This window comes from Nematostella vectensis, chromosome 12 (genome assembly GCF_932526225.1).
Source record: "Nematostella vectensis chromosome 12, jaNemVect1.1, whole genome shotgun sequence".
Classification (NCBI taxonomy): domain Eukaryota; kingdom Metazoa; phylum Cnidaria; class Anthozoa; order Actiniaria; family Edwardsiidae; genus Nematostella; species Nematostella vectensis.
This window is the reverse complement of record NC_064045.1, coordinates 11,947,894-12,163,406: the sequence shown is the minus strand read 5'-3', so window position 1 is coordinate 12,163,406 and position 215,513 is coordinate 11,947,894. Positions and strand designations below refer to the sequence as shown.

Genomic DNA, 215,513 nt, shown 5'->3' with positions numbered 1-215,513 from the left:
ATTTTATTCAAGTAATTTAAGGTGTCACAAAGGACACAGAATAAAGCCTGGTTCAAGTTTGACGAAAGAAAATTTCAATTAAAAACAGCGCGCATACCACAGTTGCGCAACACAATACTCAGAGCATAATCGAGCGTCTAATTTATTATAGTATCTTGACATGTAGAACAACCAGGTTTTGTAAATCAACAGTCGTTAGCGATTGAAAGCTAACATGTCGCAAAAGAATTACAAACTATAAAGAGAACGAAAGGGTAGAGTTTACTTACGCTTGACCGTTTATTAATAAAAAAAACACCTTGCAGACATAAGACTGAATTACGTGATGGTATTTACAATTATCTTATAATATATAACGAAAAGTATAAATATCTAAAATGTATAAAATATATTATGAACAGAGACTAATAAAAATGTATCTAAGTTTTGGTCTTGCAGACAGGGGCCAGGCGGATTGGCTGAGGAAGGGGGTTGTACAGTCAGGTATCATATGGAAAAAGCATGGTATTTGAAGATGACCCACTGTTTGGCCGCCAAGTTGGGGAGGGGGGGGCGGTGTACGGTAAAAGAGCGTGTCGGTCTTGGCGTTGATCATGGCGGCAGGTGTCCGTGTTTATGGTTGCTATGCGCAACAATGTCACTGAAGAGTTCTATACATAATTATATCATATAGTAAGGCCAGCTTTAACAAAGCTTAATTATAGTTACAATTGGGGATAATCACGCGTAATAATCGACGCTGAACACGTTCTATTTCCTCTGTTATATAAAGAGGGGAGTGGAAGACTTATTCTAGGATTGATTTTATAACGCTACAGTAGAACCTTATAAGGTCAGTATAAGAAATTCCCACACGCTTTAGTTTTCTTACGAGATAGACTCTCTTGGCAGCCTTAGTGGTGATAGAGTCAATAAGATCGCTGCTTATGACAACTCCAGGAACTTTGGACGAAGATACCAATTCAAACTCAACCTCATCTACTAGATGTCACCTGAAGAAAGCAAGGGGGTGGGGTGCGCTTAAAGCAAGTGCGCACCTCTTTTCACTTGTTGGGTTTAGCTGCAAATGGTTTTCCCGAGACTAGATGGCTCCTAGAAGTCAGCCGCTTCTAGGAGGCAGGAACAGAACGATTGGTGTCATCAGCAAATTTCCACAACTGGAAGATGAAGGTAGTTTATCATCACAAGAAACGACGACGGTACCCTTCAAGGAACGTGTCTATTGGAAGTTTCTTTTAGAATTTACTAATAATTTAGAGCAGATGGCCTGTCAAATAGCGCGGATTCTAATACTCTTGAGGCTTAAGCCGACCTTCCGGAAGTAAACTGATAACATGACCATTAAAAAAAAAGCCGGAAGTGACTTTTTGAGCGTCAATTTTAGCGTTGATCTATCTGACAGGCATATGGGTTAAAATGTCTTAAACACGAGGTTCCGCTGTAAAAAGGGTAAGCTCCTCCCACCCCAGGGCTCGACTTTGCAATTATAAACAGAAAACTTCCAGTCACAAATTATAAGTCTCATGTAAAATTGCTTATAACTGAGCCTCAGTCGGCTTGAATAAAACTATTTTTGCAAGGTTACAAAATAGTTGTTGAGAGATTGATAAATTAGTAATTTGCTGTCCACTCACGTTTTCGGTGTAACATTTTGAATTTTGCGCAATTCAAAATCTAACGCACATTCATAAATTATCATCGCGCCGTGATAAAAATGCTAGTCTTTTAAAGCGTACACAAGCTTGGTATTGTATTTTACGATAAATAGAACATTTTAGGTGGACAACTCTAGGAATGATATTTGATTTGGTTTAGAATATGAAATTTGAATTTGGCGCTCAGAGCAATTGTCCTGAAATGTTGACCAATTGATGACTGATTGATAACTGATAGTTCTTGAGCCCGTTGGTGGGAGGAGCTTTCCCTTTTATAGCAGAACCTCGTGTTTAATGTATTTTTTAATTTTGATTGAAACCAAAATAATAATAATAAAGGTGGTGGCAATGGGTCATCTTTTGCCAGAGTGGGGTTTTGTGATTAGAGGAGGGGGTGGAGGGGAGGGGGAGGTATTTTAAGTGGGCTGTTGGAATATCTGGCAAGGATGCAATGGACAACAACTTCAAATATAAAATTTTAAATTTTATTACATCATATAGAACTGCATTGTGATGGCCTTAACCTGAAATCAACAAAAAAGGCTTTTGTGAGATTTGCATGTGTCAACGGAGCAATAACCATACCATTTAATCAGTGAAAGTCAGACAAATTGGCTTGAGTACAGCACAGTATCACCATGGTCGATAAGCTGGGGAAAAAAGATTTGATCATCATTCTTTCACTGTGGTCAGATATCATTTTGTTCTGCAAATAACAAGTATTCAAAGCAGAAGTTGTGGAAGGTTTACACTATGGTGACGAAATTAACATCTCGAGCATTGATTCCTTATCAAGACAAAACAAATATATATACCTTTTCCATAAATGCCTGAAGACTCCACATACAACACCCAAAGTACTGAAATAAGAAGAGAAATGATAAACATTGTGATTCATTAATTAATATGATAGCTGATTGGGTATTTAGAATGTTGCATATTATTATGCACACTTGACAATTCAGTAAAAAACACTGAAGTAATCAAGGCAAATACAAAACTAAAAATAAGGGACACTATAAACACATATCAAAATGGTGGACAATAGGAAAAGCTGAAATAAGATGCCAGTCAGACATCCAAGGAAGTTATACCATCAGCGAGATATGTGTTAGCATATCCCATCTAGTGGAAACTGCGAACTGGGGATTCATCATCACTCTGGCATCTCTAAATTTTAAAAGACGACTTTGGGGCATTATTTGGCGAAGAGACCCCTTTTTTTAGCCCATCCGTTAAGACGGATGCTTGTGACCCATAAGCACTTATACTAGATGTAGAACATAATTTACCTTGAAAATAAGAAGATTGGCTCCAAAGTGGTCCATCTGAATAACAAATACAGCAATGCATTAAAAAAAATCACACTTGGATGCCCAAGTGTGAGGGCGTTGAAAAGGTGTGGTCAGACAAATTGGCTTGATAAGTACAGCACAGTATCACCATGGTCGATAAGCTGGGGAAAAAAGATTTGATCATCACACCACACCACAAGCTTTTACCATAGACAAGGTTTAATTTGAGCCCTTGCCCACTGTTGGGTAAGTTAGCATTAGGGAAGAAAACAGACTTACCAAGTTTTAAAAAATAGCTGTTTTTTTAAATATATTTTCATTGTTGTGTAAGCTAGGGAACAAAAAAAAAAGAATTTTGCTATGGGACAAAACAGGTAACTTACCAACATGTAAACTATGGCAGGAGTACAGGCTGTTTTGCATGACCATGTCAGGTTATCAATCCTCAAGTCAGCTACACAAGGAAAGAATTTGATTCAAGCTTTGAATAATAGTCATTGCTATGTTATACCACTAAACATAATACTGATAACATTTATCATATAAATGAATGAGGTTCTTGGCACTTCAGAGAACTTACACAAAGAATTTCTCATTCATTTATATTCATGAAATGGCCAGTCAGACATCCAAGGAAGTTATACCATCAGCGAGATATGTGTTAGCATATCCCATCTAGTGGAAACTGCGAACTGGGGATTCATCATCACTCTGGCATAAATAATTTGTTTCATTGTATAAAAACATTGTTTTATTTTGTCATATATAATGCTTACCTGAACAATGCAACCACCACAATGATGTGAACTGCAAGTACAAGACATATGTATAAGAAATGGTACAATTCGAGTGTTGCATCATACAGGATAGCTTGATATAGAGAAATCAGTCTGACGTGCGTTATCAGCACAATTGTCTAAGACAGGGGTAACTAATACTCATCACATTTCTCTATATGAAAGACAAATGTAGAGGCAGCCCTTGCAGGCTTTTTTTTATGGTGACTACTGCATACAAATGGAAAGTAAATACTTACACATGGGTTTCAGTAACATTGTTTTATTTTTTTCATATATAATGCTTACCTGAACAATGCAACCATCACAATAATGTGAACTGCAAGTACAAGACAAATGTATAAGAAATGGTACAATTCGAGTGTTGCATCATACAGGATAGCTTGATATAGAGAAATCAGTCTGATGTGCGTTCTCAGCACAATTTTCTAAGACAGGGATAACTAATACTCGTCACATTTCTCTATATGAAAGACAAATGTAGAGGCAGCCCTTGCAGGCTTTTTTTTATGGCGACTACTGCATACAAATGGAAAGTAAATACTTACACATGGGTTTCAGTAACATTGTTTTATTTTTGTCATATATAATACTTACCTGAACAATGCAACCATCACAATAATGTGAACTGCAAGTACAAGACAAATGTATAAGAAATGGTACAATTCGAGTGTTGCATCATACAGGATAGCTTGATATAGAGAAATCAGTCTGATGTGCGTTCTCAGCACAATTGTCTAAGACAGGGATAACTAATACTCGTCACATTTCTCTATATGAAAGACAAATGTAGAGGCAGCCCTTGCAGGCTTTTTTTTATGGCGACTACTGCATACAAATGGGAAGTAAATACTTACACATGGGTTTCAGTAGTAAGATGGTGTGGGACCTCACATTATTTGACTCCTGAAAGGTAAACATGACAGCGTAGCATGAAATATGAGTAGACCCCTGTTAAGTGATAAGGTATTTATTGAGGGTAATCTCAGGCAAGAAAGCAATGTTTACGTTCAATGTGACTAGCACTCAAACAAGAGGTGTCAGATATTGCAATATCATCATAGATTACCCATCATCTAGTAAACAAGGACAAAAACAACCTGGACTTATACCTGGCAGAAAGCTCAATCCTGGCAAACCACAGATAGACTGCGAAGGCTTAGTATTCTTTTCATGTGGCATTCCAACTGTAAATACATACAAATGAGGATAAGACATTAAATTTTGTTTCTTTAAATTTGGAACAGTACATGAAAAGAATGTTGTCTAAACTACACTTAACAACTATCCATTTCTCATTTCAGAGACCTAACAAAACAACATATACTAACTTTTTATTACTTTACTGCCTAAAGGTGCCACATCTCAGCCTTCTTCAAGGTTGGAACCAGGAATCCAAATGCTATTGACGGGTGTCCTGAAACCATCAAATTCCAAAATCAAGCAAATGTATAACAAGGAAAATCTGAAAGAAGCACAAGCAAGGAAGATCAGTGAAGAGCAAGCTTTCTTCAAGATACGTAGTATCTTCAGAGACTCTAGTCTTCAATCTCATCATCTCTTAAGCTGGGGAACTTGTTAGGACCATAAAAAATACCCAAAAAAAGCTTTTTATGTAACAAAAATCTAAGTCAAAAGAGGTACCTGGGCAGGAAAACACTAATGTACATGACACAAAATATATGCTTCCCCAAAAAAATTCAGTTTTAATGGTCCTTCTTTGAAGCAGAATACTGCCTTTATCACCATACCTGACATCCATCTTGGGCAGTCTGATTATCAAGTTACTCCTGTAAAACAAGAACAAATGGAACCCTGTTCATTGAGAGATATGAGTAAGGGAGTCAGCAGGGTTCACTATGTTGAACCTTAGGGCCAAGATCACTGTTTCTCAAAATGCTATATTTATTGGGTTTCATACAGATACCAAGAGTTGAAGAATAAGAACCCAGAATAAAACTTATACTGCATTCACACCAAACCATGTTTAGTTGAACTAGGTTTTTCCTTGCCTGATAACTTGCCAAGCTAAAGGATCACTTAGTAACATGTACAGCACAGTCTATTCAGTTTTGTTCTTGGTTCTGACCACTCTTGGGAGATTAAGATTTAAACCAGTTTAATTAAACCACCTTTAAACTGGTTTAAGTGCTGGTGTAAATGCTGTATTGATCTCAGACAAATGCCTCGATTGTCATCACTTGATGTTATATGTACAAAACGCACAAATAACAGTGACTTCAGTCTCGTCATCTTTTGTCATCACTGACTAAGGGGGGAGGTAGGTAATGAAAAATGTGCTTTTAAGCCATTCTTATAACTACGACATTTCTCAATTAGTACATTTATTGTATTCTTGCAATGGTTTAGAAATATGTTATAACTAGATAACTTGGTCATCACGCAATAAATAAAGACGGAAATTATTGTCTAAACCGGGGATATATAAATTTGAAACTGTCTAGTCAAAGAGAAAAAAGGCAAACTTCTGCTCACAAAAAACATAACAAAGACGACTGTTAAGCTATGGGAAATGATTGAGTCTTGATTTTGAAGTTGGAAATAGTTATAGAGGAGTAACAAGTAAACTACAGTACGGGGGGCTGTAAACTTCGTGCTTGCCTCGTGCTCATTTTGACCGCAATTTTGAGGAATCCAGATTGCAAATAAATAAAACCAAACTTTGCACTTTTGCCAACCTAAAATCGTTTATAAAGGTGCTAGCGTCGATAAGAAAAGCTTTTTCACCGATCCAAGCGGACAAATTCCTTTTCGCGAATTTAGTTTAACCGGACACGTGAGATTTGTTCGAGCGAGTCGTTCTTTACACGAGAAAAGAAGGCAGAAATAGTGGGATATATTCACCTCATACGAGGAATAGAGTGAAATGACAGCGTACAAATGGGTTGAGATGGATATTTCGATAGATAGGGGAAGATAGGGAGAGCAATGAGCGATATTCTTACCCTAGAAACACGGAGGATGTTAGTTGGCCTGTGAAGAAAGAGAGACCACGAGGGGACGCTGCAATTTATACATGCAATCACGTGACAAGAAGCCCAGGACTCTCACAGTTATACTACCACAGGCTGCCCACAGTCACTGTTTAGGTTAAACACGAAGGCGCGGTATAAAACGGCCTAAGCCCCGCCCCCATTTTTCAAATGGAGAGAAAGTCCAACATGGCGGCCATTACCGTTACGAGCCCAGTCAAAAAAGAATGCCCCCAAATCTAATGATTTGATATCCAACGAATAAAAAAATTCCCAAATGAAAGAAAAGATATGTTTGATTTGTACTTCAAGCCTTTCTTGGCAGCGAGAAATACATATTTATCTTAGAATTCGTACATTTACGGCGTGATTTCAAATCTCCTTTCCCTTCGACGCCATTTTTGGTATGTATACCTTCCCGACTATCCTAGGGAAGGATTTGGTGAGCTGGGGCCCGCAATGACCACAGTCATTGCTTAGCAGTCTATCCTAAGGGATTATGCGTGCAATGGTGTACAAACAGAGCTAAATTTTGCCATTCTTAGCGTGTTTAGAAAATGTTTCGTGGAGCGATTTTGCCTCATTTCTTCGCGCTTTTCTTGGTCGGTAGCATTATTCGTATTTCAATCAGACATTCGGGGAAATATGAAGAGCATTGTACTCTGGAAAGAAGCCCCTAAAATGGGGAGAAGAGGAAAGGAAGACAGGAAGAAAAAAAGACATTGCAAAAAATAATGTGTTTTTGTAAGTTCTGTATTGAAAAATAGCACACAACAAAGCAGGACATTAGAATTAAACATAAGCAGCAAACATCAGGTATAAAGTCAAGATACATCATATATATATTTTATTATTCATAAGTCACTTTATAGCTGTAGTGTAAGAGGACACTTCAGTAAAACTTATTCTAGAGAAACAATTATTTCTACTTTCTTGTTGCTGCAACAGGTGTAAAACAAAAATGCAAAGTGTGCCTATCTGCTGTTATACATCTGTTCAAGAATTAACCAAAAATCCATGAAGTGTTTTCACATTTACCTGAGCAGGAAGAAAATTTGGTGTGGTGGGCAGGTCAGGGGAACCCCCAGTTGACTTCTACTTTGACAAAAAGCCAATTTGTCTTTGTTATCTTTTTACCAAATTTAATAGTTGATCAATACATGTTACCATGATCAGGCATCGGCAAATGACCCCAGTTTCATAAGTTTCAGCGGTATCCAGGGAGTGTGCAAGTGAAACTCTGATATTACATTATCTAGGGTGGTCATTACCTTGGGTCCTTTCTCTGGTGCCATCCTGCTGTTAGTACCAGAATTCTTGATCCAGAAGATAACAAAAGGCTAAGGGGATTTTTCAACTAACCCTCACCCTGTCTGTCATTTATAAGTATACTCAACAGAGTACTAGGTACACCTTTTGAATAGGGAGTATAGTGCAGTCAACTTGATTTCTTGTAGAGCACTTGGTCATTAGACCATTGTGCCCTCTTGCTAATTTATCAGATGCAGGGTTAAAAGTAGGGCTTAGTTACGTCCCAATAAAATGCAAAACTTACTATTTGTCTGTACAAAACAAGGGATTGGTATACAATAAAAAAACATTTGTTTCAATATTTGTTTATATAGTGCATAACTGGCTCAGGGGAAACAGCAAAAAACCCTTTGTACAATGTCTCATTGTATACTTACACATATACGTACACCAAACAAATGAAGGGCTACCAAAGAAATGCCTGATATCCATCTAAGTGAGTTGGAGCCATAATTGAGTCTATCTTTCTACTTTTTGGATCAGAATGCACCTGTATAGTATTTTGTTTTTATCTTGCAATCTATGATGACTACAAATGACTACAAATAATAACAATTGAATTAGCTATGTGTTTCTATTTGTCAAAAAAGGGTCTGGATCCTTAGTTTTATAAAGGGGTTGCCCAAACATATGTTTTATACTTTATAAGTTAAATTATACAAAATAGAGAGATGACTTTTACTGTTTTGATTTAATGGATATCCCCCCTGTATCCAGTCAACGTCCGAAAATCTCAAGTCTTGAAAATGTTTTGGGGGGAGGGGTGGGGTATATTCATTTTGTTTGGGGGAGGGGTGGGTTTAACCTCGCACGAGGGTGTTAGATAAATTGAGCTACGCAAGGATATTATGGTTTCAAATATTTTAATAGAAAAGAGGCAAAATGACGATTTTCTATGGAATAATTTTTCGGAAGCGATAAAAATCGCTAAAAAGCGGGAGATTTGGTGCTCAACGAGGCAGAGCGGGAGAAGGGGTCCAAAATCTTGAGACTCCCGCCTAATGCGGGAGAGTTGACAGGTATGTGTATCTATACTTGCTTTTACTGTAAGAATGAGAAGTCTTGAAGTGAATGGATAAAAGACAAGGCATTTTGGTTTATTCAAAAGTATAATCTATTATGCAGTTTATAAAATATGACTGGTTGCTAAACACTTCAGTAACACATAAATCAATTTGATAGCCTACGGAACATGTTTTCTTTATAAAGAAATGTTTATTATTTAAAATCACAGGGAAAATGTAATACTGTATATGTCTATGTATCTGCTTTTTCTTGAGGGATATATCTTGTTGATTATTTAGATGTCACTATGACTTGCTTCTTGGGTATAGCTAGGATGAAATCATTTAATTAATTAGAAGTTATATATAATAGATTCAACATTCAAGTTTGGCCCAAATCAATTCAGAAAGATTTACTAAACTGTTTAGTTAACATTTCTAGAATACAGATAATGGACCGCTTTCTCTGATGATTTATGACTTAAGTATGTATTAGAAAGATCAAAACCATAAAAAAAACACCATTTACTACATATTTATACTTAAATTCCAACTTATAGTAGCTTGTAAATAGAATTAAAACTTCACACACCACAAAACAATCTTGTCCGAGCTCGAGGCGATGTAAAAATAAAACAAACAACAGTAAAGCAAGATTTGATCTACAAGCAACATCTTTTCTATAGAAAGGCCTGCATTACTTCTATCGACAGTAATGTGGACAAAGTCAAGATGCATTTTCTAGCAAAACAGTTTCCCCGCTACTTTAATTACCTATAAGCTATTGATGACTAATTTAAATCCTGTTTTCTGAGTTTTAAAGATATGAAAAGTACATTTTAGGCATAAAAAACTCACCTTTTTCGAGGTTTGCAATCGTTGTTTTCTGGTCATGCGTTTTTTTGCGTAAATCACGATGGTTTCGTAGCTTTATTTCTACTGCGTTTCGTTATTTACACATTCTATTGGACTAGAAGGTAGAATTGGCATTTTTATACACCAGGAAGCGCTTTAGTGGGTTTAACCCCCCCCCCCCCCCTTTAGGCTGCCAGCAGGCCATAGGTAACAAATAAACTACCCCCTCCCCCTTTGTCACTGAGCCAACTCCCCCCCTTAGAGAAAAGCTAGATCCAATCCTGAAATCTTCCATGTGATGATAATATTTTATCCAAATAAGGAAAATCAGGTTATTAAAGAATGCTCCCATATTTTATTCAACTAATTAAAGGATTCACAAAGGAAAAACTTTGGAACATAAGCTAAAACAGTTGAAATTTTGAAAGTTGCCTTAAAGTGAGTTAACATTGCCTTAAATGCATCATTTTCGGTCAAAACATCAAGCTCGGCAATGTTAGCTGTTCACGATCCAGCCGATCACGTGACTTTTGCAAACAATATTTCAAAAAATTCTCCGCTGGTGGATACGCTATGAAAAAAAAAACATCGCATGTTTTATGTTCCTTTGAAACACGTCTGTACACTGACGTCTTAACCGGCAAGAAAAGTTTAGCCCTTCGGTCACAAATCAACATTTTTATTCGCAGCAGGTAACGTGACTTAACTAAATATTTAATATCTACGGCGAGAAAATCTCGGATGCTAATATATAGATTTAGGCACTGCCTAAAAACGGAGCCAGCGTTTGATACCTAGTGGGGGATCTAGGTGCCTTTAAAATGTTTTTTAAGTAGATTAAAAAAGTCATTTTTTACTGCCATGTCATTATAAATTGTACAGGCCCGTACCTAGGAGGGGTCCCCCCCCCCACACACACACACACACAACGGCCAAAGGAACACTTTCGGTTCTCAATAGACGTGCTATTATTTGTAGACAAAACTCACTCTGGTATGTAGCCAGAACCGACATTAAACCTCCCCTGGAGATACTGCAAAGGCACGGTCAGATTTTTATCAGAGAACTCCCCCCCCGGGGGAGTTTGATTTTGATATGGCGGTATAAAGAAAAAAAATCGAACACAATCGCAATGACAACAAAGCAAAGGTAGTCTCTATTACATTTCTAAAAACCATTTGCTTTTATAAATGTTGTTTAAAGAATTTACCCTTAAATGCATAATGTACGCTTTATGTTAAAAGTTTGTGTGATTGAAAACGAGTTCTGTGGCATAATTTTATTGATGCGTTTGATCACGACCTTCATTGCATGTGGTGGCTCCTAAAAGAGCCGTTGGTTTGTGTTGACTAGATAATCTAGCCGCCGAATCCGTACAGGGTTCGGCCTTGTCGCTTCAGAGCGTAGACTACGTCCATGGCGGTGACAGTCTTACGCTTGGCGTGCTCGGTGTAGGTGACCGCGTCACGGATAACGTTCTCAAGGAAGACTTTGAGAACGCCACGGGTCTCCTCGTAGATGAGGCCAGAGATTCGTTTGACTCCACCACGGCGGGCGAGACGGCGAATGGCGGGCTTGGTGATGCCCTGGATGTTATCCCGAAGGATCTTGCGATGACGCTTCGCGCCTCCCTTTCCTAGACCTTTTCCTCCTTTGCCGCGACCAGACATGTTGAGCCCTATGTAATATTCGTAGAATGCTTTGTTGATGGGTGCAATGCTTTATATAGACATTATGCGGCCCTACAAGGAAACATGGTTTTCCCTCTCATATTGCGTAAGTGTAATCCGAAAGGTCAACTATGCGCCTCTAATTTACAAGTCAAATCAACAACAATTTCGATCCTATCGTTGTTCGACACGCGCTTTCAACTCACAGTAAACAACCAATATCTCTTCTAATTTATACTTTATCTATGATTTTACTTCGGCCCAAGGTACAAACACAGTGTGTCTGTTGGACAGATGTAGCTATTTTGAGTTATTATGCATATCTACCAAGAGATTTCGGGAAAACACTGCAATGAGCAGCACAGAAAATCTTGGCGCCGTTTGTGTAGACAAAAGGAACCAATCAGATGAAGAGAGATCTAACCAATCAGATTCTAGAGCGGCAAGTATAAAATTCGAATCCAACGATCATTTGTATTTTATTGCACTTCGAGAAAACTCGTTGCAAAGATATAATGGCTCGTACCAAGCAAACTGCCCGTAAATCTACCGGAGGAAAGGCTCCCCGTAAACAACTCGCCACCAAGGCAGCGCGTAAGAGTGCTCCTGCCACCGGTGGAGTGAAGAAGCCTCATCGTTACAGGCCCGGTACCGTCGCACTTCGAGAGATCCGTCGCTACCAGAAGTCGACCGAGCTTCTGATCCGCAAGCTGCCGTTCCAGCGCCTGGTCCGTGAGATCGCTCAGGACTTCAAGACTGACCTTCGTTTCCAGAGCTCCGCCGTGATGGCTCTTCAGGAGGCTAGCGAGGCTTACCTCGTTGGTCTGTTTGAGGACACCAACTTGTGCGCCATCCACGCCAAGCGAGTCACCATCATGCCCAAGGACATCCAGCTTGCCCGCCGCATCCGTGGCGAGAGAGCGTAAACAGTTCCTCGCAAGAACACAATAAAACGGCTCTTTTAGGAGCCACCACATGCAATAAAGTCACTAATCCATGCTTCTTTAGTTAACGAAATAACAAAGTATGCAAATCCTTGTATAAATGATAATCGTTGTTTCCCGGTTTTTTAACAGATAATGCATCCACAATCTATCGGGGAAAGTAAATGATTTCGTGCAGTTTTGCGAATAGTGAGTACGAATCACCGATGGAAAAATGGTGGGTTTAAATGTTCATAGGCCAGGATCTCAAAAGATAAGCTTCTTTATTTCCGTATAAACAATTGTAATTTTCGTTTGATAGGGCCTGAATTCAGGTCCTGATCTATGGAAACTTTTGGCAGTGTTCAATTGTTCTTTTCTCTATTGGAAACTTTTGGCGGTTATTACGCTTCGTTATTAAGGGATGAATTCTTCAAAGCTGGTATAAACAGATAGAGTTGACCAGACGAGGGGCTCCTCTCAAAATAGGTCGTAATAATTATAGTATTTTGGTGAGAGCGCTGGAATCGATACTTTGATTTATTGAGGACACGAGATACAGATAAGAGTGCATGTGGCCTTGCTTTTATAAATGTGGATGGCTCCTAAAAGAGCCGTTTGGTTTGTGTGTGTAATAAAGCGACTTTAGACCGCTCTACTTCTTGGCTGGCTTTTTGGCGGCCTTTTTTGCGGCGGGTTTCTTCGTTGCTTTCTTGGCGGCCGGTTTCTTGGCAGGCTTTGCCGCAGCCTTCTTAGCGGCGGGTTTCTTTGCTGCTTTCTTGGCGGCCGGTTTCTTAGCAGCAGGCTTTTTCGCTGCCTTCTTGGGGGACTTCTTTGCTGCAGCTTTCTTCGGGGACTTCTTGGCGGCGGGTTTCTTGGCAGCCTTGGGTTTCTTTGCTACTGGCTTCTTCGCTTTCTTTGGTTTTTCAACAGCAGCCTTGTTCAGTTTGAAGGAACCAGAAGCTCCTACACCTTTGGTGTGCACTAGTTTTCCCTTGTCGCTCATGCGCTTGAGCGCCAGCTTAAGATGGACACCAACACCGTCTCCGACCTTGTAGTTGCCCTTGATGTATTTCTCGATGGCCTGGCGGGACGATCCGTTGCGTTCCTTTAGGGCGCCGATGGCTGCTACGACCATATCAGTGTACTTAGGGTGCTCTGCAGGCTTGGCTGGCTTCTTAGCCTTGGCAGGTTTTGCTTCGTCTGACATTTTGAATTGTGCGTTGGATTGTTCTCGGTGCGATTGCTTGCGAGTATTGAAGTTTGCGCGCCAAACGGCAAAATATATTCAGTATGGCCGGACCTCCGAGGAGCCAGTATAAACACCAGCTTAAACAAGATGGCGACCGAAGAGTGTGTTTCTTTGCTTCGTTTATCGTCTCAAAACTTTTTCCTTTTTTTAAATATTAAGATGTTACTGTTACAGATTGCACAAGCAATACCTTATACTCACACCAGATGAATTTTATACTTTTCTCTTATTATTTTAAAAAGTTATTAAGCAAAGTTCAAGATAGTTTGACGATCATGTTTGCATAATGTCTAAGGAAAATCTAAATATCTTTGCCAATAAAGTTATTATCATTCAAATTCTAGCCTCATCACATTATTTTCTTATCATTTCATGCATGAGAGATAGGATTGCGTTTTAGGGAATATAGTTTCTCGTCATTTCTACCAATTTTCGATAACACATAGAAACGTCTGGGTGATGGCTCCAGTCCGCGTTTCCCGCTAAAAATCGTTTGTGAAACTATCTCTATGGTCTCCCTTACACTCACACGAAACTTTATGATTTGATTCACAACATTTTAAGGGAATTTCTTGGTATTATTTGCCTTGCATGTGTATGCTTTCTTGAGAATTTTTCTCTAGTTTCTCCGCATGCTTTTCTGTTCGCATTCAACAGTTGAACATTTCTGGTCTCGGCCACAAGTCTTCGAATGGAGGATTCATGACTCAATCTAAACTGAGTGTTTTGAGAAATTTAAACTTGAATAAACCAGTGCGATCTACTAATTTAATGCAGGGCTCGAGAATCGACTCGAACTAAACTTCTTCGATTGTTACTTGAAACATGAACGGGTGTAATACTGTATTCAACATATTATGACCGAAACGGTTAATCGACAAACACATGCGCTACCTTATACTGCTTCATTACATTTTTACTTATCTTACATGTTCGACAGCAAATCTAAATCTATTTTCTTGCGCATATTAGAGTTTATGCAAGAATTAGAAATCAATAAATTAAGTGAACCGGATATTTGCGCCAAAACACTTTGATTTATGGATGTCAGTGGGACGAATACTTCATTCACGCTTCAAAGAAACTTAATTTCTAATAATTTGCTATTACACGATAAAAGAAAGACTGACCCCGTTTTTTTACGTTTGTGTGGGTTGGGGCCTGTAAATGTTCGTTTTTTACTTGATAGCAAACCGCCTCATGTCTAGTTTTCTCTCTAATGAGTTTGGATGAGTTTACTGTCCTGCACCGCGCAAGTTTTTATTAGTGCAGCGCACGACAGGGCTACATTAATCCCAAGGACAAAGATGTTAGGCAGATCGTGATATTTTTGCACACTCGACTTTCATTTCTAACAGGCATAGATTGCATGAGGCGCAGTGACTTTTGTGTCATTTGGGTGGCTCCTAAAAGAGCCGTTGTTTGGTTTGTGCAGCACGGATTGCGCCGTTTACTTGCTGCTGGTGTACTTGGTGACGGCCTTGGTTCCCTCGCTCACGGCGTGCTTGGCCAGCTCACCGGGAAGGAGCAGACGAACGGCCGTCTGGATTTCCCTGCTCGTGATGGTGGACTTCTTGTTGTAGTGCGCCAGGCGGGAAGCTTCACCAGCGATGCGCTCGAAGATGTCGTTCACGAAAGAGTTCATGATGACCATGGCTTTGCTCGAGATACCGGTGTCGGGGTGGACTTGCTTCAGCACCTTGTAGATGTAGATAGAATAGCTTTCCTTACGTCTTCCCTTTCTCTTCTTCTTGCCCTCTCCGACCTGCTTTTTGACGGCCTTCTTGCCTGCGGATTTTCCTACGGGAGCTTTTGGCGGCATTTTGGTGTAAACTGAAGTTGCGTATGATGAAGCTGTTATCGCAAATTCGTATTTATATCAAACCTAGGAGTGGATTACTTAGTATGCAGATCGAAAATCCTGATATTTGATTGGTTATTTTCAGGTTAATATGATAATCCAGAGTGCTTTTGACACAAGGTCAACTGCTTTGAAAAATCAAGAATTTTGATTGGTGCATTTCGATCCGGCGATTATCAAGCTCTCGGTATAAAAGACTTGACACGGACGTTAACCTCATTTATCTACATTTTCAGGTAGCAAACACACAAACACTGACAATGTCTGGTCGTGGTAAAGGCAAAGCCAAGGGCACCAAGTCCAAGACCCGCTCATCCCGTGCAGGGCTTCAGTTCCCCGTCGGTCGTATCCACCGTCTTCTGCGCAAGGGCAACTACGCCGAGCGTGTTGGTGCTGGCGCTCCGGTTTACATGGCCGCCGTGCTCGAGTACCTGAGCGCTGAGATCCTCGAGTTGGCCGGCAACGCTGCCCGCGACAACAAGAAGACCAGGATCATCCCCCGTCACTTGCAGTTGGCTGTCAGGAACGACGAGGAGTTGAACAGGCTGCTCAGCGGCGTCACAATCGCCCAGGGTGGTGTGCTACCCAACATCCAGTCCGTGCTTCTGCCCAAGAAGACCGAGAAGAAGGCCAAGGCATAAGCAGTTTCTGCTGCAAAAATAACAACGGCTCTTTTAGGAGCCACCACATGACACGAGAGTCATGACTGCATCATGCAATCTACCCCTTTCTGTATAAAACCCCCCTTGTAATCATATGAGAATTGTTCTTCTTTAGCGCATAGACCTTTTCCCGCCATTTCTCTCCAGGTAAAAGGCAATGTCCTTTGTTAGAATTCCATAAATATCTTACCAAGAAAAAAGCGCGCAAATCATTCAAACCAATGTCCTCTAAAAAGCTATCTAGAGTATATTTTCTCATCGTGTATAATGTAGTGTTATTTACTAGATATGTAATGAATATCTTACCAAGTCTTAGAAAGAAGCGCGCGAATGGAGCAAAAATAGGTCTTACAAAAAAGTTACGTTATTACCATCCTCGGAAGCGAGTCTTTCGGGATGGAAACAGGAAATATCTTAAAGGTCCACTTTTTTTTATTTCTCACCCCCCCCCCCCCCCCAAGGAAAATCCTAGGTATGGGTCTGTTGCATTGGCCGCTCCAAATGTATCAAGCAAGCACTCATTTAATAATATTAAATATGCAGTATGAAAGTTAACAAATACCTAACCTTGGTGTGAAAAAGGCTGTCAAAGTTTAGGTGTCTTAGTTGACGAGAATGATTTTCAGGAGTCTAATGGTCAATTCTTAACTCTGCCAAGGACGGTCCCAAGCCCGGCTGAAAAAGGAGGAGGGTTGGGCGTGGGGCTAGCTACCCCACCCTGTCAAAAAAATCCTAGCTACAGAAACGCCAACAGCAAAATCACCAGACATCACGGTCCTGGGAGAAGATGGACCTCCAGCTGGAAGGTGTATGACGTCGGGCGGTGAAAGCCAAAACCTGGAAGCCGTCAGACCGAAGACCATCGCCTCCACCAGGACCACCACCACCATCGCTACATGGAACGTCCGGACCATGTACGAGACCGGGAGGACAGCGCAAGTGGCCGCAGAGATGAGGAAGTTCAACCTCACCGTGCTAGGAATCAGCGAGTCAAGATGGACTGGTTCCGGGCAGAAGCGACTGACTTCCGGCAAGTTACTGCTATACTCGGGGCACGAGCAGGAAGATGCTGCACACACCCAGGGAGTGGCCCTGATGCTTTCAAAGTCAGCACAGAGAGCTCTTATCGGATGGGAGGCGCACGGACCAAGGATCATGACAGCCTCTTTCTACACCAAGAAGAAGAGGATCAACATGGACATCATCCAGTGCTATGCCCCGACGAACGACAGTGAAGAGGAGGAGAAGGACATTTTTTACAACAGACGAGAAAGATCAAACAAAGAGAAACATCATCATAGTAATGGGCGACTTCAACGCCAAGATCGGCAGTGACAACCGAGGATACGAGGAGATCATGGGGCAGCAGGGGCTAGGCGAGATGAACGACAACGGGGAGAGGTTCGCCGACCTGTGCGCCGCAAGCAACCTGGTCATCGGAGGAAGTGTTTTCCACCACAGAAGGATACACAAGGCAACTTGGGTGTCACCAGACCTGTCCACGGAAAACCAGATCGACCACGTGTGAATCGGGAAGAAGTTTCGCCGCTCTCTTCAAGATGTGCGCGTCAAGCGAGGAGCAGACGTTGCTTCAGACCATCATCTTCTCGTCGCCCGGCTGAAGCTGAAGCTGAAGAAGAATTGGACAGGGGGGTCCAGCCAACGCCAGCGCTACAACACCATCACGCTGAAAGAAAGCAAGAAGAAAGAAGAGTTCAAGGTCACTCTTTCCAACAAGTTCCAGGCCCTCGAAGAGCTGCTTGAAGAGGAGACGATAGAAGAGAAGTGGCAGAAAGTGAAAGAAGCAGTGACCTCAACATGCCAAGAAGTACTGGGCCCCAAGTCGTACAAACACAAGGAATGGATATCAGCAGAGACACTACAGAAGATAGAAGAAAGAAGACAGAAGAAGGAAGTGGTGAACAACAGCAGAACAAGAGCAACGAAAGCGAAAGCACAAGAGGAATACACAGAAGCAAACAGAGTCGTCAAGCGAAGCATCAGAGCAGACAAGCGAAGCTAGATAGAGACACTGGCAACAGAAGCAGAAGAAGCAGCTCACCAGAACAGCACCAAGGACCTGTATTCCATCGTCAAGAAAATATCGGGCAAGTTTGCCAAGTCAGAGAGGCCAGTAAAGGACAAGAATGGAGGAGTGATAGCAGACGAAGAAGGACAGAAGAAGAGGTGGATCGAGCACTTCCAGGAGCTACTCAACAGGCCAGCTCCTGCAAACCCACCGGAGATATCGCCAGCTGACAATGACCTGCCAATCGAGTCCTGCGCACCCACGAAGGAAGAAATCTGCAGCGCCATCAAGCAATTGAAGAACGGCAAGTCTGCAGGACCCGACAGCATCCCGACAGAAGAGCTAAAGGCTGACGTCGAGACGTCGAGTTTTTCTGCAAGATATGGGAAGAAGAAGAAGTACCAGCAGAGTGGAAGGAAGGCTACCTCATCAAACTCCCCAAGAAAGGTGACCTCAGTTCCTGCTCCAACTACCGAGGGATAACGCTGTCGTCCATCCCAGGGAAGGTGTTTAACCGCATCCTGCTGAACAGAATGAAAGACGCCGTGGACCCGCATCTCCGTGACCAACAAGCCGGCTCCCGAAAGGAGAGATCGTGCACGGACCAGATCGCAACCCTGCGCATCATTCTGGAGCAGTCCCTGGAGTGGAACTCAACCCTCTACGTCAACTTCATCGGCTATGAGAAGGCGTTTGACAGCGTTGACAGGCAGACCCTCTGGAGACTACTGAGACACTATGGAGTGCCAGAGATGATAACCAACATCATCAGGAAGTCATATGAAGGAATGACCTGCAGAGTAGTGCATGGCAGACAGCTCACCGATGCCTTCGAAATACGAACCGGAGTGAGGCAAGGCTGCTTACTCTCGCCCTTCGTGTTCCTGCTGGCCATAGACTGGATCATGAAGACGTCAACAGACCAGAAACGAAACGGTATTCAGTGGACACTTTGGAAGCAGCTGGACGACCTCGACTTTGCCGATGACCTGGTCTTCTCTCTCACACCCAGCAACAGATGCAGGAAAAGGCCAACATCGTTGCGGACAACTCAGCCAGGCTGGGCCTCAACATCAACAGAGGGAAGACCAAGGTGTTCAAGACAAACGCATCCAACGAGACACCCATCACAGTCCAAGGCGAGGCGCTGGAAGAGTTGGACACCTTCACCTACCTCGGCAGCATCCTGGACAAGCAGGGAGGAACGGATGCCGACATCAGAACCCGCATTGGTAAAGCCCGAGCAGCCTTCCATCAACTAAAGAACATCTGGGGATCCAGCGAGATCAGCATCACCACCAAGATCAGGCTCTTCAACACCATCGTAAAGCCAATACTACTCTACGGAGCCGAGACCTGGAGAACCACCGTCATCACCATGAAGAAAATCCAGGTCTTCATCAACACCTGCCTGAGGAAGATCCTGAAGATCCGCTGGCCCGACAAGATCGGCAAAGACGAATTATGGCAGCGTACAAAGCAGCAGCCTGTTGATCAAGACGTCCTTCAAAGACGCTGGCGATGGATTGGCCACACCCTTCGGAAGCCTGCAACCAACATCACAAGACAATCCCTCACTTGTAATCCCCAAGGAAAGAGGAAGAGAGGGCGGCCTCGTAACACCTGGCGCCGAGATTTGGATGCAGACGCCAAGCAGATGGGCAAGACGTGGGGACAGCTGGAGAGACTCGCCCAGAACCGAGACGCCTGGAGAGAGCTGGTCGGCGGCCTATGTCTCAGACGGGACCACAGGGAGATGATGAATGGTCAATTCTTATTTTCCCTCTTATTTAACTCCACTATCTATATTTTTTTTTTCAAAATAGCATTCTAACAAGCTTTGACCTTGTGAAGAATATATCAAGGATGTAACAGTATTCCAGAGAATTAGATGCCATACTGTAGTTTTCACGTACTGCAACTGATTATTCAGAAGAATGTGTTGAAATTAAACTCCACAAATATACCTCCTGACATGCATTACATATTGGTGCACCCACCCTTTGGCCTTTTTTTTAGAAACTTTTGATCCATCCATACAGGCTACTAAAAAATAAATGCAATGGAGGCAAATCCTAAATTATTGAAAGTTTTTAATTTCAAACCAAACCATGTTCATTGCGATCTATGTTGGGGGCAGAGAGGAATAAATATACAAATAAGCGGAGCGGAGAAATGTGACTCTATTTAAACAAAATGTTACTCTATTCTAAAACATTTATAACAATAATGCAATAATAACTTCACTGAGCACTTTCCTAGTATTTTTCCCTTCCCTATTACCTTTAGGATTGATATAAAACTGTTTTCTTTACAAATTTATTATTGAAAAAGCACAATGTTGTGTTGTTCGCTTTTGTTGTAAGCTGTGAAGTTGTCGAATTTCTGCTAGCAAGGAACTCGTCGACACAAGCGAATGATTTTTATAGCTGAAAACAAACATCAAGGCCCTTTCTTCTCAGGATCTCCTTACATAAATTTAGACGTGAATGAATATATAATGGTAGTGTAGATCCTCCATAGTCCTCCTCTATAGTCCTCTTTTTAGCTGTTGCGACGGGCGGGATTCACGAATACTAGGGTAGATTTTACTATCGACTTGTACTTCAGACAAAACGGTTCCTAAATGACTTCAGTCCATTTGAATCCGCATATTTTCTCATTAAATACTTTTCTGTGAAGATACGAACTTTGAACTAAAAACACATAAAAGCGTAAGACCAAGAGGGGCCTGAGAGTTGCGCGGCTGTATTACTGGCTGGCTGATTTGTGACACCACAGGGTAACCGCGCGATGACCACAAAACCAAGTCGCATAGCTTACCATATTTCTATACCTATGGAGCTCCGCGCGCGGCCGCGCTGGCTCCGCTAAAACGCTATCATATGACACATATAAAGTCAACACTTATTTAGTAAACACGTGATCTACGATGTGACGTCATCACCAAAAGAAAACATTACGAAAATGTTTAGGTAATTTCCTTGAATTGCACTGCGCACCCCTTCTGCGCATAGTGGCGTGCGCTGTTTGTTCGAATTTTCCGGTATTAAGTGCGCGCGAGCCACAGTTGTACAAGAAAACACGGCAAAAGGCGCGCGTTTTTTACTTTAAATCGCTTTGACAGAAAAACGAAGTCGGTTACCCCCATTTTTTATTTGCTCAAATAGTTAAATATATACGGAAAAATGATAAACTGAAAGAAGAAAAAAAGTTGGGTTGTAGAAGTTTTGTTATTTCTCTTAAAAGCCGTAAAAATACTTCAAAATGGCGCTTTTTACAGTATGAATAGTGGCGAAAACAATGTCTTTTAGTGTGATCTCTTAAAATGTGATTTGTTTTAAACATTAGGTACTACGGGTTATTGTTTAGGAGATTGGATTTTGGCAGCTCGACAAACACAACTTAGTTTTCTAAAGACTCTAGGCACTCTTTTTGAAAACTAAGAGTTGGGATTTTTCCTTGCGCGATCAATGAAAACGCGTCAACTCTACGCCCCTCTGTTGTGAAAACGAGGTCGGTACCCCCATTTTTTATTACATTTTTTGAAAGCCCTTAACTTCAATATTGTTTATGCCAAGTTTTGAAAAATAATGGGTTGTAGAACTATTTCAAGGGAATTACATTAACCCATTGACTCCTGGCTTTTTTGGAGCTGAATTTACAAAAAACAGACTGAAAACAGATACCTCCCCCCCTATTCTGAGTTTTATACAGCCCGTCAAAGTCAATCACAGCTGCACCTAGTCAGCGGTATCCAAGCTTTCCAACAGTGCTTTGCGGTCCCCACTTTTAATCCCTCGTCGTTGTGCTGAAGCCAGCACAAGTTGATGGTTGCTTGTATTTTTCATCAAAAATACAGCTAAGCATATTAGGAGAGTGTCTCAGGACACCATGAAGTCTTTTGGGGCATAATTGAGTGCTTTGCTTATGGATATTTGCAAGCAAAGGTGGATTCGTTATGATTTTTTCTTGTTTGGCTTTGCCTGGATGAGAAAATAATTTTCTAAAGAATCACCACAGCTCTCCTAAATGGTGTCTTTTCTAAAACCAAATTGATTGAAAAATTGTTTACACTGCTATTCTGGGTCTGTATGACCTGGAATTGATTTGTTTGGCTTCGGGGTGAAAAGACTTCTAAAAAACCATCTGACTTTTGGGAGAGAAGTGTTGACTGGCAATCTTCTCGTGAATTTTCCCCTGGATCTCCCAGAATGCTTTGCAATACGTAAAGACATTTTCGTGGTTGTACAATCCTTCAAGGAATGGACATTGTGTTTTGAGGCCAAGGAAATGTACCTGGAGGATCAGAATAAAGGTATCTATTTGTGTCTTGAGCTGTGTTTGCTGATCTCTCTCCCTTGTGTGGTATTTTGAGCGTTTTATTGAGAGGGGTGATTCTGCTTTTCTCTCCTTGTTCCATTTGAGATTTGTCAAAGAACCTGTGCTATTATTTGGCTTAAGAGTAGTTGCTATCACCTTGGTTGGATGCATATCTTCAAGACCATTTATCTCTTAGACTGATGCCTGAGTATCTTCATCTTGTTGTGTTTATTTTGCATTTATGAATTTTTTGGGTTGTGGGTACTTCCCAAAGCCGGTACAGACAACTCGTTCACGTGCAATCCAGCTCGGCATCTTTCGCCGCTTTTATTCTTCGTGATACGCGTGTTCTCATGTAATATTAAAACTAAACATAAACAAAATACATAATTACAATCAATAGCTCAATATAAAAATCTAACGGGAAATAAACTTACGACTCTTGAGCCTTCATTCTTGGCGACACACATTCCTAGGTGCCCTGGTCCCAGAGCCTCGAGCGTCTCTCTATTCAGTGGTTAACAGGTTAACCTCGCTGGCCACTAAATAGAGAGACGCGCGAGGCTCTGGAACCAGGGTAATTCCTAGGTGACTCTTCGCCATTCTCATCACAACACTCGACAACACGTGACCGTTTTGGCGGCATTTGGGCAGCCTGTGGTGTATCGACGCTACATAATATATAGCGAAAAGTATAAGCATCTAAAATGCATAAAATAAATTATGAACAGAGACTAATAAAAATATCTCTAAGTTTTGGTCTTGCAGACAGGTGCCAGGCGGATTGGCTGAGGAGAGCACAGCCATAGGTATCACATGGAAAAAGGCCGCCAAGGTGAGGGGAAGATAGTTTATCATCACAAGAAATGACCACGGACCCCGACAGGTACTCTTCAAGGAACGTGTCAATTGGAAGTTTTTAAAAAAAATTTTACTAATAATTTAGAGCAGATGGCCTGTAAAATAGCGCGGATTCTAATACTCTTGAGGTTTAAGTCGACCTTCCGGAAGTAAACTGATAACATGACCGTTAAAAAAACACCCAGAAGTGACTTTTTGAACTTCAATTTTAGCGTTGTGTCGTTGATCTATCTGATCAGCATATGGGTTAAAATGTCTTAGACACGAGGTTCCGCTATAAAAGGATAAGCACCTCCCACCCAAGGGCTCGACTTTGCAATTATATTCAGAAAACTTCCACACTAGTCACAAATTATAATTCTTCTGTAAAATTGCTTATCTCCGAGCTCAGTCGGCTTGGAATAAAACTATTTTTGCAAGGTTTTACAAGATAGTTGTGTTGAGAGATCGATAAATTAGTACTCCACTCACGTTTTCGGTGTAACATTTTAAATTTTGGGCAATTAAAAATCTAACGCACATTCATAAATTATCGCGCTGTGATAAAAATGCTAGTATTTTAAAGCGTACACAGCTTGGTATTGTATTATTTTACGTGGAAACATTTTAGGTGGACAACTCTAGGAATGATATTTGATTTAGAATATGAAATTTGAATTTAGCGCTCAGAGCAATTGTCCTGAAATGTTGACCAATTGATGACTGATTGATAACTGATAGTTCTTGAGCCCAGGGGTGGGAGGAGCTTTCCCTTTTATAGCAGAACCTCTTGTTTAATGTATTTTTTAATAATAATAATAATAAAGGTAGTGGCAATGGGTCATCTTTTGCCAGAGTGGGGTTTTGTGATTTGAGGAGCGGGTGGAGGGGAGGGGGAGGTATTTTAAGTGGGCTGTTGGAATATCTGGCAAGGACGCAATGGAAAACAACTTCAAATATAAAATTTTAGATTTTATTACATCATATAGAGCTGCATTGTGATGGCCTTAACCTGAAATCAACAAAAAAGGCTTGAGATCCTCATGTGTCAACAGAGCAATAACCATGCCATTTTATCAGTGAAAGTCAGACAAATTGGCTTGATAAGTTCAGCATAGTATCACCATGGTCGATAAGCTGGGGAAAAAAGATTTGATCATCATTCTTTCACTGTGGTCAGATATTATTTTGATCTCCCTATGGTGACGAAACTTACATCTCGAGCATTGATTCCTTATCAAGACAAAACAAATATATATACCTTTTCCATAAATGCCTGAAGACTACACATACAACACCCAAAGTACTGAAATAAGAAGAGAAATGATAAACATTGCGATTCATTAATTTAATATGATTGGGCATTTAGAATGTTGCATATTATTATGCAAACTTGACAATTCAGTAAAAAAAAAAACACTGAAGTAATCAAGGCAAATACAAAACTAAAAATAAGGAAGGGACACTATAAACACATATCAAAATGGTGGACAATAGGAATAGCTGAAATAAGATGCCAGTCAGACATCCAAGGAAGTTATACCATCAGCGAGATATGTGTTAGCATATCCCATCTAGTGGAAACTGCGAACTGGGGATTCATCATCACTCTGGCATCTCTAAATTTTAAAAGACGACTTTGGGGCATTATTTGGCGAAGAGACCTCTTTTTTTAGCCCATCCGTTAAGACGGATGCTTGCGACCCATAAGCACTTATACTAGATGTAGAACATAATTTACCTTGAAAATAAGAAGATTGGCTCCCAAGTGGTCCATCTAAATAACAAATTCAGCAATACATTAATAAAAATCACACTTGGATGCCCAAGTGTAAAGGCGTTGAAAAGGTGTGGTCAGACAAATTGGCTTGATAAGTACAGCACAGTATCACCATGGTCGATAAGCTGGGGAAAAAAGATTTGATCATCACACCACACCACAAGCTTTTACCATAGACAAGGTTTAATTTGAGCACTTGCCCACTGTTGGGTAAGTTAGCATTAGGAAACAACCAAGTTTTAAAACATAGCTGTTTTTTTTATATTTTCATTGTTGTGTAAGCTAGGGAACAAAAAAAAGAATTTTGCTATGGGACAAAACAGGTAACTTACCAACATGTAAACTATGGCAGGAGTACAGGCTGTTTTGCATGACCATGTCAGGTTATCACTCCTCAAGTCAGCTACACAAGGGAAGAATTTTATTCAAGCTTTGAATAATGGTCATGGCTATGTGATACCACTAAACATAATACTGATAACATTTATCATATAAATGAGCGAGGTTCTTGGCAATTCAGAGAACTTATACAAAGAATTTCTCATTCATTTATATTCATGAAATGGCCAGTCAGACATCCAAGGAAGTTATACCATCAGCGAGATATGTGTTAGCATATCCCATCTAGTGGAAACTGCGAACTGGGGATTCATCATCACTCTGGCATAAATAATTTGTTTTATTGTATAAAAACATTGTTTTATTTTGTCATATATAATGCTTACCTGAACAATGCAACCACCACAATTATGTGAACTGCAAGTACAAGACAAATGTATAAGAAATGGTACAATTCGAGTGTTGCATCATACAGGGTAGCTTGATATAGAGAAATCAGTCTGACGTGCGTTATCAGCACAATTGTCTAAGACAGGGGTAACTAATACTCATCACATTTCTCTGTATAAAAGACAAATGTAGCGGCAACGCTTGCAGGCTTTTTTTTTATGGTGACTACTGCATACAAATGGAAAGTAAATACTTACACATGGGTTTCAGTAACATTGTTTTATTTTTGTCATATATAATGTTTACCTGAACAATGCAACCATCACAATAATGTGAACTGCAAGTACAAGACAAATGTATAAGAAATGGTACAATTCGAGTGCTGCATCATGCAGGATAGCTTGATATAGAGAAATCAGTCTGATGTGCGTTCTCAGCACAATTGTCTAAGACAGGGATAACTAATACTCATCACATTTCTTTTTTTATGGCGACTACTGCATACAAATGGGAAGTAAATACTTACACATGGGTTTCAGCAGTAAGATGGTGTGGGACCTCACATTATTGGACTCCTGAAAGGTAAACAGGACAGCTTAGCATGAAATATGAGTAGACCCCTGTTAAGTGATAAGGTATTTATTGAGGGTAATCTCAGGCAAGAAAGCAATGTTTACGTTCAATGTGACTAGCACTCAAACAAGAGGTGTCAGATATTGCAATATCATCATAGATTACCCATCATCTAGTAAACAAGGACAAAAACAACCTGGACTTATACCTGGCATAAAGCTCAATCCTGGCAAACCACAGATAGACTGCGAAGGCTTAGTATTCTTTTCATGTGGTATCCCAACTGTAAATACATACAAATGAGGATAAGACATTAAATTTTGCTTATTTAAATTTGGGACAGTACATGAAAAGAATGTTGTCTAAACTACACTTAACATCTATCCATTTGTCATTTCAGAGACCTAACAAAACAACATATACTAACTTTTTATTACTTTACTGCCTAAAGGTGCCACATCTTAGCCTTTTTCAAGGTTGGAACCAGGAATCCAAATGCTATTACGGGTGTCCTGAAACCATCAATTTACAAAATCAAGCAAATGTATAACAAGGAAAATCTGAAAGAAGCACAAGCAAGGAAGATCAGTGAAGATCAAGCTTTCTTCAAGATACGTAGTATCTTCAGAGACTCTAGTCTTCAATCTCATCATCTCTTAAGCTGGGGAACTTGTTAGGACCATAAAAAAATACCCAAAAAAGCTTTTTATGTAACAAAAATCTAAGTCAAAAGAGGTACCTGGGCAGGAAAACACTAATGTACATGACACAAATATATGCTTCCCCAATAAAATTCAGTTTTAATGGTCCTTCTTTGAAGCAGAATACTGCCTTTATCACCATACCTGACATCCATCTTGGGCAGTCTGATTATCAGGGTTACTCCTGTAAAACAAGAACAAATGGAACCCTGTTCATTGAGATATGAGTAAGGGAGTCAGCAGGGTTCACTATGTTAAACCTTAGGGCCAAGATCACTGTTTCTCAGAATGCTATATTTATTGGGTTTCATACAGATCCCAAGAGTTGAAGAATAAGAACCCAGAATAAAACTTATAATGCATACACACCAAACCATGTTTAGTTAAACTAGGTTTTTCCTTGCCTGATAACTTGCCAAGCTAAAGGATCACTTAGTAACATGTACAGCACAATCTATTCAGTTTTGTTCTTGGTTCTGACCACTCTTGGGAGATTAAGATTTAAACCAGTTTAATTAAACCACCTTTAAATTGGTTTAAGTGCTGGTGTAAATGCTGTATTAATCTCAGACAAATGCCTCGATTGTCATCACTTGATGTTATATGTACAAAACGCACAAATAACAGTGACTTCAGTCTCGTCATCTTTTGTCATCACTGACTAAGGGGGTGGAGGTAGGTAATGAAAAATGTGCCATTCTTATAACTACGACATTTCTCCATTAGTACATTTATTGTATTTTTGCAATGGTTTAGAAATATGTTATAACTAGATAACTTGGTCATCACGCAATAAATAAAGACGGAAATTATTGTCTAAACCGGGGATATATAAATTTGAAACTGTCTATTCAAAGAGAAAAAAGGCAAACTTCTGCTCACAAAAAACATAACAAAGACGACTGTTAAGCTATGGGAAATGATTGAGTCTTGATTTTGAAGTTGGGAATAGTTATAGAGGAGTAACAAGTAAACTACAGTACGGGGGGCTGTAAACTTCGTGCTTGCCTCGTGCTCATTTTGACCGCAATTTTGAGGAATCCAGATTGCAAATAAATAAAACCAAACTTTGCACTTTTGCCAACCTAAAATCGTTTATAAAGGTGCTAGCGTCGACAAGAAAAGCTTTTTCACCGATCCAAGCGGACAAATACCTTTCACGTGAAATTTGTTCGAGCGAGTCCGGTGAGCAGTCGTTCTTTACACGAGAAAAGAAGGCAGAAATAGTGGGATATATTCACCTCATACGAGAAATAGAGTGAAATGACAGCGTACAAATGGGTTGAGATGGATATTTCTATAGATAGGGGACGATTAGGGAGAGCAATGAGCGATATTCTTACCCTAGAAACACGGAGGATGTTGGTTGGCCTATGAAGAGAGAGACCACGAGGGGACGCTGCAATTTATACATGCAATCACGTGACATGAAGCCCAGTCCTCTCACAGTTATACTACCACAGGCTGCCCACAGTCACTGTTAGGTTCAACACGAAGGCGCGGTATAAAACGGCCTAAGCCCCGCCCCCATTTTTCAAATGCAGAGAAAGTCCAACATGGCGGCCATTACCGTTACGAGCCCAGTCAATAAAGAATGCCCACAAATCTAATGATTTGATATCCAACGAATAAAAAAATTCCCAAATGAAAGAAAAGATATGTTTGATTTGTACTCCAAGCCTTTCTTAGCAGTGAGAAATGTATATTTCTACTTTGACAGAAAGTCAATTTGTCTTTATTATCTTTTTACCAAATTTAATAGTTGATCAATACATGTTACCATGATCAGGCTTCGGCAAATGACTCCAGTTTCATAAGATATTTCAGCGGTATCCAGGGAGTGTGCAAGTGAAACTCTGATATTACATTATCTAGGGTGGTCATTACCTTGGGTCCTTTCTCTGGTGCCATCCTGCTGTTAGTACCAGACTTCTTGATCCAGAACATAAAGAAAGGCTAAGGAAATTTGTCAACTTACCCTCACCCTGTCTGTCATTTATAAGTATACTAAACAGAGTACTGGGTACTGTACAGGACCCGAAATGATCCCAGGACCCGAAACGATCCCCAAAGTTCCCCAACTGATCCCGGGACCCGAAACGATCCCCAAGATTCCCCGAAATGATGAAATGAACCCCAAGGAATTACAGTAATGGACAACTAAAGGAATGTGTAAGGATTGGCTTTCAGTTTTAAAAACATATGAAACATTTAGCTTTGTTTGTGTTATTAAAAGGAAATTTACATTAACTAAAACTATAGTATTAAGATTTTAATATACGACTGCGGGGGAAATACAGTGGTTGAGTCAGAAATTAACAATTCCTGTGATAGTAATTTGAAGAACCCGGCGTGGATAAATCATTTTTACATAACAAGCCATAAAAGAAAGTCTTTACAGATAGGACATCCCGCTTATCATAGGAAGTAAAATGTTTTAAAGTTATTTTTTGGCATGTTTGTTTTCGGTGAATGAAAGACCTATCATATCATGATATCATGCCGGGGTGTACGCACGACTACATGAGGGAATTCAAAACTCACATAGTATTGCTTTCAACAAAAGCCACATCCTCTTAATATTTTGCATCGTTAGTAGAAGGGTTGTTCGAGTGTATTACTCAGTGTGCTTTTGTCATTCCATCTTCTCGGCCAAACCGGCTGCCTAAAATGTGTCGGTAAATATTCGCTCGTGTGGACAAGGATTTCGTGGTGAAATACATGTTTGGTTGTCAAATGATGGAAGGTCAAAATTTTGGTTGATCTGAGCAAAGCTGTGCTATGTTTATGCTGTATTCCTTTCAGTAGCAATTTAAAGTTGTGTATTTGTTTTGGACTCTGTTTATGGGTTTAACGCCGGGCAATGTAATAAATAGAAGTATTGTGTTGGAATTTAATATTTTTAAGTCACGTTGTTTAGAAATCGAGTCGCTGTTAACCCTTTATTATGCTTCAAAATTGCAAGTATTTCTTCTGCTTTCCCTTTTTCCATTACCGCAATTCCTTGGCGTTGATTTCGGGGACTCCTCGGTATCGGTTCGGGTCCGAGGATCAGTTGGGGTACTTTTGGGGATCATTTCGGGTCCTGGAATCGCTTCGGGTCCTGGGATCATTTCGTACACCTGTTTGAATAGGGAGTATAGTGCAGTCAATTTGATTTCTTGTAGAGCACTTGGTCATTAGACCATTGTGCCCTCTTGCAAATTTATCAGATGTAGGGTTAAAAATAGGGCTAAGTACCATCCCAATAAAATGCAAAACTTACTATTTGTCTGTACAAAACAGGGGATTGGTATACAATAAAAAAAACATTTGTTTCATTTGTTTATATAGTGCATAACTGGCTCACAGAAACAGCAAAAAACCCTTTGTACAATGTCTCAGCTTGTATACTTACACATATACATACACCAAACAACTGAAGGGCTACTAAAGAAATGCCTGATATCCATCTAAGTGAGATTGATATCTTTCTACTTTTTGGATCAGAATGCACCTGTATAGTATTTTGTTTTTATCTTGCAATCTATGATGACTTCAAATAATGTAGAAATAATAACAATTGAATTAGCTTTTGTTTCTATTTGCCCAAAACCGGTCTGGATCCTTAGTTTTATAAAGGGTTTACCCAAACATATGTTTTATACTTTAAGTTAATTATAAGTTGATTATACAAAATAGAGACATGACTTTTACTGTTTTCATTCAATGGATATCCTCCCTGTATTTACACTTGCTTTTACTGTAAGAATGAGAAGTCTTGAACTGAATGGATAAAAAAGAAAGCTTTTTGGTTTATTCAAAAGTATAATCTATAATGCAGTTTATAAAATATGACTGGTTGCTTTACACACTTCACTAACACATCAATCAATCTTATAGCAACAAAACATGTTTCCTTTACAAAGGAATGTTTATGATTTAAAATCACATGGAAAATGTAATACATGTCTATGTATCTGCTTTTTCTTGAGGAATATATCTTGTTGATTATTCAGATGTCACCATGACTTGCTTCTTGGGTATAGCTAGGATAGAATCATATAATTGATTAGAAATTATATAATAGATTCAACATGCAAGTTTGGCCCCCAATTCATTCAGACAAACTGTTTAGTTAACATTACTAGAATACAAATAATGGACTGATCCCAACGATAAAAAAAAAACACTACCATTTATTACATATTTATACTTGAATTCCAACTTATAATAGCTTGTAAACTGGTAAATAGAATTAAAACTTCACACACCACAAAACAATCTTGTCCTAGCTCGAGAAAGTCAAGATGCATTTTCTAGCAAAACAGAGTTTCCCCGCCACTTTAAGTACCTATAAGCTTATGATGACTAATTTAAATCCTGTTTTCTGAGTTTTAAAGCTATGAAAAGTAAATTTTAGGCATAAAAAGCTCATCTAATCTTCGAGGTTTGAAATCGTTGTTTTCCGATCATGCGTTTGCTCCTTTTTTGCATAAATCACGTTGGTTTCGTAGCTTTACTTCTACTGAGTTTCCTTTTTTACACATTCTATCGGGCTAGAAGGTAGAGTTGGCATTTTTATACATCAGGACGTGCTTTGAAACCTCTCCCCTCTGTGTTTTGTATTTGACTCGGGCCGCCATCTTGAATTTGATCCTCACTCCACGGCGATTGATTGACAAATGAGCCGATGCTTCCAATGGAAGCACACTTTTATACCGCGCCTTCGTGTTTAAATTCTGATAAAAGACCACGTACGATTTTCCCTATAATTTTGCTTCAATGTATCTTGTTTGCGACGCGCCCCTTCCTTGTTTAATTAGAAAACCCGGTCAAGTTACGGTATAAATCAACACAAGTTTAAAAAGGTATGTTAAACGCCTCTGTGATACAAAGTTAGCACTTCGTCGGAGCAACGGAGCAATACAAACTGAATCGGATGGGTGAGTGGTACAATAGGCATGATCTAAAACGTTGGTGTCCAGATTTTTTTTCACAATGGCGTCAAATAAAAACTTTGTCTAGGGCTCTTTTTCAAGATGGCGTATGAGAAATGTCCTAATAAGAAATTTGCCGAGCGAGCTGAAATAAAAAACACACACAGAATGATATATTCAATAAAATTAGGCAAGGCAGTAAAATATCCCGCCCAAAAATCTCAAGCAGCATAACGTTTCAAATTGATGCGAACTGGTGAAAAAGATACCGCACAAAGAGGCAAATACCTACCTATCTCTTCTGTGCCCAGAAACACCCTGATTGGTGTTTATTTTATCGATAAAATTTCCTTCTTAGGTATGTATCTCTGTTGGAGTCTGAAAGCAAAATGTCACAAAAAATAATTACCCCCCCCCCCTTTGTCCCTGGGCCACCCCCCGAAGCTACATCCGCCCCTGACAAGCGTCTGAAAAGTACAATCTAGAGACCCTCTTGTTATAATCTAAATAACAGGACACCATACCTTGGTACGATATCTAGACAATCCTCTCAGTACTTAGGGCAAATTGTACGAAAAACAGACAGAAAACAGAACGGGCCGCCCGTTTCAAGTTCCACACTACCCAGTCAAATTGATATTTTGACAACGAAGTCATTTCTTTAACGTGGCTTGGATGCGATTTTTGGTTTGCGTTTTGGAGTAGGCCTATATTTTACGGGCGTCTAGGGGACTTATAGGAATGATTGCATAAATGTTATCATAAAATTGCGTTTTTTATCACAATATAAAACATGGTATTATAAAGTGCGTCAATTTCATGATAAAATTCCCGTAAATACCAGGTATTTGAAATGGGAGGTGGTAGCCGGCCGTTCAATACTTATTTTGCTCATTTTGCAGTTTGAAGGTGGGAAAAATTCAACAAACAGGAGATTGTGAAATTATTTTCGTGGGGCAATACGAAATTCCGTTATGCCCTCAGAGACGGGCAATACGGGAATGTCACGACTACCAATAAGCCAATCACAGCGCGCGTTCTATCGTAGCCATATAATAAAATACAATAATCTTTATTTATCGAGGGTAGCATATTAACTGAATTTACAGTTTTCTAACATATGGCCCTCATGGCCTCGTTCTAAGTCGTTTATCGGCTACCGCCGTGACACCAGCATAAATGGTAATCTAGTGCGTATCTTAAGGTACGGTAATACGCAACATTGCTGCAAAAAAGGTTTAAAATCGATGTTGCGCGTCTTATCTACCGGCGAACAAACTTTTGTCGCAGCATTTTTTTTGTTGCAAGTTGGAAAGCCCAACATCGTTTTCTACCTTTTTTTTGCAGCAATGCTGCCACAAAAGTTGTACCAACAACAACCCCGGTACCTTTCCCTGTCTGCGCCCTGAATGCAAGACGTGCTCTATTTGTTCCATTTCTAAAAGATCTGCGTTCAAACGAAGCGTTTTCATTTTGAGATGACCTTCCCGCTGAAAACGCTGAAACGATACGAAAACGACAAATAGCTCTACAAAAATTTTACTGCTTTTAGTGACAGGGCCGTAGCAGGCCTCGAAATATGGGGGTTGGGGGTGGGCACAATACAATAACATCAAGAAAATATTGGGGGGGGGGGCACAGCCACGCCCCTACTGGTCATTTTCCTTAGAAGTTTTGAAAATATTAGGGGGGCACAGCCACGCCCCTTCTGGTCATTTTCCTTAGAAGTTTTTAAAATATTAGGGGGGCACAGCCACGCCCCTACTGGTCATTTTCCTTAGAATGTTTTAAAATATTAATTAGGGGGGGCACAGCCACGCCCCTACTGGTTATTTTCTTTAGAATTTTTTAAAATATTAGGGGGGGCACAGCCACGCTCCTACTGATCATTTTCCTTAGAATTTTTTAAAATATTAGGGGGGCACAGCCACGCCCCTACTGGTCATTTTCCTTAGAATTTTTTAAAATATTAGGGGGGGAGGCACAGCTACGCCCCTACTGGTTATTTTCCTTAGAATTTTTTAAAATGTTAGGGGGGCCACAGCCACGCCCCTACTGGGGGGTGCACTCCTGCTACAGCCCTGAGTGACCAGGGTATACCAGGATGTCAGGTAAGTTGCTTATTTCGCGAGATATGTAAAAAAGCTGGTTTGTCATGCGTATAAGTCAATAGTCAAACCTAGCAACACTCTTCATCCCAGTCAAATACAAATGCTACGACAAATGCTAAATATATGCAATTTAATTGTTAGGCAAGGTCACGCTTTAGTCATGGTTTACATGATACTTTGTACCGCTGAGATTGCGGGCTCACCAGAGAGCGAAAGCGTGATTGTACGAAGCAATAGCGTTGGCAGCCAGGGGGGGGACTCCCATATTATAAACACGGGGATGCTCGTAGGGAATTTCATTTTTACCCCTAAATATATAAAAGGTACCAAAAAGGGAGTGGCTCGAGCCAATTTTTACCCCTAAAAGGTTCCATTGAACAACGTACCTACGTACATTTGTTATTGAAAAGCATTTAAATCCATTTTTTAAAACTTTTTTTTAAATATTGAAGTAGCAGCTTGTTCGGACCCCTTAAAGGTACCGTGCCACAAAAAAATGCTAGCGCTTGAACTTGAACCCCCTTAAAGGTACCAAACCCGTGATTTTTACCCCTAAAAGGTACTACGAGCATCCCTGTCATCTCATTATAGGGAGTCCCTCCCCTGGGTTGGCAGTTGCCATGTTGAACAGTAAAGTATCTTTTTTTTAGTTACCTTGTACTTACTATTGGCACATACCAAATCAAAGCTAAAAAATGTTTATCATGTTGAGATACAAAGTGTCACTTTATGAGTTTAATAGTCCAATTTACATACTATCATCAACACCAAAAATTTGCCTTGTTGTATCCAAGAGCAGAGGTGTGACATCGCCATGGTAACCACAGGCTGGCTTGATGCGCTGAAGGAGTTTCTGTGCTAGACATCTCTGGCCATCTTTGCTCTGAAACAAATAGAAAAGATGATGAATTGATACAGTCTATAGACTGAATGGTTACAGTAGTTCAGAGTTTTTCCAGGGAAGCAAGGGCCATAAAATAGTTCCCGTTTGAAGGAAGGGGACCCTCCCCCACCCTCCTCCCAGCCTATCCCCCGCCCCCTCCCCCACCCTCCTCCCAGCCCATCCCCCGCCCCCTCCCCCACCCTCCTCCCAGCCCATCCCCCACACCCTCCCCCAACCTCCTCCCAGCCCATCCCCCTCCCCCACCCCCTCCCCCACCCCCTCCCCCACCCTCCTCCCAGCCCATCCCTGGTTCAACCACTGAGTTGTAGCAATAGCAAGATCCACTCTGTTTTAAGGGAAGGCATCAATGGTAAAGATTTCAGAGAAAATGAGATTCCAAAACATCCAGAGGAAAGCCTCGAAGCTTCAATATATTTTCATATTGTTAGATTTAATGAGTAGCAATTGCCCCCTTCCAACCAATTTTTATTCACCTTAAGATCTGCACATATGATAGGAGAATCATACACATTGGCAAATTCTATGACATCCTGTATGTCAACATTGTTGCATTCCTCTTTTTTAGCTGAAATAAAAAAGAAACAAAATTGTAAATAAACCATAAGAAAACAAAAGATAATATTAACCCATTGACTCCTGGCTATTTTTGAGCTGAATTTACAAAAAACAGACTGAAAACAGATACCTCCCCCCCTATTCTGAGTTTTATAAAGCCCGTCAAAGTCAAACACAGCTGCACCTAGTCAGCGGTATCCAAGCTTTCCAACAGTGCTTTGCGGTCCCCATTTTTAATCCCTCGTCGTTGTGCTGAAGCCAGCACAAGTTGATGGTTGCTTGTATTTTTCATCAAAAATACAGCTATGAGCATATAAGGAGAGTCTCAGGACATCATGAAGTCTTTTGGGGCATAATTGAGTGCTTTGCTTATGGATATTTGCAAGCAACAGTGGATTTATGATGATTTTTTCTTGTTTGGCTTTGCCTGGATGAGAAAATAATTTTCTAATGAATCGGCACAGCTCTTCTAAATGCTGTCTGAAACCAAATTGATTCCAAAATTGTTTACACTGCTATTCTGGGTCTGTATGACCTGGAATTGATTTGTTTGGCTTCGGGGTGAAAAGACTTATAAAAAACCATCTGACTTTGGGGAGAGGAGTGTTGACTGGCCCTCCCCTCGTGAATTTTTCCCTGGATCTCCCAGAATGCTTTTCAATCCGTAAGGGCATCTTCGTGGTTTTACAAGCCTTCAAGGAGTGGACATTGTGTTTTGAGGCCATGGTAATGAACCTGGAAGATCAGAATAAAGGTATCTATTTGTGTCTTGAGCTGTGTTTTCTGATCTCTTTCCCTTGTGTTGTATTTTGAGCGTTTTATTGAGAGGGGTGATTCTGCTTTTCTTTCCTTGTTTGATTTTAAATTTGTCAAAGAACCTGTGCTATCATTTGGCTTAAGAGTAGTTGCCAACACCTTGGTTGGATGCATATCTTCAAGACCATTTATCCCTTAGACTGATGCCTAAGTATCTTCATCTTGTTGTGTTTAGTTTGCATTTATGAATTTTTTGGGTTGTGGGTACTTCCCAAAGCCGGTACAGGACGGTTTAGGGGTCAATGTGTTAAGATATAAATAAAATTGCCAAAGGGGGGCACCAATATATATAAAACATATTGCAATAGGGAACAACAATATATAAAACAGTGGGGCGCCCCTGTATTTGAAACACTCATCAATATTGGCATGTTCGTCAATCAGATGTCCTTCTTTAGACACAGGATAATGGCTTTATGCCTAGCAATACACCAAACACATCTAAAGCGTGGGGAGGGAATTGAAATCCTCTCCAGGGAAATATTGGGGTAGAACAGAAGAACAATAGCAGACAAACAAACATGAAGCATGAAGCTTTCATTTGTTGTCCAAAATTCAAATGGTCCATGGTGTTTTTCTGATAATCCAAAAGCAATTTTTTTTCCAATCTCGATTGATCTTATATCTTCAAATACACTACTTCTCATGTTTTAAATAGTACATAGCATATTGCAATATGGGGGGTGACACCAATATATTAAATATATTGTGGAATGGGGGGGGGCAACAGTATATAAAACACATTGTGTGAGAGGTTAGTCTCCTTCGCAGGGGGCTGCGAAGGAGAATAGTGAGAGGTACACCAATATAAAAAATAGGCAGTCAAAGACTGCATGTGACTCAAGGTATAATGCATAAGAAACGTAAAGAGTAGAGACTTTAGTGTAGGTCTTAGCATAGTGAATTGTTTTTGAAGAAGTTAGAATTTACAGTGTAAGCATAAGAAACAGAAAGATGTGAAAAATTAGGTTGTGTGGCTAAACACCATAAAAATGTTCAATTTTGCAAAATATAAACATTTTATTTCCACTTCAATATAAATATATAACGTGAATACAATTTTTGTGGCTTTTCAAAAATATTGATATAGTTATAATATGAACAGTAACATCTTATATAAAAATATATTCAATAAAATCCCTTTAAAATAATATTTGTCTGTATTTTCACTCTATTTTGTAATATAATTGTGAAATGTTTGTTGATTAGAAACAATATATCATGGATGGTCTTGGTTGACCAATAACTAGATTTTGGCTTATACAATATGATCAATATGAGTTGAATATCAGCAAGACCATTGTACACAGTCATCTAGATACAATATGAACAAGAACAATAATGCTGGTTCCAGTTTTACAACTAAACGAACTCTAAATTTAACTTTTTTGAATGAATTTCTCTGTATTATACAAGAAAAGCAGAGAATATCAGACATTATGCCTGTAGTTCAACAAAAACTCAAAATATGCAAATAAATGTTTTTCTGTAGTGTTTATACCTTCGATGTGTTTTGAGGTCTAAAAGAGAACCTGATGAATGACAGAGGTTGAATTATCCACAATAAGTTGCTTAGTTCCAGCAGTTAAGAAAAGCTTGTTCAGTTCTTTAGGTGATAAGTCATCTATTCTAGTGTCGCCTTTGTTGATGGAGATGAGAAAACTTTGCAGGCCATCATTAAAGCATGTGTACATCTGCATTTTGCCATCAGTTTTCTTGACAGTTAAGTTGCAAACCAGTTTTGTTTGGCATTCTGAAAAGAGCATAGTTGTTTGGCAAGTTGGCAGGGGACATGTTATCATGTCATCTTCACTATCATCTTGATTTAGCGTGGTGTTGCATACAACACAAGAGTTTGCTGCTTTCACATTGGCACCGATAAACCGTCCCTCGATAATATTTTCAGCAAATTGCTCAGATGTTAAGTTTATGTCATGGATTTGTCGATCAGCTGGTTCAATTGATGTTGAAGTATTTGTAGATAGATATTTAACGTCATCAAATACTCTGATTCTAACATTCTTAAATGTGTACGTTTTTCCACATTCTACTCTGTCAATGAGGTCTTCCCAGAGAGTGAGTTTTATTGTGCTATGCTCATCACCAATGATACAGTCTGATTTCTTTAGCTGTTGACCTTGTTTAATGATCAATTGATTTTCGTGATTCTTTGTTACCACCTTAGCAACAATGTCAACTGCCTTGTATTCTGGCGCTGATAACGCTTCTTGCACCATCACAATAGATAAGACAACTTGAGAGTTATATGAGAATTCTGGCGCTGCTGATGTTATCTTTGATTTTTTCGTCATTCTGAACTCTTCAGAGGTACTGGTGCTAGCCATTCTTTTGGTGGCTGTGATTTTTATTGGTGATTTATTTTGGTATGGTTCAAGGAGATTTTTTCTTAGCTGTGGGTCATAGCACACGGCACGGACCTTTTCAGCTTCTCCAGTTTGGACAAGACAGTCAAAGTATGGTTTTCTGTTTTTTTTTCGCATGCTTAACAGGACTTAGGCTATGAACAAAACCCTCTAGTTGAACATCTGAAAGAATAGAACTTATTTTAGTCATTGCAAACACATTGTTTATTATGCTTTACACAACAAAGAAATATATATCTTACCTGGTGAGTCGTCAGCTTTGTTGAGTTGTTGTTGTCTGCAATTAAAAGGAGATGTTATGTAATATATACAGAGGGCCTTGGTTTACTATTTCATGGAACTGCTTTATTGCAAATTCAATGGATGAGTTAGCTCTATATTTTCTTTGGTATTCATTACGCTTTGATTTCTTTTCCGGTGATGCATTCATTTCTCTATTTTTTCTTTGGTATTCATTTCTCTTTGATTTTTTTTCTGGTGATGCATTCATTTCTCTATATTTTCTTAGGTATTCATTACACTTTAATTTCTTTTCTGGTGATGAATTAATTTCTCTATGTAATGTATTTGAGAAAAACCTTAGGGTCAAAACGAATAAACAGTAATGGCGGACTCTCGTTGTTTATTGCTGCTACCCAGAAAACCTTGCGGTCATACAAACAGGAATCCCAAACATTACATACTGCCCCACCCAAGTTTACAACTAAAAGATACTTGCTTGCTGAGGCCAGTAAAACTATCAAATTTATACACACAACATGTCAATAAGTAAAAAACAACAACAATGTCCATGACAAGTTCTTGACAAGTTGTCAATCCATCAGATCCGGAAAAATGTACACAGTGTGATATGCTGCTTAAAATTAACATACATAGTCTTTGAGGTGAGTAGGTGTGGTTTTGAGTCGAGTACTTCTTCGCAGAGTACTTGCAGGTTCAGAAGCTGGAAGCTCTGTCTTCTTCGGTTCCAATGAAGGTTCTGGAACTGTGATCTCAGGTTCCTTAAATTCCTCTGGAATCTGCTTGGGTACAGTTGTTTGCATTGGAACTTGGGCCAATTCTGTTGAACTCTGAAGATCATTGGCGACTGTGGGTGTGCTTGTCCTCAGGCGAAGATGGTCAACATGTCGTCGAAACACTCCACCTGAACTGAGTTGAACGACATACGAAACCGGTCCTGACTGTTGAATAATTGTTCCACATAACCACTTTGGACCATATGAAAAATTCTTGACAAATACTGGGTCATTCACTTGAAATTCTCTGAGTGGCACTAGATTGTCGTGTTGTTTCTTCTGTGCGAGCTGTTTATCTTCTACACGAGTGCGAATTGTGTCCTGACTAAGGGGGTTTACCAGGTCCAAGCGCGTCTTCAGCTTCCGGTTCATTAATAGCTCACCAGGTGTTTTACCAGTGGTTGCATGAGGTGTGGTACGATAGCTTAGTAGAAATCTGCTTAACTTCGTGTCTAAGTTTTCCTTTTCCCCTCCCATCTTCTTCATTGTTTCCTTGAAAGTGCGAACATATCTTTCAGCAAATCCATTGGATGCTGGGTGTTTAGGTGCTGAAGTGATGTGTTTTATGCCATTCTCAGACATAAAAAGGGCAAATTCTTCACCTATGAAGGCAGTTGCATTATCAGATACAATGATATCAGGCAGTCCATGTACTGAGAAGCATTCTCTTAACTTCTGGATGGTTACTGCAGCAGTACTGGAGTTTGTCTTGAATACCTCGATCCACTTACTATAGGCATCACCGATCACCAGGAACATGTGTCCTTCGAAAGGTCCTGCATAGTCAATATGTATGCGAGACCAAGGTCTAGACGGCCACTCCCACGGATGTAGGGGTGCAGTAGAAGGTGCCTTAGCATTACTTTGGCAGCTTGTGCAATCTTTCACCTTTTGCTCAATATCCGCGTCCAGGCCAGGCCACCAGAAATAGCTTCGGGCTAACATTTTCATGCGAACCATTCCAGGATGTCCATCATGTAGTTCCTGGAGAAGCTTGACTCTTCCTTGAGGAGGAATGACTACGCGAGAGCCCCAGAGTAGACAGCCATCCTGACAGCTAAGTTGGTGCTTTCTATCAGAGTAGGGCTTGAACTCAATGCGATCATTTGAATTGGGCCAACCGGACATTACTTGGTGTCGTACTGCACTAAGAATAGGATCTTTTGAGGTCCAACGCTCAATGTCCTTGACTTTAACGGGTGTGTTGACTTCAAGATGATTCATTACAAACATAATGTCGCCAGGCACTGGAACATTTCTGGTTTCATTTGGCAATGGCAGCCGGCTCAGGCCATCGGCATTACCATTTTTCTGGCCTTCTCGATATACTAATGTGTATGAGTAGCCTGACAGGAATACCGCCCACCTCAATATGCGTGGTGAGGCTGAGGTCGGTATTTGTTTAGTTGACTGTAGCAGACCCAGCAGGGGTTTGTGATCAGTGTAGATGGTAAAACTCCGTCCATATAAGTATGAGTGGAACTTCCTCACCCCGAACATGATGGCTGCTGCCTCTTTGTCGAGCTGTGAATAGTTCTTTTCGGCTGGGGACAGAGTACGTGAGGCATATGAAATAGGACGTTCAGTCCCATCATCCATCACATGTGAAATAACACAACCAAGACCATATGGTGATGCGTCACAAGCAAGGGTTAACTCTCTTTCCAAGCTGTAATGCACTAGAAGTTGTGAAGAGTGAAGTGTGGACTTGGCTTGGTTCCAAGATTTTTCATGTGCTTCACTCCAGTTCCAAGGTGTGTCTTTGACTAACAGCTGATGTAAAGGAGATAGTATTGTAGTGATGTTAAGAATGTAACAAGCGTAATAGTTAAGCATACCTAAAAAGGCTTGCAGTTCTTTCAGATTAGAAGGTCTCGGTGACTCTTGAATTGCTTTGATTTTCTCGTCAAGGGGGTGGATACCATCTTTGTCTATGCGGTGTCCCAGGTAAGTGACTTCAGGTGCTTGAAAAATGCACTTCGAACGTTTAAGACGGACGCCAGCTTTGTCCAGACGTGACAGGACTTCTGTTAGACTTTTGAGATGATCTGCTGATGTCTTCCCGGCAATGAGAATATCATCTATTCGTACTACAACATTCGGAATACCCTGCAGTAAATTTTCCATTGTGCGTTGGAAAATCCCAGGGGCTGAGGCAATGCCGTAGCACAGTCTATTGTACTCAAATAGGCCTTTATGAGTGGTGATAGTGGTGTACTTCTTTGATTCTTCATCTAACTCAAGTTGTTGATAAGCTTGACTCAGATCTAGTTTTGTAAACTGCACTCCACCTCCAAGTTGAGCTAGCAGATCCTCTGTTTTAGGAATTGGGTAATTGTCAAGTTTGCTAACTTGGTTCAAAGTAACTTTGAAGTCTCCACAAATGCGTATAGACTCATCAGATTTGACAATGGGCACAATGGGTGTTGCCCATTCCGAAAATTGAACTGGACGAATTGTTCCTTCTTCTAACAAACGGTCCAATTCTCTCTCTACCTTCTGACGTCGTGCATATTCTAACGTGCGAGGTTTGAAGTACTTGGGTTTGGCTTGAGGATCAATGTATATCTTTGCTTTCACTCCTTGAATTGTCCCTAGTCCTTCCTTGAATAAATTTTCATGTTTCTTTAGCAGGTCAGACACATCAGGGGATACAACTTGAACTAGGAAAATCTCTGGCCATGACAACTTAACATGTTGTAACCAATCTCGTCCAAAGAGACTGGGCACCTTGCCTTGTACAACTATAACTGGCAAGTGTTCAAAGAAGTCCTTGTACTTGACTTCCACTACAAGCTTTCCTAAAACTGGAATTGTCTCCCGGTGTATGTTTTCAAGGTTAGCTTGGTATCTTGCAGATTGAGAGATGAACCCTCAATGTTCTTCAATTGATCAAAAATGTCCTCTCCGATTACTGAAAGTGATGCACCAGTGTCCAGTTCCATTTGAACTTTAAGACCATTTAATTCTACATCTACTAAATACGGATTTTGGCGGTTGCCTTGACTGACAGCAAACAATGGATATATATCTTCATCTTCTATTTCTTTATCAGTATCCAGGACATGAATTGCTGGTTTCCCTTGTTTTGGATGGTGGTTTGAATTTGGCTTGGTTGTCTCGGACGACTTTTTTGCTTTTTTGAGACATTTGGCAACAATATGTCCTTTCTTTTTACAATAATGGCACGTGGCCTCCTTGAAACGACATTTTGACGGGTGGTGATTTTTTCCACAACGATAACACTCTTTATTTTCGCTTTTAGAACGCGGTAAGGGCGAAGAACTGACCTTTTTTACAGATGCAGACGTTGAACTTAACGTAGAAGGAGCAGATTGAAGTTCGGCCATGTGCTGTGCGGTCGTTTCCATAGACGAAGCAATGTCGTAAGCTTTTTTGAAAGTTAAGTTCTCTTCTGATAGCAAACGCCTTTGGATTCTTTCATTGTTAATTCCAGACACCAGACGATCACGCAGCATATTTTCCAGACTGCCACCAAAATTGCAGTATTCTGCCATGTTTCGTAGAGCCGCTACAAAGTCAGACACGTTCTCCCCGCTCAATCTGAAACGGTTATTGAACTTGTGCCGTTGCACGCTTTCACTCGGTTTTGGGTTGAAATGGCTCTTTACCAAGGTGCACAAGTCAGCATAAGATTTCTCTCCAGGTTTCGCTGGGGCCAGCAGATCAGACATTAATTTGTAGGTTTTTTTCCCTACCGAACTGAGGAGGATTGCACGGCGTATTTTCAAGTCATCGTCAGACGTAGTTACTCCATTTGCTTCAAAATAGAAGTTTAGACGCTCGATATACTGTTCCCATGAATCAGAATCTCTGTCGAATTCATCTATTTTGCCGTAGGTTGCCATTTCCGAAATCCTCGTCGCCAAAAAATGTAATGTATTTGAGAAAAACCTTAGGGTCAAAACGAATAAACAGTAATGGCGGACTCTCGTTGTTTATTGCTGCTACCCAGAAAACCTTGCGGTCATACAAACAGGAATCCCAAACATTACACTCTATATTTTCTTAGGTATTCATTACACTTTAATTTCTTTTCTGGTGATGCATTCATTTCTCTATAATTTCTTTGGTATTCATTTCTCTTTGATTTTTTTTCTGGTGAAGTATTATTTTGTTTGGATTGCCTGTATTCCTTCATGTATTGCCTAATGTAGGTAGCCCTGTCTTGCTTTTTTGTTTCATTTGAATTAGAACTTTTGCTTGTACTTGCTTGCTTTCTTTTTTCTGGACGACTCGAAATTGTATTTTCCCTGTCAATATTGTTCGAACTTTGTTGATGTGAAACAGAACATGTTGATACGTAGTGCACTTGACCAATATGTCCTATGTATATTGTTCTAATATTATTTATTATTGTATTTGCTGGCTCAACTAATGTGACTTCCCTAATATTTGAATCTGATTCTATAATATGAATCTTTAAACTCATTGCATCAGCAACAGCCTGTATTATAATATGATTGGCCCATGTTCCTTCTAGAGACATATTAGTTAAATACTGTGACCAAGATGAATCTATGATACTTTCAATAAATCGTTCAGGATTGTCCTTTAAATATCTCACCCCTAAAGCTCTAATTTCTGCATGTTTATTTGAATTACCATATAGCTGATGTGATACTGATTTGAAAAAGCAATCACCTCCTCCACCAACATCTAGTGGTGTTAAACCATGTCAAGCATTCGGTAATAATAATAATAATAATAATAATGTGTTTATTAACCCTATTGCAGCGAAAGCTGAATTACAGGGCAGCCAGTATATATATAATACATCCTTACATTTACATAACTTGTTGATAACGATAAGTACAGAAATTGTTGAGCCTATTCGTACGGCCGCAGATGGGGACAACAGACGCCGTACCGGACCGTAAACCATACCCATGGTGCGTTGCTACAGGAATAGGAATTTAGCGTTTAAGGGGGCCTCCGCGTTTGGCCTTTGCCACGAGAGCGATGCATGCCATTTCTCTACGCTGGCATAGTGTTTTCAATTTAGCGTGTGATAAAGCCTCATGGTAAGAGAGGTTTGGAAACACTATGCGCAGCACTTTTTTTTGGACCGATTCCACTAACTCTACCAAGTACTCTGGCAATGCCGACCAGACAGGCGAGGCATATTCAAGCACAGGTCTCATTGTGCTACAGTATACTTGAATAAGGTCGTTTGATGATAGACCGCTTTTCTTGAGCGCACGGATTGCATACAAACGCTTGGTGGCCTTCTTCACGATAGCATCACAGTGAGTATTCCACGAGAAGTCACTTGTGATGTGGACACCAAGCAACTTATAGCAATCCACGCGCTCAATAACACAACCATTTATGAGCATAGGAGCAAGCTCAGTAGAATTATAAGTAAGGAAGCACATGGCCATTTCTTTGCATTTCTTGGCATTAAGGCGCATATTGCGTGCAAGGGCATAGCTATTTATGTCATTCGCAACAAACGGAAGGTAGCTAGGAGAATTTCTTGGAACAATTTCAAAAACTGTAGCGTCATCTACATACTTGATGTGATACTGCCAGTCGCGCGCTAACCTATTCACCAATATTGCAAATAGTAACGGAGCTAGCCTGGTGCCCTGTGGGATTCCTCCCTTAGGTGATATTACATGGGAGCGTGAATCCCTTATCTTAACATACTGACTCCTGTTGGATACAAATGACGACACCCATCGAATGATACATTCATGGACACCTAGGTGACTCATTTCTGCTATTAGAACGTTATGGTCCACTAAATCAAAGCCTTTACTGAAGTCAGAAAAAAACAGTCTGACCCAGCAGTCCCCTTTGTCGAGAGCCTCGAAAATTATGTGCATCACATAGACCAGCGCTTCAGTAGTAGACTTCCCAGCAACTGCAAACTGTAACCAGTCCAGTTGATGTAGCACTTGATGGAATAGTGGCTGAAGCGTAAACCCTTCCAGTACCTTGGCGAGTTGTGATGTCAAGGCGATCGGCCGTAGGTCATCTTCGACTACTTTAGGGCGGGGGCACTTGGGGATGGGCGAGATCTCAGACTGCTTTAGTGGAGCAGGGACGTATCCTTGAATGAGCGACGCATTGTATAGATCGCAAACCACAGGAGCGAGTTCGATTGCAAAGGTGTTCCAGATCCTAGCTGGAATTGGATCAGGACCAGATGACTTGTTGGTTTTCACCTGGCGGAGGGCCTGGTACGCACGCCTATTATCGATCAACAGATCATCAGGGACCTGGTAGAATGACCCAGGTGCTTGAGGCGGGAGTGGTTCAAAGTGCGCAGTTAAACTACCGAGAAAATTGTTAAATCTAGTAGCTAGGTCAGAGGTTGTTGGAATGTCGTCACACAACATCTGTTGAGACCAGTCACGTGAAGACCCGCTGTCCCCAGATAGACCCTTGACTTCTTTCCACCACCTTTTCACATTGGTATTCTTGAGTTTGGCGACTTTGGTCTTATAGTAAGAGGCTTTGCTTTTTTTGCACTCTTCCTGAACAGAGTTTCTGTACATTTTGAATTGCGGTGAGTCATTTCCAAATTGATGTAATGCCTTTTGGCGTTTGGAAACAAGGTACTTGAGCTTATTGGATACCCACGGTTTATCACTACTGCAAATCGATATCTTCCTGAGAGGGAGATACTTATCGACAGCCATATACAAAACATCCGAAAATGCCTGGAATTTTTCAGAGACCAGCTGTTTGTCAAATACTTCGGTCCAGCGCTGCTGCGTTATCCAACAGCCAAAGTCCCGGATCTTACTGGGCCGGAGGTCACGTTTCCAAATAGTTGTCTTAGCCCTAGGTTTGAGAGACCTCAGAATAGGCGCTATAAGCAACGTGTAGTGGTCGGATCTTCCAATCTTTGGCAGCTGGCACACAGGAGCGAAGGAGTTGGGCATGTTGGTAAGGCACCAGTCGAGGATGCCGGTATCACGGGTCAGTACTTTGACGATCTGAGAGAGACCCGTAGCACGCTTTGTAGCGACTACACTGAACCGAGTACTTGTGGGATTGAAATCACCGCAGATAAGAACAAGTCCCTCTGGATGATTACGTAGGAAGCTCTCAGTATTAGACTGCAGATGTTCTAGGAGCCTACAGTTCTCAACCTCGCCACAACTAGTGGAGTGGTATACAGATCCAAGTAATATCCTGGAGATTTTGCGAGGGAGCCTGCGTGGTCTAGCATCAATCCATATCGATTCGATGTCCTGTGATTCGTAGTCAGACAGTCTTGTGCACGAGATGTTAGAGTCGACGTAAACGCATACACCACCACCAGACGTGTGTGTTCTATCGCGCCTGAAGCACGAAAACCCGGGGAGGTTAACTGCAGCATCCGGGATGTCAGAGTGCAGCCAAGACTCAGTGATGCAGACGATTTGGGGTCTATTGAGATTAACAACAGTTCGAAGCTCATCGATCTTGTGTTGAATTGATCTGATATTACTGTAAACCAAACTAGGAATTGAAGCTTTAAGAGTTCCAGCAGCGACATCATCGACTGATGGGGTACCTGTGGTCTCAGGCACAGGGAGACCATCCGAACGGTTGACTCGGGACTTACGAGAGGATCTAAAAGGTTTTCTAATGCCTAGATCCTTCAAACGAAGCCACAGTTCTTTATCAATACGTTGCTTGGGTTGTGTTTTCCTAATTGACTTCAGCGTAGCGCTGTCATAAACCCTTCTCGAGCTCAGAGAACGTATCGGATTTCCAAGATGGCGGACATGAGCACTCGGATTCGGGAACCCATGATCTTGACTGAAACAAGGCCAGATGATGATAAAACAGGGCCACCAACACACCAGGAATAAGGACTGCCATTTAGCTGATGTAATAGGCCACATGCCGGCCGCAAGATAGGCTTGAAATTGAACGTTGGACAAAAACAGACAGACAAATTCTAACGTGGGGCAACCCGTGGAGGTGCCGTGGAGGTATCTTAACGTAAAGTCACCATTACTATATAAACATATATCTTCAATATTATTATTATCAGTTACAGGACCAGGATTCAATTCAATGTCCCCAGACAATAAAAGAGTTTGTTTACATCCATTATACCTCACTGATGTTTTACAAGTTGCCCTAAAAAAGGAGCTATAGAAACTATTAAGTCTGTTAATGTATTTCAATTTCCAATAATTATAGTTTGTAGCAATTCTGTAAAAAACAGATGAAACAGGTGTGCCTTTAATAATCATCTTTTTGTGTCTTTTTCTTAACTTTCTATATCTGAGCAATCTCATAACTTTTTTTAGGGATATTCTAGATGGTTCTCTATCTCTACATTTGTGATTTAGTTGCTTTGAACATATTCGAGAATGTCTATGATTTTCTTTACACTTGGAGATCTTGATAGATGGACAAGATGCATGTTTATTATTATCATGTTTGTTTTCAATACTAGGCATAGTTTTCTCAAATGCATTTGTTATACTGTTATTACTAGTTTTTGAGGTGAATTCGTCAACAAGATTACTTCGATCATTATATACAGTGCTAAAAATGTGATTTGTTTGCCCTGTTTTATCCGACAAATACAGCAACATGTACACAGGTATCCCGAAAATACTTTTGTTCACAAATTGGTTTCCACAATATTTGCCATTATAGTGCCTTTCAGTCACATTGCTGTGATTATTAGTTTCCCGAAGGAAATTTTCAGTGTGCCGAAGCACAGTTAAGATCACATTGCTGTGATTACTAGTTCCCCGAAGGGAATATTCAGTGTGCCGAAGCACATTTTGAGCCCCATTTCTGGGTTTGTTTGCTTCCCGAAGGAATTCTATGCTCTCCCGAAGGAGATTTTGAGCCCCATTTCTGGGTTTATTGGTTCCCCGAAGGGAATTGAAGGACACCATACGGCCATAAGGACTGGTCTTGTGTAATAAGGCAAGCGATGCAATCGAGCTTTTGTTGGCAAACAAACCACATAAAGCACCCCAAAATCTGAAATATTCTTTAGAAATACCAACATGACAAATGCATAAAAGGTTGTGCCTAGTACTAAACACAAAAGGGATAGAATACATTGTAAAAGAAGTATTAAATCAACTCACCTTCACAAGAGCTCGTGAAATCAAACGAGAAGTGCGAAGAGAAAGCACATGTTTGACTCCAATCATTTTTTGCTCGTGGACTATAATTCAAAACAACGTCGTAATCCGAAATCAATCCGATCCCTCTTCGCCAGCGACATCTACGACGACGATCACGTGTTCGATGAATGACCGCTAGGAACGCCTGCTTCAAGTGAAATTCTATTGTTTACAACTCTCTCTTTCACTCACTCAAACCGATGGCATAGTGACGAGAGGCCCCATAAGGCCTTTCGTCACAAAAACACATTGTGGGAGGGTGGCGGGCACCAGTATACAAAACATAATATTCTGCAGGAGGTAAATGAGAAATTTAGCTAGCATAGATGTAAAACTTACCATTCGTAAGGATAAAACAACATCGACCCAGGAAATAATCAACAGCAAGACTCTTGACTGACAACTTTACGACATCAAAGCTGAAATGATATTAGTAAACATAAAAGTGATACTATGATATTCTAAATATATAATTAATGAGAAATTATTAATGGCATGGTCTCACAGGAACTGCTGAAGAATTGAATAAAAAAATAATGAAAACAAGTCACTTAATAAAATAAAAATTACAATCAAACCAAAACTGGGAACAATAAACAAGACAAAAAATCAAATTATTTAATGATAAATGTCTAAAAGTTCTGAGCAACACTTGCTTTGAACAAATGCAAAATAACACACAATCGATTACCCTGGTTCCAGAGCCTCAAACATCTCTCTATTTAGTGGCCAGCGAGGATGAGACGTCTCAAGTACCAAGTTTTCAATTTTAAGAGTATTTAGCCTCTTAGAATAATATTCACCTCAGTTTGTTTTCCAAGTCTATAAAAAATGTCACATAATCTATTCTTGGTCGAAGATTTTGGTGGTCATTTGGAAGAGGTAGGGCTGTTGCTGTTCTTCTGCAAATTCAAACACATCTTCATATACTGCCATAATTTCTTATAAAAATAATCAATAATGGATTTTAAACAAAAATAGATTCTGTGTACCATTTCTAGTTGTTTAAACAGCACAGCATTACCCAATCGTCCATCATCATAAGTAGCATTTATTTGATGGTGGTGTATTTGCTAGGGGATGAATGGCTTGTCCCCTTCCCCCCAGAGAAAAGAAAATATTTCTTGTAACAGCATTGATAATGACATTAATGTGGTGATTTTTTAGGAGAGCACAATGAGTCTGAGCCTAAGATATTTCTTTTATTTGCTCCGAATGCAAACGCTATTTTTTCACATTTTCATTGCAGAATTCCTGCTCTTTTGCTAGGGGGCAATTGATTCTTCGTCTGGTAAACAGAAAGATCTAAAATAGAGCATTTGTATTCAAACGCCAATTAGCCCATCATGCACGATAAACCTGACAGCATTGCTGGCTCGGTGATGTTGTCGCTGTTTGTTCACATGTTGGCATGTTCTATAAAGCAAGTCTCCTTAAATTCTATTCGTTTTCAGCTGTTGTCGGTTATGATTGCACGGGGGTTTAGGCCACATTTTGCTTACATTTGTAAAGGGAATTCTGTGTTGCATTCGTTGATAGTTTGTGCTAGTCGGTGCTTGCCGATACCTTTGATTCCTACAAACTAAACGATAATAGGACATAGCACTTCAAACACACAACAAAAACTGGCAAGTTTTGTTAAGGTATTCAAGTAGAGATTTTATAACTATTTGTTTATACCGGTGGTGGTCAACACTTTATGAACGAACAAGAAAACTCTCTCCCTTACCAACGCTGTTCCGTGGTCTTTCGTTGGAAGTTTCCCGAATCGTGATAGAACAACTTCGTCCGCCATTTTGTATTTGGTTTTCCCGCGCCTTTTGGGCAACACCGCTGATGACCTCAGTCCCAGATTTATAAATACTAGTTACCAGTCGGACGCCCGATCATCTTCACACCTTTCGTTATTCTCAAGGGAGCACGGCAGAATGTGTTTCTTTTACCGCGTTCGAGATTTTAACGAAAATTAACCACTTTGATGTGCAACGCGTCATGTGTAATTGTTTAGTAAGGGCTTGCGCTCGCGGGCGCGCGGCTCGGATTATGAAGTGGATTGTGTCTCAACAAGGCCTCTCCGAGGCTCGCGATTAACTTCATGCATCTCTCGTCGTGCCGACACTACGCGTATTCAACATCTTCGGGCCAATGAAACGAACAAAGACCCTGTTGACAGTCACAATCCACTGTGGAAGCACGGGTGGCCTAGTGTGTTAGAGCGTCGGCCTCTCACCGCTGTGGCCCAGGCTCGAACCCTGGCTCAAACTGGGGATTTTTCCGGGTTCCTGCCTTGATTCGAATTTGTCACAAGTGAGTTGAATTTATTTTCCCGTGTTTCCAGTCTTCTCGGATAAGGACACTAAACTGGGGGTCCCGTCTCTTCAAGCTGCACTACATTAACCTGAACCGAAGGGACGTAAAAGAACCACTGGGGACGCAATAAACCCTCGGGCAGTGACCACCCCCAGTGACAGTGCTTACTAACCGAGGGCCATATGTTAGAAAACTGTATATTCGGTTAAATATGCTACCCTCGATAAACAAAGATTAAACTAAACTGAAACTTAATCCACTCCTTACTCTCTTACTGAACAAAAAAACATGACGCGTTGCACATCAAAGTGGTTTATTTTCTTAAAAATCTCAATCGCGCGGTAAATTATGCTGTGCTCCCTTGTTCTTCTTTTTCATGGCTGTTGTTGCTTTTCGCTTCTTAATGGGAGTTTTTTTATATTTCGGTAAATGTTGGCGAAGATTTCTGATTGGTTTCTGATTGGCTTTTGTTGTGTTTAGAGTTTGTTACCAAGACAACGCGTGACACACAAGTTATTTCTGGTGCGATGATGACGTATCAGAGTTGTGGTGGCGGGTCTGCAATCGAACAAAGCATTTGTGATGGACGGTGACTTCACCTCCATGTGTTGCGTACATAAACTGTGTGCAGCCCGTGCTAGTGCCGTGCTATTGTATGGCTCATCGCACTAGAATCCACTGTACGCTAAATTGTATAGCGCAACGCAAAGCAAACCATCACTTCCCTACAGACCACCAAACAACATTCCTTTTGCACCGTGGGACGATGTGGGATCGAGGAGATAAATGTCTTTAAGCGTTATCCAGCCCCCAACGGTTTTGAACCGAACGTTGTGTCCAGAGAGCACCTTCTCAGTGATTTACTCTTGAGAGTTACCTTCTCCCGTTCACAGGCTGTTTCTCTATTATGCTGAAGGACATTATCAATGTGATGCCAACACCTCTAAGTGATAAGCCCTCGCGCACCTATTGGGCAAGCAATACTGAAAACTGTCCACGTTGTTAAGCCACAATGCGACTGGTCAGTTTCAAGAAATTCTTTAAGATTTCAAAAATGTATTATTCCTTTAGGTGTGAACAAATACATGCCAGACGCAGATCAAAAGTAAAAAGACTAATAGAAATAAACCATTTCTTTCGGCAGATTGTAAAACTGGATCAGCCTCGTTCCCGGGCGTCCTGTGACAGCCCTCTGCAAATCAAAAGTGACGTCATAAACCGACAAGCTCGCTGAGCCAATAGAAGCCAGAGGACGGAGCTAAAGTTGGAATTTCTTTTTTGTTCAAAATGCTCGATTACCAAACGGTTGTTTGATATATATATATATATATTTCTGAAAGGAGATCTGAAATCCCCTGATGAGTGGGCAACCACGAAACAGACCTGTAGGGAAACCTATGTAGTTTGTATTTTTCTCAAACCAACACTATACACCGCTCTACTTTCGAGTATTGAGCACTTTCTATGAAAGCCTTCAACCATCATTTCATTTATATATATATATATATATATATATATATATATATATATATATATATATATATATATATATTGTCGAACCAATCGCGCAACAAACGAGTGAGATTTGATTGAGTTCAATTACCGAGTGTTCGGCCTGGGAAAAGGCATATGTCGTACCGAACTTAAACGTTATTTTGTCGAGCCTTTTGTTTTGGAAATAGGTACATGGAAGGTACCAACGTTTGTCGCAAAGTTGGTTCGAGTGTGACTAATAGAAATGTATGAAATTAATAACTTAAAAAGTACGCTAAAAGTATTGTCTCCTAAAAAACAGGCTCGACGTATGCCACCACTGGAAATATGCTCGACTCGGACACGCACATTTACAAGTTACTAAATTCGGTTTATGTTCGGTTTGACGTATGCTTAACTATCCTAATCCGGTGAAGAGGAAACATTTTAAAACCTTATTCCCCTGCCCAGACTCGAATCCAGATATTTTGCCAAATATGAGTATCTGGCACTAAACTTATATCACAACAATAATGAACTTTTCACTTTAATTTTGAGAGGATATTATTTCTTAAACTCATTGAGAAATTCCACGCTTGTTTTTACATCTTTAAACATATCTTTACACACCAGCATTGAGCCATGTCCCACCTTCCAACATTAGAATAAATGGGAATTACAGAATTTAAAAAAGTTTAGAGTTCATAGGTAGGAGACATGAGGCTCAAATCCTTCCTGGAAATGTCCCATTCTCAACTTGCTCGGTCCAGGTTTCGATCTGAAAAAGGTGATAATACTTTGAATTAACAACAGATGGTATAACAAAAAAAATCTACAGACAAGCTGTAGAAAAACTAGGTGATCTGTGTAGGCGTGGCGAAGACTAGCTTAAAATCAACACAAGTTAAAAAAATGTTTTTTTTTATACGCCTACAGAGTAGTTGCTAAGGGAGAGGAATTGAAACGAACGATCACGTGCCGTCTGATAAATCAGGCTATAGTTGCGCTGTTTCGACCGTTGGCCCTTCGTCGGAGCAAACGGAACTACTTTGTTTTACAGAAGCAAAAAACTATTTTTTAAACCTTCTGTTGATTAATAGTTACTTAATTCAGGGTTTGAGAGTGGGAAAAATCAGTTACTTTTTGGCTTTAGACATCAAAATTAAATATGAGTAGTTTGGTCCTTCAAGCCGGCGAACAACAAATATTTACAACCCACCCAAGCTCGTGGACACAGGGATATATAGGTTTTCTTGAACCATTGGCAGTGCTCGTTATCCTCGCCAAGCTTTTTGGAGCACTTGTGAAAGTCAACAAAGTTTTGCCAGCAATTCTTTGTCTGGGCAGAGTACGGGAACCTGGGATCGAAGGGAACAGTCTTCAATTCTACCTGGGTGATTCGGCCTTCTGACATCTTGTCACTGCAACAAATAAACAAAGCTATAGGATAGAATAGAATAAACGAAAACAAAAATAATATAAACAAAGCAAACACTAAACTATACGGTTATTATCGAAGTTATAATGGTTTCCTGAGGAAGGTTTTCTGAGGAAGGCTTAGGGCTAAATTTATCAACGTGCCAGTTTCGCATTGTTCTGGTTCTGTTTGGAAAATAAAGCGGTTCCACAGTTAACGATGGGGTCGAGCTTTTTATTAATTCGCAATAAACAGCGTGCCAACACATCGCTATCTGTCGAACACGTCGCATTATCTGTCGGATACGTCGCATTATCTGTGAAACACGTCGCATTATCTGTGAAACACGTCGCATTATCTGTCGAGCACGTCGCATTATCTGTTAAACACGTCGCATTATCTGTTAAACACGTCGCATTATCTGTCGAACACGTCGCTTCCTGTCAAACACGTCGCTTTATCTGTCGAACACAGCGCGTTACCTGTCGAACACGTCGCATTATCTGTCGAGCGGCACGCGACCCTGGCACGTTATTATCTAAGGTAATACCATATAACCTCGGATTCTTTTGTTTTCTGAGGGACGATTACTTAGCGAAATTACCTCGAAAACAATACATGGTTCTAAATTTCCCCATTGCATTGATAGGGGAGATTTAGTTTCTAAATTTCCCTTATGTATTAATAATGAGGTGAATTTAGTTTCTACATTTGGGATGAGGGAGATTTAGTTTTATGCATTAATAATGATTGGAGTTTAGAAAAAAAAAACAAATTGAGAGAAATTTAGAACCAAGATGCTTGTCTTCTAGTTTCCACCAGGGAAACAAATAGAAGGCAGCTTCCTGATTAGCACAGGAATAGACCCTGCGTAAGAGGGCAGAATACTTGATCTAGTGATACCTAAACAACGTTAGGCTAGATCCATGTGGGATGATTTTGATTGCTGTAGGCATGCGTGCTAATGACGTCAAAGAACTAAACTGTAGATATGTAGAGTAAGGTCTAGGTCTCTAGAGGGATAAAAAGAACAATGCGTGTGCAATGCCCTCATACATTGAACCGTGTTTGCTCGTCCAAGCTAACATTACTCGTAGTTATTTTCTCGGTGACCACATGGTATTGCTTCAACTAATCATCCCTCGGTTGCGGGGACACTAAAAAACACTAAATTCCCCTCGTGCCATGCTATAACTTATAAAAAATTCCCTCGAACACAATATATATAGTTCTGTTGATAAATTTCTAAATTTCCGGCTAGAGATGTTCGAAATAATTCGTATACATATGATGGTGCTTTATTAATCAGATGCGGTAACCAGTATTTATAGAATAAAACGGATGAAACTTTAATTTTCTGAAAGTAGTGGGGTTGTGGTTTGTACCCATAAAGGGACTACAAACTATAAAACAAACACTATCCATTCTTGCAATTTTCCTGGAAAACCCCAGGGTGGATTCAAAAGGGGGGAGGGGGGGTTCCCTTAGAAAATCGTGGCGGAGTTAGTGCAGAGTTCCTATGACTTGATTGAATTTGAATTTTCTATACAAAGTTTTATAGCATAGGCAGTGATCTTGTATAGAAATGTGTACGCGCACGGTTTTATGCAAGTGACCTCTACTGTCACTTGAGGAAGTTTTTACCAATTCTGCTATCCTCACGCTAGTGGATCACCACATACTACATTCAAATAAATGTCAAATAAATGAGCTCTAACCCAAAGTGCTATGCCTTAGGGGCACAATTTGCCGGCGATCACCTCAGTCTGTTTAATGGGAGTTCCCCCGTAACATTACATGGGAGCCATGACCTTTTCCTTGTTTAGTGGCCATTCCCCAATATTCGTTTGCCCTTACACAGGTTACTACCCCTCCTATCAATTCAACTAAAATCCGTGGCAATATTGTTGAACTTTGTAAGCAAACATATTTCGACCTCCCACTCCCCCCTCACAAAAAAGCTGAGCCTCTGGATAGAGCACGTTCATACTACTACAGACAGAGCCCGCAAAAACCGCGTGGTTCTGGAACATGCCATTTTACATGTTGTGGCACGGGATTTTGAAAACCACTCTAACAAACACATGCGTTTTTTTGGTTAATTGCCAAAAATACATCAAATTGCAAACGTGCTTTAAAATAACTTTGCCCCATCCCTTGAACCCGTTTTGCAATATAATAGTTTAGTTAACTTCGATTGGGTTCCCAATCTCGAAGAGTTCATAATACATACGCTCGACAACACTCTGTCACACCACTTACACGTTGCATAATGATACGCACAAGTAAAATGGTCAGAGAACTCTCCACACAGGAAAACACTCCGAAAGTTACTACCCTGTAATTTATGCTATTTAATTAAAGGAACACAGGTCTCAACAAACATTGATTATGCTTTTTATATTTTAGTTTAGCCCTGATAAGGCAAGTTACAAATGCTACGGGTTTTAGAGTGAAGAAAACACACAAACTGCGAAAATGTTTGAGAATTTCCAAGTAACTTCAGTAGCTGAATACAGAAAATATTAGATATGACGTCGACATGATATGGATACAGTATAGCGTGTGCACACGAATCGTTAAAGTAACCAAAATTCGGACCCTACAAGAGGAAGACAAATGCTCTTTTTCTGTAAAAAATGTTTATAGACAGCACATCCTACACCACCATATAACATGGTGTACAAACACTTCCAACACCCTACAAAGCCCAACGCAACATCATCCGACGCGTTCAACACCACAAAGCAACATGAAACATGGGCGTATAAACAGGACAGCATCTTTCAACAGCACCACACAGCAATTCCAACATCTTTCAACAGCCTCACACAGCAATTCGTAACATGGTTTATAAACAGGACAGCAACATCTTTTAACAGAATCACACAGCAATTCGTAACATGGTGTATAATCAGGACAACATCTTTCAACAGCATCACACAGCAATTCGTAACATGGTATATAAACAGGACAACATCTTTCAACAGAATCACACAGCAATTCGTAACATGGTATATAAACAGGACAACATCTTTTAACAGAATCACACAGCAATTCGTAACATGGTGTATAAACAGGACAACATCTTTCAACAGCCACACAGCAATTCGTAACACGGTGTATAATCAGGACAACATCTTTCAACAGCCACACAGCAATTCGTAACACGGTGTATAAACGGTACAACATCTTTCAACAGCATCACACAGCAATTCGTAACATGGTGTATAAACAGGACAGCAACATCTTTTAACAGCATCACACAGCAATTCGTAACATGGTGTATAATCAGGACAACATCTTTCAACAGCATCACACAGCAATTGGTAACATGGTGTATAAACAGGACAACATCTTTCAACAGCATCACACAGCGATTCGTAACATGGCGTATAAACAGGACAGCAACCTCTTTTAAGAGCATCACACAGCAATTCGAAACATGGTGTATAAACAGGACATCTTTCAGCAGCCTCACACAGCAATTCGTAACATGGTGTATAAACAGGACAACATCTTTCAACAGCATCACACAGCAATTCGTAACATGGTGTATAAACAGGAAAACATCTTCCAACAGCATCACACAGCGATTCGTAACATGGTGTATAAACAGGACATCTTTCAACAGCATCTTTTTCGAGCGTTGGATTTTAAGAAAGACAAACTTGGGACCTCGCATCCGTTTTAGCGTGCATGTGTTCTTGGCGTTTTCGGGCGACAGTTTGTTACATACCAATACTCTCAGAAGTTTATTACCTTTTCATCAAAGCTTAAACTTGTTTTAGTTACGTATCCCATACTCTAAATTGTTGATTAGCTTTTTCATCAAAGTTCTGCTTTAGTTTATACATTTTTTTAAATTGTAGATTGTATTCTTATTTTGCTTTCAATAGGAATAGCAAAGAAATACAAAAAGAAAACCTTTGAATGATAGCCTGGGATTGGACAGAAGCATATTCGGTGTTTTGTATTCATTTTTTCATCATAGGCAATACTATAATGAAAGTTAGGTGGAAGCGCGAAGAAGGGAAATAAGCAAATGAACTTCTAATAAGCCTTTTTGGGGAAATCTCCCAGCCTCAGCGAAAACCTATCACCATAAAGTACGATAATAACATGGTCGCTACATTCATAAGCACAGTACTATAATTTGAACTGATATCAGTTACCACTGACAAATTCCAAGCATCTTCAAACATATTTTACACGTCTCATTAGCACTGAGCCATGCATCACCGTTCAGCATAAAATAGAGCAAATTACAGAATTTATAAAAGATAGAAGAGAGCAAGGGTGATGGCAGAGCTGGGGCTCAAATTCTTCCTGCAAATGATCCATTCTCTACTTCGTCATTCCACTTTTCAACCTGAGGAGAAAACCATTTAAATAAAATAAATGATTTTACTAATTTGGTTAAGGGTTTCTGGTTTGTTTAAGGGGTGCAGGGATAGGGCGTTTGTGAAAGTGTTTGATAAAAAAGGTTCCTGTTGAAATCTAGTGTGGAATCGAGGCCCTAGCGGGCAACAGTTTGTTTGCAGCCGTCTGACTATTTTTTTAAAACTGTCCGCTCATAAAAGCTTGGAGCTGAACACCTGGTTATCAAAAGAGCTTTAAATGCAGTTATTTCGTAAGGAAAAAGGTGCAAATATTTGCGAGGAAGAGAAACACAGACCAGCAAAAGGCCAGTTTTTGGGTTTAAAGTCTATTATATGGAATCGTTTTCAGCTACATACAATAGCTTTTTTAGTTTATTGCTCATACAGAAAATCAGCACAAACTAGTGTTTGTATTGTCAGCAGCATGACCACGGGCAAACCAGGTGAAATGTTAATGTATTGAATATTTATTTTCATGTATGTACTGAATATATCTGTTATAAAGCCAATTTTTTTGTAGTTGTTGTCTTAGATTGATCTGGTTCCATTTTAGCCGTGATCCATAACAGTTTACGCGATTTTCCTCTCTCATCTCTAGTAATAAAATACAACAGATATATTTGGTGCACAAATTAAAGATAATATTCTATACACAAACATTTCAACTGGTTTGCCCATGGCATGACAGAAGTTTTTAACAGGAAAGTGGCATCAGAACTTGTACTTCCTCCAGTGAATTGGTGGCTTTAAATTTTCACTATCATGTCAGAAACCATCTGAGTGCACACAGCAAGGGAATTGATTGGTCACAGTGGTATGATTGAGCATGCACTACATGTACTCTTACACAAAAAACGAATATGACATCCCGGCCATTTCTCAACAATGAATTCAGCTATAAAAGACCATCTCACTACTTACCCAAGCCCTGGGGCAAAGGGAGGTGAAAGTTCTCTTGAACCACTGACAGTTCTCATTGTCCTCACCAAGCTTCTTGGAGCACTTTTGAAAGTCAACATAGTTTTGCCAGCAATTCTTTGTCTGTATTGTGTATGGGAACCTGGGATCAAAAGGTGCTGTTTTTACCTCTACCTCTGTGATCTTGCCCTCTGACATTTTGACACTAAAAATTAAATTGAAACAATAAGCAAAGGCATATTGGTGGTTGGGGGAGGGGCACTGGTTTAGCAGGTTATCTTTTTCCCAGGAGAACACCATATTTATGTGCATAAAAAAATTATACTCTGTAATGACCTTCAAAATTGAGTTGTGAAGGGAAAAGACTTTCCATGACGTTCATCACACACACAAAAAAGATTTCTTGGAAGACAAATTATGGACAAAATCTAAATGATCTCAAAGCTACTTCATTTAAAAAATTCAACTGGAAACATCATAAATACTTTAAAAAATCAGCTGATGGAAATGCTTAACTTTTCATACAATACTTGGTATTTGCTAGGACAGCAAAATGGCAGTTGACAAAGATTTTTTTCTATAAATAATAGCTGGGGATTGAAAAACACAAAATATGAAACTGGTTGACAATAAATCCGATACTTTTTTTTTCTTCCTTTCCTCTTAATGCTAATGAAATTTTTTATTCAAAGTGCTTAGACTATAAGCTAAAAAATGCCTTTTGAAATGTACTCTTTTTTCGGAAAGAGCTGTCTTAAATTCAAGGTGGACTTGGACCTAACATTCGACTTATACTGCAAGCACATAAATATGGTATTTTGAATTTCAGGGGCATATTACCAGGGTTGTTTTAAGCACCAACTGTAAAATTGCAGACCCAGAAAGAGGTGCTTGACACTTGGATTTGGGCACCAAACTCTTAAAAGGGCACTTTGATGGCATTTACATAAGCCATTACAAGAAGCACAATTCATATATTCAAATCATTTTCTTACATAACTACAACCCTGATATTCAGAATCATGGTAAAAAATGGGGTACTGTTTAAGCAAAGATTGGGCTCACCTTTACTGCATGCTTTAGGAACTAGCTCTGTTAACACTTCACTTAATAAATACAAACTGAAACATTTGTATTTATTAATTATGTGTTAATCTAGTATATGCATTTTACCATGTATGATAATAAATTAATTTAAGTGGGTGTTAATTTAGCTAACATCACTTAATTAACCTTACATTACAATATCAGTTATAGAGACAATCCAATTACTATCAAGACAATATTTTTCATTACCTAATTACCTTTTTTTCTGTATATTTATTTATATCAATTATTTGATATTCTTATTTGTGTTAGTTAAATTTATATGAATTTAATGCGTGCTCTTAGATAATTTTACAAAACCAGTATAATGGTGAGCAATTCTTGTATCTTGTGGGACAAAATGGGTGCAAGTAGGTTTGCTTACAATTTTTCGGCCTCACGGCTAACATTTTGTCTCCTCTCTTCCTCAAGGCATCTCCAGCTTTCAGATAACCTCTGCAGGCTTCTTTAAATAGTAGTTTTGCCATCCATGTCTTCAAGCAAAATTCTTTTTTTCTTATTATCTCAAGAAGATAATAAAAATTCTTTTTTTTTATTATCTCGAGAAGATAATAAAAATGCAAACATTTTTCTTTGCTAGAATAAAGGTAATGTAGTAGAGAATTTAAAGATGCAAAAATGTTTTTTCGATAGAATTTTCACTTCAAGGCATTCCACAACCTTTTAAAGTAAACATACCTTTAATGAGTCATGAAGCAGCATATTTCCTTGCTTTTGACATGTGAAGCCAAGGCGTAACACACATTTGTTTTTTGTTTGCATATGAGTTTATTTATAACTAACAAGCATTGCAATTTCAGAATCTTGAGAGATTCTCAGGAGTAACAGTAAGTTATTGCCGGGGAGTTAAGTGTAAGTGATAATAACCTACAACCCTTGCAAGCGCAAGGGTTATAAAAGAACACCCTCCATGTATAACCATATTATATAAACAACATAAGTTTCATAGCTCTAGACACCCTTTTTCAAACAAAGAACATCTAGAATGCAGAAAACTCTGTCAACCAAACCCATTGACTCTGGTGACATTGTCCACAGTGAAATTTGCAAGGACAAAGTTTAGTCGCTTTATGGCGTGACGAGCAGCCGACACTTAACAAATCATGTGACTTCTTGGTGTAAGTCACCTATTAGTTCAGTGTTTTTCATTTTTAATACTAAAATCATTTATTTTAAATACTAGAATAATTTTACTTGGGACTATAGGGTGAATAGGTATTGTGCAGTTGCTTCTAGTTTGCTTTTTTTGGTACAGTTTTCAAGGCCTATTTTTGTGTAAAAAAAAAAGACTAGAAATATTCAACTGAGTTGGTCTGTTAAAAATACACTTGTCCTGTTACAATAATCTGTTGATTCGTTATCTCTCTATTGTAGCATTTCCATAAAAAAGTACAACTACACACGTTAGTTTATAAATTCGAAAACCATGATTGTAAACGCGTTCTAGGAATACTCGTCATTCTGCCATAACACACAAGAATACCAGCGTAGCGTGCTTTTGCAAAGCAGACATGATATTTGGCACGATCGCCACATTGAAATAGCCGGCGAAGTAAATGCACCCAAAAAACTGGGTTATAACTAAGCTAAGACAACAAAATGGTTAAAATATTTTCTTTACCGTATAAAAATTAATGTTGTTAATATAACTTCTTTAAATATGGTAAAGGACAAATAAAATTTACCTGAAAACTTCCCGTTTAGCCTTGGTGAGAACACAACGATCCAAAATGGCGGAAAGAACGTTGACATGCGCGATAGGGGTTTATTTATTGAGCAATGCATTGAGGGACCCTCTTGCTAACCATCATGCATTGCGAACTCGAGCTTCGTGTCGTAATAAACGAAAGATGTGGACGAACTAAACAACAGGCGGTAGAAAAAGAGCGGACATTTAAGATATTTTACTTGTTAGAAAGCCACTTCGATAGAATCCAAGTTACTGGAATGATAACTGGGTGGCAGCCCAATGAGATTGCTGCTGCGGCGGCATGGTAAGTGGAACTTTTCGACCAGAATTCTCCGATGATTTCTGATAAAAATGACTTCATATCACATTCTCTATCGAAGTGAATCCATCTTGTTGTTTTATTTGTTCATATATTTTCCTTGCCGATTATGCTTCTTATTTTGACAAGATGAAATCAAAATTACCTAACGAAAACATGTTTTCCCCAGCCTATGGCTTGTTTTAGACAAATGTAAGGGTTGAAAGTTTAGTTTGTATAAAAACCGAAACTTGGATCCAAATTTCTTTTTCATTGAGGTATTGGTGCGAGATAAACAGATAAGTCTGAGGTGGCTATGTGCCCGTGGATGAAACACAAAATGCTCCATCTGCATCTTATACGCACAGTTATCAATGAATTTGTAATATAGGTCTATAGACTATATCGGAAGGCCTAGTGTTAAAGAATGTGTGATTGCTTTGAAGAAATATGAAATGTTATGAACTCAAAACTCTCTACCATAATCAACCTATGTGATTATTTGCTCCTTTGTTGGATAAACAGGTCCCAGCAGTACAGTGGACCAGCAGCAAAATCTGAGACCACAGAAAACACTGACTCTACAACAGAATCCAAACCTTCTGAAAACCCAGAATGGGAACGTGCAAGACAAGAACTTGCCAAAGTTGCAGGACAAAGTCCTGTCAAAGCTTCAAAACCAGCTCAGAATGAGAACACATCTAGTAATAACAATGTGAATGCAGTCACTCAAATGCCATATACACAATATTATCAACAATATTACCAGAATTATTACCAGGGGTACCCAACGCAGGGGGCTCCACCCATGCCATTTGCTCCATATACTGGTTATGGGAATAACTATATGCCGCCATACCCCCCACCACCACAAGGTGTACCACCAGTAAGTAGAAACCTACTTTATAGCGTGACATGTAAAAAAATATGGTTCTTCTGACCAATCATAGGCAAGGTTGCTGTCTATCTGTAAGAGCGTACAATAGACCCTTTCTGCATTGGATACCCTTAGGAACTAGGCTGTTGAACTATCTGAAAGAGTGTATAGTAGACTCTCTGTAAATTGGATACCCTTAGGAACTAGGCTGGCAATCTATCTGTAAAAGTGTAAAGTAGACTCCCTGTACATAGAGCCATAAGCTTTTCCATAAAAGAAAGGTTGCAAAAGATGCCTGATGTCAAAGCCTTGCTTTTGTGTTCAAATTACAAAAGGTGTCTATTTCTTGAAAATACTTAAATATATTGATAAGCATTTCCTTATTTTGCAGCCATCACTTCCTTATCCTGGATACACCCCTAGTAACCAATTAGCAGGCACAACTCGGCCGTCTGCACCAGCTACGATACCTCATAGCACCACCAACACAGATAATTCATCAACAACATCATTATCGCCCAATAGCAACATCAGACACCAGTTCCGGCCACCACAGCCACACCCTCAAGTCCGAGCAAACACCTTTCCACCAAGGTTTGGTGGTCCAAAACAGCAACAAAGTGGACAAAATCTGGTAAGTCATAAGGACAGGTGTGACTTACTCGTAGATCCGGGTTCATGTCTAAACTCTTGATGAAAATAATGATGCTGATTGGTTTTAAGAATTCCTTATGCTATGATAAACACCTGTCAAACACAGAAAACAGAAGGCAAAACATGAATAACATATTTACACGGTCGGTCAGTGCAAAGACTAGGAATGAGTATCTTGCCATTTCCTGACCTGAGCAAATGTCGATAGTTGTGAGTGTGAAAACCTCGCTCTCTAAAGCAATCCAGTTTAAGGCTGCAACTCTTGATAAAGTCAGCCTGCATTGCCTTCCCATTTCACTCTCTCTTTTTTTTTCCTTCTCTTTCTTATTGTACCTAGATTGTCTTGTAAAATTAAGATGGTGCTTTGTATATTGTCATGTACATTTTTTGGGGTGTTATAGGAGCAGAATGGAAACCAAGCGAACAGTGAGGCTAATTTGCATGAAGACGGAAATGACCATACAGATTATGCTGGTCCAGAGGCTGGCCCACATACTAGGCAGAATTCATATGCCAATGCAGTGAAGAGCGGTCAGAACAAGGGCTTCTGGAAACAGCAGAGTAATGCTAGGCTATGGAATCAAGGTTCGTATGTAAGAGGTTTTTTCAGCATTAAATAAAAAATGTCTAACCAAAATACTTAATACTGTATAAGACACCAAAAAAACTGGTAGTCAACTACATCGCTATAGTCTCATTTTATTAAGTCTTATTTGGGGCAGACTGAGAAAGGGAAGGACTACAAACATTAAAATAGGTTGCACAATGATATCATAGAAATAGTTCAAGTATTATAGCGGCTCAGGGAGAGGGGAGAAGAAGAGGGTACTGGGACCAAGAGACAGAAAAGGGGAGTCTGTCAAAAGTCTTTTGTTCTGGCTCTATTCTACGTTTACTAAGAGAACATAGAATGCTATTGGCTGAGAAGTTCTCAATCAACGTGTCACATTGTTCACACATTAGACAAGATGATGGACAGCGATTTGTTTTTAAAGTGTTTAGCGGTAGTTTCCTCTCAATTAAAAGAAGTCAAGGGAGCTAATTTTTCTTTTAAAGAGGAGGAGAGTCAGATGCCTCTCTCAGTTGTTCAACAAGAACAATGTTTTGGCAATAATGCAAAGGAGCTTTGGCAAAAGCTTGATATTACAATTTCTTGTGTTGCTTCAAGACGCAAAAACGAAACACAAGTCATTTTTTCTTGTTGTTGTTCCTCTAAAGAGCATCATTGGTGATCAGTTAGTGGAGTTGTACTTGATTGTAATATCAGCCAGTGCCATCGAGTCAAGTAATATCCCTAGCATATTCAAGGGCATATACTCTGTCTTCTTAGGATCGGTTGAGAGTTTGACACAAGACTGTATCTTGATTAAATGGCTTTGGATTTTCAATATCTTTTTGCACAATCTACAGCACTCCTTAGGCAAATGTTCAGACTTTTGCCCTCCTTTTCTAGAGTTGGAAATAATATTCTCCTTTGCAAAAATGGACATTTCCCGCTAGCGTGCGGAAAAGTGTCACTCGTAACATTTTATTTTGAAAGTCGTGTTTTGAATGTATCATAACAATAGCTATGATTGGTTTATTTTTTGACAGCTGATGCGCATACGCTTATGCTAAGGACTTGAAACTGGTGTTTCACTCAGCATGCCATTTATCCCTTATAGGAAACAAGGAGAATCCAGCTCAAGCCAAAAGATTTAAACCTTTATCTGAACGCCCCTGGTCTCCTAATAGAGACAACAACTCAGACCAGTCACAAGATGAACATCAACCCCCTGTACCTAACCACTACCACCACAAGGTCCCCACCCCTCCCCCGGCAAAACAGCCAGAGAGGCCAAAGCCCCAGCCAAGGCAAGAGGAAAGGTACTGTTATATGATGATGATGATGATGACGACGACGACGATGAGGAATGGAACTTTTTTGATGGTGATGACTGATGAAAGGTTCTGTTATATGATGACGATGACGACTGCGAGGAGGGGAACTTTTTTGATGATGATGATAAGGGTGATGATGATGATGGTGGTGTTGATTGTGATGGTTATGGTGATGACAATGAGGAAAGGTTCTTTTATATAATGATGATAACAATGAGGAAAGATACTTTTTTGATGATGATGATCATGATGATGATGGTGGTAATTGTTTTGTTTTGTTAATCCCACTTGCTTTCTCTACTGAAAACATTTTTCTCTGTCTCAAACGATTTCCTTATTCTCACAGGAATGATGTCTCTGTGCAGGAATGGCCTCAGAGTCTCAGGTTGGTCGCTGACAAATTCGAACAGAATATCAAGTAATTTCTGTCAATAAAACATTAAAAATCTTGGACCTGGATAGTCTGCAGCATAAGTGTCAGTAATGGTGTGTGGTGTTTCCAGAGTGGAAGCTAAAATATTGATTTTTAATTCTCCAAAAGGCACTGTTTTTCTTAATCACTTTCCATGTCATTTTCAACTCATTTCTGTAAAATTTTTCGAAATTTGAAAAATATTTTTCATGATGGTGCAAACAATAATGGCTAGATTTCAACATGTATCGAAAGCAATACCCCAAAACTATATGCAATTATGGAAATATTTCTGCCTGATGATTTCTGGCCATGTACTGCTCAAATTTCTGAAGACTGCTATCTTTCTAATCCAACAACCGGATCTGCCAGAAACTGGATTATAAGTTGACAAACAAGTTTTCATTTGTTATATATTTGTAGTAGTTTTATTTTGGTCTCTGTGTATGAGCAACATTTGACTGATTGTTATTAACTTTCGCGATCAGGGATTATGTGCAGAAAGCATTTGAGCAGTGTGTGACTGAATCTGACAAGGATGAAACAGAGCGCTACTTGAAGGAGCGACTTGCCAACGCATTCAAAGACGGCACTGCATGGATCATAGACTGGGATAAGGAAGACCTTCCAAGGTGCAAAATATATATTTTACCCAAGATAAATTGCCTGAGTTTTGCATTAACCCATGCTACCGTGGCTACTAATGCCTGGTGCACACTAGTGACGTAACAACATACCAACATGGGTGTGCATACTCTGTTTAGCCTGACATAACAACATGGGCATAGTGTCGTTATGTCAGGCTTATTTCAAAATGTTAAACCGTTCACACTTGAACATGCAAAGATAAGAGTGCTCAAGTCCATGTCTTTTTGTTGTTATGTCACTAGTGTGCAACAGACATTAGACAAGCAAGCATGAATCACTACAGTTTTGACACAAACTTCTTAACTAGAAGGATTCTGACATGCTCTGACCAGTAGTGTTATACTGATGCTCTTATTTTTCTGTTTAACAGAGCATGAATCACTACAGTTTTGACTCAAACCTCTTAACTAAAAGGATTCTGTTGTGCTCTGACCAGTAGTGTTAGACTGATGCTCTTATTAGTGTTATACTGATGCTCTTATTAGTGTTAAACTGATGCTCTTATTAGTGTCATACTGATGCTCTTATTAGTGTCATACTGATGCTCTTATTAGTGTTAGACTGATGCTCTTATTAGTGTCATACTGATGCTCTTATTGGTGTCATACTGATGCTCTTTTTAGTGTTAGACTGATGCTCTTATTAGTGTCATACTGATGCTCATATTAGTGTCATACTGATGCTCTTATTAGTGTCATACTGATGCTCTTATTAGTGTTATACTGATGCTCTTATTAGTGTTAGACTGATGCTCTTATTAGTGTCATACTGATGCTCTTATTAGTGTCATACTGATGCTCTTATTAGTGTTAGACTGATGCTCTTATTGGTGTCATACTGATGCTCTTATTAGTGTCATACTGATGCTCTTATTAGTGTCATACTGATGCTCTTATTAGTGTCATACTGATGCTCTTATTAGTGTCATACTGATGCTCTTATTAGTGTCATACTGATGCTCTTATTAGTGTCATACTGATGCTCTTATTAGTGTCATACTGATGCTCTTATTAGTGTTAGACTGATGCTCTTATTAGTGTCATACTGATGCTCTTATTAGTGTCATACTGATGCTCTTATTAGTGTCATACTGATGCTCTTATTAGTGTCATACTGATGCTCTTATTAGTGTCATACTGATGCTCTTATTAGTGTTAGACTGATGCTCTTATTAGTGTCATACTGATGCTCTTATTAGTGTCATGCTGATGCTCTTATTAGTGTCATACTGATGCTCTTATTAGTGTCATACTGATGCTCTTATTAGTGTCATACTGATGCTCTTATTAGTGTCATACTGATGCTCTTATTAGTGTCATACTGATGCTCTTATTAGTGTCATACTGATGCTCTTGTTAGTGTCATACTGATGCTCTTATTAGTGTCATACTGATGCTCTTATTAGTGTCATACTGATGCTCTTATTAGTGTCATACTGATGCTCTTATAAGTGTTAGACTGATGCTCTTATTAGTGTCATACTGATGCTCTTATTAGTGTCATACTGATGCTCTTATTAGTGTTAGACTGATGCTCTTATTAGTGTCATACTGATGCTCTTATTAGTGTCATACTGATGCTCTTATTAGTGTCATACTGATGCTCTTATTAGTGTCATACTGATGCTCTTATTAGTGTCATACTGATGCTCTTATTAGTGTCATACTGATGCTCTTATTAGTGTTAGACTGATGCTCTTATTAGTGTTAGACTGATGCTCTTATTAGTGTCATACTGATGCTCTTATTAGTGTCATACTGATGCTCTTATTAGTGTCATACTGATGCTCTTATTAGTGTCATACTGATGCTCTTGTTAGTGTTAGACTTATGCTCTTATTAGTGTTAGACTGATGCTCTTATTAGTGTCATACTGATGCTCTTATTAGTGTTATACTGATGCTCTTATTAGTGTTAGACTGATGCTCTTATTAGTGTCATACTGATGCTCTTATTAGTGTCATACTGATGCTCTTATTAGTGTCATACTGATGCTCTTATTAGTGTCATACTGATGCTCTTATTAGTGTCATACTGATGCTCTTATTAGTGTTAGACTGATGCTCTTATTAGTGTCATACTGATGCTCATATTAGTGTCATACTGATGCTCTTATTAGTGTCATACTGATGCTCTTATTAGTGTCATACTGATGCTCTTATTAGTGTTAGACTGATGCTCTTATTAGTGTCATACTGATGCTCTTATTAGTGTCATACTGATGCTCTTATTAGTGTCATACTGATGCTCTTATTAGTGTCATACTGATGCTCTTATTAGTGTCATACTGATGCTCTTATTAGTGCCATACTGATGCTCTTATTAGTGTCATACTGATGCTCTTATTAGTGTTAGACTGATGCTCTTATTAGTGTTAGACTGATGCTCTTATTAGTGCCATACTGATGCTCTTATTAGTGTCATACTGATGCTCTTATTAGTGTCATACTGACGCTCTTATTAGTGTCATACTGATGCTCTTATTAGTGTCATACTGATGCTCTTATTAGTGTTATACTGATGCTCTTATTAGTGTTAGACTGATGCTCTTATTAGTGTCATACTGATGCTCTTATTAGTGTCATACTGATGCTCTTATTAGTGTTAGACTGATGCTCTTATTAGTGTCATACTGATGCTCTTATTAATGTTAGACTGATGCTCTTATTAGTGTCATACTGATGCTCTTATTAGTGTCATACTGATGCTCTTATTAGTGTCATACTGATGTTCATATTAGTGTCATACTGATGCTCTTATTAGTGCCATACTGATGCTTTTATTAGTGTCATACTGATTCTCTTATTAGTGTCATACTGATGCTCTTATTAGTGTTAGACTGATGCTCTTATTAGTGTCATACTGATGCTCTTATTAGTGTCATACTGATGCTCTTATTAGTGTCATACTGATGCTCTTATTAGTGTCATACTGATGCTCTTATTAGTGTCATACTGATGCTCTTATTAGTGTTAGACTGATGCTCTTATTAGTGTCATACTGATGCTCTTATTAGTGTCATACTGATGCTCTTATTAGTGTCATACTGATGCTCTTATTAGTGTCATACTGATGCTCTTATTAGTGTCATACTGATGCTCTTATTAGTGTCATACTGATGCTCTTATTAGTGTCATACTGATGCTCTTATTAGTGTCATACTGATGCTCTTGTTAGTGTCATACTGATGCTCTTATTAGTGTCATACTGATGCTCTTATTAGTGTCATACTGATGCTCTTATTAGTGTCATACTGATGCTCTTATAAGTGTTAGACTGATGCTCTTATTAGTGTCATACTGATGCTCTTATTAGTGTCATACTGATGCTCTTATTAGTGTTAGACTGATGCTCTTATTAGTGTCATACTGATGCTCTTATTAGTGTTAGACTGATGCTCTTATTAGTGTCATACTGATGCTCTTATTGGTGTCATACTGATGCTCTTATTAGTGTCATACTGATGCTCATATTAGTGTCATACTGATGCTCTTATTAGTGTCATACTGATGCTCTTATTAGTGTTATACTGATGCTCTTATTAGTGTTAGACTGATGCTCTTATTAGTGTCATACTGATGCTCTTATTAATGTTAGACTGATGCTCTTATTAGTGTCATACTGATGCTCTTATTAGTGTCATACTGATGCTCTTATTAGTGTCATACTGATGCTCTTATTAGTGTCATACTGATGCTCTTATTAGTGTCATACTGATGCTCTTATTAGTGTCATACTGATGCTCTTATTAGTGTCATACTGATGCTCTTATTAGTGTCATACTGATGCTCTTATTAGTGTCATACTGATGCTCTTGTTAGTGTCATACTGATGCTCTTATTAGTGTCATACTGATGCTCTTATTAGTGTCATACTGATGCTCTTATTAGTGTCATACTGATGCTCTTATAAGTGTTAGACTGATGCTCTTATTAGTGTCATACTGATGCTCTTATTAGTGTCATACTGATGCTCTTATTAGTGTTAGACTGATGCTCTTATTAGTGTCATACTGATGCTCTTATTAGTGTCATACTGATGCTCTTATTAGTGTCATACTGATGCTCTTATTAGTGTCATACTGATGCTCTTATTAGTGTCATACTGATGCTCTTATTAGTGTCATACTGATGCTCTTATTAGTGTTAGACTGATGCTCTTATTAGTGTTAGACTGATGCTCTTATTAGTGTCATACTGATGCTCTTATTAGTGTCATACTGATGCTCTTATTAGTGTCATACTGATGCTCTTATTAGTGTCATACTGATGCTCTTGTTAGTGTTAGACTTATGCTCTTATTAGTGTTAGACTGATGCTCTTATTAGTGTTAGACTGATGCTCTTATTAGTGCCATACTGATGCTCTTATTAGTGTCATACTGATGCTCTTATTAGTGTCATACTGATGCTCTTATTAGTGTCATACTGATGCTCTTATTAGTGTCAGACTGATGCTCTTATTAGTGTTAGACTGATGCTCTTATTAGTGTCATACTGATGCTCATATTAGTGTCATACTGATGCTCTTATTAGTGTCATACTGATGCTCTTATTAGTGTTATACTGATGCTCTTATTAGTGTTAGACTGATGCTCTTATTAGTGTCATACTGATGCTCTTATTAGTGTCATACTGATGCTCTTATTAGTGTCATACTGATGCTCTTATTAGTGTCATACTGATGCTCTTATTAGTGTCATACTGATGCTCTTATTAGTGTTAGACTGATGCTCTTATTAGTGTCATACTGATGCTCATATTAGTGTCATACTGATGCTCTTATTAGTGTCATACTGATGCTCTTATTAGTGTCATACTGATGCTCTTATTAGTGTTAGACTGATGCTCTTATTAGTGTCATACTGATGCTCTTATTAGTGTCATACTGATGCTCTTATTAGTGTCATACTGATGCTCTTATTAGTGTCATACTGATGCTCTTATTAGTGCCATACTGATGCTCTTATTAGTGTCATACTGATGCTCTTATTAGTGTTAGACTGATGCTCTTATTAGTGTTAGACTGATGCTCTTATTAGTGCCATACTGATGCTCTTATTAGTGTCATACTGATGCTCTTATTAGTGTTATACTGACGCTCTTATTAGTGTCATACTGATGCTCTTATTAGTGTCATACTGATGCTCTTATTAGTGTTATACTGATGCTCTTATTAGTGTTAGACTGATGCTCTTATTAGTGTCATACTGATGCTCTTATTAGTGTCATACTGATGCTCTTATTAGTGTTAGACTGATGCTCTTATTAGTGTCATACTGATGCTCTTATTAATGTTAGACTGATGCTCTTATTAGTGTCATACTGATGCTCTTATTAGTGTCATACTGATGCTCTTATTAGTGTCATACTGATGCTCATATTAGTGTCATACTGATGCTCTTATTAGTGCCATACTGATGCTTTTATTAGTGTCATACTGATTCTCTTATTAGTGTCATACTGATGCTCTTATTAGTGTTAGACTGATGCTCTTATTAGTGTCATACTGATGCTCTTATTAGTGTCATACTGATGCTCTTATTAGTGTCATACTGATGCTCTTATTAGTGTCATACTGATGCTCTTATTAGTGTCATACTGATGCTCTTATTAGTGTCATACTGATGCTCTTATTAGTGTTAGACTGATGCTCTTATTAGTGTCATACTGATGCTCTTATTAGTGTCATACTGATGCTCTTATTAGTGTCATACTGATGCTCTTATTAGTGTCATACTGATGCTCTTTTTAGTGTCATACTGATGCTCTTATTAGTGTCATACTGATGCTCTTATTAGTGTCATACTGATGCTCTTATTAGTGTCATACTGATGCTCTTGTTAGTGTCATACTGATGCTCTTATTAGTGTCATACTGATGCTCTTATTAGTGTCATACTGATGCTCTTATTAGTGTCATACTGATGCTCTTATAAGTGTTAGACTGATGCTCTTATTAGTGTCATACTGATGCTCTTATTAGTGTCATACTGATGCTCTTATTAGTGTTAGACTGATGCTCTTATTAGTGTCATACTGATGCTCTTATTAGTGTTAGACTGATGCTCTTATTAGTGTCATACTGATGCTCTTATTGGTGTCATACTGATGCTCTTATTAGTGTTAGACTGATGCTCTTATTAGTGTCATACTGATGCTCTTATTAGTGTCATACTGATGCTCTTATTAGTGTCATACTGATGCTCTTATTAGTGTTATACTGATGCTCTTATTAGTGTTAGACTGATGCTCTTATTAGTGTCATACTGATGCTCTTATTAATGTTAGACTGATGCTCTTATTAGTGTCATACTGATGCTCTTATTAGTGTTATACTGACGCTCTTATTAGTGTCATACTGATGCTCTTATTAGTGTCATACTGATGCTCTTATTAGTGTTATACTGATGCTCTTATTAGTGTTAGACTGATGCTCTTATTAGTGTCATACTGATGCTCTTATTAGTGTCATACTGATGCTCTTATTAGTGTTAGACTGATGCTCTTATTAGTGTCATACTGATGCTCTTATTAATGTTAGACTGATGCTCTTATTAGTGTCATACTGATGCTCTTATTAGTGTCATACTGATGCTCTTATTAGTGTCATACTGATGCTCTTATTAGTGTTAGACTGATGCTCTTATTAGTGTCATACTGATGCTCTTATTAGTGTCATACTGATGCTCTTATTAGTGTCATACTGATGCTCTTATTAGTGTCATACTGATGCTCTTATTAGTGTCATACTGATGCTCTTATTAGTGTCATACTGATGCTCTTATTAGTGTCATACTGATGCTCTTATTAGTGTCATACTGATGCTCTTGTTAGTGTCATACTGATGCTCTTATTAGTGTCATACTGATGCTCTTATTAGTGTCATACTGATGCTCTTATTAGTGTCATACTGATGCTCTTATTAGTGTCATACTGATGCTCTTATTAGTGTTAGACTGATGCTCTTATTAGTGTCATACTGATGCTCTTATTAGTGTTAGACTGATGCTCTTATTAGTGTCATACTGATGCTCTTATTGGTGTCATACTGATGCTCTTATTAGTGTTAGACTGATGCTCTTATTAGTGTCATACTGATGCTCATATTAGTGTCATACTGATGCTCTTATTAGTGTCATACTGATGCTCTTATTAGTGTTATACTGATGCTCTTATTAGTGTTAGACTGATGCTCTTATTAGTGTCATACTGATGCTCTTATTAATGTTAGACTGATGCTCTTATTAGTGTCATACTGATGCTCTTATTAGTGTCATACTGATGCTCTTATTAGTGTCATACTGATGCTCATATTAGTGTCATACTGATGCTCTTATTAGTGCCATACTGATGCTTTTATTAGTGTCATACTGATTCTCTTATTAGTGTCATACTGATGCTCTTATTAGTGTCATACTGATACTCTTATTAGTGTCATACTGATGCTCTTATTAGTGTCATACTGATGCTCTTATTAGTGTCATACTGATGCTCTTATTAGTGTCATACTGATGCTCTTATTAGTGTCATACTGATGCTCTTATTAGTGTCATACTGATGCTCTTATTAATGTCATACTGATGCTCTTATTAGTGTCATACTGATGCTCTTATTAGTGTTAGACTGATGCTCTTATTAGTGTTAGACTGATGCTCTTATTAGTGTTAGACTGATGCTCTTATTAGTGCCATACTGATGCTCTTATTAGTGTCATACTGATGCTCTTATTAGTGTCATACTGATGCTCTTATTAGTGTCATACTGATGCTCTTATTAATGTCATACTGATGCTCTTATTAGTGTTAGACTGATGCTCTTATTAGTGTCATACTGATGCTCTTATTAGTGTCATACTGATGCTCTTATTGGTGTCATACTGATGCTCTTATTAGTGTTAGACTGATGCTCTTATTAGTGTCATACTGATGCTCTTATTAGTGTCATACTGATGCTCTTATTAGTGTTAGACTGATGCTCTTATTAGTGTTAGACTGATGCTCTTATTAGTGTCATACTGATGCTCTTATTAATGTCATACTGATGCTCTTATTAGTGTCATACTGATGCTCTTATTAGTGTTAGACTGATGCTCTTATTAGTGTTAGACTGATGCTCTTATTAGTGTTAGACTGATGCTCTTATTAGTGTCATACTGATGCTCTTATTAGTGTCATACTGATGCTCTTATTAGTGTCATACTGATGCTCTTATTAGTGTCATACTGATGCTCTTATTAATGTCATACTGATGCTCTTATTAGTGTCATACTGATGCTCTTATTAGTGTTAGACTGATGCTCTTATTAGTGTTAGACTGATGCTCTTATTAGTGTTAGACTGATGCTCTTATTAGTGCCATACTGATGCTCTTATTAGTGTCATACTGATGCTCTTATTAGTGTTATACTGACGCTCTTATTAGTGTCATACTGATGCTCTTATTAGTGTCATACTGATGCTCTTATTAGTGTTATACTGATGCTCTTATTAGTGTTAGACTGATTCTCTTATTAGTCTCATACTGATGCTCTTATTAGTGTCATACTGATGCTCTTATTAATGTTAGACTGATGCTCTTATTAGTGTTATACTGATGCTCTTATTAGTGTCATACTGATGCTCTTATTAGTGTTATACTGATGCTCTTATTAGTGTCATATTGATGCTCTTATTAGTGTCATACTGATGCTCTTATTAGTGTCATATTGATGCTCTTATTAGTGTCATACTGATGCTCTTATTAGTGTCATACTGATGCTCTTATTAGTGTCATACTGATGCTCTTATTAGTGTCATACTGATGCTCTTATTAGTGTCATACTGATGCTCTTATTAGTGTCATACTGATGCTCTTATTAGTGTCATACTGATGCTCTTATTAGTGTCATACTGATGCTCTTATTAGTGCCATACTGATGCTTTTATTAGTGTCATACTGATTCTCTTATTAGTGTCATACTGATGCTCTTATTAGTGTTATACTGATGCTCTTATTAGTGTCATACTGATGCTCTTATTAGTGTCATACTGATGCTCTTATTAGTGTCATACTGATGCTCTTATTAGTGCCATACTGATGCTTTTATTAGTGTCATACTGATGCTCTTATTAGTGTCATACTGATGCTCGTATTAGTGTCATACTGATACTCTTATTAGTGTCATACTTATGCTATTATTAGTGTTAGACTGATGCTCTTATTAGTGTCATACTGATGCTCTTATTAGTGTTAAACTGATGCTCTTATTAGTGTCATACTGATGCTCTTATTAGTGTCATACTGATGCTCTTATTAGTGTTAGACTGATGCTCTTATTAGTGTCATACTGATGCTCTTATTAGTGTTAGACTGATGCTCTTATTAGTGTTAGACTGATGCTCTTATTAGTGTTAGACTGATGCTCTCATTAGTGTCATACTGATGCTCTTATTTTTAACAGCCTCAGAGGAAGCCCCCCTCAAAAGCCCAAAGATGACAGATCCTTACCCAGATGGCACCCATCTCGCAGACGGTCCTCGCCTACAAGCCGTAGATCACCACCCTCAAGGCGTGGTTCCTCCTACTCACAGAAAAAGAGGGGGCGTAGCAGGAGCCACTCCCGCTCCAGGAGTCCCAGCAGAAGTTCTTCTCCTGGTAGCCCCAGGGAGGGCCTGGAATTACGTGAGCGACTGGACGCAAGGAAGATATCCAGAAAGGCTGAGCTGAAAGCCAAGACTCCGAAGAAAGGCAATAAAAACAAGAATAAGAAGAACAGCATGAAGGGGTAGGTAGTTTTGTGCTAGGGATTGAAGGGGAAATAAAAAAAGAAGTGTAAAGGTTTAGTACTCTTGTGCACATTAGCATGAGCTGTACTTACTGTGGGTTTGACTTATAGACAAATGTCTCTTTTCTCTGTTTAGACTCATAGGCTTTACAGCTTTGTTGCGATTTTGAGTATACTGCAAACTCACTCTCATGAATACAAGCAGAAAGCTGCACAAGGGGTTTTATTACTCAAAAGCTGCCTCGTTGTTCTTCCATCGGCTAAGAGTTCTGAGATTGTTTCCAGTGATACCCTCTCACGGCCAAACTCTGACCAAGCAGAGCAACAGATTTTTTTTTTATTTGCATTGATTGACAAAGGCAATAGAGTGTTTAGGAAATTTAAGCGTCCCAGAAAAACTCAAAATTGGGATCTTTGTGAGTACATGCTTGACTCCACCATAACTTGTACATTGCTGATGGATTTCCTAGTTGTGACTGCCTTTGTTCTGTAGTCTTGTTACAGTATGTGTGACTACCTTTGTTCTGTAGTCTTGTTACAGTATGTGTGACTACCTTTGTTCTGTAGTCTTGTTACAGTATGTGTGACTACCTTAGTTCTGTAGTCTTGTTACAGTATGTGTGACTACCTTTGTTCTGTAGTCTTGTTACAGTGTGTGTGACTACATTTGTTCTGTAGTCTTGTTACAGTATGTGTGACTACCTTTGTTCTGTAGTCTTGTTACAGTATGTGTGACTACCTTTGTTCTGTAGTCTTGTTACAGTATGTGTGACTACCTTTGTTCTGTAGTCTTGTTACAGTATGTGTGACTACCTTTGTTCTGTAGTCTTGTTACAGTATGTGTGACTACCTTTGTTCTGTAGTCTTGTTACAGTATGTGTGACTACATTTGTTCTGTAGTCTTGTTACAGTATGTGTGACTACCTTTGTTCTGTAGTCTTGTTACAGTATGTGTGACTACCTTTGTTCTGTAGTCTTGTTACAGTATGTGTGACTACCTTAGTTCTGTAGTCTTGTTACAGTATGTGTGACTACCTTTGTTCTGTAGTCTTGTTACAGTGTGTGTGACTACATTTGTTCTGTAGTCTTGTTACAGTATGTGTGACTACCTTTGTTCTGTAGTCTTGTTACAGTATGTGTGACTACCTTTGTTCTGTAGTCTTGTTACAGTATGTGTGACTACCTTTGTTCTGTAGTCTTGTTACAGTATGTGTGACTACATTTGTTCTGTAGTCTTGTTACAGTATGTGTGACTACCTTTGTTCTGTAGTCTTGTTACAGTATGTGTGACTACCTTTGTTCTGTAGTCTTGTTACAGTATGTGTGACTACCTTTGTTCTGTAGTCTTGTTACAGTATGTGTGACTACCTTTGTTCTGTAGTCTTGTTACAGTATGTGTGACTACCTTTGTTCTGTAGTCTTGTTACAGTATGTGAAATTGCAGCCAAGGACTCGGTCACTATATGTGTCGCACCTTGGTGATTGCTTAATTGCTCTCCTTCCTTAGATGTCTTGTACCTATTTGTTGTAATATTTGTTTCTGTAGTTCCACCTAGGTGATTGCTTATGGCTTTCCTTCCTTTGAAGTCTTGTTGTTATTATTGCAGCCAAGTACTGGGTTGTGTGACACACTTCTTGTCATTGCTTGATGGCTCTCCTTCCTTAGATGTCTTGTTCCTATTTGTTGTAGTATTTGCTTATGACTCATGACTTTGCTTTTCTTTGATGTCTTGTTGTTAATATTGTAGCCAAGTACTGGGCTATTTGGTCACACCTAGGTGGTTGCTTCTATCTTTCCTTCCTTTAATGTTTTGTTGTTGTTGATATTGCAGCCAAGTACTGGGTTACGTGGAAGAAGACCCAGAAGCTCAGCACAAGATTCAACAGAGAGCTCAGAGGTTCAAAGGCACATTGTCAACACCCACCCGCTCATCACCGAGTATCCTTAGCACGATCAATGCCACTGTGAGTCACTTTTGGTCTACTTACTACTTATCATGTTGTTGGAAGAAATAACAACAGACTTGTTTTGTTAGAAAATTGTTACTATTATATACACTTTATAACAGTTTTTTTTTAAGAACTGGACAAACTCATAAGACATTTTAATGTTTTGGGTGTACCTTCAAGACTCTTGACTAGTGTAAAGTTTATAATCAAACAGTTCAAATTGCAAGTACTGTAGAAAGTGCAAGGCATTCATTTGCTTGTTAACAGACTTGTTTTTCAGCTCTGCCAGTACAATTGCGAGTCCACTTGAATATTGAATACCATGTTTGGTGTATCAATTTGAATGTTCAATACTCTGCCTAGCATATCAATTTTAATGTTGAATATCTTTTTGTCTTGTTATGTGCTAAACATATACTTTCAAGGCAAACTGAGATAATGCTGGATGCTTCCACAGATGTTCATTGACCGTGATAATGAAGAATCTGACTGGAGTAAATTCCATGTCATTGGTATCTGTCAAAGTCTTGAGAAGAAGTACTATCGCCTTAATACTGTAAGTGATAAAAGAAAAACTTTTTGGTTTGTGTGTGTAAAACAGTAACAGCACGGCAAAGTACTTAAAAAATGCATTTGTTGTAAAAATAATACACATTTATAATGATATTCAATTATAGCTAATACATCTATAAAAATCAAAACTGTGACTTTTTTGTGCTAAATGGCTAACCCTGTTAAGACCTTGTTTTGGTGTTCATGTTAAAGCTTGTTGCACTAACTTTATTTTAATTGAAAGGCACCTGATGCAACAACAGTTCGCCCAAAAGAAGTCCTCAAAAAGTCGCTTGAGATGGTGAAAGACCATTGGAAAACTAAGCAGGATTACGTATATGCATGCGAACAGTTCAAGTCCATTCGACAGGATCTTACGGTTAGTTTGTATGGCTTCCTTCCTGTATAAATGCAGAGTGTTTGAGGCCATTTGACAAGATGCTACGGTTAGTTTTTTTGGGTTTATTGTTAGCTTTCCTTTTAGGTTAGGGTTTCCTGTTCTTTGTGTATTCTTCACAGTTGTATCTTCTTCACATATGTCTTCACACAAGCGTAAGATGTTCCTTTTCCTTCATGGAATATATGCGTTGGATTTAGCCATTTCAAAGTTTTCAGTTAACATACAACTGTACCGAAACCTAGTAGAATTTGCAATCAATTTCCATCCTCTCAATGCGAGGTGCTCAAACCACACTATTGATATAAATCATCTCAAAGATGAGAGGTCACTTAGCAAGCCAGGATAGTTATTTCGGGTATACGACCTAATTTCGACTGTTTTGGGGCCTCCTGAAATAACACTAAACTCACTCCTCTTCTATAAAAATATCCCTTCATTGGCTTTACAGTATTTCTTCACCAATAATAAAACAAAATATTGCACCTATGTTGTGGTTTACTAATGAGAGCTCTCCATCTTACAACATTGATTTCTCTCATAATCATAGGTGAAAAAAGTTCTTAGCCTCCTCAAATATTCTGAGATTTAGATTTTAAGCTTAGCACGTACAATAAAATAACATCGCTTTTGAGAAATCAAAGGCCCCTGCTAAGTTTATTGCCCCATTGGCTTGTTATTATAGGCAGGTTTATGACTCTGTTATGTGATTTACAGGTTCAGGGAATCAGGGACGAGTTCACCGTGGAAGTCTACGAGACCCATGCCAGGGTAGCATTGGAGAAGGTGGGAATTCTCTCAGACTGATACGACCTGCTTCTCTGATATGTTTGTAGAGTTTCTCCCTCAGGTCCATTAATTTATTTGCCTTTCATTCTGCAGTTCTGCCCTAGTCGTTCGCCCGTGCAATTGTTTGCGTGCGAACCTCTATAGCAATCTCTCTCATCCGTCTGTGTGTGTGTAGCTGTTCTCCTTCACAATGGCTTCTGTGTTGCTTGTTTAACTTTCTCCCCTGTGCGACTAAGTGTAGCTTGGGTTTGTAGGGAGATTCCTCATTGATATTTTTGTGTGTGTTTGTAGGGGGATTCTTCATTGATATGTTTGCGTGTGTTTGTAGGGGGATTCCTCATCGATATGTTTGCGTGTGTTTGTAGGGAGATTCCTCATTGATATGTTTGTGTGTCTTTTAGGGAGATTCCTCATTGATATGTTTGCGTGTGTTTGTAGGGAGATTCCTCATTGATATTTTTGTGTGTGTTTGTAGGGGGATTCTTGATTGATATGTTTGTGTGTGTTTGTTAGGGGAATTCCTCATTGATATGTTCGTGTGTGTTTGTAGGGGGATTCCTCATTGATATGTTTGTGTGTGTTTGTAGAGAGATTCCTCATTGATGTATTTGTGTGTGTTTGTAGGGAGATTCCTCATTGATATTTCAACATGTGTTTGTAGAGAGATTCCTCATTGATGTATTTGTGTGTTTGTAGGGGGATTCCTCATCGATATGTTTGCGTGTGTTTGTAGGGAGATTCCTCATTGATATGTTTGTGTGTGTTTGTAGGGGGATTCCTCATTGATGTATTTGTGTGTGTTTGTAGGGAGATTCTCCATTGATGTGTTTGTGTGTGTTTGTAGGGAGATTCCTCATTGATGTATTTGTGTGTGTTTGTAGAGAGATTCCTCATTGATATGTCCGTGTGTGTTTCTAGGGAGATTCCTCATTGATGTATTTGTGTGTGTTTGTAGAGAGATTCCTCATTGATGTATTTGTGTGTGTTGGTAGGGAGATTCTTCATTGATGTGTTTGTGTGTGTTTGTAGGGAGATTCCTCATTGATGTATTTGTGTGTGTTTGTAGGGAGATTCCTCATTGATGTCTTTGTGTGTGTTTGTAGGGGGATTCCTCATTGATGTATTTGTGTGTTTGTAGGAAGATTCCTCATTGATGTATTTGTGTGTGTTTGTAGGGAGATTCCTCATTGATGTATTTGTGTGTGTTTGTAGGGAGATTCCTCATTGATGTATTTGTGTGTTTGTAGGGAGATTCCTCATTGATGTATTTGTGTGTGTTTGTAGGGAGATTCCTCATTGATATGTTTGTGTGTGTTTGTAGGGGGATTCCTCATTGATGTATTTGTGTGTGTTTGTAGGGAGATTCCTCATTGATGTATTTGTGTGTTTGTAGGGGGATTCCTCATTGATGTATTTGTGTGTGTTTATAGGGAGATTCCTCATTGATATGTTTGTGTGTGTTTGTAGGGGGATTCCTCATTGATGTATTTGTGTGTGTTTGTAGAGAGATTCCTCATTGATATGTTTGTGTGTGTTTGTTAGGGAGATTCCTCATTGATATTTCAACATGTGTTTGTAGGGAGATTCCTCATTGATGTATTTGTGTGTTTGTAGGGGGATTCCTCATTGATGTATTTGTGTGTGTTTGTAGGGAGATTCCTCATTGATATGTTTGCGTGTCTTTGTAGGGGGATTCCTCATTGATATGTCCGTGTGTGTTTGTAGGGAGATTCCTCATTGATGTATTTGTGTGTGTTTGTAGGGAGATTCCTCATTGATGTATTTGTGTGTGTTTGTAGAGAGATTCCTCATTGATGTATTTGTGTGTGTTTGCAGGGAGATTCCTCATTGATATTTCAACATGTGTTTGTAGAGAGATTCCCCATTGATGTATTTGCGTGTGTTTGTAGGGAGATTCCTCATTGATGTATTTGTGTGTGTTTGCAGGGGGATTCCTCATTGATATTTTTGTGTGTGTTGGTAGGGGGATTCTTGATTGATATGTTTGTGTGTGTTTGTTAGGGGAATTCCTCATTGATATGTCCGTGTGTGTTTGTAGGGAGATTCCTCATTGATGTATTTGTGTGTTTGTAGGGGGATTCCTCATTGATATGTTTGCGTGTGTTTGTAGGGAGATTCCTCATTGATGTATTTGTGTGTGTTTGTAGAGAGATTCCTCATTGATGTATTTGTGTGTGTTTGCAGGGAGATTCCTCATTGATATTTCAACATGTGTTTGTAGAGAGATTCCCCATTGATGTATTTGCGTGTGTTTGTAGGGGAATTCCTCATTGATGTATTTGTGTGTGTTTGCAGGGGGATTCCTCATTGATGTATTTGTGTGTGTTTGTAGGGGGATTCCTCATTGATGTATTTGTGTGTGTTTGCAGGGGGATTCCTCATTGATGTATTTGTGTGTGTTTGTAGGGAGATTCCTCATTGATGTATTTGTGTGTGTTTGCAGGGGGATTCCTCATTGATATTTGTGTGTGTGTTGGTAGGGGGATTTTTGATTGATATGTTTGTGTGTGTTTGTTAGGGGAATTCCTCATTGATATGTCCGTGTGTGTTTGTAGGGAGATTCCTCATTGATGTATTTGTGTGTTTGTAGGGGGATTCCTCATTGATATATTTGCGTGTGTTTGTAGGGAGATTCCTCATTGATGTATTTGTGTGTTTGTAGAGAGATTCCCCATTGATGTATTTGCGTGTGTTTGTAGGGAGATTCCTCATTGATGTATTTGTGTGTGTTTGCAGGGGGATTCCTCATTGATATTTTTGTGTGTGTTGGTAGGGGGATTCTTGATTGATATGTTTGTGTGTGTTTGTTAGGGGAATTCCTCATTGATATGTCCGTGTGTGTTTGTAGGGAGATTCCTCATTGATGTATTTGTGTGTTTGTAGGGGGATTCCTCATCGATATGTTTGCGTGTGTTTGTAGGGAGATTCCTCATTGATGTATTTGTGTGTGTTTGTAGAGAGATTCCTCATTGATGTATTTGTGTGTGTTTGCAGGGAGATTCCTCATTGATATTTCAACATGTGTTTGTAGAGAGATTCCCCATTGATGTATTTGCGTGTGTTTGTAGGGGAATTCCTCATTGATGTATTTGTGTGTGTTTGCAGGGGGATTCCTCATTGATATTTTTGTGTGTGTTGGTAGGGGGATTCTTGATTGATATGTTTGTGTGTGTTTGTTAGGGGAATTCCTCATTGATGTATTTGTGTGTGTTTGTAGGGAGATTCCTCATTGATGTATTTGTGTGTTTGTAGGGGGATTCCTCATTGATGTATTTGTGTGTGTTTGTAGGGAGATTCCTCATTGACATGTTTGTGTGTGTTTGTAGGGGGATTCCTCATTGATGTATTTGTGTGTGTTTGTAGAGAGATTCCTCATTGATATGTTTGTGTGTGTTTGTTAGGGAGATTCCTCATTGATATTTCAACATGTGTTTGTAGGGAGATTCCTCATTGATGTATTTGTGTGTTTGTAGGGGGATTCCTCATTGATGTATTTGTGTGTGTTTGTAGGGAAATTCCTCATTGATATGTTTGTGTGTGTTTGTTAGGGGGATTCCTCATCGATATGTTTGCGTGTCTTTGTAGGGGATTCCTCATTGATGTATTTGTGTGTTTGTAGGGGGATTCCTCATTGATGTATTTGTGTGTTTGTAGGGGGATTCCTCATTGATGTATTTGTGTGTGTTTGTAGGGAGATCGCGAGGAGTTCAACCAGTGTCAGACACAGCTTAAAGCTTTATACGCCAGCAACGCGCCGGGCCACGTACGGGAATTCACTGCATACAGACTACTCTACCATATCATGATTGGTAACACGCTCGGTATCCTTACAAAACAAACTCAGTCCCTTTCCCATCTTAAGCCTACCCTAAAAGAACTTTTGTCAGCCATGCCTCTGTTTTTGTTTTCATCCATGATTGGAATTCAAAATCATCTATTGGAATCTTCATATGACCATACTAAAGGCCTAGTATTAAACTTCATTCACAAAATTCATTATAAAATATCGTAATAGATTTCCAGAATCAGCTGATGAAAGTGGATGTTCTATAACGTAAAATATTCCTGTTAATTGTGTAAAAGTGTAATAAGTTAAAAAAATCCAATTTTTTTTTTTTTTTTTTTGTGGTTGGATTACTGGATGGCAATTTTACGGTTCAAATACACATACAGCCTTTATCAAAACCTAAAAGTACTATCTTTAATCCATTTCCATTCACTCGATGTGAGACGTTCAAACCACAAACTCGTATTCATGTGAAAGATCAAAGGCCATTAAAAAAACCTGGATGATTAAAACGCTTAAACGACTCTTTGACCGTGCAAGTGTTCCTTTAAAATGATTCACAAATATTTGGTATTCTTAACTGTTGTGTAGAAGTGACGACGGAGGTGCTGAAGCTAACTCCTGGAGAGAAGGCTGACCCGGCTATCAAACATGCGTTGCAGTTTTACTCGGCGCGAGCTTTGTCTAACTACCACAATTTTTTCCAGCTCTATCTCTCGTCTCCTAACATGTCTGCTTACCTCGTCGATCTATTTATCCAGAGGGAACGCACCACAGCCATCAAAGTCCTCATCAAATCGTGGGTTACCTTTGTTCTTGTTTGAAGTGGGGAGTCTGGGGCAAGGCAATGCAAAAATGTCTACTTGATTAGAGTAAAATAAACGTAACTTGAGTTCCCAGTGCCTAATGGGTATACATGATTACGCTGCATTTTATTAGGCCAATTTTCACATCATTGAAAAAGTGATTGGCAACAAGATCCTGTAGTTTTCTATGCAGTTCCATTACAGTAAAACAGTTTTTGATCTGAGATCTATTTGGCCACATCGTTGCCTAGGCCCAGACCTCCCACGCATTACCTTGACTGTGCAATGTGGGGTCTGGCAAAGCCACTCCTCGCCCTTCACCGTCCAGGCAGTGCCACACCCATACACCACTCATTCACTCTGTGCTATCCTAGTGCCTTAGTGTCGTTTGTAATTATTTTGAGAAAACACACGCAAACACTGCTCATTCAGTTTTGTCTTTGTGATGGGTGTCTTTTTGACCCGCGTCTTTCTGATGGGTGTCTTTCTGACGAGTGAATTTCTGATGTGTCTTTCTGATGGGTGTCTCTGTGATTAGTGTCTTTCTTATGAGTGTTTTTCTGATGGGTGTCTCTGTGATGGGTGTCTTTCTTATGGATGTCTTTCTGATGGGTGTCTTATGAGTGTTTTTATGATGGACGTCTTTCTTATGAATGTCTAACAAGTGTCTTTCTGACGAGTGTCTTTTTGACGAGTGTCTTTCTGACATTGTCCCCACGCCGAAACCTCCCACTCAGTTTTGTGCCATGTTGATAATTAGCTTGGTGTGTCTTTGTGTTTGCCAGTTTTTCCTGATGTTAGGGTTCGGTTTTTGCTTTGGTATCTTCCTTTGAGATAGTTTACCATGCCCCAACCTCGCATTGCACCTGTTGTCACTTGTATGTGTTTCATTACCCACGTGACCACAAATACACGCGGTCAAGGCCGCCCCCTTTTACTAACTGTCCTCTCTGTCTCTCTCATCGCTCCCTGTGACGTTTCCATGGTAACCAGGTACCGCCCCACTTTGCCCGTGTCCTTCGTCCAATCCGAACTAGGTTTCCCGGATGAGGGAGAGTGCCGGAAGTTCCTCGATGAGCTTGGAGCCAAGCTGACCGCTGACGGTAACAAACTCGATTGTCGGCTGTCCCAGGATGTCCTCGCCAGCTGATGACCGACTAAGTATTGATTCAAAACCCGCAAATAGATGACGCCTCGTGCGAGTATGAAATCGTAGACGAAAAAAAATTATCCCACAAGCCGATTGCATATTTGCACAAGTCCCCGACCAATCCCGCTATTCAATGATGTCTCGTGCAAGTATGAAATCGGAAACAAAAAATAGCACGCAAGCCGGTTGCATATTTGTACAAGTCCCCGACTGACCTACCAGATGCCGACAGTATATCGATTTGTGAGGCGTTGATCGATGAAGTCTCGTGCAAGTGTGAAATCGAGGATTTGATTGCATATTTGCACCAGCCCAAGTCTTGTTAGTCTAATTCCAATTTACCTCAAATATACTCTACAAAAAGACGATTGCTTAAACAAATAGACTATCGGTGCCGCTGCCGTCACCACCCCTTCCCTCGTAAGTATAACACGATGGACAGCCATACAGGGGATGACAGGACGCCCTATCCTCCCCCTCACAGAATGAAGTTGTTCTCTTTCAGGGAGAAGGCAAGGTTTCCATGTATAGTGTCTATATAAATGCCAAATTATTTGATGGAGATGGTATTTTATACAATAAATTGTCTCGGATTTGTTTCTGTTTCTTTCTCTCTTTATCGTGTTGTAAATATTTTCTTATGATACCAATAAATATCAATACTTTTCGGGGCCAATGCAGCCCCGCCTCCCCAATATCTTGACCAGAAGGGCGTGGCCTTTCCCACAATATATTCTTAATGTTTTTACAACAATTCGTCAGAGCGCGCGCCGTTTTTGATGCCGTTCGTGTTGACTTGCTTAAGCTCTCTAATACGTCAAGGCCTGCTACGGCACTGTTTTTTTTGTTGCAAATTATCAGTTTAAAAAAATTACTTTTTCATCTTTCAAAGAGTTTGATGCAAACTAAATTCCCCTTTCTAAATTTGAACCACTGGATGCCAAAAAGTCTCAAACAAACACCCTTCTGGTCTATTCGCACGATGGCGTGAAATATGTTTGTTTGAACACGTTCCACAATCAAACGTGACAATATACATAAGGATTCGTAAAGATTAAAAGCTTAGGCATAATTAAGTCGCCGTTCTTGTGCACTGTAAACGCATGCAAATAACGAAGTCGATCGTCTCACATTTGTTGGCATTTTACTAGCCCTAACAACGACAAAGATACTCCCAAGTACACAAAAAAGCCCAGCCTATTCTTTGGCATTGTTACCGGTTATTCTGTGCGCGTTGATATAGCGTGGAATCTGAAACGAGCTGAGCAACTCACATGAAAGGTTTATATAGGATACCGTAATTGTCGTGGTGCTTATTAAATTTTTCTTATCCCAAGCGAGGCGCTTATGTCGAAGTCCGTTTTATCAAAAAAAAAAAATACCTAAAGGAGTAAAAATCCTTCAAAACCCACAACAAACCAAGCAATAAAAATGTAAATTATTTTCCACACACAGTCATTGAAGTCATCATCGAAGTCTATTAAAAAGGCCAATCACGCCGCCATTTTCTGCTCCCGGCTTAATACCGAGTCACACAAAGCATCCATTTTTCAAGCGAGTAACCAAGAGATTTTCAATCAAATATCGTCAATAACATATCAGACTTCATTGGTAGATTACTTTAAAGTTTGCCTGTTAATAAAACGCTGTATTTTCAATGATAAACTACAACAAAGGAGTGGCGCTCATAATTTTCCTCTTAGGCGAGGCGCTTATGCAAGCAGTTGCGGTAACCGAAGCTGTCGGTAAAGTGCGGATGTCATACGTCATGTAACATCCTATGAACTTACACTCTCTAGCTCCAAACCCACATCAACAGGCCCGTACCCAGGATTTTTTCCTGGGGGAGGGGGGGGGGAAGTGGACCTTATTTTTTTCCGGGGGGGAGGGATTTAATGAGTTTTCTGATAAAAATCTGACCCGAAAAAACAAAAAGGAATTTTTTTTAATGCCTTTTCAGTAGTATATCCACGGGACGTTTATTGTCGGAATTGGCTACGTACCAGAGTGATCTAACTTATGCTTTATAGTTTTGTCTACAAATAGTACGTCCATTGGGAACCGGAAGTGGACCTCCGGCCGTTGTGGGGAGGTGCGTTCGCACCCCATGCACCCTCAGGGGTACGGGCCTGATCAAGTTCCGACCTTGTGGTCTTACATGAACTACCGACAGAGTCTGGAGCGAAGCAGCATGTGAATGGAGATTCAGCTAAACTTCATCTCAAGGTCGTATCAGTAATAATGGTTCCTAATAGAAGAGAAAAGCAAAAATCCGTTGCTCGGGAAATCTTGCTGCGTTTACGAAACGCAGCCTGAAGAAACTTATTATTATTGCTATCCTGGAGTGAATATCAGCTCTCCATATAACTCCGCTCCCCCACACTACGTAGTCTGCTTAGCAGCCGCTCTTAATGTCACGCACGCCTCCCCCTTAGCTAGTGGGCAAGCGTGACAATGGGAGCACCTTCTACACTCCGGATACTCCGCATTTAACCGACAGCCGAAGAACTATGAAAAGTAAAAATTCAAAGCTCTGTTTACGTCAAAGTCTGCTGCTAGCGTGACTCGGATGAGTTCCCTTCTTGGCACTTCACCAAGGATGTCTGTTAGAGCCCGAATACAGGCCTCCATTCGAGTCTCTTGGGCTTCCTGTCCTGGCGGCGGGAACGCCCGATCGAACTCTTCGGACCGCGACACCTGGTGCAACAAAGGACTGTTAGCAATGCATGGACCATAGATAGAATACAGAGTACGTAACAATCATCAACATTGAAACAAAGAACAGAGCGCGTAACAATCATCAACATGGAAACAAAGAACAGAGCGCGTAACAATCATCAACACGCAAATAAAGGACAGCGCGTAACAATTATCAGCATGGAAACAAAGAAAAGAGCGCGTAACAATCATCAACACGCAAACAAAGGACAGAGCGCGTAACAATCATCAACACGCAACCAAAGAACAGAGCGCGTTACAATCGTCAGCATGGAAACAAAGAACAGGGCGCGTAACAATCATCAACACGCTAACAAAGAACAGAGCGCGTAACAATCATCAACACGCAAATAAAGGAGAGCGCGTAACAATCATCAGCATGGAAACAAAGAACAGGGCGCGTAACAATCATCAACACGCTAACAAAGAACAGAGCGCGTAACAATCATCAACACGCTAACAAAGAACGGCGCGTAACAATCATCAACACGCTAACAAAGAACAGGGCGCGTAACAATCATCAACACGCTAACAAAGAACAGAGCGCGTAACAATCATCAACATGGAAACAAAAAACAGAGCGCGTGACAATCATCAACATGAAAACAAAGAACAGAGCGCGTAACAATCATCAACACGCAAACAAAGAACAGAGCGCGTAACAATCATCAACACGCAAACAAAGAACAGAGCGCGTAACAATCATCAGCATGGAAACAACAACAGAGCGCGTGACAATCATCAACACGCAAACAAAGAACAGAGCGCGTACAATTATCAGCACGCAAGCAAAGAACAGAGTGCGGAACAATCATCAACATGGAATCAAAGAACAGCGCGTAACAATAATCAGCATGGAAACAAAGAACAGGGCGCGTAACAATCATCAACATGGAAACAAAGAACAGAGCGCGTAACAATCATCAACATGGAAATAAAGAACAGAGCGCGTAACAATCATCAACATGGAAACAAAGAATAGAGCGCGTAACAATCATCAACACGCTAACAAAGAACAGAGCGCGTAACAATCATCAACATGGAAACAAAGAACAGGGCGCGTAACAATCATCAACATGGAAACAAAGAACAGGGCGCGTAACAATCATCAACATGGAAACAAAGAACAGAGCGCGTAACAATCATCAACATGGAAATAAAGAACAGAGCGTGTAACAATCATCAACATGGAAACAAAGAACAGAGCGCGTAACAAACACCAATATAGAAACAAAGAAAAGAGCGCGCAACAATCATCAACATGGAAACAAAGAACAGAGTGCGTAACAATCATCAACATGGAAACAAAGAACAGAGAACAGAGTGCGTAACAATCATCAACATGGAAACAAAGAACAGAGCGCGTAACAATCATCAGCATGGAAACAAAGAACAGAGCGCAGTAAAAATCATCAACATGGAAACAAAGAATAGAGCGCGTAACAATCATCAGCAATCGTAGCAATCATCAACACGAAAGAAAAGAACAGAGCGCGTAACAATCATCGACATGGAAACAAAGAACAGAGTGCGTAACAAACATCAACATGAAATCAAAGAACAGAGCGCGTAACAATTATCAACACGGAAACAAAGAACAGAGTGCATAACAATCATCAGCATGGAAACAAAGACAGAGCGCGTAACAATCATCAACACGCAAACAAAGAACAGAGCGCGTAACAATCATCAACATGGAAACAAAGAACAGAGTGTGTAACAATCATCAACATGGAAACAAAGAACAGAGTGCGTAACAATCATCAACACTAAAACAAAGACAGAGCGTGTAACAATCACCGACGTGGAAAGAGAACAGAGTGCGTAACAATCATCTACACGAAAACAAATAACAGAGTACGTAACAATCATCAACACTAAAACAAAGAGCAGAGCGCGTAACAATCATCAACATAGAAACAAAGAACAGAGTGCGTAACAAACATCAACATGGAATCAAAGAACAGAGCGTGTAACAATCATCAACATGGAATCAAAGAACAGAGCGCGTAACAATCATCAACACAAAACGGAACGGAGTGCGTAATATTTTTCAACATGAAACGAAGAACTCACGGCTTGCAAAATAACGACTCGTGTTGATGATTGTTACGCGCTCTGTTATTTGTTTCCATGTCGATGATTGTTACGGGGGGGTGGTTCATTTGCGAGCCGCGAGCCTGTTTTGCGAGCCTCAAAAAATTGCCGCAAAAATTTCTAAATATGGCATGAGTTAAGCGCTTTGGTCTTTGTTTCCATGTTAACGATTAATACGCGCTCTGTCCTATTTTCTACATTTTGATTGTTTCTTTGCACTGTAGACATCAGATATAATACTATCATGCATTGTCTAGAAGGGCCCTAGAATCTATCGATTGACATCAATCTTTAGCAAAAAGCTGCAATCATGGGTATCAGTAGTGGCATCGTTTACCTCAAAGGCTTGCCGTACATCTTCTGTCACGGAATGACTGCTACACCTTATATTACAAAAAAATATAAACATAAAACATAAATTATAAATAAACCAAGCTGAATAAACGGACTGAACGGAGTAGTAAGTGCGGGGGACTGGTGAAGCAAAACATTTGATCGCCACTAAACCAGTCATCATCACCAAAACCCTCAACACCATAATTATCGTCGTCGTCATCACCAGCATCATTATTACATTATTTGTAGCATTGTCGTCATTTAAGTTTAACACAAGTATATAGGGATTTTCATGATAATCATTACTATCATCATTACCACCACCACCATCGTCATCGTTATCAACATCACTACAATTATCATCATTATCATCATATAACCATCCTTGCGACAATCCTATCGCTTGAAGCATTGTCACCACTCACATGTTCTCCTCAAGCATATCTGTGACCTCTCGCTGCAGATGTGGGGCTAAATCTTCATACTCATCACTCGATACCAAGTGACAATTATCTCTGATAAACTTCAGCGCATCTTCCTGCAACGTGATCAACAGGTTGGCAAATTTACGTCCCCGGACTGTGGATTGTGGGGTGGGAGCCTAACCCTTGAGTCTACTCAACAAGCCGCTATTAGTGGAGACGAGGAAGCTAGCCCGAAGAATCTACAAGAGCCCTTATAAGCCCGTGTCAGGCGCCATTTTCACATCCAAAATACCAAAAGTGATTCGGAAATGCCACTGCGATTGTTTTTACAACGTTTGGTAAATGAAGTACCGTAAATGATCTAATAAACTATAATAATATATAACAAACCCAAGTGCAGTGGTGTTCTAAATTTAGTCCGGATCAAGTTTTTAGCCTGCATAGCAAGCGTTTCTTGGCTTTGAGCAAGCCTCGCCCAGTAAGCCAAGCTCAGATTTTTAAGATGGTGTGTGTGTGTGTGTGTGTGTGTGTGGGGGGGGGGGGGGGGGGGGGTGGGTGGGTGGGTGGGAGGGGGACGTTAAATAGAGGGGAGTGTTTGTTAGAGAGGGGCGTTTAATACAGCATTGTAAGCTGGGGGGGGGAGGCGTTCATTAGATAGGAAGCGTTCTTTAGATAGGGGGCGTTTTTAGATCATGGACGGTATAACACTTTGCTTTTGGATTGCTGAAAACAGTAACGAAGGGATGGCCGGCTAGGTCTTTTTGAGGTGTTTTCTTGGACATCCACTTGACATTTTAAAACAAATGCGTGGTTTCTGGTCTACAGGTGTCTGACGTCCAGGAACTTATTTAGTGATATCAACCAATCAGAGTGGCAGTTTTATCTAAGGCACCGTATTTGGAGGCCAGGCCGAGGAGGACTAGTGCTGTCTCCTCTGTCATCAGTGAACGCATTGTTTAATATCAACCAATCAGAGAAGCTCTTTCTTTTACCTTAAGACAGAAGGCATTGTATTGGTCCGCAAGGCCGAAAAGGAATAGAGCTGTCTCCTCTGTCATCCGGGAACTCAAGGCTGCCTCACAAGCTTGCTTTAGAGAATCCACCTGGAAAACGAAGATATAGCAGCCTCGTCTCTACGGCCTTCTGGGTAATTTTCAATATGGCGTCTGAAAATTACCCAGAGGACCTAGTGGCGAGGTTGAGGATAAAGCAAATAGAGAAACGAGCAATATATCATATTCTCAACGTTAACAAATTGGCCCTGACGTTGAATTTAAAGGGACATTCCTTTTTTATTCAACTTTATTTACAGGGGTACTCGAACAGTTACCTCAAAAGGTGTAACATAACAATGTAAAACTCTTCTTGCTTTTCAAGCATAATTTTCTTAACATTCAAATTTTAACATAATTTCAACAATAACATTTCTTGAGTAACAAGAAGAGTTTATTTTTTTTTCACTTTTTATCTTTTTCAACTTAGTGAGTACATGCTAAAACGTTTCCTGCTAAATAACTGTTCCAACCTCCCGAGTAAACGCTAGAATAAACTTTTTTCCGCTAAAACGTGTCAATTGGCATAGCGAACCTGGTCCATTACCATACCACAGGAGGCCCATTACCTCATATCTGTCTGTTATGGTCAGCATATCCACAAGCTGCTCTGTGGTCATAGTACTAGTTTCCATGTTCCCACGGTATAAAGAACACAGGAAACACTTAAACAGCGCTGGGTTTGTAAATGGGATGGATATTTTTCTGGAAAGAAATGGGAATATTATCATTATATGGGCGTCATTGCCTTATATGGGTGCCATTGCCTTATAAGAGTGTCATTACCTTATAAGGATGTCATTGCCTTATAAGGGTGTTATTGCCTTAAAAAGAGATCCAAGACTCACTTGTCTATTGATTCCTTCATACCACTTGTCAGTGCCCGTCTAAACCAATCGCAACGCGCCGCAAGAATGACACGATGCGCTCTAAGCTCCACATAGCCATTTCCAGTTCCCTCGCTCAAGACACAACAGGCCTGGCTACTCGTCTCTCTTTCGTCTTCCACTTTTAAACTTTTCATTTGTTCGACACATGACACAGCTGCTTTCTGATTGGTCCGAGAGTCTAGGGTGCTGTCTGTGTCTTGTAACGATGAATCGCTGACCAAGAAAGTCATGTCCGCATGCTCACCAGACTCAAGGAGACGGGCCACAGCCTGGGCGAGAGGGACAGGAAACCCTGGGGGAGGGGTAGTAGGGGAGCAAGTTTTGTTCTGAAAGTGGAAAAGATAAAATACGCGATTGTGTGTGATCATATGAAAACTACTATCGTACAGTCAAATAAGCTGGGATCATGTGGGATCGAGTTTGATCATACGGAAACAACCATTTAGAGCCTTATATTCCCCACAGAACGACAAAAACATACATGAACAAGCGAATAGTGATTGAAATATGCACTGTCCAACGAAATGACAAAGAAAGCTATGTCTGTCTAATAAATATATAAAAAAATGATACTTTATATCATTCTTTAGGCCTTTCCACGCTTAAAATGAAGATATTTTTTTAATCATAGTAGGCTTTTAGCAACCTTTCATGTTATTCTCAAATAATGTCAACATTTTAGAAAAACGCTCTTACCGTGGAAAGAGACGATGTTTCCTGTGTAGTACCCCCAGGAATATACTGCTCTCCCCCGTCTCTGACAAGCCCGAGTTGTGACAGGAGTTCGTTGAACATGTCTTGGTTGACAAGGTCACGTGACGTCTGTACCAGCGGTTGTAGCGCGGGCGTGTTTTGCTTTGCTCGACCTAACATCCAAGACTGTATTGACAAAACAAAACGTTAAGCGCGAAGAAAACATTCCTAAAGTAGTCACCTAAAAAGCACGAGTGCTCGCAGTATCAGGCAAAAGTCGCGCACATTTTTGACAGTACTCGCACTATGTATAGGGGACATGACATAAAAGTATTTTTTATGTGTACCGTAAATGATATAAATCAAATTTAATAAATCTGAGTTTGGCTTTTACTGGGTGAGACGAGCTTAATGTCAAGAAACGCTTGCTACGCAGGCTTTAATTTAACCTGATCTTGACTGAGACTAGAACCCCACTGCACTTGGGTTTGTTTCATTTTCATAGTTTGTAAACAACGCCCTTCTCTAATAAACGCCTCCAATCTATAGAACGCCCCCCCCCCCGGACCATCGAAATCATTTACGGTAGCGCCAAGTTCTATATATAGGGACCAAGGAGACCAGACAGAGTACATCACACGTCTGGCTATTTGAGTTTTCTATTTTTTTTTTTCCGCCGTTCAATTTGTGTAAAGGTATGGTAATACGAGCAACAGAAACATTCAACCTGTCTCGCAACAAGAGTAAATAATGCAGGTTGAAAATAATTGTTGCAAAAAATAGGTAGTTCTCCTTTTACAACAAAACTGTGAATGCTGCGCGTCTTACTACAACGAAGCAACTTGTCTCGCAGCAAAATGACGTCGATACATCTGAAGGCACATCTTTGACACTTGTGATTGGTTGAAAGCAAGACAAGTTGACACTTGTGATTGGTTGAAAGCAAGACAAGTTGACACTTGTGATTGGTTGAAAGCAAGACAAGTTGAATGTTTCTGTTGCTCATGTAACCATTCCTTTAGACCTTTGTGATTTTTTTTTTATCAGAAGGTTTCTCCTGTTATTGACGTCAGAGCTTTAAAGAAACATGTAAACTCACTCGTAAACAAGCATCAACGCTAATGAAATCACTTACAGCTTTTGAAGTTCCAACTTTAAAAAAGTACTTCCATTCTTTAAAGCTCAGCTTCTTGGAGTTTGGAAAACGCTCCAGTAGACGAATGTAGTAGGGGATCTGAAAAAAATATACAGATCTATATAATTCCCACCCTAAAAGCTCGTACTTGTCCAACAGGAGTATGTACTAGACCCTCTCTAAAGTGGACATACCAGAACCAACTCTATATGCCTGTCTTATAGGGTATGCAGTAGACCCTTTATAAAGTGGACAAACCAGGACCAACTCTATATGTCTGTCTTATAGGGAAACTATGCAGTAGACCCTTTATTAAGTGGACATACTAGAACCAACTCTATATGTCTGTCTTAAAGGGTATGCAGTAGACCCTTTATAAAGTGGACAAACCAGAACCAACTCTATATGTCTGTCTTAAAGGGTATGCAGTAGACCCTTTATAAAGTGGACAAACCAGAAGCAACTCTATATGTCTGTCTTATAGGGTAATTATGCAGTAGACCCTTTATAAAGTGGACATACCAGGACCAACTCTATATGTCTGTCTTATAGGGTATGCAGTAGACCCTGTATAAAGTGGACATACCAGAACCAACTCTATATGTCTGTCTTATAGGGTAACTATGCAGTAGACCCCTTTTAAAGGGGACATACCAGGACTAACTCTATTTGTCTGTCTTATAGGATAGACAAAGGGGGGGGGGGGGGAGAAAAATGGAATGAGTTCTCTAAAAAAATCTGACCATCCCCGAAAGAACAAAAAGGGATTTTTTTGCCATTGCAGTATCTCCACGGGACGTTTATGGTCGGATTTGGCAACATGCCAGAGTGATCTAGCTTATGCCTTATAGTTTTTTCTACAAAAAGCATGTCCATTGGGAACCGAAAGTAGGCCTTTGGCCCTTGTGGGGGTGGGTCCCACCCCTACACCCCCCCCCCCCCCTAAATACGAGCTTGCTAATCCTATCTCACCTCAGCTGATATTTTGTTAATCGACTTCACAATCAAGCGGATTTTGTGGTCTTGGTCGAATGTTATAAAGTCCTCTCTGGAGAACAAAGAGAGAAGGGTGAGCTAAAGAAGACCCACATACACTTTTTCAAAGGTTGCATTTGGTAATCCATATGTCATAACCTGCAGAGGTTCATGGGTTAGACAATAACAGATAAATCCTTAGTATCTGAATGAGAGCAATGATATTTCACAAGCATATACACAAGAATGCTAAACTTTCAGATCTGAGTGTGTTTTCATTTATGCTTATTTACTCATGTATCTCACACACATGGATTCTCCAAGTGCAACCTTATTTCAAATAGTGAATAAAAATCATAAACAGCAGGACATGGATTTTACCCCGGGGGGCATTCTCCAGAAAAGTAGACGGGGGTGATCATCACATCTTTTAGGGTTTTTTTTCCGATGCTGCTATCTCTCAGGGTTAAAAATTCCTTTGACCACACCAATTTTCTATCTCTTAAGGGTAAGAATTTCTGTTGACCATGCCCAAAGTGCCATCCCTCAGGGTTATTCCAAAGACCTCGTTATATACAGGTTCCTTAAATCAAGGTGTAGTGATGTGTGCATGATGTAGCAAAACAGATTAAGAGATCAAGTTGATGATTGTATGACAGTTAGGTCGCTAGTAATACGATGCTGGGTGTATCAGATTTAGACTTGAACCCGATGTCGAAAGCGAGTGAATTATATTGTTAAACGTCCCAACTCCATTGTAATTCTTTGTCTCTGGGCCACCAAACCCTATCCCGACCGAGCTATTACAAAGGCTCCACTGTATTATGGGATGGTTCAAATAAGTGAAACAGATGCTGCGATGATGCTTACTTCTCTCTCTCCCCACCAAAAAATTCCCCCTCAAAAACTTGCATTAAAATCGAGTATCTCCTTCAAATACCTTATATCTATGATAAACGTGAAAGTTTCTGTAGCCTTTTTCTGTAACTTTTTTAAAATGGTCAGCTCTTTTATATGAATTGCCTGCAAAAGATACAACGACATTTTGAATCCCTCTCAAGATGAAACCTCACTCACTGCTACACATTTTAGTGTTTTCCATAGTGCACTGCCTGCAGGGCCATTAGCAGGGACATTGGGGTACCATCCCCATGTTCATAGCAGGCCCTGAAATATTGGGGGTGGGGAGGGGCACAACAGTGACATTAAGATTTTTTTTGGGGGGAGGGGGGCACAGCCATGCCCCTACTGGTGATTTCCTTATAATTTTTCAAAACATTTGCCCCCAGTGCCCCACCCCCTGCTACGGCCCAGTGCCCCACCCCCTGCTACGGCCATGTGCCCCACCCCCTGCTACGGCCCTGATCCTTCCACCCTTGCTGCCCATAAAAGAACCCTCCTCCCCGCTCCTAAAAATTTTACAGATAATGTTATTCAACAGTTATTCTTATAAGACAACATGTGTACCCCCCCCCCCCCCTTCATCCTTACAATATTCATAAACTACTGATGTCCTTGACTACAGTGTAGTTCTTGTAATGCTTAAATGTATCCACCTATGTTTGAAGCAAGGAGCACAAATCTGTGTTCTGAAGGGGAAATATTGGTGTTTTGGGTGTCAGAACAGCAATGTCCTATATTTGAAAAATTAGCAGGGATTTTGGCAGAAAGCATAATGGGAATTTATCAAGGGTTCAAAATTTACCACTGTGACATTCATACCAGTATCTTTTTGGTTGAAAACTGACTGGTATTTCTGAGGGTGTAAAAACTTCTGGGTATTTTTTTGGGTTTAGCATTTCATTCCAGCCAAAACAAACCCTTCCCCACCCACCCCCTTCTGTTCGAGAGAAGACTTTTCTGTAGAATGTTTGAGTAATACGTTTCTGTCCTCTGTATTTTTAGGGGTATGAGCTATCCCCTTCCACCCTCACCCAACCCACTCCGCCCCTTGACCCTTGCTCTTCCATAGAACATCACAGTCATGACCCCTTACATTTCTAAGGGCTCTACCCAGTTTGTTTCCCTTCCCTGTGCTGCTGTGGTTCGCTTTGCGTTCTTCCCTCTCCTTGTCAGTACTCTGCAAAATCTGGTCCAAACTACTGCGAGTCTTGTTGCCTAGCAACGTTATGGTCTCCCATACACTTTCAATCTGGAAACAAAAACAAATACATTTAATAAATCATTAATAATCATCATCAAAACTTGTCATCTCATGATCAAAATGTGGTTCAGAACACAACAATTTGTTCATGTTCTTTTTTTCGCCCATTCAGATATACTCCTATGTGCAACCAATTGGAACAAAATATATTCCACCCTCCCCTGCATCCTACCTCAGAGCCCAAGCCGTGGCAACCAGCCCTAAGCCCAAAGCCTGTGTGCCATGTGCTAGGGTTAGGGCTAGGGTTAGAGTTAGGCTTACGCATTGGGTTAGGATTATAATTTTGTTCCAAAAATGTTGTGAGCATTTGGTTATCTGTGTTGACGTTTTTTTTTTTAAAAGCCAACACTTTGAAAAACCTGGCATAAAGAAATTTAGTGTGAAGACTGAGGCCCAGCCCTCTAATTTCCCCCCCTACCCCTGGTCAAGCCTAAGTGCACACACATTTCTATGTTCTTATACCTCTGGAAGCAGGTATTTAGCAATCTCACATTTCTGCCCCTCTGCCAGTCGACTCAACCAATCACGCAGGCAAACAAGAGCAGAGAGAAGCTGTTGAGACCATGCAGCCATCCTAAAAATACAATAAATCATAATAGGCATGCAAAATATTGAACAATAGTAAGAAAGATGATGATAAATGATAACAATAATTTTATGTGTGTATTTGGATTGAAAAAGTTTCCAAGATAGATCTAGTGATGTATAACAGGATGTAAGGATGCTGATTTGAATTGATCTCCGGTCAGTGATTTACTACTCTGGACCGCAACCTGTGTGTTTCTCTAGACAAGCCCCTGGATAGAATTCCCGTACCCCTAAGGGGGCCCCCAACTAGAAGCATTAGAAACACCTATTGTTCACATGAACTATTTTGCTGTCCCTAGAAGAGAGGGCTAACTCTTAAGGGTTGGTTGCAAAGCCAGATTAATAAACAACCCTAGATCCACAAAACTTGGCCCCACCTAGGTAGGGTAATCTCTACTGGATTGTTCAAATGGGTAAAATTGAACTTTTTTGCGGGTGCTACAAAATTGCCTCTAGCACACTTCATGTAGAGTTGTCCAACCTCGCATGTGAACCAAACTGTAATTTAAAAAAAAAAACAGACAAGAAGGGAAACCCACTAGGTAGTGTAACCAAACTATTATTTCTACGTGCCTTGCTTTCACATCCTTGAAAAGGGCATGACGCTCTTCGTGGTTGAGTTCAGACTTTCTCTGTGTGAAGACATCACATAGCAGCACAAACCGTAAGCTTGCTGAAAATAACACATAAAAAAGCTAAGGCTGAGTGTCAGTCTTACGATTTGATTTAGAAAGCAGAAATGCATTTTGGTGGGCCATTTTTCAATTGCAGGGGCTAAATGCCTGACAGCTGGGAAAGGTCCTCAATGGACTAAATGCCCAACATTTTTCAATTTATTCAAATGTCCCAGTAAATTGTCAGCCTTGTGAGTTCAAAGTATCTATAGATTCAAATCCGACAACAAAATGAAATTGAGAATACTTTGAACACTCACTAGGCTGACAATTTCCTGGATTATTTGAACAAATTGAAAACTGTCAGGGATTTAGTCCACTGAGGACCTTTCCCGACTATCAGGCATATAGACACTGCTTTTTTCAATTGAGTGAATTTACCTATTGCCATCTCCATGGTAACCGCCTTGACTGTACTGTAAATCCTACTAAGGCCAAACGCGTCATGGCCTGCCAAGGGTGAGTGGCTAGAGGAAGGACACAACTCATGAACCTCCTTGACGATGGTTGCTAAGGACTTGTCAAGTTCTTTCAAAAGGCCATTGATCTCTTTGTAAAAAAATGAAATTAAGATTACAGTGTTATTATACCCAGAATCGTGAGACATGAAGCGTCCCATATCATGTGAAGTGGGTTCCTAGGTTGGATTTTACGGATAAATTTAACACATGTTGTGTCTCTATGTTGTTCAAGGGTCTCGATGCCTGCCATAGTAAGAGCCTGTCGATATGGGGGGAATGTAAGTACACTATGGCAAGAGCTCGCTTCTGAATACTCCCTGGGGCATCAGGGTAGAGATGGGTACCTCTCTGTTTTTTTCGCAAAGTCTTGGAATCTTAGGGTTTTCACATTTTTCACAAGTCTCGAAGTATTGTTTTTTCTTCTTCTAAATTTTAGGAGTTTAAGGGTCACAAGCCTTGTTTTTTTCTACGACGGTCTTGGTGCTTAAATGCGATCTCGGAATCTCTGACTTTGCTCTTATTCTTAACGATATAGTTGAACTGAAGATGCAGTGGTTCTGTCGAGTTTGTGCCTTTGCGCGTGACCGGGCTTATAAAACAAAACATGTGTCATTTGTATTGTGATTTTCTTGGGTGGCCGTGCCAATATTTATCTTTATTTCCTAAGAAATGATTCTCTATCAAGAACAATTTCATCATCAAGATTTGAAACTGCTCCTTGGCATCCATAATTTAAACCAATGAAGTGATGAGAGTCTGAAAATCAATGTAATGAAATATTTCCCATCTTTTCATTGACTTACTATTTTTTACTGCACTTGCTTCCAGAAAGTAACTACACAGCTCTGATAAATGTTCAAGCTCAGGAACACTTGATGCAACACTTAGGGTTTTGCTCAATGTTTTCTCTGTGATATCCTTAGGGAGATTTCCACTGTACATAAAGTGTAGTAGGGCGCCAAGGACATCGCTTGGCAGGCCTAACAGACAATCCGGTACGGTATCCCAGTCATGCTTAAAAAATGTGCACGACAACACAGTCTTGTGGACGTGGAACTAACAAAGAAACATCCCTTCTATCATTTATCAAGACAACTATCAAGACAATGCAAAAATTGTAATTTTTAAATCTATTATAATAACATAACACAACACAACACAAAACAACGCAACCGACAAAACACAACACAACACAACATAACATCCAAGTTGTAGTAATCTCAAACTAGAATACTGAATATGATACCCCAAGGAAAGGCTTTAAATCTTTCAAATTTTCTATTAGACAAAACTATAAAGCATAAGCAAACCAGGCAAAAAAGGCACTCTAGATCACTCTGGTGTGCCATAACTTTTGTAGTCAAATCTGATAATAAATGTCCAGTGGAATTACTGCAATGGAATTAGAAAAATCCTTTTTTGTTCTTTCAGGGGTGGTCGCATTTTTATAAGAAAATTCACTCACCCCTCTCTCAGAGCCTTATGTTTTAAAGTTGCTAGCACTCTTTTTTATAGGTAACAACACTTCAACTGGTGATTAACTGATCAAAAATAAAAACAATAAATACTTACTTCTTCACCATTTGCTGAAGTGAGGCTTAAGTCAGAGAAGAATTCCTCCCTCAATGCACCTAATAAATTAAAATGTTCCATCGCTGAATCCAGAAAGGTTGTGACCACCTTTAAAAGAAAGCCTTTTGTCATTTACATAAGTTTCTATGTGGCATATTAATGGTCTCTAAATTACTGGGATTTACTGCAGGGGCTGATCCAGCTTTTCGCCAGGGGGAGAGGGTGGGGGAAAGTTTGACCAAAAAATATTTATCACTATTTTACCTTCGCAATGATTCTGGAATGAACAGACACAATGAAATTAATAAAAAAGGCAGCCTAAGGGGATTTTAAAGTGTATCCTTAAATCACATTATTGTTGCAAAGAGAGTTTTAATTTCTGATATGGAACCAAATTGATAGTATTAAAAATATTGTTGTAGCAAGCTGGTTAATAATAACCTTATCCAGAATGCACAACATAAAAATATATGTACATAATTTAAATACATTTTTCCCCAAGGAGTACCTGCATATTAGGTGTTGTGGGTGGTGGATTTGTTGATTCCAAGACATTATATTTTTGGGTTTAAAACTCCACCTGTGTTGAGATGCCCTACTGCCTTATCACACTGAGCCTAACTAAAATTACCTTAGTGCAAAGAAGCTCAAAACGGCCATGAGTTAATAGCAACTTTGTTGGTATTCCAGATACCTAAAAAATTATAAATGTCACATTTATATTTCTAAAAATTGAGACATACTAAGTACTGCACTCTTGAAGCTGGAAAACAAATATTGAAAATCCCCATAACACAAGATAATCTACCTTGAATTCTATCCAGCACTCTGGGGTCTTGCCGAAGAACTGGAGCTCATTCACAGTGTTATGATCAGAGAAGATAAACTGGAGAATAATACAAATAGATAAGTCCTGAGTTACAATACATGCCATGATTTATTCAACATTGATAACAGAGAAGAGAAGCTCTGAGAGCTCATGATTCATAACTTTGCATAAACATCAGAGTAAAATGAGATCTCCAATTGAGTGGTAGTAGTAGAACTTACATGGAGTTGCCAAACTGACAACAACAAATAATGTTGTTAGGCAGGTTCGTACAGAACTCATGAAGGTGTATTTGAAGTCTTTACAGAGATGGCTGAGTGATTCCCAAAATGTGAGGTATTGTTACATTAGTTCTGCGTATTGATAAAAAATCTGCAGCCTATATTTTGATATTCAAAACTTTCTTGGGTGCATAAGAAGGATCTGCTGAGGGAAGGGGTTTTTCCCTCAAAGGTGCATGATGTACCCCCCTCAGTAAGTGCCTACCTCCTTATTTTCTTCCATAACATTCATCCACCATTCATTCATTAATTAAAATCCATTGATCCCATCCATTAAGGTATTTCAATTATAAGAACGATTTTACTCAGTTTGCGATGTACATTTAACAAAAATCACAAAGGGAGGAAAAGGTTCTGTTAATGTCTCGGGATAGGTTTTCTTCTAAAGTAAGCTTACAAACCTCGAAAGTCTCGCATGCGAAAAATGGAAGCGGATCTTTTTTCGCAGACGATGTCAATTCCCATACAAGTTCGTCTTCTTCTTGCAGAGTAAACTGAATCCTGTCAAACAAGAAAAACCTCTTTCACACCCTTATAAACATCATATCAAGAAGGGTTCCCCGCTTACCCTTCTAAATTGTCAATGCATTCTTCAGTATCATTCTTTGACACATGGGCTTCAGTAACCTGAAAACCGAAAATTCTTATAGTTAAACAACCCTGCTTTCGAAAGTAACAGTTCAAATGTTGGGCATATACCTTCCAAGTTCCATACAGTTCTTTATCTGTAAAAAAGCCTTCCACCTTTTTTTCCATCGTGAGATTTTAGACACTTTTCTGCTGACTTTGTATTTGTGTTGATGTTTTTACTTCTAGACTCTTACTGAGTCTGCGCAGAGCTCACGGTATAGACTGGTCCAGCATAGAAAAATGCTATTTTTAGACCTGAAACCTCTCGTAAAATAAAAATAACACACATTATAACATCAAGTCTGTATCAATGAAAATAGCTAATATTTCTCTTGTATTATGCTAAAAATTGTTTTGTTGAATTTTAAAAACAAAAGGTGACGTCAAAAGGTGACGTCATACACAGGAAGACCGCGTCGAATGGGACGTGATTAGAAAATTTCAGGCAAAATGGCGTGCTTGAGATTGAAGGTTTGTCATTCCATTCTAATTTTTAGTAATATTAGATATTTTTAATTGCTTAAAATACAATAATGGTGGAGTTTTGAATTCTGAATATCTCTAAGGAATATCTTATCGAGAAACACAATCAGCTACAAGATCGAATGGAGTGATTTTTCAAAATGTTAAACGTTCCAAAGTCAAAATTGATTTTCATATTTCCTCTTTTTTGTTTGGCTACATTATTGATCGTGATTTACCTCCGTCCTCTCGTGATTACCTATTCAATAGCCTACACAAGACAAATCATTTCTGAGATCTTAGTCGACGAGCAGAGACTACAACAAAATGACTTTGAACTCGCTCAACAGGAATGGAAGTTGTATAAGCTTGAGAGCGCCTTTGGCCAACGTTACTGTCAAGAAAAAGGTATCAAATCGCAAAAAGAATTTGCGTGGTTAACAGCCTTGGTGAACGACGACTTTGCATTACCAGCTTTAGTGCTTGGGTATTCATTGCAAAAGTTCTCATGCCAGAAAAACATGATTGCTTTCGTATCTGAAGATGTCACTTCTCAAACCAGGGAAGCACTTAGAAAAGTTGGATGGGAAGTGCAGCAGCATGAACGGTTGGACTGTGATTGGCTACAGAGGAAGCTAGGAAAGAAAGAAACCCATGAAGGCTATATTGGGACACATACCAGGTTCCATGCGTGGGGATTTACACAATTTTCAAAAATTGTTTACCTGGATCCAGACTACATGCCAATGACAAACATTGATGAGTTATTTGATGTGGATTCTGAATTCGCAGCTTCTGTCTGCTCTCGGCCAGGAGTTCTGGACCCATGTTTCAATGCAGGGATGTTGGTATTTCGTCCAGAAAATAGATCAAAAAAGGAAATCATGGATTTATGGTTTGGCACTGGGAAATACCATTGCGCTAATGATCAAGTTTTGCTCTGGCATTATTACGCTGATAAAGGTCTTTATACTGCCCTGCCATATGCCTATAATGTCAGGCGAATCATCTATCGTCCAATGAAAGCATTTCACTTTGCATGTTGCGTTCCACCTAAACCTTGGTCCGCGACTTGTCGTCCAAGCAGGAATGAAGCTAAAGCGTTTGATAAACCAATCACAGAAGTTGACCATATGGCTATTTTGTTTTGGAAAAACTTGTATGAAGTTTTAGAGAAATATGACTTGGAAAAATGGTGGAAAGAATCATGGTTTTCAAGACAGAAACAAGAATATGGAAACAGAACATATAAAAGATGCTGGGAAGATTCATTGTATTATTACCGTGATGAGAACTTGTAGGTCATTTAACCATAGCACCTTGGCTATTTTTTAGCAGAATTTACAACAACAAAAGAAAAGCAGACCAAAACAGATGTCTTCCCCCGATTTTGAATGGGGAGAAATTCGCCACGAAGGGTATTAGATTTCGCATTTTCCCATGGATTTCCCACGGACTCGTAAATATTTTACCTATAAACCTGAATAACTTCTTAAACTTGTAGGCCCGTAGCCAGGGGGTTCGGACGGACCCCCCCACACCCGGCTTGAAGGTTCGCTCAGAGCAAACAAAAAAATATTGCGTTGGCTGGATATACCGTGCACATCAATATGTCTTAAAGATAACTATAAAAATCTTTTTAAATTAACTATCTTTTTTTAATTATCGCTATATGTTAAAAAGCGCCCTATTAAAATAACATTTTAGATACAAGATTGAATTTATATGAAGTATTGATTGCCTTATCTAATAAGGCGAGGAGAGGGTATACTGGAAATTTGGTCTGCTCAAATGGAAAAACGAACCACCCCCCTCAAAATCCTGGCTACGGCCCTGACTTGTCCTGAAGTTTCAAAGGACAGCTCAGTACCACAGCTCAAACTTGGTGAACAATTTCTGGGAAATAGCCTCTGGTAGTACCTTAACTTGGACTTGGATAACAATAGTTTAACTTCCTTAGAAGATGGACCTACTTTTAATAAATTTTGCTGGGTGGGCGGATCCAGGGTTTCTTTAATGGGTGGTACTCGAAAAAACGAGGTAACTCTATATTGATATGAACTTTTTTTTTCTCATAAGGGGGGAGGGGGTACAACCCTAGACCTATCAGAACTTAAACCATGATATTTCAAGTTACTCTAGCTCAGTTTAAAACTACTGACAATTCCTTCTGATTTTGTAAGAGTGAGTAAAAATTTGAAATTTAGGGTTACTAGACCAATCTGGGTGCCCAAACATCGCCTACTATGTCAAAATTTATTCACTAAAAACCGGCTACATAAATAGTCATGCTCAAAATATCATAATATCAGATACCACATATGTAACAAAGAAGTCTACACTTAACATGGAGAAAAAATGGCGGGAAAAGGTCTATGCGCTGAAGAAAAAGAACTATCATGATTGTAAGGAAGTTTTATACAGAAAGGGGTTGATTGCATGATGCGGCCATGACTGTTGTGTCATGTGGTGGCTCCTAAAAGAGCCGTTGTTATTTTTGCAGCAGAAACTGCTTATGCCTTGGCCTTCTTCTCGGTCTTCTTGGGCAGAAGCACGGCCTGGATGTTGGGTAGCACACCACCCTGGGCGATTGTGACACCGTGGAGCAGCCTGTTCAACTCCTCGTCGTTCCTGACAGCCAACTGCAAGTGACGGGGGATGATCCTGGTCTTCTTGTTGTCGCGGGCAGCGTTGCCGGCCAACTCGAGGATCTCAGCGCTCAGGTACTCGAGCACGGCGGCCATGTAGACCGGAGCGCCAGCACCAACACGCTCGGCGTAGTTGCCTTTGCGCAGATGACGGTGGATACGACCGACGGGGAACTGAAGCCCTGCACGGGATGAGCGGGTCTTGGACTTGGTGCCCTTGGCTTTGCCTTTACCACGACCAGACATTGTCATAACAACAAGAAGTCCACCATCACGAGCAGGGAAATCCAGACGGCCGTTCGTCTGCTCCTTCCCGGTGAGCTGGCCAAGCACGCCGTGAGCGAGGGAACCAAGGCCGTCACCAAGTACACCAGCAGCAAGTAAACGGCGCAATCCGTGCTGCACAAACCTAACAACGGCTCTTTTAGGAGCCACCCAAATGACACAAAAGTCACTGCGCCTCATGCAATCTATGCCTGTTAGAAATAAAAGTCGAGTGTGCAAAAATATCACGATCTCCCTAACATCTTTGTCCTTGGGATTAATGTAGCCCTGTCGTGCGCTGCACTAATAAAAACTTGCGCGGTGCAGGACAGTAAACTCATCCAAACTCATTAGAGAGAAAACTAGACATGAGGCGGTTTGCTATCAAGTAAAAAACGAACATTTACAGGCCCCAACCCTCACAAAAGTAAAAAACGGGGTCAGTCTTTCTTTTATCGTGTAATAGCAAATTATTAGAAATTAAGTTTCTTTGAAGCGTGAATGAAGTATTCGTCCCACTGACATCCATAAATCAAAGTGTTCTGGCGCCAATATCCGGTTCACTTAATTTATTGATTTCTAATTCTTGCATAAACTCTAATATGCGCAAGAAAATAGATTTAGATTTTCTGCTGTCGAACATGCAAGATAAGTAAAAATGTAATGAAGCAGTATAAGGTAGCGCATGTGTTTGTCGATTAACCGTTTCGGTCATAATATGTTGAATACAGTATTACACTCGTTCACGTTTCAAGTAACAATCGAAGAAGTTTAGTTCAAGTCGATTCTCGAGCTCTGCATTAAATTAGTAGATCGCACTGGTTCATTTAAGTTTAAATTTCTCAAAACACTCAGTTTAGATTGAGTCATGAATTCTCCATTAGAAGACTTGTGGCCGAGACCAGAAATGTTCAACTGTTGAATGCGAACAGAAAAGCATGCGGAGAAACTAGAAAAAAATTATCCAGAAAAGCATACACATGCAAGGCAAATAATACCAAGGAATTCCCTTTAAATGTTGTGAATCATATCATAAAGTTTCGTGTGAGTGTAATGGAGACCATAGAGATAGTTTCACAAACGATTTTTAGCGGGAAACGCGGACTAGAGCCATCACTCAGACGTTTCTATGTGTTATCGAAAATTGGTAGAAATGACGAGAAACTATATTCCCTAAAACGCAATCCTATCTCTGATGCATGAAATGATAAGAAAATAATGTGATGAGGCTAGAATTTGAATGATAATAACCTTTTTGGCAAAGATATTTAGATTTTCCTTAGACATTATGCAAACATGATCGTCAAACTATCTTGAACTTTGCTTAATAACTTTTTAAAATAATAAGAGAAAAGTATAAAATTCATCTGGTGTGAGTATAAGGTATTGCTTGTGCAATCTGTAACAGTAACATCTTAATATTTAAAAAAAGGAAGAAGTTTTGAGACGATAAACAAAGCAAAGAAACACACTCTTTGGTCGCCATCTTATTCGAGCTGGTGTCTATACTGGCTCCTCGGGGGTCCGGTGATACTGAATGTATTTTGCCGTTTGGCGCGCAAACATCAATATTATATTCGCAAGCAATCGCACCGAGAACAATCCAACGCACAATTCAAAATGTCAGACGAAGCAAAACCTGCCAAGGCTAAGAAGCCAGCCAAGCCTGCAGAGCACCCAAAGTACTCTGATATGGTCGTAGCAGCCATCGGCGCCCTAAAGGAACGCAACGGATCGTCCCGCCAGGCCATCGAGAAATACATCAAGGGCAACTACAAGGTCGGAGACGGCGTTGGTGTCCATCTTAAGCTGGCGCTCAAGCGCATGAGCGACAAGGGAAAACTAGTGCACACCAAAGGTGTAGGAGCTTCTGGTTCCTTCAAACTGAACAAGGCTGCTGTTGAGAAACCAAAGAAAGCGAAGAAGCCAGTAGCAAAGAAACCCAAGGCTGCCAAGAAACCCGCCGCCAAGAAGTCCCCGAAGAAAGCTGCAGCAAAGAAGTCCCCCAAGAAGGCAGCGAAAAAGCCTGCTGCTAAGAAACCGGCCGCCAAGAAAGCAGCGAAGAAACCCGCCGCTAAGAAGGCTGCGGCAAAGCCTGCCAAGAAACCGGCCGCCAAGAAAGCAACGAAGAAACCCGCCGTAAAAAAGGCCGCCAAAAAGCCAGCCAAGAAGTAGAGCGGTCCAAAGTCGCTTTATTACACACACAAACCAAACGGCTCTCTTAGGAGCCATCCACATTTATAAAAGCAAGGCCACATGCACTCTTATCTGCATCTCATGCTCTCATTAAATCACACCTTTCAAGAAATAGGCCGCCAAAAAGCGAGCCAAGAAGTAGAGGGGTCTAAAGTCATTTATTATACACACACAAATCAAACGGCACTTAGGAACCATCCACATTTATAAAAGCAAGGCCACATGCACTCTATCTGCATCTCATGCTCTCAATAAATCACATCTCACAAGAAACCCGCCGCCAAAAAGCCAGCCAAGAAGTAGAGCGGCCTAAAGTCGCTTTATTACACACACAAACCAAACGGCTCTTTTAGGAACCATCCACATTTATAAAAGCAAGGCCACATGCACTTTATCTGTATCTCGTGTCCTCAATAAATCATAGTATCAATTCCAGCGCTCTCACCAAAATACTATAAATATTATGACCTATTTTGAGAGGAGCCCCTCGTCTGGTCAACTCTATCTGTTTATACCAGCTTTGAAGAATTCATCCCTTAATAACGAAGCGTAATAGAGAAAAGAACCATTGAACACTGCCAAAAGTTTCCATAAATCAGGACCTGAATTCAGGCCCTATCAAACGAAAATTACAATTGTTTATACGGAAATAAAGAAGCTTATCTTTTGAGATCCTGGCCTATGAACATTTAAACCCACCATTTTTCCATCGGTGATTCGTGCTCACTATTCGCAAAACTGCACAAAATCATTTACTTTCCCCGATAGATTGTGGATGCATTATCTGTTAAAAAACCGGGAAACAACGATTATCATTTATACAAGGATTTGCATACTTTGTTATTTCGTTAAACTAAAGAAGCATGGATTAGAGACTTTATTACATGTGGTGGCTCCTAAAAGAGCCGTTTTATTGTGTTCTTGCGAGGAACTGTTTACGCTCTCTCGCCACGAATGCGGCGGGCAAGCTGGATGTCCTTGGGCATGATGGTGACTCGCTTGGCGTGGATGGCGCACAAGTTGGTGTCCTCAAACAGACCAACGAGGTAAGCCTCGCTAGCCTCCTGAAGAGCCATCACGGCGGAGCTCTGGAAACGAAGGTCAGTCTTGAAGTCTTGAGCGATCTCACGGACCAGGCGCTGGAATGGCAGCTTGCGGATCAGAAGCTCGGTCGACTTCTGGTAGCGACGGATCTCTCGAAGAGCGACGGTACCGGGCCTGTAACGATGAGGCTTCTTCACTCCACCGGTGGCAGGAGCACTCTTACGCGCTGCCTTGGTGGCGAGTTGTTTACGGGGAGCCTTTCCTCCGGTAGATTTACGGGCAGTTTGCTTGGTACGAGCCATTATATCTTTGCAACGAGTTTTCTCGGAGTGCAATAAAATCCAAATGATCGTTGGATTCGAATTTTATGCTTGCCGCTCTAGAATCTGATTGGTTAGATCTCTCTTCATCTGATTGGTTCCTTTTGTCTACACAAATGGCGCCAAGATTTTCTGTGCTTCTCACTGCAGTGTTTTCCCGAAATCTCTTGGTAGATATGCATAACAACTCAAAATAGGTACATCTGTCCAACAGACACACTGTGTTTGTACCTTCCGCCGAAGTAAAATCATAGATCAAGTATAAATTAGAAGAGATATTGGTTGTTTACTGCGAGTTGAAAGCGCGTGTCGAACAACGATAGGATCGAAATCGTTGTTGATTTGACTTGTAAATTAGAGGCGCATAGTTGACCTTTCGGATAACACTGACGCAATATGAGAGCGAAAACCATGTTTCCTTGTAGGGCCGCAAAATGTCTATATAAAGGATTGCACCCATCAACAAAGCATTTTACGAATATTACATAGGGCTCAACATGTCTGGTCGCGGCAAAGGGGGAAAAGGTCTAGGAAAGGGAGGCGCGAAGCGTCATCGCAAGATCCTTCGGGATAACATCCAGGGCATCACCAAGCCCGCCATTCGCCGTCTCGCCCGCCGTGGTGGAGTCAAACGAATCTCTGGCCTCATCTACGAGGAGACCCGTGGCGTTCTCAAAGTCTTCCTTGAGAACGTTATCCGTGACGCGGTGACCTACACCGAGCACGCCAAGCGCAAGACTGTCACCGCCATGGACGTAGTCTACGCTCTGAAGCGACAAGGCCGAACCCTGTACGGATTCGGCGGCTAAATTATCTAGTCAACACAAACCAACGGCTCTTTTAGGAGCCACCACATGCAATGAAAGTGGTGATCAAACGCATCAATAAAATTATGCCACAAAACTCGTTTTCACCCACACAAACGTTTAATATAAAGCGTACTTTATGCATCTAAGGGTAGATTAAGGGCGTAATTTTAACCTTGGTTTTTTAACAACATTTATATTTTCCCATCCAAGAAACTTTCTTTCTGCCGCGCTCCCTGTGTGCCCGATCTCCGCGATGCCCTGGGTCCCCGAGGATGATATTTCCCTATATTATATCATAAAAGCAAATAGATTTGAGAAAAGTAGTACTACTTTGCTTTGTACTTATTGCGGTTGTGTTCGATTTTTTCTTTACAACGCCAAGTCAAAATCAAGGGTCTTTTTTTACCCTGGTTCCGGTTCCTCGTGGCCAGCGAGCTTTTTTAAAAGCTTTTAAAAAGACGAGGGTAAAAAAACTCGTCTCAAGCTCGCTGGCCACTAAATAGAAAGACGTTCGAGGCTCTGGAACCAGGGTAGAATTTTTCCTGTTTCCATCCCGAAATACTCGCTTCCGAGGGTCTTTCTTCGTATTACTGGCCCGGAGATATCAGATACGCTTCTCGGAAAGCATTCGGGTGTTATACGAACAAAGACCCTGTTGACAAACATAATCCACTTCATAATCCGAGCCCCACACCCCTAACAGGTGCTTACCTATACTTACAGGTGCTTGCATACTTGCATGGATTTTTTTATACTTGCATGGATTTTGTATACTTGCATGGATTTTGTATACTTGCATGGATTTTGTATACCGCCATGGATTTCGTATACCTCCATGGATTTTGTATACTTGCATGTTTGTACTTGCATGGATTTTGTATACTTGCATGGATTTTGTACTTGCATGGATTTTGTATACTTGCATGGATTTTGTACTTGCATGGTTTTGTATACTTGCATGGATTTTGTATACTTGCATGTTTTTTTTTATACTTGCATGTTTTTTTTATACTTGCATGGAATTTGTAAAATCACGGAATCTTTACTTACTAGCAAAGTTTTTTGCATACTCTTGTGAATTTGTATACTTGCAATGATTATTTAATAGTTGCACAGATAGTTTGGCATAACTTGATTTGCAAATTGATACTATAGTGCGAAAATGAATTATGAAACGTTTGGCGCCTGATAATTACGCGATCTAAGGGATCACGGCAGAATATATTCCTATTTAACGCGCGATCGATTTATTACGAAAATGAACGCGTTATGTGTGTTTGTTTTGTAAGGGGAGTTATCAGTTGCGCTGTTGGGGGTGTGGGGCTCGGATTACGAAGTGGATTATGTTTGTCAACAGGGTCTTTGTTCATTTTTAAAGGGCGAATGCTTTCCGAGTAAAGAGAGTTACATTAGAAGTTCAAAAAATCATTTCTCCCTGTTTATTTTTAGCGGATTGCTTAAAAAATTCGGGCAAAGTCCCATCCCTCTCCCATTCTGTACCGGTGTCAGTGTTTTCGTGCTGCTTAAAATCTGTTAGATAATGGGCGTTTTAACTTTTAAAAAAGAAGTCAGAAGTTTCCAGCTTTGTCTAGCTTTGTCTCATTAACATACTTAATATAAACACAAAACAAGAGACAAACTTATATCGCTCTTCGTAAAATTGAGCTTCGAGGAAGAAAAAAACCACAGACGGATATATTTATATCCCAACTAAGTTTATTTCATGAATTAGAGGATGAATATATAATTCATAGATATGCAATTGAGTTGGCAATTTGCATATCTATTTTCTATTTCAGTATTTCATTTTTTATTTCTTAGAGTGGTTTTCAAAAACCCGTGAAATACTATTTAGTTTATTTTGTACTAATACACTGTAATGTCTTTGTTCTCTTGTTCTGGCTTGACTATTACACTTTTACAATTACATTTTGCTGCACGGGAACTTTGAACTGTATTACATTTTGCTGCACGGGAACTTTGAACTGTATTTCAAGTCTACTTTACTTAATGTGTATAACGTTATTTTACAGCTTATTATTGTTATATTATACCTCGATATTGTCTCCAATTTTTATTCAAATATAAAATTTAACAAGATTATGGGCCGTTTTACAGCGCAACCAGGAACACCTAAAATAGAGAATTCAGCGGGAATTCAGACACTGAGACAAGTTGAGACGTGTTTCTAGTTGACTGTCTGAATATCTCGCGAGTTATTGGTCAGAACAAACATTCCATACATATTTCCGTTGTTCACGGTTTTCTTGGTCGCACTGCAAGGTGGTCCAAGGTAAATAAAGGTAAAAGGTAAAATTTAATAAGATTATGGGCCGTTTTAAGGTGGTCCAATTAAACTAAAGGTGAATAATTGATTACTTTCATGAGAAAGGTGACTTCGTTTGACAGTGCCCAAGCCAATAGCATTAAACACATTTAAGAGAAGGATTTGGAGACTGTAAAGTATTGGTAAGTTTTCATAACTTTATAATATCAAGTCCATGAATGAATTTAAGAGAATAGTAAGGTGTTGAGAAAACATACGGTAAACAAGAAATGCAAAAAGCGTCCACTGACATCCATACGGTGAATATGTCATTCACTTTGTTTCATTTTGAATTTGTCTTGAATTTTGAAAATAGCACAATTTGTATTTTAATCGTAAGCCGAAATAAGTTCCCTTTAATTGAACACCAATTTTGGTATCGGACATTGGCAGATTCAATAAGTTGTTTAGTATTTTCTGGGAGAGCTAAATCTCAAAATAGTAAAAAAAATCCCATTATCGTTTTCATTTCTTTTTGAGAATCTTAGCTTCCTCCACAACCAGAAAATTATTTCAGGCTGCACGCGCAGGCTAGAAAAACTTTGCCCTCACAAAAGAAGCTTTTATCTGTAGAATGAGTAAAAACTTTCTATAATTGCTTCCCTTTATAAAAAAAAACTTTGAAAACTATCAAGCCATGAACGCGTCATTAACGTTGCTTTCAAATGTGCCAAATTTTTTCAATGAATTGAAAATATATTCTGTAAATAAAGTTTGTCAAAGAACATAAAGCTAATAAAAGATTAGTTAGCCAAAAACATAACAATTTGAACCAGTTAGAATTTCGATTAAACCGGCGGACTGATCGGTAGCGCACAACCCCTCACAACCGCTTTTGTTGTGTTTAGCCTTTAGGATTAGGGATGACAAAAACAGAAGACGCACAGGAGTCGTCGCCTTTTCTTTATCCAATCTATTGCGGCATGTAATCAATTCATTCTCCTCTTCCTAATATTGCTCTGACCAAGAAGGTTTTTCTAGTCATTTCTAGTCTTCGTATTCTGTCCTCCATTTTTAGCGTCATAAGACAAAGCAACATGTATTTTGTGCACAATGACTATAATGTTACTCCATACCCATGGGGGTTAACAAACAAAAAGTTCGGCGTTTATTGTGGAGCCGCATATGAACGAAACCTCTACCGAACCAGAACGGTGCGACTCTGGCACGCCGTTTAATCTAGGCCTTATTGTTATATTATATCTCGATAGCTCGATTTTGTTTCTTGACGGAGTATAATAGGAATTTTGGTTAAAATATAAAATTTAACAAGATTATGGGCCGTTTTAAGGTGGTCCAATTAAACTAAAGGTGAATAATTGATGACTTTCATGAGAAAGGTGACTTCGTTTGACAGTGCCCAAGCCAATAGCATTAAACACATTTAAGAGAAGGATTTGGAGACTGTAAAGTATTGGTAAGTTTTCATAACTTTATAATATCAAGTCCATGAATGAAATTGAGAGAATACTTAGGTGTTGAGAAAACATACGGTAAACAAGAAATGCAAAAAGCGTCCACTGACATCCATACGGTGAATATGTCATTCACTATGTTTCATTTTGAATTTGTCTTGAATTTTGAAAATAGCACAATTTGTATTTTATTTTGGTATCGAACATTGGCAAATCCAATAAGTCGTTTAGTATTCACTGTGAGAGCTAAATCTTACGTTTTCATTTCTTTTTAAGAATCTTAGCTTCTTCCACAAGAAGCTAAGGCTTCACGCGCAGGCTAAAAAAACTTTGCCATCACAAAAGAAGCTTTGACCTCTAGAATGAGTAAAAACTTAATGTAATAGCTTGCCTTAATCAAAAAAACTTTGAAAACTATCAAGCCATGAACGTGTCATTAACGTTGTTTTCAAATGTGCCAAATATTTGAATGAATTGAAAATATATTCTGTAACTAAGGTTTGTCAAAGAACATAAAGCTAATAAAAGATTAATTAGCCAAAAACATAACAGATCATGTTGCTCTAAGTCTACACAGGAAGGAACTAAAACAAAATAAAGTAAAATATTTCCCCATTTTTCGGGTTTCGTAGTCACGCAACTTTGCCCGAAACGTGTTTGCTATGGGACTTGTTTTCAGGGAAAAGGTGGGGGGTCTTATCTAATTAAATCTGTTTAGTTTCAGGCGAAGCAATGTCAATCCTTCCCATCGTGCTCGTGGTTGCCTCCATCCGAGGTCACGTGATCGCGCAAAACTGCCAACAGGGGGTTTGCTACGGAGGCAAGTTTTCACTTGATGAAGGCATAAAGGGTCAGCATTTGGTGGGGTTCTCGTACAGGAACCTCAGCACGGTCCGTCATGCCCAGGGGTGCTTCTCGGCGTGTGCGAATGAGTGCCTCTGCAGGTCGTATCAGTTGTCAAGTACGGGATGCGAGTTACTGGAGGAAGACAAGGATTCGAAAACTCTTGAGCCAAATTCTGACTACATATACTTCGACCTACAACAAAAGGTCGTTCCTTCGGTAAGAGTTTGAAAAATGATCAACTTACCCTTTAGATTCTTTTCATTATTTTAACAATTAAAATTGTTTCCTTCAGGCATCTTACTTGGCGAACCCATCCGTCTGTAGAAATGGCTGCTGTCTATCCAAACCCTGTCTGAATGGCGGCACGTGCACAGAGAAGTGCGACCACCCAAAAACCAAGTTCGTCTGCAATTGTCCGGCTAATGCCCCTGGAAAACAGTGTGAGAAGTTTTGGCCAAAGTCCTGTCATGACTTGTACAAGATCTACGCCCCACCAAAACCAGGTGTCCATACCATCTTCAAAAACGACAATAAGACGAAGTTCAGCGTGTATTGCGATTTTGAGCCGCCCACCAAAGCGTGGAGTTTGATCGAATCGTACGCATTAAAGCACAACTTAGACTTCCAAAGAAAGTCCTTTTTGGATAATTACCCAGTAGATGAGACCTCGCCCGACAACCACGAGAAATACCGTCTTTCTCTCGACAAAATGCAGCACTTGAGATCCACCGCCGTGTCTTACCGAGTTACTTGCCAGTTCCTGAAGAGAAAAGACGCCGTTAAAAGCCGAGACTACTTGGAAGGAAAGCTTTCCTCGTTTGACATCATTGAGGAAGAAAGTCTCACGGACGCTGATTTCTGCAAAACTGTGGAGTACGTGAACATCGAGGGAGATGAATGCCAAAACTGTACCCTGGCGCTCTTTCAGAAACGTGGATGGTGGCATCTACACTCCGAGCCCAGAGTGGGTAATTGCGACATGAAGCCACCAGGGTACATTTCGGATTCTAACGAAGCATTCGGCTATTACAAGCCAGGCCTGCCCACTTTCACGTGCGCAAGCGAGCCAGACGCCACCACAGAGTACTGGCTCGGTCATGTTGGTGACTGAAAAGGCAAAGAACGAGACACTGAACCGTCGTCATGGTAGCTAATAAAACACCAAAAAGACAAGGGAGTAAAAAATGCAAGTACGAGTTTGCAATGCCCAAACAAGCCGCCGAACAAGCCCTATACAAACTTCGCAATGTTAAGCGCTATAACCTGCTTGCGGTACTCGCTGCCCTGCGTTCATTTTTGCGCTCGCCCCCAGGGAACACGCGGCCTAAATTACAAGATGGCGCCCGATCATCGAACGGAGAGGGTTTTCCGCGATAATAACACCGAGTACCGCCTGCAAGCAGGCTATAAGCGCTATTTCTAGTGGGATGTTGGGCCAGATTTTGGACGTTGTGCAATCAGACAGCTGTTAGAACCATCACTTGGTGTTCGAACCTTCGTATTGGTCGCCAGCTTCCGCTGTTTGGCATCACGGGACTTAATCACGAGGTTCCGCTATAAAAGGGAAAGTTCCTCCCTAAGCTAAGTCTGTCTTGGATGACTTTCCAGCAAGAGACAATCGCAAAAGCTTAATTGCGGTTTTAGTCAATTGTGCGGTTTCACGTCTTTTGAAAAACATTATTGTTTTTAAGTCTTTTTAATAACATTATTGTGTAGTTCAAGAAAATATCCATACCCCCCTATTGAGAGGGTCAGAGGTATGACCCCACCAGCCCTCTGGAATTTCTAACCCCCTGGACAAAAATTAATACAGTAACTGTTAAGGAAAAAGGCTTTACCCCCCCCCCCCCCCCCTCCGCTCTGAGCGTTTGAACCCCCCACCCCCACGGAATTTCCAATCCCCTCAATGGGGGGGGGGGGGGGGGAGAAAATTTTCTGGAACTACACATTGGTAAATGATGTGGTATCGGGAAAATACCACCGTTTTGCCATCTCTCTCTACGACGCAGTATCCGGGGAAAAAATAATTGAGTTATAGAAAAAAAAAACGAAAAAATGTTTGTAAAATAATATGGTCGACAGGTTGACTTCCCAGAACCAAACCGACTGTGAAAATCGATTATTTCCTAACTCTAGTATCTTACCCCTAATAGACCTAAAACAAAAAAACAAAAAAGACAGTTCACGCGATTAGTCTTATAGAAATAACCGGACTTGGGCATCGACGCTTATGTTTTGGATCGGATAAAAAGGTAGAAAAGAGATTCATTGCGCGTGATGCTAAAGATAGAATTGGCCTTATAATTAAAAGAATAAAATCTTGTAACCATATTTAACCCATAAACAGATAAAAGTAATTTCAATTAGAGTTAATCACAAAACTATAAAGCTGCGGCACGGAAGTGGTTTGTTTGCCCTAATGGTCCAGTTCAAAATACTGTGGAACCTGGATTTTACGATAACCTCGATTTTGCTATAGCGTTCTTTCTCCCGGCGGAAATACAGTGCAATGTATAAGAAATTACCTCGATCTTACGATATTGGATACAACGATATTCTCGATTTTACGATACAAATCTGTTTTCCCGAGCGTAATTTTGACACCACACACGTACAGTACAGTTCATCGATTTTTTGACTTGACAGATCTTGTTAAATTCAGATTTATGTCTTGCAGAGAGAAACTGAACAGTCTTTCACAGAGTACAATTACAATATTATTTTGTTATTGTTTATAATTAACCCGACCTCGCTACAACGATATTTTTTCAATGCATCTTCCTTTATATCGTAAAATCGAGGGCCTCTTTGTAACGATGCCTCGATTTTACGATGCATTTTCTTTCTCCCGAGGCATATCGTAAAATCCAAGTTCCAATGTTAGTTTAAAAATAATTCAATAAAGAAAAACAATTTTTACTGTTGGACCGCAAACAGGACAAGCTCCAGAGCATATAAAAGGGGAGTGTTTTAGCCCAAGACCACGGGCGATAGGGCAACTTTAGTCCAAAAAGATGTCTAATGCTTGTTGGTATTAAATAAAACACGCATTCCTACCTCAACTGGCTGTATTTGCAATGGTTTCGCTCCTCTAGCGCTTACGACCGTTCACCGCCGCCGCCGTCTGTCAAATGAGTAACTTGAACCTCAGCGGCTTATTTTTTCTTACCCCCGACATGACAAGTTTTCTAGGGACAGTGATGGTGTATACGACCTTTTAAAAACAAAATCCCAACAATAACGTGGTTGAAATTGAAACCTGTTTAGTAACCCATTGTAAGCCTGCGAAAATCACCAATGCTTCTAGTTTGCAAATACTATAATAGATATTAAATATTACTAATCGGCGAGGCGCGATGCACGTGCAAATGAAATCGCAGTTTAAGGGGTTTGACACGAAATCTAAAAAAACTGTAGTTACACACTCCATTTTGCGTTTATGAGGATCAGAAGCTCTGTCAAGGGCTAGGACAGGTACACGGCTATGTGCACGGAGTTGCTACCCAATTGCGTTACATCCTAAATTGAGCGTTCCCTTGGAGCGTTCCCTTTGAGCGTTCCATTCGAGCGTTCCATTTTGAGCGTTCCCTTTGAGCGTTCCCTTGGAGCGTTCCCTTTTGAGCGTTCCATTTGAGGGTTCCCTTGGAGCGTTCCCTTTTGAGCGTTCCCTTTTGAGCGTTCCCTTTTGAGCGTTCCCTTTTGAACGTTCCCTTTTGAGCGTTCCCTTTTGAGCGTTCCCTTTTGAGCGTTCCCTTTTGAACGTTCCCTTGGAGCGTTTCCTTTTGAGCGTTCCCTTTTGAGCGTTCCCTTTTGAGCGTTCCATTTTGAGCGTTCCCTTTTGAGCGTTCCCTTTTGAGCGTTCCCTTTGAGGGTTCCCTTTTGAGCGTTCCCTTTTGAGCGTTCCCTTTTGAGCGTTCCCTTTGAGTGTTCCCTTTTGAGCGTTCCCTTTGAGCGTTCCCTTTTGGGCGTTCCCTTTGAGGGTTCCCTTGGAGCGTTCCCTTTTGAGCGTTCCCTTTGAGCGTTCCCTTTTGAGCGTTCCCTTTGAGCGTTCCATTTTGAGCGTTCCCTTTTGAGCGTTCCCTTGGAGCGTTCCCTTTTGAGCGTTCTCTTTGAGCGTTCCCTTTTGAGCGTTCCATTCGAGCGTTCCATTTTGAGCGTTCCCTTTTGAGGGTTCCCTTGGAGCGTTCCCTTTTGAGGGTTCCCTTGGAGCGTTCCCTTTGAGCGTTCCCTTTGAGCGTTCCATTCGAGCGTTCCATTTTGAGCGTTCCCTTTTGAGCGTTCCCTTGGAGCGTTCCCTTTTGAGCGTTCCCTTTTGAGCGTTCCCTTTTGAGCGTTCCCTTTTGAACGTTCCCTTGGAGCGTTTCCTTTTGAGCGTTCCCTTTTGAGCGTTCCCTTTTGAGCGTTCCATTTTGAGCGTTCCCTTTTGAGCGTTCCCTTTTGAGCGTTCCCTTTGAGGGTTCCCTTTTGAGCGTTCCCTTTTGAGCGTTCCCTTTTGAGCGTTCCCTTTGAGTGTTCCCTTTTGAGCGTTCCCTTTGAGCGTTCCCTTTTGGGCGTTCCCTTTGAGGGTTCCCTTGGAGCGTTCCCTTTTGAGCGTTCCCTTTGAGCGTTCCCTTTTGAGCGTTCCCTTTGAGCGTTCCATTTTGAGAGTTCCCTTTTGAGCGTTCCCTTGGAGCCTTCCCTTTTGAGCGTTCCCTTTGAGCGTTCCCTTTTGAGCGTTCCCTTTGAGCGTTCCCTTTTGAGCGTTCCCTTTGAGCGTTCCATTTTGAGAGTTCCCTTTTGAGCGTTCCCTTGGAGCGTTCCCTTTTGAGCGTTCCTTTTGAGCGTTCCCTTTTGAGCGTTCCCTTTGAGCGTTCCATTTTGAGAGTTCCCTTTTGAGCGTTCCCTTGGAGCGTTCCCTTTTGAGCGTTCCCTTTGAGCGTTCCCTTTTGAGCGTTCCATTCGAGCGTTCCATTTTGAGCGTTCCCTTTTGAGGGTTCCCTTGGAGCGTTCCCTTTTGAGGGTTCCCTTGGAGCGTTCCCTTTGAGCGTTCCCTTTGAGCGTTCCATTCGAGCGTTCCATTTTGAGCGTTCCCTTTTGAGCGTTCCCTTGGAGCGTTCCCTTTTGAGCGTTCCCTTTTGAGCGTTCCCTTTTGAGCGTTCCCTTTTGAGCGTTCTCTTTTGAGCGTTCCCTTTGAGCGTTCCATTTTTAGCCTTCCCCTTCTGGCGTTCCATTTTAACAAATCCCAATAAACTTGCGGGAACTCAAGAGCTAGCGTTAAAAGTTAACTAATCGGAAAAAAAATGAAACCCCCAAAGATGTTTTTCCCTAATATTTAAACTGTAAGGTTGTGTTAGCTTACATTTTGTTCCTTGCAAAATATTAAACAAAATAAGCTATAGTATTTTTTGTTAGATGATCTGTTCTTGAGATATGATTGAGCAAAGTTGCCATAGATCATGAAAAAAGTAGAAATTTCGCCCAAATTGGCCAATTTTCAACAAATCAAGAGTCTTACAATTTGCAATATCGCAAGAACGGATTATCTACCAAAAATACTAAAGCTTATTTTGTTTTAAATTACACAAGGAACATCTATGCAAAAAATCAAGCAAATATAAGCTAACACGACCTTACAATTTGAGCTTTGCAATTTTTTGCTCCTGTCTGTGTGGTAGAAACATGCCAATAGCCTCGGTAAATACAATTGTACTATATTTTTAATAAACATTACTGCAACGACGTGTATTATGTTTACAGGAAACAAATAGGAAACATTTTCACAATTGGAAGCAGATTTCAAAAAGCGCCTAGTATAGGAAACGCGTTTGATACGCGCCTAGTATAGGAAACGCGTTTGATACGCGCCTAGTATAGGAAACGCGTTTGATACGCGCCTAGTACAGGAAACGCGTTTGATACGCACCTAGTATAGGAAACGCGTTTGAATTAAGCGCCTAGTATAGGAAACGCGTTTGATACGCGCCTAGTATAGGAAACGCGTTTGATACGCGCCTAGTACAGGAAACGCGTTTGATACGCGCCTAGTATAGGAAACGCGTTTGATACGCGCCTAGTATAGGAAACGCGTTTGATACGCGCCTAGTACAGGAAACGCGTTTGAATTAAGCGCCTAGTATAGGAAACGCGTTTGAATTAAGCGCCTAGTATAGGAAACGCGTTTGATACGCGCCTAGTATAGGAAACGCGTTTGAATTAAGCGCCTAGTATAGGAAACGCGTTTGATACGCGCCTAGTATAGGAAACGCGTTTGATACGCGCCTAGTACAGGAAACGCGTTTGATACGCGCCTAGTATAGGAAACGCGTTTGAATTAAGCGCCTAGTATAGGAAACGCGTTTGATACGCGCCTTGTATAGGAAACGCGTTTGATACGCGCCTAGTACAGGAAACGCGTTTGATACGCGCCTAGTATAGGAAACGCGTTTGATACGCGCCTAGTATAGGAAACGCGTTTGAATTAAGCGCCTAGTATAGGAAACGCGTTTGAATTAAGCGCCTAGTATAGGAAACGCGTTTGAATTAAGCGCCTAGTATAGGAAACGCGTTTGATACGCGCCTAGTACAGGAAACGCGTTTGATACGCGCCTAGTACAGGAAACGCGTTTGATACGCGCCTAGTATAGGAAACGCGTTTGAATTAAGCGCCTAGTATAGGAAACGCGTTTGAATTAAGCACCTAGTATAGGAAACGCGTTTGATACGCGCCTAGTATAGGAAACGCGTTTGATACGCGCCTAGTACAGGAAACGCGTTTGATACGCGCCTAGTATAGGAAACGCGTTTGATACGCGCCTAGTATAGGAAACGCGTTTGAATTAAGCGCCTAGTATAGGAAACGCGTTTGAATTAAGCGCCTAGTATAGGAAACGCGTTTGAATTAAGCGCCTAGTATAGGAAACGCGTTTGATACGCGCCTTGTACAGGAAACGCGTTTGATACGCGCCTAGTACAGGATACGCGTTTGATACGCGCCTAGTATAGGAAACGCGTTTGAATTAAGCGCCTAGTATAGGAAACGCGTTTGAATTAAGCGCCTAGTATAGGAAACGCGTTTGAATTAAGCGCCTATTACAGGAAACGCGTTTGATACGCGCCTATTACAGGAAACGCGCTTGAATTAAGCGCCTAGTACAGGAAACGCGCTTGATACGCGCCTATTACAGGAAACGCGTTTGATACGCGCCTAGTACAGGAAACGCGTTTGATACGCGCCTAGTACAGGAAACGCGCTTGATACGCGCCTAGTATAGGAAACGCGCTTGATACGCACCTAGTACAGGAAACGCGCTTGATACGCGCCTAGTACAGGAAACGCGTTTGATACGCGCCTAGTATAGGAAACGCGTTTGATACGCGCCTAGTACAGGAAACGCGCTTAATACGCGCCTAGTATAGGAAACGCGTTTGATACGCGCCTAGTACAGGAAACGCGTTTGATACGCGCCTAGTACAGGAAACGCGTTTGATACGCGCCTAGTACAGGAAACGCGTTTGATACGCGCCTAGTACAGGAAACGCGTTTGATACGCGCCTAGTACAGGAAACGCGTTTGATACGCGCCTAGTACAGGAAACGCGTTTGATACGCGCATAGTATAGGAAACGCGTTTGATACGCGCCTAGTACAGGAAACGCGTTTGATACGTGCCTAGTACAGGAAACGCGTTTGATACGCGCCTAGTACAGGAAACGCGCTTGATACGCGCCTAGTACAGGAAACGCGTTTGATACGCGCCTAGTATAGAAAACGCGTTTGAATTAAGCGTTATGGAAAAGAAAAAAAATAACACTTTAATCCTTAATTTCACGCGTATTAGTGACAAGTCTTCGCTTCCTCTCTCCACTTCGTTCAATGAGAAACTGGCTTGGTACCTTAGAACATTTCGTGTGGTGGGTGTGTTGCGTGTGTGCATGTTTGTAAGTTTTCTAAAATTGTAAGTCCTAGCATATGTTACATACTTTGCCGACCAAGCCTACTAAGCCTCTGGCTTCAGCTTCTCCCTTGTTGTATATACATTAAAAAAATTCAATAAAGATTTATTGATTGATTGTACCTTTTCACAGATCTCCCTTCAACTGCGTCAGACGAAACCAAGCCTTATTTGGAAATCGGGACAAAAGCAGACTCGTCCCCAGTGTTTTCTCGGCCGTAAGAAAGATGGAAGTCAATTTCAAGATGGCAGGGTTACTCTCCGCTCTCAAAATAAACCGCCATTTAAAGCCGCATTGTCACCAGTTTACTTCCGGTCGATTACGTAACAATATCCGATGATTTTTAACTGAGAACGCGAAAAATATTTAAAGCAGTGTGTTTATTGGAAGTTTCTTTGAGGATATGATTGATAATTTAGAGCGGATGGCCTGTTTAATATCTCGGATTTTAATAGATTCTTTTGTCTTTTAACGGTTGAGGTTTCCGTCGGACCTCCGGAAGTAAACTGGTGACAATGCGGTTTTAAAAGACTCTCTGATGACAAGGTTGGAGCGCTAGGATAAGGAAAAAAGAAGCCGCAATTTGTAATAATCATGGTAACATGTGGCTTTGTAATGACAAAATGCCACCCCGCAAAGGCAGGCCCTTTTCAATCTAGTTGGCCATTTATAGATTGCGACAGCTTTGTTTATTACAAATTGCGATAGCTTTGGTTATAACAAATTGCGTCAAGTTTATTACAAATTGCGAAAAGTTTATAAAAAATTGTATTACAAAATGAAACGTCAACATCCTACAGTCAAATAATCTTGTTGCGTCAATTCTTCCCCTACTTACAATAGCAAAATTTCAATAAGTGCACATACGTTTCACTGACGCAAATTGACTGTTTTCCATACGCGTCAACTCTACTGATCTCGCCTTTAAGAGAAGGTTTACCATTGTTTAGTTTGATGGATGCTTCGTAGAACCCTTCATTAGGTGAAGTAACGAATTGGATTTGGTACAGAGTATCCTTAGCCAGCGTATTCACGGCTCTGTCACCGTTTTTCACACCACAGGAATCACATTTATCATCCACGAACGTATCTGCAAAAAGCTGAAGTTTCTCGTTCGGTAGCTCTTGTTGGGCGTTCTTTATCTCTTTCAATTGCAGTTGATGACATAGTCTTTTCACATCAGCGTTAAGCTCCAACAATGTATTGATGTGCTTCACTACAAAGTCTGCTATTTCCTTTACTATTGAATCATCTACTGAGACTTTTTCGAAGTTCAAACATGGACACCAGTGTTCCTCCACACCAGTGCTCGCGCACGTTCTATTCTTCGGGTCAATGAGTGTAAACAGACTCTGGCCCGTCACTATCCCTTTTGGCAACGACGGATACGATAATAAATGCTGCAATGAAGCATAAATATCAAACGGAGACGTTAAAACGTGTGAATTCTGCTCAAAATTCTTGTAAAGTTCTGGGAATTTTTCCGGGAACCATTTTGGGAATGTAACTGACATGTGAGGTAGTCTTTCTTCGAGCTTCCCTTGGAGGGTCTTCCTCAACTCACCAAACCGTGCCCCATGATCACCAAATACAAAAACAATAGTGTTATTCAAATGATTCTCATTCTCCAGGGTTTTAAAAAAATCAACTAAATCTTCGTCTGCATATTGGATACCATTTATGCCCCCGTGAGAAATCTGTGACTGAATCATGTACATAAATTTAGGGTTCTTTTTATAGGTTCTGAAAAGGCTGAGATAATAGCGCAAGCTGACAAGATGGTACCGCTCGTTGCCGACGCAGAATTCCTTCTGAATGTGCTTGTCTCCTTCGATCCAGAAATACCTCCCGTAATGATCGGTGGGAGGATTTTCGAACCCTTTTAGTCGATAATTAAACGTCCCCAGACTTGGAGAGTCTTCAGTGTATAACGTAGCGTATCCGTGTTTCTTGTAATCCTTGAAGATAAACCGCCAGTCATCCACGGGTTTGGCATTCGCCATTTTGCGTCTGGCCTCAGGTTGCTCTGCCTCGGCAATCCCAGTGAGCATTGCGGTCACCTGTGCCGTTGTTCCATCGCCTACAATGGTGTTACCTATGAAGAGGAATAAAGAAGAGCGATCAATAGAGGAATGATGCTCATCACCCAAGCATCTCCCACATGGAGAAGATGATCGCCAATAGATATAACAGCAAGCAAACCACACTTCGAACATAACACTGAAGAGGACGAGAACCGAAAGCACTTGGAGCATTGTTGCTCAGACTTCTGCAGGAAAGGTAAAGAAAGACACAGTCATCAAGAGCTAAAACCTATTCTAATACCTGCGCCCAAATCGAAAGGATAACTCCTAATAATAGTAGATTCGGTGTGATAACGAAGACGCTGCTGAAGTTCGTAGCTAGGGGTTTCGGGGATTCAGAAGAAGTACCCCATTCTGGCTCGGATCCAGGAAAAATTCTGACTTGTTTACGAATAAAGGGCTAAACACTGAATAAAGACATGTAGCTCATACTAGCTGTAAACATTTGATCTGTTTACGTAAACAGGTGTAAATAGGTCTGGATCACGCCTCCGCGCAAATGATAAAAAACGAGAATCACGGTGGACTGTTTGTGTTGATAAATCTGCCGCATTGCCAATGCCGATGTTCGTAGCTTTGTGTCGCGATGCTCACGGTGGTTTATGCTGATGGCAATGACTTGATGTTAATGATGTTGTCAGTGCTATTCCTGCTGCTGATGATGGTGAACTGGCGATGGTGTTGATGAAATTGATGGATGTAGACAGCGATGAGAATGCTAATTAGCGGCGCTGATGTTGATGATAATGTTGCGATGGGTATATATAGTGATAATTATAATGATAATGATAGTGCTGCTTCAGCTGCTGCTGCTGATGATTATGATGATAATGATGATGGTGGTGGTGTTGGTGACGATGATGGTGGTGGTGGTGGTGATGGTGGTTGTGGTGGTGGTGATGATGATGATGATGGTGGTGGTGGTGGTGATGATGATGATGATGATGGTGGTGGTGGTAGTGATGATGATAGTGATGATGATGATGCAGGTTAAAGATGATGATGTTGTTGTTGATAATGATGATGGTATCTATATCATACACGTCAAGTACCATCATCAATGTCCCGTGGCTCATAACGGTTGTCTATTCTTTATTTCTTGACCTTTACAAGGCAGTATATTAAGAACGCCCTCACCTTTTAAGAACACAGTGGGTAACGTTTTCATGTGTGCAATGCTCTTGGGCATTTTTCTTTGGAAGTTGGCGGCGGAAGTAGAATCGAACATGATCATGCAAACGCTGACCGGTATGCCTGCAGTCACTGGTCTCTTCAGGACTTCCGGTTTCAGAGCTGTATTCATGTGAACTTCGGTAACAACGTCTTGCTTTCGTTTGATGTCAACGCGGATGAAATCCGTGTTGATTGACACTTCAGAAGTGAGACCTACCAAACAAGCAGGGAATTAAAGAAGGCTAATCACGCCGCCATATTATGCTCCCGCTTAATGGCGAGTCACACAAAGCATCCATTTCCATCGGCTAATTCAAGCAAGTAACCAAGACATTTTCAATCAAATATCATTAATAACATATCAGAGTTCATTCGTAGATTGTTATTTTGAAGTTTCCTTGCGAATAAACAGCTGTATTTTCAATGATAAACAATAACAAAGGAGTGAACGATCGAAGTTTTTAAATACAGAAAATAGCATAGAAATAATGCTATAAATAATAATAGTAATAATAAAAGCAATGATGATTGTAAGCAGTCATTGGTATCATATAGATGAAGGATATTTTTTGACGACTCTGTAATAAGAAATAACACTTTTTGGCGGCCAAGAGAGGGGGAGGGCGCGCAGGCATAATTATTATGTCTAAAAAAGGGAATCATTTGACGTTCCTTTAAAAAGAAATGACCCGATTTTGGCAGCCAAGGGGGAGGAGTCACTTACAAAACTAGTCGTCAATAGAAAAAAATATCTTAACCCCTTGAGTCGGCGCCTCTTTCATGTCTAGACACCATAGAGCAGCCTGCTAGCCTGCTCTTATTTGGGGTTATTTGGAAATGTTTTGTTTTCGAATATTGGGAATTCTGTGGAGAGCATGAAAGCCGAGGTGCGCTGGGGCGAGGGTGCGATCCACAGAATTCCCAATATTCGAAAACAAAACATTTCAGAATAACTCCGAATGAAAGCTGGCTCGCAGGCTAACCATAGAGCAGCAGAGCTTCTTGCCAGTCTGGATTTACTGATAGGGGAGAGGTCGGGGAGGGGTCGCTGCCACAGGCGTAAATAGAAAAAAAAAAAATGAAATCCTTCAATAAGAAACGATCTTCTTTTGGCGGCAATGGGAGCGCGCGCCTTGCGGGGGAGCACTTACCAGGTCGACTTATCATCAAGTCAAATGCTTCCGTGCAGTTTCGGGTCATCGCAAGAGGTTCGTTGTCTTGGGGTGTGCTCATGTGATACTTGGGGCTCAGACACAAGTTCTTGTCATCCTCCAGACTCAGTTTGCCGTCGACTTGGATGAACCGAGTGGTACAGTTGTTGCCAAGCGACACGTTACCTTCTGCAACAAACAACACACAATGTTTTCTAGGATATGACAAAATAGCGGCTGAGATAGAGAACCTCTTTGAACCCTGAGAAACTTGTAGGTAAATCATTAAACACGAGGTTCCGCTATACAAGGGAAAGCTCCTCCCATCCCCAGGCTCAAGAACAATCAGTTATCAATCAGCCGTCAATGAGTCAACATGTCAGAACAATTGCTTTGAGCACTAAATTCAATTCATATTCTGAACCAAACTAAATAACATTACTAGACTTGTCCACCTTAAAAGTTTTTATTAATCGTAAAATAATGTGATACCAAGCTATGTGCGCTATCTTAAATATGAGCTTCTTCATCACAGCACGATAATAATTATGCAGATTCGATAGACTATGGATTGCGCACAGCAAACAACAGCAAATAACAAATTCATCAATCCGTTAGCACAGATGCCTTGTTACTTGTGCAAAAAATGTTTTATTCCAACCGACTGTGGCTAAGAAATAAGTATTTTTACAAGGAGTTACCGGGTATCGACTTCATGGCGTTTCCCCAGTTTGTGAAAGGAAACAGCTGCGTACACAAGGCTGAAATATGACGTCATCGCCAAAACCACCTACCTGTATCACTATGGAGACAATATCCGCTGGCCACATGCTTGATGACTCCTGTGGGCTCCATAGTGAAGAAGGTTCGCTCGAAACAGCAGTCTCCGTGTAGCAGGACTTCCGCACCTTGTGGAGGCTGGCTTGCCCCGCCGTACGGGTGGATGCACTTCTTGCTCGCACGATGTACGATACAGGCCTTAGTACCTACAGGTTGAAACCAATTAGCGGTCGTATCTATATGGTCTATCCGGAGAGATTAGTCTGCTAGCCGGCTCTCTGGAGACTCGGGATTTCTGAGGAAGTAATTCCACAGGAATCCCGTAACTCCGAAAACAGTAATGGCTAGCAGGCTGCTGAGAGAAGGGTCTGGGCAACAACTACCTGAGCAAAAGTAACACTATGTGGCCAAAAAAAATATCGAATTCACTTTTGGAAAATATATGTATACTACTAAAGGTGGGAGTTTCTCTTGCTTTTGTGCGTTTAAATTGTTTGAATTGCTGTAGTTTTTTGTGTGTAGTGGATGAACATAGTTACTAACATGTGGTGCGGCGACCGGCATGCTACTTTATAGTTGTTTCTAGAGAACACACATAAAAAGACACAGGAAATGGTAATCGATCTAGATTATGTTGTTGACAACTTTCAACTATCGTATTGATTTTCATACTAGTCCAATGCTCTGACAAATTTTATACACGGCATTGTTCACTGTTTTACCGCGTTCTCTAATCGCTCCAGTGGCCTCGATTGTTTCAAACAATGTCATGCATAAATTTGTCAGAGTATTGGACAACTTTTATTTTGTGTTACCGGCTTTTTAGAATGTATTCACTTACATTGTGCCACATTTTCATCAATAAACTTAGGGATATTGCTGTGATATTACTTTGGTAGACTTTTTAAAGATATGTTATTGGTCAAATAAGATTTAAAAGTTTTTCGAAGAGGTGCTCTGCAAATTTGTTCCACTGCATCGATCAATTTTCAGGATGACTAAACTCTTTTATGTAACTTTCGATTCCTTGATTGCAGTATTTAAATTCGAGAACATTTTTGTTGGGAATGAATACTGCATTTTAAATAAAAAAAAATAAGTTAAAATAACTAAGATTAAATAAATAAGTTGTCATGGAGAAATCTACAGTCATAGTAAAGTTCGGCTGTCAACGCAGGCTATTTTTAGTGCAGCACGGGTGCAAAAACATACCAAAAGGAACCCTTATATGAACCTCTCTACATAACTTGCCATATCAAACCTGATGAAACACAATAATTTCCTTTATCTGCTTTCTTTTTTCCATTTCCTTTTATTCTTACGTTTTGAAATAAAAACGGGCCGTAAGCAGGCGGTGATGACAAGCTATCACTCCTGTTTCGATTGCCTCGAAATATCTATCTTGAGTCTACGAGATTGTATCTTAAGTTTAGAAAAGTCCAGACCATGAACCGAACGAATTACTGTAAACAATTATTTTTTTGGGTTAGTTGTTCATTTCTCTGTCTCCTTTTTATGACGTCTATGACCACTTGGATGGGGGAGGTACCGGCTTTTACTTGTTTGCTGTTAGAAACTGAAGACTTTACAAGATGTGTTCCAAGAGAGAAACCACAGCACCATATGTCATGTACACATCTATAATCGTGTCTGTTCATGTACGTATATATATAACCGTTTCTCTCGTCTGCTCACATGTATGTTCACATGTGAATTGGGGCTTCGGTACGCACCCATATTTATATGCTCCTAAGACGGCATCCCTTACGTAGTCCGACACTATCAGCCATTGCAAGTTTTTGGAGCATTCTGAAAAGGGCTTAGCCAATGGGCGTCCGAGGAACGACCCCCCCCCCCACCCCCCACTGGTGTTGTTTGTTACCCTTGCGCCACCGTGACTTATGACGTAATGTTTACAATGTTGCTCAGGCTACCGATGTCACACACTAACTTGTTACACTGCTAGTGCGCATGGCAAGCTACACACGTGATTATAATGATTGACAGTATACCAACCATTTTTGAAGTGAAAGTCTTAAAACGTACTAAAACCTAATTCTACCAACGGTTAGGTCTGAAGACTACTTAGGGTAAATCCTGTGCGAACTCAGACCTAACTTTCCTTCCTTCGTTAAGAATTATGAAACGAGAATTGGTGGCCAAATCCCGAACTTCTGAACCGTAGCAGCTAAAAGGCTAAACTTGGCGACTTTTCCTAAAATCTATCTGCGGACGTTTTGTTGCCATTGACATGTCAAGGAGACGCTCCATGTCACCATGGCAACCGTTTTGTCAAACATAAGTTTCACAAAAACTAAAAAGTAGTGAATTATTCATATTTTGGTCCTGTTACTCAGATTTTATTCCGGCGCTCTGTCCTTGAGGAACATGAAATGAGCCAGATGAATTGCAAATTACATATGGAACAAAAGTATAAATTACCATAATTACTTTCACCTCGTAACGCTCAAAACTTACACAAAACAAGTAAAGTTAAAGGCGTTCTCCAATTTTGTCCGTATAAACGTTAACAAATAATGAAATTATTAATAGCTGTGCACAACATAGTGGCATCATTTGTGTGGTTTTATTCCTCGATTTTCCATAATAATGAAATATTCAATATTCATGAGAAGTGAGATCTAAATGTTTATTTAGATAGATAGATGAGATAGATAGACAGATAGATAGTTTATTGTACCACTTGCAGATTAATCTGCAATTCCGCACACGGAATATAAATACTAACTTACATAAAATACAAATAATTACATGACTTGGAGAAATTCTACAAATTTAACAGTGACGAAGTCCGCCAGCCTGTTAGTGTTGCAAAGGGCGGGTACGATCTTTCTATCTGATCTTAAATTATATTGGTGTAGTGGCTTTGTGGTTCTCGACGAGGCAATCTGATGTAATGGATTGTCCCTACGTAAGCTTCTCATGAACTCTTTGCAGAGTTCGACTCTTCTGTCCTTTAGAGATCTAATGCCGGCCTTCATCAGGCAATCGGAGTATGGTATCCCGGGAAAGATGATCTTAAGTGCTCGTTGTTGAATCCTCTCAATAGCATTAGAGAGAAATTCAGTGAGGTTAGAATATACTGGGGCACCATACTCTAAGATTGAGCGAATAAGGGTGCAGTATACCTCGACAATGTCTCTTACATGCACACCTGATCTTTTCAGTATTCTGATCGCGTACATTCTTTTATTCGCTTTTTTGATGACGTAATCGATGTGGCTGGTCCACTTCAAATCGTCGGATATATAAATACCGAGTAACTTAAACGATTTGACGCATTCCACCGCCATGGACCCGACAAAAGGGTATCATAATTGTATGTGATTCAGAACAACTTGTGCTTGGTATGATAACAGTTCTACCAACAATCATACCCTAGAAAATGGATACCACACACCAAAAAATAATTTAAGATCTATTTAAAAACGCCTGCGAGGGAGGCTTGAAACGGTGAGAGTTTTTGTCATAACATTCCACGTCCGCCATTTTGATCGTCATAGCGCGCAATTAAATGCGAATGCGCAACAGCATAGTCGCTTGTTTAGAATACAACGCCAATTGGACATTGCACCTTGATGCACAATAAATACAATGGAAATGCAAATAAATACAATGGAAATGTAAGTAAGTTTGGATGTGGCCCTGAAATTCTAGATTTTTTTTTGTATAAGTTGATAAACATATCTTGGGCATTTATAGTCTCGATGAAGTCTAATAATTCTACCGCCAATCCAGAGTTACGGACAGCGCCATAGAAACGATTTCGAATAATTATAAAAAAAACAAACAACGACAACGACCAAATACCGCAAAAAGTCACATGCAACATTTACTCGCATACGGGGCTGTATCTCGAAATAAAAACATCCCTTTCATTATAAGCCCAAGTAACCTGAGGCAACTTTACATAAAGGGTGGACTAGAAAGACGTTTTGCTTGGCTAAGCTCCAGAATACCCGTCCACTTATTTGCATTTTCCATGTATTTACTGCCTCGTTCTATAGAAATCGAGGTGTGAAGTCTCTTTGTTAACTCTTTGTGGACGGGTGTATTCTGTAGTTGTAAACTGCAGAATACACTTTCACTTATTTTTTGCTTACCGGGTTTGAGCGGTAATACATCGTTTGTTTGCTCCCTTTTGTTTGGCACTTGAATTGGGCTCGAGACGATAACGTCGAAATCGTTTTGTGGGGGCCTCGAAATAATACGATAATCCACCGTTATTATATCATCTCCTTCTACAAACAATGTGCTATTCTCGAAGCTTGAATAACTTCGACCACATTCCAACTTTCCTAAGTCTTTTACAAAAGTTTTCACAGATTCATGGTTTGCGTCAAGCTTCGGTAATTTACAGCGAGGCGCCGGTTGTGAAAGAACTTTTGTAGAAATTGTGATATTTTTCTCCTTTTCCTTCGCCGCATTCAGGTTATTCTTCTCCTTCCGTAGGCTGTCTAGATACTTTGAAAACTTTTCTAGATTGTCCGGGTTTTTGTCAACTGTACTAGCGCCAAGGGATTGGACGTTTTGAATGACCCTTTCCGAGGTAACTTCTCTTTGCACCAACAATACGTAAATAAAAAGAAGAGATACTAGCAATGTGAATAGCGCTAGCTTTCGCCGACGAACATTGAAAAACCAGATGAGCTCCCGGCTAGTTAGCATGACAGTAAAATAAGTCCTAACTCCGTTTCCAAGAGGGCCGCGTCCAATATGTGCCGGGAATGCTATCAATCATGCCCCCAACAAATGAATTCGCATAAATTTCCATTCACATGCGTGCACAAATCCTGGATAAACAACCCTCTCGCGCAAAGCTTTCTGGGAAGCTAATGCAGTTATGTCAAAAACATAATTGCAAAACCCAACCTCGGTATAAGGGTAAATCTTCCATTTTGCAGTTATGTCAAAAACATAGTTGCAAAACCCAACCTCGGTATAAGGGTAAATCTTCCATTTTGCAGTTATGTCAAAAACATAGTTGCAAAACCCAACCTCGGTATATAAGTGTTCTCTATATTTTGCATTATTTTTTTTTCCTGAGAAACAAAATTGCAAAATGCTTTGATCCTCTATAGAAGAAGTTAACTGCGAAATTTGCAAATGTGTTTTATCCTTTTTTCTTGCATAGCATTGACATTTTTAATGATGTTTTGTCATTTATCACAACATAAAAATCAAAGGCTCTCGGAGCCAACTCGTGAATTCAAATAATGCGGAAAGCACCAATAGCCAAATAGTGCATTAAGTTTTGGTTCGATTCTCATATTTAAATAATGCGAACCGTTTAAACCAATAGTCAAATAATGCATAGAGTTTTAGTTCGATTATCAAATAATTTGAAAAGTTTCAATAGGTTATTCAAATAATGCGAAAAGTTTTCATTCGAATAGCAAATAATGCGAATAAAAGTTTTAATTTGTAAGTAATTTCATGCGTGACACGCAACATTAATTTTGACAATGAAAACGCGCCATAACAAAGGACTAAAAAATATACTTACCGAAGTCCTGAGATGCGACATGATCAATTTGGTCGAGGCAAGCAAATGCCCCAGCATTTGGTTGCATAAAACTCGTTGAGAAAAAAAGCTATTTAAGAAAAAAAATCATTTTCAGAGCAAGATTTGGAATGTACACAGAAATGCTTCAGACGTGATTCCTAACAATAGTGAATTACGAATATTTTGAACATTGAACAATAGAACAACTACAATAGATAACAATAAATTTAATAGAAAGGTAAAAATATAGGTAGAAATAGGTAGAAGGTGGAAATATTCATTATGTTTCGATAGACTAAGGCCTAAGTTCAAACGTCCTAGTTCAAGTACTGAACGTAAAACACTAATTGATTATCTATGTATCAGTTTGTCTTTCAGTTTGACTATATATATATATGTGAATTAAAGTACAAAAGTTAATCCAGACACATCTGAGTTTTCGATTCTCGAAACTTGCCTAGTGCAAACAAAGAGCAACAATGGCGCGTTATTTTGAGCCCGTGTTACAAGTGGCCAGTCCAAGCGCATGCTCCTGCAAAAAGTCACCCTGTTCTCCCGCAAACGCGTCAGTTGAACAAGGACACCACAGAGAAACGAACCCTGCGAGCTGCGGACTTTGAAAAGTCGAATACTGTTCAACTGTTTATGTTTACTGCGTAGATTACGTCGTAAAAATGCCTATTACAACAGCAAACATTTCGCATGTTTAATTTAATACAATAATTAGACACCCAAGTTTCCCCAACGAGCTAGAGAACAGCGTTTATGTTACAAGGAAAGAACCACGCTACACGCCCTGTGTATTGCGCAAACCAAACAAATGTTTGTAACTTGCTCTAAAAAAGAAAAAAAGAAGGAACGAAAAAAACACACACTTGTTTAATCATTTAGACATTCTGAAGACGTGCATAGGATTACTAGCAAGAGAAAAACATTCGAACATCTTTGCAGATCTAAATCTCGCGCTATGGGTGAGTGGTTTCCCCTAAGTAGAGCCTGCAATCGTCGGATGTCGGTCAGCATCTGCGCGCATGGTCATACATAATAGTCCCTTGGTCACAACATGGGCAAACGCGACGAAATGTTCGGGTATCGAATACAGACTCGTACCCAGTCGTTATTTGCTGTTGCGCGAACATCCACAGGAATCCTGAAGCGAAGACGGACAAAAAAATAACGACTGGCAGATTGCAGATCCAAAATGGCGGACGAAATCGGCGAGCAAAAATGTTAAGAATTTTCACAGACGAAGAAGGACCTATCCATACTGCATTTCTTGCCTGTAAAATTCCATGTGCACATGACAACTGCAGAAATAGCCTAAATACTTTCCTGGAGTTTGGAATTCGGCGTAAGATCATGTGCGAATAGTGACTTACTCGCTCTAGAGATCTTCTAGGGAACATAAAGACAGTTGGTGCTCGAATTTTATCTCTGAAAGTGTATATTTGTGATAAATACAATCCAACCAGAGCAGTAAGAGTTCAAATGAGTGCTAGAACATTCAGACCATCCAAATTCATTTCATGAAATGATGTATCGAGCTCACCAGTGTCGTCCGCCGTCTTGGGTTTTACGAAACGAAAATATCGTCAATTGAACAGGGAACCACCGAAAATAAAACTAAATGGTTTACAACGAGTGTGTATAGGTAGGCCCTTGTACCACAGGCTTCCCATCCGCGTCAGTGAAGGATTTCAAAGGACATACGAATTCACGCAAATAAACATCTATGAGTTATATCTTCATGCTCTATTCACTAAATAAACTTAGTTGGGATGTAGATGTATCCGTCTGTGGTGTTTTTTCTTCCCAAGAAGCTCAATTTTACGAGTTTAGAGCGATATAACTTTGTCTCGGATTCTGAGTCAATACTAAGTATGTTAATAAGACAAGGCTGGCAACTTTATTCTGATTACTTCAGCTTCAGCGCGATTTTCTGTCGGATTTTAAGCAGTACGAAATCACTGACACCGGTACAGGATGGAAGAAGGGTGGAACTATGAAATCCTTCATTGACGCGGGTGGGAAGCCTGTGCTTGTGCACAAAAAAAGTAAAAAAAAAACGTTCATAAAAACGCTGCTTGCAAGATATTTGAAAAACTTGCAAGATATTTCCTGAGTTCTGCCAGACGTCAAGCGAATTCCGACCCCGAAACCGCATCCTGACCGTCATGCAACGCGCGGCGTCTGGGTACGAGACTGTATCGAATATCATTAGAGACTTTAAGATCCGACGACGGCGGGGTCTACGACGGCGGGCGGAAGTGGCGAATAACACTTAAATGGATTCCCTCGCGCGGTTCTTGACAAGCCCTTGCCGTAGCCGGTCTCTCTACAACGCCATTCACAGTGTTTTGCCGTCGCACAGACAACGTAAGTTTTCAAAGTTAAAAAATCACTTTATTTCCTCGATAAAAGTCCTGAAAATTGTCACAAATTGTCAATAAACTATCCTCAATTGTATCTAAGAGGTTGAGGAAATAAAACAATCACATTTTTTTCCTTTGTTTACAGGAAATTTCCACATGGCTAATCAAAATTCAACGAGCGAGCAGGCGGCGGAAAAGCAAAAGTAACTAGATTGGAAAATTCTATGTTTTAACTGATGAACAAGGTTGTTTTGGGGATAACAATCGTATACAAGATTGTGTATGGGTAGAGTGGTACTTTATGAAAATATTGTCTTTGCCGCTTAATTTAGAAAAAAAAATAAGAGGATACATTTGACTAAATAATTGTTTCGTATGCATTTCAGTTTGTTTACGTTTCTTTTCTTAACTCTTCAGACCCTTTGAATGGTCCGAAAAACACGACGAATGCCTTATACAGAAGGTACTAACTCTCGAACCATTCAAGGAAAAGAAGAGAGGCATAGAAAGGGGAAGAATCTGGGAAGAGGTCTCAGAAAATCTAAACTCAGAGCTTTAAAAATCATTCTAAGGCACGAATATACGAGCTATAGTAGTGCCCTTGCCTCAACGTCTCTCCAATTTTTGTCTGAGAGAAGGGATGAAGCATGTCGGAAATTTATGGCAAGAGCTAAAACTGTTGAACCCTTAAAATCTGTGGTTAATAACATGACAACTGTCCAACATGGATATAATTTGAGATCAGGAAATGAGAAAATAATAGGACCGCAAGCTAAAACTTGTAGGTTTAGAGATTTTGTGACTGTGCGCTATTGTTAGTTTCTGTGTGACGACCTCTCACTTGTAATTCAGCCATGATAGCTGCAATGGTGTAGAAATAAACATATATTATTATTATTATTATTATAAACTCACTGCGTGTGCCGGTTTTTAAAGTCAACAAGAGGTCGGTACGAGAGCGTTTCCAGCTGCTGAGCGAGAAATATAAGAAGATGAGTGAGGAGCGGAAAGCATCAGGCATAGAGACAGACCTGTCAGAGGTGGAAAGAGGCTTAGAAGAGGTTACAGAGAAGGAAAAGGAAGTGAGTGAGCAGGGCACGGCGAAAAAGCAGCTGTGAAAAAAAGCAAGCAGAGGAGATGAGGAGGAGGGCGATGGAGGGGATGACGAAACGAAAGCGCGAAGGGAACGACCTAAAAGAACCAAAAAAGTCCCGAGGATCCGTTAGAGATACAACGGAGTTTCTCAAAGAGAAAACAAGTATAATGAAGGAGTTAAAAGAAAAAGAGCTGGAAATACAGGCCAGAAATGTGGAAGCTCAGGAGAGGGCTAAAACAACAACAGAGCAACATGCTACAAGCTATGCTTCAGCAACAACAAAAACAAATGCAAGCAATGGTGCTCCAACAGCAGCAACAACAAATGCATCTCCTTGCAAGACTGTTAAACAAAAAGACTAGTATACCTTGGACCATTTTTTTTACTGTTTGACTCTTTTCAACTCTTTTTCATATATACCATTGTGTATATTATATACTATAAGCATACTATATTTCTTAACTATTATTATCATGACATAATTTTTATACTATTGCATGTACAACTTGTATTAGGAAGAAAATGTAGAAAGTATTTACAGTACAGTATTTACAATTTACAATATCTACAATTTACAGGCAAGCATTTCTTGCCCTTTCAATAAAACAGCCCAACTTTACACAAAATAATATTAATGACTGATAGAAAAAAATAGATCTTTATCTTCAAAAGCAAATGAATACTCGTGTGTATATACAGACAGCTTCATGCTGTTAAGGATCATGTATGAGTGAGTAAGTGTGTAAGCACATCACTGAAGATGGTACCAAAGGCCAGCGTCTCGCCCAGCGGTTCTTTTATGTCTGCCACTACAGGTTAATAAAGGGTGGTAAGAAATGGGACTTCCTTATCTGAATAGACAAGGGGTTCACAGTCCCCAATGTAGAGAGCCAGGCTTTTTCACCTCTGAAAAATGTCAATTTAACTTGACCTCGATAGGTTTGAACCCTATGGCCTTCTTGCTTGAGAAGTGAAGCATGTACTACTAAGATTTTGCATCACTCTCTAAATGATGTAATGTTAAAAGTTATGAAAATAATAATTTATGTTATCAAGCAAAGTACTGTTGCAAGGTTGGAGGATCACAGTTAAAAAAATCAGATGTCATATTCCCGTACAGGCAGGTCAAAGCATTCCTAAATATGGCAGAGACTAAATACATTTTTCCAACATAACTTAATAAAAACTTGAGGTTCTTCTTGAAATCCAAAAATTTAAAAGAGTTAAGAATACCTCCAAATAACCACTCTACTGACGACCTTACAGCACTCATGCCTTTATTGAATGCCTCCATTTGTTAAACCTCCTGCCCCATTTCTAAATGGGGCCTGGAGGTGGACACGCAAAGGATAGGCAGGGTCTCCATAAAGGGCCATTGGCTGCCCTGTTGGACCAAATGCATGTTGTTGTAGACTTTGAAGCAGGCCAGAGTCTTTTAACATCCCTGAGTCATGCTTTCGGCCCTCTGTGAACATGAACATTATCACTATATTACAGTATATACTTTATGCATGTGGATGATATGATTATCATGATCATTACTACTACAATAATAGTTGCAATAGTGATGAGGATTATAGAGGATGACGGAGCTACAAACCATAAATCTTCAAAAATGAATATAGCTATACCCCCCCCCCCTCCCTCTCACCTCTCCACAATCTTTTTTCGTATAATCACCCCCTAGGTAGTCTTACTGACAAAATCCTTTAATGTTATTTATTGCCCATTTGTATAGTCTGCAAAACTAGTTGGGGATCAGAGGATTTTAGATTAACAAGCATAAACATCAAAAGGCTGCATAATAATATTTTCTTTGGGAAAAGAAAAAAAACATGATAAAGAAAAAGACATATTTGATAACTTACCTACTGGGCAGTACATATATTTCATTTGGGACTACTACGGACTGAAATTTAATGGCATGGACACGTTTATGTCCATTTATAAAAGATGCGTTGATGTATGCCTGGCCTGCATATCGGCCAAACTGTCCCATCGACGAAGCAGAAACAGTTGTCCAGTGGGCTTCCCTTGTTGTCCCTCTCGAGCCTGGCGAAAAGTTGCCATGCTCGTTGAATGTGAGAGAAACCGAGCGAAAAAACCTGCAGCCGTCTCAGAGAAATCTTAATGTTTACATTTCGCCTGACGCGGCAACGTCGGTCCCAGTCCGCGCGCCCACACAGCCCGCCGTCGTCGGATCTTAAGGGTGTACTGACATCTGTTGCTAAGGAAAATAGAATATAGCATAAAAGCTTTGTAGAAAGTTATAAGGGTCTGATATTTGCCAAGTTGACCACCACAAGTGTGCTGACTATTATGATGATGTTACCCAGTGGCGTCATAATGTGACGTCAAAGATACAGATAAAAGCAAGCAAATATTTCAAGTAAAATTGCTCGAAAACAAATATTAAATAGGTTTTATGAATCTTGAGGGAGGGCGCATTAAGCCAAGCATACTTTTAGAAATGATTGAGTAATTGTTTTTTAACGTCCTGAAATCCATATTATTTGATATAATTTTGGTTTCTGTTAGATTAAAACTAAATCCGTGCTTGGCTATATGAAGGAGAATTTTATAAAAAGGAATACAGAAAAATATTGCGTTTTGAAATAACTTGGCAACAAAAAAAGCTTTTTTTTAGAAAACGCAGAACCGGAAGTGAAACAAAGCCCGAGCGTGCTATTCAGCCTACTCAGACACACTGATATCTCACATGATGAAATTGAAATGAAGTTTAAAAACAAAATCCAATAGTGTTTCTTGGTATATATACATTAAAGGAACGACATCCGTCATGTCATGATTAAAATTGAAAAAGTATTTTAAAATTCTGATATAGCGCGCTCTACTTTGAAATTAAATTTTCAGTGCGTGCGCGAGCATTCGGTGTTTGCAGCGCGCGCAGGTAGTGAAAATTGAAAACTTTGGCTTAAAAAAGGTTGGCTTGACTAAATCTTCTCTGAATCTTCGTTTTTACAAAACATTGGAAATATCATCACCCGAAAAGGCTGAGATCAACTTGAAGTCAATTTTTGGGAACTTGAAATGCATATTTTTATTGCTTTTACTTCAGGAAAGCTTGGAATGACGAATTCCGTGTTATGTATATGGCTCAACGCCACCAGCGTAGTAGTGTCGTTACTGAGCAACACTAATGTCAGTACACCCTTAACACATTGACCCCTCAACCGGCCTGTACAGGCTTTGGGAAGTACCCACAACCCAAAAAGTTCATAAATTCAAAATAAACACAACAAGATGAAGATTCTCAGGCATCAGTCTAAGGGATAAATGGTCTTGCAGATATGCATCCAACCAAGGTGTTGGTATCTACTCTTAAGCCAAATAATAGCACAGGTTCTTTGACAAATCTCAAATCGGACAAGGAGAGAAAAGCAGAATCACCCCTCTCAATAAAACGCTCAAAATACCACACAAGGGAGAGAGATCAGCAAAAACAGCTCAAGACACAAATAGATACCTTTATTCTGATCCTCCAGGTACATTTCCTTGGCCTCAAAACACAATGTCCATTTCTTGAAGGATTGTACAACCACGAAAATATCTTTACGTATTGCAAAGCATTCTGGGAGATCCAAGGAAAAATTCACGAGGGGAGGGCCAGTCAACACTCCTCTCCCCAAAGTCAGATGGTTTTTTAGAAGTCTTTTCACCCCGAAGCCAAACAAATCAATTCCAGGTCATACAGACCCAGAATAGCAGTGTAAACAATTTTGCAATCAATTTGGTTTCAGAAAAGACAGCATTTAGGAGAGCTGTGGTGATTCATTAGAAAATTATTTTCTCATCCGGGCAAAGCCAAACAAGAAAAAATCATCATGAATCCACCTTTGCTTGCAAATATCCATAAGCAAAGCACTCAATTATGCCCCAAAAGACTTCATGATGTCCTGAGACACTCTCCTAATATGCTCATAGCTGTATTTTTGATGAAAAATACAAGCAACCATCAACTTGTGCTGGCTTCAGCACAACGACGAGGGATTAAAAGTGGGGACCGCAAAGCACCGTTGGAAAGCTTGGATACCGCTGACTAGGTGCAGCTGTGTTTGACTTTGACGGGCTGTATAAAACTCAGAATAGGGGGGGAGGTATCTGTTTTCAGTCTGTTTTTTGTAAAATTCAGCTCCAAAAAAGCCAGGAGTCGATGGGTTAAGGTCTCTATTTATTACGAGTGGGGAGGAGGTGAACAGAGATGATGGAAGAAAATCACCAAAACGGTCATGAATCACGGCTAAAACGGAACCAGATCATTCCACGACAACAACTTCAATTAGTTGGCTTTATAACAGATATATATTCAGTACACAAATTAAAGATAATATTCGATACACGAACATTTCGTCTGATTTGCCCATGGTCACAAGCGCATGAAGAAAGAAATACACTGCACCTGTACATACACATGACACCATGTCAATATAACAACCCGTGAAAATGGACAACTTTTAGAAGCAAAAGCTGCTTGCGATTTTAATAATTTGTAAGAATATAAATGATGATTAAAAATCGCGTGATTTATCCATATTTCCCTGTATTCAGTAGAGATAGACGAGTCTAATGTTTTTTGACACTAGAACTGCCATTTGGGAATTGCCATTTGCGCAGGTAATGTATTCTAAAATAGGTGTAAACATCTACTTCAACACGCAAATGGAGTCCTACTATCAAAACCTCTTCATATTTCTAGTGAATGCAGAAAAAATATTCCACTTGTATTCTTACAAATAGCAAAAAAAAAACTCATAAGCAGCTATCGGTCTGAGAACTGTCATTTTCAATAATCACCGTAATTCGTATCCCACGCCCGATTTGAGTATTTATATATATATTTTTTTGTATAAGTTGATAAACGTATCTTGGGTATTTATAGTCTCGATGAAGTCTAATAAGTCTACCGCCAATCCAGAGTTACAGACAGCGCCATAGAAACGATTTCGAATAATTATAAACAACAAACAACGACAACGACCAAATACGGCAAAAAGTCCCATGCAACATTTACTCGCATACGGGGCCGTATCTCGAAATAAAACCATTCCCTCCCGAGGCAACTGTACAAAAGGATAAACTAGAAAGACGTTTCGCTTACCGGGTTTGAGCGGTAATACATCGTTTGTTTGCTCCCTTTTGTTTGGCACTTGAATTGGGCTCGAGACGATAACGTTGAAATCGTCTTGTGGGGGCCTCGAAATAATACGATAATCCACCGATATTATATCATCTCCTTCTACAAACAATGTGCTATTCTCGAAGCTTGAATAACTTCGACCACATTCCAACTTTCCTAAGTCTTTTACAAACGCTTTCACAGATTCATGGTTCGGGTCAAGCTTCGGAATTTTACAGCGAGGCGCCGGTTGTGAAAGTGTCCCTAGAACTTTGGTAGAAATTGTGATATTTTTCTCCTTTTCCTTCGCCGCATTCAGGTTATTCTTCTCCTTCCGTAGACTGTCTAGATACTTTGAAAACTTTTCTAGATTGTCCGGGTTTTTGTCAACTGTACGAGCGCCAAGGGATTGGACGTTTTGGATTACTCTTTTCAAGGTAACTTCTTTTTGCAGCAACAATACGTAAATAAAAAGAAAGGATACTAGCAATGCGAATAGCGTTAGCTTTCGTCGACGAACATTGAAAAACCAGATGAGCAGCCGGCCAGTTAGCATGACAGTATAATAAGTCCTAACTTCGTTTCCAAGAGAGTCGCGTCCAATATGTGCCGGGCATCCTATCAAACATGCCCCCAACAAATGAATTCGCATAAATTTCCATTCACATGCGTGCACCAATCCTGGATAAACAACCCTCCCGCGCAAAGCTTTCTGGGACGCTAATGGCTAAGGAAACGGGCGACAGAGAAAGCTATGGGCGGGAGGGTGAGAATCAGAGTGGAACACCCCTTTCATGCGTTTCATTTTTTTAAAATTCATTGGAACGGGTTACATTGCTCTAAAAAGCCATCTTTTGTAGGAAAGAAGGTATTTACTTATGTAAAAGACAATAACAATCCTTCAAAATAATGGTTCATTGTTATTGTGGCTTATTTCACGTCACAAGCTTTGGTGTTTTTTTTTTAATGTCTATAGTTTTATTACGGGTTTTTTTTCTTGAAAAACACGGGAAAGGGTGCTGATATGGCAGCGAGGGGCATTTTGATTCGCACACATCAAGGATTTCAAGCGTCGACTGATACTTAGAGAAACACAGTCTCCTCTCTTCTCCCATCCGCACCATTTCACGTTTGCCCAAATGTATCAAGATGGAGTTTATGAAAATAGGCGAATAGCATGAAGAAATCACGTTTTGGGTGGCAACTTGAGTGCGCACCGGCAAAATAACAACAAAAACAAATAATTCAGCGCTAACGAATAAGCCAGAAAGTTTCTTATTTTTATTGAAAGCTTTTATTTTTTCGTGACTTCTAAGTGCAAGTCGCCTATTGACCAATCATGTCCTTTCGTGGGGCACAGCAGTCGGGCAGGCCACATGCCCCTAGACCTCCATAGAACCATCTCAGCTCTAGGCGAATGTCTAAGCTTGTCCACATTTGGACGGATAGCTTATACAGATATTTGAGCTACTGTTGGTAGTGCTCTGTGAAGTCTGGGTCTTCGGGCGCCAGCGCCAGAACCTCCTGCAGCCACGCCCCTACGTCTACGGGGCGCTCTTGGTAAAGCTGGATAAATTGGTGGTTCTGGACAAAAAGAAAAGGAATTAGTTTTTTTTTTTAGATCAATGATACAAAGAGAGGGGGAGAGGGAGAAAGAGAGAGAGAGAGAGAGAGAGAGAGAGAGAGAGAGAGAGAGAGAGAGAGAGAGAGAGGGAGAAAGGGAAAGAGGGAGAGAGGGAGAAAGGGAAAGAGGGGGAGAGGGGGGAGAGTGGGAGAGGGGGAGAGGGGGAGAGGGGGAGAGGGGGAGAGGGGGAGAGGGGGAGAGGGGGAGAGGGGGAGAGGGGGAGAGGGGGAGAGGGGGAGAGGGGGAGAGGGGGAGAGGGGGAGAGGGGGAGAGGGGGAGAGGGGGAGAGGGGGAGAGGGGGGAGAGGGGGAGAGGGGGAGAGGGGGAGAGGGGGAGAGGGGGAGAGGGGGAGAGGGGGAGAGGGGGAGAGGGGGAGAGGGGGAGAGGGGGAGAGGGGGAGAGGGGGAGAGGGGGAGAGAGAGAAAACACAATTTAAGAGTACCATCCTTACCAATAGCTCGTTATACTTGGGCCTCTTTTCAACTTCTTTAGATAAGCTGTCAATTAAACAAACACATGATTATAACTATCGTGCTAGGGCTGGTCATACTACAAACTGTTTCAGATCAAAGCTCAGTTTGATATTGGAAATGGGCGGGAAATGTTAGTTCTACAAAGGCCTTTGTAGAACTAACAAAAAAATAATACATTTAGAGTAAAAAAATAAACGTAAGTCATAAAATGACTCGTACAGGTATAAAATCTTGTGTCTAATTTTGATTGTGAATGCAAATGCTCCAAATTATATTAGAATCGATTTTCTAAAAGTTTTACTGACTATTATGCACTCTCCATGGGATAAAAAGGTAACTGATATAACCAAAATAAACAATATTGGAAGCATCAAAGCAAGAAACTAAATATTAAATGAACTTACCAGATATTGACGAAATTTAATAGCTCAGGTGACCTCATCGTCTCAGGGGTGTTGGACAGCTGTGGGGGGTCCCCATCGACAACTTGTGATAACTGGTCAAACACGCTATTCCACTTGGGGTACGGAAAGACACCAGTAGACAACTCTATCTGTGTAGCACAAATGCATGCTTCTATTGGTCAATGTGTTACTAGACAAAACTCCCCGAAACTAGATTATATTGTAAATAAACAATTTAATTGTTGCACATAACAAGCAGATATCATTTTTTTTGTGCATCTGTCCTTTAATAGATGCACATATGACACAGGGATTCATAAACAACAGTCACGTAACTCGACTTTGTCTTGTTGCACACTTTTTCGTTTATGACCCACTTTGAAGCATCTATTATTAGAATCTGTTTTGAACACAAGATGTGAATGGAAGATCAAGTGCAAGCACAGGTAGCCCAGGCAATGGTTGCTTGTTCGTAGCTCGGAATTCGGCTGATCTGAGAGGGGACGAGTAAAGCGTTTTTTTGTATGAAATTTTGTCAATAAAATTGCCTTAAAACTAAGAAGATGCCTTGTTGTTGTCAAATCCACGTGTTATACATGATTTGGGGGGTTTTCTTAACGGAATTTATGACTTCTCTCCCCCTACTAAGGAAAGAAACAAGGTTGGAGGTGCCATTTTCGGTAGCACTCAAATACCGTCGAAATTCGAAAGAAAAAACAACAAACAAAATATTTTTATCTCGCAGACCTATGCCAGGGTACACTTACATTCGATATGTGGCAAAACATTCGAGCTAAACTATTTTCCCTGGCCGCTAGCCGTATTTTAAAACGAGAAAGTCAAATCGTGTATTACACGTGAATTTGACAACCACAAGGCATGTTTTAAGTTCTAAGGCATTTTTATTGACAACATTTCACAAAAAAACGCTTAAAGATTAGAGATGAGATCTATTGTTAAATAATAAGAACAATAACACTGCTAAAGGTGAAAAATGGTTAAAATAAGCTGGTTTTACATGGGTCTTGTGTCATTGAATTTTGTACCAGTAGTCCCGGGGTTCATAAATAATGCTAGGGTGAGAAAAAAAATTCACTGTATAAGCCAAAATCTCGGAGTTGTAAACGTCAATAGCAATGTGTTTCAGCATCAGTATTTTCTGGTGATTTCTCAGAAAATTAACATACTTGCACATGTTTGGTGTTCACTGTTTTACAGCGCGACCAAGAAAATCGTGAACACCGGAAACATGTATGGAATGCTTGTTTCGACCAATCATTCAAAAAATCAACTAGAAACATGACTCAACAAGTCTCAGTGTCTGAATTTTCGGGTCTGATTCGTCAGAAGACAATAAACATTCCACACATATTTTAGGTGTTCACGGTTTTACTGGTTGCGCTGTTAAGGTCACACTTTAACAGGGCATAAGGATTTATAAACACACACAAACCAACAAGATTGACAGGCAACACAAACCTCTTTCAGAGACACTCACCATTGTTATCCCAAAACTCCACACATCTGAGCGGATGTCATAACCTTGCCGGCATGACGATGGGTCTATTCTTTCAGGCTATTGGGGAAAAAAATCCTTTTCTCATTTGCTCTATATTAAAGTGACAGCACCAAGTGCCATTCAAAACCTCAATGGTACAGTAAAAAGGAGTGACTTAGATTGAAAAAGGCAAAGTTGATAGGGCATTTGATGGACCTTTCACATGTGCCATTCAAAACCTTAATGATACAGTAAAAAGGAGTGACTTAGATTGAAAAAGGCAAAGTTGATAGGGCATTTGATGGGCCTTTCACATGTGCCATTCAAAACCTCAATGGTACAGTAAAAGGAGTGACTTAGATTAAAAAAGGCAAAGTTGATAGGGCATTTGATGGGCCTTTCACATGTGCCATTCAAAACCTCAATGGTACAGTAAAAGGAGTGACTTAGATTAAAAAAGGCAAAGTTGATAGGGCATTTGATGGGCCTTTCACATGTGCCATTCAAAACCTCAATGGTACAGTAAAAGGAGGGACTTAGATTAAAAAAGGCAAAGTTGATAGGGCATTTGATGGGCCTTTCACATGTGCCATTCAAAACCTCAATGGTACAGTAAAAGGAGTGACTTAGATTAAAAAAGGCAAATTCGATGAGGCATTTTTCCAAGTTGACCGTACTTACAGCCATATAAGGTTTGCATCCTGCATCCCGAGTCTTAGCTATGGAATCAACAAGATGCCCACTGATCCCAAAGTCACACAACTTGATGGCACCATTTCGATCAAGAAGAATGTTTGACGGCTTCACATCTGCAAAACAAAGACATTAGTTTGAAAGAGTGATCAATGACCATTTGATATTGTTTTTTATTGAAAATGAAATGATACTACTTTACAAAAGAGGGTATGTCACTATACTTATTGTACAATTAAAGTTCAAGTTTACTGAAATTGGCAAAATAAAAATATTTGGGTTGGTTTTCAGCAAAATCAATTTTAATTCTAAAGTAGCACTTTGGGTGTGGCCAACAGAACTCCTTACTTCTAAGAGATAGCAAATTAGGTGCGGTAGAAGTTATCTTAAACTCTAACGATCACCCCTGTCTACTTTCTGGAGACTCCCCCTGTCCCTGGGAAATTGTTGTGCCATATGAAGTATGCTTATGACTAACCACTTATAACTTACCACTTATAACTTACCTCTATGAATAATGTTAAGCTCTCTTTTTAAGTAATCCAGGGCTTTGACAACCTGAAATCAATGGCAAGCCAACACTAGTAAAAATATTTTTCTTGGACCAGGAGAATGTTTAAAGGAAAGGTTCTAGTGTCAAGATAAAATATTTTATAAGAAGCTTAACACTGAATCAATTTGACTCTGCTTGACACCTCCATCACCAGGTAATTAATTTTGTGTGTGTGTGTTTGGAAGAAAATGTTTTAAAATGGATCTAGTGACTAGTGGCTAAGGATGTCATTTGAATTATTGCTTTGGACCCCATCCTGTGTTTTTTCTTCTAGACATGCACCTGCTTGAATCTCTCTGAATTTTGGCCTTCTTTACTGGGTATACAAGAATCTGCCTTTCGATAGTTCACTATCTCAAAGCCAATAAACAATTTCCGACACGCACGCTACTGTATTGGCGAATTATTCATATTATAGTTTCTTGATTTTTATATTTTGTGGCCCAGGGGGGTAAATGTATAATTGCAGGTACAATATGGATATAAATATATTCCACAAATATGTACCTACCGCATAAGCCACTTTGCTAAGAATTTCTTCTGGAATAATCTGTTCTATAGAACCATACACCAACTTGTAGCATTTGTCAAATGAAATTTCCATCAGTTCCATGCAGATCCATGCATCACCCTGCACAAAGAAAAGACATCACAGGTTATATAACTCCAGAGCCAGTTTAGTTGTGAAACAAAAGATACTTTTTAGGCTGTAGAAAAGTATCAATTCTCTGGTCCAAAAACTGGGAAAAATGTTTGTTTCATTAGGTTGATACAGCTCTAAAATTTAAACTGTGGTTTATATACAGTAGCTCAAAAAATTTAAACTTGAAAAATCATAAACTACTAGATACTGTTAGTTACAGATCACAACAGGTGCAAAATTACCTCAGTAAAAAGTGCACCATAAAATCTGACAATAAATGGGCAGTTACTACTTCTCATAACAACATCCAGGTCCATTAATAATTGCTTCTGATCTTTCTGGTCAACTGTTGAGCGAATTCTCTGCAGAGATATAACAGACAATCAGCTATAATTAAACTAACAACATGCATTAGTCAAAAAAGCCCCTTATCAGTTCAGTATACAAGGTAGCTTCCCCAAATTAGCCAAAAGAAATGGATGCTTGAATCTCAAAGTTGATATTTTGCAAGGATGAAGCTAGGCATGGGCGTGTATTAATTGTTGAGATATTCTAAAAAGCAAGACCAGAGTTCCAAACTATCTCAGATTATAGAAAACAATGTCTTGTTGACCCCCCAAAAAAGAATTTCATGTAGTTTTTTCAAATTCTTTCTCCAAATAAAAATGTCACAAGAACCTATTTCCACAAACTGTTGTTGATTAAAAGACTCTCATTGATTGATATTGTCTATTTGTAAGCTGAATTAACAAAACATATATTTCCCTAACTAGTCGTGACTTGGAAATGCAAAAGAGTATGTGGATATTGTGTAACTGGAAATGGTTATTAGCTTTTGGGTGAATTGTTACTTTCAGAAAACAAATAGTCAGCCTTTGACTGTTTTTCCAGGATTCGAACTTCACATCCTTCCTCATACTACCTTACCCATGGTAACCTCAAATGCTGTCAAGTTCAGCTATTGTAACAATCCAAAAATCAAGCCCATCTTACTGGTTGTTTTTGTGAGTCATATTGTAAAAGGGCTCTTCACGTGGCCATCAAACCTGCACATGTACTAAAACCTGGCCCTAAGAGGCCCATTGGGAACTCAATTGTTTGCCTTGTAGCACAAAAACCATTGTCCCCATCCTCCAAAGGCTGACAATGCCCTCTTGTAATTACCTTGACTGCCATATACGTATTGCTGTTGGGGTGTAGCATCTTGTTAACTGTGCCGTAAGCACCACGCCCAATCTCACCACAGTCAACTAGGTCACTAGAAGAGTACTCGTACATCTAAAAAAACAAACATATCACTTAAATAGAATGGATACATTTAAAGCTCTTCTCTTAGTACACGCTATACCTTTTTTAATTCAGGCTCTAATAGTAGTGATACACAAATGATGTTGCAGCATGCCATTAACAAAAAAGGATGCAAGAAGAAGTTAAGTGAGGGCACAGGATTTAATAGTGTTGTTTTGAAGAAATATATTGGGGAAGCTGATCATTTCCTTGCAGCTGGAATGTTGAATAAGGAGTGATGCAACATGGTTGAGTCAAAGGCGTATAAGACAATTCCATACCTGTCAACTCTCCCGCATTAGGCGGGAGTCTCAAGATTTTGAACCCCTTCTCCCGCTCTCCCGCGTTTAGCACAAAATCTCCCGCTTTTTAGCCTTTTTAACGCTTCCGAGAAATTATTCTATAGAAAAACGTCATTTTGCCTATTTTCTATTAAAGTATTTAAAATAATAATTCCCTTAAGCAACGCAATTTATCTAACACCCTCGTGAGATTAGTGGATTTGTTCACAAGAGAGCTTTCTATACGGCAAACGCCTGTGAGGTTTACCCACCCCCCCCCCCCAAAATGAATATACCCCACCCCCACCCCCCCAAAAAATTCTCAAGCCTTGAGATTCTCAGACGTTGACAGGTATGCAATTCAGACAGCTGCAATATGGTTCCCCAGAACACAGCTAATATATTAATAAACATTTTATTTGGGTGAGGGAGGAATACAGGAGAGCAGTGAGAAAAACCCTCAGATCAGAGGCAAGAAACAACTACAACTAAAATCAAATCGGAACTGTGAATCAAACCCAAAACCCAATCGTAAGAGGCATGGGCACTACAGAGAGATGCCCTGCCAACTGGACTACCCAACTACAACGGGATGCCCTGCCAACTGGACTACCCAACTACAGAGAGATGCCCTGCCAGCTAGACTACCCAGCTACAGAGGGATGCCCTGCCAACTAGATTACCCAAGTACAGAGAGATGCCCTGCCAACTGGACTACCCAAGTACAGAGAGATGCCCTGCCAACTGGACTACCCAAGTACAGAGAGATGCCCTGCCAACTGGACTACCCAACTACAGAGAGATGCCCTGCCAACTGGACTACCCAACTACAGAGAGATGCCCTGCCAACTGGACTACCCAACTACAGAGAGATGCCCTGCCAACTGGACTACCCAACTACAGAGAGATGCCCTGCCAACTGGACTACCCAACTACAGAGAGATGCCCTGCCAACTGGACAACCCAACTACAGAGAGATGCCAACTGGACTACCTAACTACAGAGAGATGCCCTGCCAACTGGACTACCCAACTACAGAGAGATGCCCTGCCAACTGGACTACCCAAGTACAGAGAGATGCCCTGCCAACTGGACTACCCAACTACAGAGAGATGCCCTGCCAACTGGACTACCCAAGTACAGAGAGATGCCCTGCCAACTGGACTACCCAACTACAGAGAGATGCCCTGCCAACTGGACTACCCAACTACAGAGAGATGCCCTGCCAACTGGACTACCCAACTACAGAGAGATGCCCTGCCAACTGGACTACCCAACTACAGAGAGATGCCCTGCCAACTGGACAACCCAACTACAGAGAGATGCCCTGCCAACTGGACTACCAAACTACAGAGAGATGTCCTGCCAACTTGACTGCCCCAAGTACACAGAGATGCCCTGCCAACTGGACTGCCCCAACTACAGAGAGATGCCCTGCCAACTGGACTGCCCCAACTACAGAGAGATGCCAACTGGACTACCCAACTACAGAGAGATGCCCTGCCAACTTGACTGCCCCAAGTACAGAGAGATGCCCTGCCAACTGGACTGCCCCAACTACAGAGAGATGCCCTGCCAACTGGACTACCCAACTACAGAGAGATGCCCTGCCAACTGGACTACCCAACTACAGAGAGATGCCAACTGGACTACCCAACTACAGAGAGATGCCCTGCCAACTTGACTGCCCCAAGTACAGAGAGATGCCCTGCCAACTGGACTGCCCAACTACAGAGAGATGCCCTGCCAACTGGACTACCCAACTACAGAGAGATGCCCTGCCAACTGGACTACCCAGGCACAGAGAGATGCCCTGCCAACTTGACTGCCCAACTACAGAGAGATGCCCTGCCAACTGGACTACCCAACTACAGAGAGATGCCCTGCCAACTGGACTACCTAACTACAGAGAGATGCCCTGCCAACTAGACTACCCAACTACAGAGAGATGCCCTGCCAACTAGACTACCCAGCTACAGAGAGATGCCCTGCCAACTAGACTACCCAACTACAGATAGATGCCCTGCCAACTGGACTACCCAACTACAGAGAGATGCCCTGCCAACTGGACTACCCAACTACAGAGAGATGCCAACTGGACTACCCAACTACAGAGAGATGCCCTGCCAACTGGACTACCCAACTACAGAGAGATGCCAACTGGACTACCCAACTACAGAGAGATGCCCTGCCAACTTGACTGCCCCAAGTACACATTAAATGTGCTTTGAAATTCTTTGCACAAATTTCAAAAAACAAAGAATCTGTTGAACCTGAGTTACAATGGATGCATTCTATCACCACACTGGCACAGGCCAAATAAAGGGTGAAAAAAAGTCTCTCTTATTCAATAAAACTTATATTGGACAATCAGTGAGGAACAGTGTACATAGGGGTTTGTGTGTTTGATATCATTGGAATTTGGGTCTTATTTTGGTAATCTTGTCCTCTTTGCCATTGTGTGCTTTCATACTTTAATGGTATTACCATTATTAATTGTCAGATTAAAAGGTTTCCATAAATTGAAAGTCCTGTTATTATGTTATGCTGTAAAAGGCTTCTTATTAACAAAGTGGATGACTGTTGATTACCTCGTCTGGCCCAAAAGAGAGTTTGCCAACTGCTTTGTGTGCTTTGAGTCTTTCCCTGGTGAGAAAAAAAAAATAATGGAATGAATATATTGAAGAATCACATACAAGTCCCATTCACTCATATTAGGGGCCTGGGCGTCACTGCCAATTGGAAATGTAAACCAAAAGACAATAGAGAAAGAGGAAGACATTTTCTAAAAACTTGGCAAGTCTTCTTTCTTAACTACACAGACTGGCTTGCTTCATTGCTTGTCTCTTTTCTCTTTTGTCTTCTGAATAAGTTGGCCTGATAGCTGAAGGGGGTTCATACTCACATGTGAACTGAAGGTAAGTGGTTTATCTTCTGTGGCTCCTGTTGTCTTACGGCTAAGGTGACTTTTTTCTTCTCTATCCCTCCTCCTCGGAAATCCAACTTGAGTCTTTCTCGGGAAATTCTAGTGCCTTGGTTCCATAAAAAAAAGTAGTTAAATATTGGTAAATATTGATGTAAATGTTGTTTTTGTGTAGCCCATATTAGGAAGTTTCTAAGTACTTCATCAGTTTATATAGAGATAAGGACTCATCTATGCAGTTACAATCAGGCGCGCAAGTTAAAACATGAGTAAAATGTGTAAGCACTGTCACTGAAGATGGTATTATGGCCACAGTCTTAACATCGCTTCTTTTAAACCCCTATGTAGATTAATTAAAATTACAAGCAATGGGAGACAGGACAGACAGCTTTACATCTTAGAAACAAGGAACTCTTAGTCCCCAGTGCACAGATGCAAATAGCCATATTTTTATACCTTTGAAATAAAAAAGCATTTAACTCATAGGCAATATGAAAGGGAGGTTGTCATTCGAGGTGTGTTATTCCCGCAAGACTTTGTCAAGTGCAGAGCTTCATAAATATTGAGAAAGCAGAGCTGCAGATCGTCCCTTACCATTTCTTAGCTAAGAAAAATGTTTTGCACAAACAAGGCAATAAAACAAATTGCTAGGGATCCGTTTTCTATCACAACAACCACAAATAATGCAATTGAAAATAAAAAAACTCAAACGCTTGTTTGAGTGCACGTGAAAATAACGAAAACTCTCAATTCATTTCATCCCCTGTTCTCAGAAATGATTAAAAAAAATATTTTTAGAAATTGCTTTTGGCTTCATCCTATCTTTTCTGTGCTTTGTAATGGTAATGTCATGTTATGTGATGGCTGCACTTGGCAAAGTCTTGTGGGAATGATGACTTAACCGTGGTACATTCCTCCTATAGCAACCGTTTGTGTTCAACACCAAACTTGAGCCTCATTAGTAAAAAGCTTCTCCAGGTCAAGAAACAAAGCTGTAGGATTTAGCTATTATAGCTCTTAGAGGGAAGAATTTGGCAAAATGTTTTACCGAATTTGTAGGACATTAAGTACCGTATTACACTTAATTTTTGCGACGTCAAAATTTCATAATTTTGAGATGGCGATTTTTTGTGACACTTTATTTTCGCGATTTCCCTATTTTCGTAAAAAACAAGATCACTTTATTTTCTTGATTTTGGGATGGTAAAATCAAGCAAAACAAGTGGAATTAAAATGTGCTGTAATCATAGAAACTGAAACAATTTGTAACAAAAAGATGAGTGGCCTAAATTTAGTTTCATAAAAATCTATAAATACAAGTCCAACTCAACCCTTTTCCATACTATGTACATTAGGTGACTAAAAAGACAAGGTGTTTCCATAAAGCTTATTAAACGGCCAATATTCCCCCAAAGGCTTCTTGTGTACTCACTTAATTTTCGGGCATCCTAATTTTCGAGACACTTAATTTTCGTGTCACTTTATTTTTGCGAATCTTTTAAAATCGCAAAATTTGCTAAATTAAAGTGATGCGAAAATTTAGTGTAATGAGGTAGTTAAAAATGTTGACGTTGTTGATAATTAAACAAGGATCTACACCAACACTGTTTCTAAAAACCTAAATGGTACATTTTGTTTGCTGTTTGGTGGAATTAAAAGGCTGAGCCAAAAATTTGCAAAACACAAACATACAAAAAAGGTGCAATTTGTGGATGGCTGTCACTAGGTCAACCCTCTTTATAACTAGATAATCTCAACGAAAAAAAAATATATCTCAGTTGTTGTAAAACAAAATGCTTTCGAAGACAGAAACCTGATTTGTGAACCAAGCCTTTTAGCTTTCTATTAAGGAAACTTGGCTAAGACAGAGTCCTTTTCTAGATTACTATTCTAATACTTAAATTAAAGGAATATAACAGGATATCTATGAAAGTCACATGAAACTCACGGCGTCGGTGTTCGAAAATCTTGTATTTTGAAGGGAAGAATTTTACAAAAAAACAGGAAATAAAATCATTCGAGTTAAAGTTGCGTTAATTTCAATCAAAAGAATGAATACTTGAACGAATGGGGAATACTTGTATACTACATAAGGTTGTCTTTACGATAAACTGTGATACAGTTTTAATTACTTGATATAAACATTAATAACAAAAAACCAAAACTCTACTAACTTTAGACCTACCTGGCGAGTTCGAAGCCATTGCTTCGAAAAGCTTACAGAATGGGCGAAAGAGAAACGCTATACTGGACAGATTGGCTTCAGTTTTGTACCCACTGCAATCATATGTTAGTAAAGGGCACAGATGGCCTACAGGAGAAGGTATTTGGACGATATTGTGTCCAAATTTTGAAAGAAATCACGGCAAACGCGAAGCTCAAAACAAAACAGAGGTCCGTTTGGTGATTGACGCATGCGCAGTGAAGTCGCCCGGGTTATGGGAAAATAAAAAAACACGGGTAGCCCATCAACAACTTATTTGGGGGGGGGGGGGGGGTGGGGTGGGGGTGTGGGGGGGGGGGGGGGGGGGGGGTGCTCGCTGCAATCACAGAGGGCCTACAGGACGCCTTGGTTGCACAATACCAAAGCAAAATTTTGGCATCTCCGACGTGGCGAGTGTTGGATACGCCTAGGATGTCCCTAGAAGGTCAGCCTGCTAGCCGGCTATCCTAGTGTTTTTTTAGTTCGGAAATTACTGTGGAGTTTAAATTCTCTCCATTTGTAATTACGTTCTATTTGTAATGTGTGAGGTTCTCTAAATTCACGGGAAATAATTATTTTGATCGGCCGCTTGTTGCACGTGGGCCATTCTGTGGCTGTGAATAGTTCAATTTGACAAATGACGTCAAACGTGAAAAAGGGGCGGTGGAATGCAAAACTTAGATGTTGCTGCCGGCTCTCCTTTACCCCTTCCACCGAAATCCCGAAACTCCGAATAAACAGTAATTTTCACAAAAAAAAAAAAAAAAAACCTAGCGAGCCGGCTAGCAGGACTCTTAGTTAGCTAAATTTAGATGTTAGTTAAAAAAAAAAAAAAAAAACAGCGAATTCTAGCTAATTATGTGACATCAGCATCTGCCATCTTGGATCCGACATCTTGGATTTAATGAAAGTTATTTATTTTAATCAATAAAAAATGGGTGGCAAAATCTGAAGCTTTTTGACAATATTTAATCTTCGTTTCAAGTTGTATTAATGATTTCAGTTGGATATGAAAGTTTTTTTTTTGCTATTTCTAGAAGCACTATTTCGAGAAGGTCAAAATTTGACAAAAAAACACCACCCCTCCCCCCAAAAATAGAGATGTAAATTTTTATTATTTTTTTTTTCAAAACTTGGTATAAAACGTTTATATGAAATGAATTTACGTTGAGCACGACGTAGTTGATCTTAACGACATAAAGCGTAAACTGGCGTAGTTGATCTTAACGACTTGAACCGCAAACTGGCGACAAGCAGGCGCCATAAATGTTGGCCCATACCTCCGTGATTTTGGCAATTAACAACAATGCAATACCCTAGAGAATAGATGTTCACATTTATATTTCAATTTGAGGAGTAAAATGTTATCATTTGAAAAACGCCCGATCTCCAGAACGAGCTAGTAAGCCTCACAAATCGCACGTAATTTTTTATACGAGCTTCATAAAATGGCATTTCCGCATCCATGGTTACCTCCTTTTGACTACAAGATTTCTATTCTCGGTGCTGGCGGCGTAGGAAAGACCTCACTTCTAAAGACTTTCTTTGGGCATAAATTCTCCGAAAAGCATGTCCCAACAGTTGATGACTACTTCATTCACTCGGTAAACATTGACGGGGTTTATTACAGCACATGCATTGTGGACACTGCGGGGACATATGCGTTTCCTGTTATGAGAAGACTCGCCATTCATACCTGCCAAGCGTTCATAGTCGTCTTCGCGATAAACAGCGAGAGCTCATTCAGGGAAGCTTTTGAGATAATTGACGAGATTTATTCCATCAAAGTGAAGGCGGGAAGCGAGGCGAAGAAGATAATATTAAACCTCGTCGCCAATAAGCTTGATATTGACTGCCGAGAAAGGGTTATTACTGCTGCCCGAGCACACGCCGAATTGAGTAAGAGGTCGTGGCTAACAGGGGAATACATGGAGATTTCTTCTATGTTAAACTTTCGAGTGGAGAGAACTTTTCATAGTCTAGTGAAGCTTATTGTTGAGGACTTTGAGGAGAAAGAGAAGAAGAAGGGGAGAGTGCGTTCGACCAAGAAGATGCGAAGCTTGAAAGGAAAATCAAAGAATGGGAAACGGAAATTGAAGAAGGTGAAAAGTGATGATACTTGCATAATAACGTGAATTTCTAGTCATAAATTCCTAATGTATTTCAAAGATACAGTCAAGCAAGCTTTTTAAATACGAGCCTATATAATTTTATGGGAGCTAAACGTTAATAATGTTGAAACATTAGGCTCGCGTCATAAAATTTAGCCGGGTTATTTAAGTTATGTACAATGACTATTTTAGACAGATTTTTAACGAGCTTCGTTTTACCAACACACTAACTCCGCATCAAGTGTTTACTAGGGCGGAACAACAAAAGCTCGACCCTTAAATCGGTGTCGTGCTATTGTCGTGCAGCACGACTGGCGCAGCCGCGCACAGCACCGTGCCGAATTTATTCAGACGTCGACTATTTCATGTACCCAATCCAAACAATTAGATTTTGCACGGCACGACGTATAAATCGGGCCTTAATGGAGGAACAATACAACACATAGAACATTTCTATAAAATAATTATTTTACCCTTACTCCTATCATACCTATTATTAATATATACATATTGTACAAATTTTTAACAAGAATATTATAAATAAGTTTTATTAAGAAGAATTTTATTAAAGCATTTTATTAAATCCATCTGGATGGTACTCTTTGATGGTTTTCATAAATCCGTGTACAGTAGTCTTAACTTTGTGCTTGACAATTATACTTTGTTCCCCGGGCTTAAAGAAAAATTTATAATGTCAAAGCCTAGCCCTGGCCCCGTTATCGATCTCTATGGAACTCTGCCGTCAGTCGCACAAATTCCTCAACCCCTTTTTTTATGAATAAAAAGATGCTGAAAAACGTAATATAAAATGGGTGTTTAAAAAAAAGCCTTCGTTGGACAGTTAACCTTCCTTTGGCGTCAAAACGTTGGTCATATTCTATTGGAGCATCATCGTAAATCCTTTTTCCATATGATACCTATTAGCTCACAGCCCCCCCCCCCCCCCCCCAGCCTTTGGCAGATGGTGCTCGAATTTGACCAAAAACACTGCAGGCATAATTTTTTTTGAAAGCCGGGTACAAATATACCTTATCTTATTGGGTCAGTACGCAGCTCTTACAAGCTGCAATTTGATTGGGCAAATGGACAATATCCGCACCTCGACACAAAGAACGAGAAGAATAGAGACCTTTGTAGAACAAAGATAATAGGAGACAAAGCAGCTGCGTACTTACTCATCTTATTTGAAATTACTTTATTCCAGGGATTTTATCTACTTTTTCCCAAAAAGTTGAGTAGTGATAGATCAAGCTAGTTCGGAGAACCGGAACCGGAGGTCTGCATAATTGCCACCAATGGGTGGAGGAGTTGTTATTATTATTATTCTAAAAATTCACAAATGTATTGAGGGGAATTTCTCTTTATTCTGTTGTGTATTTACTCCTACATCTTGTTAAAGTCTCGATGTGGTCCATCACCCACGTGTTGAGCAACGCCCTGTTCATGTCCCCGTCTGCGTAGTTCAGCTTTAGCGGATGCACAAAATGCAGCGACTTGTTGTACACCTGCCAGAAATAATTACTGCCCAACACAGTTGTGTCGTTTACCCTTCCTGGTAAATACACACCAGGGATGTACACAAAATTACTCTCTAAATCTAACATTCGCGAAATGGTAGGCACAGCGATCTCAAGAAAGACTCCATGTTTATAGAAAATATACGCCAACTTTTGAAATTGCGCTGAAAATTTCCGCGGAATGTAAAATATATCGGAGCGTCCTCTAAAGCATTTAGCTTGACCTACGCCGTTGCTCTTTAGCGTTTTTACAAATGTTAGTGAGTTGGAATCTTCTCTATGACGAGCTTCGTGTATAATCTCGTTATAAGATTTTTGACATTTCTGAATGCCCCAACTCGAATCCCAAAAATACCACTTCTTCTTAACACCGGTACCATTAAATGTCACGGGGACTTTCGGTCCTTCCCATATGCGCTTTCGATCAAAGGGGACAAAATTCCAATAATTCAATAACACGTCGTCACTGATCAATAAGTAACCGTCAATCCCGACGGTGTCTTCGTATTTTTCCGAAGCTCTAGCGAGGCAGGCGTAAGCGAAGAATCCTTTACGGATGTAGAGGTAATCTACGCTTTGCTCCGTTCGATTACTCGTTCCCTTTTCGCCGCAAAACATGATGTGCTTAAAGGCAGGCGAATAGAGTTTTCGTAGAAGAGGGATGCTTGAATACAGGGGATGGTTGTAAACAATAACCAGCACAATTCCACTAAATGCTCCCTTGAGCCCGCACGACACCTGCGGTCTGCGGTAATTTCTCGACCATTTCCAGCTCCCTGAAAGAAAACAACATACTTCACATTCTCGTCCTCAGGGTCTTCTGGGAAATTTTCAGTTAGATGCTACTATAACGAATGCAAATGGTGAATGACAGTTCTACGACCGAAAATAATGACATTTTATATTCTACAACACTTGCGCGTAATCTCGCTTTCTGATTGGTTGTTAGCCATGGTATATAAGGGGACATACACCGGGATTCGTCATTCAAACAATCCTAGCAGGTAAAGTTTATCAAATACCCTGAGAAGGGGAGGGTAGATTTTGACGTAAAAGACACCTTAAAATTTCGGCGCGATATATTTATTTCGTGTTAAGCAAACATCACTGAAATTCATAATTACCGTAAATGACCTAATAAACGTCCGGGGCGTTTATTAAATTCGATGATCCGAGAGGGGGCGTTCATTAGATAGGAGGCGTTTATTAGATAGGGGCGTTCTTTACAAACTATGAAAATAAAACAAATCCAACAGGCCTGTAACCAGAATCAAAATTTTACCGAGGCAAAGCTAGCCACTGGGTAATAAATCCAACAAAAGCAGGTGTTTTATCTCGTATTTTTCAATTATGAAACACTAAAGGAGGGCAGTTCCTCATTTGCCTCATGCTGGCTACTGCCCTGCCCAAGTGCAGTGGGGTTCTAGTCTCAGCCAGGATCATTTTAAATTATAGCCTGCGTAGCAAGCGTTTACCGTGCGACGAATGCAATGATTTAACGGTGCAAGTATGCGGTAAACGGAAACGAGAAGTAGGCCTTATTCCTGGATGCTACACTGCGAAGACAAAACGAAATAAAATTGCTGACATCCTAAGCAATGAGATCAGGAACGTTAGAGAGCGGTACCCTCATTTTGAACTTGAGATTGAACAAGATGCTACTCAAGATGCTACTATATTTCCGGAAGTCCTATGTCGTTTGTTTTTAAGCTGGCAGGGAAAGGAGCGGGGGAGGGGAGGGGCGTTTAATAGAGGGGGGCGTTTATTAGAGAGGGGCGTTCATTACAAACTTTTAAGGTAAGGGGGGCGTTCATTAGATCAGAGGCGTTTTCTAGATAGGGAGCGTTTATTAGGTCATTTACGGTACGATGTTACATCATTTTGATATTCTAACTTAAGCGGGGTTCCCTTCACTTAAAAGCCTTTATGGTTTCTTGGGAACTCCTTGACAGCTTTAACTATCTGGGGCCGGTTCATAGAAAGCAGGTTAGCACTAACCTAGGAATAAATACGACTTTATTGACCTTTTATCCCTAGTTAGCGTTAACCTGCTTTCTAGGAACCCGGCCCTGTTCTATACGCATGTAATTATAAAAAAGGCAAAGAAAAAATAAAATGATCGCATATGCTGATTGGCTACGAACAGTATTTTTTTTGTTTACAAAAAAGGTAATGCCGCGTGTTAATCACAACAGAATAAATGATCACATGGACTCAATAAAGACTTACCAATCAAAAGAATGCTAACTGACAAGGCAAATCCAAAGTACCAAATACTGATAAACCTCATACCATAGGAGTGCTCCTTTTCCATCCAACCAGAAATGTTGAACTGTGAAATTAGCTGAAGAACACAAGCCAAGCAACGATCGAATTACCAGCACCTGTTTCTCAACACAACTCCACTACCAGTCGTCATTCTTGTGAAATTCTGGTACTCATTCAAATCAAACGGGTACAAAAACCATATCGTAGTGTTGGGGATCAGGTTCTTTCGTCGTTCTATAGAATTTAAGCGATGACGTATCTGTAGTCTCTCCGGTAAGCTTAATGTTTGTATAAATCCTCCTTTGCAGATCTCTTAAAAAATTCCCATTTTAAGAAAGAAACCACTGTATCCGCTGATTAACAGACTACAAAATTCAGGGCCAAATCCAAACTTTTGCATTCCCATTGTATTTATTGCGTCGTTCTATAGAAATCAAGGTGTGAAGTCCCATTGGCCCTGTATTCTTATTAATCCAATTGCATGAATTTAGTGGAATCCGGTTTCTAAGGTGTGTAACACAACAAAGATGGAAACCGCGCAGGTAACTATCCCCAGGCCCCCTGCCGTTTCATAGGAAAATCGAGCGACCGAAGTCGAGCTCCTTCTTACATCGCTTTGATAGCCGACTTTTGATGATTGTTCAAAGAAGAAATCTTGAATTTAGAAGCGACACTTTCTGAATATTGTCACTGCAGTGCTTACTTACACTAAGGCAATTTGCATAGCGCGCGAATTATTTCAGTATTGTGGAACAGGATTCTGATTGATTGATAATGGGAAAGGAATGTGGTTCGGCTAGCGGTACCCGCTTGTGGGGAAGGCGTGCGTAACCTTAGCCGGCTCTCCAAAGTTCCGGGATTCCTTGGAAGTAATCCCGAAACTCCGGAGAGCCGGCTACTAGCGTGACCTAAGAGGGGCTGCAAAGCAGACTAGGAATTACACGCTTCATTTCACTTTTTTGAAAACAGCTGATCGAATCAAATCTCATCAAACGTTGACAATTCTCATCGACTCTCAGCTCCAATTTGAACATGTTCAAAGTGAATGAGAGTCGGTGACAGTGCGTAAGAGTGCACGGTCAAACGAACATGAGAGTTGAAACTCTCATCAACTCTTATCGCCGTTTGATCTAGACGTTATCGCGTGCTACAACGCATTATAAGCCAGTCATCTAATACTTATTTCCAGCCATGAATTAGGGATGTTTCAGACCCTCTGTTTCATACCAGAGTAAATACTTCCGCGAGAGTTATCAAGTGAGTTTTGATTTTATTATAATTTTTCTCACGAAAATTTTCAATACACGGAATTGTCGCCACCATGACAAGTTCATGACATGGTGACGTCATCAATGCCTATCCGAGTTCATTCGGTATCGTAGAGGATATCGGTTCGCCGTCGCCATTGACGGTGATGGGTTGTGGCTCATGGCACCGGAAGTGTGATGGTACCGGAAGTGATCGTGTCTTCCATTACAACGAGCAATCGTTCTAACTCGTGTGTTTCAAGCAAAAGCCATTGACGGTGATGGGTTGTGGCTCCTGGAACCGAATGTGATCGTGTCTTCCATTACAACGAGCAATCGTTCTAACTCGTGTGTTTTAAGCAATAGCCATTGACGGTGATGGGTTGTGGCTCATGGCACCGGAAGTGTGATGGTACCGGTAGTGATCGTGTCTTCCATTACAACGAGCAATCGTTCTAACTCGTGTGTTTCAAGCAATGGCCATTGACGGTGATGGGTTGTGGCTCATGACACCGGAAAGGTGATGGTACCGGAAGTGATCGTGTCTTCCATTACAACGAGCAATCGTTCTTACTCGTGTGTTTCAAGCAATGGCCATTGACGGTGATGGGTTGTGGCTCCTGGCACCGGAAGTGCGATGGTACCGGAAGTGATCGACGTATTCACTACAACCATTGCCTTTCTAGCAATAGCCATGTACGATGGGTTGTGGCTTCTGACTAGAGGGTAGTTGATGATGGGATGTTTATTCGATAAAGCCGTCGTTATAACTCATTCAACACCACTGATGTCCCTTTCAAGTAGTAGCTGAATTGTTGAGCTTTGGATTTAGATTTCTCCAACAGATCCTGAAACAAGCAAATATATTTTCAAAAAATACAACGATAATGATGGTTCTATTAATGATGATGATGACTACGATGACTATTTCAATGATGACGATTATAATCATGATGACGATGTTGAAAATGGTGATGGTAATGTCAATTTTGATTATGGTGGTGGTGGTGGTGATGATGATGGTAATAACGATGATGTGACCATCGTGGAAGAACTGGAGATAATATTGAAAATCAAGATGAGAAAATAATGATTGTGATGAGCTTGAAGGTGGTGATGATGTTAATTATGATGGTGGTGATGATGTTGATGTTGTTTATAATGATGGTGAATATTATAATGGCTATGTTGATGATGATGGCTATGTTGATGTTTATGATGGTGGTGATAGTGATGGCGTTGTTGGTGATGACAATAGAGGTAATGATGGTGGTAATGACAAAAGTGGTGATGGTGATTATAGTGATGTTGATGAATTCATGTTATGGTTTTAATGATGCTGGTGATGGTTATGTTGATGATGATGGTGATAATAGTTTTGATGATAATGGTGGACATTTCTATACCTGTTGTAAAAGGGCCCAGTCCTTCTTGGATGGTGCATCCCCAGTCAGTTCTGTTAACCTCGCCTGGAATTCGGCCCTTTTGATGTAATGCTTTTCCGAGAACATATCCAGTAAAATCCCCCTTTGCTATGAAAATCAACCGAAGCCTTTGATTAGCAAGTATTCATTCAGTTTTCAACAAAGCCAGACCAAAGATAAGAAGCTTAATTAAGGTTGGGTCCCCAAACCCTAAGCTCACTACACGGGACTGGGCCGCCGGGTAGGACTGGGCTTTTCCAAAGCCTTGTGACTACAGAGGTTTGGAGGGGGGGGGGGGGGGAGGGGGTATACGAATTTTCCGCAATCGCTGCCCTTCTTGTTGAACAAGGTATGAAAATTGGGGTTATTGTTCTAAACGGTTTCAGGGTTCCAGATGCTTGGCGGCACCCTTATACCCAAACAGTAAATCATTCGTGTACGTTTAGCAAGTTGCTTTTTGTTGTTGATATTTTGCCGCTAAAAGCCTGGCGCACGCTAGTTTGCCACCCAAACAGTCACGTGTTCTCTAAGTCCCCTATTGCAATAACAAGCCTGTAATGACAGATTGATACGATTAGCTCGGGTAGACTTGAGTGTCGCGTACCTTATCGAGACGATTAGCTCGGGTAGACTTGAGTGTCGCGTACCTTATCGAGACGATTAGCTCGGGTAGACTTGAGTGTCGCGTACCTTATCGAGACGATTAGCTCGGGTAGACTTGAGTGTCGCGTACCTTATCGAGACGATTAGCTCGGGTAGACTTGAGTGTCGCGTACCTTATCGAGACGATTAGCTCGGGTAGACTTGAGTGTCGCGTACCTTATCGAGACGATTAGCTCGGGTAGACTTGAGTGTCGCGTACCTTATCGAGACGATTAGCTCGGGTAGACTTGAGTGTCGCGTACCTTATCGAGACGATTAGCTCGGGTAGACTTGAGTGTCGCGTACCTTATCGGGACGATTAGCTCGGGTAGACTTGAGTGTCGCGTACCTTATCGAGACGATTAGTTCGGGTAGACTTGAGTGTCTCGTACCTTATCGAGACGATTAGCTCGGGTAGACTTGAGTGTCGCGTACCTTATCGAGACGATTAGCTCGGGTAGACTTGAGTGTCTCGTACCTTATCGAGACGATTAGCTCGGGTAGACTTGAGTGTCGCGTACCTTATCGAGACGATTAGCTCGGGTAGACTTGAGTGTCTCGTACCTTATCGAGACGATTAGCTCGGGTAGACTTGAGTGTCTCGTACCTTATCGAGACGATTAGCTCGGGTAGACTTGAGTGTCGCGTACCTTATCGAGACGATTAGCACGGGTAGACTTGAGTGTCGCGTACCTTATCGAGACGATTAGCTCGGTAGACTTGAGTGTCGCGTACCTTATCGAGACGATTAGCTCGGGTAGACTTGAGTGTCGCGTACCTTATCGAGACGATTAGCTCGGGTAGACTTGAGTGTCGCGTACCTTATCGAGACGATTAGCTCGGGTAGACTTGAGTGTCGCGTACCTTATCGAGACGATTAGCTCGGGTAGACTTGAGTGTCGCGTACCTTATCGAGACGATTAGCTCGGGTAGACTTGAGTGTCTCGTACCTTATCGAGACGATTAGCTCGGGTAGACTTGAGTGTCGCGTACCTTATCGAGACGATTAGCTCGGGTAGACTTGAGTGTCTCGTACCTTATCGAGACGATTAGCTCGGGTAGACTTGAGTGTCGCGTACCTTATCAATAGCCTCATCTCCTATCGTCCTGAAGGCGTACAGCTTGCGTGAGTGCAGATCCTTGTGCAGGGGGGCTGTGGGCCACTGGTAAGAAAAACAATACGTGATTGGGTAATGTTCCGTGTAAGCACAGGTAGCCCAAGCATAATGTCAGTGGACTGCAATTCACTATAGTTGGGGCTTTTAATATAAATGGAAAGTAAAAGGAAATTCTTTTCTTTTACATGGAGAGGTGGATTGAAGGTAGATTCTTAAGTAATGCAAAGTCCCATTGCCCTGCGGCAAAAAGCTTTATTATAGCTTTCCCACATAGGATCTTTTTTATACCAAACATGCATGCAGGACATATAGAAGATTGTAAGACTTTGAAGAAATTGCGTGAAACATTTTCTTTGGTATATACCTTACAGGTGATTTTATGTGTGAACCAATCAGAAGAAGCCAGAACAATAGCTGTTGGTTGTTTTATATTTACAAGGTTCCCCACATAAAATTTACCTGAAAAGCTGGATAGTAATTAACCCTATAACCAAAATATTAAAAAATATCATGAATCATGTTGTGTTATCTTTATCTTATGATATAATGTTTTGTCTTGGCCAATCACATTTCTAGAATAAACAAAACCATTTTTTGACATGCCAGCGTGCATTTGCCGTTGGGTCGCCTAGTTCTTACACGGAGCATTACTTAAAACTTTACATGAGCATCAAGGGCATCACGGACGAACCGCACGGCGAGTTTCGTGGAATTTAAGAGATTGCTACTTTTAATGAGAATTTCTTATGAATTTTGAGGTATAAAAACCCCCTATATTATAAGCTCTAACTTTAGTACATTGCAGTCCACTAACATTATGCTTGGGCTACCTGTGGTGTAAAAACAAGGCAAGTGCACGCTGGCATGTCAAAAATGTTTTTGTTAATTCTAGAAATTTGTTGGCTAAAACAAAGCATTATAGCATAAGATACACATACCACATAATGATTCATAATAATTTTGTAGACTTTGGTTATTATGAATGATACAGCTTATCAGGTTTATGTTATATGGTGAACCTTGTAAATATTAAATAACGGCTATTGCTCTTATTGGTTCACCACAGAAGATCACGTATATAATATATAGGGAAGAAAATGTTCTACCATCTTCTTCAAAATCTTACAATCTTCAGGGGCAGACCTAGCTTATAGCCAAGGGGGGTTTCGAGCTAAAAATTGTCGTCATTAATTAACCTACGTAACGATTTTGGAACGAACAGACACAATGAAAACAATAAAAAAGGCAGTCCATGGAGGGGGGGCAGTAAACCCCACACGTAGATCCGCTACATATGTTCTGCCTGCATGTTTAGTGAAGTGATTTGTTACTAAACGTGGGTTACTCGGTATTCTTCGAGAGTAGCTCGGAAATAGTCGGGAGTAACTGGGTACTATTCGGGAGTAACTCGGAACAAGTCGGAGGTAGCTGGTTACTAAAGGGATTATCGATAATGGGTAGTTTTCACTTAGAGATATGACGGTATTCAAGAGTAACTCGGTATTATAGCGAATAGGAACCTTAGTCTGGTGGGATGTGACTAAGAACTGGATTCATTCAGAGCAGCTTTCAGTGGGAGGGGGGGCTCATTGTAGTTAAATTACTTGGGGGGTGAGGGGGTTACACGAAATAGATATTATGAAATTGATTAACTGCCAATACCATGACGTCAACCTCTGTAGCACCGCTGGTCAGGATTGCGTCCTCGAGTAACGAGTCTGACACCCCCAAGCAGAACGCGTCACCCGGGGGGCATGCTGGGTAAAATGAGTTGAGAATTAGAACAATTGTCTATTTTGGCAAAATAGGTAGACTTTGCTTCAAACCTCACAAATTAGCCCTGTGTTATGGGTTCCACAGGCTTCCCATGGAGGGGTCTTTCTTGACCGAAATTAAATGCCCCAAACTCACGTTTGCTTCAAGCTCGCATCTCTGGACTCTTTAAACATGATCAAGCTAAATATAGTCCCTCAAAGCTAAGACCAATAGCCGGCTCGCGCTAAGAAATCACGTGACCTTCTGAGTAGCAAATTTATTTTGCCCTGGCATTTCAAATACACGCCCGCTTAATTGTATAATCCCCACTAGACACTGATGAAGAGAAAGGAGCCTCAAACGCCTGGAATATCTATCCTTTTTAGCGGTCTTTACAATCTATAATAATACTACATCATTATCTATTACCAAGCGCTACCAGGCACCTATAACACCTCGTTGCATTTTTTACACAAATGGTAGCGCCCGTCACCCTGAGAAACAGAAGAAACTTTCTGACTGATTCGTAAGCGCTGAATAAGTCGCTTTTTGGTGTTGTTACTTTGCCGCTAGAAATCGGAGATTGCCACCCAAAAGGTCACATGATTTCTGAGTGCAAGTCACTTATCACTTCCCTGCTAGCAGAGGCCTCTTTTCTCTGTATTTCGCTGGGCTGGAGTTCGCGAGGAAAAGATACCTCTGCCATGGGTCGAAACTGTTTCTGTTGCGCATGCGTCAGCGTTAATAAGCGACCGACGTGCCAAAACCCGTACCATCGCGCGAAAGCTGTCAATATGCTAATATGCTTTGCATGGGTTTAGTCGGAAATCATGAATCAAACTCCGATTAGTTCTCCTCTTCGAAAAAAGAAAACAACTGTTCAATTTCAATCACCTAAAACGTCACTAAAAAGATTGAACAACAAACGCAGCAAAGACAAGTTTTGTCTTGTTTGTGGGATTAATTTCAAGACATCTGGGCAGGCGAGTTTCTTCAATGTAAATATCGCACAGTTGGATTCGAAAAAAATGTTACAAAACTTTTTGGTAAATTAGATCAGCTATTCCCAGAAGAATATGCAAAACCTGTAAACGGAAAATTCTGAATGAAGATAAGGTCTTTTATTATTCGTCGCGTGATATTTCTACGGAGGACGCCGTTTCGAATGCGGGCTTATTATCACGCAGCGGATATACGTTTCATGCATGCGCTAGTCATTGTGGGCTCAAATAGTGGCCAGTAATTAATGAACGGAGCATGCGCTCTGGATCACGATCGTGGACGGCGGTTTGATCAAACGAACTTGCGACCCATGGCAGAGGTATCTTATCACAGGCAAGGTTAAAATACCGAGCGGGTTTACTGTGTTATGATTATCCACAGGAATCCCAAATCCTTCTTGATACTCACCAGTCTGCTTCAAAAGTAGCAATCTCTTAAATTCCGCAAAGCTAAGAACAGTTCGATGCAATTTCTCGCTTACAAAGTCCTGTAACCGTTTAAACACTTCTTGGAAATGTTCGCTATCCGCAGATAGGGGCTGTTTGGTCACATGTATATCGCCTGTGTCTACGAATTCCTCTACTTCCATGGGAGTAGAAGATTCCGTTGCATTATTGTTCATATTGGGTAGTGTTTTCTGCGATTTCGGAATAGCATGATTTGCTTCAAGTTTTGACACTCTCGGCGCCCGCTTCGTTGTCTCTTGAGACTCCGATCCATCTAAAAAAATGGAAACCAAAGGGACATATCAGGAAAAACTGCAGCACCATACACGCATGCGCAGGTGAATAGCTAGGGGTGCGCACACCTCCCTCTCCATCATTGGCCGCCATAAAAACAGTCTTTTCCTATTGGAGAATGACCAAATCTCCAGAAGAACAAAACTCTCCTCCCCACTCTCCTATGCAAATTCTGACTATATAGCTGATGTGCCAACCGAACCGTGGTACTTCTATTAAGCGGCCAACCTCAGGACTGTGCCAAGTGATGTATACAGTGGTACTTCTATTAAGCGGCCACCCTAGGGACCATGCTAAGTGATGTATACAGTGGAACCTCTATTAAGCGGCCACCCTTGAGACCGTGCCAAGGGATGTATACAGTGGAACCTCTATTAAGCGGCCACCCTTGAGACCGTGCCAAGTGATGTATACAGTGGTACCTCTATTAAGCGGCCACCCTCAAGACCGTGCCAAGTGATGTATACAGTGGTACCTCTATTAAGCGGCCACCCTAGGGACCGTCCTAAGTGATGTATACATTGGTACCTCTATTAAGCGGCCACCCTAGGGACCGTGCCAAGTGATGTATACAGTGGTACCTCTATTAAGCGGCCACCCTAGGGACCATGCTAAGTGATGTATACAGTGGTACCTCTATTAAGCGGCCACCCTTGAGACCGTGCTAAGTGATGTATACAGTGGTACCTCTATTAAGCGGCCACCCTAGGGACCGTGCCAAGTGATGTATACAGTGGTACCTCTATTAAGCGACCACCCTAGGGACCGTGCCAAGTGATGTATACAGTGGAACCTCCATTAAGCGGCCACCCTAGGGACCGTGCCAAGTGATGTATACAGTGGTACCTCTATTAAGCGACCACCCTAGGGACCGTGCCAAGTGATGTATACAGTGGAACCTCTATTAAGCGGCCACCCTTGAGACCGTGCCAAGTGATGTATACAGTGGAACCTCTATTAAGCGGCCACCCTTGAGACCGTGCTAAGTGATGTATACAGTGGTACCTCTATTAAGCGGCCACCCTAGGGACCGTGCCAAGTGATGTATACAGTGGTACCTCTATTAAGCGGCCACCCTTAAGACCGTGCCAAGTGATGTATACAGTGGTACCTCTATTAAGCGGCCACCCTCAAGACCGTGCCAAGTGATGTATACAGTGGTACCTCTATTAAGCGGCCACCCTAGGGACCGTGACAAGTGATGTATACAGTGGTACCTCTATGCAGCGAACAACCACGGAACCGAGATAAGTGACCGCTAAATAAACGACTCAAGGTTCTTTCTTGATCTTATTTAACAAAGAACAAGCCAAACACACTGTACCTGTGTGAACCTTCTTGTGATCCTTGTGGTCAGCGGACGCTTTCTCGTGAGTATGCGTTTTACTGATGTTTAAGGAGGATGCCAGCCTAAGAGCCGAGACAAAATAAAGTTTCTTACAAAAGAGAAAATCGGAAAAAGTTCGAGAGATCGTTTGGTTAGGTTTCTTTGCTCTTTCCAGAAGCCTGTAGTCAATTCATGCAACACAACGCGCTATGCGAGTTTGAGTAGATTGTGTTGCCACAGAAGCCTTGATAAGAAGTACCTACATCTCGTGTTTGGATTCCCAAAAGCTCACGAAGTGTTTGAAAACTTCAGGGTGTCTGAAAACAATGACATTAGTTAAAACAGTGCTGTAACACCTGTTTTCCCCCTGAAATTACAAGGAAATGACAAGAAGCGAAACAGTGCTAGCTTGAATGGAACATAGAACCATCTACCCGATTCCTTGAATGGCAACTTTCCGCCAGCCCAATCGACATGACCAAAAATGAACTGGTGACATTGTTCCTCTAATAAACCGTCTACCGTTTATGCAAAGGAGCTTGCCAACTTCCATTTACCTTGTGTTAAGGTAACGCCAGCGATGCTGGCCATTGTTGGCATTGCTTGCACACAGCCTTAAAAATAGACTTCGAGTTTACCCAGACTTACTTGTGAATAAATTCCGTATCACATGGAAGCAGAAATTCCCAGCCCTGCGCAACACGCATGCGTGAGATCTGATTTGGAGATAAAAGCATTGAGTATTGTATAAATTGTTAAATCGTCTATAATATCTTGTAAAAATGCAGCTTTGCTCTGTTGGATGTACGTGTTTTTTTTTTGCAAATTATTCAAATTTCACGGGCAAATAAAATGGCTACCAAAAGCAGTGTGCCACAAAAGGGGAGAGGAGATTGCAGTGCAACATGGGAAGAGGGAAATTGCAGTGCATCATGGGAAGGGAAGAGATCGCAGTGCATCATGGGAAAAGAGAAAAGATTGCAGTGCATCAAGGAAAGAGGGAGGAGACCATAGTGCATCGTGGGAAGGGAGATGAGACTGCAGTGCATTATGGAAAGGGAGATGAGAACGCAGATCTCAAAGTACTTACATGCTCCAGCATTGCTTTGATGTCTTCATTTGGAAGCTGGAAAAAAATCGCCACGTCATTAACCACGTACATGAACACACAGATCTGTCAAGGGTATGTTCACACAATAAGTGTTGCCAAAATAAAACTGAAATCAGAAACGAGTAAAAGTGAACAGACAATGTAATCTCTACATGCACCACAATGAAACAACGCAAAACTAAAAGGGTGTTGCAACAATTTCAAATGACAACATAAAAAAGAGATGAGAAGATCACTGAGCATAGACATGTTGAGAAAAAAGTACCTTTGTAACCGAGGCAATATCCTTTCTGACAACAACACGGCTTTGTGTGAACCGCCACAGCTGAAAATGATGATACAAGGTCTTGATACAGTGTCACTAGAAGTATGAGTGTATTCTAGCACAATAGTAATAATAATAATAATAATAATAATAATAATAATAATAATAGTAATAGTAATAGTAATAGTAATAGTAATAGTAATAGTAATAGTAATAGTAATAGTAATAGTAATAGTAATAGTAATAGTAATAATAATAATAATAAAATAATAATGATAATGATAATGGTAATGATAATGATAATAATAATGATGATGATCATAATAATGATGATAATGATAATAATTTAATAATAATTATAATAATAATTTAAAAATAATTTTTAAAAAAATCATAATTTTCAATAATTGTGGGTTGGAAACTTCTTAAATTACTATGTATATATAGTAGAACCCTGCTAACTCAAACTCTGAAGGGGAGCAAAAATCAGTTCGAGTTAGCGAACAAAAAAAAACAGTTCGAATTAGCAGAGAAAAAATGACTCAAAATTAGGTTCAAGGGAAATCGAATTCAGTTTGAGTTAGTGGGGAATTCTAGTAAGCCGAGTTCTAGTTAGCGGGTTTCTACTGTATTTTCAAATGATAAGTGAAAAAGTACTACTACTTAATTGATAACATAATAATAAAAAAATTGCAATAATGAAAATGAAAAAAATATATAAAAATATATTATCCTTGTGGCGCTCATTTAGTGAGCCAACAATAAAATCAATAAAGATCCCTATCTAATTGCTTCCTCGGCTACTTCAAGTTAATGTCAGAGTCCCATAATACAATCTTGATACTAATAATAATAATCATTGAATTAATGAATCTCTCAATCAAATAAACTTCATCAAATATAAACTTTAATGAGAAAAAATTTCATAGCATGTCAGTTCTTGCTAAAAATGGTTGAACTGAATGACCTCAAACAGCCTCTGTCAGCCGTCATCCAAGCATAGTACCAGTGCAAAAAGCATCCATTTCCATTGACTGATTTGGGGAAACCAATGCAATATTTTTGCTTGAATTTGGTTAATTAATAAAGTATTAAACTTTGTTTTTAGATGGTTATTTCGAGATTTAAGCACATGTGTGCCTTGCAAAATTAAATGCAGTAACAAAGGTTTGGCTGACAAGAGCATTTCAATATAGAGCTTCGATTTACTTCTTCAATAAGAAATGACCGCTTTTTGGCTGTGAGGAAGGCGTGTGTACACACCCTGTGAACCCTTCTACCTAATGGCAGTTTTAGTATTACTCACTATGTAGTCTCTTCCTCTGCAAAGGATTACTGCAGGAATTCCACTGTTTGGGCTGACTGTGCCTTCAGGGTAAAGCACTTCACTAAAAACAATCAGAAGACAGAAATGGATAACTATAAGTGCAAACAGTAATGTTAAACTGGTTATTTTACTCAATATTTTAAAAAGTTCACTTCTGTGATTCAATCTCATGATCCCAATGACATTTCTTCTACTATTTTATAAAAAAAAAAAAACTCTTTAGGTGAGTGAAAAATACTTCTGCTAATAGCTAGTAGCTGTACTGTACGTATAACAGACCTCCATTAAGCGTTCCAAAGTCCTGATTTCAAATTACTCAGCCAAATTATAAATAAAACCTTTTTTTACACATTAGGTGCCAATGATGCTCACTTTGTCCACTGTACTAGTCCAACCATTTATAAAAACATTATCAGGTGCAAACAGCAAGCCAGTTGTCAAATGGTAGTTACTTACAAAAGGAAAGGGACCATGGATCTCATCATATTTCTATTGAATTATGGGAAAATATGGATAAATCATGTGATCAGTGTACTAAGAAGCGACCAGTTTTCCATTTGTCGTTTTTTTTGTTTTGTTTTGTTTTGTTTTGTAAGTGTTTTCACTTACTATTTTTTTAAAACAAAAACATGGTCAAATTCTCTAAAGCATAGCAAAAAAATAAAACTAATATCAGTTAAGAAGAATTAGTACCTCTTGACGACCCAGCTCCCCTGCACGAGGACAGCAAACTGCTGCAAGTGCTTGAGGATGACTGCTTCCTTTGCCATAGGTGCCAACAGTGTGCACAGCTGGGAAAAACTCATAAGCTTGGCTGGAATAGGAAGGAGAAGAGAACTTTTCATTCAATCAATTTTCATTATTAACATTTGTATAGCGCTTTCTTCAGCACTACACACTAACTGTAAAATCCATTTAAAGAAAACAATGTCCAACAAGTCTAATTTGGAGCAGAGAGATTACATTCTCATAACGATTTTTTAGCTCCATACATTTCTTTGAAAATTTGATTCCAAGGGGGAAGTGGTTGCCATCTATGGGCTTGATAACACATTCAGGTCACAAGAAATTTGATTGTACGTTTTAGACTCTTTGAAATAAAAGACAATGAAGCCTTTACAGCGGCGTAGCCAGGATTTTCTCCTGTATTTTAGATGATGTCTCATTTACTGTATTTTTGGCTGCTAGAAGATGGGCCCGGGCCCCCGAGGCCACCCCCATGGCTAAGCCCCTGCCTGATAACTTCAAATCAGATAACTGGAGTACCCATAATAAATTAACCTCAAGCTTCCATTTAAGGACGGGGCTCAAGTCTTTTTCAAACATTATAAGGAAGTCCCTAGATAGGGCGTGGCTGTGCCCCCCAGTTTTCTTACTGCATCCATATCGTGCCCTCCCCTTATTTCAAGGCCTGCTATGGCCCTGTACTTTTATAAAACTAATTTTGTGCTATTTTTTCTACTTTTTCAATATCAACCTCTTGTCTCCCATGAGGTTACAAGTCAACAGGGTTTTCCTCAATATTTTACCGTACCATTGACTAGGAGTGCCTTCACTTGTTCTGATAACTCCATGGTCTTCAATTGTGTCATAGACAGAACATTGCAGGGCATCTTTGGTTGAGAACTAGCAAACAGAAACAGAGCAACTGTGAAATTACAGTAAATACTTGTACATGTATTAGTGGCCTTGATGCTCACATTTAATTTTGTCTTGTGAAGGGGTGCTAATTCAGATTTCTGACCAAATCTGACCACCCCAAAAGAACAAAAAGGGATTTTTTAATACCATTGCAGTATTTCCAATTGGATGTTTATTGTCGGATTTGGCTACAAATTGATTTTTAGATTTATGACAAATCAGAGTGATCTAATTCGCTATGTTTTATGGTTTTGTTTTCAAATAGCATGTCTATTACGCACTGGAAGTGGACTTTTCGCCGGTGTGTGTGTGTCTGTGAGGGGGGGGGGGGAGGAGGGGGTTACAGGGCTGATGCCTAGGTACAGGCCTGATGTATGTTATATAATATCTCTGCTGCCTTTATTAAACATTGTCAAGTTTTCTATTATCAGAGACTGAAGTACAGTAGTGGTACTTACTTCTCTCTTTTCACAGATGAAGGTGTTAGTAGCTTTAAGTATTCTCTGTTAAGCAAACCAAATTTCATATTGTTATTGTAAATAATCAATCATGTCCAAAAGGAAAGTAATGTACACCCTGAAAAGCAGAGCCTCTAATTTTGCTTTTTTTAAGTGGCCAGTTTTCTTCTGGTTGATTCGGTAACAATCTAAATGACAATGAAAAATGCAAAAAAATATATCAAAATTGTAAAAGCGGTGTGACTATTGGAATATTTAAGGATTTGACTGATAATTTAGAGTGGATGGCCTGTTAAATAGCATAGATAGATTATTTTGTTTCTTGTCTGTTGATGTTTCTGTTGGAAAGTGGTGGAGAAGTAAACTGGTGGAGAAGAAGGAGAGAGAGAAGAGCTGTTTTTGTCACAAATACAGACTCTGGTAACACAAATGTCTCGAGATAGATATGAGAATTTTAGCCCTCCTTATGGAATCATTGGGCCAAAAATTATGTTAAATGACAGTATATGTTCCTGAGGAATGTATTGGCCAGTTGGCTTGGAGATTGAGCAAGTTTAACATGACACAAAATTGAGTAAAAGTGTTCATAAAACCACGACTCAGCTGTATAGCCATCAGGGGTAAAGAACCCTTCTTCTCATTTCCAAATTGTGCACAGTCACCCAAGAAAAAAAAATGGCGGCCTTGACGTGATGAATAGCTAAAACACTGGATACTGTAAAAGAGTAAGTAGTAGAAAAAGAGACAACCCTAGAAGGGGGAGGTCACCACATACCCACAAAACCACTTGTTCTACTAATGGCTACCTCGGCGAGACTGATATCTCGGGAGATTCTGCAGATGCATCCTTACACAACAGATCATCACGGTCTAGCGATGCCATGGAGTGCTATCAATAATAACAGTAAACATACAATCAACAATCTACAGTTTTAATCTCAATCAAGCTACAGTACAAATACAGACTGAAAGGATTTTGCCATTTTTTAAAGAGGATTCTGCATGTGCATGGACAATGGCCAAAACACTTTTACTTGGTAAATCAGCTAGTTGAGATTTAAAAAAATCCAGTCTGTACTGTAGAACTACAGTAGCCCTTCCCGGGTTGGGGGACTCTCCAAAAGTAAGTGGACTGGGATGATTGTCCTCTCTTTTAGTGTATAAAATCTCAACCAATTGTTATTTCGATTTTGCTTTCTTGTAGGGCTAAAAATTCCTTCGACCTAACCCAATTTGCTATCTCTTAGGGGTAAGAATTTGTTGACCATACCCAAAGTGCTTTTAATCGATTTTGCCGACGATCACGCTCATCTGTTTTTATAGGAGCCCCCCCTTGGTATTCCCCTCTTTGTTCATATATTCACTGACAAACCTAGGGAGTGGGGGGGTACAGTAGTTAGTACTTGAACACATTGATCGTCTCAAAGTGAACCCCTTTGTTTCTCCTTATCTCCCTCTTCACACCTTATTTATACTACAGTTCATTGCTTTCAAGCTACATATCTAGTACAGTAACATCTAACAGCTGACTGATCACTGGTGGATCCAGACTTTCAATAAAAGGGGGAGGGGGGCAAACTAGAATATGAACATAAAGAGGTGGATGGCACAGAAAATGTAACAGAAATTTGTCAAAGTAAGGTTTGGATAGTAACCCCAGCTATCCTTTCTCTCAACCCCTTGGATACACTTTTTCTGATGTCTTTTGGTGAGTACAGTATTGATGGAAAGTAATGCAACCAAAATTGGTCTATTATTCTCCATCCAAAATTTCAGGTGATGTTTAGTGTTATTGTACGAACCTGTGGAGGATAGTATTGCAATGGAATCCACTGCTCTTCCGCCTCTTTCTTCTCGAGGTACTTGAAGGAGGACATGCGCTGAAGCTTGGCTTTATCTGTTTCTGGGCGTGCCATACGAACCTTGAAACATGAGCTTAGTATTTTTGTTTACTTAAGAATTGAGCACCTTTTTATAAAGCTTTGCAGCTACCAGGCACCGCGGAGGGGGAGGGGCTAGGGGGCGAGGCCCATCACTTTTTGCGACAGAAACAAGTCACATACCATGATTTATTTTTATTTTTTTATCAATATGTTAATTTTTTCAATTTTCAGCTCACCCACTTTTTAATATGCCCCACGGTCCCGGACTACAGTACACTTTTGCTGCCAAGCCTTTGATCAGTAATCCATATTAAATGTGGGACATTAAAAGGTACTGTTTGTTAATGGATAATATCATCTATTTGTCAATAATGAACATTCTCATACAGCAGCAATTTTGCGACCAGGAATTTGACTTACTGTGACTGTTTTTGCATCCTCCTCCTCATCTTGCGAATCACCTTCATGGAGAGATATAGAATACACCATTTTTATGATGTTGCGCACGCATTCAAAATGCCACAGACTGGCTGGCCCTAGCTGATTTAGAATGGTACACGAAGTGGACTTTACAGATGAAGCTACAGAAAATGCTGCCAGATTGCTTCTTTCGAGGAATTTTGGATTCAAATTCCCCTTTGCCCAGCATTTAGGATCAGCTGTGAACCACCAGCCTGTGGCATTTTGGACGCACATGCAATGCTCAATAGAAGCACGGGTGGCCTTGTGTGTTAGCGCGTCGGCCTCTAACCGCTGGTACCCAGGTTCGAATCCTGGCTCAAACTGAAGACTTGTTCTAAAATGGGCACTTGCCCATGCTAATAGTATATTTTTTTGTAAAGGACATACAGTACATTTAGTATTTATATCATACTGCAGCAATCTGCTCACAGGAATTTTAATCCATTTGACAGCAAAGCTTGAAATATTTCATATGGCTATGTGCACGATGTTGGTACCCAACCATGTAACATGGGTACTGCAGCGCACTATGGACCGGGTTTGAAGCAGGTACCCGGTCCGAGCACGGTTCTTGTATTTCAACCGAAGTACCGTGCACGTTTGGTTTTAGATTCGTGCATGCTTCTTGCAAACCTTAAATCAAAACCGTGCACAGCCCAACCATTCTTAATAAACCGTTGCGTGCACGCTCTAAACAAGCCCGTGCACAGTCCGGCCGTCTACAGATCGTGTGTTTCAAACAATGTTGAGTTAGCATATGATCCAACCGTTTCTCAATATTCTTTAAATAGAGTAGGTAGCGGGTTGAAGAATCATGAGAGCTCGAGAACACAACCATTGAATTTGCCATCAAGAAAAATAGTAGAATAGCCTCTACGAGTTTGATCGCGAAAACGCGCAACGTGTCAAAACGGTTGCAGGAGTTTTAGATTATAGACGATAACGGTTATCTTGCATAAGCCAAGAGCCCATTCCTGCTAGCAGAGGCCTCTTTTCTCTGTATTTCGCTATGCCAGCCCAGTGAAATACAGAGAAAAGAGGCCTCTGCTAGCAGGGGAAAGAGCCCCGGACACGTTGTTAATAACTATTCTTTATTTAGCGCACTGTCTAAACAACAGTAGGTTAATTGGCTGCTGACATCTCCCGGTACTGTGAGCTTGTGAAGACGTTATGTTATTATTTAAAAACCGTTTTATCGGCTAAACGTTAGAATACCCGGAATAATTTGCATGTTCATTGTATTTACTGGCTCGTTATATAGAAATCGAGGTGTAAAGTCCTATTCAGCTGTTGGGTCGTTTAATTAACTACAACAATACAGGAAACGGATGTTACGTATATCCATCACCAAAAGGGTTCATTCAAATGCATGGTATTTGATATCGAAGGAAGCGCTCACATACCAAAAGTGTGCAATAAAACTTTGAAGGCTTTAAGAGAGAACATAATGCAGCCTGAAATGTTTTTCTAATTTTCGAATCGTTTTGAAAGTGAGAAATCCAGCTTGCTTATATAAGCGAAAAAAGAAATTAAAACTCATTCTCAGAGTTCAGAAAAGCCAAAACACGTTCCAGCAATTCTTCACAACTTTGCTAACGTATAAATCCCCGATACTTGAATTTACTTTTTAACCTTACAGTTTCTGTATTATCAACGAAAAATACATTATTCATTGGAAGATGAGTAACAAACGTCGTATGCTACTTTCAACTGCTACCCCCTTGCTGAAAAACGGATTGTTCTTTTCCTCTTTTAAAACTTCGGGGCCATCACCGGTAACTTTTAACAAGTAGTATTCTTCACCTGGGTCACCAGGTGAAGAATACTACGCTATACCGCTTTGAGAGAGATCAGCGTTTCGATCTTGTCGGCTGTCTCCCATGCGTCAACATAATCAGAGTTGCTACAGTTGTCGTTGTTTCCTGCTAAACACGCTTCACAATAACAACACGGATGCGGGTAGAATAGGGCTTGATGCGTGTTGGTTAATGCGCTTAGATTATTCAAAACTGAGTTTGACCGGGTAAGATGCGGTATCTGACCAGGTATAAATATTTTCGAAGCATCCAACTTTTCCCCGGTCTCTTATGCGCTTGAACCGTGATGCGGGTAACACTTTCCCATTTAAAAATGTACTTTCCCATTTAAATGTGTACTTTTGCGAGAGCGTTGTTTTCACGTCCTCAAAACGCGGGTCAACCAATCAGAGACCGTCACTTCAATAGCCTTAATTCAACACGTCTGGAGAACGCCAGTCAGCCAATGAAATGATCTTGAAATTTGAGCCTTCGTGATTCCGCGTTCTTCCACGCGACTTGACCAATCACACGGAATCATTCTTATCCCGCAAAAAGGTCAATACAAATAGCCTTCTGTCAACAGATGCAGATTGCCGGTGATAACGATAATTAACGCGGACTAGGGGTCAGAAGAGATCAAATGGAGAAGATGACTTTAGAAAATAAAAGGAGTAGCCTTACATCTTCAAAACTACGTATAGTACTCGAACTTTAACAAGTCATTAAACAAGCTATTTCTAAAACCAACACCAAGGACACTCGAATTGGCTTACCCTAGTAATGACCTTTTTCTTCTTTGCACAGCTCTCCCAGAATCTCTTTTCGCTATACCAAATATGTCATGTCTTTCTGTGAACAATTCACCAAGTGGATATTTTTAGTGTTCCCAGGTCGGACTAATCATACTTGATCTCAATGAACCAAAGACTTGTGATGGAGCGAAACGAAATTGGCGCCCTTTTAGTCCCGTGGCTTGGCTCGATCATGGCTGTATCCAGCCCAAATTTGTCTGCATCCAAATCAAATATTGTTCTTTTTGCCGTCGGTTTCATCCAAGAATGACCCATTCGTATTGTTCTCATTATAAAAAGATGCAGGAGAGAAATCTTCTAGCTCACGCTGCACATGATGCCGTGTAACACGAGATCTCAGGGTATGGAATGAATTGATAAACAATTTACTGTTTCAACAGATTCGGATTATACAGCAAATCAAAGTGCGTTTTCGAACGCAGAACGTGCAATCTGTAATATAGGTGAACTCGAAAAATACCATCGTGTTTCGAAGCAATCACATACGGAAAACCCCTTTAATAAAGCAAACCTCTAACTACTGAAACATCTCACCGAAACGTGAAAGAGGAAGATAGTATACAACATCATCATTTATTGCAAGGAGAACGAATAAAAGCCAATCACATTCCCAATCAGTGCGTTTGCAGACGCAACGAGTGTCTAGGATCGATTTACAAAGCTACATAGGCATGGAAAGCCGGTAAAAATTTTAGTGTACTATGTATCTAAAGTGACTAGCCTTTAAACAATATATCGGCGTTTTCTTACTTTGTAAGTCAAGCACGCAAAATGTTTTGTTCATTTCACAGAGATCGGACATAGCCATGCGTTATACTTCTCGATAGACACTCAAGAGTAGGCTTTGAAAACAAACCGGAAACTGTGCGTTTTAAAGACGCAGGCTAGTCAATAGTGTGAAAGAATCTAATTTTCGGTACGAGAAACACATTATGACGTTTGTAATTGGTTGTTAGAAGACGAGGTTGATACAACTTTCTTATTCAAACATCAAAAGCAAGCTGTTATAAGTTGATTTACGTCTAGTTATGTGCTTTAGGAAAGCACCCGACTCCGGGACAGATGGAGCACCAAAGGTTGAGCTCTCTGTTGGTGGTCATATGATATGATTAAAAAACTGCCATCTTGTAAGCTAGGAGATAAGGCCCGAACAAACCGGAAAGTGTGCGTTTTAAAGACGCAGGCTAGTCAATAGTGTAGAAGAATCTAATTTTCGGTACAAGAAACACATGGCGCTTGTAATTGCTTGTAAGAACATGATATAATTTTTCTTGTTCAAACATCAAAGCAAGCTGTTATTAGTTGATTTATAGTTGATTTACGTCTTTAAAGCTAGTTATGTGCTTTTGGTTTGCTTAATTTTGGGTATAAGTTCATAATATTTCCTACATTCATGTCACCTTCCTGGGTTTACATTCAAAGTAGTGGACTACAATTTATTTCATTGAGCATTTTTGTCTATAGTTTGGTGAGCTTGAGTATAAGCAGGGTATAAATAACAATGTCAAGTAATTTATCCCTTAGGATAAAACCAATCGCATGTCTATTAGTGCGTTCGAAAATGCAACGGTCTAGATATTCATGCAAGCACGAGATCAAGAGACAGATATAGGCATGGAAAGCCAGTGAAAATATTATATCCTCGCAAACTTTAAACACCGCCAGATTACTATTTTCCAAAAGTAGTTGTTTATCCGAGAACTAGACATTTTGTTGCCAATAAACAGTGAACAATACGCTCTGAGAATAAAGCCGATGTTCTGGGATGTTGGCGCGTTCTAGAGACCCCTTTTAGGGGTAGCGATGAGTAAGTTCGAGATTTGCCGAGGCGCCGAGACCGCGTTTTAGAATCCGAGCCCGAGACTTTAAGTCAAATTTCGGAATCCGTGTCCGAGCTTTTACTAGCTTGTGTTCGGACATCAGATAACTTGCTCGAGGTATGTCATAAACATTAGTTGAAAAAGAATAGCTAGAGCGGAAAGGCTTAAGACTCGAGACTCGAAAAAGAGGGAAACCCTTAGCAGTAACAACATAAAACAGATCGCGTTTAACAGAGACTCCGAGAACGTGATACAAAAAGAGGCTCCAAGATCCTAAAATGTCGTGGGGAAAAACGAGACTTCGAGACTTCCGTAAAAACGCCGAGATTCCGAGACTTTGCGAAATTTTTGCGAGATTTTCGAAATTTTAAGGTACCCATCGTTACCCCTTACGTATATTACAGATTGCACGTTCTTTTTGCAATTGGTTCCCTCCAAGAATGACCCATTCGTATTGTTCTCATTATAAAAAGATCTTCTAGCTCACGCTGCACATGATGCCGTGTAACACAAGATCTCAGGGTATGGAATGAATTGATAAACAATTTGCTGTTGTTGCAATTAAATATTGACAGATTCTGATTATACAGCAAATCAAAACGTAGCAAGTGCGTTTTCGAACGCAGAAACGTACAATATGTAATATAGGTGAACTCGAAAAATACCATCATGTTTCGAAGCAACCACAACTTGAGTAAATAGCCGCGGGTATATGTGCTGGGGCTCCCACGTGCTAACTTTGTCAAGTTGAAAAAATGTAACACCAAGCTGTAATATCCGACTGTCCCTATGCATGAATCTACGATACTGTAGGATGATAATAGGCTAAATTCTTTTAAACAGATTATCTGTTCAAATCTTTTGATTTTTCTCTAGAATTATATTGATGCGCTCTTTTGCTCGACTGGTGCTTGGAATGCTTGTGTGCAAAGAGCAAAGCTCCCTAGCTCGGGCCTTATCTCCTAGCTTACAAGATGGCAGTTTGTTAATCATATCATATGACCACCAACAGAGAGCTCAACCTTTGGTGCTCCATCTGTCCCGGAGTCGGGTGCTTTCCCAAAGCACATAACTAGACGTAAATCAACTTATAACAGCTTGCTTTTGATGTTTGAATAAGAAAGTTTTATCAACCTCGTCTTCTAACAACCAATTACAAACGCCATAATGTGTTTCTCGTACCGAAAATTAGATTCTTTCACACTATTGACTAGCCTGCGTCTTTAAAACGCACAGTTTCCGGTTTGTTTTCAAAGCCTACTCTTGAGTGTCTATTGAGAAGAAAATATAACGCATGGCTATGTCCAATCTCTGTGAAATGAAGAAAACATTTTGCTTGCTTGACTTACAAAGTAAGAAAACGCCGATATATTGTTTAAAGGCTAGTCACTTTAGATACATAGTACACTAAAATTTTTACCGGCTTTCCATGCCTATGTATCTTTGTAAATCGATCCTAGACACTCGTTGCGTCTGCAAACGCACTGATTGGGAATGTGATTGGCTTTTATTCGTTCTCCTTGTAATAAATGATGATGTTGTATACTATCTTCCTCTTTCACGTTTCGGTGAGATGTTTCAGTAGTTAGAGGTTTGCTTTATTAAAGGGGTTTTTCGTATGTGATTGCTTCGAAACACGGTGGTATTTTTCGAGTTCACCTATATTACAGATTGCACGTTCTGCGTTCGAAAACGCACTTTGATTTGCTGTATAATCCGAATCTGTTGAAACAGTAAATTGTTTATCAATTCATTCCATACCCTGAGATCTCGTGTTACACGGCATCATGTGCAGCGTGAGCTAGAAGATTTCTCTCCTGCATTTTTTTATAATGAGAACAATACGAATGGGTCATTCTTGGATGAAACCGATGGCAAAAAGAACAATATTTGATTTGGATGGCAGACAAATTTGGGCTGGATACAGCCGTGTTCGAGCCAACGGGACTAAAAGGGCGCCAATTTCGTTTCGCGCCATCACAAGTCTTTGGTTCATTGAGGTCAAGTATGATTAGTCCGACCTGGGAACACTAAAAATACCCACTTGGTGAATTGTTCACAGAAAGACATGACATATTTGGTATAGCGAAAAGAGATTCTGGGAGAGCTGTGCAAAGAAGAAAAAGGTCATTACTAGGGTAAGCCAATTCGAGTGTCCTTGGTGTTGGTTTTAGAAATAGCTTGTTTAATGACTTGTTAAAGTTCGGGTACTATACGTAGTTTTGAAGGCTACTCCTTTTATTTTCTAAAGTCATCTTCTCCATTTGATCTCTTCTGACCCCTAGTCCGCGTTAATTATCGTTATCACCGGCAATCTGCATCTGTTGACAGAAGGCTATTTGTATTGCCCTTTTTGCGGGATAAGAATGATTCAGTGTGATTGGACAGGTCGCGTGGAAGAACGCGGAATCACGAAGGCTCAAATTTCAAGATCATTTCATTGGCTGACTGGCGTTTTCCAGACGCGTTGAATTAAGGCTATTGAAGTGACGGTCTCTGATTGGTTGACCCGCGGTTTGAGGACGTGAAAACAACGCTCTCGCAAAAGTACACATTTAAATGGGAAAGTACATTTTTAAATGGGAAAGTGTTGGGTATAATGTAATGCTTAATGCATGTTACTTTGTGCGCTTACATCATTCGAAACTCAGTTCGACCGGGTAAGATGCGGTGTCATAGCCATGCTGTTTACGAGATCTCAGAATACGGGGGACACAGTGTTCTCTCCCAAAAATGTTGCATATTATATACACAAATTGTTGCTTTAAGAATGAAATTTAAGCGGATTTGGATATATCATCTCATGTTGAATCCCTGGGTTGGTAAGTCTTGATGTTAACAAGTTTTAATATAGACGATATTGACATCCAAACTTTGAGTGCCCTTGCAGGGGGAAATGTTGTCGTTACGCATTCATCATTCAATTACTCCCTAAACGATCATCCTACATCATGGTTAACACAGCAATGGAAAGAGCAACTAATGTTGATTTTAGAAACATGTAACGTTCCCGATGAAGCGCAGCTGCAAGAAAAAAGTTATCGCACTGGTTTGTTTTGACCCTTTGCAAATTTTAAACCATTTTGGCGTCATAATCACAATTAGGCCGACAAAATGCGATGTCTTACTCTTTAAATATGTTTTAAGCTCAATTCTTTTTCCGTGTAAACATTAAACATTATAACACCCTTGGAGCTAATTATTTCATAGTGAAGAGCAATATTCGGCAAAAAATACGTTAATTTATTCGAGTAGGCTCACTAATCCGCCGCTGAGTATCAACATCGTGCACATAACCATATCAGCTTTTCTTAGCAAATAATCAGCTAGAAAAGTATGAAAGGTACAAAAATAACATAGATGGATACACAGCAAAGCATTTTTCCAGCTCATAATGTGAAAATCATTTTAATTTGTAATTTAATGATTGTCACAAAGTTACGGGGGCATTTCTTGTTAAAACATTTAACTTTTAGGGTTGTAGGGAAGGGTTTAATGCACAGTACTTACCGTCATCTTTGCCAATGGCAGTCTGTTTGACACCAGCTTCAACTTTGTCAATGTACTGCAAATTTGGTCGGAGCTGCAACACCCCTCGCAGAGGTGTTAGATGGAGTTCACCTGGAAAACAAGCAATTTCACTAGGATCCCATTTACCACTCAAACTATGATTTACCCAAATATCATAGACTCCTATCATAGACTTCTTGTGTGTTTTAAACTAAATCAAAAATAGTGTACAGTACAGACTGAAAGTCTTTTACGTTCTGTGCGTGGATTCTGAGCCCACTCAGTGTTTTCTCAAAGTTCACCTTGAGAACATCCAATTTGCCATGATTTTATTGACTGGTATAAATACTTGCATTGCGTCGAGTCTCATTATACTGTGATGTGGTCACACCACTGTACACTTTAATTACTATTCACACAAAAAGTCCATAACTCTAAAGTCTTAGATGCAATAGGCTAGTGTATTCCCATCTAATTGATGCCCCCTCTAAAATAACAACCCAACTCAGAACCAAATTTTACAGTAGTATTGGTTATCAGCCATTATCTCACAGTAGTATTGGTTATCAGCCATTATCTCACAGTAGTATTGGTTATCAGCCATTATCTCACCTTCTTTGAGAACAGCAACAGCATAACGTGAAGCGTCAGCTGGCGTCTGCCCCGATGACAATACTTGCTTGTCCATTAACCCACTGCAACAACAAATAAGTAAGGGTTAAATACCGGGGACGGAGGCAGTTAGCTGTATAACAGTCTGAGGGTGCAGCTTGATGATCTATACCTAGTAAATTTAAACTGGGGAAAAAGAGACAAAACTCAAATAGTTTTTTTTTTTTCAAAAAAGTCAACAAGGTTCAGGTTGATCATATTGACCTGCAAGAAAGCCCAGAAGAGTTGGTGGTTGATTCTAGAGAATTACTTGGGACTAGCTCGGTCAAACCCTGTTTGTAGTTGTCTATCTTTCCATTTGTTATGCACTTTATTAAAGCATATTAAAGCAAGGAAATCTTATGGACTCTTATCTAGATTCCACAAATTTGATAATCTCGTTAGATCAATACTGAACATAATCAGAATTAACTTGCAGACAGCGTGGGGCTGCTCTGTGCACTGACTCAATTCCCAAAGGTTGAGTTGAATTGCAAAATTTTTGTAGCTTGGAGTTTCAGTGTGAGCAAACTGCGAGAATGGAGCTCACTGACAGCGAAGAAGAATGACTTATTTTTATTTACGCAAAATATCTTTTTACAAGAAATGTGATGTCTACGACATATAACAAGCGGAACAAGTGAGTAGATAGCCACACCACAGCCAAACTTTGCTGGAATAATTTTTCAAAATTGCACATAAAAATTTGGCTGAGCTTATTGTTGAATTTCGAGGGTTACACATTTTGCTTTCATGACAATGAAATTGATGCATTGTTAATATTCAATTGTTCTTGTTATTAAATCTGTGTTTTTGCTCTACTGAAGGTTTAATATGATGGTCCTTCATTAGTATTCATGGTTAATATCTAGTTTTTAACCTACTCCTCCTCATTAGTATTCATATTTAATGAGTTCATATTAAAACCCCACTTTTTCCCTAATAAAGGACTTGCAAAAACAATGGAAAAGGTGTCAATCATGTTATAAGACACCGACAAGGCTTCAACACACCTCATGTCATCATAACTACACCACAAACAATTTTTTTTTTCAATTTTACCATTTATAACAACAAACAGTTAGATGGTAATTGGCAAGGTAAAGTGTGAAACCCTCTTTCATGAAAAAAATCCTCCTGGCAAAAAAAACTAATTTTTTATACAAAATTCTACTTTAAATGTCATAATTGTCATAATCAACTACTTTGAAATAAATTAACAAGGTTATAGTTTACAAATAAAAGACTAATGTGTCAAGTGGGACATGCTCTTTTAAAAGGGCACTTCGGCAATTTGGTTGAGTTGAAGGCAAAGAAAAAGGCACCTAAGGATTGAAATTGTTGGTTTTTGTGGAGGGAGTAAAACCCAAAGAAAAACCCATAGAGCATATTTATCTATTGAACAGATTCTTCTACTGTACTTTACCTTGCAAAATATATATCCTTTTCTCCAGCATCATTGGCTCGCCGGTCCACGTCACTTGCAATCTGTTCTCCTCTTGGCTCATAATAGTTGCTACCAGAGGTGTTAACGGCAAGCTCTATTTCCACCTGACCCCCCCAAAAACAGTACACACTGTCAATCAATGGAAGAGAAATGTATTGAAGCTAAAATCCACAGAGCTTTAAATAATAAAACAGAGTATGCATAAAATCATGGGTAGAAACAAAACATAAAAGCGGTTATGTGACATAAAAGAGTACTAAAATTGAGTGTGCTAAAATTGAGTATATTGATTTGAACTGCGTTTTATATGCACTTGGCATGTAATTGATTTGTGTGTTTAATGTATGAGTTTGGTGTATCTTTTCAATGTGTGGGTTTGACATGTGAATGACACATGTGTTTGACGGATGTGATTCATGTGTGGGCTTTACACACTTGAGGTACAGTACCGCTCTCGAACATATTTACACTGTTTGGGAAACTTTCCCTAGACAACATTAGCGAAATTTGTGAAGACTGTTTGCGAAATTTACAAATATCTAGACTGTTCGTGAACATGCTGTTCCCTAACAGACCCAAAATAAACGGATTAAACTTTTGAACAGTGGGAAGCCATTATTTGACAAAGACTTCTACTAGACATGGGAGAATTAGTTTGAGGAAGGAATGCCAATCGCTTGATATTATTAATTGTTTACAAATATCGCAAACAATTTAGGGAACAAATGTGAACATGTTCGAGGGCGGTACTATATGTGTTTGAGAGTTTGAGATGAGACTGACATGTGTGCTTGATTTGCTTGTTTGATGTGATTAACGCCTGTTTGACAAAATATATACCAACCTTCTGTTGTTGTGGCTTTATCCTTGCTCCCAGGTGCTGCACAGGGTCATATGTCACCACAGCTGGCCTTGATGGGTACTACACATCAAGAATGTATCACCATGTGAGGGTAGAGGGGGGGGGGGGGGGGGGGTGGAGGTGATAGTGGATGCTAAATTAACCATCATTTCATTGATGATGGTACACATAAAAAACCGATGCAAGCAAAGACTGCTCATGAGTAAGTCATTAAATATATTTACACCTCTTGCTAGGCTAAAAAAGCACGAGACAAATTGATAAAGCTTTAATAATTTCAAGTCTATATGTCCATTTTCCTTCACCTATATCACACTCAAACTACAACACGCAAAACATTATCCTTCACTATTTTGAGTAGGACCCTTTGTGTATTTCAAAGTAATCATAGTTAAAATTTCCAAGCGCCTCACAAGTTTGTTCGAGTTAAGTAAAACTTTGACAACCAGCAAACTTTACCTGAAACAAATATAATTTATCAGCCAACGACTTTGCCAAGAAGACGTCAACCTGTGAAAATAGAAAGCCAAATAATCCAGGCGAACATTCGTTTCAGTCGTTGTGATAAAAGACGCCCCAAACCGAGAGAGAAACGTTCGTCTTACCTCTTGGACCACGGCATCTTCATCTTCCTCGTCGGCCATTTTGGACGACACAACAGCATGTCCGGCTCTAGAAACCACAGGAAGCCCAGATAACATACGGTGCATTTATGATAAACACATCGGGTGGACGAGGCGAGTCGCTTATTTATCTTATTTTACCATATTACGCTTTATTCTCGAGTCACTTTAATTTCGCGATTTTAAAAGTTTCGCGAAAATTAAGTGTCGCGCAAATTTGGATGCGCGAAAATTAAGTACACAAGAAGCCTTTGGGAGAATATTTGCCGTTTAATAAGCTTTATGGAAACACCTTGTCTATTTAGTCATCTAATGTACATATAGTACGGTAAGGGGTTGAGTTGGACTTGTATAATTATAGATTTTTATGAAACTTTATTTAGCCCAGGCATCTTTTTGTAACAAATTGTTTCAGTTTTGATAATAACAGTATATTCTAATTCCACTTGTTTTGCTTGATTTCATTACCCCCAAATATCGCAAAAAATTTAGTGTCGCGGAATATCGCCATCTCAAAATCGCGAAATTTTGACGTCGCGAAAACGACTTGAGAACCAGTCAGAGGGAGGGGAGGGGGAGGGGGATGGGGGTCACACGCACCTCCCAAAACAACGATTGCGTAGTCAAGACTCTTGAACAGTTTCATTTTTATTGCAGTATAAGTTTTGTTACTTGCATTTTTGTGCACAGCTCCAATGGCAGGATTAGTGTGCAATGTTACCAAAGTCTAGACAGCGTCTCCAAGTGCCTTGGTTTGTAGTGGTGATGCTTCAAGGTAGGCATTGGGGAGCGAATAAGGCCCCAGAGCGCACATCTCAAGCCATATGTTTGCTTATCTTTCTTAAGATACCAGAATGTTTTCAGTCATCAACTCTTCTTTCTCTTTTCTTAATGGCCAGGGTTTTCTTATGTTGAAGTCTCTGCTCGTTGAACCTCTTAGCCCTAAAAAAGAATTCGTTAGAACTTTGAGCAGCTGATGGCAAAAAATTGTGAACCAAGATAACTTTCATAATTTTACATAGTTGAGTGTATAGCTTTGAATACATGTTGAAATTAATTGAAATTGTTTGCACTACTGCAAAAAACATTTTTAAAAGCCTATAGAGTTGAAATGAACATGGAAAGTGATTCAGAAAATCAGCTTGTTTTGGAGAATTAAAAACCAATTTTATTCACTTCAAATAAAAGATTGGAGGCACTCAGGTTTTGAGTAGCTCATCTTAAATAGGGCTCAACACCCATGAGTAGAGTTTGAGAGGTTGTGATACTCGTTACCTGGACAGTAAATTGTACTCAAAGCTATAAACACACTTAAACATGAGGTTCCGCTATAAAAGGGGAAGCTCCTTCCACCCCTGCCTCGAGAAAAATCAGTAATTAATCATCTGTCTATGAGTCAACATGTCAGGACAATTGCCCTGAGCACTAGATTCAAATTTTCATATTCTAAATCAATTCTAATGTCTTTCCTAGAAAATGGTCTAAAATGTATCTATCTATAGTAAAATAATGCTATACCAAGCTACGTGCACTCTAAAATACGAGCATTTTTATAATGTGATAATAATTTATGCCGATGTGCTAGATTATGGATAATGGAAAACTCGAAATTTTGCATCAAAAACGTGTGTGGACAGCAAATCACTGATTCATCAATCTGTTGCGAAGGTGAACCGTAACTGTCTTGTTATCTGTGCAAAAATTGTTTGATTCCAGCCGACTGAGGCTCAGAGAAAAGCAATTTTATAGGAGACTTGTAATTTGTGACTGCTAGCGTGGCAGTGTTCTGATTATAATTGCAAATTGAGCCCGCAGGTGGGAGGGGCATTCCCTTTTATAGCGAAACCTTGTGTTTAACATTCATGGTACATATAGCATAAATGCAGCCTTATAGATCAGCACTGCAGGAATGCTGATTTCCAAGACCACACCCACCCAGGTCAAAGGTGCTTGGAGGAAACATTGTTTCGATGCAAATTAAAGCTACGAAAGGGTTTTTTAAAAAAAATTACAGCTTCTTCACATGCTTGCGTTGTTCCTCAGATGGTTCTCTTGGTATGTATGATGCCTCTTTGACCATCTCTTCAATTTTACAGATGGCATCTTGAAGATTACGGTGCTGAGATCTGTGCTTGGTGGAGCTGATGACTAGCTCATTGTCTTTATTGATTCTGTTTTTTTCTCGCTCTAGAAGTTTCAAGCGAACCTCCTCTGGGATCCAGTTGGCCGAGGGGACGTGGAAACGAACATCGACTTTTGTGTTAACTGCAACAAATTAATACATATGGCACATTTGATTCCCTTAAAGCCTTTGTTCTCACTGACTTGATCAATTTAGTTTTGCAATATCAAGAAGAACAATTCCAAGTCCTTTTTATTTCTATAAGATGAGAGTGTTTCACAGATTTCACAGATATTCTTTTACCTTTGTTGACATTTTGACCACCAGGACCTGTGCTCTTTGCAAACTTAACCAACAACTGATCTAAAATTGAAAATGTAATATTGTTGACAAAAAAAAACAATTATAGCAATAAATTTCAACAATGCATACCTGTCAACCTCCGGAAATCTCAAGGCTTGAGAATTTTTTGGGGGGATAGGTGGGGTATTCATTTTTGGGGGGGAGGGGTGGGTTCAACCTTGCAGGCTTTCGCCGTATAGAAAGCTCTTGCGAAAAAAAATCCACTTATAAATCTCACGAGGTTGTTAGATAAATTGTTTCAAATATTTTAATAAAAAAATAGGCAAAACGATGATTTTCTATAGAATAATTTTTCGGAAGCGATAAAAATCGCTTAAAAACGGGGGGATTTGGTGCTCAACGCGAGAGAGCGGGAGAAGGGGTCCAAAATCTTGAGACTCCCGTCTAATGCGGGAGAGTTGACAGGTATGTGATTGTTGGACAGGATACACACTTCATAATCATAAAGTATAATAAGATAAGTTCATGGTTTGTTGCATATAAAATTTCCATGAAGGCAAAGAGAGTTTGGGGGGGGGGGGGGGGAGGGTAGACTGGCTCTGGCCTCTTTTGGTGCAATCACTTTCTGACATAACAAACCTTGTGGTACTGGCCCGGTAAACTCGTAGTAGCCTCCTTGTTCCTAGAAGGGGGGGATTTAAGTATACATAAGCAGGGAGAGTTAAAAAGAAATTAACATAATGATTCGAATAACTGCCCCAGGCACTTAATTGAGAGGGGGCAGCTATTTAGTTTTGATAGAAAATACCAGCTTTTGAATCGATTGAGAACAAAAATTTGTGCACATAGGTATGAAGAAGTTGAAGTCGTGATAATAAGTAGACCCGTGTTGTAATGTGTGGGTGAAATGTGAGCTTAATAAAATTAAGATTTACACCATTCAAGTGGTGCTTTTGTTGGGATATTTTTTAGGGGGAGGGGAGGGACACTTATTGGGGAGGGAGCGCTTATTGGGGAGGGGGCGCTTATTGGGGAGGGGGCACTTATTGGGGAGGGGGCACTTATTGGGGAGGGGGCGCTTATTGGGGAGGGGGCACTTATTGGGGAGGGGGCACTTATTGGGGAGGGGGCGCTTATTTATAGGAAGGCAATTATTCGGTTCATCACGGTATAAAGTCTATGCTAAAATTTTGTAGTAAATGCTCAAATTGTTTCCTGGTTCATGCAGTGATAAAAACGGCATGGAAAATCTTAAAAAAAAGCAAAACAAATTTCCAGATTTTTATTTTTTAAATCCGTATAAAGATGTATCAATTAGGTGGGCTATTCCGGGCTATTGTAGCAAAAAAAATTCCGAAAATTTAAGGGGGGGCTTCATAAAACTAACCTTTTCTTCGTCTTTCCTCGATACGCCTGTTAGATGCAAATATCTCGGGGCTACAAGTAACAAATGTTGGCGTAAAGCGCTTCGGAAAAGATAAGAAAAACAGTATGAAACGGGCAACATAACAATCACATCGAGCCGCCATTAAAATTACCCGTGAGTCTTTGCGCAGATAACTGTATCAAATGAGTTTCAAATTTCTTGGGCTCCCTGTGGTTCAAACTAAGACTTCACGATATTATAAAACACACAAATTTGTATAGTATGTTTATTTGTTTTCTTGAAATAGTATTATATGTACTCTCTAAGTGATATGATAAGATCAAGAATTTATTGCTGAAAAAAAATATATTTTTTTTATCAGCAGTAGAAACGGGTTTGGGAGGGCCTGTATGGGAAATCTTTGGTAACCACGCTTTAGAAGAACTGTCATGGCGGATGGTCGAAACTCGATCAAAACAACAACATGGCGAACAAACGGCTTTCTACCCATGTAAGTAAAACAAAATATACACCTTTACAACCCCTTAAGTATTGCACTCATGATATCTCGTATTTACTGCAATCTGGGCTTTAAGAAAGTGTGAATATCGAAATTGATATAGGAGGAAACAGAGAAGAAACGAAGGGACAACCCAAATCGTCAAAACGGCCATGATATTTTGATAATCATTCTTGTCATATCTTATAGGATGTCGTCTGGTATCTTGTTTAAAAGCTTTGTGGATCAATAATGAATTGTGTGGGTTTTTTTGTCAAAGTTTTAATTTTGTGTTTAAGCTGGAAGGGAGGTTAGGAGGGGACATTAAATGTAGGGGGGGGGGCATTTGTTAGAAAGGGGTTTTCAATACAAACTTGTAAGCTTAGGGGGGCATTCATTAGATATGGTAGATGACATAGATCATACTATGCAAACATTTTTAGAATTTGAAAAGAAAATAGCCCAAATAGGAGCACACTCTTCCTGTACCCAAAGCTATTGTGCATGCCTGCGGCAAAATGAACAATACAAATGTACAAATTCAAGGCGCCTTTTCCTGTGGCCTATTTGCTTTATGTTTAATCTAATTCCTCTGTCTTTCCAGAATCAAAGTCCAACAGAGACCTGGACAGATGATCTTCCTGTTTGTAAAATATCAGGTGTTGGTTTCCTGACAAACCAGCGATACCGTGAAGATGGTGGTAGGAGAGAAGAGCATGAGTTTGAAGATCGAAGTTTCCATTTTAATGTTGATAACACATGTCTTTATGGGGTGTTTGATGGCCATGATGGAGCGTCAGTTGCAGATTTTGCTGCACAGAGACTTCCTGCTGAGCTATTGCTTCAGCAATTAACAGGTTTGTTACAGTGATTGCACTGCGGTTCTGTAGAAAATTTTACAAGCTTGTAAGAACTGTTCATAAATTGTATGATTGCTTAAACTAGGTGTAAATGTGTTATCAAATAACCAAAGTTTTCCTTATTTTTTAGTAGCATATGTTTTATTACACTTTGTACTTTCAAATATTTTTTTACTCTTAGTGTTGGGAGCAAAATTATGCAATTTGCCAGCCTAGCTGTATTATTGAAATTGATGTTGATGTTGTGGTTTGAAATGTGGCATGGTTTGAATTTTTTTCAAACTGGTTTGAATTTTTCAAACTAGCTCATTTTTGGATACCTAGCATTCTAAAAGGGATTTTATTTTTGGGGAGTCATTAATAAAACAGGGGCTTGGATTTTTTGGGGGTTGGGAGGTGTAACTAAAAGAACTAGATAAAAGATTATGCAAATATCCCCTTTTCAAACCAGTTTTAACAATTTCAAACCAAGAAGCATTTCAAACCACAACATTGACGTTAGAAGTGAAAATATGCATCAAGAAATTGAGATGTCAAAATCATGTCAAATTATCCTCTTTCTATAAATGGACTCTATTGTTGAGTACCCTAGATTAAATGTAAGGGCACTTTGAAACTAAATTAGAAAAAAAGAAAAGTATTGCTGAAATTTACCAAATACAGTACAGTTAGCACTTTGCAAACCACATTTCCCCTTTTTTAGAATAAAAAAGTTTGTTGCAAAGTTTGAAAGTTGTTGAACAATGCCCCATGACTGTACTACTGTATTATTTAGGCCTGGGTTTTTGGGAATAAAGGCATGAGGCATCATGGGGTGGGGTGCCTGACCATTTTCCATACAAGCAGCGCCATTGAAGCTTTTTTCCACATTCAATTAAGCAGAACATAGAGTAGAGTGGTAGGTTCACCCATTTGTGAACTGAAAAAAAAACTTGATTTGTTTCAGATGATATGACAGACGAAGAAGTGCAGCTAGTTCTGCGACAGGCATTCTTCGCTGTAGAGAAAGGTTTTTTTCAGTCAATAGATGATGCACTGGCAGAGAGGACAGAGCTGCAGTTGCAAATTCCTGAGGTAAACAACAGCTTGTGTGTGATAATAATAATATAGAGTAATAATGAATATCAGCCTCTTCCCTATTATTTTTCACTATTTAAAATGTGGCAATGATTTACTTGCAAAAGAAATTTCCAAATTACCATCCAAAATCAGTCTGATATTTGCATAAACAATATCTGATAAACATATAGATCCAACATCGATCATGTCTTTCTTCTGTCATAGTCTCTTCGTCAGCCACACAATCGTTGTTGTCATTCAAAATTATTTGAAGAAATTTCAAAATAACCTTTTGAAAAACAAAGTTTTATACTTTATTTCCCTAATCAGTTGATGAAAATGGATGCTGAAAAAAAAAAGGCAGCCATGAGTGAACCTGAGAATGGCCCTATTATTGTTTTGTTAATATTGTTAATGACAAAAGCTTTCACAATCCAGGGCCTGAGTTCCTATGAGGCGTACAAGCAGTACCCACGTCAGGTGGAGCGGATTCAGGAGTTGCAGGAACACATCTCTGGTGGCACTACCGCTGTTGTTGCTCTTATATTCAATAACAAACTATATGTCGCTAATGCAGGAGATTCTAGAGCTTTGCTTTGTAAGCAGTTAGAAGACTCATCGCTTCAGGTTCAACAGGTAACACACCATAATTTTTTTTATTAGTTTCCCATGAGACAGTTTCTTGCAAAGCATCTTAGCATTGCCATGGCATTTGCTTCAGTTTATACACATAACTTTGTCGCTGACAAATGCCATAGTTTCCTTGCAACATGCAGGTTTCCTTTGAGGAGCATGTTGTAGAAGAGTAGAGAACCGCTAGACTTCAAACTCATCATTTCTCAATAAAGTACAACAGAATACAATCAACTTTTACAGCTTGTTATGACATCTCAACAGATTTGTAAAATATATTTGATTGCCAAAAACACATTAGTGTTTCTACTAGAATAGGAGATGTTGGGTGTTGAATAAACCATTTTTGAGAATACAAATTTTATTTCTTCAGTTGCATTATTGGTTTTTCTGTTCAGTTAAATACACTTCAATCTATTTAACAGGGACAGCGTAGTGGTCCCTAAAGTGGTGGGGGAGGTGAAAATTCTGGGGAGGGGTGGGTAATGGTTTCTGGGGGAGGGGTGGTTGGTTGTTTGTGGTTTCAGGGGGAGGGGTGTGTGGTGATTTCAAATTCTTAACCTAGGTTTATGCACGGGGGTTTTAAACTGTTCAACAAATTTGTTGTCAGTTGCATATTTACTGCTTGAAACCCGTTGAAACTTTTAAAAGACATACTGATTTTACAATTTTGAAAAATGTTATTGCGAAATTGTTAGGTAATTGACCGGAAGTAGGTGTCATTGCGCTCTAAGTTTTTCCACTGATGGCCCTGATTGCTTCTCTTGTACATATAAGTACATTTTAACCTGTTAAGTTTTCTCACTCCTGTCCAGTTAAGTAAAGACCATGACACGCAGAATGAGGAGGAGCTACTCCGCCTGGCACGCCTTGGCCTGGACATCGTCCAGATCCAGAGAAACCGCCGCATTGGCAGCCAAGAGAACACCCGTAGCATTGGTGATTACTGTGTCAAGGGAGGGTACAAGGACTTTGATATACTAAGGTAGGTGGGGTAGGGGCAGATCGACCATGGGGGGTAGGGGGATAACAGAGGCTGGTGCCAACCCCAGCCTAAAATCCACCACTAGTGTTTGTCTTATGTATGTAGCTACAGATGTTAGACGATTACAAGCTATTAGTTTACGACGTCTAAAAATACGAAAAGATAGGCCAACACGATAAAAAAAAGCCAAAAACAAAAATCTTAGAGCACCAAAAACAAAGCTCTTCGTACTGTAACACCAAGGTATACCTAGTAAACTTACGATTATGGCGGATTCTTTTGCAACAATCATAAGCGATTCGCAACGCGCATGTGTTTGTTTGTTTCAAGATATATCTTTTGTTTGATTTAAGAATTTTATTTTTATCTTTGTGATCTTAATATATTGCTGTTAGGAACTAATTTTAGGGTGAGCTTAATAGCAGGACACCAAAGATATAAGTAAAAACAAATATGAGTACAAATAGGCGAGAGGCAATACGAAATCAGGTGACTTTGGGAGTTACAAATTCACGCCGAAATAAACACAGAAATATCTACGGCTGTCAAGTCAGAAGCGACGAAAAAAATATTTTGACCCATTGACTATATTGGCTATTTTTGAGCTGAATTTACAAAAAACAGACTGAAAACAGATACCTCCCCCCCTATTCTGAGTTTTATACAGCCTGTCAAAGTCAAACACAGCTGCACCTAGTCAGCGGTATCCAAGCTTTCCAACAGTGCTTTGCGGTCCCCACTTTTAATCCCTTGTTGTTGTGCTGAAGCCAGCACAAGTTGATGGTTGCTTGTATTTTTCATCAAAAATGCAGCTATGAGCATATTAGGAGAGTGTCTCAGGACATCATGAAGTCTATTGGAGCATAATTGAGTGCTTTGCTTATGGATATTTGCAAGCAAAGGTAGATTTATGATGATTTCTCTTGTTTGGCTTTGCCTGGATGAGAAAATAATTTTCTAATGAATCACCACAGCTGTCCTAAATGCTGTCTTTTCTTAAACCAAATTGATTCCAAAATTGTTTACACTGCTATTCTGGGTCTGTATGACCTGGAATTGATTTGTTTGGCTTCGGGGTGAAAAGACTTACAAAAAACCATCTGAATTTGGGGAGAGGAGCGTTGACTGGCCCTCCCCTCGTGAATTTTCCCCTGGATCTCCCAGAATGGTTTGCAATCCGTAAAGGCATCTAAGTTGTTTTACAAGCCTTCAAGGAGTGGACATTGTGTTTTGAGGCCATGGAAATGAACCTGGAGGATCAGAATAAAGGTATCTATTTGTGTCTCGAGCTGTGTTTGCTGATCTCTCTCCCTTGTGTGGTATTTTGGGCGTTTTATTGAGAGGGGTGATTCTGCTTTTCTTTCCTTGTTCAATTTGAAATTTGTCAAAGAACCTGTGCTATTATTTGGCTTAAGAGTAGATGCCAACACCTTGGTTGGATGCATATCTTCAAGACCATTTATCCCTTAGACTGATGCCTGAGTATCTTCATCTTGTTGTGTTTATTTTGAATTTATGAATTTTTTGGGTTGTGGGTACTTCCCAAAGCCGGTACAGGCCGGTTGATTGGTCAATGTGTTAATGGAAATAAATACCTCTGAAGGAGTAAATTTCTTGCTGATTCTAAATTAGGTGCTTTTTGTTAGTTGTTTTTTTGGTTACAAAAGAGCGCGCGTGAGTCTTACCTAAAAAATGTCGCGAGAGAGAAAATAAAAGCATAAAATCATATGTTTTTGGGCGCGTTTTTTCCTTTCATTCTGGAATGGGAATGGTTGGTAGAGAATGTTCAGAATGGCATTCGAGTCATCCTGCTACATTAAGCAGAATGGGTGAAATGGCCTTTATTCCATTCCGGAATGGGAACGCGAGATAAACGAACGCGCGCTTTTTCTATTCTAATCATTCTCATTCCGGAATCACGAGTAAAAAAACGCGCCCTTACTTACCCATAATGGACATTTTGTTATTAAAACCTAGTACGCTGCGAATTTCCCGGTGTCACGTTTCTGCCCTTCGGGGTTTATTATGGCACCAGACCAATTGATTACGATTATTCGTTTTTATATCCCAGTGATGAATTTTTACGCGCGCTTATTGGTCAATACAGGTCACATAACGTCCAGCCAAAGTGATATCTGTCCTGTGAACATTTTTGTGCATTCAAAACTCAATTTTCGTCTGCTCAATAACTCCTCAAACAAACACCAAGGTTTTCAAAACGCTATGAAGACACAGAAAGAAAGTTTGATTTTTTTATAGAATTATCATCAATATGTTTTTGAGAATTAATCCTGAAACGCGAAAGGAAAAGCATCAGCGTCAGCGCGTGCGCAGAAGACATTTCAAAATTGAAAACGTTTGCTTCAATTTCTATTCCAGCTCTCGGCAGAACAATAAGAAAACATTCTCGGTAAAAATCCATCAGTTGAAATGCAAGTTTTGAGCTTGTAGTTTTTGTTCTAATGGAAAAAATTGTTGCATGGATGCGAATGGCAAAAATAACAGCGCGCGCTCTTGGCGTCATTCTGGTGCACGTCGGCGCGGGCAGAAGACACTTTTCGGATTTTCAGTGTAGTAACTGAGATATGAAATAAATAAACCCCTTCTTTGGCTTACTGGGATATCGGTGGATAATGTCCGCCAATGAGAAATGGTCCTTAAAATTTCACAGTTGCCCTCGAGGCTTCGTTTCTCGGCCAACTGTTCGTTTTTCGCACCATTTCTCATCCTTGGACATTATCCGCCGATATCCCAGCCGCCAGAAGGGTTTTATTTACTAAATACCTAGATCTGGCTGATATGATATTGTTCAGTTGGACCTCGGTATCTGTTAACTTTCGTTTTCTTGAATAAGATGTTGTGAAATTGAGTTAATAGACCGTTGATTTGTCTAGAAAAATTTGTTTTTGATTTTACTAATTTGTTTTTCATATTTCTATCTATTGTTTAATCCGGTCTAGCAAAACCTGTGAAATGTTTGCGCCTTATTATTTGTTATATGACCGAAAGGAAGTTGTTGCGAGTTTATTGAAATTGTTCGCCATTTCCAAACTCCATTTCCTTCTTTGTATAGTCGATCTGTTTCTCTGATGCAAAACGCAACGCAGTGCTTTTTTTAAGCACCCTTCCACCAAACATACTATATTGAGTTTTGAAAACTCAAATTTCTCAATTCATTATCACGTCAGGATTCCAATATGTTCTGAGTGCGCTATTAATTTCAACTTAAACCCTAAAAGTTAATGAAATCTAGACTTCAATTTTGGGTGAGACATTCACTGACTAGCCAATTCCGGTTTTTTGCTTGAAATCTACCTTAATGAGCCCGTTTGAAGGAAATGAACAGCGATTAAAAATCACGCTTTTTAATCTCGTGAACATAGTTTTATTTCATTTTCTGATGTGAATGAACACATTTTAGTTTTCGGAGGCTTTTTGGTACAATTACGTCACCTGCGCTGCGAAAAGCCATTTTGATGTTTACGTATTGTGACGAGCTTATTTCACTGTCGCTATCTTTTATTACACGGAACCCAGTTTAGTGCCTACTGCGCCTTAGTGATTGACAAACAGTAAGGCCGCAAGCCATTTGAGTGTTTAGCCGGCAAAACACATAAAGCATAATGACCGCAGTGTATAAATTAAGTGGGTTTCAAAACAACCTAATGATAAAAAGACCAATTCATCGCTGGGTCCCCGTCTTTTCAGGCCAATCAACATCTGGCTTTTTTAACAGTAAAACCCATTTAGATGTTGAGCGTTCTACTGGCATCATCAACACTACCAGTTGAGAGAAACCATTTCAACGCCAAGAACCCATTTGAGTGTAGAGCATCCAATAGGCCACCTCGACACCAGCATCCATTTCACATTACGCAAACATCAAGTTGAATATTTTGGGGTGTCGAGATCTGCGGTTGCGAAACTCTTTTTTTTCGTTGACTGAAGAACAAATTCTATCGCTGCAGTAATGTCCTGGCGATTCTATCATTTGTGGTTTTTATTTCTGATCTGTTTGGTTGGCCTTTGTGACTTAAAGCTTGCGCCAGTTGATGTCAAGAAATCAGATCGGGCTATCACGGGCGAAAGAAGAAATGAGGAAAAATGGAAAGATAAAAACGAGAGACATAAGGACCAAGGAATTGCCACAAGAGTTAGAGCAATGGAATCTCCAGTTTTAAGAAGAAGTGGAATTACCAAAACGACGAGTTTTTATCCCGTGGTAAAAGATACAGCAAAGCTTTACCACCGACATAAATCTAGCACTAATGGCCCAGCGTTCAGAAGAAGGGAAAGAGCCTTCACGAAAAGGGAAGCTATTCAATCAGATAATGAGAGACGCATCGAAAATGAATATGAACTGAAGAGAATGGATTCGGTTCGTTTAACAAATGCTCAGCTATCTGGTCGATCAGAGGAAATTGACCTCTCAGACTTGCTACGAGAGGCGAAATTTATAAGAAAACGCCGAGCTATCGCGGCGTCTGCACAGCTTAACAGTGAAATATCGGGGAATGATACGAGTGGATGCGCCGGTTATGTTTCTTGCCGCGGAAAGTGCTCAGACCGACGGGCGTACCAAGACGACGACTTGCAGAGATGTTTCTGCGATGTCTCATGTGAGTTGCATGGTGATTGTTGCGCGGGTTACTACACCGCCTGCAACTCGAGCTCAGGCACTCGCAACTTGGCGAATGATAGTAGCATTTCACATTACGCCCACACAAACGCCTCGATTCCGGCTTTCAGATCCAAGCATATGGAAAAGTCCATTTGGCAGTGTACTGCGTCCGTCAACCGGAAAATCTGGATGATTGCAGATTGCCCGGAAGCATGGCCACGTGATAAAACCTCCGCAAACTGCACTAAAGCTCCTTTCTATTCTAATCACCTCACAGCAGAAAGCTACAGCTACGCACTTCCGGTATTTACCCGCGATGGTCACGTGTACCGTAACAAGTTCTGCGCCCGTTGCCATGGTGATGTCACAGTAGAGCCTTATGGGATTGCTTTCGACTGTAGTGTGATGCCGCCTTCTGATTACAGCAAAGAGGAACAGCTGAGGTTCCTTCTAGCGTACTGCCACTCTGCCATATGGATACCACTTGATCGTCAGCCAAGGCGGTATTGTCCACTTTCCAAGAACTCCTGCCCGTACAACGCCTCGGAGTTCCTTTCCAGGAAGTGCCACTCGGGTGCGACTGGCCTTGTAGTGGGCGCAGCCAACACGACGTACAAGAACCGTTTCTGTGCCGCCTGCAATGGCGAGCGACACGTCAGCTGCGGCTCAGCGCTTTTCAGCGGAAAACAAAGGGGGCCATTCGGAAGTAGTGGGTATCACAAACCAATTTCTCCACACGGCCTGTCAAGCAAGGACTTCTCCCTCATTTTCGACTTTGGGGAAAACTCGAGAGCCGAGAAAACCGTCAGCATAAATTGCCCGGAACAGACGCCTATTTTCGATCCTTATTTGGAAGAGTGTCGCAAGGGGTTTGTGCCGTCACCCAGACATGCAGCCTTTGATAGTTACAAACTTTGTTTCCACATGAGAATTGAAGGGTCCGAAACTATAAGTCTTTCTAAGAAAGATTTCCTAGAATTCGGGCAAGTACGCTTTGGAGTTTACCGACCAATGGTGTCTAAATTTAGTATAACTCCATTAGACGAGCGACAAATCAAAGTTAAATTCATAATTCGTACATTAGGTGGTACAAATTTTAGCATGAAATTTGACTTAACTGAACCTATCCGATTTAACACGTCCAACAACTCGTACTTGCTTTTTCGAGTTACAAAACGAGTTCTGACTTGCGTCAAACTAGTCGAGTACCACAGAAGCGAGTACACAATTCTCACAGATCAGAGTTCAGCTATATACATCAACCAATCAGGAGAGGTGTTCAAGTCGCATGACTTCTACTTTGGTAAAGATGACCGGGTTCTAATATGCAAGAGACGGCTGTCACTCCGTAACTATAGCAACTGCTCAGGGTCCTTCATCAAGATTGGACTTGAGGAGTTCACAGTGGACACTAATGGTTCTATTGTGGTTCACAGCACGAAGAATGTCTACCCACCAGGTCGGTTCGTGATGAGTAAAAATGGCGTCTTGATTTGTGTGGACTATGCGACGTCATACAGCCGATCAGTAACCAGGACCTCTCGAACGCTTACCCACGTGACAAACATCTGCATGCTCTTGTCAATCATCTCCCTGGCGTTCCTCATCATCACATATACCATATTCGACGAGCTACGTACCGCGCCTGGCATTAATCTGATGAACCTCAGTACAGCAACATTACTGGCTCAGATTCTGTGGGTTGCGGGATCCGGCGCCACAGGTAACCCGAGGTTGTGCGCGATATTGGCTGCGCTGATGCAGTATTTCTTTCTGGCTTGTTTCGTCTGGGCTTCAGTGATCGCGTTTGACACTTGGAGGGCTTTTTCCGCCGGAAGTCAAAGACTTCATTTATCGCATTCCAAAAACCGGAAGTTGGTCCATTCCCTTCGTTGCATGGCAGTTGGTTGGATCCCTGCAATCGGTTACATCGCCATCTGCCTCGCGCTCGACCAATCAAAAATCGTTGCCATTGGTTACGGTAGTCCTGTCATCTGCTGGATCAACGACGGCCGCGCCAATCTCTACTTCTTCGGGATTCCCATCGCGGTATCCCTGTGTATCAACGCGGTACTTTACGTGCTTACTGTCAAAGCCATCCACGCGTCCACAGACCATGCCTTCCTGCTCAACCAATCACAGAACCGCCGCCGGTTTGCGATCTACGTTCGGATTGGCTCGTTGTTGGGGTTCACGTGGGTGTTCGGGTTCGTTGCAGGGTTCGGCTTGGACTTCCTGTGGTACCCGTTTGTCGTGTTGAATGGGCTCCAGGGAGTCTACATCACAGGGGCGTTTGGCTTGAGTAAACGTGCACGGGGGCTATACCGGGACCTGTTCGGCCGCAGAGGACTGGGAAGAGCCTCGACTGGATGCCAGAATACGAAGTCCTCGCTGCTAAACTCCAGGAAAAAGTCAAGCACAACTACAGCCATGTAAACGATTTTCTTTTATGACTATATTCAGACGCGTACATATGGGTGCGGTGTGTACGGTGCCCCCACATACCCCCATTGGCAGCCACGATTGGGTCATGTATCATTAGAAGACCGTAAAATACTTCCCTTCTTCTATATGATACTGCCCCCCCCCCCTCCCTATTCTCTCCCTCACCCCATTCCCTCCCTCAGCCAATCCTGGGCACGTGCCTTCACATTATTCGCTGCACGGATCCGCAGGTAGTTTATAAGTAATCGAAGCGGACGATTTAAGGACATTCAAATTATTTAAGAATTATAACTCAGAAAAAACGAAAAGTAGTTATCCAAAACGATGCAATTATCCAAGGAAAAAGGTTGGCAATAAGAAAGCAATATAAATAACAGTGATAAATTATGAACATCAAATAGAAGTTATCCTTCCTATTTGGGTGCAGGTATTACCCTTCATGATGAATCTTATTTTCTTTACCTGCCAAAGTTTTAGCACAATGCTCCACAACGAAGTGCTTTCTGTTCCCGTCCTTATCAGTGTCGTGTTCAAAGTGTGGTTTTCTTGCTGTTTATGTCTATTGGCCATCATCTCCTCCATGTGGGAGATGCTTGAGTGACGGACATGCGTCATTCAATCCTTCTGAATAGCCACGTCTCTGTCAGCCGCCATTTTGACATCCTAGCAAAATGCCAAGCACTACAAAGCATCCATTTCCATCGGCTGATTTGGTGAAGCCTTTCTGAAATTTTGGATTTAATATGGTAGATTTAGTATATAACTTTGTTTTTTTGGTGGTAATTTCAAGATGTTATCACTCTATTAGTCTTCCATATTGAATAAAACAGTAATAAATATTAAGCTGTATAGCTGGTAGGGGCTCTTTAGGACCTCGAGAAATAAATGAGCGCCTTGGTTTCCTCTGCCTCCTATAACAGAGACAATACGCTTTGATAATTCAATAATGTAATAATGTATGTCAATGATGTAATAAATATTAATGATAAACGATTTTGTGTTTTCTTTTTCTCTTTCTTTCGCACATCAACCTTTCACTTTACAGGCTGACTAGCAAACTAGCGAAACACGCCGTAAGATTGAAGTGCACCGAGCCTAAAAAAGGGCCAAATCTTGATAGATGTAGAATTGACAGTTTTATTCATGTAAGCAGATTGAGTCGACAGGCCAGTAGAAACCCTGAATAATGTGGGTCGTGTTAATGTTCTTCCGAGTTTATAGACCCGGAAATATGTCAAGAATTGTTAAGAATTTTTTACTGCTAGGCCTATAGTTTATATGTTACTGCTAGTTGTCACGTAACTCGTTAGTTGTCACGTAACGTCACACATCAGGCTGAAGACAGATTTACACGCGACGATTTAACTCCACATTCAACACGATTTCGTCCGAACTGTCTCCGACAATATTGTGACATCATCATCAGTCATTTGTATTGCTCATTGCGTTGCTCAGAAGGAGTTATTAAGTATTATTTTCGGCCGTCAAAAAGCGGATATTAATCTTATTTCACTTGCATTAGCCACTCTGCTGAGGAACCGGTGATCGCGGACCCTCATATCGTGGGCGGATTTCCCATCGATGGCGCATTTTATGCCCTCGTTCTCATGTCTGACGGAGTGTACAAATGCTTGGAAGAGGCAACTGGGACCGAGACATCCAATCTTGACATCATGTGTATGGTGGCAACCGAAATGCAACAACAGACCACTCTGAATGGTATGACTAAATTAGTGAAAAGAGAGGGGGAGGGGGAGGGGTGGCAAACGAGATGCAACAGTAGACCACCCTGACTGATATGACTTAATCAGTCTAAAGAGAGGGGAAGGGGTGGATAATTTTAGATATCGCTGCTTCTAAATAGTATAAGAGTAAACAACAAGAAAAATTAATTGTGCTTCTCATCATTATCATGAATCACAGGGGCGGATTTAGGGATGGGCCGAGCGCCCCCTCAGATATTTGCCTAAAAAATAACAAAAAATATATGAAAATACACGAAAGATCATTGAATCCGGCCCCCCTTTCTTGAAACCGTTGCTTCGGCCCCCTTTTTGGAGCTCCTGGATCCGCCCATGAATCACCATCATTTTTTATTTTTTTTTATTATTATAATTTCAACATGATTATTACAGAGATAGAGTACAAGACTATTACAGAACTATTGTGCCACAATCACACTACTAACGACAATTACTAACAACATTAATCCTTCTTTCTTTTTCTTTTTTCTTTTTTCCTTATTATTTTGCTTATTATTTGTATTATTATTATTTTTTTTTACTTTTTCAGCTTTATTATCTTGTGCTTAGATTTCTTTGTATTTAAATATATGCTATATTACAAAAGGTATATAAGATATTATGACTGTGCCTTGTTTGCATTTTTTGTTGTGGTTTTTACCGAAAATATATTTCAACCGTTATAAATATATATTTTTTGTTGCTAAACTAGTCTGCTGAATCACCATCATAATCATTTACCATCATCATCATCTGTTGTAGGCGTGGCCCAGGCCGTGGTTGACAAAGTCGGGCGTTACCATCACGACAAGTACATGGAACAATTCAACACGTGCCAAAAGAGAGACGACATGACGTTACTCGTGCGAGTGTTTAGCGAGAAGGTGGCGGCAAACATGAAGAGCCCAAGGGCAAGCGGCAGGCAACCGGTGGCAGGTGAGAACACCATGTCAAGTAATACTTGCCTAAAGCCTCGATCAAACGGAGATGAGAGTTGATGAGAGTCAATGAGAGTTCCACTCGTTTTGGCTCTCACAGGGTTCTGATTAAACGGAGATGACAGTTGACGGAAGTCCCTTAGAGTTCCACTTTTTCTAGCTCTCATAGCGTTGCGATTAAACGGAGATGGCAGTTGACGGAAGCCCCTTAGAGTTCCACTTTTTCTAGCTCTCATAGCGTTGCGATTAAACGGAGATGAGAGTTGACGGAAGTCCCTCAGAGTTCCACTTTTTCTAGCTCTCACAGGGTTTCGATTAGACGGAGATGAGAGTTGAAGGAAGCCCCTTAGAGTTCCACTTTTTCTAGCTCTCATAGCGTTGCGATTTAGCGGAGATGAGATTTGACGGAAGTCCCTCAGAGTTCCACTTTTTCTAGCTTTCACAGGGTTTCGATTAAGCGGAGACGCTGGCGACTCCAATAAACTGTTATGTCGGGGTTGAACATGTTCAAAATGAAGATGAAAGTCGTTTTAAGTCGATGAGAGTGCGTGAGGGTCAAACGGACATAAGATTTGGAACTCTCGTCGACTCCTATCGATCGCTACTGAGGCCACCGATACAAAGTTTCAAGAAAGCTAAAAGTAGCTATAAGTTAAATTTTCTTGGCTATCCATCAAAACTGTTAGGCGAGGCGCATAATAATAACCTATGTATCATACCTTTCAAACTACCCTTACGCCAAATAAAAAGAAAGATCATATGACCACAGCACACCTAAATTTCTCGTAGTTCCAAAACAATCTGTTGTCGTTCCAGCGTATCCCCCGATGAATCGTGTCTTGAATTAGTCTCTGTCTGATTCCACTGTGCTGCAAACACCATCCTTTTATTCTAATTGTCGTTCCAGCGTATCCCCCGATGAATCCTGGTGTTCTGCCCGTCTCAGTGCCCTTCAACCCCCACAAGAACACCACCGGCAGTGTCCAGCCCCTCCGTATCCCCATTCCGCCCCAGCCATCGACCCCACCCAAGCCAGATTCCCAACAGGATAACTCAAACCCAGGCTCCACTACATCCACTCCGACAAATCCCACCACAGCCGGCCCATTCAACGTGTTCTCGAGTTCTGACCAATCATCGCCGAGCGTCTCGCCCTCTACGGCGAAGCCCGCGGAAATCAGTAGTCACGTGGTTGTCCCCGAGCTCCGCCCTGTTGAAGACTCTAAAGAAGGAGATGATGAGGAAATGGTGGAACCTTATGTGGACTTTACGGATTTTTTCAAAATCGTAGCGGAGCTCGGTGAAGATAAGGTATATAGGGTTTGTATGGAGGAGTCGTAACTCAGGCGTCAATCAATTTGAGCGAAGTAGACCTTAAAACAAGATTATAGATTTATCAAATATTGGCGAAGTGGACTTTGTTTTCGGATATTGCGTCGTTTAGGTGACGTGTCGAAGCGTGGAAGTGGCGTCACTGCAACAGTCACAGTCACGCCCGCAATTCCGTTATACAGTGCCGTGACAAGCAGATAGAGTGTTAGGTAGCGTGACACGAGCGTGACAGTGGCGTTACCAAAACAGTATACAAGGGCGAAGTCACGTCTGCAATAGACCGTTTTCACGATGTTGCGTGCGAGTCCAAAATGCCACACACTGGCGTGACATGCCAGGTGGCGTGACATGAGCGTGACAGTGGCGTGACTGTGCGTATACGTGCACAGTCACGTCTGCAATTCCGTTAACAGTGCCGTGACTACCAGTTCTATCTCTAACGACCGTGAAACGGCCCATCGCTTTGGTCGCATTTATCGTAAGGGATGTCCCATCGAGTGTTTCATAGTCGTAACGGTTGGGAGGAATTTTTTGCAGACGACTGTTACGGCCGATACGACTGTTACGACTATATGGAAACTAGGCTTAAAGGGTCCATGAATTCTGGTCCAAACCTAGTTCTAGGTATCTTACCCGTGTTTTATTGGGATTCCTGTAAGAGTTGGGACGTCACAGGACGGCTCGTCCAGGCCCCATGCTGCCTCACGGTCCACCCAAAAGGACAGGAAACCCGGAAAGAAAGCCTTAGACTAGGCTACACTTAATAATATTAATTGTCTCACTGCCATTGTTGAATAGGAATAAACGTAGTAAATAATAGAATTCCCAGTTTTCAATCTGTGGTACATACGACTTGGCGGTAAAATGTTTCAGATGAGCTCATTTCACATCAAATAAGGTTAAGAATTAGTTAAGTACTTGTCGAGTAAAAACAAATAAAATATCAAATGCGGTCTTTGTACAATATCGGGGCTGTTTTAGTGTCTCTTCGCAGTGCGCATGCGCATTGTTTTTCCGTCATGTCGACAAACACACATCTGATTTCGTTGGGGCCTTTTCTAGATAAAATCGGTCTGAAAGGAAACTTGTGGCAGTTTTGATTAAAATGTGTTTGACTCAGAATAGCCAAAAAGTCACTTTCTTAGTCATATCCTAGTATTCTAAACTCAACAATCAAATAAACGACCATCTGTTTTCTCATTATGAAAAGATTAAATGGAAATGCCTCGAATCAGCCGTCACACGACTTCAGATTTGTCTTCAAAAGAAATGTTTAACGGTTGTACACGTGGCAAGAATCTGTGGCCCCCATTATCCTCCGCTGTACAAAGTTTGAACGAGTCTGCTAGTAATGTATTTGGTTTTGATCAATACATTCTGTATAAATTTTGTATACCTTGCCAACGATTGCTTTGCCAATCTTTGGAAACATTATGGAACATTCAAGTGCCTAAGTTGTCGCAAAGCCTTGTCTGATCGCTGTAGAAAAATTGGCAATTAGCGAACCATTTATTAGATTTTAAGGTTGAAAAATATATTATACTCTCGGTAAATGCCTTGAAAAATTGCAAAGCTTTGAGAACATATGGAACATTCATCATGTGAACATGGAACTCTTTTAGGTTACCAAAATGTATGACTTATAATAAGGGCGAAATGGGTCAAATTTCGGCAGTCGGAAGAAGTTCAAGATATCGCTAACCTACAACCAAAATCATGAGTTGCAAACTGGTGTTCCTTTGCTGTTCTCGTGTACCTTCTCTTCTGCTTCTCAAACGGACAAGACGATGAGAAGGATTTGAATTTACCGTTGAAGTCATTTTCAGGCGGCACAATTTCACACAAAAAGTAAGTCCGGAAGATGGGTACAAAGCAAAAAATAAATTAATGAAATAAAAAAAAAACGAGCCAACCAAGACAAACGTTGTTACCAAACTGAAGAACTACACCTTTTGCTTTTCATTACCGAGAAATACGCATGCATTTTAGCCAAAATTACAAACATTCACGCCGATGTACTGTCATTTAAGCGAAAGTAAAATCATTTGAACCAAAAGGAAATACATTAACGAACTTTACATAATTGAGTGAACACAATTGCATTTTCTTCACATTCATTTACACTATTCGACAACCAGGAATAAAAAAATTATTTTCATTTGCGCGTTGATACATAACAATAACACAAACAAAATATCAATAATACGGGAACTCGCAATCAATACAGTGAACGAAACATTCATTAACATTTTTATTACAGCAAGTGCAAACAATAGTATTTTGTGAAAGTCATTTGCGTGCTTCTTACGAACGTTAGCGCCTCCGTACAAACAATAAGCCCTTTATGACAAACAATATCCTAAAATAGTTATTCAATTACTTATCGTTTATTTGTGCCCTAATAATGCATATACATGTAAAATAAATGATACTAGCGCTCAAAATGCAGTATAAGATAACAAATTTTGGCCTAACAGGCTCTTAATCTCCAGGTTCTTAAATGTGGGAATTACTGCGGGGAATAATGCCATTCAACAATTGACATTTGCTATTTGCGCCGACAGAAGTTACACCAAAAGAGAGGCAGGGCGAATTGGGTGGAGGAGAGAAGAGAAGGGAGAAACGACGCTCATGGGAGAAGAGGGAGGGGAGAAACGACGCTCATGGGAGGAGAGGGAGGGGAGAAACGACGCTCATGGGAGAAGAGGGAGAGGAGAAACGACGCTCATGGGAGAAGAGGGAGGGGAGAAACGACGCTCATGGGAGAAGAGGGAGGGAAGAAACGACGCTCATAGGAGAGGGAGGGGAGAAACGACGCTCATATGGAGAAGAGGGAGGGGAGGTAGTCATGTCTAGATTTAAAATAACTAAAATAGATATAAAAAGTAGAAATACTATGATTTGTTAAGTAAAGAAGATCAAGGTAACCGTCATGATATTAATTTACATTGCGGTAAATAGTCAGGTGTTGTGTAATTAGATGTTATTGTGCCATTAAACGTGCTTGTGTTTGTATAAAAATATTATTTTAACAAAGTCCCCTCACCCTTCCCAAGTTTTTGTCAATGCTTCTCAAGAATCGAGCATTAGCAACTGGTTGAGAAAATGATTTTCACTACATGCCCACTGGAAACAATAACAACTTTATTAAAACAAAAACTACCACGCGATGCGCGCCAAGCAGGCTGGTCACATTGCGAAGTTAGACCACCATCCAGCGCGCCTAGTTTGTCCTTAGAAGCCCGCTTTTTATTGATAAGAACGGCTGTCACCGCTAGAATTTTCAATTCTTTCATAAAATAAATGAAATACGTAGAAATGAGTAAACATTGATATTTTTTGGGGTTTGACATTCGGACTTTGGAAAATTTTAAGTATGACATTAAGAAAGCAGACATGTCTGACTGAATTAGGAATTATTCGAAAAGATAATTAAGTATCAATTATTTTTGTTTAGTGATATCACAGGGCTATTCAAACTTGCAAAATAAAATTAATGAAATTTAGTTTTTTTTGTAAAAGTTACTATACATTTGATAGTAAACATTCGATCGTACATGTTTTCATCATGATGCTATAATTCATTATTACATAAATCTTGACATTCGTCAAGATTTGCTGTTATTGGTTTTCTTTTCCTTCGTTGCTATAGAAATCTTATTCTACTGAAACTCATAATTCTACTTCCTCGTCCATTTCTCCTTCATAATCTACTTCCACTTTTTTTCCTCTTTTTTTTTCCTTCTTCCACCTTCGTCTTCATCATCGTTATCAACTTCTACCACTATTCTCACTGCTCCTGCTGCTGCTACTACCACTACCACCACCACTACTACTACTACTACTTTCCACCTCTTTCTCCTCGTTCAGATTTCAATTCAAGTTCTTGTAGAACTCGGTCTTTGAGGTTTCGATCTTTGAGGTTTGGGGTTCTTCGAGGTTTGAGGTTCTTCAAGGTTTAAGGTTCTTTGAGGTTTGAGGTTCTTCGAGGTTTGAGGTTCTTTGAGGTTTAAGGTTCTTTGAGGTTTGAGGTTCTTCGAGGTTTAAGGTTCTTTGAGGTTTAAGGTTCTTCGAGGTTTGAGGTTCTTTGAGGTTTCGATCTTTGAGGTTTGAGGTTCTTTGAGGTCACATACAACTCTCTGACGAGGTGCCAGCCCGCTCTAGCCTCGACTCCACGCTGACAGATTGTGCATAGCTCCCTCCCCTTCCTTGGCTTGTCTTTTGTGATTTGTGGATCCCAAGCAGCTCTCGGTAGTGCTTCCTGGCCTGGTCACTGAGTGCAAACGCCGCCGCCAGGTATACTCCCTGCAGGCAGTTCAGCGACACAAACACGTACCACAGCGGCGACCACAAGAGAACAGCACCGAACCCAAACACCCACGTGAAGCCCATCACTGCTGCCAGGCGGACATAGATACCGAAATGGCGCCGTGTTTGGGAATTCTCTGCAGCCATTCGCGCCTGTTGGGTGGCGGCCTTGATGGCGTTAACGGTCAGGATGTAGAAGATGGCATTGACCACAAGTGCAAGGGCAATAGGAATAGCAAACACGTACAAGGTAGCATTTCCGTTGGACATCCAGCAAGAAGTCGAAGAGCCGTAACCAATAGCAACAGTACCTGATTGGTCAAGCGAAACGCAAATTAAGACGAAGATCATCAGAGGAAGCCATCCAAGTGCAGATAGCCAACCAATCCGAACACACTTCTCGCGTCTTGATCTAGGAACTCCGCGGTGGCTCTTACGAGAGAAAGCCCTCCAAGTGTCGACTGCGATGATTGACGTCCACATGAATGACACCAGGTAAAAGTACTGCAACATTGCGGCAACAACGGTACACGCAAGCGTCCGATCAGTTTGATTGACGCCTGTAAGCCACGTGACCTGTGCCAATAAGATGGAGACGGCCAGATTCATCAGATTTACACCAGGAATGGTGCGAAGCTCGCTGAACAGAGAGTAGGTGACGAGGAAGAGGACGAGTGTCGCTATAGATAGCAGCATGCAAAAGAACGTCAACCAAGCTAGGGCTGTGTCATCAGGGATCTTTTCACCCCTCGGCCGGACCTCCGTGCACACATGGGTAGTTCCGTTATCAACAAAGTACTCGGATGCGTTATACGTTCCTCCTGATTTATTGACAAAGATTGATCGGTTTTGAAAGATCACGAAATGCTTTACAGGAAAAAAGACTCCTGAACAATTGAGTAGATCGACCCGGCTGCTATAGCACACATAGATAGGCCCGACAGATGCATCAGTTTCATTGGTGTAATAGTCTCTTGCGTGTATGACCTCGTCTGATATGTTGACATAGACTGCACCGGTTGGGGTCACCAGCTGCGTGTACTCGCTCTTGTTGTACTGTCTTAGATCTGAACAGGAGAGAATTCTTTTCGATGCTTTAAACACTACGCATTCTGTGTGATTAATGGTTATGTTGATTGGAGTGGTAAAGTGCAGCACACGATCAAAGTCGGCCGTGCCTGTAGATTGCCTTCTGCTCCTGTCTACCTGTGTCATCAGTTCTGCCTCAAAGGTCAGTGTCCATTGTTTACTATCTGAAGTAGCTCTTGAGCCGCTTTGTGTTGCTTCGATGTTGGTGAAATCCCATTCATCACCAAAGCTCTTTCCAAGGGCGTTCGCAAAATCAGCGTGTTGATAATCCAGTTCACAAAAACTCAGCCACAAGACAATTCTGTATTTGTCTGCTGATGACACTTTAGGGGGAGTCTGAAGAAAGACACTCCTTTTACTGCACGTTTCCATGTAGGGATCGAATACCTCATCAGATTTACAGTCTGGCTTGGAATTTATAGTGGGCAAGCCATTATTTGTCTTGAAGTCGAAGATGACGGAAAAGGACTTCGTTGGGGGCATTTCCCATGGAAGACCAGTCGAAACAGGCCCACAAATCATAAATTGCTCTTTGTTGCAATACATGTTTCTGTAGTTTCTCAAATTCCTTACATCGCCTGATGCAACAACTCCCACTTGAGCATTCAAGCACTTCTTGCCACAGGGATCGCTACAACTTTCCAGTTTTAAGCAATATCTTCTTGGACTTTCAGATGGTATTTCCCAAGCAAACCCTTCTCGGCAGTACGTCACAAGATAGTCAAGTTTCTGTTCAGTGCTCATCGTGTCTGGTGGCTTTACATCACAGATCAGTGAGATGCCGTACGGTTTGACTTTGCGCTCATCGAGTCCATTACACATCGCGCAGTAGCGATTCTTGTACACTTTCCCGTCATCTCCGTACACAGGTCTAGCATCCAGCAATTCTTGCACAGACGTCACTTCCGAGATCTCTGGGGTCGTACTACATTTGGAAAGTGCAAGGGAATCCACATGGTTTCCGACACACTTGTCAATTACCCACACTGACGGATATTCGCCTAGTTTTGTTATTTTCCACTGGATGCATCTCCACTCTCCCCATGACTTCGCGTCGCGTTTGTATTCCCCCACAGTGGTCAAATTGTCTGAACTTGGAGTTAAGACAAAGTTTCCTGTCGCGTTAAGTTTGCAGAAATGTTCATAATCCGCGCAACAGTCAACAAAACGCTCGCAAACCTCGTCACAGTAGCAGACAAACTCTTTTTTCAGCAAATGTGATGGTGAAGACTTGCATTTACCTTTGCACGACAAATCCCTGTGACAGTCAGACTTTCTTGGGTCGGCGATTTTGCTGCTGGTTTCGCTCACGCTTTGGCCTGAGCGGTTTTCTCTAGAACTGCTC

General features: G+C 40.2%; 27 protein-coding genes, 4 long non-coding RNA genes, 4 other non-coding genes and 1 pseudogene across 55 annotated transcripts; 13 read left to right on the top strand and 23 right to left on the bottom strand.

Moving 5' to 3' along the window:
• Positions 1–2,118: 2,118 nt before the first annotated feature.
• Positions 2,119–28,666, bottom strand: LOC5520519. 11 transcript variants are annotated; one of them, XM_048719992.1, is made up of 12 exons: positions 28,597–28,630; positions 5,499–5,537; positions 5,094–5,164; positions 4,860–4,934; positions 4,605–4,653; positions 4,345–4,375; positions 4,036–4,066; positions 3,727–3,757; positions 3,334–3,404; positions 2,948–2,983; positions 2,471–2,515; positions 2,119–2,305 (listed from the first exon to the last, which is right to left on the bottom strand). In XM_048719992.1, exons 5-12 carry the CDS (start codon positions 4,606–4,608, stop codon positions 2,258–2,260), a joined length of 297 nt encoding a protein of 98 aa, XP_048575949.1. In that variant the 5' UTR covers positions 4,609–4,653; positions 4,860–4,934; positions 5,094–5,164; positions 5,499–5,537; positions 28,597–28,630; the 3' UTR covers positions 2,119–2,257. The 11 variants fall into 11 exon arrangements, 7 of the variants coding, with proteins under 7 accessions (XP_048575949.1, XP_048575947.1, XP_048575948.1 ...); XM_048719990.1 differs by having other exon boundaries at positions 5,079–5,164; positions 28,597–28,619; XM_048719991.1 differs by lacking the exon at positions 28,597–28,630 and adding an exon at positions 6,714–6,789.
• On the bottom strand, positions 2,249–2,341 carry LOC116603999. Its single transcript, XR_004290860.2, has one exon. It is a non-coding gene; the product is annotated as a small nucleolar SNORD12/SNORD106 (small nucleolar RNA).
• On the bottom strand, positions 3,052–3,147 carry LOC116604001. The gene has a single exon (XR_004290862.1). It is a non-coding gene; the product is annotated as a small nucleolar SNORD12/SNORD106 (small nucleolar RNA).
• Positions 11,041–11,641, bottom strand: LOC5520520 (histone H4). Its single transcript, XM_001640409.3, has one exon. It carries the CDS (start codon positions 11,578–11,580, stop codon positions 11,269–11,271), a length of 312 nt encoding a protein of 103 aa, XP_001640459.1. The 5' UTR covers positions 11,581–11,641; the 3' UTR covers positions 11,041–11,268.
• LOC5520633 (histone H3) lies at positions 12,047–12,525 on the top strand. Its single transcript, XM_001640295.3, has one exon. The coding sequence runs from the start codon at positions 12,096–12,098 to the stop codon at positions 12,504–12,506; it is 411 nt and encodes a 136-aa protein (XP_001640345.1). The 5' UTR covers positions 12,047–12,095; the 3' UTR covers positions 12,507–12,525.
• Positions 13,011–13,792, bottom strand: LOC5520634 (histone H1-delta). The gene has a single exon (XM_032365678.2). It carries the CDS (start codon positions 13,711–13,713, stop codon positions 13,159–13,161), a length of 555 nt encoding a protein of 184 aa, XP_032221569.1. The 5' UTR covers positions 13,714–13,792; the 3' UTR covers positions 13,011–13,158.
• LOC5520521 (late histone H2B.L4) lies at positions 15,190–15,620 on the bottom strand. The gene has a single exon (XM_001640411.3). It carries the CDS (start codon positions 15,575–15,577, stop codon positions 15,206–15,208), a length of 372 nt encoding a protein of 123 aa, XP_001640461.1. The 5' UTR covers positions 15,578–15,620; the 3' UTR covers positions 15,190–15,205.
• LOC5520522 (histone H2A) lies at positions 15,838–16,513 on the top strand. Its single transcript, XM_001640296.3, has one exon. It carries the CDS (start codon positions 15,877–15,879, stop codon positions 16,255–16,257), a length of 381 nt encoding a protein of 126 aa, XP_001640346.1. The 5' UTR covers positions 15,838–15,876; the 3' UTR covers positions 16,258–16,513.
• Positions 24,548–24,643, bottom strand: LOC116604000. Its single transcript, XR_004290861.1, has one exon. It is a non-coding gene; the product is annotated as a small nucleolar SNORD12/SNORD106 (small nucleolar RNA).
• On the bottom strand, positions 25,316–25,411 carry LOC116604002. The gene has a single exon (XR_004290863.1). It is a non-coding gene; the product is annotated as a small nucleolar SNORD12/SNORD106 (small nucleolar RNA).
• Positions 28,667–28,965: 299 nt separating the features above from the next.
• Positions 28,966–29,281, bottom strand: LOC125557411. The gene is made up of 2 exons (XR_007305265.1): positions 29,179–29,281; positions 28,966–29,140 (listed from the first exon to the last, which is right to left on the bottom strand). It is a non-coding gene; the product is annotated as an uncharacterized LOC125557411 (long non-coding RNA).
• Positions 29,282–30,931: 1,650 nt separating this feature from the next.
• Positions 30,932–33,887, bottom strand: LOC125557410. Its single transcript, XR_007305264.1, has 3 exons — positions 33,561–33,887; positions 32,465–32,550; positions 30,932–31,281 (listed from the first exon to the last, which is right to left on the bottom strand). It is a non-coding gene; the product is annotated as an uncharacterized LOC125557410 (long non-coding RNA).
• A 509-nt stretch (positions 33,888–34,396) lies between these two features.
• LOC5520525 (centromere protein M) lies at positions 34,397–51,011 on the bottom strand. The gene is made up of 6 exons (XM_048719986.1): positions 50,810–51,011; positions 50,583–50,662; positions 49,884–49,982; positions 49,420–49,499; positions 35,661–35,752; positions 34,397–35,166 (listed from the first exon to the last, which is right to left on the bottom strand). The coding sequence occupies exons 1-6, from the start codon at positions 50,873–50,875 to the stop codon at positions 35,032–35,034; spliced, it is 552 nt and encodes a 183-aa protein (XP_048575943.1). The 5' UTR covers positions 50,876–51,011; the 3' UTR covers positions 34,397–35,031.
• LOC125557406 lies at positions 37,559–49,268 on the bottom strand. 2 transcript variants are annotated; one of them, XM_048719983.1, is made up of 3 exons: positions 49,042–49,268; positions 39,185–39,219; positions 37,559–39,104 (listed from the first exon to the last, which is right to left on the bottom strand). In XM_048719983.1, exon 3 carries the CDS (start codon positions 39,057–39,059, stop codon positions 38,079–38,081), a length of 981 nt encoding a protein of 326 aa, XP_048575940.1. In that variant the 5' UTR covers positions 39,060–39,104; positions 39,185–39,219; positions 49,042–49,268; the 3' UTR covers positions 37,559–38,078. The 2 variants fall into 2 exon arrangements, with proteins under 2 accessions (XP_048575940.1, XP_048575941.1); XM_048719984.1 differs by lacking the exon at positions 49,042–49,268 and having other exon boundaries at positions 39,185–39,315.
• On the bottom strand, positions 39,418–43,903 carry LOC125557404 (annotated as a pseudogene).
• Positions 51,012–58,022: 7,011 nt separating the features above from the next.
• On the bottom strand, positions 58,023–62,474 carry LOC5520636 (cytochrome c oxidase subunit 6B1). The gene is made up of 3 exons (XM_032365680.2): positions 62,373–62,474; positions 59,584–59,785; positions 58,023–58,652 (listed from the first exon to the last, which is right to left on the bottom strand). The coding sequence occupies exons 2-3, from the start codon at positions 59,776–59,778 to the stop codon at positions 58,599–58,601; spliced, it is 249 nt and encodes an 82-aa protein (XP_032221571.1). The 5' UTR covers positions 59,779–59,785; positions 62,373–62,474; the 3' UTR covers positions 58,023–58,598.
• A 36-nt stretch (positions 62,475–62,510) lies between these two features.
• On the top strand, positions 62,511–86,958 carry LOC5520637 (leukocyte receptor cluster member 8). The gene is made up of 15 exons (XM_048719979.1): positions 62,511–62,681; positions 63,201–63,561; positions 63,944–64,186; positions 64,608–64,791; positions 65,871–66,072; positions 66,434–66,472; positions 66,988–67,131; positions 76,586–76,909; positions 78,742–78,874; positions 79,317–79,415; positions 79,656–79,790; positions 80,526–80,594; positions 84,310–84,439; positions 84,997–85,204; positions 86,205–86,958. The coding sequence occupies exons 1-15, from the start codon at positions 62,635–62,637 to the stop codon at positions 86,359–86,361; spliced, it is 2,475 nt and encodes an 824-aa protein (XP_048575936.1). The 5' UTR covers positions 62,511–62,634; the 3' UTR covers positions 86,362–86,958.
• A 1,613-nt stretch (positions 86,959–88,571) lies between these two features.
• On the bottom strand, positions 88,572–104,205 carry LOC5520526. Its single transcript, XM_032365672.2, has 21 exons — positions 103,951–104,205; positions 103,820–103,878; positions 103,653–103,752; positions 102,950–103,027; positions 102,773–102,835; positions 102,142–102,249; positions 101,373–101,625; positions 100,490–100,657; positions 100,008–100,107; positions 99,309–99,420; positions 98,679–98,834; positions 97,623–97,705; positions 96,680–96,755; positions 95,708–95,806; positions 94,576–94,758; positions 93,838–94,205; positions 93,559–93,694; positions 92,930–93,040; positions 91,938–92,050; positions 91,514–91,559; positions 88,572–89,058 (listed from the first exon to the last, which is right to left on the bottom strand). Exons 1-21 carry the CDS (start codon positions 104,005–104,007, stop codon positions 88,870–88,872), a joined length of 2,658 nt encoding a protein of 885 aa, XP_032221563.2. The 5' UTR covers positions 104,008–104,205; the 3' UTR covers positions 88,572–88,869.
• An 88-nt stretch (positions 104,206–104,293) lies between these two features.
• LOC5520638 (glycogenin-1) lies at positions 104,294–105,693 on the top strand. The gene has a single exon (XM_048719982.1). It carries the CDS (start codon positions 104,505–104,507, stop codon positions 105,642–105,644), a length of 1,140 nt encoding a protein of 379 aa, XP_048575939.1. The 5' UTR covers positions 104,294–104,504; the 3' UTR covers positions 105,645–105,693.
• A 1,112-nt stretch (positions 105,694–106,805) lies between these two features.
• Positions 106,806–108,083, bottom strand: LOC5520527 (histone H2A). Its single transcript, XM_048719985.1, has one exon. The coding sequence runs from the start codon at positions 107,454–107,456 to the stop codon at positions 106,857–106,859; it is 600 nt and encodes a 199-aa protein (XP_048575942.1). The 5' UTR covers positions 107,457–108,083; the 3' UTR covers positions 106,806–106,856.
• Positions 108,084–108,793: 710 nt separating this feature from the next.
• On the top strand, positions 108,794–109,882 carry LOC5520528 (histone H1-delta). The gene has a single exon (XM_032365679.2). It carries the CDS (start codon positions 108,876–108,878, stop codon positions 109,428–109,430), a length of 555 nt encoding a protein of 184 aa, XP_032221570.2. The 5' UTR covers positions 108,794–108,875; the 3' UTR covers positions 109,431–109,882.
• Positions 109,883–110,314: 432 nt separating this feature from the next.
• Positions 110,315–110,828, bottom strand: LOC5520529 (histone H3). Its single transcript, XM_001640419.3, has one exon. The coding sequence runs from the start codon at positions 110,795–110,797 to the stop codon at positions 110,387–110,389; it is 411 nt and encodes a 136-aa protein (XP_001640469.1). The 5' UTR covers positions 110,798–110,828; the 3' UTR covers positions 110,315–110,386.
• A 467-nt stretch (positions 110,829–111,295) lies between these two features.
• On the top strand, positions 111,296–111,718 carry LOC5520532 (histone H4). The gene has a single exon (XM_001640306.3). The coding sequence runs from the start codon at positions 111,313–111,315 to the stop codon at positions 111,622–111,624; it is 312 nt and encodes a 103-aa protein (XP_001640356.1). The 5' UTR covers positions 111,296–111,312; the 3' UTR covers positions 111,625–111,718.
• A 2,072-nt stretch (positions 111,719–113,790) lies between these two features.
• On the top strand, positions 113,791–119,273 carry LOC5520645. 2 transcript variants are annotated; one of them, XM_048719981.1, is made up of 3 exons: positions 113,791–114,093; positions 116,084–116,427; positions 116,504–119,273. In XM_048719981.1, the coding sequence occupies exons 2-3, from the start codon at positions 116,098–116,100 to the stop codon at positions 117,320–117,322; spliced, it is 1,149 nt and encodes a 382-aa protein (XP_048575938.1). In that variant the 5' UTR covers positions 113,791–114,093; positions 116,084–116,097; the 3' UTR covers positions 117,323–119,273. The 2 variants fall into 2 exon arrangements, with proteins under 2 accessions (XP_048575938.1, XP_048575937.1); XM_048719980.1 differs by lacking the exon at positions 113,791–114,093 and adding an exon at positions 114,910–115,367.
• Positions 119,274–119,710: 437 nt separating this feature from the next.
• On the bottom strand, positions 119,711–121,393 carry LOC125557114 (pre-mRNA-splicing factor 38B-like). The gene has a single exon (XM_048719421.1). It carries the CDS (start codon positions 121,391–121,393, stop codon positions 119,711–119,713), a length of 1,683 nt encoding a protein of 560 aa, XP_048575378.1.
• Positions 121,394–124,812: 3,419 nt separating this feature from the next.
• On the bottom strand, positions 124,813–144,051 carry LOC116604845. Of its 3 annotated transcripts, none has more exons than XM_048719765.1 (6): positions 143,445–144,051; positions 134,858–134,945; positions 129,345–129,536; positions 128,551–128,739; positions 127,364–127,612; positions 124,813–126,237 (listed from the first exon to the last, which is right to left on the bottom strand). In XM_048719765.1, the coding sequence occupies exons 1-6, from the start codon at positions 143,463–143,465 to the stop codon at positions 124,973–124,975; spliced, it is 2,004 nt and encodes a 667-aa protein (XP_048575722.1). In that variant the 5' UTR covers positions 143,466–144,051; the 3' UTR covers positions 124,813–124,972. The 3 variants fall into 3 exon arrangements, with proteins under 3 accessions (XP_048575722.1, XP_048575721.1, XP_048575720.1); XM_048719764.1 differs by lacking the exon at positions 143,445–144,051 and adding an exon at positions 136,237–136,278; XM_048719763.1 differs by lacking the exons at positions 134,858–134,945; positions 143,445–144,051 and adding an exon at positions 133,455–134,226.
• On the top strand, positions 136,877–138,512 carry LOC5499029. The gene is made up of 4 exons (XM_048719767.1): positions 136,877–137,233; positions 137,375–137,432; positions 137,647–137,771; positions 138,136–138,512. Exons 1-4 carry the CDS (start codon positions 137,143–137,145, stop codon positions 138,345–138,347), a joined length of 486 nt encoding a protein of 161 aa, XP_048575724.1. The 5' UTR covers positions 136,877–137,142; the 3' UTR covers positions 138,348–138,512.
• A 366-nt stretch (positions 144,052–144,417) lies between the features above and the next one.
• On the bottom strand, positions 144,418–156,266 carry LOC5520533 (dual specificity mitogen-activated protein kinase kinase 4). Its single transcript, XM_048719766.1, has 12 exons — positions 156,027–156,266; positions 153,824–153,950; positions 153,510–153,564; positions 150,515–150,628; positions 149,593–149,712; positions 149,219–149,338; positions 148,661–148,712; positions 148,143–148,270; positions 147,462–147,539; positions 145,964–146,112; positions 145,538–145,583; positions 144,418–145,046 (listed from the first exon to the last, which is right to left on the bottom strand). The coding sequence occupies exons 1-12, from the start codon at positions 156,043–156,045 to the stop codon at positions 144,930–144,932; spliced, it is 1,125 nt and encodes a 374-aa protein (XP_048575723.1). The 5' UTR covers positions 156,046–156,266; the 3' UTR covers positions 144,418–144,929.
• A 1,132-nt stretch (positions 156,267–157,398) lies between these two features.
• Positions 157,399–158,742, top strand: LOC5520534 (GTP-binding protein Di-Ras2). Its single transcript, XM_032365677.2, has one exon. It carries the CDS (start codon positions 157,493–157,495, stop codon positions 158,177–158,179), a length of 687 nt encoding a protein of 228 aa, XP_032221568.2. The 5' UTR covers positions 157,399–157,492; the 3' UTR covers positions 158,180–158,742.
• Positions 158,743–159,499: 757 nt separating this feature from the next.
• On the bottom strand, positions 159,500–162,452 carry LOC116603965 (probable glycosyltransferase STELLO2). 2 transcript variants are annotated; one of them, XM_032365675.2, is made up of 2 exons: positions 161,965–162,452; positions 159,500–160,448 (listed from the first exon to the last, which is right to left on the bottom strand). In XM_032365675.2, exons 1-2 carry the CDS (start codon positions 161,984–161,986, stop codon positions 159,517–159,519), a joined length of 954 nt encoding a protein of 317 aa, XP_032221566.2. In that variant the 5' UTR covers positions 161,987–162,452; the 3' UTR covers positions 159,500–159,516. The 2 variants fall into 2 exon arrangements, with proteins under 2 accessions (XP_032221566.2, XP_032221565.2); XM_032365674.2 differs by having other exon boundaries at positions 161,902–162,448.
• LOC125557302 lies at positions 162,432–164,248 on the top strand. Its single transcript, XR_007305218.1, has 2 exons — positions 162,432–162,482; positions 163,130–164,248. It is a non-coding gene; the product is annotated as an uncharacterized LOC125557302 (long non-coding RNA).
• On the bottom strand, positions 163,194–189,947 carry LOC116603954 (DNA-directed RNA polymerase III subunit RPC5-like). 3 transcript variants are annotated; one of them, XM_048719723.1, is made up of 23 exons: positions 189,849–189,945; positions 189,703–189,753; positions 189,226–189,303; positions 188,361–188,485; positions 186,896–186,978; positions 186,284–186,394; positions 178,301–178,341; positions 177,800–177,919; positions 176,804–176,886; positions 175,998–176,042; positions 175,433–175,524; positions 174,592–174,712; positions 173,878–173,959; positions 172,572–172,631; positions 172,286–172,321; positions 171,844–171,911; positions 171,459–171,512; positions 171,193–171,278; positions 169,537–169,848; positions 168,034–168,128; positions 166,333–166,416; positions 164,594–164,719; positions 163,194–164,035 (listed from the first exon to the last, which is right to left on the bottom strand). In XM_048719723.1, exons 1-23 carry the CDS (start codon positions 189,942–189,944, stop codon positions 163,952–163,954), a joined length of 2,133 nt encoding a protein of 710 aa, XP_048575680.1. In that variant the 5' UTR covers position 189,945; the 3' UTR covers positions 163,194–163,951. The 3 variants fall into 3 exon arrangements, with proteins under 3 accessions (XP_048575680.1, XP_048575681.1, XP_048575682.1); XM_048719724.1 differs by lacking the exons at positions 163,194–164,035; positions 164,594–164,719 and adding an exon at positions 165,066–166,289 and having other exon boundaries at positions 189,849–189,946; XM_048719725.1 differs by lacking the exons at positions 163,194–164,035; positions 164,594–164,719; positions 166,333–166,416; positions 168,034–168,128 and adding an exon at positions 168,512–168,749 and having other exon boundaries at positions 169,452–169,848; positions 189,849–189,947.
• On the top strand, positions 180,483–184,889 carry LOC125557301. Of its 2 annotated transcripts, none has more exons than XR_007305216.1 (2): positions 180,483–181,294; positions 184,836–184,889. It is a non-coding gene; the product is annotated as an uncharacterized LOC125557301 (long non-coding RNA). The 2 variants fall into 2 exon arrangements; XR_007305217.1 differs by lacking the exon at positions 180,483–181,294 and adding an exon at positions 181,618–183,145.
• Positions 189,948–190,496: 549 nt separating the features above from the next.
• On the bottom strand, positions 190,497–193,840 carry LOC5520535 (peptidyl-tRNA hydrolase ICT1, mitochondrial). Of its 3 annotated transcripts, none has more exons than XR_007305215.1 (5): positions 193,679–193,840; positions 192,931–192,973; positions 192,292–192,351; positions 191,802–192,131; positions 190,497–190,808 (listed from the first exon to the last, which is right to left on the bottom strand). XR_007305215.1 is itself a non-coding variant. In XM_048719727.1 (5 exons), exons 1-5 carry the CDS (start codon positions 193,796–193,798, stop codon positions 190,727–190,729), a joined length of 558 nt encoding a protein of 185 aa, XP_048575684.1. In that variant the 5' UTR covers positions 193,799–193,840; the 3' UTR covers positions 190,497–190,726. The 3 variants fall into 3 exon arrangements, 2 of the variants coding, with proteins under 2 accessions (XP_048575684.1, XP_048575685.1); XM_048719727.1 differs by having other exon boundaries at positions 191,879–192,131; XM_048719728.1 differs by having other exon boundaries at positions 191,890–192,131.
• Positions 193,841–193,923: 83 nt separating this feature from the next.
• Positions 193,924–209,737, top strand: LOC5520536 (TGF-beta-activated kinase 1 and MAP3K7-binding protein 1). Its single transcript, XM_048719726.1, has 8 exons — positions 193,924–194,168; positions 194,761–195,013; positions 195,963–196,090; positions 196,514–196,711; positions 197,524–197,693; positions 206,282–206,478; positions 207,264–207,437; positions 208,347–209,737. Exons 1-8 carry the CDS (start codon positions 194,142–194,144, stop codon positions 208,778–208,780), a joined length of 1,581 nt encoding a protein of 526 aa, XP_048575683.1. The 5' UTR covers positions 193,924–194,141; the 3' UTR covers positions 208,781–209,737.
• On the top strand, positions 199,185–205,752 carry LOC116603930. The gene has a single exon (XM_032365583.2). The coding sequence runs from the start codon at positions 201,664–201,666 to the stop codon at positions 204,748–204,750; it is 3,087 nt and encodes a 1,028-aa protein (XP_032221474.2). The 5' UTR covers positions 199,185–201,663; the 3' UTR covers positions 204,751–205,752.
• Positions 209,738–215,513: the final 5,776 nt, after the last annotated feature.

Excerpts from the sequence above, each read along its gene's own strand:
- LOC5520519 (XM_048719987.1), bottom strand. The coding sequence starts at position 4,668 with ATGTTTACCTTTCAGGAGTCAAATAATGTGAGGTCCCACACCATCTTA. Across the intron at positions 4,376-4,604 it reads CTTACTACTGAAACCCATGT|TTCACATTATTGTGATGGTT; the intron begins GTAAGTATTTAC and ends TTGTACTTGCAG. Across the intron at positions 3,405-3,726 it reads GTGGTGGTTGCATTGTTCAG|CTGACTTGAGGATTGATAAC; the intron begins GTAAGCATTATA and ends TTCCTTGTGTAG.
- LOC5520520 (XM_001640409.3), bottom strand. The coding sequence starts at position 11,580 with ATGTCTGGTCGCGGCAAAGGAGGAAAAGGTCTAGGAAAGGGAGGCGCG.
- LOC5520633 (XM_001640295.3), top strand. The coding sequence starts at position 12,096 with ATGGCTCGTACCAAGCAAACTGCCCGTAAATCTACCGGAGGAAAGGCT.
- LOC5520634 (XM_032365678.2), bottom strand. The coding sequence starts at position 13,713 with ATGTCAGACGAAGCAAAACCTGCCAAGGCTAAGAAGCCAGCCAAGCCT.
- LOC5520521 (XM_001640411.3), bottom strand. The coding sequence starts at position 15,577 with ATGCCGCCAAAAGCTCCCGTAGGAAAATCCGCAGGCAAGAAGGCCGTC.
- LOC5520522 (XM_001640296.3), top strand. The coding sequence starts at position 15,877 with ATGTCTGGTCGTGGTAAAGGCAAAGCCAAGGGCACCAAGTCCAAGACC.
- LOC125557406 (XM_048719983.1), bottom strand. The coding sequence starts at position 39,059 with ATGCGAAAAAAAAACAGAAAACCATACTTTGACTGTCTTGTCCAAACT.
- LOC5520525 (XM_048719986.1), bottom strand. The coding sequence starts at position 50,875 with ATGGCGGACGAAGTTGTTCTATCACGATTCGGGAAACTTCCAACGAAA. Across the intron at positions 50,663-50,809 it reads AAGACCACGGAACAGCGTTG|TTTGTAGGAATCAAAGGTAT; the intron begins GTAAGGGAGAGA and ends ATTATCGTTTAG. Across the intron at positions 35,167-35,660 it reads TCATATGTGCAGATCTTAAG|AGCAAAGATGGCCAGAGATG; the intron begins GTGAATAAAAAT and ends TATTTGTTTCAG.
- LOC5520636 (XM_032365680.2), bottom strand. The coding sequence starts at position 59,778 with ATGTCAGAGGGCAAGATCACAGAGGTAGAGGTAAAAACAGCACCTTTT. Across the intron at positions 58,653-59,583 it reads CCCTTTGCCCCAGGGCTTGG|GTTGAAAAGTGGAATGACGA; the intron begins GTAAGTAGTGAG and ends TTTTCTCCTCAG.
- LOC5520637 (XM_048719979.1), top strand. The coding sequence starts at position 62,635 with ATGATAACTGGGTGGCAGCCCAATGAGATTGCTGCTGCGGCGGCATG. Across the intron at positions 64,187-64,607 it reads AACAAAGTGGACAAAATCTG|GAGCAGAATGGAAACCAAGC; the intron begins GTAAGTCATAAG and ends GGGGTGTTATAG. Across the intron at positions 66,073-66,433 it reads CAGCCAAGGCAAGAGGAAAG|GAATGATGTCTCTGTGCAGG; the intron begins GTACTGTTATAT and ends TTATTCTCACAG.
- LOC5520526 (XM_032365672.2), bottom strand. The coding sequence starts at position 104,007 with ATGGAAAAAAAGGTGGAAGGCTTTTTTACAGATAAAGAACTGTATGGA. Across the intron at positions 102,836-102,949 it reads AGTGCTGGATAGAATTCAAG|GTATCTGGAATACCAACAAA; the intron begins GTAGATTATCTT and ends ATAATTTTTTAG. Across the intron at positions 99,421-100,007 it reads TTCAAGGATGTGAAAGCAAG|GATGGCTGCATGGTCTCAAC; the intron begins GCACGTAGAAAT and ends TTGTATTTTTAG.
- LOC5520638 (XM_048719982.1), top strand. The coding sequence starts at position 104,505 with ATGTTAAACGTTCCAAAGTCAAAATTGATTTTCATATTTCCTCTTTTT.
- LOC5520527 (XM_048719985.1), bottom strand. The coding sequence starts at position 107,456 with ATGAGGCGCAGTGACTTTTGTGTCATTTGGGTGGCTCCTAAAAGAGCC.
- LOC5520528 (XM_032365679.2), top strand. The coding sequence starts at position 108,876 with ATGTCAGACGAAGCAAAACCTGCCAAGGCTAAGAAGCCAGCCAAGCCT.
- LOC5520529 (XM_001640419.3), bottom strand. The coding sequence starts at position 110,797 with ATGGCTCGTACCAAGCAAACTGCCCGTAAATCTACCGGAGGAAAGGCT.
- LOC5520532 (XM_001640306.3), top strand. The coding sequence starts at position 111,313 with ATGTCTGGTCGCGGCAAAGGGGGAAAAGGTCTAGGAAAGGGAGGCGCG.
- LOC5520645 (XM_048719981.1), top strand. The coding sequence starts at position 116,098 with ATGTCAATCCTTCCCATCGTGCTCGTGGTTGCCTCCATCCGAGGTCAC. Across the intron at positions 116,428-116,503 it reads AACAAAAGGTCGTTCCTTCG|GCATCTTACTTGGCGAACCC; the intron begins GTAAGAGTTTGA and ends TGTTTCCTTCAG.
- LOC125557114 (XM_048719421.1), bottom strand. The coding sequence starts at position 121,393 with ATGGAACGCTCAAAGGGAACGCTCAAAAGAGAACGCTCAAAAGGGAAC.
- LOC116604845 (XM_048719763.1), bottom strand. The coding sequence starts at position 134,019 with ATGCTAACTAGCCGGGAGCTCATCTGGTTTTTCAATGTTCGTCGGCGA. Across the intron at positions 127,613-128,550 it reads CTTGATGATAAGTCGACCTG|GTCTCACTTCTGAAGTGTCA; the intron begins GTAAGTGCTCCC and ends CTTGTTTGGTAG. Across the intron at positions 126,238-127,363 it reads ACCCACTGTGTTCTTAAAAG|GTAACACCATTGTAGGCGAT; the intron begins GTGAGGGCGTTC and ends TCCTCTTCATAG.
- LOC5499029 (XM_048719767.1), top strand. The coding sequence starts at position 137,143 with ATGGATTCCCTCGCGCGGTTCTTGACAAGCCCTTGCCGTAGCCGGTCT. Across the intron at positions 137,234-137,374 it reads TTTGCCGTCGCACAGACAAC|GAAATTTCCACATGGCTAAT; the intron begins GTAAGTTTTCAA and ends CTTTGTTTACAG. Across the intron at positions 137,772-138,135 it reads GGAAGAGGTCTCAGAAAATC|TAAACTCACTGCGTGTGCCG; the intron begins TAAACTCAGAGC and ends TTATTATTATTA.
- LOC5520533 (XM_048719766.1), bottom strand. Across the intron at positions 149,713-150,514 it reads ATACGTATATGGCAGTCAAG|AGAATTCGCTCAACAGTTGA; the intron begins GTAATTACAAGA and ends ATATCTCTGCAG. Across the intron at positions 149,339-149,592 it reads ATGGTGCACTTTTTACTGAG|GGTGATGCATGGATCTGCAT; the intron begins GTAATTTTGCAC and ends TTCTTTGTGCAG.
- LOC5520534 (XM_032365677.2), top strand. The coding sequence starts at position 157,493 with ATGGCATTTCCGCATCCATGGTTACCTCCTTTTGACTACAAGATTTCT.
- LOC116603965 (XM_032365674.2), bottom strand. The coding sequence starts at position 161,986 with ATGGAAAAGGAGCACTCCTATGGTATGAGGTTTATCAGTATTTGGTAC. Across the intron at positions 160,449-161,901 it reads AGTTAGCATTCTTTTGATTG|GGAGCTGGAAATGGTCGAGA; the intron begins GTAAGTCTTTAT and ends GTTTTCTTTCAG.
- LOC116603954 (XM_048719723.1), bottom strand. The coding sequence starts at position 189,944 with ATGTTATCTGGGCTTCCTGTGGTTTCTAGAGCCGGACATGCTGTTGTG. Across the intron at positions 176,043-176,803 it reads GAGATATCAGTCTCGCCGAG|AGAATACTTAAAGCTACTAA; the intron begins GTAGCCATTAGT and ends TTTGCTTAACAG. Across the intron at positions 175,525-175,997 it reads TCATCTGTGAAAAGAGAGAA|TTCTCAACCAAAGATGCCCT; the intron begins GTAAGTACCACT and ends TCTGTTTGCTAG.
- LOC5520535 (XM_048719727.1), bottom strand. The coding sequence starts at position 193,798 with ATGTTGCCCGTTTCATACTGTTTTTCTTATCTTTTCCGAAGCGCTTTA. Across the intron at positions 192,974-193,678 it reads CGAGGAAAGACGAAGAAAAG|GAACAAGGAGGCTACTACGA; the intron begins GTTAGTTTTATG and ends CCCCCCTTCTAG. Across the intron at positions 190,809-191,878 it reads CGCAAGCATGTGAAGAAGCT|GGCTAAGAGGTTCAACGAGC; the intron begins GTAATTTTTTTT and ends ATTCTTTTTTAG.
- LOC5520536 (XM_048719726.1), top strand. The coding sequence starts at position 194,142 with ATGGCGAACAAACGGCTTTCTACCCAT. Across the intron at positions 196,712-197,523 it reads CATCGCTTCAGGTTCAACAG|TTAAGTAAAGACCATGACAC; the intron begins GTAACACACCAT and ends ACTCCTGTCCAG. Across the intron at positions 197,694-206,281 it reads AAGGACTTTGATATACTAAG|CCACTCTGCTGAGGAACCGG; the intron begins GTAGGTGGGGTA and ends CACTTGCATTAG.
- LOC116603930 (XM_032365583.2), top strand. The coding sequence starts at position 201,664 with ATGTCCTGGCGATTCTATCATTTGTGGTTTTTATTTCTGATCTGTTTG.